We start from the raw sequence: 288358 nt of genomic DNA, 5'->3' as shown, positions 1-288358 counted from the left end.
AGAATAGAATAAAGTTGGTGCAATGGTATAGTCACAATATAGGTCTTAATTCATGTGCTATGACTAGATCTGAATAGAGCTGTGCATAAATGAATGCCCACAAACCTCAAATGAAATGTTGAAAAGAAGAGTTTTGAATTTCCTCCAGGACAATGTGAGAGACTTAAAAAGTAATGCAGACAATAAATGTCAAGCTATTACTGCTACAGGTGTTTGTACAAGCTATTGAGTGACTTGTTCAAAAGTTTTGAAAAGTTTAGATGAAACTTTGTAATATATCTTAGAGGAAAATGCATCTATCCACTTCTATAATCCTTCTCTTCTTCCTTCAATGAAGACAGACTACAGATTTTAGAAAGTATGAAAAGGAGGATGGGATAGGGAGCCAAGCTGAAAAGACATGGACATGCTGCATCAGAAACCAATAAGTGTTTAGCCTGTGAAACGGATTCTAGAGGCCCACCATAAATTTACAGAACCATAACCACGCTTACTACCTGGTTGCATATTTGCGGGCAGATTTTGATCATCATAGACGCCTATGGTGTCCGATCATGGTGTGCTGAGCACACATTGGGGCACATTTACTTACCCATCCCTGGCACGTTCCCAATGTGCATTGTCCTACCGGAATGCACTGTGCCACCATTCACTAACATTGTGTGTCCGATATCCTGCATGTGTTGCTTCCCTGCTCAGGTCCACCGGAGTTCACATTCTTCTTCCTGGTGCATGTAAGTGCTTGTTCTTGTGACACACTTTAAATGTTAAATCCCATGCTAAAATCCGATCGAGTGCGATATAATCCCCTTCTAAATACCTGTCCCAGCGGCGCAAATCCCGAAAGCGTTGGGAAGTCCGACGGAAATGCGATCCACAGACCCTTAGTAAATAAGCCCCATTGTCTTTTATAGCCACTCCCAGGGGGCAAGTGCCTAGGCACAGAGCACATGGCATTGAAAGGTACTATATATCTTTTTTTCTAAAACCAATTTTTTTATACAAAAACTCTTTGGCAGTGTATGTACTATGCTCTGTGGGGACTGGGGGGGGGGGTTGGTTGTGTGCTAAAAAAGAGAGGTTCTCTTTAAGAGCTTGTTTGAAACTTTGGAGGTCGGTTATTAGTCTCATAGTCTGGGGAAGCTCATTCCAGAGAATTGGTGCAGCTTGAGAGATGTCCTGTAGAAGTCCTGTATCATAGTACCGTGCAGTGTCTAGATTGTATCCTGTCTATACACAAAGAAAGAGAAACATTACTGTGCTTTGCCTGGGAAGTAATCAGTAGAAGAACTCCTATCAAAGTTGTAATGCATCAAGAAAAGGAGAGAATGCACAATTTTTATGAAAAATCACAAAATCTTTATTTTGCAAACATAATCTTTATGTATTTCATACAATACAATTGGTACAATATAGACAAGAAAGGATGTAGCTGCCACAAAATTCATCAAAATAGCTTTCCCCATTTTTAATTGCTGCGGCGTGGTACCACCAAGTTGTTCCACAGGTGCAACTTTGTCCGGGGTGGTGGCCAAGGACAGAATAGTAAGGCAAACTTGTGGTCAGGGACATGCAAGAGGTTGAGACAGACAGCACAAGGATGGAATCGGGGAGCAGTAGCAGTAGCAGTAGGTCAGGACAGGCAGCACGGGATCAGAGTCAATACCATAACCGAGGGCACAATGGGAATTCAGAATACAAGAAAAGGGCGTAGACAAGTGTGTTGCAAAGAGAAACAGGTTCTTTGGATTTCGTGTTATAGAACAAGAAAAATTACACAATCAACAATATTTAAAAGGTTTATTGCAATACAAAAGTACATAAAGAGTTAAATAAAATGTAATACTCACAACACTGTCAACTTTCATTGATGAGCTCCGGCACACAAATCTTCACGGGCTTATCAACTTACAACACTGTCCAGCATCATTGATGACCTTCCGGCATGTAGGGATCTTCACGGACTATCACCAAGCAGTAGAATGACGGGAATTGACAGGTAACATCAAGTTTGTTCTCCAGGCGTCCCACAGAGATACAAACTGCAACAGTATATAGCTAGCTTTCAAATCTATTCTGTAAGTCTGCCGCTAGGTGATAGTCCAGAGTTTTTATACCCTATGTCTGCGTCACCAAACTATGTGGTAAAACATGTGTATGCACATGTGTTTCCCGTCATTCTCTCAATGGTATAGTTTCCCATGGAAGTGGCCAATTTCCACCGGAAAGCATCCCAGGAGTTGGACGCATACAGGAAATAGGTGATATATATAACAGTGTCAAATGAGGACAAGCTATGTTGCAACTTGGGTTATTCATAGTTGAAATAAGGTTACATGAACTGTCTTTTATAGAGAAGACATGTTGTATCTTCGACTCCATTTTGGTTTTCCATTACATTCCATCCTAGACAGGTCAGGTCACCTTATATGCACCATAAGCTACCTTTATATGCTGGCGCTTAGTGGGTTTGAACATAGCACATAAGGATGGAATGCATTGGAGACAACAGCAACTTATAATTAAGAGAGCTATTATGCAAATTATAATTCCGACAATTTGTCGGAGATATCCAAAATCTGGTAGGAAGGCTAATAGCCAATCCCACCACCCTTGATTTACATCTTGTTTTATATGGGTAATCATTTCATGCAGTTGCTGTAATTTACCATGAACATCTTCTGAATGATCAGATAAATTAAAGCAACACAGTCCTGCAAAACTTTCACATCCGTGACCGTGTTTGAGTAACAGGTAATCTATAGCGGCTCTATTTTGTAATATAGCCTTCTTATATGAATGTAAATCTAGCAAAACATCCTCTATAATAGCACTAGTGATATTTATATTTCTTATCATAAAGCAAGCCATGTGTGCTAGTGTTCTTTGATTATTTACAGCTAAGCCGGGCACTCCTCCTAGTGATACAGCCAGACTTATATATTCTGCTGCTGACAGGAGGGTTACATCATAATAACAGTCTTCGGGCAGTTGTATAGTGTCTCTCTTTCTCAGAACATGCTCAGGTGATATACGTAAAGCATGCTCAGGTGGTGGAGGGACCATAGTTAAAGTTAACCGGGATAATGCACATAGACCTCCAGTCACATTGGCAGGTAAATAAGTGTAACTGTTATTGCTACAAGCTAAAACCCAACCTGGGGGCAGGGGTACATGTGAGTCTAATGATGGGACAATCATTGTTCTGTTACACTGCATTCGCCGTTCGGCTCTTAGAAGGTGACAATCCTTGTTAGTTCTATCACAAATTTTTGGCAAACGTTTCTGTACCACTGCCTTTGGTGGGGTGTGTGCATTTGTGGATTCATTTTGATCAGTGCTTTGTCCCTGCTCATCAGTGTGTTCTGGTGTTTGTTCTGGGGGTTGTGCAGGGGTGTGCTGAAAAAATTTATTACGAGCTGGAATGTGTGTTTTGTCACATGTAAATTCAAAGCATAATTCTGCATCAGTTATAGCCCCAGTTGATATTTTGATCATATTTTCTTCTAAGTCACTATAAGTGGGGCAGTTCAAACAAGCATAATAAGGACTTATCCAGTCCGCATGCATAAGTAAATCATTGTCCGTTAATTCTGTATCATTTAACTGTATGCGTAACAGTTGAGTCCATACTGCAACAGGAGTTGGTACAGCGACCAAACAAGTTTCCAGGACATTGCTGGTATATACATTTTTTAGGCAAAAGTCTGTCATATTCAGTACTCGATCTAGGTACAGCCACATGTTCTCCTTCGTTCTCCATAGATCTCTCCCCCACTCTCTTGCTCCTCGACTTAGGTTGTTCTCGGACCAGCTGGGGGCTTGATAGGGCTCGCAATAAGTCCATAATAGCACCAGCACAAGACATCCGCTGAGGATTAGTGGGATCCAAACCTGATAGGAGATAGAAATTACTCACGTAAGTACACTTCATTGGCTGGGGTGTACTGATACTGAGTTGCACCAGGTGCCATAGTAACCAGCACATTATCAGTGCCTTTTGCAATTACTTCAGCCGGTATGGGAGGACCTTGGCGCTGTTTTACCCAAACTTTTGCTCCATCTGAGTGTCCAAAACCTCAGGACCTTATACAATCAGGAGTGTAGGAGCCTCTCCCTTTAGCTAGGGTGATTTTTGGTATGACAAGACTAGCAATTGTGCTATCTTCTCTCCCTCCTAAATTCTCAATGCTTCTATCTCAGTGTTATATAAAATCACACTAATTTCACCTCAGTAATCAACATCCATTACCTCATGACTTACCTGTACACCACGTAAACTCAAGCTGGATTGTCCCAGGATTTTATCTTGAGTTCCCCCTGGGATTCTGTATTACTTCACATGGATTGTTTTTGTAGCTCTAGGGATTTCAACAAGTTTCATGTTTAATTTTCCTATCACAACTGGATTAACTTTCACAAATTTTACTTCAAAAGCAAACTTCCTGTCATGTAGTTGCATTCCAAATGTCTATATCTATAATACATTCAGGGACTGGGACTAGAACAATTAACAATACTACAATAAAACATTATACTATTTGACAGGAAGATTCCCTATTTTAAGCCAGATTTTTCTTCAAATGCATATGACTTTCTGATACCAAGCACTGTGATGCCCAGAGAATTTCATAAATAAGTGTAGCCTCTGCCCAATATCTACTTATGCAAATACATTTCAATCATTGTTGTGTCTTTAATCAATTAGCAAATTTACATGGGGTCAGGCATTCTACACCGTGGGCTTGGCTACTCTGTTAGTCATATAACTCCTGGGAAGAATTTTCCCAAAACAACCCCCCTTTCTCCTGAGCCTTGTAATCGGATAACAGTGCCTTCACTTCTTTAAACAAGTTAGTGGCTGGGACATGATCTTTTCTGATAATTGGTTTGGCAATTAACTGCGGAGAGTCTATGATTGTATCAGAGGGATCTTCCCAATCATCATTCCCCTTTGAATCACCTGAGTTGTCCTGATCCATAGAAAAGAACACTGAGGCATCAAGTTGGGAAGAGTTACAATCAATCCAGGCACAAGAAACTGCCAAAGTCACCCTGTGCTTTTTTATCTTCCCTCGCCGCTTTCTGTATTTATATCGGGCCGCCCTTACAAATGCCTCTTCTGCCACATTTTTATACAGAAACACTTTGTCAGCCAACATCTGCTGCTGATATCTATGCATAGTTTCCTGAGACTGTAGAGTTAACAGCGGCTGTTCTAATTCACTGACAAGATTCTGTAAAAGCATTTTCTCCTCATTCTGCTGCCCGCATTCTGTGAGCAGAAACCACCTCCTCCTGCACACATCGCCTTCACTGATCTGCACTTTTTCTAAACACTGTACAACATCTACCGGGCTACAATTAGTTAACTGTTCCTTCCAGTTTTCACTTAATCCAGTAGTTTCAGCAGTTAAAATTGAGTAAGGAGCCTGCTCCCAACCTGAAATACACTTAAACATTTTACTCATGATCATTTTTCTTAATTCTATAAATGGAAATCCTGCCGACTACGCCAAAAATGTGTTGCAAAGAGAAACAGGTTCTTTGGATTTTGTGTTATAGAACAAGAAACATTACACAATCAACAATATTTAAAAGGTTTATTGCAATACAAAAGTACATAAAGAGTTAAATAAAATGTAATACTCACAACACTGTCAACTTTCATTGATGAGCTCCGGCACACAAATCTTCACGGGCTTATCAACTTACAACACTGTCCAGCATCATTGATGACCTTCCGGCATGTAGGGATCTTCACGGACTATCACCAAGCAGTAGAATGACGGGTATTGACAGGTAACATCAAGTTTGTTCTCCAGGTGTCCCACAGAGATACAAACTGCAACAGTATATAGCTAGCTTTCAAATCTATTCTGTAAGTCTGCCGCTAGGTGATAGTCCAGAGTTTTTATACCCTATGTCTGCGTCACCAAACTATGTGGTAAAACATGTGTATGCACATGTGTTTCCCGTCATTCTCTCAATGGTATAGTTTCCCATGGAAGTGGCCAATTTCCACCGGAAAGCATCCCAGGAGTTGGACGCATACAGGAAATAGGTGATATATATAACAGTGTCAAATGAGGACAAGCTATGTTGCAACTTGGGTTCATTCATAGTTGAAATAAGGTTACATGAACTGTCTTTTATAGAGAAGACATGTTGTATCTTCGACTCCATTTTGGTTTTCCATTACAACAAGCTTTCTGAAGGGATGTATGGCACAAAGATCTTGCAGGGGACACAGGAAAGGGCTGGAATTTAAGCAGAACAGGTAGCCGGTAAGCGCAAATTATCGGCGTGTCCACTCTTTAAATCTCAGGAACCGGCACTGGATTTTGCAAGAATACATATCACTATTTGGTTTAGTTTATCTTCTCTATCTTGACACTGATAAGCAATATGATTCCAAAGAAAGAAATCTTGTGCAACAGTATTAGTCATTTCATTTCATTATTGCATGAATAAAATAAAGTATCTAGCATAAACAGTTCCAAGTATTTTCTAGTCAGAGGATACGGTCTGTAAAAGTGTGGTTTGCCATAGAGCAGTTTAAAAGGGTTTGATATTATATGGGACATTATATTTATATCTAATTTGATGTGAAATGTTAAAATTATCTCATTTGTATTACAGGGGTCCCCTATTTAAAAACAGACAAGATTTGGGTTCCTAGAGCACGGGGCTGACTTTTCATTGCGGTACAAGCTGTTTTCCACAGATAACTTGCACCTAAATTGAAGGGGAGCTGATGTGCTGGGGGAGAAGGCCCCATCAGGGGTGGAGAAGTATTTAAACTAGGATCGGGGGAGGAGGAAAAGGAAGATCCACAAGTGACAAAACAATAGTGTGAATATATGTGCCAGTAAAATTACAATAAATCAGATAAATAACTGTGGAAAATTAAAGTATATGTTCACAAACGCCAGAAGTATCGTGGGCAAAATGGGTGAGCTTGAGGCTCTGGTATTAGAGGAACAGTTGAGGTGTTAATATTCAAGGTTTTACACTCTTTCGGAAAGACAGGGCAAATAGGAGGGGAGGTGGTGTATGTCTGTATGTCAGAAGAGACTTAAAAGCGATTGTGAATGAGACAGTGGTCTCAGAAGAGTGTGAGGAGGCTGAAACTTTGTGGGTTGAAATTTAAAGCCAGAAGAGCTTTGAGAAAATAATTTTTGGTGTAATTTATAGACCCGCTAACATCTCTGAGGAAATAGAGGGTCACCTATATAAACAGATGGAGCGGGCTGCAAAGGAGGGGACCGTAGTGATAATGGGAGACTTTCCAAATATAAATTGGGGTCAGGGCTCGTCTTCATCTGTGAAGGGGAGACATTTTATCAACTTTCTGCAGGATAAGTTTATGGTGCAGCTTGTAGAAGATCCCACAAGAGGTGATTCATTGTCAGTCCTTGTGATTTCTAACAATGCAGAGATTGTCCAAAATGTCAGTGTCCGAGAAACCCTTGGGAACCGCGATCATAATATAATTATTTTCCTCTTAAACTGTAAAAAGCAAAAACAGGTGGGAAAATCGAAAACATTGAATTTCAAGAAAGCTCATTTCCAGAAATTCAGGGCTGCACTACAGGATATAGACTGGGATCAGATACTATCACATGATACTAATGTTAAATGGGAGAAATTGAAATCTATCCTGGGTCTTTATACTTCTTATTTTATTCCAATAGGTAACAAGTATAGACTTGCTAGATTACAGTTGAGACCGGGCCCATCATACATTGGCTGCATCGGCTGCATCAACAGCTGACACTTCCTCCCTCCTGCCCTCCCCCACAGCCCAGCCGGCCACTCTCCCTCCTGCCCGCTTACAACGCTGGCCGCTCTTCCCCCAGCTCTCCATGCTCTCCCTCCCCCCCACGGACGACACAGCCGAAAGCCTCCTGGATGCCCGTCCGCCGAAGGGCACGGACTCTGGAGCACCCGCCTGTCCCCCGGTCCTCCGCTTTGTTCGATCCACCGCTCCTCTTGCCAAATGCGGCAGCCAGCCAACAACCAACTATAAGTCTCTCTATGTATGTGCTGTGTGAGTGCATGTGCTGTGTTGTATATATGGTGTGTGTGCCCTGTGAGTGTATGTGCTGTGTGAGTGTATGAATATGCTGTTTGTATGTATGTGCTGTGTGAGTGTTTGTGCATGATGTGTGCGGTTGAGCTGCGAATGTATATGGTGTATGAGCTGTGTATGTGCTGTGTGAGTGTATGTGCTGTGTGAGTGTATATGCTGTTTGTGTATGGTGTTTGCGCCCTGTGAGCGTGTGCGCCCTGTGAGTGCTCACCCCCTCCTCCTGTCCTGTGCACTGACGTGTGCCTGCCGTGCTACAGTACGGCGGGCACATGTTCGTGTGAATTTGCACTAAGGGGAAGGGGGGCACCATGCAGAAGTTCATCATGGGGCCCAGCCTCTTCTAGTTACAGCTACAGTAAAAAGGGCAATTGATTATAAAAGAGGCATTCAAAAATATAAATCTGACTGGTCACCTGAGGTTTTCGATACTTACAAAAACCTTACCAAAATATGTAAGAAGTAAATAAAATCAGCCAAAATACAAAATGAAGATAGCTAAAGATAGCAAAACAAATTACAAGAAATTTTTTAAGTATATCAATGCAAAAAAAAAAAAAAATGGGTCAGAGCAGGTTGGACCCCTTTATTCTGAAAATGGGGCATCGGTGACTGGAGACCAAGAGAAGGCGGAGATACTTAATAGGTTTTTTAGCTCCGTTTATACAATAGAAGAAAGAACTTCTGACATGGGTGGTGCCAATGCGGGTCATGCATCCTGTAATGTACAAGACTGGCTGAATATAGACATGATCCAATCTAAGCTCGATAAAATCAATGTGTACAAGGCTCCTGAACCAGATGGGTTATACCAAACAAGAACTCAGTTCTATTATTGCTGCACCACTGTCTAAAATCTTCAGGGATTCCATTATGTTTGGTGTGGACGCAAGGCAAATGTTGTGCCAATATTTAAAAAAGGCTCTAGCACTTTGCCAGGCAATTACAGGCCTGTAAGCTTAAAGGAAACGCAACATTTCGCAAAATGACGAAAAAGTGGAGTTTTGAACATTTGTTAGAGTTAAATGTTTGGAATAACCGCTACTATGTTTTCATTGTATTTATTTATTTTTTATTTTTTTCATTCCAATTTTTCAGACCACCTAGGGTACCATGCTTCAGTATGACCGTATATGGGGATCTTACTGTTAATTTATGTCCAACAAATATACAACCTCAGGTTTAACAAAGACCCGAGGCTGTCATGAAGACAGATTGTCGCTTCCCAATGACGTCATGGGGAGCGACGATCCAAGCCAGTATGGCAGTGCTGCCGGCAGGTTTTCCAGCGGAGATCGAAGGGTTAACACCCACAATCGGTGCTAGCACCTATCGTGGGTGTTACCTGTTGGTGTTTGCTGCAATATGCCACAAACACCCACCTTGTATGGAGTAGGTTTGGCCCACAAGCCCTCTCCAAACCACCCAGTGGACATATTAATACATCACAAATCAGGAAGGGGTTTAAATTATGCAGGGAATGCTCGCCCACTCTGTGCTGGCTGTGCCATTCCTTGCCCACATGGTGTAGAGGTGGCGTAAATAACAAAAATAATACACATTTCTTGCAATTAGAAGAACACCAGAAACTGGTGTAGAAGCACTGATAAATTCCCCTCCTATTGCACATGCTCACACATATCTGTTCATACAGATTACCTATACACACACACAAACACAGTTACATACCTCTCCAGCTGTAGATTGTCCTGGATAGTGCAGCTTTTTCTGGGACCACAGGACTGCACTCCTCCTTCCTCTGCCTCCCTCAGAGTCCTGACGTCTGCCTCAGTATCTAGATTCACATTAGATATCCAGGTTCTTCTCCATTCTTTGTGCTGCTGCCAGAACCCAGGGCCAGCCTGGTATCGCAGCACACAGCAGGCAGGCACCTCCACAGAAGGCCCCAGCTACAGGCACCTCCACAGAAGGCCCCAACTACAGGCACCTCCACAGAAGGCCCCAGCTACAGGCACCTCCACAGAAGGCCCCAGCTACAGGCACCTCCACAGAAGGCCCCAGCTACAGGCACCTCCACAGAAGGCCCCAGCTACAGGCACCTCCACAGAAGGCCCCAGCTACAGGCACCTCCACAGAAGGCCCCAGCTACAGGCACCTCCACAGAAGGCCCCAGCTACAGGCACCTCCACAGAAGGCCCCAGCTACAGGCACCTCCACAGAAGGCCCCAGCTACAGGCACCTCCACAGAAGGCCCCAGCTACAGGCACCTCCACAGAAGGCCCCAGCTACAGGCACCTCCACAGAAGGCCCCAGCTACAGGCACCTCCACAGAAGGCCCCAGCTACAGGCACCTCCACAGAAGGCCCCAGCTACAGGCACCTCCACAGAAGGCCCCAGCTACAGGCACCTCCACAGAAGGCCCCAGCTACAGGCACCTCCACAGAAGGCCCCAGCTACAGGCACCTCCACAGAAGGCCCCAGCAGCAGAGACCTCCACACAGAAGGCCCCAGCTACAGGCACCTCCACAGAAGGCCCCAGCTACAGGCACCTCCACAGAAGGCCCCAGCTACAGGCACCTCCACAGAAGGCCCCAGCTACAGGCACCTCCACAGAAGGCCCCAGCTACAGGCACCTCCACAGAAGGCCCCAGCTACAGGCACCTCCACAGAAGGCCCCAGCTACAGGCACCTCCACAGAAGGCCCCAGCAGCAGAGACCTCCACACAGAAGGCCCCAGCAGCACAGACCTCCACACAGAAGGCCCCAGCAGCACAGACCTCCACACAGAAGGCCCCAGCAGCACAGACCTCCACACAGAAGGCCCCAGCAGCACAGACCTCCACACAGAAGGCCCCAGCAGCACAGACCTCCACACAGAAGGCCCCAGCAGCACAGACCTCCACACAGAAGGCCCCAGCAGCACAGACCTCCACACAGAAGGCCAGGCCCGGCACTGGTGGGTGGGGCCTCTGATGTCAGTGGAGGAAAGAGCTTCCTCCTTAGAAGCTGCCAGAGTGTGAGACTTACAGCGGCCCCTGGCTGTCACAGTTCACTATAGTAACATCTTCCTGTGCACTGAGCTGCTAACTGTATCAATACAGCGCACAGGAAGATGCTCTTTTGGTAACACACTGACAGCTGCAGGCCCACCCCTCACAGCAGGACCGGTCGTTATGCCACTGGACATAAGTAAATGTCTTTCATTGTTTTTACAGCCACATTTTGGGGACAGAGAAAGTTTGGGCCACTTAATTATATAAAAGGCCATTATGTGATGTAATAATTGTATGTGGCCTTTGGTAATTTGATGGGGTCTAAATGAATCTAATAATCTAATGGGGGCATAAGTGTATTGCACTTATATGCGGGTGTATGTGTAATGTAGCAATTTGGGGGACCTAATAAGGATTTGGGGGGGGGGGGTGTATTAATATTTTGGGGGAAGTATCTCAAAATAATGAATGAATTAAAATGGGACACTATTGGGGAGATCCATGAGTGTTTCCAAGCCAGATTTCTGGCATAGAATTACTGAAATAATTGCTATTTCTTGTGCACTGCAGGAGTTTTACTATTATTGCAACTACACCACATACACTCCATGTGAACAGGGCATGAAGGGGTGTGGCAGCTGGCAGAGAGGGAGACATGGGGTGTTTCTAACCGTGCCTCCGTACTTTTTAAAAACCTGCAAACTTTCATTCACAGGATTTTGTGCAAAAAGTAGATATGTTGTAGAAGTAAGTGGACATGTACAGCTCACCAAACAGCAGCCAGACCACAGCTGATCTTCATTGGAAAGTCTTCTGATGCATGGGTTTGTTGCTGGTCTTGGTTGAAACGTCACACGAATTCGGATTGCTATAGGTTTACTAATAAAATTCATTTTTGCATCAATTACAGAGTGCCAAGTTTTTCTTTAAAGTTAGGACTTTTAGAGGACTGGTATCCTACTTGAGCATCCTATAATACACTAAGAGTAGAGAAGAGCAGTCCCATACTACAACGTAACCACTAGGATCCTAAAAGTGCCCACTAACTCTAAGCCAAATAAACCTAGCCCCACTAATCCTAATCAATAAACCCACAAACATATACAGTGCCATCGATAATTAAAGTGGTTGTCTGAGCTGAGGGGGAGGGCAAAACAATAAAGCAGTTGTACCTGCCCTCCCCGCACGTTCTAGTGCTGTGCCTCCCATTACCCCTGGTCTGTATGTATACAGAGTCACAACAGTGACATCATGCACAATTTGAAAGTAAAATCTGGCGCTCAGTCAGATCGGATCCACCGAAGGCCCACCCCCAAATCCGTTCGCGTGAGACAGAATCCCCTGTTAAATATCTGTCAGAGGTGTGCAAAACCGAAAATGTTGGAAAGTCAGATGAAAGTGCGTCCCCCGACCATTAGTAAATAAGCCCTAATGTGTGATACCAGCACTTACTGTAAATCCGGCAACTCACACATGGCGTCTTAAAAGAGGAGAATTCCTCCAATCAATGTGGGGAAATGTCAGCTTCTTCCTGTCACAACTGGGTACTAAAGAGTTAGAACCATAAAAAGCTAGGTTCCTCAGTTACAAAAGAAGAGTTTCTCATCTGCGATCTTCAGCTATTAAGACGGAAGAAAGCACTGATCGCCAAGTCTCTCTTTTTGAAAGAGAGAGACTTGGGGGTAAGTGTTTTCTGCCGTCTTAAGAGGTGAAGATTGTGAATCCCTACTCCTTTGGTCTGCTTATCAGGAGGTACTGTGTCTGATCTTATCTATTTTTCCCCACTAATTGGAGGAAATTTAACAGCCGAGAGGAAATTCTTCCCATCTAGCTCCTTTTTCTCTTGTAGTTCTAATTGTGTGTTGGCTGTTATATGTGCATTTTTAAGATCTAGGTGTGACAATTTCTGTCAGGTTCTTTAGTTAGGTTTATCATTATCTCCTCCACCTTCTTATGTCAAATGTAAGTATTCTGCTGTTCCCCTAATCACAATTGATCACAATTATGCCCCTACAGTGGAAATAGTCACAGAACCCGCCTCCAGTAGCCAGTTCTGCCTCCATGTAGTCACAGGGCTGCCTCTAGTAGCCAATAATACTCTATTAGCAAGAGGTCAGAGAGTTGTCCCCCAGTAGCCAATAATGCTTCAGTAGCCAGTAGTCACAGGGCTGCCCCAAGTAGCCACTAATGTTTCAGGAGTCAGTAGTCATAAAACTGCCTCCAGTAGTCACAGGGCTGCTCCCAGGTAGCCATTAATTCTCCAGTAGTCATAGAGCTGCGCCAAAATTGCCACAGTCCTTCCCCATCCCTCAGTAGCCAGTGCTTCCCCCAAGTACAGTTCTGCCTTCATGCCCCAGTAGCCAGTGCTGCCCCTGGTAGGCACAGAGCTTACCCCATGTCCCAATAGTCAGTGCTGCCCCAAGTAGTCACAGTCTTCCCCCATGCCCTAGTAGCCAGTGCTGCCCCCTAGTAGTCACATTTTTTGCACCGATTTCCCCTGTATTGCCCCGGGATTTTGGCGCACGCGATCGGATTGTGGCGCATCGGCGGCGATATGCACGCGACGGAAATCGGGGGGCGTGGCCGAGCAAAAACCCGACAGATTCGGAAAAACCGCCGCATTTAAAAAAAGAAATGTGTCGCTTGGGACGCGCTTACCTTCACTTGGTCCGGCCCGGTGAACTCCAGTGCGTTCAGATGCTTTTCAGATGCTTTTTTCAGATGCCACCTGGTGGACGGCGGAGGAACTACATTGATGAATCCCGGCCGGACCCGAATCCAGCGCAGAGAACGCGCCGCTGGATCACGAACGGACTGGGTAAGTAAATCTGCCCCTATGTGTTACAAGTGATCATTATTTATTGAGTAATTATTATCATTACAAAAATATTAATATTTACCACCATTGACCACAAAACTATGCTTCTATAGTTATTATCATATGACAATCTAAACTGGAGATCAATGTTTGGTTGCAACTTATAACAATGTGATGCCACGTCCTAGTTATATGCTATCACTTATAGATGTTTATATCTGCAACAATACTGCCACCTACAGTAATGCTTACAGAACACACAATATAATTCAGCGGCTGAAGGCTGTGAATATTCTTTATAGTACCTGTAAAGTCCAGATGTGATGATATAGATAACAATGAAGTAGATTTAAAAATTTCACATATTTAAAACCTTTTAGTGTGCTTTATCCATAGTTTTCACACTATTTACATGCTATTTACATCTTCTGTCCACAGGAGAGGGAATAATATTTTGAAAGGCGGCCCTGCTGGCCTGCTGAGCTATGAGGAGAGTGACCCATGGGGAAGAACACATGGTGCACATGCCCCATTTATTTCTGAATTGGAAATTTACACAATAAGCATTATACATATTTATTTTAGAAATTTGGCGTAAAGGCCAGCAAAACAGAACAATACAAAAAAAGATTGTTCCCAAACTTAAATAAATACACAGAAAAAGTCCACCAATACCATGACTTGTTCTCATGACTATAACTTTCATACCTCTGTACAGATTTAGGCTCCTTCCGCACGAACTTATTAAAACAGCCTTGTGCTACCCTTACTTTACCATTGTCATACATGTAGCACATGGTCACATTCACAATGGGTAATTCAGTTATCCATTTAAATGGCCGTATTTCCTGCCATACCGTGACGCATAAAATAAAGGGCATGTTATATTTTGTACTTCTATTTCTATTTCGTACACCCTGTAGAAGCCTATGGGAACGATTAAAATATGTATGCGTTGCCCACAGATGTGCCCCATATTCTGCCTTATATAAGTGTAGTATCCAGGGATCTAGGAGTTGAGCAACCTAGTAACATTGTTTGCCATCTCACTGTATTTTATATGGAACAGATACAGTGACATATGTGCACATACAGTTAAAAATCTTGATGTATATACAGGCGGTCCCCTACTTAAGGACACCTGACTTACAGACGACCCCTAGTGACAGACGGACCCCTCTACCCACTGTGAACTCTGGTGATATCTCTGGATGCTTTACTATAGTCCCAGACTGCAATGATCAGCTGTGTTGTCTGTAATGAAGCTTTATTGATAATCCTTGGTCCAATCACAGAAAAAAATTTTGAAACTACAATTGTCACTGGGGCGAAAATTCTTTTGTCTGGATCTACAGTTATAAAATATACAGTTTCAACTTACATACAAATTCAACTTCAGAACAAACCTATGGAACCTGGGTACTGCCTGTACTGATATACATGACTGAAAAAAAGCATTGGGGCAGATTTACTTACCCGGTCCGTTCGCGATCCAGCGGCGCATTCTCTGCGGTGGATTCGGGTCCGGCCGGGATTCATCAAGGTAGTTCCTCCGACGTCCACCAGGTGGCGCTGCTGCGCTGAAAAGCATCTGAACGCACTCGAGTTCACCGGGCCGGACCAAGTGAAGGTAAGCGCGTCCCAAGCGACATTGTTATTGTTTTAAATGCGGCGGTTTTTCCGAATCCGTCGGGTTTTCACTCGGCCACGCCCCCCGATTTCCATCGCGTGCATGCCGGCGCCGATGCGCCACAATCCGATCACGTGCGCCAAAATCCCGGGGCAATACAGGGAAAATCGGCGTAAATCGGAAATATTCGGGTAACACTTCGGGAAAACGCGAATTGGGCCCTTAGTAAATGACCCCCATTGTGTCAGTATGATGTATATTTCATATTTGGCCATTGGTGGACTTTTTCTTTGTATGTTTCAAAAGATATAACTTTTTTATTTTTTATTTGACATGGTCTTGTTTTTTTGTGGGAAGATTTGTATTTACCAACGGGTATATTTTTATGGTAAAAATAGCATGAGGAGTAAAATGCATTAACCCTTTCCTGCAACCGTACAGATTAAAGTAGCTGTTTTGCCGCTGTTTTTTTAATTTAAACATTTACTCAGTTCACCACATAGTATAATACAACATGATATAATTATTGTATAGGTTGGTATGGTTAAGGAGATACCAAACATGTACAGGTTTTCTTATATTTTACTACTTTAGTGAACAAAAACTCCTTTTTATGGAAACCGCATTATTCTGAGAGCTAAAACTTTTTTTTATTCCTCAATCAAAAGAGGGTTATTAGGGCTTGTTTATTGCGGGAAAAGGTAGTGGTTAGATTGGTTCTATCATGGGGTACGTCTGACTTTTTGATCGCTTTCTATTACATGTTTTTGGGAGATAGGAAGCACTAAAATAGCAATTTTTAGTTAGTTTTTTTTTTTTTTTTTTTATACACATAACAATACGAGTATAATATAATAGATGCTTGTCCAAGGTGGCTACAGACGTGACAATACCAATTTTGTGTTTAGGGGGTTATTTTAATTATTTTATTTTATATATAAATATATATAGGTAAATGGGAGGTGTTTTTTAAATTATTTTATTTCTATATTTACAAAGTATGTTAGTGTGCTTGTTTATAATCCTTTATTCTGGTGGTAGATTTACTTTAACTAACAGTGTAGTGCAACATTTTACATAATGTAATAAAACACAACACCAAAAAGAAAGGGGTGATCATTAATCACAATTTTTTATATGATAATTTTTTTTCCACAACTTTATTTTTTTGTTGTTGTTATTATTTTAGTCTTTATTTTTGGCATATATACTGGCATTTATGCTTCTAAGGAGGAATATCTCTGTAATAGGGCATCTTTTAGAATATTTTACAGTACATACAGAAACATAAGGTTCCATCATTTGCTATAGTTACTGTATTTCAGCCCTTAATAATGCAGTTATATCCAAACCAAATAGAAAACATGAGTGTATATCTGTCCAAATCCACAAACTACCTCAGTATTTAAAAGCCATAAATTTTATTCGCAGATTACATTAAAAACACCAGAATAGTAGGCAGAGTCATAAATCAGGGGTTTCCAAATGTCCGTAGAAACTACACCAAAAAACACTTCTTAGGTATTTAACTGTAAACTATCTACTAGCATAAGCAATAAATCATACCTTTATCTGTAAACTGCTAATGCCTCTAGAAGTAATATTAGTATGCTATATATTACATATATTATTATATTGCTATGTCGTTGCCACATACTTGGAAATAGACTACATGATATGTCATAATTACCAATAAACAGTTCTTATCTTACCCATATTAATAATAACAACGCACGTTTTACATGTCAGGGGCCTACCACACTAGTCTTCACACTATGTAGGTATAGATCTTAGGTGTCGTTCTCACAAAATTTGCTTGGGAATTTATGGAAGAGAATGGATACATTTATAGGAGCAATCGTAAAAGGGAAATTCAGTAACCCACTCTGATCTTCAGTGTCCCTTACTTTCCTCAGCCACTAGGAGGGGCTGTTTCCTTTTGTTTTGATGTATGACATTGTTATCTGTTATGATATTGATGTTTTATACCTTTCTCAACCACAGCCTTAGGGATTTTATAGGAACACTATTGAAATATATTTCAATAATCTGCCTCTTATGACATATAATCTCTCTATTAAATATACATTACTTTGCTTTCCGGTCAGCACTTATGGTAGCCTGAGCTCTGCATTGTAGCTTGAATAAAGGTTTGTGCAGTAGAACAGACTAACAAATACATATTTCCCTTTTCATTGCAAATAATTGGAGTCTGCAACATGAACTACATGCAAAATTTTGAAATTCTGACATTTTGGGGCATCTCAGAGAAGTAAGTTTACTGTCACTTTTAAAGAGAACTAGGTAATTAAGAATTTTGAAAAGGCTGAGAATACTATAAATTCTAAAACAAAACCAAATATTCAGGGGTTGATTAAGACTGCCATGGGGCCTTGGCTGTATGAATATTATAGCCCCTACAAGTCTGGAATCACTTCCCACATATGCTTCTAGAATCAAGCTTCTTGGAGAATAAAAGATGCGTCCCTTCCGCATGCTTTCAATTTACTTTTTTGGAAACTTTGAAGGACCTACAAAGGTTCTGAAATGGCTCTTGTGTAAATGTGTATTGAGAACATGCACAGATGTACAAGATTTTATGGGTGAAGGTACTTCTCAGTATAAAATTGGGTGTGTGGTTTGGGTCGCCATGGACTCGGGAAGGCTTGGGCCCGGGCAACTGCAAAAATATATTATAATCTACTACTGCAAATATTAAATACATACTCCAAACAGACCAGTAATCATTAAATCAGTTTGTGCACAGTCATGGACAAAGACCAAAGAATAATAAGAAAGCTCCATAAATTGACAATTGCACATAATGTAATCATAAACCCATAATTTCCCTTTGTCTACGTGATGGGATAATGTTTTAAAATCGGAATGTATAGATAAAATAAAAACTCCCCCAGCTACACAAGTATACATGGATCAGCCTTGTCAATTGCTTCCTCAGGACTTGAGTACGACCTCTAACCCCCCCATAAAGGTGCGCCCCTGTGTCTACATGTCACAACTGTTTTATATCCCTTTGTCTCCACAGCAGTTCCAGAATGAGCTATCCTGTCACAGTAGGTTCATAAAATACACAAACAATAGCATCTAACTTCATAGCCATATACTGTTAATAAATTATCATATCAATTATTTAAGTCAAGGTCATTAAATGTTGGATTGGCTTTCATAATGTCACCAGTGTTATGGAGGCATGAATGATCTACAACAGTGGCTTGAAGTCCTCCGAGCTTACTAAAAGGTCACATTTTGAGGATGACCCTGACTGACCACCTGATGACAGACAGACAACTCAATGAAGTAATCAGACAACTAACGACCACTTTACTGTCTGTATAAAGATTGCAGTACATCTGGTTTATGTAACAGCATTTATTGAACATAAGCTAAAGATATATATATATACACACTCACCGGCCACTTTATTAGGTACACCATGCTAGTAACGGGTTGGACCCCCTTTTGCCTTCAGAACTGCCTCAATTCTTCGTGGCATAGGTTCAACAAGGTGCTGGAAGCTTTCCTCAGAGATTTTGGTCCATATTGACATGATGACATCACACAGTTGCCGCAGATTTGTCGGCTGCACATCCATGATGCGAATCTCCCGTTCCACCACATCCCAAAGATGCTCTATTGGATTGAGATCTGGTGACTGTGGAGGCCATTTGAGTACAGTGAACTCATTGTCATGTTCAAGAAACCAGTCTGAGATGATTCCAGCTTTATGACATGGCGCATTATCCTGCTGAAAGTAGCCATCAGATGTTGGGTACATTGTGGTCATAAAGGGATGGACATGGTCATCAACAGTACTCAGGTAGGCTGTGGCGTTGCAACGATGCTCAATTGGTACCAAGGGGCCCAAAGAGTGCCAAGAAAATATTCCCCACACCATGACACCACCACCACCAGCCTGAACCATTGATACAAGGCAGGATGGATCCATGCTTTCATGTTGTTGACGCCAAATTCTGACCCTACCATCCGAATGTCGCAGCAGAAATCGAGACTCATCAGACTAGGCAACGTTTTTCCAATCTTCTACTGTCCAATTTCGATGAGCTTGTGCAAATTGTAGCCTCAGTTTCCTGTTCTTAGCTGAAAGGAGTGGCACCCGGTGTGGTCTGCTGCTGTAGCCCATCTGCCTCAAAGTTCGACGTACTGTGAGTTCAGAGATGCTCTTCTGCCTACCTTGGTTGTAATGGGTGGAGATTTGAGTCACTGTTGCCTTTCTATCAGCTCGAACCAGTCTGCCCATTCTCCTCTGACCTCTGTCATCAACAAGACATTTCCGCCCACAGAACTGCCGCTCACTGGATGTTTTTTCTTTTTTGGACCATTCTCTGTAAACCCTAGAGATGGTTGTGCGTGAAAATACCAGTAGATCAGCAGTTTCTGAAATACTCAGACCAGCCCTTCTTGCACCAACAACCATGCCATGTTCAAAGGCACTCAAATCACCTTTCTTCCCCATACTGATGCTCAGTTTGAACTGCAGGAGATTGTCTTGACCATGTCTACATGCCTAAATGCACTGAGTTGCCGCCATGTGATTGGCTGATTAGAAATTAAGTGTTAACGAGCAGTTGGACAGGTGTACCTAATAAAGTGGCTGGTGAGTGTATATATATTTAAGTTGCACATCCTCTACCTCTGGGACCCCTATTTGCATAACACAGGTAAATGAAACACTTGTTAAAACTGGGTTCTACATTCAACTCTATGGGAGTGAATAAAATGGGGGTATTCCTCAAATTTTTTTTAGCACACAAATTTTAGATTTTGGCGCAATGGCACGATAATTTGCCACACAACCGAAAAGGTTCTGAACTTACTCAATATTCATGAAGCTGAAATAGCTGTACCCAAATTGTGTGACCAAAAAGGCGTGAGAGCAGTAATATTGTGGCGCCGACATGACTTAAACATGGAATACAGGTCAGTAAGAAAAATAAACAAAAAAACAGTTGAAAAGCGGTTAACAAATCCCCGCCTATATGCTTGCTACTCCCATAGAGTAGAAATGAGAGTGACTGCATATGCTCAAAACACTCTTCACCTTCATCTTAAAAGCCATATTTATGAAGTGTCGTTACCACAATATTGGCCTTTTCCGACACTCATGCCTTTTTTATTTTTGGAAGCTCAATTTCGGTGCAGCTTTCTAATCCCAACTTCTTACGCTTCTAATTTCCCTACACTTTTTTGGCACAATTTGTGGTGCACAAATAGACAAATTAAAAGCTGGTCTGCAAAGTTCTATTTCATGAAAGTGGAGACAGTTCAGAACTTTTTCAGTGGTGCGCCAATTTATTAAGCCATTGTGCCAAAATCTAAAATCCCAGTCTAACTTAATGTGAAAAAAAAGGGACTCTGCGCCACAATTGGTACATGCCCCTGTCTCTGTACAGCCTGGCTGCTGGAAGGGAAACAGCAGAACCCAGTTCGAGAGACCGATGCATGTCTGGAACCCCCACCTATCATCTATTTATGACACAACCTGTGAATATGTAATAAAGTGTCTATATGGGAAAACCCCTTAACCCTGGACATTTCAGCAGATGTCCATTTATAGACTATACTGCTGTACTAGCCCAGCAGGATATTACTGGAATTCTTCTGCAGGGATCATATTTGTATATTAAAGCTACCCCTATTATTCCTTAAAGTGACTTTTTTATGTAGTTAAATATAACTACTACATTTTAATTGAATAACACAAGAAAGGGAACAATAGTTAGAGAAAACCTGTTATTTAATAATAAAACTGTGCTGCTGCACTGGTTCATGCTATCAGCATTTTCTCATTAAGTAATGTGTTACAGTATATTGAGAAAACACCTTGTGTGTGTATGTGATACTGCATCCACAGCTGAAATACCATTCAGAGTGTTTCTAAAACATTTGGGATGCAGGAATGCTACTCAAGGTATTTATCTTTGTTTATCTCTACTAACATTCAACCCTCACAAAATGGGGGAAAAGTGTCTCATTGCAGGGGATCACATCAAGTGAATGGCAACCACACGGGTCCCTTATGATTGGAGCAGTAGTGTGCTTGACCCACCAGCACCCCATTCACTGCTTCCAGGTAACAACTACAGTGTTAAAGAATTGAATGGAGTGCTAATTCAAAATGTACACCAGTTCTCCATTTATATGCCACTCAGACAATTGCAAGAACACATCCACAATATAATAAGTAATAACAGATTTTCAGGTGGCTGGTACAGAATGTAGCTCATGTGGTACAATATCTCTTATTATTATAATTGTACAATAGTCTGCAGGAAGGTACATCAACAGAAATTATGATGTATAATAAATGACACAGACTTTGTCAGTGATAATCCATCATGGTATATACAAGTCAGTTAAACTAGCCTACAAAAATATATCTTTTAAAACGACTATTTTGCAGCAGTACAACTATCCCTATATTGGTTCTCCCCATACTTGTAAAGTTGGACAGTGTGTTTGTAAAGTTGACTCACATTTATGCAAATGACCTCATGTGAGTTCGATCATCGTCTTTCTTTTAAACTAAGTCCAGCATATTCATTTCCTTCAGCTTGCTGAGCAGGTCCCTTGACAATCAAGGAGCCCGAGGCGTGGCTTAGCTAGATGAAACATGAATATGCATAGAACTGTGGAACTTTACCACAATATAGGGATAGTAGTACTGCTTTAAAAGCATTTTTCAAATATGTGTTTAATTAGTGTGAGTTAGTTTAACTGACAGGTACCCTATAAGGCTACATGCAAGTATTTTAATGGGCTTCTACATACAGCTGTGTATGCCCTGACTGCCCAAGCCTCGAATTCTGGAGCACTTCCTATGTAGACCTCACATGTCCACAAATAAGCATTAGGAAATGCATAGGTTTATGATTTTTTAATTCATTTTGTAATTCATACTCAATTGGCTATAATAAAAATAATTTCAAAAATAGAATAAAAATTCAATAAATGCAGTCTATATATAGTCTATATATGATATAGAGGCAATAAAGCAGATCTATCTATCCTGTATGTGTTTTAATGCATTTCCATTTTATGTTCCTGTGATATTCAGGAAATGCATGCTCAGCCTGTTTTACTAAAAGGTCCTGCACCTAGATGTGTTAGAGAGGGTCCGGCAGCATTATCAGTAATGCTGATCAGCCTATTCTGCAGCTGCAATCTGAGAAAATCCCAGGAGACCCAACCAAAGAATCATCATCACTTTCATAAGCCTTTTTGACATTATTTTCCCACAAATGGTGAGAACTGCTGTTAAGTAGTTGAACAACATGAATGGATTCAGGTAACAAGAGTCTTTACAGCTACCACAGTCGGGAAATGTTATATATTCTCTGCCGTCAATTATTGTTTGCTAACTTCTTTACAATGCTTTTTAATAGAATTTTTAAAAATGTTTCTAACTAGATTTAATTCACCAGAATCATGGTTAAGAAGGTGATGAGACAACAAAAAAATTAAAAATATAATACAACAGTTACATGCATTTGAGTATATTTAGCTTTGCAGCATTGTAATCCCTTGTCCAACATTTCTTCATAAAAATAAACATATAATTTCTCATCATTATTATGCAATAAATTATTTTTATAGACTAACACCTAAAAGGGACTGGCTCATTTTCATAATCCCTTGATTGGCAAGGACCCACAGTTATCAAGGACCTTGTAGGGAAACACTAAAGCAAATATTGAGTTCTCTGGTAGGACCACTACTGGTGTAATAGTGGATTGCAATGTGCCTATTAAGCTACTTGACTCTACAGTTTATACATACTTGCTGGATCTTCCAATGGCTTGTAGCCACTGACTGCCCAGCTAGTAGATGAGGGTCTTGTATTGGAGGATTTTTTTATTTAGGTAAAAAGTTGAGTGGTTGAGTTGTGCACCTAAACCTTCATATAGGACTCATTTCTACCTTAGTGATCGAAAAATCAAGAACTGCTCTTTGTAAATATTAGCAAAACATAAAACAACATAGATCAAGTATGCTAAATAAAACATAAAAAAATCATAGTGCAAAGTCAGCTGCCCCCAATATGACTTTTAAGCCACTATTTAAGGCACATTTCCTGTCTACCAAGGTCACTTCTCTGAGATGCTTTTAGGCTTATTGTAGACTCATTTCCAAATGCTTTGCATCTTTTATCTATCAGAGTTATTTCTACTGTATGTCTCCTTGAAACGTCGTAATAAATTAAAAATTTATGCTGAACAAAGTAATTCTCCCAGGAATGGGGAGTGGTGATCTGATGCAGCTTGCTGTGCTTGCTGAATTTAACCCAGCTCCATCTATCAATACAGCAAACAAGAAATTGCATTGGTCTCATTTGTTGTGGTTCTATTGAAAAAAAAATTACCACAATACAAACAATCTCAGCGATTCGACAAAAGTCGATACAATCTGCATAGTTAATTAAGAAAATTAGATATATTAAATATTGCTAGAAAGAAACTGGAAGAATATATTCAAATTTTTGCTCAAAAATATTATAGAATCAAAAGTTATGAATTTTATGTACCTTCAGTATTAATTATTTATGGTTTTTAAGATCTTTCTTAGAATGCAATACAATATGATAGTACTTTATTGATCCCTAGGAGGAATTTCTTGTGTACAAAAGTGTCCAGGCATAATATTACACAGATTAAAGGGGTTTTCTCATGAAACAAGTTAGACCGTATTTTTTGCATAAGGCCTAACTTGCTATTTGGTGGGGACTCAGTGATTATACCCCCACAGATCACAAGAACTGGGGGTTCCAATGTACCTCTGTTGGACCCCTCATCACACCCTGAGATCAGCGGAGCAGCTGATCGGCAATCTCCGTCAGCCCCATAGAGATAAATATGTCCTGTGTATAGGGCAGTGATGGCAAACCTTTTAGAGACCGAGTGCCCAAACTACAACAAAGACCCACTTATTTATCGCAAAGTGCCATCACAGAAATTTAATTAGTGATTTATACTCTCTTCTCTGTCACAGTTTTAATTGATACCAGCACCCTGAGGACACCAATAAAGCAGAAAATAGTCCCAGGTAGCGCTATCACTTTAAAATACCTCTGTGCACAGCAAGTCCTGGGCTGTCTGGGACTGCAGGAAGATACCTGGAGTCATCTCTGGTGATGGCCTGAGTGCCCACAGAAAGGGCTCTGATTGCCACCTCTGGCACCAGTGCCATAGGTTAGCTATCACTGGTATAGGGCCTAACTTGTTTAGTAGGTTAACCGTTTAAGATAGGCTTAGAGAGGGCTGCCCATGCAAGAAAAATTAGCAAATTTCAATCCCCTAGTGATGTTTACACAACAAATATCATTCTTAAACCCTTACTTTACAATTTCACTCACTATTATTGCTGTTTTAGCTCCTATAACTCGGTGATGGTCAGTGTAAAATTTCAGAATTTGGACGTGGACTCTCTAAGCAGACACATTATGATCCCTCTAGTGCTGTGAGATGATGTGTTCTGACAATGTGGTAAGATTATCAGGGTCCAGGTTTATATATACTTCATGTAGCTTCTGAACATTCACTAGTATCTGACACATAGTAAGAGAGATGAGACAGATCAGAGATAAGAGATGTAACACATGACATTCTCATCTCTGCTATCACAGCCATAACATACACTTTCACCACTGCTGTACCTTCCTACCCCTCCCCTGGATAAAGACCTAATCTGTCTGTAGCTTGTAGCTTTACTCTCCACACGCTGCATGTCAGCAGGAAGTCTCTCTATGTGAGCTCATCATGGAATGCAACAGTGGGGGCTGGAGTCAGAGAGTAGCTAAGTGCAGCATCAGACAGGAGAACAAAATGTCCTGACCGACCCTAGACATCTGAGTTAGGGTTGGATCCCGGGGCAACAGAAATTGTATACACCAGGACTGATGGAGACAGGTTGGAATTATATCTGTGAAATGCTGTATTTTTGTTAATAACAGTGAATTAGAGAATGTTATTAGAGAGAGTTATTTTGTCATCCTGAGTATATTTTAGAATCTTTTCTTCATGGAAATACCCCTTTAATTACAACTGCATGCATACATAGGAAAACATGATATCTTTATGTTACCAGTTCCTTAATTATGAAGCACATACCCTGTTTCCCCAAAAATAAGACAGTGTCTTATATTAATTTTTGCTCCTAAAGAGGCACTAGGTCTTATTTTCAGGGGATGTCTTATTTTTCGATGAACAAATATTTACACTTATCGTTGAACAAAAAATCAACTTCTCGAACATTCTCCAAACTCTGAATTTCATGCTGTATTTCTTGTGACTCCATTTCTATTAGAATAATTAGCCCCAATCTCATGTTTAGTAAAAGCACTTTCCATAAATGACCCTTCTTATCCTGGTAGTTGTTGGTATCACATTTGCAGCACAACAGTCAGTGATTTAATATCATGAATTCTTCCCCATGTCACAACCTTCTGCAGCATCTAAAAGATTTACTAATACTAATGTACAGCGCGGGGGAGCTGCTGCAATGACTGCTGCCAGGTCTTATTTTCAGGGAGGCCTTATATTTCTAAGCCTGAACAAAATTGTACTAGGTCTTATTTTTGGGGGGTGTCTTATTTTAGGGGAAACAGGGTATCATTATGAGCACACTATCAGTTACACAGTACACAACTACACAGTTAAACATCCATAAATACTATACACAATACAATACTAAAATAGACACAAGCTCTACATTCATAGGTCACTTGCTGAACTCCCTCCATACGGGGTTGGTGTTTTCTGCATATTGCAGCAAACACCCACCGTTTACTCCCGTGGTCAGTGCTGGCACCCATCTTTGGTGTTAAAGGGGTATTATGAACTTCTCATCCAAAACCCATAATCCTATAAATAAATTAATGCAACAATACTCAATACCATTTATCACAAAACGGAGCTTAAATAGTTTGCTTTTATGATTAACAAAATATTATGGGCTTTCTAAAGTAGGCAAAGTTATCTCAAAGATGTGTGCAACTGCCATCACTTCACATTGCCCCACTGAGATGATGTCTCACCACTGACCACACTGGATGCACTGAAACCAACTTACTGCAGCCGAACGTAGTGATGATCCCACAAACTGTCCAGGCAGGTGCAGGACATGTGATGTAGACATGTGACCAGTGGCCATCTTCTGCCCTGTGCCTCCTCCACAGGAGCATAGTCACAGGACTAATTAAAGGGCCAGTTGCATTTTAATTCTCCATTGTAGTGTAAGTCAACAACATTTTTCTGCTAATAAGAACAAAATTTTAAATAACTAATTACATATTAGTTTATATTTTAATGACCCATTTGAATATGAATTATGCTATGATTCCTGGAATACCCCTTGAACTATTATGGCTACACATAGACACCACCATCTTGGATCTGGTCCCTGCCCCCTGTGATGTCATATGGGGGCTGGTTTAGGTTGCTATGACAACAAAGAGTCTTATACTGACTCCAGGGACTGTCATTCAGTCAGATCTTTCAGCAGCTTCCCCAGGCAGCTACTTATAGATCAGTGCTAAAACTGCCAAATACTGCAGAATACAGTAGTATTGCTATATACGGAAGGAGCAATCAAACTTCCTAGGGTTAAAGTACCCTTGGGGGACTGAAAAAGAAAAAAAATAAGGAAATAAAAGTTTACAAAAATAAAATTTAAAAAAACTTTCCCTAGGACTGATATAAAAATAAACAAATATAATAATAAACATGTTAGTTATCTCTGTGTTCCAAAAGTTCTAATCTATCAAAATATAGAAACGGTTATTCCTGGTGATAAACCCCAACACGTATATAGTGGCCAAATGTCTGAAAAACTTTTCCACCATTTTGCAACTCAAAAAAATGTAATAAAAAGTGATCAAAAGATTGCACAAAAAACGGTAGCAACAAATCTCATCACATCCCACAAAAAATGACACCTTACACAGCACCGTACACCGAAGTATGAAAAAGCTATTGGCTTCAGAATAAGGTAAAAAGAAGAATATTTTTTTGAAAAAAGGTTTTACATTTTTTAAAATCTATTAAAACACATTAAAACCTTTATACATTTGGTATCCACGTGATTGTACCAACCCAGATAATAGTAGGGAGGTGTCATTTGGTATGCATTCCAAATGACACCTCACTTTAGTTAACTGAGTTGGTACAATCACGTGGATACCAAATGTGAAAGCCAAGATAATTGCTGCCCAGTACACAGCATGAAATATTAAATACTGACTGTAGGAAGTATAAGTTGTAACTCAGAAAACAAGCCCCTTTGCGGACATACAAAAACAAAATAGGCCCAGTTTAAGTGATTAAAAATATTTTTAACCCTAAATAGGATATAGAAATCTGTCTGGACTAGTGATAACAACACATTTACATTGCATAATATAGTAGCTGAATCTGAAATACACCGTTAACCCCTTCTTGACCAAGGAACTTTAATAGATGATTCTTTTCAATGGTAAGACCAGGATCAGACCACCAGTATATTTACTGATCACAAGAACAAATGTCCTATTCCCTTTAATTTATGATTTTGATCTGACTCCCCTCAATTGGAAAGGTCTTACAATAGCACAATGGAATGACATTGAGGCTAATCCAGATTAGGATCTGTTGGTCCATCAGCAGCAAATATTAGTTTCAGCCTGGAACTTCTGGTGAGGATTCTTTGAAGAATCTGACTTGTTGACGTTGCCTTACATTATAGCTTTTTGCATCAGTTGCTAACCGTGTACTGCATAAATGAAGAGTCAACCAGAGTAAGGGATGGTCTTACCAAGGGGCCCTCTGTCTATTCTGGTTGACTCAACTCCATGATGTCCAGCTGTCTGTTGATACATTTATTAACATCTGTTCAATGCTGTCAGCAAGCAATGACTATGGGGGATTTATCATGTTTGCCCCTCTGTGCCCAATAAGTGTGGAGGTAGGGGGTAAATGTTTGAAATTTCTGGCCATACGACTATCAGGATTTTGCCTATTTCAGGGCTTGTACACCAGAAAACTGGCATAGAAGACTTGATAAATCTCCCCCTACGTTTGTAATCTTGACATCTGGTGGTCTGTAGAGAAAAATCTACCATTCAGGAGGATTATCCCTACGTATAATAAATAGAATCAGGCTAATATCTCTTCTAATAAAATAAGCCAAACCCTTCAGTTTCACATAATGCATTGAACTTGGGAATTGTTTGTTTTGCACTTGTACATGTTTTTCTTATCAAGTTGAGTGATAGGTTACTGATGCTAAACTTTGTGCTTCCCAGTGTATAATATTGCAGCGCTTTTTGTTCCAGGAGAAGAAAACTTTAAATAGTGTGGAAATAATTTCTAAGAATATTGTGTAGTAATTGGTAAATCAGTTTTTACACTACCATTGCCAAAAGAGCACAGAAACTATTGTGCTTAAATTCCAGCATCCCCTCCAGGCCTCAAGAAGGCGTCCAAATTCCATCTTCCTTTTAAGTTGATATTCCACATTTTGTTTCCCAAATAATGTATTCACCTTGATCCTGTAATTCTCATCATCCCTCCAATGTTTAATCATTTTCTGAAATTCCACTCATGATTCCAGATTTCATTTCAGTCCAGATGTCTCTTTTTAGAATGACACACCTCAATAGCTTATGAAAATGCTTATTTTTATGCACTACATATAGTACTTTAGGATTTGGGGTCAAATGAGTAAATTAATAACATTACCACATGCAGCATAAAGGTTACTATAATGAGGAGCAGAGAATAGAACAAAATTTAATTACTCACTTCTCTCATTTAAAGGGGCATTCCCATTTCCGCAAATAAATGTTGATGTTTGTACAATGCAAAGTTATACAATTTTACAATATACCTTCTGTATCAATTCCTCACAGTTTTCTAGATCTCTGCTTGCTGCCATTCTATAGAAAGTTTCTGTGCTGACTTCTAGCATGGTCACAAAGGTGCATGGCTCAATAGTATAGAGAGTAGAGAGTAATCAGAGCTGTGTGTTCTTACAAGCTGAGGACCTGTGTGACCATGGTCAGATTTCTGTACACAGAAAGTAAACAATAAAGTTTTCTATAGAAGGACAGCAAGCAGAGATCCAGAAAACCATGAATTGAATAACTTTTCATTATACAAACATTAGCAATTATTTGCTGAAATAGGAATTCCCTTTTAAATGCTAATGCTTCGATTTATGCATGCCTGAAAATATCAATGTTTCATGTTACATTTTTAGTGTTGTTTCTTTGTTTTTAATTTATAGACTGTTCCCTAATACAATACACTGTTGCATTGATAAAGTTGGAACCACAGTTAAATGTAAATTTAAAAAATAAGAAATACTTACCCACCTTTCGCTCTTCTTTTGGTTTGTGCAATCATCTGGAATAAATCATCTGTAACACCTGTGCCCATTCAGGCTTCAGCACCATCCACTGCCCGTCAGGTACAGGAGCGCTTCTGACTGTGATTTTGTACTTAAAGGTGTATTCCCACTAAGACAAGATTCTTAAATTTACTCACGATATCAAAATAACACATTCTTTAATTCAACAAAAATACAGTATTTCTAAGATATAATTCCAACCTGTCTCTATTAGTCCTTTTGTAGACAACTTTGGTTGACCTGGGATCCTACCATAAATCTTCTGATTATGGTCGGGCAGGTCAGATTTTTCTCATGAATTGCTTATCCTGTCTGCACAATTCAGTGTGATCTTTGCCCCTTCCCCTCCATTACAAGACAAACTCACACACAGACACATCCTGCCAGCAGGCAGCATGCAAAGACTTACTCTACAAGAGACAGGCAAAATAAGAGCTTTATAGCAGAGGAGGCATATCACAGAACTGACTCTGTGGTGTTATAGTTGAGATATAGTAAAGCTGACAATGTGTGTTATAGGCAAGTTAGCAGGGTGTCATTGTGTTATATCCAGCTCATGGAACTGATCATCTCTCATCTCTGATCTGTCTTATCTCTCTTTTTCAATGTGGCAGATACTAGTGAATGTTCAGAAGCTAAAAGAATGTGTAGATAAACCCTGGACCCTAAACCCTGATAATCTAAGTACATAGTCAGCACACGGGGATCATAATCTGCTTAGAGAGTTCTCGCCCAAACACTGGAATTTGGAGTAAAAATTGTTCAAAAAAAGGGGGTTAAAATGATCTTTGTTGTGTAAACATCACTAGGGGTTAAAGTTTCATAGTTTTCTTTCATGGACACACCCCTTTAAGTTGAATTCTGCCCTGTGCTAGTCTGAACACTGCCTTATTTCACTCCTGTCTGTCTTAATTGATTTCCACCACAGCTGTCTGTCGGCTACTGACTTTGCTCTAGTTAAACTATCTGCAATGAACAGATTCCTCCTCCACTCACTTTCCTCACATGCTAGACTGCATAGTTTGCATGTCAGGGGACCAGTCCTGTCACTCACTGGACCGGGACTCTATCTCATAAGAGGTTTGTCTGCCCACTTCCCAGTACTTGATAGAAGCCTTCTTTGGGCTTTCCATCATTTCTGAACTCATGTATTTGAACGTTTTACTTGTTAGTCTTGCTACCATCCGCTTGACTCTCTACTGCATTGTCCTCTTGATTTTGACCCGTATTTTTACAACTATTCTCCTGTGTTTGTTTGTCCTGTTTTATGGCACCATGTTTTTAATCTGGTGCATAAAGGGATCTACTAGTTGTCAACTATGGTTAAGGGTAGGATAGGTAAGTAGGTAGGGATAGCTGGGTTGGTTCATCTTTAGGGTTCACTGTCCATCACCAACCTTCCTTTTCCATCCTGTTATCTATTCCCTAACAGTAACATTACATCATAAATATCTTTTACCTCTAAAACCTCTTTAAACATAAAGTGGGTATGTTTATTAAATCTTCTAACTTCTAAAGCTATAGTAAAGTATGTAGTAATTCATTCTATAAATACACAAAAAGAGACAAAAATATGAATAGGTAAAGAAGAGATAAATCAATCAATAGTTTTCTCAGAATTGTTTACATTTAAGAACTAATTTACTGATGGTCCATCCTCAGTGGTTTCACCAATTAGCCTTTCATTAGAATATTTGGTCATGGAAAATCTGTATAAGAGACTTAAACACTGTACAGACCTAATATTACTAACAAGCTGAGGGATTGCTATTGTAAAATAAGTCGCTAGAATCTTATACACATTATATTAACTAATATTAATTGTATATTCTTAATGTGTCAGCCATTGACTTATATGTGCTAAATTATAAAACAATGTGGCTTCAGTTTCAAAGAATATGTGCAAAGGATATCTTCTTACACACTGCAATACTAACTCCTGCAATTTGTGCTGGCACCGATCACAGGTGCTAACCATTTCTAAATGCATATTGCTGGTTGCCACTCGTGATGTCATTGTTACTGTGACAACCAGGTGGCACACTGTTATAGGAAAATACCTATATACTGCCATATGTGAGCCCTCTAGGGGGTCTAAAAATAAAGAAAAGTAAGAAAAAAACATTAAAGTTCAAGTCACCACCTTTCCTTAAAATTCATCTCAAAATAAACATATAAAATCATAAACATGTTAGGTTTGGCTGTGTTCCTCAAAATTATCATTCCTGTCTGCGAACGCTGTAGCGGGAAAACAGTTCCCAAATGTCCAAATCCCCACTTTTTTCCTTTTTTAAAACACTTTGTTCATAAGGTTGTGTAGTCATTGTACTTCTTACCAGACTTTGAATTCTGGGTGCATAAAGGAGTCTTATTTAGTTGTATCAAAGTGGGAGTTTCGGGACATGCTTCCTATATTCAAGAATGTACCCTAGCATCCATTGCTTTTTATAGGTACCTTCAGTTGCGTCATGTACTAGGGGCACAGTTTGGAAAATTGAGCTTTAGAGACCATTGCTTGAAATAAAAACCGTGCTAGCTGCACATTTACTTTTTACAAACAATTAATGGACGCCCAGCCTTCGCCCTACGAGAGAAGCTTTAACATATGGCAGTCAGATATCCCTGAATTAAAGAACTGCCACTTTAAAGAACTCCCACCTAATTGGCGATCCACGGTCATCAGTGCCTGGGACCAGTTGATTTAACCCACTGTGTCTACCTCAGATACGCAGGCTCCCCTCAGGCTTTCCTTACTAGATGTAGGGAAGGTACAGGTACCTTCTTTCACATGGTCTGGGAATGCCCATACATTCAGGATTAATTCATCATTCACCATTAATGAGTGTATGGTGTCTGCTCCCCACAGGTCTACTGGGTCTGGTTAGGGACATTATTCAGACTAAATTCGAGATAGCTCTCTTTCGTGTACTGATGTTCTATGGGAGGAAGGTGATATTGCTGATGTGGAAACCTCCTTAGATCCCCACACTTGCCAAATGGATCTAGCTGATCAATGTGGATCTTCCAGTCTATATGCTCACATATGCTGCCAGGGGTAATCCAGATTGATTCTCTGATTTGGGATGTGTGGGTATCTGTCTAGACTGTGTGGAGGAGGAATAGCTCTTGCATGTGTGTTGTGTGCATGTTTGGGTGAGTTTAGGTTCACCATCCTAGGGAAAGAGTACATTTTGTCAGGATTCTTCCCGCTCTGTATTTGCAATTATCACTTGTTGTTCCATTTATATCAATGCCTTATACCTATGTTTGCTGTAAGTGCTCCCCTGAGGTGGGTGATTGTTTTGTGTATGCTGTTATACATTTTGAAAACTGAAAATACAGGCAGTCCCCGGGTTACGTACAAGATAGGGACTGTCGGTTTGTACTTAAGTCGATTTTGTATGTAAGTCGGATCTAAGATCGCGGTCCCGTTATAACAGTGGCTTGTAAAGCACTTCTGTGTGCATAAAGAACAAGCCGCTTGTATAACGCGACTGCGATCTTAGTGATGCAAGTGGAGGGGGTGGTAACTAAGGACGCTGTCGCGCGATACCGGCGGCTTGTAAAGCGCTTCCGTACACATAAAGAACAAGCTGCTGGAATAACGCGACCGCAATCTTAGTGATACAAGCGGAGGGGGAGGTAACTAAGGACGCAGTCGCACGATACCAGCGGCTTGTTCTTTATGCGCACGGAAGCGCTTTACAAGCCGCCGGTATCGCGCGACAGCGTCCTTAGTTAAAGGGGTATTCTCATCTGGGCACTTACATTCAGTTTCATTAATCTGCCATATATAAACATTTCTTCAATTGGATGTTATTAAAAAAAAATGTTCCTGTGTGAAGATAATTTCTCATAAATGTAACCATGTTGTCCCTTAGAAACGAGATAGCTTCCTCGGATACGGCCACATCTGATAGAGTGAGTGCACAAAGAAACAAAAGGTTATTGTATATAAAATGTCCGGGAGTTACTGCATGTCGCACAGCCGTCCTGTGGTAATGAACGCTGAATCCTGGTGGTCCGGCAGGACTCTATAGCGCAAGTCTGGCCACCGCTGCCAGAGTATGACGTGGTCGTATCCGGGGAAGCTATATGGTTTCTAAGGGACAACATGGCTGCATTTATGAGAAATTATCTTCACACAGGAACATTTTTTTTAATAACATCCAAATGAAGAAATGTTTACATATGGCAAATGAATTTAATTAAATGTAAATGCCTTTATGGGAATACCCCTTTAACTCCCCCTCTGCTTTCATCACTAAGGAGATGGCGGCACACACAAGAGCAGGATAAGTGCTGCTGCGATCCTAGGAATGGGTCAACTCCAAAAGTAATATGACATCTCACCCTGAAAAAATGACAGTGTAAACGAAGTATGAATAAATGATACAATTATAAAACCTGGTATCTCCATGATCATATTGCCCCAAAGAATAAAGTAAAGGTTTCATTTAGAGCACACAGTGAAAGCCGTAAAAGCAGGGCCCCAAAGAAAATGGTGCAAACATGTTTTTCTGCACTGCATTTAGATTCTTTTTACAGCTTCCCAGTACATGGAATATTAAATGCCATCACTAGGAAGTGCAATTTGTTATGTAGAAAACACAAGTAAAAAATGGGAAAGGAAAAAATGGAAAGGAAAAAAATGAAAAAGGGATGGGTCCTAAAACTGGTGGGGTGGTATGGTTGGTGTTTACCAATATGCATCTATTAAAAGTTCTGCATCAGTTTCTTTATATGCGAAGTGAAGTCTCCTGTCTGTTACCTCATCAGTCAGACATTCCTGACCATAGAATGTTTGCAGATGGAGGGTCATATGATCTCTAACTGTCCATGAACGCCCTGCCGGGACCTTATAATAGTATTCATGAATATAAAATTAAGATCTTGGATGGGTTATTGGTAAGGGATATTTAGATATCTCACTATCCTCCATCTGAAGCCATTTAATGGACAGAAATCTCTGGCTGATGAGGTGAAAGACAGGTGACTCTTATTTACTTATCAAAAAAGCAATGCAGACCTTTTAATAGATTTATATTGTTAAATTACCAAATATACTGACACACTTACACGTACCTAATAAAACATGATGTAAAGTAGTCAATCGCTTTAAGGAGTTAAGTCAATCCCTTTAAGGAGTTAATAGAGATATTGCTCATGGGTAACCATTGCTTCTAGATGCACACAAGACCCCTGTTCTCATGATTATTAGCAGTCCTGGCTCTTGGACTGATATTTCTTATACAGTATGATAGATATGTGGAGAGGTAGTAGTAACCAGAATAGCCCTTTAAAGTTTATTTGGATGCATGCACTCGTAGTTTGAGGGATGGTTAATGTACTATACTAAGCCTGTCTGAATTAGTGTAACATCCCTATACTGTTTATTAAATATTTAGCTGATGGGTAATATTTGCTGCCAAATGGTTTCATGGGTCTAGTAAATGCGCTAACAATCTTTAGTTGGCCAGCTTTAAACATTTCCTTTCATTTCTGTCCTCTTTCACATTAATTAACCCTGCTTATGCCTAAGACTCTGCCAGGACATTGCAATATTACAGACCTCCTCTGGACTAGTGAGATTAATATACTCAACAGAAGTTGCAAGCAAGACATTTTTTACTAGACTGTGCATGCAAATACCTACATATTTCACATTTATGGATCTTATTTGAATACATGACTTAATAGATGCCTAACGCTCTGCAATTCAATTGCTTTAATGTGAAACATTTGTTTCTTTTTCACCCAAACGTATATTTGTATCTGACAACTGATATTTCTGCCTTTGCATAGTCTAAATCAATACACTATTTCCTCCATGTCTTAATTCTGTGTAAGTGCTGAAATAAGAAGATACATTATCTATATGAGGAAGCAAAATGTGCTGGAAGGTTTATGTAGACACCTTGTTATTAGCGTACTGGTAAATTGAGACTGTAAATTAAATTAGATGAGGTAAGGTGTAATGCATGACCGCCATGCTGAGAGGGTGTATGAGGACTTGAGTCCTTGGTAGTGTACTATTCTGATTTTGCTGCAGAAGAGTATGCCGTATAAAATGGGAAACCATGGTGTCAGTATCCTTACTTTCCACAGCAAAGATGATAAATGGTTTTCTATTGGTGCCCATATGATGGGACAATGGGGGTCCTAGAGTCCCCCTTGTAAGTTTAGCAGAACATTGCATGAGGGACCACGACTCCATTCACTTCTTCGACTTCCACAAATCCTGTAGAAGTGAATGGAGCCATGGGGGCACAAGTATGAATGTGTGAAGCAAGGTCTGTTTTTTAATGTTTAACTTTAATGTTGTTTTTTTTAAGGGAACCTGTCATCAGCAATTGGCCTAATAAACCACTTCCAGTATATTGTCAAACAGCGTAAAATCTTCTAGTTTTTGTTTCTTTCATGGTCCAGTGTGGCGGCATCATCTAGAAAATAAACTTTGAAGTGTGAGGTAAACTGGTTGTATAAAGTCAAGGAGGCGGAGAGATTAACACTGAAATCAAGGTGGGGAGCCTACTCCTCTGTGATTGACATAATGCATTGAACTTCAGGAGATCTGGTTAGTGAAGTCTCTGGGTGCAGAGCCATCAATTACAGAGAAAGAGGTTTCCTGAGGAAGGCGGGATTTAACTTAAAAATTGTGTCACAAGCCAAGCACTTACATGCACCTGGAGGAAGATGGTGAACTCCGGTGGACCTGATCGGGGAAGCGACACATTCAGCAAGTCGGGCGCATGATGTAAGTGAATTGCGGCAAAGTGCATTGTTGGATCTCCTCCGGACTGGGTAAGTAAATGTACCCTCATATATTTATGCCACCATTAAACCATCATATAGTAACTTGCATAACTGCATCAAGAATGCATTATTAGATCCAAAAACCACCAATAAATTGTTATTCTCGGATTAAAAAATGTTTCACATAAGATATGGAAAGTTTCATGGCACAAAAGTGATGTAGGCACAAGCATTAAGTTACTAGTTCCAAAAGCATAAAAGTATGCAGCCATTTTCTCTCCTCTTTTGAATTTGTATTTTGACTGATTATAGTTTTAGCAATTAGAATTACGCTTGATTCTTATGCCTCACCACCTTGACTAAAAATAATATAAAAAGGCTGGGTGAAACCAGTAGAGATCAAAGTCACAGACAAAGTCACAGATCAGGCAATATCCACACACAAGAAGGTTAAACCAGTAACTGCTGGTGAGTCTCAAGTTGAAGGAGACTGTACACCTGATAAATGAGTTTACCGAGAGGCATAACGACTCAGGGCTTAAACCCTTGCGTAACTTTTAACCCAAAACCACCAAGAAGAGACATAAGCGCTATGGGAATAATGGTGCTATGTAATGAAAGATTATTTTTATTATTACGAAAAGCACAGTGTAGTGCAAGCGTTGTGAAATCATGTTGTATGGTCACCAGCCAACCTGTGCAAGATATTCCATCCATGCTGCTGTAATGTCACACAGGTGTTCATTACTAAGTTTGCCTGTTATGATATCCCATTCCCTTTGTGTCATCTAATGTGACAAAATGTGTATTATGTGTATCTTCTATGTGCACTGGGGTCTGCTGCGGTAACTTTAGGTATATAAAATTGGGGTTATTTCACACAAAGAATGACTCTCTTCCCTATTACCCTACTCTAGCATCTCTGAGTTACATAAGCATTGTTTTCTGCATACTTGGAACTCTGTTCTGCATAAAATGCGGTATTGTGTGTTTTATAGCATCAAAGGCTATATTTTAGCAGTGCTGTACAGTATATAGTATTTTCCTATTTTATTTGGACTTCTAACACAATGTGGCTCTTTTATTAAGGGTCCCGCCACTCATTTTCATTGGACTGTGCCCCTTTTTTGGGAATAACATGGCTTGCACAGGTATTTGGCAGGTTTCTGCACCGGGATTTTGGTACAATCGATTTTTGGCGCAGCTACGCTGGCTTTCATGTGACACAATTAAGGGGATGGCGTCGGACGATCCGATTCAGACTGAGCACGGGATTTAACTTTCAAATTGTGTCGCAATCCCAAGCACTTAGATGCACCACGAAAAAGATGTTGTTGAATTCTGTCGGACCTGAGTGGGGAAGCGACACATTCATGATATTGGGCGCACAATCTTAGTGAATCGCAGCACAGTGCATTGGAGTCGAACAATGCACTTTCGGTGAACTCCGGGGACGAGGTAAATAAATGTGCCCCAATGGCCCAAATATATCAAAACTGCAGTTTACCTTACTCTTATGCAGGTTGCACCAGATAATCCAATAGTGTTGCACATTCTTAGTTAATCCAGTCAGTTTTTAGGATGTGCACACAGTTGTACTCCTTTTTTTTGGTGCACTTTGCTCCATGCTGTTGCAACAGAATTGTGTCTTACCTTACCTACCTTACCGCTTTATGTGTTCAGTTCAGTTAAGCGTCAGACAAAGTGGAACCGCAACACAAAAGTGGCGCAAATAATTTGTAAATACAGGTGCAAGCTCTTTCTGGTGACACCAGTGATCATATTACTTTGGGGATAAATGTGTATATATGCCTCCTTTTATAATAAGTCCACCATTCTGCATATAGTCCAAGGCTTTAGTAAGGTTAACTTCTTGTATCATGTTTATGGCACAGCAGGCAAATATTGCTGATGTTAAAATTTGGTATGATGACTTGAAAGGTATGCAAAGTCGGTTTTAAATTGGCAAAATCTTGGATTTAAAGGGAGATGATATGTGTTTAAGAGTTATTTGGCTCTGAGTTCTGGTAGTCTAGACACAGTAACTTTTTTCCTGTTTCCGCTTTCATGCTAGAAAGTGGTTTTAAAACCACAATCTTTAATTTAGGCCTTGTGGTTGTAAATGAAAAGAATAGATTTTCTCAATGGATACATAAAATGGGATCATTAACTATTTAAGTGATGCTCAGGACATTTCCTGTGGTTAGGGTCATGAACAATTAATTATGATAGCAGCATTAGAAATGACTGCTGGAATTGAGGTTTATCTCAACTATTTAACAAGCAAAAATAGAGACAAAAAAAGCCCAGAAAATACTGAACTGCTTGGGTGTTTTTGTCACAGGGGGGAAGCCGAGGAAAATTAATCTACAGATACTGGATTTATGGAGTGACAGGAATAGAGCTTAGTCAGACAGAGGGCAGCTAAGAACCTCAAAGTGTGAGAAGGGAAAATCCTCCTGCCAGGAGTCTTCATTAGTCCTGTGAGAAAATGTTAAATAGAGGATGGAAAAATAGTTTTTGACAAAAATAACATTGGACATGTCTCGTAATGTTTCCTGCACAGTTTTGATTGGCACAATCCACCGGGATTAAGTTGTATGGTCAAGATGTGAAGATATTCAGATACAACATGCACAGAAGTCAAACTGGAAGAATATGCAACTCCATAAATATATTGTGAGTATAAGGTTTTTTTTTTCCAATATATTTTAATGCACTTTAAATATCCTCAAAATGCAAGACCATGATGCTATTTGGCAAGATCACATTTATTTAAGAATTGTTTTGGTATTTCTAATTGTTTTCATTGGCATTTTAAACAATTTACACCCCTCACTCCTACCCCCCCCCCCCCCAAAACCAAAAATTTTCTCCATCTCCCACAAGATCCAGAAGATTGCTGTAAAGTGTACCAGCCCACAGTAAACAGTTAGGAGTCCATCTCCATATTCTGGCTATGTACTGGATACCAGAGCATTCGACCACTGAGCTCCCAGGCATGGGATTTGACACCCTGCAAACAACGAGGATGGTTTGAAAAAGTATTCATACCCTTTGATCTTTTCCACCCTTTTAAATGTTATAGCTACAAACTTAAATATATTTTATTCACATTTTATCAACACAATGGGCATATGAATCAAACTTTTGGCTTGTCTTTTTCTTGAATTTTTGACACTTTTTATGGTGCTTGTACTCACTTGTGACCTTTTTTTGTGCCAAAAACAGTCATCTTTCAAAGTTTGCCATTGTCTAGTTTACTGCAGTTTTCCCTGGGTTGTCACCTGATGTGAAAGTTGCAACTTTTTAAAAAAGAATATGGAAATTAGATTAGAACTGATTGCGACCTTTGGAGACTTTTGCGACTTTTTGTTTTAAAAAGTTGCAAATTCACAAAAGACCAAGTGCAACATGTATCAATAAGGAAAAACCCTAAGATACATTTGACCAGCAGAAAAGCCATGAAAAGTACCAAAAAAAACAGACAAACAAAGCTGGAATTATGATACACATGCCCCTATGTATCAAGTATTTGTAAATGTATTTGCAAAATACAAGGATAATTAAAGGGGTTGCCCATGAAAGAAAGTTCTAAAATTTGAATCCCCTAGTGATGTTTACACACTAAATATAATTTTTAACCTCTAACTTTACAATTTTACTCAGTTTCATTGATGTTTAGCTCCTATAACTCAGTGATGGTTACTGTAGTGTGGGTGGGGACTCTTTAAGCAGAAACATTATGATGATCCCTGTGTGCTGACAATGTGTCTAGATAATCAGGGTACATGTTTATCTACACTTTTATTTAGCTTCTAAACATTCTACTAATATCTGACACATAGAAAAAGACAGGTGAGACAAGTCAGAGATGAGAGATGATGAGATCCATGAGATGCACATAACACACAATGACACATTTTAGCTCAGTTACATTGGAGCTATAACACACACAGAGTACCTTCCCCCCTGGATAAAGATATTATCTTGCCTGTAGCTTGAAGAGTAAGTCTGTGTGCAGGCAGGAAAGGTCTGTGTGTGAGCTGGTCTTGTGATGGAGGGGAGATGGGGCTGGAGGCAAAGAGGAGAAGCAATTCATGAGATGAATCTACTATACCCAACCATCAAAATAATAAGATTTACAGTGGCATCTCAGGGCAATGGAAAATGTGTACACCAGGACTAATAGAGACAGTCCTCCTGTACAAAAAAATAACTTTTTCATACTTCAGTGCATGGAGCTGTGTGTGGTGTAATTTTTGCAAATGTTAATGATGTTTTCAAAGCTACCATTTTGAAGTCTGCAAGGCCTTTTGCTCACTCTTTTTTGATTTTTTATATTTTTGCAAAATGACAAAAAGAGGCATTTTCGACTCAGCGCTATTTTCCGATACTGGTTGAATACAAGGAATAACAGTTATTATAATTTACGAAATTTGAGAGAAAAAGAAAGGTAGGCACTCACCACGTTTTCTTAAAATTCTTCGTTTATTCGCGCATCCTTAAAAATGCCATACACAGGGAGAGGAGAATATCGCGCTAAGGAGCGTTCCAGGGACGAGTCGTTTCGCGTTACTGTCAATGCTTCATCAAGAAAGCCCCTGGAACGCTCCATAGCTCGGTATTCTCCTCTCCCTGTGTATGCCATTTTTAAGGATGTACAAATAAACGAAGAATTTTAAGAAAACGTGGTGAGTGCCTACCTTTCTTCTTCTCTCAAATTTCGCATGAACAAATTATATACCTGTTACTGTTATGGGTATGAGCACCACCACATAAAAAACATGTTGTCAGTTCTCTAATAAAAAAAGGCTCCAAAAGATTGGAGGTGAACCATTTCAACAAGAATGTTATTGGGAGTGCCCCTTACCCCTACATGTGTCGGTTATTATAATTTGACTGATCGACTGATCGAAAAATATTTTCACTGTTTATTTATATTTATATCAGTTCTAGAGAAAAGGGTGCGGGGTGATGTGAATTTTTATGTTTTTTATTGAATTTTTGAATTTTGTTTTTTGTTTTTTTTTTACTATTTTTCTGATCCCCTATGGTACTTTAAACTCTGATTGATCCAACCATATTATGCCATACTTCCCCAAAGCAGCATCAGCAGCTGTTTTCTTGTTTCAGCATGCGCCCGCTGTAGGAGCCACATGTGATGATGTCAGCAGAAAACCGTTGCTGGTGCTGCTACGGGGGAGCGAGGAAAGGTGGGTACATTTTATGGGACAGGGCATGGGGGAGAGTTGCAGGGAAGCACTGTGGCTACTGAGGGGCATTGTGAGGGCTTTATCGCAGCTGGCGGAGCAACGTGGCTAGTGGATGGGCACTGTGGCTGCTCGAGGGGCATTGGGAATGCTGGGGAGCACTGGGGCTGCTGGAGGGGTGGCACTGGGGGCCCAGTGGTTGCTGTGGGGCACTGTGGATACTGGGGAGGGCACTGTGGCTGCTGGAGAGGGCACTGTGGCTGTTTGAGTAATTCAGCTTTGTGGTTGCCCTCAATTGGCTGATTGTAATAATAATGCTTAATAAATGTAACTATGAATCAGCTTGAGTAGATACATTTATACAATAAAATACAAAATAAAATTACATTTAGCCCCTTTACACAGTGATGTCACTGCATCACCTCTCCTGTAGAGTGTACTGGAGCAGGAGACTTGATATGATGTCACTGTGCCTCCTCCTGCAGTGAAGACTAAAGTGAGTATTGGGTTTTTTTTCTTTTTACAATGCACTTTCGTCAGATTATTCGACGTTTTCGGAATTTGTGCCGCTGTGACAGGTACTTAACTGGGGATTGTGTCGCACGCGATCAGATTTTAGCGCAGCTGCGCTGGCTTTCATGCGGCAGAAGTCGGGGGGGGGGGGGGTGTGCCGTTGGACTCATCATCGCACAGGAATGGAGCACTACAGTATAATACATGTAAAGGATATGCCGCTTTGATGAAGTCTTTACAGAATAGATACTCGTCCTATTGCCTTGATGATGAAGCTGTAAATGGAGAGCACATTTGTCAGATATAGAATGACTTAGCTTTCTCTCACTAAAATGAAAAAATAACAGTAGGCGAGTGCTTTTGTCTTTATAATACAGGCTGATGAGTCTGCTGGTAATATGGAACTGGGTCATATTCCTACAAACCTCAGAATGACTCATATTTCTTTGCCTATTAAACAAGATATTCCCATAGCAAATATTAGAACATTACTAAGCACGTTTTTTTCCCTGAAATCAATGCAGTCTGTTCCTGAATCTTCTCTTAACACGCCGCTGTCAGGAATAGTTTGCTTTGTGACTGAAAGGCAAACTCAGGGCTCAGATCTGGGAAGTGCACTGAAGTATGGTTTTGGTTTCTGGAGAATCCAGTGACTTTCTCAATTTATAAAATATTATATTCTTCTGAATTTCACTTAAATCAGATACACATACTATTAGATACTAATACCTTTAATAAATATTTACTCTATAGTGTACCAGTTTGCTGTCTGAATACAGAATTAATACAAACATTGTTGTCATTTGCATACTGCAATTGCCAACTAGTAGAGTCAATTTTGTACCATACTAATAGACTTATTGGGGGAACTGCTTCTACGCCAGTTTTACAGTGCACAAGAAATTGTGATTATTCTTCTGACAATGCCACCTCTACGTCTGGTAGGCATGGAGGGGTAGCAAAGGATGTGTGACTGCAGGCGGAGTGGACCAGCACAGGGCGTTCCTGTCCTGTGCCTACGCACTCACTAAAGCCTGCAAACTTACCAGTGAATGTTTGCAGTTTTTATGCAAAACTGTGCCAGGTCAGACCTGGTAATCAGTGGTAATATTTGTTATCCATGGCCTCATTCCTTCTAAAATCAACTTTTAAAATGATGCTAATGAGCCTAAAGGCCTCTGGGTGTTCCTAGCCCCTCTTTGCAGCATATTCACAGGCTGTTACAATGAGCTGGTCTCCCCTCTCTCTGTAGTCCCTGCTAGATTACACAGGCAGTGGAAAGAAGGAGAGAGCAGGGGGTCGGGTGAGTCATATTCTGTTCAGTGTAACAGCTAGGGAGTCTGCAGTGTGAAACAGCTCTAGGAATGCCTCCAGAACCCTCCAGTCTCATGAGCATAGTGTTACTAGTTAGGAAGGAGGCCATGGATAACACATATAAGAATATTACCTCAGTCAAAGTGCCTAGATCTATGTGTAAGTGTCCCTAGTTCATCATGCTGGATTTTCATGGTAGATTTTCTTTAAAAGGTTTCCTTATTTAATGGAAAAAACTGCTTCATTGCATACATTTTCTCTGTGGCAATTGGATATCCATTCTGGAATTGTGAGTGCTTCTCTGTGAAGTTCTTAGGAGGTTATTAACCTCTTAAAGGGAACCAGCTTTTACATGACTAAACTAAAAGCACCCTCAGATAGGAAATAACTAGAGATGAGTGAGCACTAAAATGCTTGAGTGCTCGTTACTCGAGTCGAACTTTTCCTGATGCCCAAATGCTTGTTTTGAATAACGAACCCCATTTAAGTCAATGGGAGACTCGAGCATTTTTCAAGGGGACCAAGGCGCTGCAATAAAATGTGTCATTTTATTGAGAAATAAGGAAGTCAGTCCTGTTTCTTCCTTTTTTTTATTCAATGGAATAACCTGAGAATGACCTGTGAATGACCTGTGTTAAACATCTGCAATGTGTTCTTGACACCTATTGTTCTTCACATACTATTGTGAAGAACACCTTTCTGTACTCATGTCTTCTGATAAGTTAGCAGATGTATGGAAACATCTGCAAGAACACATTGCAGATGTTTCCGTACATCTGCTATCTTATCAGAAGACACGAGTGCAGAATGGTGTTCTTCACAATAGTATGTGAAGAACAATAGGTGTGAAGATTCTTCACACATATTGTTCTTCACATACTATTGTGAAGAACACCGTTCTGCACTAATGTCTTCTGATAAGTTAGCAGATGTACGGAAACATCTGCAATGTGTTCTTCACTGTGTTCTTCACTTAAATGATCCTTAATGATTCTGTGTTCACTGTGTTCTTCACTGTTCTTCACTGTGTTTCCTTAAGTAAAAGCTTGATCTCAAGCAGGCGAAATACTCATCCGAGCAACAAGCCGTTTCGAGTACGCTAATACTCGAACGAGCATCAAGCTCGGTCGAGTATGCTCGCTCATCTCTTTAGCATTAACTCTTTAATGTTAAAACCCACCTGTTTACCTCTGCCCCAACTGTGAAATTAGTCAATTGTGAAGAAGGGTTTCTAATTGTAGTCTCTTCGACCTGTCCTCTAATAACCTCCAAAATTGAAACCTATATGTATATACCAATAATTGTATATATATTCTAGCATAGAACTTACAATGATAATTTTGAAAACTATAAATAGAATTTCTTAAATACCAACTCATACTAACTACTCTTATATACCTATATACACTTAATAGGGCTGTCCACTTTCAGCACATTACAGCAAATAATTAATACCCTGTGTCTAATGAAAAGTTATTAAATGTTCCAGTGTACTTTCTGCAGCAATTCCTCACAGTTTTCTAGATCTCTGCTTTCTGTCCCGCTATAGGAAGCTTCTATGTTTCCTTCCTGTCCACTGGTCCAGGGTCATGTGATCTCACACAGGCTTCACATGTGATCACTTGACCATGAACCAGTGTTTGTCTAAAGGAAGTAAACAATAAAGCTTCCTGTTGCATGGCAGCAAGAAGGCATCAAGCAGAGATCATGGAAACCATCACAAATTGATACAGAGAGTGTAATGGAAAATTTAATTAATTCTTATCACACAAACAATATCAGTTACTTGCTGGAATGTGCTCAAAGTGGACAACCCTTTTAAGTATAGACATTTATAGCCCCCTATAACACACCATTAATACAAATGTTTTACTTTACAGATCTAAGTTTAAAATAGAAATATAATACTATAACCATGCTCATTTATTAAACAGAACACCAGAACCAAGCTTCATACATAAATACATCAAGATCATTCCTCATTGCACGGGACCCAAGCTCTGAAACTAAAAACAGTACTAGAACTAAAAAACAAAGGTCCATAAAAAATGTAGTGTGAGAACCAAGCTCAGCCAATTTGTCTTCACTACTAAAATGTAGTATGAGAAAGAAAGCTCAGCCAATTTGTCTTCACTACATAGCAGGTCTGTTTCACTAAATACTTGAAGTAACAATTGGGTGTTTACATTTTTATTATCACAGGTCTGTGCTCCAAGTAAACTCTGTACATGCTTGGATTACATCCTAATGACAGGGCAAATTATAACACTTTTTTGATAATTAGACCTGAGTGACATGGAGACTTTTTCAAGTGCTGATTGATTTTAACTATTTAGTGACAGTACACCTAATTGCATGGAGCTCAATGTATGACTGAATACTCTATAGTTAATATAAATTAGCTGCATTATAGTTTTTATTAATTCATTTTATTAATTCATTTATTAATTCATTTCTAAGAGAAATCACCAAAGAAGGCCACAGCACAGGTTACATCTTCAGAGGAGTTCTTTTTTCATTTTATTCTGTGAACTAGACAACTACATCTGTTCCTTCCATTCATGACTTGTATCTGCAGACTTCTTAAGACCCTTATCTCATTATCATTTTCTTTACCTTCTTAAAAAAAACTCCTCCTCTACTAATACTGTTTTCCAAAATGTCCCCATAATACTGTGCCAACCACAATTCACTCAATAGTAATTCTACTATAATCAAATGTTACCTAACACGAATGTTCCATGGTGTCTCATTGTAAAAGTTACAAACCGTAAATGTGCCACTCATAGGTACCCCATATTAATCATGATACCTCAGAGCTCCATTCAGTGACTATAATCCTATAGTGCCCAGTTTGTGATAATGCTTATCCACAGATTCCAAGTTCTAATTATGCTTCTCCTCAAGCTCCATTAATTATAGAGCTTTTAGGCAATACTGCTCCCCTAGAGATTTTAATGAGTAATTATAGTGCCACCATCAGTAATACTGTTTTCTTATTACATTAAAGATAACTATTATGCCCTCACAATAGTCACTATTGTAAAATTTCTCCTGTAGCTGACAAAATAGTAACAGGGTACCTGTAATGGCCAATACAGCAATAGGGCTCTTACGGTAGCCATTATTGTAACAATGATCCCACAGTAGTCATTGCAGTAACCGTGGACCAATGTAGTAACAATACTACCCCTGTAGCCAATGTACTAACCATGTCCCCATAGTAATCTAGTAATTTCTAATCTAGTAATTTAGTAAGAGACCCCCCATAGTATCGGATATAACACCAGAATTTCTGTAGTGATAGAAATGGTATCATGGCCCCCACAGTAGCTGATATAGTTGTCCCCTGTAGAGGTCAAAAACAGTACCCCTAATGTAGCCAGTATAGTAATAGGCCCCACTATGGACAACTTAAATATTGCCAAGGAAAGTAAAAATTTCCAAAATTATTTTTCAAGTATATAAATGATAAGAAAGGAAAAACAGAGAGTGTAGGACCTCTGAGGAATAACCTGGGAGTCATAGTGGAGGGCAGGGGAGGGCAAAGTGGGGCCCAGGGCAAAACTAAAAGTGAGGCACCAAAATAAAACTATTTTATGAACAGTAACATTCAGTAAGATTCTCCCTTTAGTCGTGCCCAATAATAACACATTGTAATTTACAATCATGGTACTAGCATGGTAAGGCAATGAGTAATATGGGACTGTAGGAGAATTTTATAGGAGATAGACGGATGATAGGTAGATTGATGATAGAAGATAAATATGAAAGATGATAGATTCATAGATAGATGATGCATAGATTTATAGATGCTGAAATTAAAAAATATATTCTATATAGATAGCTAGATAGGTAATAGATAAAAAGTAGATAGATATGAGACATAGATAGACACAGTAGAAAAGAGATAGAAGATTGATTGATTGATAGATGGATAGATAATAGATAGATAGGTAGACAGATTTTATATATATATATATATATATATATATATATATATATATATATATATATGTGTATATATATATATATATATATATATATATATATATAGCTACTTGAGGAAAGTGTAAGCAGCACACAATAAAGTGGGTAATGGTGGGTGCAGGCACAATAGGACAAGGCGTGAGGTCCTTCGTAAATAGAGTAGAGAAAAAAAAAAGCAGCACTCCAAAATGTCCAGTATAAGGTGTAAAAAAGTGGGTTCTGTTTTATTCCATGTTTCAAAATACAACAAAGTACAGCAACGTTTCGGCTCACTTGGGGCCTTTTTCAAGCCGAAAAAGACCCCAAGTGAGCCCCAAGAGTGCTCTGATTGAATAAAAGACTCACCCTCTTTTCACTTACTTTGGAGTGCTGCCTACTTACTGTATTTATAGATAGATAAATGGTTAGATAGATATATAGATATGAAGTGTATAGCCTGCTAGCCTCTTTTAGTGTATAGCCTGCCAGCCTCCTGTAGCGTATAGCCTGCCAGCCCCCTGTAGCGTATAGCCTGCCAGCCCTTGTAGTATGTAGCCTGCAAGTCCCCTGAAGTATATATCCTGCCAGCCCCCTGGAGTATATAGCTTTCCATCCCCCTTGAGTTTGTAGCCTGCCAGCCCCCTTCGAGTATATAGCCTTCCAGCCCCTTTGAGTATATAGCCTTCCAGCCCCCTTGAGTTTATAGCCTGCCAGCCCCCTCGAGTACATAGCGGGCCAGCCCCCTCAAGTATATAGTCTGCCAGCCCGCCCCCTCGAGCATATAGCCTGCCAGCCCCTGCCTGTAGTTAAAAAAACAAAAAGTATACTTACTGATGCCGGCACACACATTAGAGCGTCCGCGTGAAGCTGACGTCACAAAGATTGCGACGGATCTGTAGCCGAGGTTGGAGCCGCAATGGATACTGGGGGGGGGGGTGTCGGAAGGAGAGTACACTTTTTGTTTTTTTTCTTGACTCGAGTATAAGCTGAGTTAGGCTTTTTCAGCACATTTTTTGTGCTGGAAAACTCGGTTTATACTTGAGTATATATGATATATCTTATATTCTAGGTTCTTCAAAGTAGCCACCTTTTGCTTTGATTACTGTTTTTCACACTCTTGGCATTCTCTTGATTAGCTTCAAGAGGCATTTACCAGAAAAAGTTTTCACATCACAGGTGCGCCCTGTGAGGTTTAATAAGTGGGATTTCTTGCCTTATAAATGGGGTTGAACCCATCAGTTGTGTTGTGCAGAAGTTAGGGGATACACAGATAATAGTCCTACTGAATAGACTGTTAGAATTCTAGAAAAAAGAAGTTAAGTAATGAAAAACCAGTGACCATCATCACTTTAAGAAATGAAGGTCACTCAGTCAGAAAAATTGGAAAAACATTGAACTTGTCCCCAAGTGCAGTTACAAAAACCATGAAGTGCTACAAAGAAACTTGTTCACATGAGGAGCACCCCAGGAAAGGAAGACCAAGAGTCACCAATGCTGGGGTTGATAAGTTCATCCAAGTCACCAGCCTCAGAAATTGCAAGTTAACAGCAGCTTAGATTAGAGACCAGGTCAATGCCACACAGAGTTCTAGCAGACACATCTCTACAACAACTGTTAAGAGGAGACTAAGTGCAGCAGCCTTCATGGTAAAATAGCTGCTAGGTTAACCACTACTAAGGACAGACAACAAGCACAAGAGACTTGTTTGGGGTAAAGAACACCTCCAGGCTGTGTAAGAGCTATTTGACGAATACCTCAAGACAGGGGCGTAACTACAGTGGTAGCAGCCATAGCAGCTGCTATGGGGCCCACAGTGTCAAGGGGCCCCCGACCACCCAACTTGCCACACTAAAAAATGGCAATTGTGCAGAACTATATACATATATGCATATTATGATGTAGAATCTGCAGCATAATAACAGTGATATCTTCTACAGGATACAACTGAGTTGTAAGGGGATGGCAGAACTAGCATCCTGCCATCTACTTACCACATGTGGTCTGCATTTACAGTGACAGATATGTTCCCTCAACTACCCTGGCATAAGAGGACTGCCTGGGGAATGGGGGGTCCCACTCAGAAGTCTGGGATGGGGCCCAGCCTCTCCTAGTTATGCACCTGCCTCCAGGCTGTGTAAGGGCAAGGTGACAGTGATGGGGTGCTATGCCAGATGACCTGGCCTTCACAGTCACCAGACCTGAACCCAATTGAGATGGTTTAGGTGAGCTAGACCACAGATTGAAGGCAAAAGGACTATTGCTAATCTTCTCTGAGATCAAAAGGTGGCTACTCTGGAAAAACTAAAATGTAAGACATATTTTCAGTTGTTTGACAATTTTAAGTATATAATTCCACATGTGTTAAGTGATAGTTTTGATGCCTTCAGTGTGAATCTACAATTTTTATAGTCATGAAAATGCAAAAAAAACTCTTTGAATGAGAAGATGTGTCCAAACCTTTGGTTTGTACTATAAAAAAGAGGCATAGATTCTCATAAGGACATAGTTTTTACCTTATACAAATCACTGGTCTGACCACACATGTAATATTGTGTACACTTTTGGGTACCAGTGCATAAAAATGACATAGCAAAACTAGAACAGGTGCAGAGGAGAGCAACAGTTTACAAAATCTGGAATTATCCAGTTTAGATAAACGACGACTGCTCAAGAGAGGCCTAGATGGCTTTCCGGAGAGTAAAAGTATCACAGGTTATAAGGAAAAACCATTTGTTTAATTCTTAAATGTTTGCAAAAAATGAAGAAAAGAGATGTGCAATTATGACACATATAAATTTTATTGAAAAAGAGCATAAAAACACACTTAAAAAACCCCAAAGGGGGGTATACACCACAAAAAGCTCCCCAGTATAACAATTGATATCGGGTAATCAAGGTAAGCAGTATTATACAAGGTACATGTACAGATTAACGTGGACCATAAATATGTAAACAATTCAATAATATCCAGCAGAACATAATGTCCAGCAAGTATATCCGGTCCAAAAGAAATACAATGGATTAAAGTGCAAATAACTACATTACCAAAATAAAGAAGTCAGATCTGGGGAAGCAAAGATCTTACTTCTTTATTTTGGTAATGTAGTTATTTGCACTTTAATCCATTGTATTTCTTTTGGACCGGATATACTTGCTGGACATTATGTTCTGCTGGATATTATTGAATTGTTTACATATTTATGGTCCACGTTAATCTGTACATGTACCTTGTATAATACTGCTTACCTTGATTACCCGATATCAATTGTTATACTGGGGAGCTTTTTGTGGTGTATACCCCCCTTTGGGGTTTTTTAAGTGTGTTTTTATGCTCTTTTTCAATAAAATTTATATGTGTCATAATTGCACATCTCTTTTCTTCATTTTTTGCATTCATATTTTTCAGATGTGTGACATATTATCATTTGTTATAGTAATTCCCCATTTTTTCAAAAGACAATTCTTAAATGTTGGAATTCATGGACTTGCGTCTTTTTCCAACCTTATATACTATGAAGCTTTAAAAAAGTTCTTTGTTGCCATGGCAATAGAATGACTCTCACAATAGAGTTGTTTCATTGTCTGAACTAAAACTGAAAATAACGACATAGATGCCATGTTTGCTTTTGAGGACAGTATTTGAAGGGTTAATGACCTGTGACAGTGTCTATTCACAGACAATGCTGTTATGCTCCTGTTGTGGAAAACAGCAGAGGCCTTGCATTTATGTCACCTAAACAGGCATGATATTTTGGTTTCCTTTTATTTGGTGATTTTATTACACTTGACATAAAGCACCCAGATGCACTGCATATGTACAAACATATCCCAAATAACCATTAAAGAAATATCATTTGGAGGGAGGGCACATGGCCGCGAAGACCAGCCAATTATGCGGCCACTCAGCAGTACATTAAAGGTACATTATTTAGACACTACTCTTACAATAAACATCCACTCAATAACCACTTTGACCACTTTTCACCTGCAATCAATAATTTAAAGAAAAGGAAAAAAATAAAAGAATAAATAATTCAATAGATAACAAAAAAAATATAACAGACAATACAAAGATTGACCAAAAATGTATTCTCTTTCAAGAAGAGACACATTCGGGCTTATTTACTAAGGGTCCAGTGGCCGCATTTTCCTCGGGTTTTTCCAACTTTTCAGGGATTGCGCCGGGGATTGTGTTGCACGCAATCAGATTTTGGCGCATCAGCCCTGGCTTTCATGCGACAGAAATCGGGGGTCAGGCCGTCGGACAATCTGACAGATTCGGACAAGCTGAGGGATTTAAATTTGAATTTGTTTCGCAAGAGCAAACACTTACATGCATCGGGAAGAAGAAGGTGAACTTCGGAGGACCTGATCGGTGTAGCGACAGAAGCAAGATATGGGTGCACGATTTTAGTGAATCGCGGCAGCTGTGCATTGGAGTCGGGGAACAAACCTCGGGGATCGCACAGGGATGGGTAAGTAAATCTGCCCCATTAAGTCAAAGTAAAGGTCACTTTATAAGTAACCCAACAACAGTTCCATTGGTTCATCTGAAGGGCTTTGACTAGTGATGAGCGGACTCACTCACGTCCGTGCTTGAATTTAGTGGTAACAATATTGGTGCTGAATCTCGGGACAACATTCTCGTCTTGGCAGACAGACTTTGGTGATAAAATTTATAGTATTTATACTTCTGATTTCAGCACTTTATCTGTACTTTTTCCATGCCGTTATCTAGTATTATTTATAGATAAAAGTGAGGAGTGTACTCTGTGTTATTTCCACAGGGGTACAGATTGGCACAAGAGGATGTGCAACTCTTTTATGTGTTTTTAATGTATTCCAATAAACTTTTGGATTTTATTTACATCATATGATTGCATTTGGTATATGACACTGGTCTGGTTGCATTTTGTTTGGTAGATATGTTCTTCCAGTGGACCTACCACACGTATGGTTACGGTTGAGATGCTATAGTTTGTTAGATACCAATCACTGGTGTCAACCATTTAAATGTCTGTGACATCATCGGGGAACCATTAAAGGCTTCCAAAACTTATGGTGGTTCAGATATTCTCAACCATAGCTTTGACCCATAAAGGCATCTCTAGTTCACAAGTGACCTATGGCAGACACCCCCAGGTGTTAGCTACACACCATCACCTTACTCAGAAGTGTGGATAGATCACACCGCAGCCACTAAAAATGAAAGCAACTTCAGTTAACAACTGGATTATAGAACCGGTATATTTGCTGAAACGATGGTACACCAATGATGAACAAAAAATAACTGCTAGAAATAGATTTGCCGTAAGTCATCTTAAATATAGGTTTGTCGCTGAGCTATGAGTCAATAATCTCTTATATAAGATTAGAGAAAAGCGGGTGTCCACATAAGGTCCAAAAATTAAGTCCGATGCAAGTCAGCGCAGCATCGGACTCTGAGGGCTAAGTACACTATAAATGCTTTACCCTTTACTTTGTACACTACCACACTACCCCTGAGGAAGCCTGTGGTTACAGGCGAAACGCGTGGGTACTCTTGACCCCAACACCTAATACCTGATATTGTGACGATGTAGGTAAACCTTTGGTTGTATCATCTTTTAGATATTTATGTTTTGTACACCATACTTATGGCATTTATTACTGTATTACATGTACTAAACATTTTGTTATCGAAATGACTACATTTTGCCTGGTATTACTGTAAAACTGGTATATGTGACATGGTATTAGGGTCCTGTAGTATGTGTGAAGCACCGATGTGTGCTTTTTAAAAATGTTTTTAACTTTTTTGGATTAATTAATAAAGATTTAATATGAATTTGGACCTTATGTGGACACCCGCTTTTCTCTAATCTTATATACAATTCAATTTTGGGTGTCTTATTTTGACCCTAGACCCATACTTTCTCTTATACTAGATAATCGCTTATATAATAAATCTGCCTATTATAATAAGAGACAAAATAGATTAAAAAAATTCTTTTATAAGGAATTACTCTGCAAGCATTTAACAAATTTCCCTCAGTGGGTACGGGTCTGTAGCAGTTTAAGGACCAGTCAGGAGAACCATTTCTATACTTTGTAGGTTTTCTATGTTGTATTTGATCATAAACTTCACTATTTAGTAATTACTTTAAAAAGCACTTTAAAACACAGATGTCAAGAATCTGGAATGATAGTGAAGTAATCCAACTCATGGAATTGCATCCAAGCAAGAAAAGGTACAGAGTAGGCATACAAATGTTATTGAAATGACAAGTGGACCTTACTGTTATATTAAAGCATAATGTTTCTGTTAATATTGATGCAAGTTAATTTGTGCTTCACTTTCATTGTAGAAAGTCTTCCAAGTTCTAGTAGAGTTGATCTTGTGCCCACTTTATATGACTTTCAGATGTTTCAGATCTTTTCTTGTGTTTCTTTATTATTTAAGCATATTTTCTAAAGTACAAGCTACAAATACAATCCATAATCTCATTATCCTGTATCTCTTAAATTGAATATGCCATCAGAAAATTATTTATTTAATGTTTACATTTTTTCTCATGTCAATTTCATCTATGAATGTAATAAATCCTGTATTTATCACCTGGACCAAACGGCCTAACAATATTCTAACTGTCATTCAGGGAGAGTTTATGGCTTGGATGTACTGGAAGGACCCCTTCCTAGCTGTCCCTACCTAATTGCCTAACCTATTGTAAGTGCTAGGTGACAGCTGGTTGACATTCCCTTCTTTTTTTTAAACTTTTTTACTTTGTCCCAAGAATGGAATAGAACTACATTGTGTACTGGCTGTCAGCATACAGCACATTATACAGGTTTAACTTTGCCAGCCCTCCCCTGGCTGCCATGGCAAAGCATCGGCACCCTCCGATCTTGGCTCAGTGAGGGTGCCGATGCATGGGGGAGAGTTGTCAGAGCATATTAGATGCTGTAGCATCTAAAGGGTTAAATGCCCACGATCAGTGAATACAATGACAGCGGCCGCTGCAGCAGGAGCCTGGCTGTCACTATATGGTGGCTCCTTCTGCGCCCGTGTGATCTGCTGGACGTTATAGTGCATCTGGGTGCTTTAAAGCACTGCTCACCAGGACGTACTGTAACATCCAGGTGGTGGAAGGGGCACATAGAATATTAAACACTAACACCAGTCCTGCAGATATCAAGCCCTAACATGTCTCTGTAAAGGGAAAAATAAGAAAGTTATGGTTTTTGGAAGGTGGCTTTTGAAAAAAAGGAAACCCAAAAATGAAAGAGGGCCAGGTCAAAACCCAATAGAATTGATTATGTCCACATTTTATGTTTTCTATTTATCTGAAGGAATGCAAAATGTATTCCACGTTTATACGAATAATTTGTTTAAATGTTACCACATAACATATGAATCAACATATTAAAACAATGGTGCCACATGTTAGTTCTTATTCCCTGTTTTGTGCATGAAAATCCACATTTTCTCCATTATAAGCCTTATTTACTTACATCAAACTGTTAGTCAATGCGATACAGTCAACAAAAAGCTTCACATCTAAACCTTCAGTAAACAAGACGGATTATAGATTGTAACAATGCCCATATACCTGTACCTTTTTCATAATTTCAGTTCCCTCATTGTTGTACTTTTAAAATATTTTTTTCCAGTTTAGAAAAAAAATTTCAACATTTTTGCACTGATGTTGAAGTGTTTATGTTAAAAGAGTCCAGTGCCGTAGGTCTCCATCTAAATCACTGTAATGATACATTAATCTACAAAAGTAAAAAGCCAAACACCATAAATATAACTTTCACTAAGGCTATAAATCTTGTGAGTAAACCTGTCTAAATAATAAAACTCGAACTATAGTTAACTCCAATTTTATTGCTTCATCATAAAGCTACAGAATTTGCCATTATTTAACTTGTTTGTTAACTAAATTTTGTTTTTAAACCTAACACAGTAAAGAAATTGGGGAAAAAGAAGTAAAGAAAAGAATATATACATATGTAGATGATAGATAGATACGTAAATTTTATACATGGTTTTTGTGACCAGTCACAGCTGATTCATTGAATTAATATTAATAATCTTTATTTATATAGCACCATCATATTCTGTAGCGCTTTACAAATCATAGGGGATATATACAAATATAATATTGCATTACAAAGTACAAACATCCATATGGAACAATAGGAGTGAGGGCACTGCTCGCAAGAGCTTACATTCTATCAGGATAAAGGGGGTGACACAAGAGGTATAAGAGCTTGTATAACGGTCCAGCCATTCTTTATAATGGAAAAATATAAAATAATTTAACAAATAAAAATTCTGCTGCTTGATCCAGCCATCAGCCACCATCTTATTTACAAGGTCCAAGGTGAAAGTGATTGCAGAGAAGTTTGAAACTCAGTATATCCTGGTGTTTGCTGGATAACAGATGGGGGGAGAACACAGGATGGGTTGGTAAAGGGAGAGTTGACATTCCATGCAGTTAGCGAGTGATAGGCTTGCCTTAAGATCACATTTGAAGCTTTGGAGGGTGGGTATTAGTCTGAGAGTCCGTGGAAGGACATTCCAGAGAATAGGTGCGACTCGGTAGAAGTCCTGGAGACGTGCATGGGAGGTTCGAATTAAGGTAGAGATTAATCTCATATGACTGGCAGATCGAAGAGCACGGGCAGAGCGATAGACTGAGATGAGAGAAGAGAGATAAGGAGATGCAGTATTATGCAGAGCTTTGTGGATGAAGGTTATTATTTTAAAGTGAATACGGAAGGAGACAGGCAACCAGTGCAGTCATTAACACAAACTGGAGGCATCCGTGTAGCGTTTGGTCTGAAAGATGAGCCTGGCTGCTGCATTAAGAATAGATTGAAGAGGAGAGAGTTTAGTGAGTGGAAGATTAGTAGGGAGTTACAGTAGTCTAGTCGAGAGTAAATCACTGCAACAATTAGCATTTTAGAAGTTTCAATTGTCAGAAATGGTGGGTTTCTGGAGATGCATGCAGCAAGAGCGAGCAAGAGATTGAATATATCGTGAAAAGGAGAGGTCAGAGTCCAGCAAACCCCAAGACAGCAGGCATGCTGCCTCAATGCTATAGTGAGCCCACAAACCAAGATGGAGAAATCATGGTTGGGTTGGTTAGTAGATGGTGGAAGACAAGAAGTTCAGTCTTAGAAAGATTACATTTCAAGAAGAGAGAGGACATGATGTTAGAGACAGCAGCGAGACATTAACTAGTGTTGAGGATTAAGGCAGGGGTGATCAGCATCATAGAGGTGATACTGATGATGGTTTGTCCAATGGGGGCAGTATAGAGGGAAACGAAAAGAGGACCTAAGACTTAGCCCTGAGGAACCCTGACACTGAGAGGTAGATGAGTAGAGAAAGATCCAGAAAAGGAGACACTGAAAGTGCAGTGAGAGAAATAGGAAGAAAACCAAGAGAGTGCATTTAGGCCAATGGAGTGAAGTATCCTGAGGAGGAGCTGGTGGTCCATGGTATCAAATGCTGCTGATAGATCCAGAAGAATGAGGCATGAATATTCACCTCTGGGTTTAGCAGTGAGGAGATCATTGGAGACTTTAGTAATAGCAGTTTCAGTGAAGTGCACAGTACGGACACCAGATTGTGGGAGTCAAGGGGAGAGTTAGCTGAGAGATAGTGGGTTAGTCGAAAACAGACCAGGTGTTCTAAGAATTTGGAGATGAAAGGTACGTTAGCAACTGGTCTGTAGTTAGTAGCATTGGATGGCTCCAGGGAAGGTTTCATTAGTAATGGGCTAACAACAGCATGCTTGAAAGAAGAGGGGATGACACCAGAAGAGAGAGAAAGGTTGAAGATTTTAGTGAGGTGAGAAGTGACTGCTGGGGAGAGAGACTGTACGAGATGTGAGGGGATAGGGTCACTGATACAGTTAGTGGGTCGAGCAGATGAGAGGACACTTCTTCGTCTTACCTGGCTCAAAGGAAGAGAGTGAACAAGATAAGGTACTGGAGGGAATGGGATTAGTGGGGTGAGTGGATAGAGCGATTATTTCCTGACGAATGCAATCAATTTTAACTTTAAAGTAGGTGGCCCCAAGGTCCACCTTGGTGTCAGTAAGGAGTGAAGAGTATCAAAGAGCATTTTGGGGTTGCTCTTTATTTATATAGCTCCTACAGATTACGCAGCGCTGCACAAAGCATGACAAATTGGTCCCTGTTCCCATGGGGCTCACAATCTAAACAACCTAACAGTATGTTTTGGAGTGTGGGAGGAAACCGGAGGACCCGGAGGAAACCCACGCAAACACGGAGAGAACATACAAACTCTTTGTAGATGTTGACCTGGGTGGGATTCAAACCCAAGGACCCCAGCGCTGCATGGCAGAAGTGCTACTCACTCAGCCACCATGCCGCCCTGACCTGTTTAGCAAGGTGAAGGGCAGAATTATAGGCTTTTAGCATATATTTGAAGTGTAAAAAGTTTTTCGGTGTGCCAAGGTTGCCTGCGTCTGTGTTGAAAATTTCAACATTTAAGGACAAAGTTAAAGAAAATCTGTCATTCCACTTTATTAACTTTTCAACTAGCTGCTGGGTAGATCCAAGTAGCATGAATGGAAATATATATTAATTACTAATTTAGCTTAACTTTATTCAAACAAAGTCCAAATGCTCTGGCAGGTCAGGCCCATATTTATACCTAGGCACCGGAGGTTTGATCATTTTAAAAAAATCACACAGACCCTTAAATCTCATCAGCCATTTCTCTGCTCAATCCTCCAGCTTTTTCAAATCCTTCTGTAATTTTATACTATCAACCTAAGTATTAATTACTTTATAGAACTTAGAATTGTCTAAAAATATTGAAACAAATAAGGTAATTAATAAAATTATTAAAAAGAAGGGGTGCCTAATACTGACCCCTATGGCCCGTGCTGCCAACTTCTACCCAATCTGAGAATGTGCCATTAATGTTAACCCTCAGTTCTCTATCACTAAGCTAATTTCTAACCCAAATACACAAATTTCCCCTAGTCCTAGCAGTCTCATTTTATGTATCAACCTTTTATACTGCACTGTATCAAAGGCCATGATAAAGTCCAGATATACAACATCCACAGCCTACCTTCCAGTCTGGAACTTACCTCCTCATATAAGCCATTCAGATTAGTCTAACAGGATCAGTCTCTCAAAAACCTATGCTGATGCTGTGTTATATGGATATGTACAGTCATAACCAGGAGGGACCATGGAGGTAAATACAATTTTATTTTTTTAATCAGCCCCCCACCATATGTGTTTTTCAATTGTCTCGGACAACCCATTTAATGAATCTTCAAGTATTAAAAATAACAGTTTATCTATCACATTACATAATTCATGCAGTACCCTAGGATGTATATCATCTGGGCTCATTGATTTGTCTTTTTTAATGTTTTCTATTATTTCTTATCATGTCTTCCACCATGGGATTTTCCAGGGGAAAGAGTTGAGAAGGCAACATTTAATAGAATGGCCCTTCCCTCATCTCCTTCAACCATCACCCCCAGGTTAATCCTCAGAGGGTCCACACTTTCAGGTTTTTTACTGCTGGCTTTAGACATCAGCGGGCGCAGGTCCGGAGTCTGCAGTGTCATCTTTAGACATTGTTGCAGTTTTCTACTGCTCCCCCACTAGTCAACGGAGCAGGACTGGGTCTCAGGGGAAAGCGGCCTCAAGAAGTGCGATGCAGAGATGAGTAGAGCCGACACTGCTGCCAGATCTATAGACTCAGTGGTCATGTTACCTTCGTGTCCAAAGAGGTTAACCAAGGCTGCTGAAAGCTCCAATCAGCATCAGCACTTATAGATGCCCCAGTTACAGGGGAAAACTTGTTAAAGAAAAAAAATGTAAAAATTAAAAAAAGAACACTGAAAATGTCCCCCAGGGGTCTTTTATGACCTCACGGAGACACAAAGTAAAAACACACACAAAAAATGTATTAAAACATTTTCTGAAAAATACATTTACATTTCTGAATATAATTTAAAAAATTCCCCACTATACTACAAAAAATTTCACCATAGTTGCCCTGTTTGCCAGAGACTATACATATTACATAAGAAAATGTCCAAAACAAAATAGGGAATTTATCAATAATGTTAATTTTGAGTTTATTTAAAAAAATATATACTAAAAATTACAAAAAAAAGCATTTTCTCCACCTTTAACCTCTTCTTTACACTTCTATTACGTTTCAACTCAGCTTATGTATCACTAATAAAACGCCAAAATTTGTTTAAAGGTTGCACGCAAAAAGGAGAACTTATGGCTCTTAAATCACTAAGGATTAATGTGTTGTACAATGCACATGTAATGGCAGGACACAAACAAGGACAGTGAGCCCTGACACTGAGACCCCCAATCTGTCCCTACCTACTTATTGGGTCCCCCTAAACGGAGGCCATTAACTGGGCGACGTTCCCTCCCTGGGTAAGGTGTGAACAAGTAACAAAACAGACAAACAAACACAATAAGGCGAGGTATACAATCCGAGTCGGCAACAGTGGGGAATATAAATAACCAAATCACAATCCAAATAGACTAGTCAAAAAACAGGCAAGAATTCAGAAACCAGAAATCAGAAATACAAGAGAGCTAGAAAACACAGCAAGATAACAGTTTGACCAGCAATAAGTCAAAGCAACACTGGAGACTTATAGGGAACCTAGGCCCTGCCACAGGTGAAACGAGCAAGCAATTACAGATCCAGAGTGTTAACTCTTGCAAGACAGAATCAGTGAGGGGAGTGGCAGACATCAGGTCATACAGCCATAGAGCCTAGTTCAGACTGCAGGATGATGAAAAACTCAGTGTCTCCTAATCCTACCAGCGGTTATCAGCAGACACAAATGCATTTACAATAATGAAAGTCCAAAGTCCTTCCTGATTGTTTAATTTACCTACTTGCAAGTTTTTTGTAGTGGAGGAAATCAAGGAGTCAGTAGCCCCATAGCAACATGGTAATTCTATATAAAGCATGAACTATGAAGGTAAGTGTCTACTGAAGACCTAGGACTCTATAATAACTGATTTACCACGAAAGGCTGAAAAAAACACTATCCAATAAAATAGTCCTTCACACTCCCACATGAAACTAAGCTGTAGGCAAAACAATTGCTTGCATTAAAGGTTGGCAAAGACATTTGCAGTGCGGGTTCACCTTGTTCCTGTAGATTCAGTACTGCTACTCTCCCTAGACAAGACAACAAGTGAAGCACATAGTGATATGAACCCATGACTCTATATGTTTCCATGGGAGTTCCTAAATAATTTTCTATAAAATAAAATAATTTTTATAGGGAGGTAGCAGAAATGGGTCTAGCAGAATAGACATTAGGGGAAACTATTTCATTTGTCACTTCCTTTTTTATCTTACTATAGATTTCTATATATCTACTTTAAATATGTTACACATCTATCACTCTGATTCTTTTATACAAGATGTATCTAACCTCTAATTTACAGACACATTCACCTACTCCAAACACGATTGGTTATATCTGGGATATTTCATTTCAGCGGGTACTTATAGTAATTTTTTAAAATCCTTGTAGTTTCCACAAAGCCTCCCACCCTTGCCCCACCCTCCTAAAATAAAACCCCTTAACCTCTCTCTTAACCCCCCTCCCACTTTGCCTCTCATCACAAATTTAATTCTACTATATTCCAATTAAATATCTTTCCTTTTTTCTAAAATAAGAATTAAACAAACTCCAAGACCAATTCATTAGACCTTTTGATGTCCTATTGAGCAATATTGTCCTGTCACTTTGCAGTACATAATTACTCATCCTTTTTCACATACTTATGAATGGGAGTTGTTAATCCACCAACTTTTTAACTATACACAATCTGTCCAGAAATGGCATCTTTTTAATCATTTTTATTAACCTACACGTGTCCCAATCATTTTGTCACTTCCTAAAATCAATGCATTAACTTGAGCTATGGGCTCTTTATATCAACATAGTTTGAATATATTTCCCCCTTTACTTACATGTGGAGAAGATGTAACTGCTTGTAATAATAATTGATGTTGCAATGTCTGGGTTTGGTTATTTTACCTGCTACTAGCAGTACATCAAGATTTAATTGGTATAAGGTCTATGCTAGTTGTTTGCTGGAACATCTACTTCAGTAAAGGTTCTGCAAATTATAAAAAATTATAAACCACATGTTCTCAATCTGCCGTCACATATAGTCCATGCTTCCATGACCCATAGATCAGTTAACATTATAATAATCAACAGTTACGGTCTGCTACCACCTCCACCTTCCTCCTAGGCGTCTTCCCTGCTTCAACAGGACGTTCCTGGGAATATTAATGCATCGTTGTATCCAGTGTTTCTCATTTTCTCCCCCTCACTTCCTCTGAAGATTTTCATCAATGACCACTGTTCATCAGGTCTAATGATGTTCATTTCCTATACCTTGTCTTTATTGGAAACAGCTATCTTTCTGACTGCTGTATCAACTATTATATTTTGGCATAATTGTCTTATCTTGTTTGTGCTATAAATTACAGAAGTTTCCTCCAAATCAGTTAATAAGGAAATCACAAATGAGACTCAAGATAAAGAAAATGTTATACTTCCCTGCTCTAAGTATCAGAAATGCAATATGTAATTTCTGTAGTTTGCCACAATTTTTAAGGCTGTCCCATCTTGACCATCAATTTTGTAGTTGAATATGACCAGCTGTTACCTATGAATCCAGCTCCCAAAACCATTGGCTAGTATTTCCGTAGTCGGGGGAAAGATAGGACATGTCCCATCTTTCACCTGAATATGATACCGTGTGCCATATATTACTCTCCCTGGCGCTGACGTGTTCCTGTCGTGCTACGATATGGCGGGCACACGTCTGTGTAAACATAGCCTAAAGCAAGGTTCCTATATCAAATTATAAATTGAGATCTTTGACTTACTTATAACTTTTATAATGTTGCAGACACAACTGATCATACTGCACACATTCATTCTTTCTACATCAATATAGCAGGCTAATGTAAGACTAATTATTTTGGGTTAAAGTATTGCATTTATATTGTTGCTTTGGGCTATTTATTACTGTTGTAATATTTTTAATGTTAAGAGAAATCTACCGTTGCCCTCAGGCTGTATTCACCATTAATGCTGATGTGTAGCTCCCAGCAGGGGGAATACAACCCTATGATGTGGTACTTTTATTCAAAAATAGCTTTCATATTTATTTAAATGAAGAGCAAGTCCTCCAGGGGTCGTCATCAGGGACCCTTTGAGTTCTGACTAGTACTACACCCAGGCCTCACTGGAGTGGTGAAGGAGTGAGTGAAGGAGCCGATGAAGGAACGGGGTGGGGTGAAAGTGTAAAATGCTCAAGGGGGGAGGGGGCATGTAATAGTTGGAGGGGCTCTGGTGACATCCCCTAAGCACTTGCCCTTTACTTAAATAAATATTAAACTTAATTGTTAATAAAAGTACGGCACAGCATATAAACATAGGGCTGTATTCACACTGCTGGGACCTGCCGAGCAGTGATTATGGCGAATACAGCCCTATGACAACGGTAGATTTCTTTTACTATATAGTTAATAAAGGACTATTAAACATATTATAGAAAAAAATTTTAAAGAGACACTTTTGCATTACATGAGAGTGTTTCTAGTGTTTTAAGCTTTAGGTGCGTTGTCAATTTCTTTTCTACTGTTTTTATTCAAAGGAATTGAGAAACGCATGTTTATAATGTTACAAGCTACAATATTGTCAATACTATATGTGAAAAAAGTATTTTTTTGATAAGGAACAATTTTTTCACAACATATAACATCATCACTTTTCTTGCAGTTTCACTATAAATATTTGTTTTACATTTTTTTACATTATGTTAACCAACTTATGTTCTAAAGTGTGAATTTATTTCACCGTTTCTTAAAGGGGTTATCCGGGTTTAAATGTTTTTTTATGGCCGGGCTGGGGAGGGATAGTTAAATATAATAAACATGGACTTACCTCCTCCGGCGCCGCCGATGTCCTGCGCCGCGGTCACTTCGATCCGTGCCCCTGTAAACAAACAGGGGCACGGAAGCCACGCACAGGGAGCTTCCGGTCCGCGTTGTGGACGGCTCCTCCCATCCGCCCCTATCTCTCAGCGTTGTAAGCGCTGGGAGATGGTGCGCATGGGAGCATCCGGCCGGCCGGAAGCTCTCTGTGCGCCCTTGTACTGAAACCGGCGCACAGAGAAGACGGGCCGCGGCGTGGGACATCGGCAGCACCGGAGGAGGTAAGTACATGTTTATTATGTTTAAATAGCCCTCCCCAGCCCGGCCATAAAAAATTTTTTAAACCCGGATAACCCCTTTAAGTAAATCCCAGCATGATTCCTGTATTTGTGCAATTGGTTCACTATGTAACACATATGCAGTGATGTAAATCTATATTGACTTACAGTGAAGTCATTACTTATCCCCTTCTAGATCTTCATTGTAATGGTAACTAGAAATGAAAACACTATATTTACATCAGCTACCTGAAACTAAAATATGGTTTCAACAGTGGACTGCAAATAACGGGACTCCAGGGTTTACACAATGATCAAATAAACTAAAATATCCTATGCATATGGACTTGCTGAAGCACAATGCATGAATGCAATGTAGAGCAAAACTATACTGAGCTGATCTATCAGATCTCCTAATTGTATTCTTTGAAGATTCTGTTAGTGAACACTTTGCTCGGCACTCCAGTTTTCCCAGGACAGACATCCAACAACTCCCGTTTGATGGATATTGCAGACTGTACAAAAACTTAGTTACAAATCTACTGATTTATCGATGGCTATATCATGTATTATAACTTTACTGTTCTATTGCCAACAGCTGAAAAAAAGACTTTTCACTATGGGTTAGAGTAGATCTTCTTAAAATGTAATTGCTGTTGAACATTTCAGTATCATTCAGCAGGACATCAAAAATAAATGCTCTAAATACAGTATAGACAACCATGGTTCTCCATACAGTAGGCTACCTTCGGAATGCAGGTGTTTCTCAGAAACCCTATTACAACATAATAAAACATAACAATTCATTATATGAATTGGAGAGATTGTTACAGATACTTTAAGGATGCCCATGATTTATATAATAATTTTGAAAAGCAGGACACCTGGAGCATTAGATGATCCTTTGACAACCAGTCAATATTGTTATTGTGCACTTTCCACCGCTACTGTGTTGTCCAGCCTGGCACCACCTACAGAGCACCGCCTACGAGGTCCAAGGCAGGATACCACAGGACTAGCGGTATTCATAAATGAAATCTTGGCAGAGGCGGGCAACTCAGCCGAATTTGAATAATTTGAAAAAGTTATTTTTCTTCCAAATGCGGCCATTCCAGCATGTAACAAGCACAGATCATAGCATGTATGTGCTTATCCAAGTAAATGACTCCTGCCCTTAAAGGGCAGTTCTGTAATGTCTGTCCCTGCAGAGGAATACCCTAGAAATCTTGTGCATGCCCTTACGTGTTTCATCCAAAAGGAATCTTCAAAGAGCAATAGCAAAGGGAGGGAAGTGTATAGGAAGCACTGAGCGCTGCCCTGTGAAAGTTAAGCTCATACCAGAGCTTTTGTTCATCTCCCTGCACTAGATGCTTTTTACATACTTAGTAGCAAAGTAGCTTGAGAGGTCGTTTTGGGACATACCTAGCATACCAAACCTACCTATGGTCATAGGTCTAGTGCCACCTACCTTTCTCTCCCTTTGCCATAGCCCTCTGAAGATTCCTTTTGGATAAAATGCATAAGAGCACAGGTAGATAGGGAATTCTAGTGCCAATTAATGCAGGACTGCCCTTGTAAGGGAAGGTGGCATTTATATGGGGGCAAGATTTACGTTCTAGGGACCTTCCCCATTGCTGTACATTGTGAAGATTCCTGCCATCTTTCTCCCTTGACTCCAGTAAATTACATGACTAAATTCGGTATGACCATTCCAATTTGTTCAGCTAACTTTTGGTTTGGGGCATTGGAGATTACATTTTGTGTATACTATTTATGTTGCACTAGTGCTTTTATTATGTGAAGCCTCATTAAAAGTTAAGTTTTAAGTGTCACATTTTCTGCAGAATTCCCTAGTTCAATAGGGATAGGGATATATACTATTCCTCCTCAGCTGATAAGGCAAAGATTGCCACCACTTGCTTAGCCTGGCAGCTAGCTCCAAATCTGGTAATGGAAGATGCCTTTATATAGTGGTTGCAGCTAGTATGTTCTGCAAAACTTCCACAGCCCTAATTAATTGCTGCATTACCACAGTCTGGCATCATTTAAGCACTTTTTTAATTCAACCACATGACGTGTCATCCAGTCCTGACTTTAGTAACATTCTTACAGCTAGCTTTGTCAGTCTCTGAAATACCAGCTCTATCACATCAGGCACAGCTAATCTGCACTGCTACAGCTTTGTATGCATCCCTTTAGGCTTCAGCATAATTATAATTATTCAATATATGATTCATCACACCTAATGTTAATATAAAAAAAGTTTGTTAAATAATCGATCTGTCTCTAAAATCTTCCATTTAGCAATGTATATTTTATGTCCGGCAACATATCTGTCCCTTTTTTAAGCATAGTTTTCAGAATCCCAAAAGTGCACTATACACAGAAACATGTGTTATCTTTTTACAGAAGCGTTTGTTGTGGAGCAATAACTTGACTGTGCAGACTGAAGATCAAGATTCCCAAAGGAAGAATATATTTTTCATGCTTTAATTTGAATTTATGTGAAACTGGAGAGCATGCCATTAGTTCAACATTCCATATAAAACCTCTGCTCATTGTCTGGATGAGTAGAAGAACAGCAGAAAGTGTACAGATATGAATAACCTATTTCAGAACCATCTATCAATATAAAATGTATAACAACAAGTAACCAAGGTTTGGTTGGATTCATGAATATCTATTTTTAGCTGTTATAAACTAATAGTTGGTTGGAAAAAGCATGACATTGTCTTCATACCGTCAACCTCATTACTTAGCCAGAACTTGTAGAGCTGCAGTGTCTTTATTATTCTTCTACATGTAAGTGGCATGTTGCATTCTGTTCTTCACTAATAACACTATACTGGCTTACCAAAACTTTAAAAGGAACCTGTCATCGGGAAACTCTTTTACCGTGAGGGGGCGGGGTGTGTAGGGGTGAAATGGCACATATTGTCTTCCCCTCAATCCATCCACTCCTTCTCACTCAGGGATGAGGGAACAGAAGGGAGGGCCATGACAATGACCCAAAACATAAAGCCAAAGCAACCCAGGAGTTTATTAAACAAACAAGTAGAATATTCTTGAATGGCCAGGTTAGTCATGTGATCTCAAACCATGCATTTCACTTGTTAAAAACTATACTTCAGACAGAAAGGTCAACAAACAAACAGAAACTGTAAACCACTGCATTATATGTCAACACAGAAATGTCTGGTCATGTCCATGAATTTAAGACTTTAGGCAGTCATTGTCAACAAAGGGTTTTCAACCAAGTATTAAAAATTAGCACTTTATTTACAATTATTTAACTTGTTCAATTACTTTTGAGGCCCTGAAATGAAGTGATTGTGTTTAAATAATGCTTTAAGGGTATTCCCATTTCAAAAAATGAATGTTATGGTGAGTGTACCAGCAGCAGATACTGGAGTAGGGCCTCACAGAGAAAAACAATGCCACCACACATCAGAGCAACATTAAGGAGCCTGCTGGCCATGACACGCTGCTTTTCTAGTAAAAACCATTGAAGCCAGCAACAAGCAGCAGATTCTGTAGTCGTGTGTAAAACTTAAACACCAAGATTGGACAAACTAAAGATTTATAATCTATAACATCAGCTGAGAGTGGAACATTGGGAGTGAAATAACCTAGAATAATAATACTGTATACTATCTGATAAAAGACTAAAGCTGCACTACCAAAAATATAAAACACATAGGGGCAGATTTATCAAGTGTCTGACAGTCAGAATATTTCTAGTTGCCCATGGCAACCAATCACAGCTCAGCTTTCATTTTCCAAGTGCTCATGCATATTTGAAAGGGGAGCTGTGATTGGTTGCCATGGGCAACTAGAAATATTCTGACTTTCAGACAGCTTGATAAATCTGCCCCATAGTTTTCTCCTATTCAAACAAACATTATAAGGGTATCCTTTATCGTCATTGCCATGTCTTATACGAGTGTAATGTAAATTACCTCAATTTGAAAGGTTTTTCTGTAAGAAGGATAAGTAGGGCCCTACTATCCTGTATAAGTAAACCCTGGATCCAAATATACCTATATTATTAATACTTGAGTATAAGCCAACCCGAATATAAGCTGAGGCTCCTAATTTTAACACAAAAAACTGTGAAAACCTATTGACTTGAGTATAAGCCTATGGTGGAAATGCATTGGTCACAGCCTCCCCCCCCCAGTATATAGCTATTCAGCCCCCTGTATATAGACAGCCAGACCCTTGCCCCCAGTATATAGCCAGCAAGCCCCTACCCTCATTATATATCCAGTGAGCCCCTGTTCTAAGTATATAGCCAGCGATCCCCTGCTCCTAATATGTAGCTGGCGATCATCTGCCCCAAGTATATAGCAAGCCCTCAGTATATAGTTAGCAAGCCCCAGTATATAGCCAGCCAGTCTAAGGTGTAATCATGAATGCCACCCCAAGCCTTAGTGGAGGCATACTAAAATTGGCCAGAGTAGGGTCAGGTGGGCTTGCAGCAGCCTCTACAGCCAGAATGGCAGGTTCTGGGGCACTTGGGTGGAGGCTGGGCTGCTCCCTGACGATTCCAGTGTCAGTAGCGCACCCCGATGAAGCAAGTCATCATTACTTGAAGGATGCATTATAGGAAGATGGAGTAAGAAGTTGCTGAATAGTTGTGGAGCCTTGGGGAGCCTTTGACAGCTCACCTCGGAGAAGTTCCATGGCAGGAAAAGATTTTGTCAATTTAAATGGACTCTTCTTTCTCCTGCTTTTAACCATGGCAATGTGTATCAGAGAGCCTCAGCTGGCATTGGCAGGTCAGGCACCAGTAAATTTTTAACCCCTTCACGCTCCGTGACGGATATATCTGCCACAGAGCTATGAAGGGTGTATGAAGAGGGCTCACGGGCTGAGCCCTCTTCATACAGAGATGGGCTTTGCTGCATATCGCTGGAAGCATGGTGCATGGGTGCTGCCATCTGACCTCCGATCGTCACTCCCCCGAACGTCATTGGGGGGGGGCAGTGATTGGTTGCCATGGTAGCCATGGGTCTTTGTTTGACCCGAGCCTGAATGAGCCAGTGGGTCATTGTAATGTTTAGTGTGCAGAAATGATATATACTGCGATTCAGTTTTATTGCAGTATATGGTAGGAACGATCTGACCATCTAGGGTTAATGTACCAAATAGGGTCTAAGAAATAGTGGATAAAAAAAGAAAAAAAAAAGTTTAAAAAATAAAAAAAATTAATAAAATATTAAAAATTCAAATCACCCCCCTTTCCCTAGAACTGATATAAAACATAATAAACAGTAAAAATCACAAACATATTAGGTATCGCCGCGTCCCAAAATGCCCGATCTATCAAAATATAAAAACGGTTACGGCCAGCGGTGACCTCCGAGATGGGAAATGGCGCCCAAATGTCCGAAATGTGACTTTTACCCCTTTTTTACATCACATAAAAAATGAAATAAAAAATGATCAAAATGTCGCACAGACCTCAAAATGGTAGAAATGAAAATGTAGGCTCATTTCACAAAAAATGACACCTCACACAGCTCCGTGCGCCAAAGTATGAAAAAGTTATTAGCGTCAGAAGATGGCAAAATTTTTTTTTTCTTTTTTGTACACATTCGTTTAATTTTTGAAAATGTATTAAAACACAATAAAACCTATATATATTTGGTATCACTGCGATCGCACTGATCCAAAAAATAAAGCTGAGGTGTTATTTTGAGTGCACAGTCAAAGTCGAAAAAACTGAGCCCACAAGAACGTGACGCACGCGCGTTTTTTAAAAATTTTTTACACATTTGGAATTTTTTTTCAGCTTCGCAGTACACGGTATGTTAAAATAAATAACATTTAGGGAAAGTAAAATTTGTTACGCACAAAATAAGCCCTCACACAGGTCTGTACACGTAAAAATGAAAAAGATATGGATTTTTGAAGTTGGAGAGTGAGAAATGAGCGGAAAAACCCTGCGTGCTTAAGGGGTTAAAGGGTTAAGGCCTAGGAGGAGGTAGGAGAGGAGTGCTCTGCCCGAGGTGATGTGGGGTCCTGACGTCGTCCACATTGATCTGATGGCTACCTATCAGTCGGTGACTGCCACGGAAGGCAGGTATCAGCAGGCACATTATCTTCAACATGTTGTAACAGCTTATAACTTGTCCCCCTGTCTGGTTCGGATGTTCAGGGTCCCGAAGTCAGTAGATTGTCCTTTTAAAGGTGCAGGCCAGAGTTCTCAGAGAAGACCTCTATTAGCTGGAGACAGGCACTAATGTAGTGTTGAAGGCCTCGGGTCTTCAATTCTACTACAGGCCACGGCAGTAGGTAGGCCTCAGTTAGATGGGGATTATCCTGGCTCCCCCTGGATCACCTGATGCAGGGACTGGGGGACTTCCAGATTGTATTTGGGGGTCTGTGATTCGATTTTACTACACGGGAGGGTACTGGCAGCCAGGGAAGTTTCGCCAAATGCCACTCTCCAAAATCGAGACTTCCAGTCAAAGTTAAATAAACATCATAATGGTACGAATAAAAACTACATCTCTCCCTACAAAACAGTCCACAGCTGCAAATACGTTCAAGTTATTGAAGACTTTTGCAAAGCAGTTAACTAGGAAAGGTTGGGTCCTCTCTGCTGATTTGGCTATTTTTCCTGGAAACATGGTTCTTGGTCAATTTTCGGATACTCCTGACTGAATATTTAGTTAATAACAAATAAGCCACATACATTTTACCTTCATAGGGATGAACATTAGTGTGTTACCTACAATGTTGTTCTCTTGACCACCCTAATATTTTTATGCCATAAGATGGGCGTTGTGGAGGAAACACTGCTTACTATAAATGCTTATCATTCTTCACTTATATTTATGAACAGGGCTGTTGGGCCCCTCTTACACCTTGGACCCCATGGCAGCTGCTTTGGCTTCTACAGTTTTTCCTTTTATGCAAAGTAATTCTCAATATTTTTTAAAACAATTCTAAATAAAAAGAAATATATCAATGTGGTATCACTGTTGTCATACTGCTAACAGAATAAGGTTAATATGTAGTACCAAAAACATTTTGTTTTATTGTTTTGCAATACATTAAATGGAAAAGTGAGTTATGCAATTGCAAATACAACTTGTCTATGAATAAAGAAATATGACTTTTGTGCTGTTTACTATAATGTCTCTATGAATTTTATGATGAGTTGTATTAGCAGTTTCAAATATTATAGATTTAATTTTCAATATTTGCTAACTGTAAACTGCTAAATACATTTTAGGCTATTTGATACAGGTAGCAGAGTAACCTTCCTTATGGTCATTAATATTACAGGACAAAATTGGCAATGGACCATGCTTTAAGAGGGCCATTTCCTGTAACCGAAGGATCATTACACTGGAGAGAAGGTTCATTTTAATATAAGAAAGCCAAATGTAATATATCATTTTACTATTTTATAGGGAGGAATTCCTTTATCCTCTCTTTTAGTTTGTAGCAAGTTTGAAAATTCTGCTCAATATTGATATGTACAGACTGGGAAACAATGCATCTACAAGACAAAAATACACAAAATGTAAGCAGTAGCTAAAATCTATTTAATATGAACGTCTAATAATGACATATTTTCTATGTACTGTATTTATTGTTTTGTACATTAAAACAAACATTGGTTTACATGAAACAGTAAAATTTAGCATTATGATTATTATGCAGGGTTAAGGAACAGCTTGGATGGGCTTCAAGGACAGATTCTATTCAGCACAGCAGATTAACTGTTTACAAACTACAGAAGAGTTCATAGGAGACAGATGTGCATCATCCCCCACCGGGGTCTGGAGGCGACCAGGGCCCAGAATACCAGAGTGACTAGCGATTGCGGCCTAGGGCCTGCAAATGTATTGGCAGTGGTGATGCACATGCACTGCCGTGCGCTCTGGGTTGTATGAATATCATCGCCCCTACAAGTCCCAAATTCACTTCCTAAAGATGCAGGGCTGGTTAACATTACCTAAAGGAAGATAACTCATTTAGTTATCACAGAAAATTGACGGTTCCCTCCATTCACTTACACTTCAAACTGAGTTGTACAATACAATACAACTTTATTGATCCCCTGGGGAGAAATTATTTTGTACGTAGTGTCCTGGCAATTATTACACAGTTTGACACAGATTTAATGATACAAATACATGAATACAGGACATTGTGATACAGAACAATACAGGGTACATGACCACATTACATTACATATGGGGAAGCAATTACGGTACAAAAATATACCAGTCACAATAATAGATAGACACAGAGTAGACAGACATGTGTAGGTGATATTACACGAGGGGTGCCCGTGGGGCGCAAAAAGTGTTGTTGTTGTGGGGCTGCCACTGAAGCCTTGGTTTAGCGTTCCACCAGACTTGCTGTAAGGCTCTGGTTGTGATCACTTAAATTTCACGTGCTTTGATGAAGCTGCTACTGGCGCTCCTGGCTGCCAGGATCTGTTTCCCGCACTCTTTTACAATTAGTTGTGCTGATCTGCTTAGTGGCAAGAGATAGGGTGAGAAGTCAAGATGGTGGAGCTGGAGCCAATGCACAGGCAGCCACCTACAGCAGCGACATCATCAGAGTGCATCTTTTCTAAGTGCCACCACAACTCCACAAGATTTGGAGTGAGAAATCGATGGAGGAAAGAGGTTATTGTGTTTTTTGGATAACATTTTGAGAAACAAGCGTTAGGCATGTTCTTACAGATAATGTCCCTTTGTTCCCTTCTAGTTCAATTTTGAAATAAGTATGTGCACTTAAATTGTAGCACTTAGAAAAGGTACACAGGGTAAGACTACAGTCAGGTATAACCTGTAGTCTGCAATATATACACCAGGACAAATTAGTTAGCACTACAAAGAAAGAGACAGACAAAGGAGAACAGGGAAACAGATTTGCATTTGCACAAAGCAATAAACATAAGAAATGCAGAGAAAAACAAGAGGTGCTGGGACTTCTGGTGCCAAATTAAGCATACATACCAATAAACAGTAAAGGTGCAGAGAAACACAAGAGATGCTAGGACTTTTGGCGCCAAATTAAGCAGGCAAACCTGTGAATGAGAGAAATGAGTTATGGTGAGACCAGGTGAAATTTCTTTTTTCATATTTAAACGGAACTTACCACAACGAATCTACCTATAAAGGTAGAATGGGTGGTAGGTGGATGTATGGGATGTGAGCATAGCCCTTTTTAGAGCTAATCCTCATGTTCCGCATATAATATGTAAATATAAATGTAAATTTTCTTAAGCGGTTACTGAGGCGTGGAGTAGCCGGACATGAGGCTACACGTTGCGGCTACTCCACGCCCCAATAGCCTCTTTTCTCCTCCCACCCTGACATCTTCGACGCGCAGCTCCTCGTAGCTGGGCGCCCTCATCCCAGAAGCCAGCGTTCTGCGGATGCGCAGAACAGCTGGCCCGCAGCTGTGCGGCCACTGCTCCAGAGCTGCAGCTGCTGCACATTCACAGAACTCCAGCTTCTCGGACGAGGGCGCCGAGCTACGAAGAGCTGCGTGCCGAAGATGTCAGGGTAGGAGGAGAAAAGAGGCTACTGGGGCATGGAGTAGCTGCGACGTGTAGCCTCATGTCTGGCAACTCCACGCCACGGTAGCCGCTTAAGAAAATTTACATATTAGGGTATTAAAGTTTTAAAAAGATAGCAGGATGTGAGGATTAGCTCTAAAAAAGGCTATTGTCACGTACCATACATCCACCTACCACCCGATCTACCTTTATAGGTAGAATTGTGGTGGTAGGTTCGCTTTAAGGGATAGAAAATAAACATAATAGTAAAAAACACATGATAAACTCAATATAAAATAAACTAAAAAACCTGATGAATGCTAGTCTACACCCATGTAAAAAATGTGATTTTATATTAAAATTTATAGAATGTGGTTCCAAGCACTATTGAAATGTCTGTTTTAATATAACACCACATTGCTACCAGATAAAAATAGCTAAAATTAAAAAAAAAATCTTTTAACTTATTTTTAGCTTTTAAGACTTTTTAAAGCCACATTACCCTTTAGGGAGGTGGATAAGATTACAGTCTTCAGTGCCACAAGCTTTGGCAAGCCGTTCTCTGAAGCAGAGGTGCACAGAGGTACTTGCAGAGGCACTCTCATGGGTTCTTTCATGTCAGCGTTTGGGAGTCTTAATATAATTATATTATATAAACGTTTGACACAATGGCAGGATGCCAGCTTTTCTCATACGAATGGACAATTGCTGAAATTTACATGGATCTGTAGGTAACCTCTTTCATATATGATACACTTGCCCCAAGATTAATGTAGTTTTACACAAAATCGCCAATTGATAATAGAAAAGTAAGAACTTTTGTGTGAAGTGTCTATCACAGAACATTGTTCGGTATCAGAAGGGCAATGGAGATTGTCAGCTACCACGACAAAGTTTAATAAAAAAGAATGGGGCTGGTTTACTAGGGGTCGCGGAGCGCACTTTTATCGGATTGTGCGCCATTTTCAGGGGATTGCACAGCTTCGACAGGTATTTAGCAAGTGTCTACACTGGGATTATGGCGCATGCAATTCTTTTTGTGGCACAGCTGCCCTGGCTTTCATGCGACACAATTATGGGGGCGTGCCGTCAGACGATTTAACATTCAAATTGTGTCACAAGACCAAGCACTTACCTGCACCACTATAAAGATGGTGAACTCCATCGGACCTGAGCGGGGAAGCGACACATGCAGGATATCGAACGCACAATCTTAGTGAATTGCAGCACTGTGCATTATCGTCGGACAATGCACTTTCTCTGAACTCCGTCGGACAGGTAAGTAAATGAGCACCAATGTGTCTGCAGTTGTAATTATATCACTGCAACCTGGACCCATTCCGGCTCAGCTCAACCCTTATGAAAAGGGGCAAAGGTAATATGCAATACAGCTATAATTATTACATTATTTTTACTATTATTATTATTATTATATTAGCACTGGCCACAGTATCTAACAGGTGAATAAGTGGAGTTAGGAGTTATCTTTGATTCCAGCCATTGCTGTAGGATGTCAGTCCCAGTAACTTTTACAGATGATGAGTATTGTCATTACTCTTCACTCCATTTATGAAGATTTACTCCTCTGGATTGGTTCACAAAGATAGATGTTCTTTTTGCATTAAGAAAACATCACATATGAAACTTTTTTTTGCAGTGTATGACAATGTATCCCATAGATTCTGCATTTTCCTTTGTAGTAAAGTGATTCAGATAAGACAATAATCACTTATGCCCAAAAGACTCTGGCTATACCCACTGTCTAGACTGTGTAATCCTCTTTATCTTTGTTGTCAAACTTGTATGCTGGAGACATTTAGTGTAACACATTTTAAGAACGTACGTGATCTAGCACAAGGTGACAGAGTAAAAGAGACAGAACTGGAGGTTTGACTCATCTGTATGTCAATGTCATCTGCCAGATTCTGTAGTGGGCCCAGTGACATGTTGAAAATCCAAGTCCCATCTAAACTTGGAAAATTAGAAACAAAAAACAATAAAGGAATAGAGAACTAAGGTGTCTTTTTATTATCCTGATTTATCTGATTTACTAAGTGTTTACAATATACAAGGAAAGTGTCTTAGGACTTTTGTATTGTGTCACACTGTTTGTTTCAGTGGAGATGTTTGAATTATCATGTAAAGTAAGTGAAAAAGAATTCAAACTATACAAGTCTGTTCTTCAAGAGATCGGGAAGAAGATCAACAGCCCCAATGTGTAGTGTTATGAAGATGGCAGGTTGACATGAACCCCAACTACTTATTCTCTGTGCCCAACCTAACCCGATGCAGGTCATACGGAACTTTAAAGGGAACCTGTCCACTTCTCTGTTTCCCGATTGCTGAAAAATCTTCACTTATTTGTATGCAAATGACATTCCAGTACATAATGAACATGGCCTCGAGGTCCAGTGCACCCTGTATTCTAGTTTCACCGGGAAAGGATATTATCGGTAAATGCTAAGCGTGAATGATCAAACTGGGCAAGAGAGGATATACTTGACCTCACGGGTACACTTATAGTAAGCTGAAATTCACATCTACACATAAATAAAAATGTAGTTTTTTTCTTCAAGAAAGGTATACTCATGATATAGGACATTTAACCTTAATCTACCATCAAAATCAAAGCTGATAAACCGGGGGCACATACTCCAGGCACAGTGATTTTGGTAATATTCTTATATATGTTGCAAACAAGAGAGACCAAGAGAAGTGTGTATAGGCCAAAAAATATATGGCCTATACACACTTCTCTTGGTCTCTCTTGTTTGGTACATTTGTCACTATAGTGTGTTGGCCGTTTTTTGGTACCTTTATATTACTCTTTAGCTGTGCAGGTTTGTTCTATATGATAGTATTCTCATGTATGTTATCCATGGACTCAAATTGAACTTATGAATTTATTCTAGTGAGTCTGAAGACCCTCAGTTCTGAAGATTCACAGGCTTTTATCATGAGCAGAACATACTTTATCTAACCCCCCTTTCTCTAACTCGTCCCTCTGCCAGTTTAATCTTCCAGCAGCAGGACGTGAAGGGGAAGTAGAGACCTGCTCTGCTCATTGCAACAGCCTATTAATCTGAAGCATTTAGGGGCTCTGAAAACACCCACCAGAGCTCTTAAGGCTCATTAGCAAAATGATCAAATTTGATTTTAGAAGATTACCGCAATCACAGTGCCTTCTTTTATGAGTGTTCCTGATTTATCTTGCTGAATTTTGATGGTATATTTCCTTTAAATAAATTCCTTTCAGATGTGCATATAGAGCTGACAAATTCCCTTTAAAGAAAATAAACAATGTAAAGACATTAAATGTATGGAAAAAAATACAAGCATGGAAATGTCTTGAATATGGGGGGCAGAGAATAGTAAAAAGGCCACATTTTCATAAGTTGTAAAATATAATTTTATATATTTTCTAAGTTTGAAATGTATTTCATTTAAGGAGCATCAGCATGTCATTGCAATAAATAAATGAAAATTAGGAGCATTATATGCTATGTATGTTATGTATATGCTGTATAGAACACATTGGTCCAATGTAAAAATGTTTAAATATATATTTAAATATGTATCCTTTAAAGCCTGAATGACATAAAAAGTGCTATTTTCTTGTAGAGTTGTATCACTTCTTCTTAGTTTTCAAGATCTCTGTTTACTGTATTTGGGAGACAATTTAATTTTTTGCTCCGTGTCATTACAAATAGTCACATATTATCATGAGGAAGATATGCAACTAGAGAGGTTGCTGGGCACTATCCAGTTCTTATAGAATACCGGTAGTAATCTGCCTTCCAATGGTACGTCCTGGTATGGGGAGTCCCAGTAAGCGGACAAGGTGGTGGTGCTCAGCTATAGGCAAAACAGTCCATAAAAGCTAAGTGAAGGAGGAAAGAGCGGCACTCACCGTAATGTGCAAAAAAGTCCTTTATTGTAGGTGCGAGGTACAGGGAAGTAGCGGGGCCTGGCGACGGGCCGTTTCGCGCTTGCTAGCGCTTTCTCAAACCGGTCAATGGTTTGAGAAAGCGCTAGCAAGCGCGAAACGGCCCGTCGCCAGGCCCCGCTACTTCCCTGTACCTCGCACCTACAATAAAGGACTTTTTTGCACATTATGGTGAGTGCCGCTCTTTCCTCCTTCACTTAGTTATCATGAGGAAGAGTTACATTTTCTGTAACTGTAACAAGCCATGTACCTGTGCATCTTTCAAATGACGATTAGAGATCATTATCCCCTGGAAGTAAACCGTGTGGTTTCTTCTTGAATGGCAACAAGCAAATATATAGGGCCGCACAGTGGATGAGTGGGTAGCACTGCTACCTTGCAGCGCTGGAGTCCTGGGTTCAAGTCCCAGGGTCAACATCTGCAAAGAGTTCTCTCCGTGTTTGCATGGGTTTCCTCTGGGTCCTCTGGTTTCCTCCCGCAAAAACATACTGGTAGGTTGATGAGATTGTGAGCCCCATAGGGGACAGGGACTTGTTTGGCAAGTTCTGTGCAGCGCTGCGGAATCTGTCTGTGCTATATAAATAAAGAATTATTATTATTATAAATAAATTGAAAACCACAGGTAATTGATGTAGAAGGTACAGCAAAAATAATATTTAATATCAATCTTTATTATACATAAAACACACACAAAATAAAGTATTGCAGTCCAACGTTTTCTTCTTCATCCGCTTTTTTTATTGGCAATGCAGTTTATAATTTGTATCACAACATTAGGGTACATCATGTGAGTAATCAGAACAATCCCCAATCCTTGTGTAGTACCTATTTCTACCACAAGAGGTCAGCAGAGTCCTCCTGACGGCTCGGAACATCCTAGCTGTCATTGCGGTAGATTTCTCTGTTCCTTTTAAATTACTGCGGAAAAAAAAATCTGAAACCACAAATGAAAAGGCTTATTCCCAGGCAGGCAGACATTCTAATACTATAAGCTTGAATGTGTGATGGGCAGTGCATGCATTCATCTCTCCATCACACTGGGCTGCATGTTACATGAGTGAGCTTTGACGCCTTTACATCTGACATGTCATGCACATGTTCAGAGCACTGGTCACATGCAGGGCTCCTCAAGCCCTTTAAATCATAAATGAATCATTGTAAAGTATACATGATTTAGTAGCTGGAGCCCACAGATGTGGCTATTTGTGTCAGATCAATGGCAATGCTCATGCAGTGTGCAGCTCCTTATGTGCATATTAATAGCAGCAGGTAATTGTCATGGTAAACAGCCTTGGCTTTATGCATTCCAATCACGTCCTCTGCAATGTCTTGTGTAGGTGTAGCTGGATTCCTTGCAGCACATGAGCAGAACCTGGACCCCCTATACTAGGCTTGTGGAAGGTAAGTGCTATATGCATGTGTGCAGGGCAGAATTGTGTCTTGATGAAGACAAACCCCCACTGGTCTCCCCTCTTGTTGCTTTGTCTTGCTCCTTTGGGCTCTAGGAGAATTAGCCTGAGTCACTGCTCACGTCACTTGTTCTTCCCCAGCTATTGGCATGGGGATGGGAGGGAGAAGCTCTACTTATTATTAGCACTGGAGAGAAGACAGTGTGTAAAAAGCTGAGGCTGGATCAGTGCAGAGCAATCCATCCATCTCTGTATCTAGCAGCTGAAATCACTGCAGCCTCCCAGGTAGGAGCTCTCCCCTGACACTGCTCTCCTCATCTCTGCTGGTGCTGATCATCTGCTTACTGACTGTGGATAAGACAGGATAGCAATGCATAGCAGAGCTGAGTGTTACTGCTGTAGATGCAGGTGCTGAGATAACCATCTATACATGCAGCAGATGACTGATGCTATGGAATAGCTGGGAAATCTGGTGAGTCCATTACTACAGCAGAGACTGGACGTGTGAATAATGCCCTATGTGTAATGATGAGTCAGGTTTATACTTTCATTATATAGTAGATTGCTATCTGCTTGCTTAGCATATGTATAGGGGGAGGGAGCTATATTATATTGGTGGATGCTTGCTTAGCCTGATTAATATGTATAGGAGATATATGTATACTGGTGCTAGATTGCTACTTGTTTATCCTAGAGGAGTATGTATTAGATGGGGATGGGAGTGAAGGTAAGATTTGTGGATGCTCTATATATATATATATTGCTGATCTTGAATTTGTTCTCTCTTTAGTACTCTTATGTGTCCATCACTTGCTTGTTCTGTATATATATATATATATATATATATATATATATATATATATATATATATATATATAGCGTTGTTAGAGTGTTTGCTGCTGTGATGTGCCCATCTTTATCTGTGCCTTCTCCTTACAGAGGGAGCTCTAGAGAAGAAGAGCGTTAGCAACAGCATCCTCCTCCTGTAGTGTACCACCATCTCTCAGCCTGAAGCATCATCATCGAGGATTCAGCAGCAGAGGCCTCCTGCACCTCATCCTTGGTATCTACTTGTCCAGAGGCTCTTATAATGCTTCAAATCACCTAACAGCAAGGCTACTGCTGAGGATTATGACCCCCACTACCCTATAAAGGCTGTGTGACACCAGGAGGCTCTGCAACCAGCACTGGGGGTATAAGGGATTTGCCTGCTCTTCTGTAGGGTCGTCGGGAGCTGGCAGATATCATGGGCCTTTGGAAAGGGAAATATGGACCCAATGTAACGCCAACGTGGTGCTACACCTGCTGGATCTTCTTTGGGTTATTTTGGAGGGCACTGGCCTGTCCTGATTCCTGCACTTGTGACTCTACAAGGATCTCATGTGTTAAGACCCCCTGGATTGGAGCTTTTCCTGTGCTGAAGAACATCTCCCATGCTGCCAACATCACTGAAATGTAGGTATTCTTTAACTCATATAATTGGGTTTATTTTCACATGGCTGCTGGTGAAAAGCTTTAAAAGCCTGAGCGTGATTTCATTTGACTTGACTTCTCACTGATATGGTTTTAAAACCTTTTAGATAATAAATCTCAATTGCTGGATAGTTCAATTCCCAGGGCAGGGATCTGATGACAGGACTCTCAGTGTCTGGAGCACCTGATGCTGCTGCTCCTACATAGATCAGGACTCTTTATTTTACAAGGTATAGTGCGGGTGTCTGGTGCACCATATGCTACTATTGCTGCACAAAGCTATTGCACAGTGTGTATGTCTGAAGTACCAAAAGCTGCTGCTACTGCCCAGACCACAATATTCCCACATCCAAGGCACAGATTCATTTAATGACTTATGTATTATATGTATTATATTATATGTATTATACATGCTGTATTCACCTACAGACACCTACCTTTCTAGCCTTTACCAAATCAGTGGTGACATCTATGTACTCTTCACATGTTTCATATGTCCTATCAGAACCACTGGTTAGACTGTACAGGAAATGGAAAAATTATTATAGCAATTCTTACATATAGGACCAGCATGACTTATTTCTATATATCTAGAAGTATTTTTATAATGCCTAAAAAGGTATAAACCAGTTTGTATAGATTCATCCCATTCACACCATGATTGTAGCCCTATCTACACATTTACACTTGATCCCATTGGAAGGCTTCTTAATTTATAAACCCTTATCTCATTACTACAAGCATACATCCCACTGATAGATCAATTACCTCTGTTTCACAGTATATCCTTCTGATCTGTAATAATGTTAATAGTATTATTATCCAGAACATCAGTGCTTCAGTGCAGCAGGAAATCAATAGGCTCCAGACAGAAAGAAATAGTCAAATCCACTGAAGAAATGCAGGTCTGCTTTAAAGTATATATCATGTTTCGGAAAACTTGCTCTGCAGAAACGTACCCCTGCATCCTAATTTGGGGGAGGCATAGCCCTGTGTAGTCTGTATTGCTGTTACTCCTAGTGTGACTGTGAGTGGTAGTAGATTCTTTGCTTACACCTCTCCATGCTAAGCCCATATAAGGCTTCTCCTTCCTCTATTACTCTCTCTCTACTTTCTCGGTATTTAGCTGCTTGATGACACCTCAGAATCTGCAGTACTTATACTAGAGTTTCTTAAACACTGTATACTGGTTATTTCAGATCCCATTTGGATGGTAAAATATTAGAAATGGTTTTGGTTACATCTAGGATGCTCAAGTAAGATTGTATGTGATAGTGTTGGAGAGTCTCATATCTGCACAATTTGACCTGTAATTCTGGTTAGCTATGGGTAACACCTTACTAATGTAATGACACATGTTAGCATTTGGAAGGAAGGGGTGACTTTCACTTTATAGTCTGATCATAGCTATCTTATGGACAGATCCTCATGGGGTTTCACATGAAGAGAGTTCAGCCAGGAGTATGGCTAAAACCAGTGAGTGGCGTCTACGTCCTGAGCCCTGAAGGGTTCTGAAGATATTTCTGCAATAAATCTGGAATGTGTGAACATACCCTTATAGTGTCGGTCTGGAGTTATAATGTGAATAGAAGGTGGGGTGTACTTTTACACTAAACCAAGGTGTGCTAAGCTAGTCCTCCCATACAGCCATTGTCTGACATGTCATTTTAGTGATTCAGAAGTTCAGCAAGTTTTCTGTATGTTCAGTTCACCCTGAATCCCCACAATGTTCTACATATAATTGCTTCTGGAATAATACTCTTAAATAAAAAGCCATTATTAGGAGCTGATGGGAAGATATAACCTGTCTGGCCTTTATGTACACTTTGCTTTCTTTATATTTGAATGGTAGTTTGCTGGTTTTATTCAAGGTGTGGTCCGTGTGTTAATGTGTTTGACTTTACTACTACAATTATGAAGTAATTTTTTTAAATATTATTATTCCTGTGATATTGCATTAGAAATCATATAAGCAAATCAATCAGTTTACTGGTCATTCCCCACTTAACTTGTCTTTAATATAGTTAATCGTTATTTTGCATTTTCTTATTTATCTGATTCAGAATGACAATCCACTGAATATTGAACTGCAGTTTAGGAGGCGTCATTCCCACAGGGGACGTTTAGAGAATTTTGGAAAGATTAAGTGTTAGTCAAAAGCTTTTTTGTGAGTGGAACTATAAGACCATATAATAGAAATCTCCAAAGTCTCAATAAAACCACTTTATTTACTTTTTAATGCTTTTTGTAAATGAAATGATTGCGTTTGCTGACTATTTATCTACTGTATCTGACAATCTCTCTTCTATTACCTATCTATCCTCTTATATTTATTTATCTATTGCTTACATATCTTAATTGTCTATAATGAGACAATCACAGCAGAGGTTTCTTATTCTGTGGAAAGCATTGCATAATAGTACAGGCAGTCCCCGGGTTACGTACAAGAAAGGGTCCGGAGGTTTGTTCTTAAGTTGAATTTGTATGTAAGTTGAAACTGTATATTTTATAATTGTAGATCCAGATAAAAAAATTTTTTGCCCCAGTGACAATGTGAGGTTAAACATTTTTTCAGTAGTGGGACCAGGGATTATCAATAAAGCTTCATTACAGACACCTTGCAGCTGATCATTGCAGCCTGGGACTATAGGAAAGCATTCAGAAAGCTTCCCCATAGGTCAGAAGGGTCTGTCTGTAACTATGGGTTGTCTGTAAGTCGGGTGTCCTTAAGTAGGGGACCGTCTGTAACGGATAATTACAAATTCCCATTAATGGCCCAGGTCTTTGCATGATGATCACACTGGGGCAATATTAACTGCTAAATATACAATAAGCATGAAAAATGTAAACTTATAATACATATTGTGTTTCTACATCTGAAAGCATTTGTTAATAACATGCCATTTTTGCTATCAAATAGCTTTTACGTAAATGTTTTGCTGATTTTTCCACCAAAAATCTCCTCTTCAACTTAGAAGTGTAGTATGCTGCTTTTTTAACTTGAGAATGTCTCTTCCTGTAACAAAGAGTGCTGAATCCAAATCCTACACGATCCTAAACAAAAGTCTCATGTAATTATTTTAGATACCTTTATTTTAGATACATTTAGAACCTTTACTATATTATTGCACCCAGGAAGGCTTATATTTAAAAAAAAGTCCAGCGACACAAACCAGTGCATATGTACTTGTACAATAGGTACAACATCCTTTACACAAAATCACTGTTATAGTTTGTTACATGATGTACTTAACATCAAGGAAAATTAAATGCATATAAATTTTGTTTTTTTTTTGTCTATATGTGGGTTCCACATTTACATATAGATACAGTACATATATGAAAATATATGAAAACATTTAAACTTCAATTTGTTAATATTAAAACCCCATGGACATTAAAAGGAATCAAATCAGATGAATTGTATTAACATTTCATTAAAGAACATGTTTGGATTTTGCCTTTTAATAATATTCTAGTATATTTACATATCTTCTTCTGTATAAAGATTGAAAGCAAAAGTGGAATTCATTACTCTTTCGTAAAATACATTTGAAATAGTTATTGCAGAGTACTAGCTAGGCTGACCCAAGGCAAAAACTCAGTATTCTGCACTAACTTTGTATCTTAATCCCCTGACCACAGCAGGTTAGGATTTCCCTAGTTCTTTAGTGCACATGGAACATGTTCTTCTCTCATTGAGCCACTTTAATGTAAAAGATTCAAGCAAGAACTGTCAACACCTCATATAAGACTATTATTCAGAAATGTTGTACTAGAATTAATTTATTAAGAGAAATTATAAAAACTGTGGAACTGTGTATAGAAACATTATATACCTTTACTATTACTTTCTCAAGGTTGGGGTGATTTCACACCTTCAGATTTTGTTATTCAGTTTTTTGAGGCAATATTAGGAATGAATGCAATGTAGGAAGAGGTCCATTATAAGTTTCAGATCAATCGTACATATCCTTACCATGATAAAGTAATCATATAATTTAGTATGTTCTGTATATTCACCTTGTCCTTATCATTCTAGTAATATTTTAAGAGTATATGGTATAACCTTCAGACCTTTCCTTATTTAATTATTATGATGGCATTTTGTAATGACAGATGCAGTAAATATGGAGGATTTGTCCATAAGCAGTCATAAAATTGCTACTTTATTGGTTGTAATATGCATCAGCTCCAATTTTCTATTGAACCACAGATTTTTATACAGCAAGGGGCCTACAATGTGGTAGCCAGGAGTTGTGGCTTTCTGTAGCTGATTTATGCATATGAAATAGTCTCAACCTATAATAAAGTAACTTTATTGCTCAAGGAATCATAACAGCAGGGGTGGCTCTGTTGGAAAGCAGCAGTGTGAACAGTGTCTAAATACTGTAACAATTTTTTTTTATTACTGACATCAATAAATAACAAAAAAGGAGTGAAGAGTCATGCAAAGTGTAAACCTTTAACTTTGCAGTACATACGAGTTCGTATTAAAAGGAGAAGGCTCATTGATACACAACTTGCTAAGACACCTCCTTGACATAAGAAAGCCATATTGTTATAACCTAGAAATGCCTCTGTAATCTATTTAGTGTTGTATATTCTAAGCTTACTAGTTTCATATATACAGTTTGAACCAATAAAACATATTTGAGGACCTATAATGACTGGATTTACATACCCATTCTCAATCATCTCTGCACTTGTTTACAAAGAAGCACATGCCTTTGTAACAAATTGGCCACAATTTCAGCACTCCATGCACACAATCTTTGGCTGCTAGAAATTGGTACAAATTTGTGTTGTAACTTATGTCAGTTTTTGGTACAACCACTCTGAATGATCAATCTGACTAGCCAGTGGAGACCGACACTACTTTTGAAAAGAGACACAAAACTGCCCATGAATTGAAAAGTAAGGCTTTCGTTATACTTTTGACTACTGGATAAAAATTAAGATTTCCCCCATTGATGACAAATTTCAGTAGTAGTCTCAACATTTCCATCTCTATTTTTCTACATTTAAACAATTAACTGATTTTTTATGTTTATTTTCAGAAAAGATCTTTAACTATTTCTTAAAGAGGTTTGCTCATGAAAGAAAATTTGCAAACTTAAATCCCCTAGTGATGTTTACAAACTAAAGATAGTTTTAAACCCCTTACTTTACAATTTTCCTCATTTTTAATGCTGTTTTAGCTCCTATCACTCCCTAGGCTGGTCAGCGTAAAATTCCAGAGCGTGGGAGGGGACTCTTTAACCAGAAACTTTATGATCCCTCTAGTGCTGTGACATACTGGGGCAGATGTATTATCGTCTCTGCACCTAAAAAATGCCGGGATCTTTCGTTTTTTTCCGTAGAATTGTCACAGATCATTTACAATGAGTTTGCGCAATCCATGTAAGATTTTGGTGCACATTTCATTTCTGTCGGCATTTTTATGGCGCACAACTGATTATTACCACCTATCCATTATTTACTTACAGCCGTGCGCCACATTAAAACATCGGGCTGTGCTTTCCGGTGACTGATCTGCTTACGCCAGAATTAGTAAATCCCCCCCACTATGTGCTGACAATGTCTTTAGATTATCAGCGTCCAAGTTTATATACACTTTTATTTAGCTTCTGAACATTCACTAGTATCTAACACACAGAAAGAGAGATTGGACAGAGCAAAGATGAGAGATGATAAGATCCACAATGACAACGACATTCTCAGCTCTTCTATCTCAGCCATAACATACACTGTCAGTTCTGTTGTGCCTCCCTCCCCTGGAGACCTTATCTGTCTGTAGCTTGTAGGGTTAGTCTCCTCACACTGTTGCTTGCCAGCAGGAAGGGTGTTCGTGTATGTTTGTGAGCTCATCTTGGAATGCAATAGGAGGAGCCGATGCAGAGAGGAGCACCCTGCATTTTCAAGCAGGAGAACAATCTGTCCTACCCATCCTTAGATTTCTGATTTACGGTCGGTTCCCGGGGCAATCGAAGTTGTATACACCAGGACTGATAGAGACAGGTTGGAATTATATTTGTTAACTTATGTATTTTTGTTGATAACAGTGAATTAGAGAATGTGTTATTTAAATATATTTAAATATACTGTGTATATTGAAGAATCTTGTCTTCATGGGAATACCCCTTTAAATCTGTTGAGTACCAATTGTTGTAGGAGCATGTTTCATGACTTGCAGTTCTGATTGTAAAGAATTCCAACTGTAAGCTGTGATACTGTGTTGTCTTTGGAACCTAGGAAAAAGAATAAACCTAACTTATTATTCATTTCTTACTTGTAGGTTTTGTGCAATGTCTCTTTAAATATCTTAAGTGAACTTTGCTTAATGCTGTTATTAGCAGCACTAAAGTAGAATGACATTGAAATGTTGATTGTATAAGCAACTTACCAACATAGCCGGTTCAGGCATTTATGGCCATGTGGCTCATCAGAAAAGAATGGAAATTGCAAGCAGCATTCCTGTTAATTGATAAATAAGTTAAGAAAATGTACAGAAATGCAGTATGCAGTAAAGAAATACATACTAAGCAGTGAAGGTAATATACGTATGAGGTAATATATTTCGTGATTTCAGGATGATGAGATACTGCTCAGAAATATATGTAGTAATACTAACATTTCTAATTATAGATATTGCTCACTAACCGCCTTCCCAATTTTTTAATCATTTACCCAAAGTTGACTTGGACAGTGTTTGAGAGGCACTGGACAGTGCTCATTATTCCTGGTACATCTTGAAATATCTTTTAACTGCCATGGGTATCACCTTGGCCAATCACAGACATGGCTAGTAGCTATGGTTGTTAATTTGCCAGGTTGGGTGCTGAACAAACATGTCTGGGTTCCGCAGCGGGGGTGCATGCAAACCCCGAACTGAAACGTGAAGTTTGGGTCCGCTCATCTCTAGTTAAGACATATTTAGGTATTCCTATCTTAGCTGGGTCAGCTCTTGATAAGTTTCCTATTATGTCTATAGAGTTATTTAAAAATATTGTCTACTGCACAAATCTGAAAGAAATCATTTTTGAGGAGGAATACCTAACATTCTGAAGTGAGGTTTATTTACCGAATTTCTGCAATTGCAAGTGGTTGCAAAAGTTTTCATAGCCCTTGAACTTTTTCTAATTTTCAAAATTAAAGCCATAAAACCTGGTAGAAACAGACTTCAGACTGGGGCAAAGGTTCCCTTTTCAGTATGACGACAACCCTAAACATACAGCCAAAGTAGTAATGGCTGTATGTTAAATCAAAGCACAGTCATGTGTCAAATGACCCATTTACAGTCTAAACCTAAATACCATTGAGAATCGGTGGCTTGATAAGAAAATTGCCATTCGCAAACCTTCTTCAATAAAATTGCGCTACAGCTATTTTGCAGAGAAGAATGGACAGAAATCCCAGCCTCTTGATGTAGAGACATACCCCACACAGCATTGTAGCTGTCATTGAAGCTAAATGTGGTCATACTGGTCATATTGGGGGACAAAATACATGTGAACATCACGCTTTTCAGTTTTTTAAGTAGCAACAAGTTGCAAAAGTATGTATCATTTTCTTTATACTTGATCATTTGTGTACATAAAATACCCAGTAATACATGTAATTTTGTGACTTTAAACATTTAAAAATAAGGAAAATGTCTAGGGGGGTGAAAACCTTTTTAACAAACTGTAAATCTTTTACTACATTCCCATCAGAGTAGACATACAGCATCCTTGTTATTGTGTTGAGTTACAATTATTGGCCTCAGCTGTGATAATAAATGTCAGGTGCTTTGTGTATATTCACTGTTCATTTCCACCAATCAAAGCTACTGCTCACTCTACTCTATTTGTGTATTTTGCCTCTTAAAAAGTTTACACGCAGTATTTTCCTTCAAGGGGTATTCCATATTTTTATTGGTCACTTATCCTCCCTTTGCACCCATAAGCTGCTTGTAGAGACTACAATGTGCAGTCAAGCACTGTAGACTCTCATTGCTTACCAAACACAGCACAGTACTTTGTATTTGAATAAAAAACTTATCGAAATGACAGAACAGGACTTGTAATTTGGCTCATTTGATGAAGTGTGTGATCTGCTTTCTAATGATCATATGTAGATACGGTGTATAAAGACAAAGATTCTGCTGTTAATAATGGACTTTATATTGAGGGAAATCTGAGTTTTTTTGGGGCTTTTCACTGCTAAAATGTCTAACAGGGCCATTTTTACCGCTTCATTAATCTGGTGTAATCTGCTAATTCTACGCAGGGCAAAGGCACATTTATGACTTGCAACAGTGACTGTGATAATCTTCTTATATTTGATATCAAATTATGTTAATGATCCTGGGGGGCTTTGGTGGGTGTTTCCAGAGCCCCTCAGTGATGTTTTTGCACTCACTGTTACAATGAGCAGAGCACGTGTCCCCTCTACCTGTTAGATTACACAGGCAAAGGGAGGAGTGAGAGAGCACAGGGAGGGTGAGACATGCTCTGCTCATTGTAACAACCTGTGATTCTGCAGTACTGAGGGGCTCTATATACACACAAGAGCCCCAAAGGTTCATTAGCATAATTTTAAAAATAGATTTTAGAAGAAAGGATGGACAACAAATATAAAAAGATTACCACAGTTACTGTGCCTGGATCTAAGAGTAAGCATCCCTGGTTTATCATGATGAATTTTGATGGTAGATTTCCTTTAAAGCCCAGATTGTGGATTCCATTAGGAAGGTATATGCCCCCCCACCCCCCATACAATTCTGCCAGTGATTGGTTCTGCTCTAGTTATTACTGTTAATAATAAGTAATGACCTTCTATATCAGTATGTTTATCTTGGCATTTAACTTGCTTCTCTGCTTTGTCTTTAGTCTCATTGCAAATCAGCGCTTATTTGCCTCAATCAACGAAGACGATGTGAAGATTTATACTGGACTCAAAAACCTGTGAGTATTGATTTTATTCTCTAAACATTGGTGTAGAATATACATGGAGCTGGCGAGTCTGTAGAGGAGAGAAAGAGCCTTTGTGCTGCGGCTTCCTGCTGAACCTTGGGACTTTCATTTGTCAAGATGGAAATTTTGGAGAAAAAACACAGTTTTATTTGTGGATCTTTTTAATGAAAGCTTACTATAGTCTACATGGGATTAAGATGTATATACATTTATAAACTACTAAATACAGTATATTTAAACTTATACAGCATATACTTACACAGTATTTACACATCCATACATTTATACACACATAGTATACACAAATCAAATTTGCACACATACTGTATAATACATACACATTATATACATACATTTAGTATATATACATCATATACTTAGACATTCAGTATGCACTCACCATATATGCACATCAGGGTGCTGAATCCAGAGGGGCGTGGAGGGGCGTGAAGGATGGGGGCGCAGCCAGCCAGAGGTGGGTGCAGCTGACAGGGGAATGAGCTGCTGCTGGGATTCCTGTCCCTGTTCCTGCTTAGTATCTATTGCTATAGATATAAAATCGCAATTTTCTAGTGAAGAATCAACAATAAGTGGAATACAATTGTGAAGTGGAACAAAATTTATTGGATATTTTAAACTTTTGTAAAAATTAATAAACTGAAAAGTGGGATGTGCAATATTATTTGGCCCTTTTACTTTGAGGAAACTTACTCCAGAAGTTCAGTGAGGATCTCTGAATGATCCAATTTTGTCCTAAATGACTGATGATGATAAATGTAATCAAGTCTCCATATAAATACACCTGCTCCGTGATAGTCTCAGGGTTCGGTTTAAAGCGCAGAGAGCATCATGAAGACCAAGGAACACACAAGGAAGGTCCATGATACTCTTGTGGAGGAGTTCAAAGCCGGATTTGGATACAAAAAGATTTCACAAACTCAAGGAGCACTGTGCAAGCAATCATATTGAAATGGAAGGTATATCAGACAACTGCAAATCTACCAAGACCGTCCCTCTAAACTTTCATCTCAAACACGGAGGAGACTGAACAGAGATGCAGCCTAGAGGCTTAGGATCACTCTGGATGAACTGCTGAGATCTACAGTTGAGGTGGGAGAGTCTATCCATAGGACAACAATCAGTTGTGCGCTGCACAAATCTGGCCTTCATGGAAGATTCCTCAAAGATATCCATAAAAAGTCTTGTTTAAAGTTTCCCACAAGCCGCATGAGAGACACATCAAACATGTGGAAGAAGGTGCTCTGGTCATATGAAACCAAAATCTAACTTTTTGGCCCAATGGCATATGTTTGGTGGAACAGCAACACAAATCATCAACATGAACACATCATCCCCACTGTCATACATGGTGATGGTAGAATCATGGTTTGGGCTTTATTTTCTTCAGCAGTGACAGGGCAGATGGCTAAAATTGATGGGAAGATGGATGGAGCCAAATACAGGACCATTCTGGAAGAAAACCTGTTGGAGTCTGCAAAAGACCAGAGTCTGGGACAGAGATTTATCTTCCAACAAGACAATGATCCCAAATATAAAGCAAAATCTACAATAGCATGGTTCACAAATTAACGTATCCAGGTGCTAGAATGGCCAAGTCAAAGTCCAGACCTGAATTCCATCGAAAATCTGTGGAAAGAGATGAAAAATGCTGTTCACAAACGCTCTCCATCCAACCTCACTGAGGTCAAGCAGTTTTCCAAGGAAGAATGGCTCTCGATGTGCAAAACTGATAGAGACATACCCCATGCGACTTACAGCTGTAATTGCAGGAAAAGGTAGCGCTACAAAGTATTAACTTAAGGGGGCCAAATAATATTGCATGCCCCACTTTTATTTTTAACAAAATTACAAATTACAAAATATATCCAAAAAATTTTATTCCACTTCACAATTGTGTCCCAGTTGTTGATTACTCACCAATTTTATATCTTTATGTTTGAAGACTGAAATGTGGCAAAAGGTAGAAAAGTTCAAGGGGGCAGAATCACAAGGCACTATACATTCATATAAATATACATACATATAAAGGTACTTTATACCACTTTATACCAGACGGAGCGTCTTTTATTCATACTATACAGGCCACAGTGTGTTTGCCAAAGGCTCAGGGGGCGAAACATCCCGCAGACACTGTTTGTCAATAAAAATCCTCAATCGCATTATAACCAAGAGTTTGCAAAGCTTTTTTGTCTTCTAAGTATTCCAGGGTAGGAACCCTAGCTTGCTGCACACTTTATCTACTAAATGTGCCAACCATTTACATAATCATCACTCTTAACTGTGGTATTTGTAGACCTCTGAATTGAGTGCTTTATTTCAGAACTGTGGTGGACTCGGGACTGAAGTTTGTGTCTCGCCAGGCATTCCGTAAGAACCTGAAACTCACTTACATGTAAGTAATGGATTATAAATATAGAAATGCAGACATAAAGTACTATATGTAACATTATCCCTTATAAAGAAAGATATATGCATTTTATAGCACCTTAAATAATGACAGCCCTAATGAAAACCTTAAAAGGCAAATCAGCAGAGTGAGAATACAGTGGGCATGGGTATTGTTACATCAACACCCATAGGCCCCTCTGCTACATTTAAAGTCAACTATATTCTAAAAGGTATGATACATGGATAGAGGGCTACATAAAGACTTTATATAATTTGGGCCTAATTAGAACATCCAAATTTTACAAAAAGCAATAGCAATAGGAGCATTTTTCTGGCTTTTTTGGTCTATTTCTTGGTGTCATACAACTACATATTATATTATAATTCTGTGCATTATTATATTGTATTCTGTATAATATTATAATATACAGAATTCTGCATATATAGAGAGGGTAAAGAAAATATATTATTACTAGGTATATTATTCATACTAATGTTATTTTTAATTCTCTGAACTAAAAAACTAGAAACTAAAGTTTTTTTTTTTTCTATCTTCTTTTAGAGACCTCTCCAGAAATAAGCTGACTACTCTGAGCAGAAAATCATTTCGCCACCTCTCCTTGTCTCACCTGTAAGATCATCATTACATTAGAAAGCTATTGTTATATCTTATATATCTCCATAATTTGTATTCCATCTATGTGTCAATGACTTTTTTATTTTAAAAATGTCTGTGTTATAAAGAACTAGAACAGGTTAATGCATTATAAGACAAACTTAGAGCAAAAAGTGTCTTACTATAAGTGCCTGTGTCTCATAGTACAAAGGTCAGGAGGATTCAGCACTGTCAGACCCTAATGACCGCTGTGATGGAGCTCAGGTGAAGCACTGATAAAGCATTTCACCCAATTCCCATGAGAGCAGTAAAAGGGCCTTACCTGACATCATCGGGTCACGGGTCATGCATCTCAAGTCACAGGAGCAGAAGCTGAAACTTTGATTCCATGGGACACATACATGGAAACTTTGAGCAGGTGGCTGTAGGGCTGCATTCAAAAGAGAGGGTGGGGTATGCTGTGGGTATTTTACAGTGGGGGGAAAGAGCTGATGGGGCCAGGGGGGGGGGGGTTATTACTTTTAAGTGGTTGTGAGCTGATGATATATATGGATGTGTGTGTGGTCAAACGGAGGGGTTGCGGAGTTGAGGGTTTGAAGGGGTGTGGAGGGATGTTCAGTGTAGCAGAGCTTTTACCGTCTGAATGTGGCAGAACTGTCTCTTTGTGAATGCAACAGAGCTGTTCCTGTGTCCATGTTGCAGAACCATTTCCGTGGTAGCTATTGCAGAGATGTTTGGTCTCTTAATCTCAAGTGTGTCCTAGAATAAGGTGGGTATTGTATTGGGTACAATAGGAGCAACATTGGTTTGCCCAAAGCATATCATAAAAAAATTTGATTCAATTTGGTGACAGAAATTCAGCATATTCATACTGAATTAAATACTGTATATACTCGTGTATAAGCCAAGTTTTTCAGCACAAAAAATGTGCTGAAGAACCTCACCTTGGATTATACACAAGTGTATAAAAACAATAAACTTACATACTCAACTTCCGATTCTCCCTGCAGCTCCTCTTCCCTCGTAGCAGAGCGGGCAGAGACGTGACCATGCACATACTATGACTTCAGCAGCTGCAACCTCATAGTGTGTGTCATTGGACAGAGCGCATGGATGCGCCTCTGTCTGGTCTTTTAGGTGTAAAGAGAAGAAAGAAGAGGAGCTGCGGGGAGCATCGGAAGGTAAGTATTTAAGTTTATTGTTTTACACACCAGGGGACTGCAGGAGATTTCATTAATAGGGGGGCTGCAGAGCATTTCATGAATAACGGTACTGCAGGGAATTTTTATGAATAGTGGGGCTGCAGGACATTTTGTGAATAAGGGAGCTGCAGAACATTTCATTGGGGGGACTGCAGAGCATTTTATTATGTGGACTGCAGGGCATTTCATTACTACTGGCTGCTGCAGGGCATTTCATTACAGGGGGTGCATGGAGCATTTCTTTATTGGGGAAGGGCTGCACAGGGCATTTTATTACTGCTTGGCATTACATTACAAAGGGAAGCAATGACCAATGCATTTCCCACCCAATGCTTATACTCAAGTCAATAAGTTTTCCCAGTTATTTGTAGTAAAACTCAGGTTGGCTTATACACAAGCCTCATTTATCAACATTGTCTAATGGTAATAAACATGTGGAAATCATCTTCCATTCTGCCTTCTAAACACACTCACAGCATGCCACATTCCCTGTGAAGCTTCATTTTAGGATGGGCTGAAAGTGTCCACAGAGCAGCTGATGTTACTCCTGCACAGCCAAAATCTGCACATTTGGACTCTTCAATATCATTGTGCAATAATCTATTGCTTTAACCTAATGCAGTGGGTATTGTATTTCCCATAAAACACTAAGCTGAAAGATATGTCAATATCCACGCTGGATTAGATTTCCTTAACTTCCCGAACTGTTGGTACAAATTAGGACATATTGTTACAGAATTTATATTTTTCTTTTGTCCTGTAACAACTTATTGTGCTGTGCCAGAATTTCACAGTGCTTCACTGCAACTTGTTAACCCAGTGAGTGATGCAAATGCCTCTACAGTAAGTGACGACTTTGTTATGGATAAAGTAGTTGTTATGTACAGAATAGGACCAATGGTATAAATATTTTCTAATTTCTGAAAGAAATATAATATGATCTTCAAGTTTGTTTTCTTATATTCAAGTGTGAGTACTTGAAATTAGGCAAATGCAATGTATAGGGGAATGGGACGGTATCCCTTAAAGGCAGCTTTACTTATTAGAAGGCCACGCATAATCTCTTTTATTTATTGTTCTTTTACTTTCTAAGTGCTAATTATTTCACTTCATTTAACATTTGCTACCATTGTCGCAGTGTCTAGAAGGAGTAGAGGATGGAAACCTACTGGGTCTTAAGGGAACACATACTGTACAGTATAACAATTACTGTAGATCATTTAGGGATCACAGCACAGCCAATCGTCATAGTTAAAAGGGTTGTTCCCTTTTCAGACATTTAAAGGGGTTGTCCACTTTAAGCACATTACAGCAAATAATTAATATTGTTTGTGTAATGAAACGTTCTAGAATTTTCCAATATACTTTCTGTATCATTTCCTCACTGTTTTTTTAGTTCTCTGTCTTTGTATCGAAAGATTCTTTGTTTACTTCCTGTAGATAAACACTGTTCCTGTGTCATGTGATGTCACACAGGTGTATGGCTCGTTAGCATCACACAGCTTTAATTACACTGTGTGTTATAACGAACTGTGCAACTGTGTAAAATCACATGACCAAGACTGATGTTTATATACAGGAAGTAAACGATGAATCGTCCTGTTGCATGACAGCAAGCAGAGATCTTGGAAACTGTGAGAAATTGATACAGAAAGTGTATTGGAAAATTGTATAACTTTCGATGACACAAACTGGAATGCTGGATTGTGCTTAAAGTGGACAAAAACAAGTGTGTTAGTTTTTGTTTATAAATTATGGTGGGGTACATACAAAATTGCAACTACAATTTACAGTTGTTTTTTGGGGGGTATAAAAAAATCTATATTTGTATCTGCTGTTTCATTACTTCTTACTTTTTAGATTTTTAACTACCTTTAGTAAAAAGCAAATAATACATGTGATTCTCTTCCTATTAATAAATCTATATACTATTAATTATGATGAACCGTGCCAATGTGCCTTAAACATTCGGTATAAAGCAATTTTTGCTAGAAATTTTATAACATTTAACTGTTGTTTCCATTGTGTACTATCTGTTATGGATTCCTGTCATCAGTGTTGAATACAAAGCATGTAACAATAAAATATCCGCAACCTCCTCCCTTTTGTTATATTTTACAATTGTCATAAATGGTCTGTGGTTGTGTTGTAGCCTTGAGTTATTTGTCATAATCAATGATACGGCTGGATTACATTATGTGAAGGAATGTTAATATGAATCACTTGGGAATGATAAACTGTTTTTAAGGGTCCTTTTAAACATCTCTGAAATTGTACAGCCAGGCAAGATGGTTAACTAATCTTTAAAGTACTACAAAGTAGATTAAATGGAGAGCAAGTTGCGAGGTCATCACAACATGAGAAATGAAGAGTTACCCAAATATAGATTACACATTACTTATCAGGAGTCCCCCGTGTTAACCATTCTAGTGAATGAAGCTACTCAATAAGCACGCTCAATGTTCCTACCCTCGTTACCTCCTTTTACTGATTGATAATCTTTTCATTATTTTACCTTTAACAACCTTGTCATAAATTTTCTTCCTGTCTTTTAAAGTGATTGTCCACTGCATGGGCGTACCTAAGTAAAACAACGGGCAAAACATGAAAAATCCCTACATACAAATGTCCCCACAGCCCCCAATAATATATATGTCAGCCCCCAGTAATGTCCTCATATAGCCCCCAGTATTGTCCCCAGTAATGTCCTCCACAGCCCACAGTAATGTCCTCCACAGCCCCCAGTAATATCCTCCTCAGCCCCCAGTAATGTCCTCACACAGCCCCCAATAATGTTCTCTGCAGTCCCCATAATATCCCCCACAACCATTAGTGATATCTCCCTCAGCCCCCAGTAATGTCCTCCTCAGCCCCCAGTAATGTCCTCCACAGCCCCAAGTAATATCCTCCTCAGCCCCCCAGTAATGTCCTCACACAGCCCCCAATAATGTTCTCTGCAGTCCCCATAATAACCCCCACAGCCATTAGTGATATCTCCCTCAGCCCCCAGTAATGTCCCCCACAGCCCAAATAATATCCTCCTCGGCCCCCAATAATGTCCTCCATAGCCCCAAGTAATATCCCCCTCAGACGCCAGAAATGTCCCCACATCCCCAGTAATGTCCACATAGTCCCTATTAACATTCCCAACAGCCCCCAGTTATATCTTCTTCAGCCCCCAGCAATGTATGTTAAAGGTTTGCTCGTTTTATGGTTTTAAAGGTTGCAAACTAAAATCATCATTCCATTATTTCTTCATTCATATAATTTGTAACCTCATCCTTGCTTCAGTTTTTACACAATGCTGGCTGTAAGATCTGTATAACCAGAATGCTACTGCCCCAAGTAGCGCTCATTCATACAACCTCATGATGATATCATTTATGCTGTGGTGGTCTTCCTTCTTTCACACATGTATTCCATCCTCCGTTCACTTACATAATGCCTAGTGTAAAAGCCCTGTGCGATCTGTCCTCTTCCATGTTGATAACTTTGATGCTCTACTAGCTTCTAAATTTTGACCCGCCACGTATAACCTCCTGCTGCAGTGAATAACACAGAAAGAAGGGAGAGTTAGAGCCTAGTATGCTGATTAGTACTATGTTTGACTTATGTCTGACTTATGTTAGACTCAGCAGGGCAGCCAGATATGTAAAGGAGTTACACAGAGGCTACAGCAGCAAAATAGTGGGATATTTTAATGGCAGCTTTACCCCAAATAATATACAATAGTTATATTGAATATATATATATATATATATATATATATATATATATATATATATAGATGTTTGAAAAAAGATGGCCATCAAGTTCAACCAAGGGAGGGATGAAATTGGACGAGGAAGGGATATAATTCATTTTATAACATAACTATCAATTTTATTTGGATGGAAAAAGGCATCTAGACCCTTTTTGAAACTTTCTGCTGTCCCTACCGTGACCAGCTACAGGGGAAGCCTAAAATCCTGACGAAGGGTAAAATCTTGCTGTACAACATTGTAATATGGAAATGCGTACTTTGCATATACCTCATACTTCATTGTAAGAAAGAGATGACATATTATACTGTAAATTTAAGCAGAATTTTTTTTTCAAGCTAGACTCATAAAACTGTTTGTTCTTCTAGGATTCTAGGTAACAATCCATTCCAGTGTTCGTGCGATCTGATGTGGATCAAAGTATTTCCAGAGACGAGTTTTGTAGACAAACACAACATATTTTGCATCAATGAATATAAGAGGCTACCTGTAAACAATATGCAGATCCCCAACTGTGGTAAGATGTAATAATTGATTTCATATTTTCCTACTGGTCTAGTGCAGGCACTGACCATTCATATGAATAAGGTTAGCAGAAATTCAAAACTAAAAGAAGAAAAGGAGGAGGCCTTATTTTTATGTTTGTTATGGGGTTTAGAATCTCCATGCATGACCCTGGATAGAATCTCTTTTGAATGTCTATATTAAAACTGTATACAGGCGGTCCCCTACTTAAGGACACCCGACTTACAGACAACCCATAGTTACAGACAGACCCCTATGACCTCTGGTGAAGCTTTCTGAATGCTTTACAATAGTCCCAGATTGCAATGATCAGATGTAAGGTGTCTGTAATGCAGCGTTATTGATAATCCTTGGTCCAATTACAGCAAAATATGTTAAAATTCCAATTGTCATTGGGGCCAAATTTTTTTTGTCTGGATCTACAACTATAAAATATACAGTTTCAACTTGCATACAAATTCAACTTAAGAACAAACCTCCGGACCCTATCTTGTACGTAACCTGGGGACTGCCTGTAGTTGAATATGAGATATAAGACCGTACATGCCCAATCCTTGGAGAAACATGATCACCCAACACAATATTGATTTGCTAAATGGTGGTTAGAAAAATATTCTCTAGTGCATATTATTTTTAATTGTTCTGTGAATTTTTATGCATAAGATATATTGAAAATGCTATTGCTACAGAGATAGTGTAATGTGTGTTACATTGTAAAGCCGAAAGTGGAGATTCTTATTGAATAAGGATAATTGTTTGCTGTCATTTATAGTGTTACAGTGCAGCACAGTGTGACTTCGTATCAGCAATACTTAAAGAGTAACCGTCATTTCAGATGATTTTTGATATTGTGTGTGGGGGGCGGAGTGTTGTGAACATTTTTCTATTAAACTTCATTAAGAAAAAATATGGAGTAAGATATAGTGAGGTACACCAATAAAGACAAAGCATGAGACACAAAAGTGGGAAACAAAAGCTCTAAAAGCTCTTTTTACTCTGTTGTTTTTCAAGTACGCCTTGTCTGCACCTTGTGCAGTGCCTTATGTATCATTGTTTCCCAGATGTTCTGTGCGACTTTTCACTTATGTATCACTTTTTTGGCTTATTTTTATGACTTTTTAAGCGCAAATCTGCACCCGGTCCTGTGCAGGTGCAAAGGAAGGATTTTTTTCATGGACTATATTTTAACATGTAAATTGGAATAATTTCACATGTTTTAAATGTTTAAAATTTTGCACAGTAACCTGTTTTTTTTAAATTCTGAAATTTTTGCATTTACATTTTTTTAAATTGGTTACTTCTAAGGATGAGGTCACACGTAGCATTTTAATTGCCCTTTAATTGCATTTTAAAACCAATTAACAGCTGAGGAGAGGTGATTTGCCTTATTACATTACTGTTAACATTTGCGCTGTTAACATTTGCGCTTACAAAACTCAGTATAAACGTGATGTTAATGCATGTGTTTACATCGCGTTTACTATGTGCTCTGTAAACGCAAATGATAACAGTAATGTAATTCGGCAAATCACCTCTCCTCAGCTGTTGTAATAGGTTTCAAAACGCAATGTGTGACCACAGCCTCATATGTCGTCATCTCCCTGGGGTGTGACTAGAGCCTCAAATCCCAAATTAAGTCAATGTGGATTTGAGACATTTGCAACAAAATGTCAAAAAAAAAAAGCCAAAATTTGCGCCTGCCAGTATAGGAAAAACTGAACATGTATCACAAGTAAAAACACATGATCATACATAAAGTGCAAAAAAGAGCCGCCAAATGTCTAAAAAATGCACCACAGAGAGACAAAACTGATACATGTGCCCCATTGTGTGCTACTTATTGTTTACATGATGATGTAATATGATGTAATAACCTCTTTATTATCAAGGTAATTCTACCATCTACAGTCTAAAACCACATTTTAGCCATAACCCTAGACATCCAATCACTCTCATCTTGACATAACTGTTATTTATGGTAAATTCATTTATTATACGAGTCCACATCTGATATGTACTAACTTAATCCTACACACTTGGAGAGTAATTCCTTCCGCCAAGAGCTGACATCCCATATTGTTTTGTGTCGAAAGTCTGGCCGTAGTCCAGTCACTGGAAGAGGATATGATAGATTTTATCTTGCAGGTGAATAAATAAAAAGGAAGACAGTGTGAAATTCTCTTTGCAGGGAGTTGTAAGAATTTTATGGGAATCACATGATAAGGAAAACTAAACCTTTGCTAAGTTACTAAGGCTTATGTGTAAATTCGGTCTTAATTTATTAGGCTGAGATTTGGATACTGATATACCAAGAACATGTAAAACATATCTCAGAGCACGTGTATTCAAGAGGTTGTGAGAAAGGACAGGTTATTCTTTTGATTCTTAACTCCCAGACAAAAAGAATACAACATATTTCAAATGCTAGAGCCATATACAGCTGATATCCTTGGAGGAATAGGTGCACAGCTTGCTAGTATAGAAAACAACTCAAGCTTCTGGTTGGGCAACTAATTTGACAGTTTGCTTAAAAGAAGCACTTAGACATAGTAGAGCTTTTCAAAATATAGCTACAAAGTGCCTATTAGAACCTCAAATGGTGAAGACCCCCTAAATACAATCAAACTCATACATACAATAAAGAGAACCTGTCAGCAGAAAACCACCTAGTAAATCACTACCAGTAAGTTGTGAAGCATCATAAAGGGGTTGTCCACTTTACCTCATGTTTTATAATGTGTATGTAAGTGTGGGAGGCAGGATATTAGGTAATTTGCCAATATACATCTAATAAAAGTTCTGCTCTTCTTTCTTGATATGTGTTTAGGTGTGAGGAGGAATCTACCATCGGATCTCCTTCTATATGTAAATAGCTTTAGACCCTTTACCCACAAATTTATTTAGATCCTTGTCCAAACCCTACAGGGCCCAAACCAAACCCTTAATTAATTCAGACTCCAGAGCGCAAATTCTATTCAGCCTTGCAGCATTGAGTATAAGGTTGTTTTGCAATGGTGCTTGGAAGTAAAGAGGATTGTGAAGCAGTAGGTGATGGCAGGAAGAATCTGTTAAATTTGACTTGCATAGTTAGTAGCTAATGTCAGACTTAGGCACTATGGGGCACATTTAGTAAGGGACGTGCAACAGTTTTATGGTGGACTGCACCACATTTGTGTCTTGAAGGGGGCAAATTTCTGCACTGAAGGGGACATTCCAGTGCACAGCCGGACCGTGCACCAGATTTATCATGCAAAGTCCGACAGAAATTTGTTGCACACCCAATGTTAAAGGTGCACCAAAAAAAAGTGGTGCACTTTGTAAGATCAATGCATAGGGCGCCAGATTAATGAAGAATGTGCGCTACAAATCATGAATGTGGCGCACTCTGCAATGTGTCCTTTAAAGCACAGCAAATTTACATGGTCGTCTTTTTGGATTGTACTGTAACTGTTCTTATTACATGCAGGAATGGAGCATTCCAAGCTTTTCAGGCATGAGCAGATGGGGATATGAGAGCGCGGGGAGTGCATACAGTAAAATATATGGTGCCGAGAGGAGCTCAGGTGGCATAAGACAGACCGCCTCCAGCCTATTTGCATATTTTTGAAAATGTTTTTTTTTCTTTTAATATTGCTCCATTCCTGCATGTAATAAGGTCTGCTACCATCTGAAGATGACGAGCATGTAAGTTCTTCATATCTAACATCAGTCAAACTGTTGGTACATGTTCTTTAACATGCCACATGCACTGTATACTTGAGGCTCACAGGAACGTAGTCAAACCATCCACAGTGTCAAACAATAGCAGAAAAAGAGGAATGATGCAGAACTGGCCCCTGAAAGATATATTGTTCTGCATATAATATATTGTGTTTCTGCTATTACCAGTTAGAGGTAGCACATCGGTCATGAAATGTGAGGGTTGTATTGGAGCATATGTTCCTTATTTCAGCTCTAATGCTTGCTATCATTATATTATATGCAAAAAAAAAAAGAAATTGCCATCTTTCCCATAAGTAGGAGGTGATGAAACGCTTGTGATGATGATAAAATGTAGTTAGCAGCTTGACCTGAGAATGTAGAAAACATCTTTCCCTGTCTTTGGTTCCTCCTCGAGATTCTCCCCATTCCTTCTCCCCACCCCTGCCACTGCAGACATGAAGAGGCACTGCGCTAGTGAAAATGTAATTCTACTTCTCACTTGTTTCCATAGCAACAGAACACAGAAATGAATAAACTAGTCATGTGGTGAAATGTTCCTGATCATTTCCTTCTCCTCCCCGCACACCATAGAATTGTGTCAAATGTTCTATAATCTAGCTTATAAAGTGACGAAAAAACAGCCTTTAGAAGGACATGAATAGGATGCCTGCATTACTGCTTCTAGCCTGCATCTTAGAAGTCAACAACTGGCCATTTACTGGAATGTTTTCTTTTTTTCTTTCATCCATTTTATGCAGTCTCAGTTTTATTAGTTTAAAATGGCCGCCCAACGTGTTATGACAAAATATCGTATCAAAATATGGCAATGTGGAGTGTATAGCTGACCATCGAAGTAGTGTAATGTTACAGAGTGATGCATCTTATGGTCAGTTCTAATAACAAAATGATGAAAAAAGAAAACAAACAACAAAACAGTAGTCAGAAGTGGAAAAAAATCCTCACTATCCTCACAAAGACTTTTGTTTTACTCTATCCATTTAAATCCACATGTCCTTCACATCATCTAATAACTCTCCATGCTTAATACAGTAATACTGCCATTATTCATGCTTTTCCAAACATTCCACATTGGACTACTCTTACAATGAAGAATTCTTTCCTTTAAAATGGGATGTAAAATTCACTTAGTTACAACATAAGATACGAATACAAGCTTGTGTCAGCTTTCCTCATGTGCCCTTTAACATAACCTAACAATTCTGACATATCTTCCTCTGCCTTTGCTCCCAAAAAGTAAAGACTGAGTTGTGAGTGTGGATAAGTTGTCTCTACAAAATTCAATATTCTGAGCAGTGACTGGACAGTGTTACATTGTGTATGGATGCAACGGTATTAAAATAGGCAACCCATGGGATGAAAGATCATTTTTAAATAGGTTGTAGATGTTGTAGAGGTTTGTAATATCCTTTCCAGCATCCCTTCTTTAATGTTAAAACTCCCCTATTTACCTATAAAAAAAAAGGAGTTCAAAATCATATGCAAATAAGCTGAGAAGAGTCACTTTTTTCTGTGATGTCACTTTTAGGAGTGGGGAAGTCCCTTTTGTATACTGTATTGTATTGCAGTATATTGTATGAGCAATTAGATTCCTAGGGGTGCTTTAAAAAATAGTTTAAAAAAGGTTGACAAGTAAAAAATTCAAATCACCTTCCTTTTCTTAGCACTTACATAAACCGATAAAACCATAAACAAGTTTAGTATTCAGAATAAACCAGGTTGACCATGTTGAATCTAAATTAGTTAGAGTTAACTTGAACAACAATCTTTCGATGCTCATGAACTTGCAGCAGAAAAACATAACCTCTTGGAGAACAAAATTGGAGATCTAGAGGATCCTGTTGTCAGACTCTAATTTAGAACAATGGGCCAATATTTGGCGTAGACTGCAAATAAATACATGTGCAAACTAGTTGCACATGTATTTATGAAGTGTTTGCTCTAATATTGTGTCACAGCTGCACTATGCACCGAAAAGGGCGCTTTGGTGTGTACCGGCCGCCACATTTTTGTCGGCAAGTTGGAAAGAAATGTGGCCCACGACCCTTGAAAAAAAGTCTGATGCACAAAATTCATGCACATCAAGCGTGTTCAGCGTGCTCCACGTTCATGAAGACTGAGCTCCGGTCTCCATGAATGAGTTGCCCCACCACATTAATAAGACAAACTGCACATAGTTCAGTTTGCCTCACTAATAGTAAATTTTTTTAGACCTGACAATAGATCCACAAGATCCCAAAAGAAAAATCTATAAAAGGAGACACTCTGCTACGAATGCACTTTTTCAGATGTAATGCAGCATGCTCGTAAGGTTACAAGATTTTCAGTGCTTTATGAAAATATTGAAGTCTTTAGGGACTTATCAGCCTTCACAAAGAGGTGGTAATTTGGGGAAGTAACAAAAGTTTTAAGAGATGAAGAGTTGAGTTATAGATGGTAATTTCCTGTTAAACTAATAACAAGAAGAGAATATAAAATCTAAGTGGGCAATACAGTGAAGGAAGTGGAGAAGCTGCTGGATTAATAGGGCTTGCTAAAACCAAACCCCAAAGCAAACTCCTATCCAAAAGCTATGAAGAAAATTCCCCTTGAATTGTTGCCGGATTAAGAAATAAGAGAAAAGGGCCTAAGTGGAGTGACTACCTTAAAATGGTTCCCTGGGTGCAAAGATGAATTCTTTGTTCCCAATTTTGGGGGTAGGAGACTACCTTCCTAATACAGGGTTTTGCCCCATACCCAGAATTATTATACTAGTATTGCTCTGTCTTGGAAAACAAGATGGAGTGCAATATTTTGTTTGTCTGTATTGTAAGGGTAATGTTTCTCTTGTTTTGGTGCAGTCCAGAACAGGGGAATATGGTGTAAAATTGATTAATAAATTAAAAAGCATTTTGAAATTTTTGAACTACCGTATGGTGATAGAGGTTATTTCCTTGAACGTTAATGGCCTAAATTCCCCTAAAAAAAAGAGCAACATTCTGGAAAGTGATTAAATTTAACTCACAAATAGTCTGCGTACAAGAGACACATCTCCTAGACAGAGACAAATTTTGTTTATCCCATCCAGACTTTTCGTTACTCATCCATGCCTCTCCAGTAGTTAGAAAAGCAGAAGTATGTATAACGTTTAGGAATTCAGTCTTGTTCAAGCTGTCCAAAACTCTTATGGATATGGAAGAAAGATATATGATTGTCATGGGGCAGACAAATGATGTTCCCTACACATTTCCAAAATGCCATTTCGCCACATTAAATTAATTAAATGATAAGGGACCAGAATGTTGTTCAGTTAGCAACTTCTTTCTCTCATCTTTTTAGGTGGGAGAACTTTCACAATTGGTGGCTGCCTAAATACCTTTTTCTCCCCACTGCAGCAGAGAATATTCAATGGTGCCGCTAGAAATTGCAATTTGTTACACAGACAACAAGCCCTCATATATCTCTGTTAAATGGAAAAATAAAAAAAGCAAAACATTAAAGGGCTGTGTCCTTAAAAGGTTCAAGAAATGTTATTGTAATATATGCGCCACTTTAGTGCTGTGCTGATACATTGACACATACTGTATGATGTATCATTTTGGCATCTCTAGCCTCAAAATGTTCTGTAGACATCTTCTGCTTTACATGCTGGAAAAGAGAAACCAAATTATGGGAAATGATTTGTTCCTCTCTGCTGTTAATGATTCCCAATTCATTTTATGGGCCCAATTAAACAGAGAGTGATAATTCAGGAAGAAATTGCTGTCTGCATTATTGAGTCTAAGTGTAATGTAATAATACAGTTAGGAAGACACATGATTTAAAGATATAATAGAATGCAATGCTGTAAATGATATCTAATTGATACCTTCTTACTCTGGATTTGGATAGATCTGGATTTTAGTGCAGACATCTTTTCCGATAGGATGGTATCTATCCCGCTATGGTATTATTTATATATATATATATATATATATATATATATTACATTAATCTTTGTTACAGCAAAACCCAGAAATTGTAATAGATTTTTAAACAAACATTGTCATTTTACAATATATTTTCTCTACATTGTATGAAGTACAATGAGAAATACTGAGTGCATCCAAATCCTAATGTTAGTATAGAGGTAGTGTCATTGAATTTGTTATAGGGAATTTGTTGACATTTTTATTAAATATGACTAGTGGTTTATATAATTATATAATGCAGCTGTTCCTTTATGTAGCCTATGGTTTCCCCCTTCCGCGGGAGTACTCGTCTAAATTTAATGTTTTAAAGGTGCTGCTACTTAAAGGACATCTACCACAGGATGAAGCATTTTAAACCAAGCACACTGACATACTGGTGTGTGCCCCCTTTGGAAGGATCCCCTCTTCTTTAAACTCTCTATGCCCTGGTTTTTAAGAAAACTTTCAAAATGATGCAAATGGGGGGGGGATCCAGGCTCCATTAACACCTAAGGAGCCCAGAGCCCCTCAGGCTCATTTACATAATTTAAAAGCTTTTTTTTGTAAAAACAAGGGCATAAGAAGCTAAGAGAAGAGCGGATCCTGCCAAAGTGGGTGCACACCAGTATGTCAGTGTGCTTGGTTTACAATCCTTGATCCCGATGGTAGATGTCCTTTACGTATTATAACATGTTGTCTTATACCTGGATGCCATGTTCTGCTTTGTCATCCACAGCTTTGCCTAAAGCAAATACAAACACTCAAGAAGTTATAGTTCTCGAAGGTAACAGTACTACAGTGTTCTGTGAAGGCAGCGGACTACCTGATCCAAATGTCTCCTGGGATGTATCACAGATTAAGTCTAACACATCAGTAAGTATCAGCAAATCAAAATTAAATATTCTTCTTCATACTAATAAGCTAAAAATAAAGATAAATACCACATATTTATTCTTATATGTATTTTAGATAGAAACTGTGAAGCATGGGGCATTCCTTACCTTGAAAACTGTGACATCACTGGACAACACTAAAACTGTAATCTGTACAGCTGAAAATGGTGTGGGAGAAGAGCAAATCTTTGTAGATCTCATTGTGCATTGTAAGTAAGAATTAGTTAGCCATTTCACTAACAATAACTTTGCATGTAAAATTTCCAGAAGAAACTAATTTTGTTTTTGATGAACAAGGGCATCTTGCCCTGTAACAATATTACAGGTGTTTAGGGCTTGTTTATGTGCAAAATACATGTATTGTTCTTTCATATAAGTTTCCTTATAAGTCTGATTTTAAGCCATTCTATTTAACCATATTATAGGAAAAAGTCACATTATACGTCATAGTGTGTAGGTACTAAGTGTACCATGAAATACAGTCATGTCATGGTGATCGCACAAACTTAGAAGCAGAGCCTATGCAATTACTGCAGGATCCCGGCTTTATATCCCACACAAGTGGCTGAGATTCAGGCTCTTTAACCTTTTAGGTGCATTGGTCATGTTCACCACGGCATCTATATAGTGCTTTACGGACCCCCCTCCAACTATTGTAATATAATGCATATTACTCTGAACGAATATTCAAGTGATCAAGTGTCCTAATGTCCCATCCAATGGAAAAATAAGAATATAACATAAAAAAATGAAAATTACCACAAAAACCCTACTTATCCAGTATTTCAGCGCAAATAGCAACCCATACAATAAATTAATATTGCTATTCAACCTGTACAGTGAATGCCGCAGCAAAAATATAAAAAAAAATGCAAACATTTTTATTTTCACATCCAACCTTATAAAAACATGATAAAAAGTGACCAAAAAGTAATATTTACCCTGACATAATACTAATAAAAAGTGCAACTCCCAGAACTTGGCGATACAAAAACAAGAGAATTGTTCCGCAAATGGGTTTTGTATTTTGTCAAATATAAAAATATTATATAAATTGGGTATCATTGTAATCCTGTTGACCCACAGAATAAAGATAGCATTTAATCTAAGCAATATGATATATAAAACAAACAAAATAAAACATTTTATCGTAAAAATCTGAAAATTTCAAATAGAACCTCCATATGGTTTTCAATCATGTGAGAGCGATGATCCAAGTGCTAAAAAGCTCACCAAAGCCTGTTTTAAGAGTATGAGGGGTACAGTTTTAAAAATGGGTTGATTTCTGGGGAATTTCTAATAAATAGACATTTAAAACCCCTGTAAAAATTTGGAAAATTGCAATGCTAATAAAATAACATTAAAAGAACTATTCCAACATAAAATAGACACATGGTAAATGTTAATTAATAAGACATTTATCAAAATTTTGAACAAATTTACAATTTTCTTTATAAATGAATGAAAAACATATCAACCAAAATGTAACAGTAACGGGAAGTAAAACATGTCATGGAAAGTTAAAGTGTTCTACAGTTTTAATTGCATGCAGTGACACATGGCAGATTTTTTTGGTACACCTTTATTATGAGGAGTGTGACACATTTCTGTCGGACTTAATTGCAGAAATTTGTTGCATGAAGAATAGTGGATCTGTGCCACAAACCGGTCGCGTGTGACAGTTAAAAGAATGTGCAAAGTCCGACAGCAAACTGGCTTATGGACGTTAGTAAATGTGCCCCACTGTGACTAGAGAGGTGGCCCATAACATGCATCTCCCTCATATTACTACTTCGTAACTAGCAGAGCAACCATGTTCATCTATTTTCAAAACTCCTATAGAAGTAAAATTTTAATGTCCATCCTCCTCTTTAATCACAGATGGCATGGGATAAGGTTGTATAACCTTACTTCGTGAGATAGAAGAAATTTCTTATATATTTATGGCATGTCCTGTATATGACATAAATATCCCAAACTGGTGCTGGCTCATAGAGGTTTATAGAAGAGTTTTGTAGGCATGCTTTGTAGAGGGGGACTTATAAAAACTCATTAATGTTTGAGTATTTTCTGTTTATTTATCGTGTATATATTTGAGACAATATTTTCCATTTACTTTGTAATTTCTTATGCCTCTTTATTTTAGTTCCACCAAACATCACATTAATCGACTACCCAACTTTGGACCATCACTGGTGTATTCCTTTTAGTGTGAGAGGTAACCCAGTTCCTAGGCTACAGTGGCTCCATGAAGGAAAAAACCTAAGTGAAACAGCTTTCATTTGGAGTAAAATTCATGAGTCAAGCAACAACTCGAGTGAACATCATGGTTGTCTTCAGCTAGATAGTCCGACACATCTGAACAATGGAATTTATACTTTACGTGCAGAGAATGAGTATGGAAAAGATGAGCGTATGATAATGGCACACTTCATGAAAAACCCTGGAGATGGTAAGTTCATATGAGTTTTTTTTCCAAATGTTATCAATTAAACAGAATATTCCTTGTGCCTTTACTATCAGCTTGGAAATATCCAAACTTTTATGTGGCATTCTTACTGTTCTTCATCGTACATTATACCCCATTTTATGGACTTTGTTGGATAAAGATTATGATTACCACAGTCAGGTTGAATTATTTTATTTTCTACTTATCCCCCAGAAATAAAACTACAAAAGGGTATCCTGTCACTAAAGTCACAAAATTTTACATATATCAATTGTACAAGTGAATACAATAAACTTTGTAACACATATTATAAGAGCACTTACGTTGCTTCTCTCATGCTCCTTCCCTTTCACTATTTACTTATTCTTTGAAATCTTAACTATATTTTGCCTTGCTATCAAGATGGACAGAACTCACAGATTACATAGAGACTTATGAACAGTCAAGGGGAGGGAGAGTGTGAGAGAAGAATTTAGATCTAGTAGAACTAAAAAACATAGAAAAGAGGCTGCAGAAAAGAGAGCTCTATTAAAGAATACAAGTCATAAAATAGGCAGAAATAGTGTCACTTGAGAAAAGTTCTCAGCAGCACAATTGCAAAAAAAAGGCAGGTCCTCCAAAAAATGTACAAGGAAAAAGGCAGCACTCCAACAGAGGTAGATGTTCCATAGTGATAAGTGGCAACGTTTCGTCTCGGTATGAGCCTTTTGAAGCCAAGGCTTGTACAGAAAAAGTGTTATACACCTGAATACTAGTTTGTGTTAAGTTTTATTTAAAGGTTATATATGCTTAAATAAATTGAGGGAAAAGTACACTTTTATTAGTTCGATGTGAATTTTTCAGCATATTTTATGGATATTTATAAAGTTAGCATTTCTTTGAAATGGTTGATACTATAATATTAGTGAGTTAGTAAAAAGCCCAATTGAAACCCTAAAACTGTGCATCAGTGGCAACCAATTTATTGATTATTTTTAATGATCATAGTTCCGTCTTCTATAGGGAGTCTACCAGCGCTTTTGACCATTATAAAGCCTCGGGCAGTGTTAGGTAGCTGCATCCTAAAATTTGTTTTTCATTTGAGGATTGTAGCTGGAGCACTGGGGAGTATCCTAAATACTGTGTTGGTTGATTCCTGCATTTACTGGTATTGTGATATTGTTGAGGTAACTGACCTACTAGGTGAATATTATCTAGTTGAAGAAGATTAAAGAAACCCAAAATTGGTGATCATAAGTTCCATTGGCCAACATTTATGAAGCAATTTACACCAGTATTCTGGCGTAGATTGCACATAAATACACATGCAAACTAGTTGCACATGTATTTGTGAAGTATTTCAACCTGTATTGTGTGGTGGCTGCACTATGCACGCCGTGACACAATGCCATGCACAGAAAGGGCCGTTACGGTGCATATTTCTTTTGTTCAAGAACCCTATTGTTCATGAACTAAAACTCTTGGTCACAATTTAAAGTGGAGAGATTTTTTCCTTTTCATCCAGGTAATTAATAAAGAGTCAATTAATACATATCTGTTAACATATGTTGGGGAGTGGGCCACAATTGACAGTTACAATTTTATGAATATAATCCTCTTTTAAATGCTATTCCAGACCCTAAAAGTCCCCTCTTTAGCTCACTGCTAATTGACCTTACACTCAACATCAGTAGTGGATTATAATATAGGCAATTGGGGGCCCAAGCCTTCTAGGGTGCCCATGGCCACCCAAATCACCCACCAAATTGTTTACTGAGAAGGACCTTCACCCATGAAATCTTCGCACATCTGTTCTTGCTCTCAATATGTACACGAGCCCTATTTCAGGACCTTTGATTGAAAGCAAGCGGAAGGGACACATCCTCCATTCCCCAAGAATTCTTGTAGGTGCTATGATATTCATATAGTTCAGCTGTCTCTGCTCAGCATACTGCAGATAAACAATGCAGGAGGTTAACCTTAAAGGAGTTATCAGGAGACTTGATAAAAATGATGACCAGAGATGCCTTGTTTGTGCAGCTCGGGTTGTTGAAGGGACTGCTCACTACATGGGTGTCTCACTCTCAGCCTCAAGTCTCGCCTGTATCATAGCCTTTGGCCCCTCACCATCCATTTCTAGACACATGGTTGCAAGGGCATAGGTTAGGGATGACACAAAAAGCCTTGCAATTAGACAACAGTGAAGCACAGCCGTTATGAATATAGTGTTGGCCATCACAGATCACTTGATTACAAAGAATAGGCATTTATACTCTGGCCTCCCCCCTCCAGTGATTTGATTGGGATTATCTGACACTAGGAGGAGTAAACAGTCCCCTCCCTGTCTTCTGATTGTCATATGATGTGTGATCATGATGTCATAGCTACTGCTTAGTGATACTATTTGTTGCATCTCATAACCAGGATCTACATTGGCTGAGATCCTGGCCGAATGACTTAATAGTGCGACCATATTTATTTTCCCTATTTCCAGACCAACATGTTAGCTCTCTTTGTGTTAGTTCCTTGTATGCTTTTACCATTGCTTGGTGTTCACATCCAGAGTTCAGTGCCATAAAAGCTGTATTGTTTCTTATTCTGGCAGATATTGGCTGAACCCCATGTCTGCATTATTGGTTGTAGAAAAACTATTTGTCTATTTTGTCCATATTTGTGTTTATCAGTGTCTGCTTACTGCAGGCACACAATGCTTCTGGCACATACATGCTCTTAGGAGGAAATTTATCACCAATTTTCTGAGGTAAAATTGTTCTCGTTGCTCAATCATAGCTCAGCTTTTATTTTATAAACAGCTATGGGAAAATGAAATTGTTGGCATGGGCAACAAGAACAGTTCTGCTCTAAGAGTCTTCTGATAGATCCCCTCCTTGGACTCCGTTTCACCTGGAAAAGGTTGAGAGAGAAATTGTAGCTTGCGTCAGACCCACACATAAATTGTCTGTATGAAATAGTATCAGACACTTCTGTTCTGTACAGAAGCATCCATTAAAAGGAGTGCATTGTATTTTATTTTCATATTGGAGCCTATGTATAAGAGATACCACTGTATGTACCAAGTTATGAAAAGCCAGCAGATTGACAGTGGTAAATCCTCCAGACAAAAAAGACAATTAAAAATGTGAAAAGAGTCCTGCAAAAGGTTTTATAGCCTATAACTCTTTATTACACATACATGAAGCACTGTGTTAAACATTGATGTACTGTTTTAGTGCAGCTCTAGTGTGTATTTATGTTCTTTATATACTCTTGTTTTGAGAAATGGAACCCGCTTACAGTATCTGCAAACTGGATTATATCGTAACCAGTGTGTGATTTTGGACTAAGCTAACATGCTGGAATCTGTTTTCTCGTAACTCTGTGTTCTGATATTTCTCGATTAGCCCTCCTAGAAATGCTTATCTAAATTGACAAATGGGTGTGATCAGTTTTAGTGGTGTTGACACTGTCAACAGTGTTTAAGCAATGTCATAGTGAGCAGAGACAAGCTTCCTTCCTAACTGATAGCACTCAGTTGTTAATTTATTTTTTATTGTTAGGAGGAATAATTTTCCATGCAATGTAGAGTTAAAAGAACATTGTTATTTTGTGACAATTGGTCGGTCATTATTGGATCCTCTTCAAACTAACATAAAGAAACTGGGAAAGAGGAATTAAATAATATCTATAGTTTTACTTTTCTTGAATAGATTCTTGGGTCTTCTGTGCTCAAAACTGAGATCTGGTGGTTGCTTTCATGTAAAGAGCATCCGATGAGAAAAAAGCTGGGCGGCTTTAAGGATTGTCATGATTTTGAAATGTTTGTATGAACCTCCATTAAGTTTAGACTTAGGAATCCCATTCCTTAAATCAAACTAGAATTGCCATTTTGATTCCCCCATTTGTGGACTGCTCCACCAACAGAATACAAGCTGCTGTACACAGCTTCTGTTATCTGCTAATACCGAATTTAATAGCCTCAATGTCTTGGATAAACAGTGTAATACAGCTTCAGCTTCAAAGCACAATATTATAGGTGTATGTTGTACTTTAATATTTATCATCTATCCATAAGTGGTAGGGGTACGATATTAATCTGTAAAATGTGCACTCTGGAATTGCATACACCATTATTGGCCCTGTTGGCAGGGGTCAATTTGCTGTGTTTGGTGCCCAAAGAAAAGTTATTTCTTCAAGTCCCTGTAGCATGCCACATCCTGTTTGTCCTTGGTTCATGAAAAAGGCTTTTTTGTCAACAACGAGGTCTAGGAGAATTTCCAACCTGCTATTTTGTGTGATCTACTGATTTCTGGGATCCTAGGTATTTGCATGCGCTGGCTAATTGACCCCTGGCTGTGGGGCTGCTTTGACCCCACCAATCACAAAATGACATTCTTCTATGTGTATAATCCAGTAGTCAAGCATGTGTGCTTCATTCAAAGTTAGTACAGCTGCTGGAGAAAGCTGGGTGGAGTGCTAGAGTTTGAATGAAGTGGAAGTGTGCATGCTTAACCTCTGCTCCATTAAACAGGGGCAGGGGGGAGCTATTATTATCACTGATCAACCACTGGACCCGCATTTATACTGTATGAACATCACCTATTCAATCTTGGGACAACCCAATGTCCTGTAAATCCCCTTTAATTAACTTCTTCTTTAAGTAAGCAACTATGGCCTAATACTTCAGTTTAGAACTTGAAAGGGTTAATTTGAAATAAAAGTCACCATTCATGGTTATATGCATTCCATTCAAGAATGGCTTATCCATATTTGTGAAGTATCATACTTTGCGACAACACACACATATATACATTTTACCTTCAGTTACGGTGGATAACTTTCATTGTGATAATTTTTTTGTGCAGAACTTATATATATTACCAGACATGAAATTACCAGGCATAGATAATGCTGCAAAAATAAAAAGAGATTAGTAAGAGCTAAGAACAATGAAACCTGTGACTTTACTCACACATTATCTCTTATTTTCTTTTCTGTTTTACTGTTTTAGGTGACGCAAGTGATCCAATTACTGACCCTGGATTTTATGGTACATATAAAGTTTTTATTTTACTCTTAGTTGGGTGGGAGAGTAGGGTTAAAGGTAGAGTATATATATATTTAGGACATTATTATTTAATCACTATGAAAAACAAAGAAAACAATGGGTAGATTGGAGATAAAGTTGTGGTAAAGTTTATTGCACAGTTAGTTTTTACATAAATAGTCCAAGCTCCAAATATTTCAACTTCTGTAAATGAAAGGAGTATGGTACAACTTTTGACCTACCAAGAAACCTAACAGCCTAGCAAAGAGAGAAGCAGAAAATAGTCCCAAGGTCACTCTGGAGATGCTGCAGATATCCACAGCTCGGTGTGAGAATCTGTTCATAGGATAACTATTAGTTGTGTACTCAATAAATCTGGTCTTCATATTTGGAAGTCCTTTTTGCAGCTTACAGAAAGCTATCTAAGGGAGCACAGCAAGCATATTGAAGAACATGCTCTGGTCAGATTAGATGGTACAAAATGCCAAACCCCACAATACCCAGCATTAAAGGGGTTTTCCCAAATGGGCATTCACATTTAATTTATTTGCCATATGTAAATATTTCTTAAATTATATGTGAATCCAAAAAATGTTTATGTTTCAAGATAATTTCTCATAAATGTAGTCATGTTACCCCTTAGAAACGATATAGCTTCCTCGGATACAGCCATCCCTGACTCTGACAGTGGTGACCAGACATGCACTATTGAGCCCTGATTGACCACATGAATTCAGTGTTCATTACCACAGGACGGCTGTGGGACTTGCAGTAACTCCCGGACATTTCATTTACAAAAACGTTTTATTTCTTTGCGCAATTTCTCCAGCAGAGGTGGCCGTATCCAAGGACGCAGTCTTGTTTCTAAGGGACCATATAACTACATTTATGATAAATTATCTTCATACAGATAAAAAAAAATTAATAACATCAAATAATGGCTGATAATGCCTTGATATGCCCACTCAGCCAATCTCTGCTTCATTAGGATGACCTCATCAACCACTAGGGAAGACCTTATAAAGATGGATACATGATGACCCAGGGAATTCTTTTAGTGTGTATTACCAATTTTAGACACAATATAACAATTTAAATATTGAATTTGCCCTGTGGTCAAAGATGTCTGTGCTAAAGTAAAATAAAAAAATTACACATTTTACATAGGCCCGTAACCACATTTTTCACAAATATAGCAGTCATGATGTGATTTTTTTTAATGTGATATGGAATTTCATGTGATATGGTATGCTGTGATTTCATGAGAAATATGCTTGGTGCGTTTGCTAATGTTAAGAGGCTAAGGGACCTGTGATGATGTCACCCTGGCCACATAACATTATTGCTGGATGCTGGGAAAGCATGGGGAGGGGCTGCTAGATACAGTCCAAGAAGGCCACACCCACCTTGACTCGCTATAGATATCCCTGGATACCAGTTCAAATTATAAAGTTGATTATATGGGAATCTGATGGGAACAATTTTTAGGTAAAGGTAAGGTTCAGATACTTACTAGGGCTCTATGGGAACCTGCCACTAACTGTATTTGTGAAAAATGTGATGACAGGTTCCCTTTAACAGGGCAATTCTTTAAAGAACCATTAGTACTTTGTGATAATTGGTCCTTATAATGATGTCTGTGAGAAATAAACATCACTTGTTCATTGAAAGATCCGTTTGTTTTATGTGCCACCAAAACTCATTCTTTGTCACGTGCTTGTATGTCCAGTCTTAACAAGTCAAAAAGCCACCAATATCCTACCCTTTGTGAAACTTCTGGAAATTAATGATTCATTGGGCCACATTTATCAAAAGAAGTGCAAACTTCACTTTGTGCAGTTTGCCTGTGGAGTCTGCAGAGTGCGAGAAATTTATAAAAAGTGGTGCACGGTCTTTATGAATCTGGTGCACTCTGCATTGCTCCGTGAGAGTGCACTTAAGTTTTTAAGTTACATTGAGGGTGCCATACAATTCTTTCATACACCGCATGACAAATGTGTCACACGGTCCGAATCTGCACCAGAACGGCTATTTACGTGCAGAAATGCGGCGGGTATAGTTGGACACTTTATAAATACATGTGTAAGCAGTTTGCACTTCTTTCTAGTGCAAAGTCTGATAGAAAACTGATGCAAACACTTTAATAAATGTGTGCCAATGGCTTCATGTAAAAAATTGAGAGGCAGTGGGAACATTTCATACTAGGAACCTTTTTTGATCATTGCCCTTCTTGGCCTGAGTAACTGGGACCTTAGATTCATTTGAGAAATAAGTAACTGCCACTCCAACCTCATATGACAAAAACAAGATAAGGAAGATAAAAGCATTATTTGTCATTATTTGGTGCTCTTTCATTTCATACCAATTTTGAAGTAACATTTTCTATTTACAGTTTCTAAAAGTAAAATACATATTTAAAACACCAAAATTATTACACTATAGAAATGAATGCACTGAAAATGCTGAAAGTGGCTTGTGTTTGAAATATTTTTTTTTTTACTAAAATGGCTTTTCTATCTATGTAAATAATCTTTGTCTCCTGTCTGTTTAAGATTATGAACCCACTTCTATTGACATTGGTGGAACCAGCACAGACAATGGGGTCACGTCAACAGATGTTTCCAATGGAGGGAATGAAGATAGCATTACAGTAAGTGTGCATTCTTACAATTTATAAAGATAATAGTATGAGGTTTTGAGGTCTCATAGTTTCACAGTAGTAAGTTAGTTTTTGGGTTAGGTGGATGTTAAGTTACTTTTATAATTCTGTAAAATGAAATTTATAGGAAAATATAATTCCATCACATCTGTAGTGCAAAATTGCCCTTGATTAGAAATGTGTGGACCCAATGGGCGGATTTGGCCCCCTAACCCAGACAAATTGCAGGATTGGCAGGCAAACATGTCAAATTAACACCACTAGCAATAAGCCATGGCTATGATTGGCCAGGGGGACTAGATGTAAGACAGTATGTAGCTTGGAGCCATTTGAACAACATGAAGGGTTAACTATGTAGTGAAGGAGCTTTTATTTGTCTTCTAGAACCAAGAGCAATGCAGTATGGTGTTTTCCTTAGATATAAATATTTGAGTACTTTTTTCTAATGTCAACTTATTTTATAGAAGCATAATTTTAATGCTTAAATCAATGCTTCTTAAGTAGGACTTCAAAACTAATTTCCAAATACAATGCTTATTGTGGATAGGGGGAAAGCTTTATTTCAACCTGTGTATATGTGTGTGTTTTATTTTACAGGTTTACGTTGTGGTTGGTATTGCAGCCTTAGTCTGCACTGGTTTGGTGATAATGTTAATTATACTAAAGTTTGGAAGACACTCTAAATTTGGACTGAAAGGTAGGAAGCTCTGACATTTCATGCCATGGTTCCTAATATTCCTGCAATTTATTGTAAATTCAATATACGTTGTTACATCTCTGATTGCATGTAAAATGTACCCTGCCTTTGTGTAACAATGTGTGAGTCTTTTTATTGCTTTTTATCAATTACTATATTTCTTTAAGTACACAACTGCTTGACTGAACTCTTACTGTGTGTTGAACTTTGATGAACATCTTAAATATTTTTATAGAGTTGGCTATAAGTATGCCCCTGGAGCAATAATTCAAGCCCCAGCTGTCAGTGGTCAATTAAAAAGAGTATTGTATGTATAGAGTGGAATATACATATACTGTCCCGAGTGACAGCTACTTATAGCATAGCCATCACTTGCCTGCTACAGCACAGATGTCAGGTGTTGTTTGCCGAGAGGTGCCTTCAGGTGTATCAAAGGTTCATGTTTACCTAGTCTGGATTAAAATGACTTCAGGTCTTATTACTCATATAAATAGATTTGGTATATAACACCCTTGTGTCCAACTGCAGTCAACAATTCTAGTAATTTTGCTTCTAGACTTTGTATAGTTCTTTGTAAAGATTTAAGTTTTAAGTGCTTTCAGGAGAACGTTTTAAAATTCTGTTCGTTGAACTATATGTATATTATATATAGAATATGTGTACAAATATGTATGCTATAACTATACATACATAATTGTTTTTAATGTAGTAAAATAGTTGACAACAAGCACAGTGTAGTATAACGTTTACTATTTGACATCAGAAACAATGGAACCCAAATGTAGACCTGACAGATCTTTCACAAATTGAATTGGACTGTCAAACCTGTTGTATCTACTTCATGTATAGAAGACTTGGCTGAAGTGTAGCCATTGTTTTGGTGGATCACAATCTTCCTTGGCTTATTTTTTTTTTTAAGCCCAAATGCTATGGCTTTGGGGTATGAAGTTGTTGCTTATGGTTGGAAAGCTACTTGAGGAGACACATCTATGAACCATAGCTTTTCAAAATGTTCAGATGTTTACTTTTAAGTGAAAAATATATGTAGAATTTTAGATGCAGATGGCATATATCAACACAAAAAATGTTCTTATGCCCTTCTTTTTCAATGTAAATAGTGTAAATAGCAAATACAAAAATGTATTAGGTTAAATTTGGGGCTCCAAATAAATTCTTAAAAAAAACAACTGCAAAGTGTAAATACTTTGGCCCACTCTGCGCTAAGCAAAAATAAGCAATTCTCTAATCTACCACTATTAGCTATCTTCAGGTGTTTGCCTGCTAGAAGATGTTTTACCTTGTCCCCCCAGGCTACTCTCCTTTTTTCATGCTTTCTGGTAACCATGGGAAACTATATAGAACAGCTAGAGACGACAGGAGATTTGGTGGGAGGGGCAGTAGTAGAGGAGGGCAAGAAAACAGGACCTTGAGTGATGTCACAAGCATGTGACTCATCCCACACTTCAGGTTGTCCAATTAGAAACATGCTGTCTTGATTCATGTGAAAGGCCTTAAAACCTTTAGTCATGTCACAAGCATGTGACTCATCACATGCTTCAGGTCGTCCAATTACAAACATGCTGTCTTGATTCATGTGAAAGGCCTTAGAACCTTTAGTCATGTCACAAGCATGTGACTCATCACATGCTTCAGGTCGTCCAATTACAAACATGCTGTCTTGATTCATGTGAAAGGCCTTAGAACCTTTAGTCATGTCACAGCATGTGACTCATCACATGCTTCAGGTCGTCCAATTACAAACATGCCTCAGTGCCTTTAGCTGATGTCAAACCAGGAAGTGTCCACCCACTTCAGGAGTAGCTGTAAAGGATTTTAGGGCTGACATACTAGACTGTATCTAAGGCTAGGAAGAAGCCAGCAGCGGGATGAATGTATAGTTGGAATTGTTGTCAAATGCTCTCTTCAGCTATGCTAAAACTATTTTTTGTCAGTTACTTTACAGTTACGCTTTATATGGGGTTGGTCCAAGATTTACAGTTTTCCATTGTCCACAGCTTAATATGCTGTTCAGTGGGGGTTCACCTGCTGGGAAAAGAGGCAACATTATTGTTCAGCTCTAGTCAGGGGATTAAATGGGGTAACCTGCAGAGAATGAATAATAGGAGACTTTTTAATAAGCTTTCCTTGAAAAATCTTTTTCTGTTTTCATCATAAAGGTCTCCATACACTTTAAAAGTCATTTCCACTTGCCAATTTCAGCGGGACCAGCTGGCTATTTTATTTGTATAAGGGCTGCCTGACTCTCCCTGACGTATCATGTTGTGGGAAGGAAAGATCAGACATGTTACATTTGGCAGTAGAGTCCACCTGCAGAGTATGTCTTTCTGATCTCTTCCTATTGACAACACATCCACACTAGGCAGACAGCACACTAAGTAGAATGGAGCATATATATGTACAGTATTGGTATGCCTTAACCACTTAAAATGTGTGGGAGCCTTTCGTCTTGTTCAGCTCTTGTGGCCCAAGAGACACTTCACCTATGTGGCCATACCATCTAAGCAGTAAAAAAGAATATATGCCTTCTTTGGCTGCAATAACTTAACAAATGGCATGCTTTCATTTCAATGAACTTTTATAATGCCTTGTTATTAAGAGGGATTAGCAATTTTTGAAACCAATGAGTTATGCTTAGTATAGGTTGCAGTATCAGGTCGGTTGGAGTCCACCACCAGTCAACTTTTCTGCCACCCTCACTAGTCCTGCACAAAAAAATGGAAAAAAAAGAAGCAGAGGGTTACTACAGAACTGCAACTCAGCTCAGATTCACTTAAAGGGCTATTCCAGGAATCAGCATAATTCATATACAAATGGGTGCTCAAAATATAAGTTAATATGTAATTAGTTGTTATTTAAAATTTTGCTCCCCTTAGCAGAAAATGCTGCTGACATACACTGTAATGAAGAATTAATATGCTACTGGCCCTGTAATGAGTCAGTTGATTTCCTCCATACGGAGCAGACACAGAACAGAAGATGGCCGCTGGTCACATGTCCACATAACATGTCCTGCTCCTGCCAGGGCAGGTCATGTGATCAGCACTATGTTTGGCTGTAGTCGGTTGGTTGCAAGGCATCCAGTATGGCCAGTGTTGTGGTGATGGCAGTTACACATCATTACTATGGTAACAGAGCAGGACAGTCTGTTACATCATCACAGGAGTAGTTACTGAGAACTAAAGGATCATGGGACTTGTAGTTTCCAGTGGCGGCCATCTTGGTGATAACTCTGCCATAAATTTTGTAAATCATAAAATCAAACTATTTAAGCTCCATTTTGTGATTAATGACATTGAGTTTTGTGATATTCATTTATTTATATCATCATGGGTTTTTGTTTCAGACGTTCATATACCCAGAAAACCCCTTTAAATAGCAGCATAGTTGCAGTTTCCAAATAGTTTGAGCTCTCTGTTTCTAGCTCTATATAGGTTCTAGTGTCTGAGGATAGGTCATCAGTATCAAAACTTCATACAGGACCTGAAAACCCTTTTAGGCAGGGAATAGATGGGTTGTCTGCCATTGACTTCATTCAAAAACCAACCAAAAGAAGCCCTGGTGTCTGCCACGTATTGCTTGGTGATTTTGCTGCAGTGTTGAACAAAATGACATTGTTAACATAAATAACCTGCTGTAGATTCAAAACCTGGCCTAGGGAACATGCCATATACTGTATATTGTAAAAGGATTGTGATAATATTATATAAGGGAATTGCTGATGGAGAAATAATGAAGGTAGTAATAAAAGATGGTAGCTGCAAAAAGTTGATATAAATACCGGTATGTATTAAATTTAATCTCTGCCGAAATTCTCTCTCTGTCATCCATCCGTTCTAATCTAAGCAAATCTTACATTTAGAGCCACCATGTCTTGAATAAAATATTCATTCAAACATGTTCAGATGGATGTACTGCTAAGATGCACATGTAGGGCTACAATGTTTGTTATGCAGTAATGTCTGGACACAGGTCTTCTATTTTTTTTTTTTTTTTTTTGCATATGTGGTTAACAACCATTTCCAAGATGAATATTGTGTATTCTGTGACGACGTGACACTGACTTATCCAATGTTATAATGTGTTTGGACAAAGACCTGTGCTGCATTTTGTGGTATTCATCTGAAATTGACCTGTTTATTCTCCAGGGACATTATGAAGTGTTCTCCATTATTATGTAGTCTATTGATCAAAGACTGGAGCTGAGCATTATACAGTAGTCAGAACAAGTTTACGGCAGGCCGCTAGTCTCCCTTATGGAGTCAGTTACACAACTTTACAGTCTGGAGCTACAGACCATAAACTCAATACCAAAGTTGATTTAATGACTAGTCGAAATCGAGGTAATTGTTATGTCTGCTTATCCTCATGATTTATGGAATGTAATATATAGAGCTGCAATGGTAACAGGCTCAACCTATGTAACTAGGGAACATGTTATAGTGGTAACTATTGGGGAGGAAGAGAAATACTATTGGCCTTGCTATCAACAAGATGAACGGGTGCTGCCATTTTGTTTGGATTCTATCCAAGCTTTTGGGATGTTGATGTGAAGCATATTTGAAGATACAGAATGCAATGACTTCATAAATCGGATAAAAATGCAGTTGTACTGTCTGTGTTTATACTATTCACTTATGAAATGTTTGTGTTTTCACCAGTGTTGTATTCCCTGCAGCAGAGCAATATTAGACTTTATTGTTAGGCATGAAGTGGGAATTATGTAAAGCTAACCAATAAGGTCACTACTATTTACTGACGCTCATATTGTTCAGTATTTGGGCTGCAGTTAGTTGAAACTGTTTGTCTCACTCTGGGTTTTAGAAGTTTGTAGTTGATGCCCTTGACATAAATTTTATTTTTATTAAGGGTCACAAGGGCCACATATTCTAAGTTCTGCACCATGGCGGGTACTGAAAGCTCCTTAAAGGAAACCTACCACTTAAAAGTGGTAGGTTTATACACATATACATGGCACCAGCTCAGGGTGAGCTGGTTCCAGAACATATTTTTGTTAAGGGAACAAAGCCCCTATCTTAGAATTATAAGTTATATTAACTGGCCTTTTTCCCCGTGTTAAGTTGCGCAGGCGCGCGTGTGCCGGAGAGCTTGGTGACGTCGCCGGCTCTCCTGCACTTCAGAATCCGGCGCACGCACGGGCGCGCGCATGGTGCGCCGAGCCCAAGTGCGGTGCGCCGAGTTATAAGTTAATATAACTTATAATTATAAGATAGGGGCTTTGTTCCCTTAACAAAAATATGCTCTGGCACCAGCTCACCCTGAGCTGGTGCCATGTATATGTGTCTAAACCTACCACTTGTAAGTGGTAGGTTTCCTTTAATGCCCAGAAAAAGTCACTTCTCTCTTTCCGTTTGAGAGGGAATATTGTATGCTACACACTTAGCATATTTGTTGCAGAAATTTCTTGTGTGAAACATAATTCAAGTATCAAGGTTAAGCTACCTGCACACGTGCGAGTATTGTCAGACTGTAAACAACAGATCCATTCTTTGTGGTCGATGTGTCATTGGCATGTGAAGTCCACTCTTGCACTGAAGATATAAAATATGACTGACCATTGAAATACATGAGGCAGTGTTTAGATGTTGAAACAATGTCTAGCAGCCGGCAAAAATAGAAGTTTGCGTGCATGTAGGCTCATGCAAAACTAGTTTCACGCCTCAAACCCATAATTGTAAAATGATTGTAAAAAGAGTTGCTTGAGGGATTTTTTTCATTTTGGGGGAGTGACATATTTTACGTTTGTTTTGCGTTTATTTTAATACATATAAAAATTGACACATTAAAGAATACCTACTATTAAAGTCCAGAACAATAAACCAGGGACACTTACTGATAGTTTCAGGCACTGTAACTGTGGGAATCTTCTTATATTTGATATCCATGGCCCACTTCCTTCTCAAATCAACTTGTAAAATGATGCTAATTAATTAGAAAGGCTATGGGTATGTTACCAGAATCCCTCCATGCTGTAGATTCACAGGCTGTTACATTCTGAAGAACTCCCACCCCCACCGATTACAGGAAGTGCTGGGGGAAGGTGATACTGAGGAATACTGTTGCAGTGTCGAAAGCTTGTGAAGCCAGAGCTCTGAGAACTACTGTAACATGCCCTTCAGGCATCATTTTAAAAGTTTGATTTAAGAAGGAAGAATAACAAATATGAATATTACCAGCACTCACAGTGCCTGGATCTTTGAGTAAGTGCCTCTTGGTTTTGATGATAAATTTCCTTTACATATTATGGGGGTCATTTATCTTTTTTTTCCCCATGCCATTGGTGGTTTTGCCATGCCATTTGTTTTTTTTTGAATGTTATGGCTCAATTCGCCATGTGTTGTTGCGCTATTTGTCATTACGTTGCGCCTCCTTACAGATGTTTGTGCCCAATTTATTATACTATTGCGCCTATATAGGCACAAATAATTGCCCAATAACACGCCATGATTAGGAAAGGCAATTGTAAACTTGCACAACAAATTGCAGAGAAGGGGGAAATAAGATAAATGACCCCTTATATATACTGTAGGGAATTCAGCAATGACAAACATAAAACAAAATCCTATGCCTGTCCGGCTCTAGCTATGCAGCAGGATACCTCACTATCCTAGTGCAGGCCTAATACCTTACACCAAAATCAATGTCACAATGTCCATTCCTTGCACAGGTTTCAAGCAGGTGGCCTGTTCCCAGGCTTCACTTCCCCAGACTGACATTCTGTGCAATGCATGTTTTCCCCACTGATGATCTCAGCAGCAAGCCTCACCAGAGACCACCCTGGACTAGAGGTGGTAGACTGGAAGACTCCCACTACCAGCCTGCCCTCCATTCCAAGAAATCCAGCCCATGTAACTAAGAAAGAGCCTTAGCAGACTATGTTCTGCTAAAGCATCATGTAGTATACTGTACCATATATATATATATATATATATATATATATATATATATATATATGGAGATTGTTTATGTTTGATGTCTGTACAAAGAAGTCCTCATACAGTACTCTTGCATATTACAGAATTTATCTTTGGACCTGAAGAAAGGGCAAATCCTCCCCAAAACCCATTGTCCGACTTTTGTATAACTTTGTTACACCATGTGTGTCTAATAAATATTCATAGGAAAAATACCAAACACTAGTTTCTGTTGAAAAGAAGCACTAATCTATGGGAAATAAGCAGCGCGACAATCGAACTGGTCACTTACCCTAAACTCTTTGCATATTTGCATATGTTATCTTCCCTGGCAGAGGAAACCAGGGGAGATATAAACTCCGTCCACATTCTCACCAAACACCTTCACAACAGTATAAATATATATATATATATATATATATATATATATATATATATATATATACAGTGTATATATATATACAGTATATATATATATATATATATATATGTATATATATATATATATATATATATATATATAAAGAGAAGGAGTATTACCACTCAATGATATGTCCTTACCCATTATGATCCACACCTGGTTTTGGCTTAAAAAGCTGCTTCTGAAAAACTGAAAATGTGAACACGCCTTTAGTCCCAGACTGAAATGGTCAGCTGTAGGGTCTCTGTAATGTAGTTTTATTGTTAATCCTTATTCCCACAACAGCACAAAATGTTAAAAATCTTACATACAATTTCAACTTAAGAACAAACCTAAAGAGCCTATAATTAATAAATATTATTACTGAATAATTAGATTTTTCTTTCATATTGGGCTGTTTAAATATTTTAGGATTCTTTAATAGAAAATAATTAATACATATAAAACATGACATATTAAATATGGATAACAAGCTGTAAAGGTAGAGTCATTATTATCAGTCTTATTGCTTGCAACATTACAAGAATATTTATCTCTCCTCTTACACTTACAATAGGTTTCTCTACACATCTGGTGTTGTGGATATAAATTTTAATATGGGCTTGTGTCTGGACTGTGAATCTCTAGAGGACGCCGTCCATTTCCTCTCCTCTATTATATTTCAGATATACTAGCTGAACTATTCAACTGATAATGAAGATGGGAACATAGGGAAATCAGATGGATTAGAAACATGATAAAACTCACATACCTGCTATTGCCTTCCCTCCAGTGAATTGCAGAGGCAGATAAATTTAATGATACACAACTGGATGATTATAAGTATGAAGCTCAGGAATATGGAATCAGTAAAGACAACCTATCAGATGTGTTATTTGAAGTTTGGATATTGCATGAAAGGCTGCTTTCACAAAAATGTATCCCATGTTCAGCTTTCCATAAGAAGGTGAGCATGCTCTATGTTTTTCCCAGTGACAGTACGATGACACAAGTATGGGCTCACCGTACCACACCGTGCACAATGCACTTCTATGGCAAAAGGCCACCATTAACGTTCATGTGAAAAAGGGTCTAACATTGCAGCATCTTTAGTGACTGCCCACATCACCTACAGGGACTAAGACTTTTAACTTGCGAATTTTGTTTTTATGTCATATTCATCAAAGTCTATGTATGTGCACTTCATGTCCATGACCTGAAAAATTCAGATCCTGGACCTTTTATCCCTGAGGTGCTGCATTTAATAGAGACTTTGGTATCTATGAGGTTCAAGAGGGAAGAATCAAACCTTTGTCAGATGCCACATCCCCCACCGGGACCTAGCTTTTCTTCGGGTGACTGTTGACAGCTGGGGCCCAGAATACCGGAGTGGCTGGCTTATGCAGTTTTGGGCACGCTATGTTATTGGGAGCAGAGGACAGGCCTACAGCCTGGCACGTCTACAGCAGGTGGTGTGAGCAAGAAAAGTTGAGGGAGAGGCTGATATAGTGAATTTATCCCTGGGGAAACCCCTTAGGTGGATATAGAGATCTCTAGGTGATGGAGAATGGGGAGTTCTTTATTGAAACTTAAACAGCAGGCAACAGCCTAACATCAGCAGCAGGTTCAGCAGGCTGGAAAGCTGGTAGGAGATAGCTGGTTCGCAGGAAGGGTTGCTCACAGCCTGGAAGTAACTTCAGGCTGGGCCGGGTGACATGGAGCCGAGTCCAGACAGTAGACCTCTGCTCTAGCCCAGTCTCCTGACTGGCTACATGGGTCAGGCAGCAGGCCTGAGACACCTCTGCTTCTGGAATACTCTGACTCAACAGGACCATGTGCTCTTGCCCACAAGTGGTGGCAGCACTCTCAAATCAGCTTCCAGCTTGCTTTACAATAAGAACACCACATATCATTGGTTATAGACAATAGATATGTTAACTGTTGCCCTCCCAGGCCGTGGTTCCAGCTGCAATTACAAAGTTCCCCACTTTTAGAGACTTTTCCCAGAGAGGAAATCAGTCTCCCTAGGCAGCTCCTAACATGAAGAGGTCGCTATTCGCAACAACTACCTGTCCTGTGCATCGGCAGGGTTGTTGCACAGGCATGAGCACTTCTACACATATTATTGCTGGTTGCTTGACTGTTATATGGTTTCTGCACATAGCATACTGACCCATTGATTTCAATGGGTCTGTTCACATGTTTTTTTTTCACAGATGTGCAGATCATGAGAAAAAATTGCAGCATGTACATTTTATTTTTCTTACATGTGGACCATGGATCATAGATGGCATGCATATTCTGCCCAACTGAGCAGGGCAGAAAATAAATTAGAAAGCCATGGATGTGAAAAAGTGGGATGCGGATACAATACAGATTGTACACAGATAACACACATTTTTGTGGACAAGCCCATCTGAATGAGCCCTTAGGCTGTGTTATTTGTGGGGCCTAATAGACTGCACAATGGTCTTTCACTAACAGTATATTACACTGCATCACATAAATACCGCAAGCCATCAAATAATCACAAATTCTTGGGTCAAGTTACCTGCAAGGTGGATGCGAGCTAAATGTATTCAGGAGCCTCACGCATGCTGTTATTATTCACAAATTCTGTAATCAGACAACTAGGAGGTGACTTTATGCCCCTCACATGATAATGGCTTATGGTGTACTGCTATGTGGGTCCTTGCTTGGAATGCTGCATGAAAGGGCTCAGTTTTGCTTACGGACAGCTGGTCACATTAAGGAATGGAGTGTAAATGTTCTTCAGGGTATTGTAGTAGTCGGTAGCACAGCTGGTCAAATCACCACATGTAAAGGAAAGAGTCTCAATAGAAATTTGTTATGAAGGACAAGCCCTCTAAGTATAAATATCTACCAACAATCCAATCCATAATGTCATGACTGCTACGTGCAATATATTTCCCCACATTTTGTTAACATAACTTACAATTATCCTGTCAATTGCATATAACAAGGTTTGCTATACTGTACTTAATGCAAATATGTAAGTAAAAATAATTTTACCAGTTAATTCAGCCAGTTTTTCTGTTACAATAGAAATATTTTGAAAGATGTGTTTATAAAGGGGAAGTCTTAAGAATTGTCTCTATCTGTCAGTGTATTAGAAAGTCATTGGGCCACATGTATTACACTGGCTGCGCTGGCTTTGCACTGAAAAGAATGTGAACATGTATTTATGAATTTTTTGTTCCAGTTTATACCACAAAATTATGCACCTAAAGGGACATTCCTGTGCAGATTTGCATATTTAACACAGTAACTCGGCAGAATTGTGTTGCATGCACTATGTTAAAGGTGTACCAAAAAAAAGGTGGTACACACTTTTTGAGCAGTGCAGGGGCACCAGATTAATGAAAACCATGGGGCAGATTTATCAAGCTGTCTGAAAATCAGAATATACTTAGTTGCCCATGGCAACCAATCACAGCTCCCCTTTAAAATATTTATGAGCACTGGTAAAATAATAGCTGAGCTGTAATTGGTTGCCATGAGCAACTAAGAATATTCTGACTTTCAGACAGGCTGATAAATCTGCCCCCATGTATCAGTGTTAAATAATCTGATGTACTGTAAACCTGTGCATAGTTCAAGGCAGCTGTTGTCTGTAAGTATGCTTCATATTTAAGGCGCATCTTTGATTTCTTAGAAAATCAAAGGATTTTTGTGCGCCTTATAGTCTGAAAAATACGGTACTTTGATACCATGAACCAGTAGTACCAAGTATAAGTTAGATCTTTCATATACATCCACGAGCCCCCCCCCCCATGGTCCAGAGAAACATTAGGACAGTTTGCAGGATCAGTCAACTTCCATTAAAGGGAACCTGTCACCGCTGTTCCAAAAAAATGAAACTATGACAGGTTCCCATAGAGCCCTTTAGTCCTAAGGGCACCCATTTATCAACAAACACTGGTGATGCATAGTAAAGCAAAAAATCACATTTTATTCTGTACCTGGTAACCAGAGAGAACCCAGCGAGTCCACGTGGGAGGATCACTGCGGCTCGAGTCCTCGCCCTCCTCTGTGCACATCAGCCAGCACACGCCTCCTGTATGATTTTTCCTACATCGCACAGCCGAGTTCCGCACACGCGCACTGGCTGCTCTCAGCTGTGTCAATGCTTATCAGCGAGCAGGAAGCCAGGGAGCCGCGTGACGTAGGAAAGATGGAGGCGTGCTCTGGCTGATGTGCACAGAGGAGGGCGAGGACTCGAGCCGCGGTGATCCTCCCACGTGGACTCGTTGGGTTCTCCCTGGTTACCAGGTACAGAATAAAATGTGATTTTTTTGCTTTTCTATGCATCGCTAGTGTTAGTTGATAAATGGGTGCTCTTAGGACTAAAGGGCTCTATGGGAACCTGTCTTAGTTTCATTTTTTGCAACAGCGGTGACAGGTTCCCTTTAAGTTATCTTAATGACATAACATTACAATGCCACTGCACTTCACCCAGCTACTTCTAGTAGGTCCAGCAGCTGCATGCCAATGAGCAGCTGCCATCTTCCGAATGTCAGCATGTTTTCATGGTTATTTCTAGGAAAAATCTTCACTAATTATAAGGAATTGATAGCAAACATGGTATTTTATAAAGGAACTGACTGGTATGTTTTTAGGAAATGCTCACCCATGATTTGATGTTTTAGAAAATTGGTTAGGTCCTGTCTATATGACTTCACTAAAGGCTGTGCCATGTGCAGAATATTGGAGAGAACATAATAGCTGCAGCAGAGAAGTGATTGCTAGGTTCTCGACGGTACAGAGAGTGAACCGTATAGCATGCAGTGGGCAGCGAGCAGGGGAAGGAGTTGCCATAGCAACCTCTCTTAGTCGCAGACACAAATGCATCCTGATTTCAAAGAACCGAATAGATACTTTTAAAAATGTATGAAGCTTCATACATGCTTGATACATATGTTACTCTCCGCACTGTCAAGGGAAAAAATCCCCTCCACCCACCTATCCAAACTGTTTACTATTTAAATACTGCTTTACCATTAGAAAGCAGCTAAGAGCAGTGCTTTGTGCAAATCATTCCTATTAATAGATATGTAAAGAGCAAACCAGGATCGATACCATTTTAGTACTGATAAACTGTATCGATACCAAAATAAATCATTTCCTAAAATCTTTTTCTGTGTGTCATACTTAGAAAAAATAATAATCATTTTTTTACAAAATGCATTTTGTCAATATTTATTTGAGAAAACAAGTATGCTGCAACCTGGGAAATATCCAAAAAGGGTTAACTAACTGGAAAACGTATCTCTATATAGATTACAATGGTTGAATTTAATGATTACAAAGACCAGACCCCTGATAGCGCTGTGTAAGGGCCTCTAATATGAGTAGAAACATGCTTTAGTGGTCCGAAACCACTGAAATAATGCAGAAATATTCACAGAATATGCAAATCATCCTGCAAGTGCACTGGGGGAGTGGAGTGATTTGCCAGATTTGCATTCACACGACCACAAGAGTGTCCGCCCCATTTGCTGAGATTACTACCCATCGCCAACCCTTCAATCCTCTTGAAGGGAAAAACCTGCCATAGTCAGACCGCCCCAATGCACCTGCAGGATGATATGCATATCCATAAAATGATGTCTCTCTCTTTTGCTACAAAGGTATGTTTATGCTCCTATTAAAGGTTATTATTATTATTATTACAGGACTGATTGATTTTGTAAAAGATTCCTTTTCACATTTTAGCTGTGTAATGTAGATACCCTTTACTAAAGTGCTCCTATTACATCATGACATACTGAAATGATGGGAAATATCCAGTAGAGCAAAGAAAAAAAATATTACAATTTTTATACAGAAGTCTCAGACACAGCCAAGCTCCAGTGTATAAGGGTATAGAATCTTTTATGTAGTTTTCTTTATATCTGGCATCAGAAGTGCTTTAAAATCAATGTACTAAGAACAATGACACAATAACCAATTCCATCTACAAAGGAATGGGATTTATGTCATATAGATAACGCAGAGACAACTCATGCTATACCCAGCCTTAAATGCAAAGTCCTATTAACCTTAAGTGCAGATCAGAGTTAGCAGAGGAGATAGCACATTTATTAGTCTCCACCTAAAACCAGACACATCCATATTGCTAAAAGCTGGTCTAACTGGGCCGTCTATAAGCATTTGCTAAAATATTTTAGCTGAAAGATTGGGATTTATTCTCTCGTTTATTGGAACTGCACTGCTTTGTCATTTTAGTAGGACACACAGTAAAGCCTCAGTAACGGCTGGGCCACTATTCGCATGAAGGCATTAACCCTTTTTACTATATAATTGGTCTGCTTTGATTCCAGTTCTTTGAAGGAAACCTACCACTGCTACCCTGATGCTGACACATACTTTGATTAGGCACGACGATCTTTAGTTTAGCTAAAAAATTATTAACTCACATATGTAAATTAGCCCTTTGGCGCTTCCCTTACGTCATCAGCCGTCTATCGATGCCTTCCGATTGTTAATTATTCACACCTCCATCTTTCTACCCGCCCTCCTTCAGGTGCCGAGAGTCATGACGTCACCAAACTCTCGGCACTTATCGCCGGCCAGCTGTGCCAGAGTTGGTGTCAGCCAGCTGGCCATAAGGGCCTGATAGCTTGGTGACGTCACGGCTCTCAGCACCTGAAGGAGGGCGGGTAGAAAGATGGAGGCATGAATAATTAACAATCGGAAAGCATCGACAGACAGCTGATGACGTAGGAGTAGCACCGGAGGGCTAATTTACGTATGTGAGTTAATAGTTTTTTTAGCTAAACTAAAGATCGTCATGCCTAACCAAAGTATCTGCCGGCGTCAGGATTAAATAGCCTACAGGGTGGTTTGCTCGCATGGTGTGCTTCATCATGCGAGACGTGGTAGGTTTCCTTTAAACTTCTTGTCCTTGGCTATATATATAATCTTATATTGGAGGCGTTTACTATGTAAAGTAGAAAATTCTACAGCAACTGCTTTAACAAAAGTCTCAGGAGTAAAAATAGTAATTGTGTTCAGGAAAAGTTTAATTAAAAATGTATCATGCCTTCTTATTAAAATATATTTCTTAGCTTGTGCGTTGCCAATATTGGAACGCTGCATTTTAAGCTTTATAACCACTTAAGCTGCACTACAGCCACCTAAATTGAATTTGTTATGCACCCAGACGCAATTGATGGTTAATGTTCAATTAACAGTAGACTCGGAAAATGAGATGCTGTTAGAAGAGCACTTTCAAGGCTTCCTCTCACAATATGCAATAGACAAACACATGATACTTAAATGGAAATCACCTAACCAAGAGGGGACTGCATGATTTTAGAATAGATTTTCGAAATACGGTGCCCCTTCTTCTTATTCTGGGTATACAGGAGTCCATATTACACACAATATCTAAATGTTAACCTAAGTATAACATTTTCTTAAGTATATCAAAGGAAATTGTACACAATTTTTAATCTTGTACAATGTAAGTTGAAGACTCTCAGTGCTGTGCCTCCCTAGGTGTAAGAGCTACTTAACAGTGCTGGATAGATGCAAAATCATCCAATATTTTTAAAAAGTCACAAGTAAAATGTTCTGACCGGAGCTTCTCTCACAATTGTTAATACGGTTCAAAAACCTTTTTTTCTAAGAATAATTCACCATTCAGACCAAAACCACTACCTGTTATCCTTTTCAAACCTCCAATATAATTCTCTTTGGTTTGCTATATAGAGGAGATATACATCAGCATAGCGAAGCCAGTTGCTACAAATATCAAATGACTTCTTTGTAATCGACTCACATATAAAAATGTGCATGTAAAATCCATGAGGATGCCGATCATCAGTGTCCGATGCTAGGTGTTGCTTTCACCGCTTCTTCCTGGACATCGAGTTGCTGAACTTTCTGAAACACAAAGAAAGAAAGACAAAAAAATAGATACAAGAAAATAGAAAATCTCAATAAAAGATTTTCCCCCACTATGAGCCAGTTGGCATAATGGTGTTTTTATAGCTTCCTCAAGATCAACATTGTAGCATTATATTTAGCATGTGATGGTCCTGTGTCTTCAACCTAGTCTACTATGATACCATGAACCAATAAGGCCATTTACAGTATTATTTAGATCTTCCATGAACATGCATGATCCATCATGTTCTAGAGAACCATTAGGACAATTTACAGGATCAGTCAACTTCCAACTCCCAAAACATTACAATGCTACTCCATTTCATAGGTCTAGCAGCTGCATGACAGTGAGCAGCCACCATGTTCAGAGCATGTTTTCATGGATATTTCTTGTAACCTGTACTAAACCAAATGAAAAAGTCATTTTCAGGTTTTGATAGCAAACAGGGTATTTTAAAAAATCAACTGAGAATCGATAAATGTGATAGTGTTGTTTGTGTTTAAGAAATTATTTCCCATAGTTTGATGATTGGTAAATTAATTAGGACCTGTCTATATGACTTCAACATAGGCTGTTCCATGTTGCAAAACTTAGGAATGAATGATAAAAACTGTTTTCATTGTTTGTCATTCTGAAGTATTTTTCACATGACCTGGATAACAGTCTGGTAGAAATCCATCAGGGAACACTGGGGTTAATCTCCTGCTGATCAGTTCCATCTACTGGTGAATGGCTAGAGTACATGGGGTTTTACACATGGGTCAGGTTTGGCCATCTAGCCTATGCCAGAAAGGGTATAATACAGGAGCTTCTACAGGAGTTTTAATTTAAAAAATTATGCAAAGTAGGAATAAAGGAAGAGATTCAAGAAAAAGATGTGATATTTTAATCTATTTTTTCTGTGTTGCGTCTTTTAAAGGTTTTTTTTTCTCCACAGAAACCTGAATTGCATATTGCTTATTTAAAGTCAACCAGATATGCAAGTGATTTTAACCCCACACTCTTGTTGTATTTTTGTGTGCTGTTTTTTAAAAAATGGTGGCTTATTAAAGATAATGTCAAATAGTAACCAATGAGATACTAGATTTTTTTGTACATGGTAATAAGCTTTGCTCTAATTGGTTGGTATAAATAATATTTCCAATTTAAGACTGGTAACTAATGCTGGCCGATTTATCTGGCAAAGGAAATAAGGAATAAATGCTTTGCGACTTTATTTATCAATAGCTCATAAAATTCCTCCAGTCATATCAATAGCTCTATATATTCACCAATAAGTAGATACCCTCCAATACTTAAAGTCTGTGGAATGTCAGTTATGTCAGAAGAAGGTGATATTAGCATAGAATTAGTCTGCTGTGTATTGCTTTTATGATGCACTTAGAATGTCCCATAAATCATGTTTGTGTGAGTAGTAGCAGCTTGGGCTCCTGCTCCATGTGGAACCAAGTCACAGCAGATAGCCACTATAAAAAGACGTACAGATTAGCATAAAGGTTAATGTCAGATCTATTAAGAAGAAATATCGCATATAACCCTTTACATAGGTCACAAAGACATTTTATGTTAGGAACAATAGGTAACCGTAAAGTACTGTGTGATGGCAAGCTACATGGCTCTGTGGTAGACATAAAGAACATCTCCTGAATCTACCTTATGAAATGTGAAAAGCTCCCATATGTGCTCATATTGGGCAAACCTGTTTTTTCCCTAACATATTCTTTCCTGATTTACTGATACTGCAAAACAAATAGCTTTAACTCAAGCCAAACTGGGCATGACCATGGATGATATTGGCACATATTCAAGGTTAGTGGCCCATTAGGGGCAATGTGCAGCCATCCAGAATTCGCTGCTTGGCATCAGCATCCATTAGTTAGCTGTGAAGTCATCATCCAAGAGGCACTGAGGTATCAACAAAGTTGCTGAGCTGGAAGAATTATATGATAGTAGATTTAGCATAGAGGGAGAATTCTTTCAAATTCTTTTTAACAACTGGATAGACAATAGACAAAATGGGAGTAATTTTTCTTTTCTTTTTGGCTTTTCTTTGTTTTCTCTTTTATTTGCAACTTTTTTGGTGTTTTTTGCTGTTCTCACTGTTGCGCCGGATAAATCTTTAAAATCCAGATGTGGACATATAAAAAAAAAATTCAACTAAACTCCAGCACTGAGCAATAGACAAAATTCTAGAAAGGGTGTACAGAAGAATTTATGCAAAAAGCAACAGACACACATGCCTGATATATTACCCTCTAAGATAAAGACCAAAACCAGAAAAATAAAAAAAAGATGCACAAATGTCCTGACTAAAGATAAATGACCCCCATGGGCTGTCATTGTTTCTGTAGTAATCTATTATTAGGAAATAAATAAGCAAGACTGCACTCCTCTAAGGTAGATTAAACACAATCAAATAGTGGAGACCCCCATTTATCACTATTAAGGTGGGTTTACCTTATAAAAGGCTTGGTTTAAACCTTTCATTAAATATCCAGGAGGAGCTGCCCGACCGTCAGATATCGTGTGTTGAATGCACTCGGTGGTTAGTACTTGGGAGGAGAGCTGGAACGGCGCTAGCTGGATGGTAATTGTTCAGGAAAGGTGCCCACACTTCATAAGTATTGTTTTAAATGTTGCTTTATTGATGACACGTTTCTGAGACACCCCGTCTCCTCCTTCAGATCAATACGTGTCCCAATTGTTGCAGAGAGAGGTGGACTAAACTGTCTCTGTAGGACACATTGGGCAGATTTAGTGGAAATGAGTTTCAACCCTGTTTTCTTTTTAACTTTGTGGCTTCTTAAAGCATAACCACCATTTCAGACCATTTTTACTATTGTGTGGGGGGAAGCGTTGTGACAATTTTCTAATATACATTAACAAGAAATTCATCTGGCCGGACGGGCACGCCCACCTAGAAGCTGTACGGGCATGTACGGCCAGCTAGAAGCTGTCTGATCGCAGTTCCCCTGTAAATAAATAGGGCACAGCCCAAAGAGACTATGGTGCGGGAAACCAGGAGGGACAGAGGAGGTAAGTACATGTTTATTTATTTGTGTAGCCCACAACCTCCCCTCCCCCAGCCAAATTACTATTTTTTTTATTACTCTTGGACAACCCATTTCCATATTTTAATGCTTAGTTTAGTTATAACCCTTTGTGTAAGTAGCTGGATTTTGTCTACGTTGTCCTATATATCCAGTTAGTGCTGCTCATAGGCCTAGCTGATTATGGGAATGCTATATCACAGTGGTGGCGAACCTATGGCACGGGTGCCAGAGGTGGCACTCGGAGCCCTCTCTTTGGGCACCCAGGCGATCACCCAGCACAAAGGTCAACATTCAGGACTAAGGACCTGAATCAAGGAGGTGTGGACAGAGCTTGATTATCATTGTAGCCTCTTCTCCGGAACCATGATTCATCCTGTTAAAAGGACTTTAGAGGGAAACTACAATAACAATCCAAATTTCTCCTTCTTTCTCTTGTATTGGTGTCATCAGGGCGCCAATACGGTAATTGGTAAATTGGCATGCGGCACTTTGTGAAAAATATCTGGCTTTTGCTTGTAGTTTTGGCACTCAGTGCCTAAAAGGTTCGCCATCACTGCTATATCATATCTCCATACCACTAGTTAATGTGTGTTCATATCAGAGAACCAGGTCTTAGATGCTCTGATATAATGGCAGTGCTAAAATGTAAGAGCTTTACTTACACTTCATAGATAATAGCAGTAAAATAAATATTTGCTTATCTTTTACAGCAAGGAAAGGACTGTAACTACCTGAATATGTATTTTTGGGAGTGAGTATTTTAACAGATATGACATATACACATTTTGTTATTCAGGAGTCATTTCTGAATAAATGTATTTAATGTCTAGTCAACAGACAAAAGAAAACATGGCTCATTAAACGCAAACCCATTTTATCCTCTAATAAACTAAATCAATAAAACATAAGCAGCAGAACTGTACAATCATGTAAAAATAGGACAAATAATCAAATATCCATCAAAGAGCTGGTAAGTGCTCTTACTTTTCTCCTGACATTGGGGGCTGGGGAAAGGAAGCAAACCAATGATGAAACACCTACCCAATCACTTGCAGCCTTGTAATACAGCCTTCTCATCATGTGATTCCTTGTGGGCCTGGAATCTCCGATAAAAACATGTCTTTGCAGTCAGGGTGACCCTAGTCAAAAGGCATTAGTGACACATCTACAGAAGATATGAATAAATAAGATTGATAGATAGAGATTCCACTGTGCTGGCTGTCTTTGAGCTGAACTTAATGTCATAATAGTAGAGTAGACCACCTCTGCGATTCTTCTGTATCCCTGTGGCAAACACAGAAATGAAACATTTAATGTTAACTACAGACTTATTTACAGACTCCAGTTGTTAATGAATTATATATTTCATTATGTTTATAAGTGTTGTGCATCATTTAGTAAATTGTTTATCTTTTCCCACAAGAAATTAACTAAATTGCAAAAAGAGGCTCTGGGACTATAAATTAGATGCAATTAACCTGTTACTTGTTTTTCGGTTGGCATTTGTTGAGAGCAATGCAACGAGGGCTCCCAGCGCTGTTTGGCTAACAACACATTGCTGTTTACATGCTGTTAATGATCATGCTAATCTAATTTCTTTATGGAGAAACTCTTTAGGGTTGATCTGTCAATGCCGTTGAGATTCAACCACAGGAGATGTCATTGTTTTGGCCATAGACAACATTGAATATACTGTTGGATATTTTGCCATCTTCCAGAATGATTTTCAGGATATTGATAGAGAAGAGAGAAATTTTGAAATTTTGCTATTACTTCAGATTTTTGCATAATCCTTATTTCCTATCCTGCTGCACTTTTACACTAATAGAAGTGATAGAATACTCATAAATACAGCAAAACAACAAATCTTGCACACAATTTAGATATGTGTTATATTTTTTGGTATTGGGTAAACTGGGAAAACTGAATATTGTTGACACAAAATTAAAATGAAAGATATCAGTCATTTGTTATATAAATATACACACCTTTGTGCGGATTTGTACTTCAGACATTGATAGTCTATCCCATAAGCTGGATATATGTGCTTATTGTTAGAATACCCCTGGAACCTTAAAACCTCCATGGAAGAAAGTATTCCGGGTAAGATGAGTATGACTCATTAAAAAAATTTGAATTGTGGGGGAAATGGTTCCCAAATATGAAATATACTGTCAAATATTATGACCATTTAGTAACCTTTTTGGTTTGTTTGCAGAATTTTGTGCAGGTGTTGTTCATCTTCACATAAAGCTATTATGGTGAATTCATACAAAATCCATTATTTCAGAGCTCTATGTAATTAGAAATGTATTCTCTCATCCACAAACACTTCAGCTCTCGGTTTATTGATCCATATAATGTACTGTCGTTCACATTAAGCAAAATGTAACAAGCTACAGGCTTTTAAAATGAGTGTTGTTCTTTGTGGTGAAACTCAAGGAAGTTCTATGTTGGGACTGTATCTAATAATAGATGTTATTGAATTAGCTATAGCGCAAAATTTCTTTTGAATAAACGGTTTGTGGATGTGATTTCCTACTAGGGTAAGCTTTCCATGGAATGGATGTGACGGAAACCTGTGGTCTTTTGATCAGAACAGCTGATTTAACTTAAAATCCTATAAAAAAATTCGATACATTTAATTCATAGTTGGAAGTTGACTGCAAAATCCAGAAAATCCACTTTAAACCCATTCTGTCTGCATGTATCATTAAATAGTAATGGTGTGTGTGTAAATATTAAAATTGTTCAGTCATTCCCCGGTTTACATACAAGATGTTCTGTAGGTTTGTTCTTAAGTTGAATGTACAGTTATATGTAAATCGGAACTGTATATTTTATACTTGTAACCCCAGCCTTGACATCATGTGCCGGACTTCAGGAGATCTGATCATTGATATCCCTGGACACAGGACCATCAAATACAGTGAAGAGGGCGTTTTTTCTTAGGCAGGAAAAGCTTGACTTCAGTGTTAAACTCTCTACCCATTATTTTACTAATAGGAGACATCCGGGATATCCTAAAAAGTTTAAAAATGTGTACTTGAATATTGGAAGTCTGTATTATATGCAATTTTCTCTCAAGGAAGGGGTTGAAATAAATGTTCCTTTTTATTTACAAATGTGGAACTGCTGAATCAGAATTACATTATTATGTACAGACTTTTCTTTTTTAATGTCCACTTCAGCTCTGCTCTTGTACCATTGTGCTCTTTGGAGTGGCTTCTTCCAAATGGTAAATCATTAGCAGAAGTTTGTAGTCCACTAGAAAGGCTCTGTGAGTCCAAAACTATGTCCCTTTCATGGATTGCTCTTTTAAATCTGATGCTACAATAAACGTGAACTTTTATTCCTACACTGGTACAAAACTTTCCTGTAAATACTTTTTTTAACACTAGTGAGTGCGCTTGTGGGATTTCCAGGACCAAACCTGTAATAATGGGACTGAACGGACATGCTGAGTTCATTCCTGTAATTAGCGGATCAGTACAGAACATTTCGCAAATGCAAAGAGCGAGTTTAACAGACTGACCGGTCTCATAGGCAACCTGCCTTTGACAATTTTTCTACCACATTGCATTTTTTTTACTGGATCATGGCACAACCATATGTTTTATGTTTTTTTTTTTTTTTTAAACTCAACAACTGAAAGATTCGATTAAAAAAAAACACTAAAAGAGATTACAAAAGTAGATTTGTCTTATTTATTTAGACTCCCACATTTAAAAATGTAATTTTTTTGGTGGAATTTACAGAAAATAAGAAAAAAAGACCAACAGCTTAATAGTTGTAATTACTCTCTTGTAGTGTAGAATAGGTAAAGATCACAATATACCCACAGCACATAAAACAATAATAGGATAAATTTGGTTTTGTCATGAAAGTTTCCTCAGTTGTTAGTACATGTCATACAATCAATAGGGCAATTACTGTTTTAAAATATGTAATTATTTCACTCACACAGGAGAAAGCATGATCTATATCATATGTCACTCATATAGACAGTAATGCACCAAGAATGATGGCAATCTTAAAAAAATGCCCATTGCTAAGGGATTTATACTAACATAATTTCAGGATTAATTGAATAGTGCATGAATTGTTTTTGCTTTTTCCTCTTCATGTTGGAGTAAGTTTGAGTTATAAGACTATTTTAACTGTGCTATTAGTAGGAAGAAGTTCAGACAGAGCCTAAGCTAATGTGGATATTAAGCAGCTTTACCTTTCACAAGTACCAGACTGGTTGAGAACCCCTACGGCAGGAATCATGATGGTAACCATTTACAGTACATTGTAAATACATTTTAACCCATCCACCCACCCCCCCAACAAGGGGAGATCTTACGAGCTCTGAGACATTGATATAGGAATTATGCTGCTAAGTTGTGCAACTTTTGTTATGCAGAAAATAACATTTATACCTTATTCAAATGTTATTGTTCTGTCTGACAGCATACAGCGATGATAAATGGCACACTTTTTAATAGATCAATTCTTAGATCCATGTGAGCAATCAGTTACAAAGTAGAGCATGTGCTATTTTCGGTCGACTTTCACAGACGTTTCATAGACCATAAGTCCATAAGTATCCGTGAAACACAGAGGTCACACGAAAACAACTTGCCCATGAAGGATGGATATTTTTCACAGCCGAGCTGTAAATGTAGCTTACTTTGTTGGGCGAAATTTATCATAAGCCAGCTTTCATGTTCTATCAAATGATAAAGGGCAGGATACATCGAGGTGGATACATCAAGTGGCTCCAAAGCTTTTTGGAAAAACCTACAAACCAGCAAAGTAAAACCTCACTATGTTGAAAATCTCTGAGCCAGACAGTTAACACAGGCATAAAGGATTTCTGTTCTTACTTATAGAACATTGTGATAAGTAAAGAGTTAAATGTGAAACACGTAGGATTAAAGGGGTTTTCTCATCTGGGCATTCACATTCATTTTCATTAATCTGCCATATATAAACATTTCTTCAATTAGATGTTATTAAAAAAAATGTTCCTGTGTGAAGATAATTTCTCATAAATGTAGCCTTGTTGTCCCTTAGAAACGAGATAGCTTCCTCGGATACGGCCACCTCTGATGGAGGGATTGCACAAAGAAACAAAAAGGTTTTTATATATGAAATATCTGGGATTTACTGTATGTCCCCAGCCGTCCTGTGGTAATGATCGCTGAATTCAGGAGGTCAGACAGGACTCAATAGCTCATGTCTGCCAGAGTGTGACGTGGTCGTAACCGAGGAAGCTATCTCGTTTCTAAGGGACAGAATGACTACATTTATGAGAAATTATCTTCACACAGGAACATTTTTTTTTAATAACATCCAATTGAAGAAACGTTTATAAATGGAAGATTAGTTAAACTGAATGTGAATGCCCAGATGAGAATACCCCTTTAAGTACATGCTACATGCAGCTTTTTCTGGTATGAAATTGTCATGGGTATGGTGGTAACTTCTCAGCAGAAGGCGTTTTACATAAACACACATACTTTGCATAAAAATAATTTACAATATCAAAGAAATGCAATAATTTCTTTATTTCATAATTAATTAATTTGTAACCTGGTATGAGAGAGAGATGATATAAGAGTATTATTTTACCACATGTGGGTGAATTGTGTGGCTTTGCAGCTTTCACACTGTCCTGTAATATGCCACCTCTTTTCCTCTGCATTATGAATTTTCCAGACCTGTCCACAGCTCGCAGATCTCTGAGTAAGCTGCCTTTTACGCCGCAGCTATTTTTTTAATGTCCTTGAATTGTACTAATCAATAGAGAGCAGAACAAGTACATCAGCCTCGGTGCAGGCCTCTGCAGCAGAAGAAACTGCAGATGGTCATCTGAATACACATGTTGTGTAGGACACACACACTCCATGTTTATTCTCCTGCTCTTGTATGTGCAGTGCTTGATCTGCTTTCTGTCAGATAGATATAAACTGCTTATTCTGCGGAACAAGCACCAAGTATCCACAGTATGTCAGTGCAAGGAGAGTTAAGGTCAATAGAGTCTATGTGACAGCTCTGGTTAAACCAATAATCATTTCTACATCTATAACATGCTGACTTGACACATTAGACTTTAATATCCAATCCTAATTAATTGTGCATCAATTGTGGAACAAAAGGATAAGTCATCCTCCCCTGGCCTTTATCGTTCTTTTATGAATTTGCCTGCTTGTGACCAATGACCAATGAGTTTACATTAGTCCTCTTCTCCATTCAGAACTTGTATGCAGAAGTGGTAACAGCTCAATGCATCACAATTGTTCTTTACTATTATTACATATGTATTTTAATGTCAAACTAGATAATAATAATCTTTATTGATATAGTGCAAGCATGTTTTGCAGATATATATACAGGCGGTCCCCTACTTAAGAACACTCGACTTACATATGACCCCTAGTTACAAACGGACCTCTGGATATTGGTAATTTATTGTACTTTACTCCTAGGCTACAATAAACAGCTGTAACAGTTATCACAGGTGTCTGTAATAAAGCTTTAGTGTTAATATTGATTTTTATGACAACCCAACATTTTTAAAATCCAATTGTCACAGAGACCAAAAAAGTTCTGTCTGGGATTACAATGATAAAATATACAGTTCTGACTTACATACAAATTCAACTTAAGAACAAACCTACAGACCATATCTTGCATGTAACCCGGGGACTGTCTGTATATAAATCATTAGGTATATATAGATAAAATGAAGACATATGAAAATAACTTAATAAACTACAACAAACAATAGGTGCATCAATATTGAGGGTTGGTTTTGATGATGATGTTGAGGAATAAGGTAAAGTGGAGGGGTAAACTGACTGGGTTAATTTAAAAAAGTTAATTATCGAATTTGTCAGGACTGCATAAAGAGATATATTAGATATATTATTCGAATTATCTGTTGTACCACATTCCAGAGAACTTGTGCAACTTGGGAGAAGTCCTGGAATGGGAGTTTACGATTGGCATCAGTACAGAATATGTGCAATAGACTGAGGTCACCTACCTTGGAATAAATCTAACTGGTCTTTACTATAACCACATGTTTAGTCATTTTTAGAGTAATTTCATGTTGGATAAGCTGAAACAATTAACCAATTAACTTTGTTTCAGCTTAGTGTGAATTGAAAGCAGCAGCTGAGCTCAGACTCTGATACGTGATATATTATTATCACATCAATGCTTTCAGGGAAGTCTTCAGGTCAGTGACTAATACAATGACTTGGAAGACCATAGACTAAGGCACTCTAGCCACATCATTAGGCCTGACACCACTATGGTGATCACATTTGTATTATTAATCAGGCTAAAATGATGTCATGTCTAAGTGGACTGTTTAAACGCAGTAACTAAACTGAGGTTGCACATGGCAAGAATATAGTACACTTATGTTATCCGGACTAAGGGAAATCATTGAAGGAAAATTTGATTCTACCCTAAATAATTTCTTACAATATTGTCATCCCTTATAGCATGGGTGTCAAACACAAGGCCCGATACTCACGTTCAAGTAGTCTTCTTCTTCTTTAGTCATATGTGTAGCAGCTGTACGTGCCGGCTCTGAGGCCAGCAGATGTGATATAGAGGAAGACTGCTGCAGCCTTGTGGGAGTAGGGAAAGGTATGTAAATATTTTATTTTTTTTCACAGTGGAACATACATCAGGGGAGAGACATGGGCTGCTGGCTGACATGGGGCACTCTGACTACTATGGGGGCACACTGGCTACTATGGGGGTGCAGAAACTGCTGTGGGGGGCACTGTAGCTACTCTAAGGGGCACTCTATCTACTATGGGGGCACTATGGCTACTGTAAGGGGAACTCTGACTACTATGGCAGCTACCGGGCCACTGTATCTGCCATGATGTAGCCCTGGGTAAAAGGAGTTTGACACCCCTGCTTTATATTTGAATTCACAGTAAATAAATATGCAATGCCATACATTGCCCAATTAACAACACCCTGGATACTTGGGAACCAGGTATGTTGGGTCCATAAACTTCAATTGCTCTGGCCACCTGGAGAAATGGTGTCCCATATTGTTTGAAGTATATTTTAAATTTTTATACATTTTTTATTTTATATTTAATTTTGTCTTTATTTTCTTAAAAGGTCTGTATAGACCTTTGGGAACTTTACTAGACACCCAGCATTCATATGTTCAGTTGGGATCAAGCGCTCTGTGTGAGAAAAGAAGGCAGAAGCACTGCCATCTTCTTATGAAGAATCCCCTGCAGCTACCTGCATCATTGGACATTTGGCTGCCCGGTAACAGCCCTCTAAAATCTGCAAAGTTCATTTTGTTATGGCATAGGCCTAAAAGTGGGTGGCCCTAAAGAAGTGGGTGGCGGTTAAAGAAAACTTTCTACCACCTTGACCCAATGCCACCCTGTATAGCCTTAAATACTTATTCCAGGACAGTTCAAATATTTTCTATAGCCCCCACTGTTCATCAGTTGCCAAAATAATATTTTTTATATAATATTATGGACTGTATGCTGTATGGGGCATATGCTCTATGATGCCTATTTTTTATGCAACTCAGTGTATGATACATAAAATAGACTTATATGATGCATGATATTTTATGTGACATTAAGAACTCAATAGAACATTATTGGCTCAGTATAGGATTCCAGAGTGGATAGCTTTGCAGATATCAGTCTTTTTTAATTTTTTCAAAATTTTTCTTTCATTTCCTATTTTTTTGGTGATTTATTTTTTAGCACTGCAGCTATGTTATATTTGTTGATGGCATCATTAATGGGGGTGTGAACTGGACCTTAACAGATTTTCAATAGACAATGGTCATTATTTGTTGAGGAACCAGAGTATTAACAATTTAGTATTTACTGAATGTAAGAATACAACACAACAGAATGGTGACTTTCCACTGATGGTTGACCGGTTGATTCATTTTGGCTGCACATGAGAACAATATCAGTAATTAATACCATTCCTTCTGCAGAATCCTGGATGACGGGCAAGAAAACATGATATAAAATGAAAGTGCAATGTGCATAACACATTAATTAACTTGTGGTTTTGTACTTGCTGTAGGGTGATGTCAGACATGTTGGCAATGACAAGGCCTGGTATACACTCTACAACCTAAACATGTGAAAACAGGCCGCATGCTTCTTGTTCTTTACCAGATTACATTTTGTAAACCAAAACATGTACTCTTTATTGTGTTCTTATAAGATATAATGCTTATTGAAATCAGACTAATTTTTGGCTGCGTTCCCATTACTTCCACTCATGAGTCCTTATAGGTATGACAAGAACTGACAGATTCCATTAGTTCATAATGGGCTGCTTCAGTGTCTTTTAGAGATTTAGTATTTCTAATGGCAGAAGAGTCAGTAGGCTACTTTTATATTAAAAACAGATACATTACATAATTGAGTACAGAACCAATGTAATCGAAGCCTAACATTGAACTTTTATAGAGGCATCAAATATAAATAATTTTAGCCCTAATGGCATACATAAATATTTATATATAGTACAGTGATTATAATTCTGCCCTGTTTTTGGTAGACTTGCAGTGCTATGACAATTTATGGGATCTGAGTGATTCTTAAGTAGCTTATCTACATTATCATTGCAGACGCAAGACATGTAGCTTATGGTATTAATTGCAAAGGAGTCTACTATAAGAGCTTGCTACAGTAGTCAACACAGAGGTTGGTTTTCCAACTCTTCTCATGTTTAATACATCAGAATGCCTTATTTACTATCACATTTGGTTTACCCGGACTTTGGAAATAATACCCCCTGCCTCTAAAGCATATTGGGGAAAGGTGTTTTTGTCATCACATTGTCTGGTTTCTTGTACTACAGTACTTTTTGTCTATTATAAAAAAGTCTAAAAAACTAGTACAAGAAACCAGACATTGGTCACATCTATATCCACATGTATCTTTAGAATTTGCCATTGTGATGCATGTCTTGCTTTTGTCTTTGACTCTGATTTGCTGGATTTTTAAAACATTTTTAGGCTTTTAGGTGCATGTATGGAAGTAAGCATGGGTCAGTTGTATTTCAATTTATGCCTAAAAATTCTCTAAGTTGCTTAAAAATAAGGCACACATCCAAGAAAAAATCTGTCTTGCAAAGTTACATTAGGAATACTGCAAGAGACACACTAACTGGCGAAATTCACCCCCAAAAATTTGCAAATACTCCCACAGGGTTGCAAAACAATTTTTAAAAAGTGGGCAGAACAAAACATGGCAAAATAAGGATATATGTCCCAGAATTGGGGTGATGTCTCAAAACACTAAGGGGTCTGATGTATGTGTTTTTGTACCAAAAAAGGTAAAATTGTTTTCTTTTTAATTTTTTAAAATTACTTTTAGTGTTTAGTCTATGAATACAAGATGTAAGTGAACTTGATGCACCTTGTACATTATGCTACAGCACCATTCTTAGAATTTTGTAGGCAAAGCACATGGGAATGTATAGCAATAGTAGATTGGCGAAACAGGATATTATTGCTATTCTAGGGTATTTCCAGCCAGAATATAGTGATACCTGGACTCTGCTATTTTTTCCGGTTCAAGTCAATAATGTTGAAAATTACCTTATTTTATTCAGAATTTGTGTTCCTGAGCTCAGTAAACAATTTCATAAACCAAAATATTAGACACTTATATGTCTCTAATGGACACTTTTGCAACTAAAACAAGTTCTGTGCAGAACACAATCCTCCACTTGCAATTTGGAAAGTGCTGGTTAGGGGATGTTCTATCATGTCCAGCCTATAGCCTTAGCGTGTACCATAAGACTATAGTAGGGTTAATAATTTCCCCATTACTGTCTTAAATGCTTAACTGTCTTTTACCTGAGGCATCGTAGTGTTAACCACAGATTAGGATATATATATATATATGATTAAATTATCAGGCAGCAAATTTCAGGCATATTCCATTCAATGCATAAATCCATGAGGTGCTTTTAACCTAAAAAGACTGATCAGGATGAATGGAATTATATTACTAGCCACAAGTTATTGCAACAAAATGTGCCCTGTGCCAATATCTCCTTTAAGGACCAACAGTTACAAGTTCTGACAAGCTGCGGCTTTATTTCTTCAAGATGTAGTGAACGGTCATTACAAGTACACTTAATAAAAGATAATAAAATGATTTAAAGATGGATTATTTACTCTTTTACTTCACATGTTTATTGGCAAATCAGAAATATTGTATCTCCTCTTTCCCAGGCTCCATAGACTCATGACAGTTCTGAACTTGTACCAAAGCAGGGTGTCTGGAATGTTACGCCTTCCCACATTGATTAGTTATGACTTTTTGTTTTTGTTGGCTGATCATTATAAGCTAGCGTCATTGTAAGAGTGAAGGAATTCTGTACCCACCCATTAAACAGCTTTCACCTGCAGTCTGCATACGGTGTAAGATTCATAGGTGGAACTGTGCCTTGAGGAAGTAACAGCAAGCAAGTTTTAGATGAAATGTCAAACAAAAAGATCCACACATCATACAAAAAAAAAATTTGGAGAAAAAAAAGAAAAATACACTTTATTCAAGGGATCACAAAGTGACACGTTGTACTATAATAGCGCAGACAGGTTGGTCATGCAGGACTGAGCAAGGCAAATGAGCACATAATACACAAATATAAGAGATTAGCCTCAGTTCAAGATAGAATATGATCTCTTTACAGGCACAGTAGAAACATTCATTTCACTTTTGCTGGTCCTTTTTAATAACCAGCATACTGCTCTAGTCTTTACAAGTTAAAATTTTATTTGAAGAGACTAAACACTAGGGGTGTATGTTGGAGATCATATGGTGCAAGAAATAACGTTTTTATAGATTATGAATTTTTTTGTGTATGTCTTCTAGCCGCCATTAATTTTCTATGAAAGTTAGTTGAGCCTCTAATTTGCTGTGGAGTTATCCTAACTTTTGCTGAGGAAAGGAATGGGTTGGACATGCTGGATTTCAATGTGGCTCTTCAGACTTCTTCCTGTATAGTTTGTCCATAAGGCTTATGTGGGTCATTTATCACATTTTACTTTTGTTTCCCTATGATTTGCGCCCTTATCTTACCTTTATTGTTTAGCCCTATTTGTCTTTGGTGTCAACGCAAAAAAATTTTTGAGACTTTTAGGACAAATTTTTCCACAAATACACATGGTCAGGACTGGAGTATTTTTGTGCCATTATTTGAGGTGCAGATCAATGTAAAATCAGATGCCAACATCTGGAAGCAGAAGAAATATAAAGACAAAGTCTAGAATCTACCAATAATATAATCATAAAGGAAGTGGGAAGAATTGTTTTCATTTATACAGGTAGTCCCCGGGTTACATAAACAATAGGTTTAGTAGGTTTATTCTTAAGTTGAATTTGTATGTAAGTCGGAACAGGTATATTTAGTAAGTGTAATTACAGACAAATTATCTTTTGGTGTCTGTGACAATTGGATTTTAAACATTTTGGGTTGCAAAAAGTAACAAATATGAACAAATAAGCTTCATTGCAGACTCCTTGCATTTGATAATTAAAGCTGAAATTTATTAAATTACCATTATCCAGTGACTTCCCCAGAGGTCACAAGGGACAGAGAGGTCCATTTGTAAATAGGAGTTGCCTCTAAGTCGGCTGTTATCAAGCCAGGGAATGCTTGTATTTAAGGCATTAAACAGCACCTAAACCTTTTAAATAGCGAGAGAAGTGCCAATAAAACACATTAAGTAATCACAAAATCACTAAAGTTTATTTCGATTTTACAAAACAATGTTAATCAAATGGCTTAGGCAGCGTATATATTTCTACACCAGGTCATACCAGATGAAGAGTGAAGTGAAAGTTTGCTAGCTACAGCAGGGCTTCTTCATTCCACCACCATCCACACCCCCGATAGACCCCTCCACACCCCCATTGTCGTAGAGATAAAGAGATAATAATCACAATGCCTCACTGGTTTCTCAAGGTATTGCCCCAAGTGTTGCCCCAATCACAATGTTGAGAACCTAAGTATTGTACTGGGTCCTCACTAGAATGCTTCCCAAGTTCTGTTTAGGAATAATTTGAGGAGCAGAAAGTGAAATAATCATGTAATAATAATGTTGAACTGTCTTGGCTGCTGGAGCACTTTTCGAAAGTCACTGAGATCTTCCCTTGCAGCTATTGCTTTGCATAAACAAATGTTACACATCAGAATCATTCATGTGAAATGATCTGACTGCTCCAGCCAACCATGTATAGTCTCTAGATATAACTTTGTTGTAGGTGTCCATACATACAGCTTTAATATTATTATATTGCTTTTCTTATCCATATGAGCTCTTTATATGGCATCTAGATATTAAGTACGTCTCAAAGTCATATTGTCTCATAATTATTTTTCATTTTAATGTGGTCATTTTGTTTGCAATGGGTGGTCTCTCATTAGGGGCTGTAGTAAATGAGTACAACATATGCAATTCATTCATCTCACCCCTGGTGGCATTGGAGGAATTCTACAGCAGATACAGAGCATCCCTGAGGAGGCCCCTATCTCAGGGGCATAATTAGGAAAGGCAGGACCCAATAGCAGACTTCTCAATGGAGCCCCCTTCCTGCTTAAAAATTTGTGTCAGGATCAGTTGTAGTTGATCCTCTGTACCACTGCGGACGATGATATAAGCCAACACCTGGAACTGAATTCTAAGTGGTAGCCGGTTTTCACCAGATCCCACTGCAAAGCAGGTTGGACTTGTTGCGGTGTGGTGCCACCAGGTCATTCCATAGGCGCGACTTTGTCCGCAGTGGCGGCCAAGGCAGAGTAAAGAATCGTAAGGCAAACTTCTAGTCAGGGACAGTCAGGAGGTCAGGAAAGGCAGCACATGATTGATGTTAGGGATATAGCGGTAGGTCAGGACAGGCAGCATGAGATCAGAGTCAATAACTGAACCTGAGTCACAAAGGGAATTTGGAAACACAGCAAATCGCATTAATCACTCGTGTATGAGTGAAGAACTGTATGTTTATGTACATAGGTATAAATATATATGTTTATATATGAGATGTCACGGTGGGTCGCGGGGGCACCTGTGGCATCTTGTATATACAAACGTATTTCTATACCTATATACATAAGCATAGAGCTCTTCACTTATACAGATACATTCTATTACCATACACCATATACACATACAACATATAGACATCACAGATACACACAAATATACATCATATATAAATCACATATATGTTATATACATATTATGCTTTACAATGTGCTGCATAATATATATAATGGTGCATATGCTACATTTTTAGTGTCAGGTCTGAAGGTGGGGCCCCCTGACACTGCAGGCCCTATAGCGGCTGCTGTGGTTGCATATACTCCATTCTTTAGTGTCAGGTCGGACGGTGGGGCTCGCTGACACTGTGGGCCCTAAAGCCTCTGCTATGGCTGCTACCACTTTAGTTACTCCCCTGCCCCGGCTTATTTTTGATGGATCTCTTGAAGAAAGGGAATTTAGAGAGGAGATAAAATACACTAAATTATTTAAGATAACTAAGTCTATTCAAAATGTGATTATTGGTAAATGACAGAAATGTTATATATAATTATAGCTATACATTTTAATAGAATATATGTGCATTTGATGAAAATGGGGCATCCGCCTTTTCAGGTGGTCCTTCTAAATTCTTTTCTCAATAAATGGTAATATGTAGAGCTCTTCTATGAAGGCTCATGAACATGGTATAGTCAAAAATTATATTATGTGAAGGTTTCAACCACTTTAGTTTTGCTGACCCATATACATTTCAACCACTTTAGTTTTGCTGATCCATATCCATTTCTTTATGTTAGCTCATGTTAAATATTTTGGAAACCATATAACAACAATATGAGCTAATATATTCAGTTAATTACATCTTTTATCTCAGTTTTTTAATTTTTTTGCACAACAGTTTATCGTTTGGGATCTGCTCACTTTGCATGATGTTTTGTGTATTTTTGTTATAAGTTGAAATGTTTTCATTTATTTTACAATATGTCTTTTCACTTTAAGTTCTAGCTGTTTTCATGCATAAATTTGATTTGCATTGCTTTTATTTTATTATGTCTTCTCAACTGTTTATTTTGTGTTTCTTTTAGGTTTTGTTTTGTTTCATTCGGTCCCCTTGGATGGGTAGGTGACATACACAAGAGGCAGAGAGGGACTCCAGTAGTTCACTGACCTTGTACAGCATGGGAATGGACTACCTTATCTATGTCCTCATAATTTTGAAATATAAGCTTCATCTGACCAGTCAATCTTGACCTGAGGTCGTATTTGGTGAACTTTTGATGTACAGGTCATGAACATAAACTAAAACCAAATTAAGACTAACCCCACTTGTGCCTTGATGGATACTAAAGTTTCATGTAACAAAATAACCCTGAGATAGACTAACATTTCAGATAATATTAGGATCTTTCCCATACTGCATAATTCATTATTATTCTTTTTTCAGCAAATATGCTTTTAAATAAATTATTTATTTTTATGTCTTCTAATAAATTGTATTTAGAAAGTTTATCATAAGCTAAGATGTGTTATTTTTTTATTTTTAATATAGTTGATGTTATTTCTTTGTAATGTGCATTTGTCCTGTATATTTTCCAAGTGCTTCCTAACTGAATCATGCTTTATTAACCAAAATATTGTGTTATGGCTGTCTGTACCTTTTATGCATAGACAAAATTGAATTGGAGTCATAATTTGCAGAGTGCTTTGGCAATGCACCTGTTATATGACATCCATTGGAGCCATGGTATAGCTCCTATCAGCAGCAACAGCTATTACTGTTAACTAGTTGTCAGGAGTATTCCTACACTTTGCCTTTGTACTAACTTTTTTGAGAAGCCGGGCTGCTTCATAATTTAATGTTAGGCTGAGAAATATACGTTTGGTTTGTGAAAAGCTTTAATGGAGAATGGACAAGTGATAGTAAGTATCCGGGAAAACATATAGGGGCAGATTTATCAAGTGTCTGAAAGTCAGAATATTTCCAATTGCCCATGGCAACCAATCACAGCTCCCCTTTAAAATATTCATGAGCACTGGTGAATTGAAAGCTGAGCTGTGATTGGTATGAAGTATGAATCTAAGAAGAGACAACCTAAAAACTATAAAGATACTATATAAAATAAACTGAAGGAATTGCCAGGTTAGAATATAACTACTTAGCCTCCAGTGGAGGGGAGATGGGGGAAAAGATTATGGGATTCTATACACTTGTAGAACTGATGTCACCTAAATCCATGGGTTCAGCCAAGTTTCATGAAATGTCCGTATGCCCAAGTTGTGCAACATTAAATAAGACAACAGAATTACATGATTGAGAATGCAGTATTTCACTTTCTGCAGCCAACACGCTGCTGATCAATTTCTGAGCTGAACAACTCATGTTCCCATCAAGTTTTGTTCTTGGTCTTTGTCAAGTATTGCTAAGTAGAACATTCCAGAAAATGGTTTGATTTAGATCTAGGTCTTCTACAAAACTCTGATACCCAGTAAAATGTCAAAACAAACTTTAAAGAAATTTACCTGATTATTCTATACATGTATTGCAGCTAAGTTAAAGGGGTGGATCAGGGTCAGAATATTAATGATCAGGGGTGCACAAGCCTTTTTTAGTCCAAGGGCCGCATTGTCACATCGCTCATCTACAATGAGTCACACTAGTAACCACCACTATAAAAAAACACATGTGGCCCCATCGAAATTAATTTCCCCATGGGGCCACATAAGCGATTGGAATGGTTTTAGAGGGCCATACTGATATACTTAACTCAGTACTACCCAATACCTCCTGCCCCTCTAATTTTCCCTTCCTTTTTATGGCAGAGCAGTTTAAAGAAAAAAAACAGTACTCACCTTCTGATCTTTCTGATGGCAGATATCTTCTGTTGTGGTGCTGCGGTAAGGGACACAGTGACACAATTGCGCTGCCAGCTATGGGAGTGTATTACTCCCTTTTCTGTCATGGTGACAGATGCTAACCTGATGCCTCAGTGTTTGGGTGCAACGGAGGGGCAGGTTGTCACGCGGCTGGTCAAAGGCAGTCATAAGGCTGGATGTGGCCCATGGGCTATCCAATACCCAGGTCTGGTCTAGCATATTACAGCAAAAAATACCACATGAGAAATTATGTATCATCAATGTATCATCAAATGAAACCACTCACCAGCTTTTACCCAATTAAACTTCCAGATACTTAAGGTGGGGTATGAACTATAATATCTAGAATTCCTTCTTTTATGTTAAATCTTGCCCTATATCTATTCAAATTACCTCAAAAGTCAAATGCAATAGAGCTGAGAAAAGATGAAGAGACCCTGAGATGAGTTACACTGAGACGCTGGAGGAGGAATACAGAACTCTATAGCAGCTATAATATTAAATATACAAATCTCATCCTTCAGATCTACTAAACCAGAGATAAAGATAGTTAAATACCTAGTTTGGAATAAAAATCAATTTCCCAAATTTTTTAGCTAGATTGGGTACTATAAAACCAAGACATGGAAATCTGAGGTGATGCTACCACAAAAATGACCAGTTTCTGGCAAAAAAGACTTCTCTGCTCATTTGTATATGTCTTAAGATGTGATTTGTAAAATATTTAAGATAAAAGAGCGTTTTCTTGAAAGAAGATATTTTACTTTACTTGAGGGTGCTGTTAGATTATTGGGGTAAAATCAGTGATAATAGTGCAGACCGCAGACAAGTCAATCAATAAAACATGCAGCAGACCAAAGAATTAATAAAACTTAAGACACCAATCAACTGAATTATTAAGTGAATCCAAGACCAGTCACCAGACAACAGAGTGGCTCAACTCTCAACATCCTCACCAATCAGCTGTTTGACGGAGCTGCCTTACTAGGGCAAGCTTTGCAGTCTCTTCATTGTCTACAATAGCCCATCTGACTACATGCTATCATGTAGTTTTGGTGCACAGGGCTGGAGCTTTGTCCCATTCGACTGTTTAAAAATTGACTGATGCATTAAAACAGTGAATTAGTTGTCTCAGTGGATTTTATGAAAAGGTCATGCCTTCTTTAGTAAAAACAATGTACATAATTGGCCAAAAGTCCTTCTAAGTGGGTAACACGTGGACTTATGTGCTGATAAACTTGTTTGAAAATGAATGAAAAAAAAAGTCTAAAACTACATAAAGTACACACAGGATGGTACATGTGATGCATGATGCATCTCATACACTAGCATGGGTACAGCATAGAAAGCTACATGGCCACATGATAAACAGTTGAAAGGCATTGCAAGGTAAAATGGCAAGGGCATGATACACAAGAAAACATTGTCCTAGACAATGATAATATAGTATGATGGATAGTATATGACATAAAATTAAATAATATAGAATATTTCTGGCATTCTAACCTCTGAATGACAAGGCATAAAATGACATTTAAAAAAAGAAAACTTTTTTTTTTCATTTTTTCATGCCAAACTTCCAAATTTCTTTATTTTTTTTCTGACATGGGCAAATGAGGGCGTTTTTGTGGTGAAAAATGCATGATGATAAAAAGTTATTAACTCTTGGGTATTCAGCCACTTATAATAATGTATAATTATATTTATAAAATTATTCTGGAGAAAAGGGCTATTTTGGGGTGTTTTATTTATTTTTCAAATAACTATGTGTGATACCATGATTGCTGGTACAAAACACTGTAGTACTGTAGTACTCACTGAAAATCAGACTGAGTATTGGGCTTTAATGCTTGGCAGACACAGTGTCTGGCGGCATTAGCAACCCTCTTTCTTTTGACTCTCTCTAATATTGATTTCCGCAGTTAAGGGTTAAACTGCAATAGTGGATCTCCTACTGCTGACCTTCTAACGCTTTCACAGTGTCAGCATGATCAGCAGGGCGAGTATGGTTGTCCTATTGGAGGAATCACCACTAATTAGGACAAGAATTCAGCAATCCTAGACAGGTTTATAATAATATATTGACAACCCATGTTAAATGTTATAGAATGTTTGTTATTGCTTTTATTATACTTTATCATGTTTATTATGTGCTGCCTCGTTATTTTATATTATTTAATGGTATACCATATACTACCCACATGTTGTATTGCATATGTCAAAATGTGTTGTCGTCTTGTTCTTTAAGAAAATCCACTGAAACACCTAATTGTGAGGTGATTGTCCTTTACACCACGGCAGTGCCACACTTAACACCCACACCCACCTTTCCCAGATCTTCCCCTATCTAATATTGACCTAATTACTGTATAGACCTTCAATATTATTACACTGGAATACCCATTGAATCATATTTTACATTTACATGGAAAAACCCCTTAAAATGTTCTTTATTATAGCTGGTCCAATGTCAGAGTTTTCCCTGATGTACGTTTTTTAAATATTTCTTTTAGAAGTTAAAAACATTTTATTCATTTATTAATAAATGACACTGTTAGACTTGACTTGTAGCTAAAACTTAAAATGCGTATGACAAGAAGTACTATTTCCAGTTCACCATTTTATACACCTTTATATACTTTCATTTGGATTTCAGCTATAGATGAATAAGAATTTTGAATCCGTGCTGGAGCTAGGATTATTATGTACCTAGAGCAAAGGTTCACATTGCTGCCTTGCCCTGTATTTAAATACCCTGACCAATGCACGGTGGCTTTGAATGCCAATGCTCTGAAAAGTACTATATTTTAAAATATGAATCAGAAGAATTTTTGAAACAAATACATTTATACTGACAGAGTTATACTGTCAACCCCCTGTCTATAAATTTATAGAGAGATTTCAATCTTAAGAAAGGTTAAGTAAAGAACGAACAAATGTAATTAAAGAGGCCTTGTTATTTTCAGCAGGGAGATCCTTATCTGCGTCCATCAATAGGTTAGTTTTATCTATTCAACATTCCATGTTTATTTTTTTTAGAGTGATTGCATCTCATGTAACCACTTTATAGATTCATATGTCATACCATCTTTATTTTGAGTTCATCATTATTTATGATTTATTAAACAGTGACAACTTTTAATATACTTTTAAGGGAGAACATAGAATATCTCTGGAATGGAAGATGACTTCATGAAGTCATAAGTTGGATAAATGGCACCAATCTAAATTGCCCACTAAAAATGATTTTGGATTTTATCACTCAGAATTTAAAGGTCTCGAGTTTGTCTCTCACTTTCCACAAGCCTTTAGCCCAATTCCCTGCTTCCTTGCTAACAGCACAGTTTCTTTGTAGGGAAGGTCCTACACATGTTTTCAACACCAAGTAGGAAGGCAGTTATTGCCAGCTACTTCTGGGTCCTGTGGTCTATCTTTATAGCACACAAGGGTTCATCTTTGTCCTTGTGCACCGCTGATATTGAAAATACATGGGCATTATAGACACATGATTCTAAGAAATTGACATTTTCCTTATAATATTTAACAAATTCCCAAAAGAAATCCCATTGTGGGACCATATAGTTATAGGTCAGTGATGGCAAACCTTTTAGAGACCGAGTGCCCAAACTACAACAAAGACCCGCTTATTTATCGCAAAGTGCCAACACAGAAATTTAATTTGTGATTTATACTCCATTTTCTGTCACAGTTCTCATTGATACCAGCACCTGAGGACACCAATAAAGCAGAAAATAGTCCCAGGTAGAGCTGTCACTTTAAAATACCTCTGCACAGCAAGACCTGGGCTGTCTGGGACTGCGGGAAGATACCTGGAGTCATTTCTTGTGATGGCCCGAGTGCCCACAGAAAGGGCTCCTAGTGCCACCTCTGGCACCAGTGCCATAGGTTAGCCACCACTGTTATAGGTTGATGTCATGGTGTAAATAGATATCTGTGACTCCTCAGAAGCTCCACCTGATACTGTTTGTATCATAAATTAATTTATAGCTATATCTAATGTTCATACATAGAATAAGTGAACAACTTATTGGGAAATTAACTGATATACATACATCACCGCACATGGTTCACAATTATCAACCTTGTGGCTGCATGAGAAATCCGTATATCATGTCCACCTGAAGCCTTTATAATAAACTATCTAGTTTCAACAGTAATTTAGAAAACATTAAAGTTTTGGGATGGGCAACCCTTGAGATTTCCATTTAAAAGGACCACATTCCCTGAAATGCTTTCTAAATCCCAAAGGATGCAAATCTATCATAGATTCTGGGTCCAGGGTCACCACTTCTTGGTGTAGATAAATAATAGTAGTACAAGCTAGATCTATATTTGGTAAATCAATACTTAGTCATGTGTCAAGGTCAGAGAAATCCATTCTAGGGCCATGTACTACCGATATTTCCTGTGTATATTAGATTTCCTGGAAAGATGTGCAGTATATACTGATGAATATCACCTTTAGGTTCAAAGAAATAAGACAAATGAAATGTAGAGAGTTAAGAGTACTAAGAACCCAAGTTTATTTTTACATTGATAAAATAATATATTAAATACTATACAATACTATTTAAAGAGGTTGTTCAGTGTTCTGTAAATTCAGCTTAAAATTGAACAATAAATATCTGTACGTTTACAAAATTAATAAAATGTTTATTAAAAAAAAAGAGAAAAAAAATTGAACAATAAAGAGTAGTTCAACTCTTATACTTAATATGAAAATTTTTAGGAAATTCAAGTTCTCCGTTTGTGGTTAGTGAGTGAAACATTTTTGTTTTCATCCAGTGGCTAAAAACTTGTATAGACCTGATCTATATAGTCCTCAAACAGCGTGAGCAATGAAGCATAACCTCTGTCCAATAAACTACAGCAACACTCTTTTATCATTATATTTGTGCCTTTATGTTACATTTTACTCCCCGATAACATATTATCTGCTGTGTGACAAATTTATTAACAATTTGCACTAAATTCTAGAGCTTGTTTCATGTTAGTGAATTAAAAAAGGTTGTCCAGAAGTAAAATACATAGCTACTTTCTTGTGTACACAGCACCACACCTGCCCAGGGGTTGTGGACTGGTATTTAAACACCCTCTTTAAATAGAGTGAATAGGTAGAGTTGGCTTTCTGCTTAGGCCAGATGAAGCCATATTTACGAAATGCATAAGAATAAATAAAAATCTATATGGAAGGTATTGGAGATTTATAGAAGAATGTGAATATGATTATAAATTTGCTACATCTTGTATACATCACTACATTACTATTACTTACACTTTGGATAAAATACTGCTCTTTTGCGAAATTTAAGAATAGGTCTTACATTTTCAAGACAACAAGAATCTTATATTTAATTGACAGCAAGCAGGGCTCCTGACAACAGGGCAGACTTGAAACAAAAAGTAGGCAAAATTGTGCAACTTTTCATTATGCAATAATTAAACTTTTTAACTACACCCTATGCCTTCCTCTTGTAAATAATAATTTTCAAATTGTATTTTCATTACGGTTTTTCCAGTTTTATAAGAAAATATTTTAAAGCAACATCTTTTCAACTTGTCAATGATGTCACTACTAATTTTTTTATTTTGTAAATGTGAATAAAGATCTATATATGTCATCATTGTGTTTGCCCATTTTTCTGTATGTGATGAACATTGTAACAGGTAGTAGTGTAAGGTTTCAAGTTTACCATTTTACAGATTTTTATTTTAATAATACTTTATTCAGAACTATGTTTTCCTTTGTCTCCCTGACAATGCCTGCATGTCTGTAAATTTAAGACCATCCCCCATCGTATCCCCCCCATACGTGCAAGTTTCCTTTATATACTTTAAGGATAAAATTTTTCACTGAGGTCCATGAATAATTTGTAAACTCTGTTTGTATTGTTAAAAAATTGTGCTTATGATGCAACAATGACGTTTTGCCTTTTTGCTGGGGTTACTGAAAACTATGCCTATGTCTAAGCCATGACTTCTAAATAGGATTTTTGTAGATTTATTTTAATGCACCCAGGCACATAATGTAGAAAACTCAGAGCAGGTCCTATTTCTGTCTTTGTTTGCGGCCCATTCCTTCCCAAAAGAGTCTATTGCAGTGTGGAAAATATTGATGCCACACCTAATTGCCAATTAGTTGCCAGTGAACACAATCTTGTGAACCTTCCAGTGGTTGGGATAACCTATTAACATCACTTGCTAGCCTTCCTGCTATGAAGGAAGACATATGTATGACACATGGACCACTTTTACGGTCACAGACTGCAAAAAACGGCCATGGTTCCATTGTTTGCAACCTGAGAACAGTACACATGCGTAGGTAACCTAAAACAGAGGGACTAATCACTTTTCCACTTTTTTGTGGCTCCCAAATAGCTCTCACAAATTCCCAGTTATTAACTCTTTAATGCTCACTGGCGGATACATCCATCAGGAAGCTGTTAAGGATGTAGGCAGAGGGTTCACAGGGTGAGCCCTCTTCATACAGATCTTCGGTTTGCTGCATATTGCAGTAAACACCCATCATTACAACCGCAATCGGTCCTGGGTGTTAACCCTTTGATTACCAGCTGCATTTAAAAGATCTGTTGATTGAGATTGCTGCTCCCTGTGACATGATCGGGGAGCGCCAATCAGTTGCCATGACAGTCTCAGGTGAAAAAGAAACAAAAAATTAAAAAAAAAAATTTAAATCACCCCCCTTTCCCTAGAACTAATATAAAACTAAATAAACAGTAAAAAACACAAATATGTTAGGTATTGCCAATCTTTCAAAATATAAAAGCGGTTATTGGCGGTGGTTATTAACAGAAAATAGTCATCAAATGTCCAAAACGCAGCTTTTATACCATTTTACATAACATAGTGATCAAAAGGTCACACAGTCCTCAAACTGGGAGCATTGAAAATGCCATCTCATCTTGCAAAAAATGACGTCTTACACAACTCCATACACCAAAGTATGAAAAAGTTATTTGGCAAAACAAATAATTTTTTTTATACACGTTTTTTTAATTTTTAAAAATGTATTAAAACACAATAAAAGCTATATGATTCTGGTCACCATGATCATACCAAACTGAAGCATGATGTAGACATTTGGAGCGCACAGTGAAAGTCGTATAAACTGAGCCCACAAAATAGAGAGGCAAATGCGTTATATCACCAATTTCAGCACATTTGGAATTTTTTTCCAGCTTTCCAGTACAGCGAGGGATAAGAAATAATGTCAATGAGAAGTAATATTTGTTACGCAGAAAATAAGCCCACACAGCTGTGTACAAAAATTAAAAAGTTATAGCTTTTTGAAGGTGGGGAGGAAAGGGGGAACGAAAAATTGCTGCGACGCGAAAGGGTTAAGAATAATCTATCATATGTTATACAGATACTCACAAGTAAGGAAATAACAGTTCCTAGGCTACATGCTCCGTCTACATACTAAAGGCAATGCTTAATTAGAATGTAAATTGCAATAATAGCAATATAAAAAAAACAGAAGGCCACATGAACATGTAAGAGATTCCATTTGGGTACATATACAATGGCTATAAAATAAGGGCGCAGCAATTTACCATCACCTTCAGTATCACATTGAGCTAGCCAGGTGTCACAGCTACATTAGTGTTCTGTGAGTTGCAATAATATACTGGGACCCTTCAGACTTAACAGAGAGGGGCTATAACCTATTCACCTTTAGCCTTGAGGTCACACATCACTCACTGCAGCATGTTTCTAAATGGATCAGTTTCCCTTTAATGTCCATGATGTAGTTTCCCAATCCAGTAGAGATTATAAAATGACAGACAGATGTATAATTAGATGGCTGGAGTCTCTTGAACTGTGTATAGAGGATATCCTTAAACAAGTGTGTGTTATTTTGTCCTCTGAAGAGCATGTCCATGAGTTAACCTACCCCTGGAAGTGCAGACGTCTTCATTAATCATTAGTCATATGCCCTGGATATAGCACTTACTGCAGCATCATCTATAGCATATTAATGTTTTTACATAAGGAGGGAAAGATCCAATAAAATAGCAATTAATAACAAGTAAATGCTAAATTGTCGTTCCATGTCTTATCTTAAACTGGAGTCAGCAGCAATTATCTTTTTGGCAGACTTTAAGAAAGTGAGTTTCTATCCACTTATTCTTCTTTATTGCATGGTGGAGTGTACAACATTATCTTTATATTCTGTGAACATAACTATTAAAATGATATAGTTAATTATTACATTGTTTTAATACAAAAACTAGTACATATAATAATTCCCACCAATTTAGGATCTTAGCCTATATGTAAAGTCAATAAAGTACAAACGGCTGTGAGAGGCCACGCCTATTTCCATTAAGCTCATCCTCTTTCTTCAAAAGTTCAAGTATGGTAGAAAACCTTTAAAACAGATGACTTTTTTTACTTATTGAGGTTTGAGCTGCTGGCTATATACTGGGGCAGGGGGCTGGCTATATACTGGGGGATATGGGCTGGCAGGCTATATACTGGTGGGCAGGTGCTGGCTATATACTATGGGGCAGGGTCCGGCAGGCTATATAATGGGGAGGCTGTGACCAATGCATTTCCCACCCTCGGCTTATACTCGAGTCAATAGGTTTTCCCATATTTTTGTGGTAAAATTAGGGGCCTCGGCTTATACTTGGGTCAGCTTATACTTGAGTATATACGGTAAGTATTCAGTAAACCTCTCTAAAATATTTAAACATTTAGTTTCCTAAACGTATAATACATAAAGAATAGATAAATGTTATACCATCTATGTCATATTTTTGTATTTTTGAGTAAACACTAAATTAAAACAAACCTGTAACCATGATGTATTCAATGAAGAGTCATCCAAAAAAAATATGATTTAGAATTTGCGGTAGGAGAAAAAATATTATATTTATAATTATAAATTATAATTATATCTATACTATTTTGAGGTAAACAGGACTTGATTAATTATCTTTAATTACAGTAATGATTTAGTAGGGGTGCAGGAAAAAAAATCCAACATTTTGGTGTAAACATTTGGAGTTTTGAAACTTCTGTATAGAATTCAAGAATGGCTATTTGGATAGAGGTGAATTGTTAGAACAAAACACTCTATGAAAGCCTGGTCATTCCCCTGGATGTGTGTGTGCAATGGAACACTCTCCTTCTCCTAACTGTTTGGGGCCCTTTGTGAGCTCCTGGTATTGTGGGTATTGCCAGAGTAGGGCCAAAAAACACTCACTAGAAAGTAAACACAAAGGGAACAGACAGGAGAGTGGTGAGTGAATACAAGAGAAAAGACAAACAGATTTTTATTGGCATTTCCTATATTCCAATTGGAATCCATACAGATTCTGCTTGGAATACAGGGAAGGGTTGCTTTAGTTTCTGCAAGTAGCCAGACCTTTCCAAGGGACACAAGGACTGATTGCCTCCCATTGGAAAGGAAAATCGGTGCCAAAACTAACCACACAAGCATAGCCTAAATATACAATCTGTAACTGTATATTATCTCATGTTATTAACCCTTTCTTTTTGCCATCAAGGATTATTACAAATGAGGAGGGGCAGAGTATTTTTCATATAATTATTCCTCTGCACCTCACGGGGACACATAAGTTTTGACTATAATGTGGTAGAGTACATAAAACCTGGAGCAGTTAAAGTAGGTCTTTACAGTAAATGGATTTCCACACTTTTAGCATTTTTAAAAATTTTATTTGAAATTACCAGAAAATATATGTATGACTAAAATGCAACAAAAATGTACTGCAGATGTACTGGAGGTCTCAGGCCCTGTCTGGGACAGAATTCAGCTGATGGTGGTGGGTCCCATCTGGTCACACCAGCATGAAAATTGTGCAAGCAGGTAAAAGCCCCGAAAAATGTCATAAAAGGCATGATAAATGTTTGTGTTTAAAAATATGGAGTGGAAGATTACAAGAACCTCAGAAGGAATGTTAAATTAATACTGACACCAATTAAAAAGAAATGGTTAAAGTGATATGTCTCTTCAGCTAATAGAAAATACAACATAATAGATATGAAACTCTAGTGTTATTTTCACATATTGAAACATTATCTGAAGGATAAATGTTTACTAAATAAAAATTAATTTCATAGTCAACATTTGGTCCATTTAATTGGTGTTAAAGACCTGCACCCTTTGTATGCAGCTTATTTGGAAAGTAGGACACACACCACCATGGGATGTAGGTGGACAATTCTTTTCTGTGTTGTGTAACAGAGATAGACGAAATGAAAATAAAACTTCTCAGCCTTGGGAATGGACTTAGTGAAATTCCTTCCTTAGCCTGTAAAAAGAAAGTTTACATCTGGGACATGTACTGCTGTATGACATCCACACTTTCCAGAAATGTGGAAGACATGGAGCAAGATTTCACAAACAGCTCAGTCATCCAAGAATCTTCAAAACATATTGCTCTCCCTTTGAGTCTAACATGGAGAATAGAGAAGAGGTGCATGTCAATGGATGTCTCATCTTTCATCCACCTGAGGGTGCTTCTACTTACCAAGTGCTGACAGAAGGCATTTATCCTGGATACCAAAATTCCTTTCCTTGATTGATCTCCAACAACCTCATGTTGTGCATACTGTACAGGTCTAAGACGGATGACTCCGTAATTTGTCTATGAAAGTGGCAGCTGTCAACATTCAATTGTTTTTTTCAACACTTTGGAGATTATGCTCATGCTATTATGCTACAAACGTGGATAGAGTTTTTCCTTTTGTGGCATTATTGGTAGTAAGATCAAATCCTAAAAAGATTCAAACTGGTTAAAAGAATTACAAATTATGCATTTTTACAGAGCATGAACATACACCAATACATATAAGTGCCTCCTATATGAATATTGCTAAGAGTTTAATGATCATTAAGGTAGCCATTTATATTCATAGTGAAAATGTACTCTTTGTCCCTGTAAATATATTACCACTGTTACACAGGAATTTTTATTTATTTTACACAGATATTCACACCTGGGCATTCAGATTTGAATTCATCTGCCATATATACATTACATGTTATTAAAAAAGGTTTCCCGCATGAAGATAATTTCCCATAAATGTAGCCATGTTGTCCCTTAGAAAGCCATCATTGGATACAACCACCACCACACTCTGGCAGCCATGGCCAGGCATACGCTATTGAGAAGCCCAACCATTCATTCAACCGTTCATAACCATAAGACCGCTGTGGGACATGCAGTGACTCCCAGCCATTTCATATAAAAACAATTGGAGTGCAATCACTCCAGCAGCACTGTTCATATCCAAGGACAGCTGTCCTCTGTTTCTAAGGGATCATATAAATGATCTTCACAAATGTACACTTCTTTTATTAACATCCAGGTAAAGAAATTTATATATAAGGGAGATTAGTTTAATTAAATGTAAATTCCCATATAAGACCCATATAATGCCTCTTTAAACCGATGGGCCACATTTATCACTCGTTTTTTCTGTTGTTTTTGCGCCCTTTCATTCAGGCGCACTGTTTTTGCGCCATTTTTGCGATTAAACGCCAAACTAGCCGCGCAGCAAAAATAAGCAGCTTTCCCTCATCTATCTTACCAATCCAGATGTTTTGCTGCGCCTAATGATATTCATCACTTGCAACGTTCTCATTTAGGCGCAAAAACACTCCAGCCCGAAGGTGGCATTATCTGAGAAGAAAGCACTGAGCCCCTTTGCAGAAGAGCTCATTTCTAACCTCAGAGCTCAGCCAGACACTGGAACATATAATAGATACATTAGATACACTGCAGACAGGAGCTGCAGACTCTATTTACAGTTCATCACCTTCTATTTACAAAATATTCTGCAAAACACTGAGCTCACAGCAAGAGCAAGAGAACTTTGCACAAGTTTGCAGAAGCTTGCAGAAGTTTGCAGATACTACAAACAAGTGTCCCCCATGTAATTCTGCACAGTGTCTGAGGGGGATATTGTGCAGAATTACAGGGGTGCAGCAGGAGACCAGCATTGGGGGATCCCCTCCAGGAGAAGCCACTGCTGAGGAGGTCACTGGGTGCAGGGTGTCACACACCTGGGTGCTGCTGTGAGTGTTATCTTCATTCTGGGCTGTGGGAGAAGCAGAGAGGAGCTTGTAGCAAGATGACATGTAAGTGCCCGAATCTAACATTGCGCCTAAACTGCGCCTAAACTGTGTTAAAGTAAAGTGATTAATAAGAGGCAGAAAATATACTTATCACAGATGGTTGTAGCTTGTGATAATTCTGGCAAAACAGTGCGCCAGAATTTAGGCACAACTACTACACTTAGGCGCACTAAAGTGATAAATGTGGCCATTGTTTCCAAGCAGAAGATTCCATGCAGATTCCATGAAGATTGCCTTCCTTTCCTTGTTTCCCATTGACCAGAATTGTGCTGTTTTTTCTCGGGTTGGGCGAGGTACCTGGCTGTCAACATAATGTAAAATATAATGGGACATGTGCTTAAACTTCTTTTGACCATTTTGCATCAGCAACATAATCAAATGTTCAGTAGCAAAAAGCCTTGGATGCCCATAGCTGTGTTGGCAAATTCCTTCGTCCAATTTAAGAACAATTTCAATTTAAGACTGATCACTTAGTGACTTTTATATTTCTATTTTTACTTCCATTGTGATGATCAGTGCCATTTTGTTTATGTATTCTTTATTGTATTTTTTTGGCCATTTATACAGTGGAGATTAGAAATTAGAGAACAACACAACATTTCCAAAATGTCAAGGTCATTGTGTAGTAATATGTGAATAATCAGTATTTTTTCGGACTATAAGGTGCACCGGAGTATAAGGCGCACCATCAAAAAATGACTGCTAAAATATCTAGGTTCATATATAAGGCACACCGGATTATAAGGTGCACCTGATTATAAGGATGAGTGACCAGCAGGTGGCAGATCTTTGCACAGTTCAAGGCAGCTGTTGTCTGTAAGTACAGTTCATATATAAGGCGCACTGGACTATAAGGCGCACCTTTGATTTCTGAGAAAATCAAAGGATTTTTTGAGCGCCTTATAGTCCGAAAAATACGGTATTCTAACATTCTGTAGCAGGATATTAAGCTTACATGCAGTCCCCGGGTTACGTACAAGATTAGTTCTGTAGGTTTGTTCTTAAGTTGAGTTAAGTTGGGTAAGCATCTGCTTTGTCATATAGTGTCTCATCGTTGAAGAGGATTTGGACTAAAAGCCCACTCTGCAGTGACCAAAGCTTTCATTAGCAGAAAGAATCAAGGAGAAGTGTTCATGTTAGTGATGAAAGCAAGTTTATTTATTGGGGTCAGAAATCAAAAAGATGACCCCTTTCCTTAGGATCTTCACAGTCTTCCCAAATGTGATGTGCATCACACAAGACCTAACATAATACCTTCATGAGGCATCGCTAAACATTATATGTCCCAAGAATTTGGACCGCTATAGAAACTGCATTATCTAAGACTTCAACAAACAAGAGGAAATTACTCTTAGCCAGAAAATATAGGTTATTGTCCTGTATTCTGCATACAAACTATATTTCATATAGTACTTTCTTGCTCTTTTTTGTTTAAATTCCATCAACCTCTGAAGAACACTTATCCAATGCTATGTCTTTCTAATACCCATTCAGAATCATGTAGCTGCCAATACCGAGCAGCCATAAATTTGTCAATGATCAGAAGGGGCAATATCATTTGTTCTTCTAGTGATATAAATGGTCCGTCAGATACCAAACTACTTTATGACTGCTATTCATTTTCTACCTGGCAGTCTGTTATAGCCTGTTCGGCAATACCTATGAATTATACACATAACCCTTGTCTGAGTTCGGGCACTCGATTTATTCAGTGTTTAAATGGCATTAGCTGAACATTAACATGGATGGAAGATTAGGTATTTGAGAAGCCAGACATGGTTGAACATATTGCTTTGTAATGCATATCTGATGCATCCAGAGAAATGAATCACAGATTCAGTGAAGCATAGAAGTTGGCATTATCACGGGGGTTGTACATTCTTACTGGCCACGGTTGGCAATGTTTCTAGGTAGTAATTTCCCCAGGGGGCCCTCCATAGCAACCTTAACCATACATGTTTTCCTTTAAACATGAATTACAAGGCAAGAATAATTTCCACTTCTTAAATATGACCTGGTTACTTGCTTTAACTGTTACCTTACTCAACAGATGTGTGATGGAAGAAGTGTTCAGCTGGTGGGAATTGAAATGTAAAATATCCTACATTATAAACAAATGGCTAAAGTACATGAAGGGTTTTACTGATTCCTAAGAATTGACTAAACATTAATAGAACATATCATAGGAATAAAATATTTAATATAACAAGGCAGTTCTGTTGCAAAAGGTACTGGTTTGCTACTTATAGCCATTGCCTATGGGGTCTTATAATACCAACTTAGCTATAAGGCCAGGTTCCAGACACCAAAGCTTTCCACTCTCCCACCCACTGTTAATAGCAGTTGTCTCTGCAGTCACGTGGGGCTAGTAGTAACATCTAACTGTATTCATTATTCCAGGTTCTTTTTATGTGGGTAAGAGGTCTGTGTGTTTCTACATCCCTTACTAAGACATGTCCCTTACTTAAATCTTATTTGTTACTAGTTGTCTCATTTCTATTATCTCTTAACAGCTTTGGATCCCAAAGCTGCTCTTTTGCTCATAATTTCTACTATAGAAGTATATGTAACATAAAGAAAATTTTCCTTTCACATATTTAACGCTTCCCAGACTATGACATTTCCCTTCATTTATTTTACTTATTAATAAAAGCACTGGATTCACAATGGTAATATCAGATATCATGTCAGCCATGTTGACCCCTGTGATCTCCATGTTCTAGCATTCAGCAAGTAATAAATCTGCCATCTGCTTTACCATTGATTTTCCTCCATGTACTATACATATTAATGAACAACCAGGCTGTTGTATCTGCTGAGTCAATGCGATAAAATCCAATGTACAGTTAATGCCTGATGAATGTGACTTATTGGATTTTGTCACTTTCTCAGTCCCTTCTACAAACTTTTTTGTCTGTGGGGGGTATTAATATTTCAAAAAATATGTTGGATTGATGCAGCATCAGATAATCAGTGTCGTCACATAATTCATATATCCTATACTAAACCAAAATACTTTAGTGAGTTGTAAAAATATTTTGTTAAATCAACTTATACAGACGCACCTCTCTGCCCAATGAGACCTCTGGTGAAGCTTTCTGGATGTTTCATCCCAGGCTGCAATGATCAGCTGTAAGGTGTCTATAATGAAGCTTTAGTTTCCTAAGACGCCAAAAAATGTTAAAAAATTCTAAAAATCCCCAAATTTATATATATGGAGCTATAATTATAAAATATACATTTCTGATTTACATACAAATTCAGCTTAAGTACCAACTTTAAGAACCTAACTTGTACATAACCCGGGGACTGCCTGCATTATTATTTCTACAGTAACGAACTGTAGATGGTACTATGCTGGTTCTATGTGATGATTGGCACACTAACTGAATTGTACAGATGTACAAGAGTGCAGAAATATAAATATTATTGGTCATATTTCAGGCCTTTGTATCTATGGCCAGAATAAACACTAGTTAAAGCATTTAACTGCTTTTCTTTTATGTTTATTCTAGAAAACACTTTTATTCATATGTGATACATTTTTTATACCTTGCCAGTGTTCAATCTCTCTGTTATGGCTTGTAGGACTTCAGGAATACAGTGCCAACTAGTTGCTATCATTGGACAGAGTCAGCGCAGGGACGCATTACCAATTACTGTTTATCAATACATTTCTATGAAGCAAAACAAGGCAATACAGAATACAAATCGAAAGTAGAATAACGACAGGTCTGGAGAGGTAGTAATGTGTATTTTATTATCAGTCTGCTCTTCTTGTACAGGAAACCACGCGTCTTTCTGTGATAATGATGGAGCTATGTTTGTATGGAAAATTAGGAAACACATGTGGAGTCCTGTAAGCAAAAGAAAGGGAAAGTCCAGCATCCAGCCTAAAACTTCAATCCATTTATTTCAACAATAGTACTTCCAGATACATTAATAAAATAGACTAAGCTACTCTATTTTTGTTTGCAAGTCTTTACATAATGGCCATTCCAAATAAAAAGGGATGGGGGGCAAATTGGACAGGGGATGTATTCCAGGTTACCTTTGGTCAGAAATCACAACTAAGCAAAACGTGAGAAATTTGAATAGTAGATATACAGCAGTTATGAGAACTTGTAGTATTGAAGCTTATAACTGGGATTCTATTTAAAAATATCAGACCTATGTTACCGTACTTTTTTTCCCAGTCTGAAACAGATATATGCACAATCCAGTACAAATTGGCATACATAAAAAAGAATTATTATGTACCAATTGCCAACTCACTGCTTGTTTCATTATCTTAAATAGATTATCCATTTTATTTAAAAAAACAAACAAACATATAACTTACAGTGCAGAGAAGTGCGCCTAGGGTTAAAGGGGGAGATTTATCATACACCGGTGCAAAACAGCTCTGACCTGGCATAGTTTTGAGTGAATGCAGGATCGGGATGGGAACCACCACCAAGCCCATCTAAGCCTCCTCCACAACCATAGTTGCAGAAAACTGCAACAGCAGTGATATTTCTCCCTCCAAATGTGCATATGTTCACCTGAAGGTTTGGTGGTCACTTTACCTGGTTGGGTAATAATAACTCCTATTTAAACTTATGGGATGTTCATCAATTTCCCACTATGGATCCTGCAGGAAATCAATAAGATCTGAAACTTTAAAGCAACTTACATCTTTTAAAAAAAATCCATAGAAAATACAGTAACAAAATGTGGTGCACAATCTTTTCACCAAGTTTTCCCGGTTGATGATCTTGCCAGTCAGGTCAGAGTTGTCCTATGCAGATGATCCTGACCAACAGGTTCAAGGCTCCTCCTGCAGGAGGTTGTTCCACTAATCCGTCTTTCCCAGTACCAGGTATGGTGTATTAAAAGTTTTTTTGGCTTGTGGGAGCATGGAGATTACATAGATAACCAATAAATGTTACAAAAATACGTCACAGTTTCAAGAGAATTTGTGGTGGCTCTACAATATATAGTTACTGCATAAAGCCCATGGAAGGAGCAAATCATGCAATGATAAATGTCACTTTTGAAGGTGCAGGAGTGTATAAAATGAAGAAATGCCACACTTGCTGCCAGTACCGGGAATGAGCTGCTTGAGTCAATATTGTCTGTCAAAATCTGGCCACTTAGATCATTGTGACAAGTAATTAGGTGACCCCATTTAATCGGGATAAGCAGAGTTTAGGCACTTTACAGTGTCTACATGATTCATGAGGGGACACACGGTGACTCCTTGTCAGCAGAAATCAGCTTTTTTAAAATTACATTTCAGAAGATTGTTTTCTCATTTGTGATTCCTGGCTATTCTGCTTTACAGCATATGTCAGCTATGTGGCCATCACTGCGATGTGATTGAGTCAGTGCAGCATTAAGGGAATGGAATTTGGGCAACTGCATGTAAAACAGCTAATTTGTCAAACAAGCAAGCATTTATACAGCATGTGTCATGAGTCGCTCCATTTATCAAAAGCTTCCTGAAAGCTGATGTATCCATTGCTTGCATAGAGTTCAAATATGACAGACCATGCCAGATACAGTATGTTGCTACAGCAACTGTGATCTATGGCTGAGATGAATTCATCCATATTATATTATATCTTCTCCATCAATCAGTTACAAAATTGTGATACAGTCATTCCAGTATTTAAAAAGGATTGAAATCCTTTGGTACCTGGTTGTTTTATGTGAGAGATTGGTGGGCATAGAGGTTACAGAGTCTCCAGGCCCACAGGTAATTTCATTAATGATACAATAATAAACTATGGGGTAATTTATTAAGAACTTGAGCATCGTGGCTCCGACCTCGTAGTATATCAGACACTCAACCAGTCTGTCTGGTGTAAAATGACATTGTACCCTGCTCCTGGAACTGGCACCCTGGAAACCCTGACCCACACTGCGGGACTGCACATTTAGCACCTGTCCCCATCCACTTGTTATGGAGATGACATTAGCGGGGGAAAGTCTCATTTCCTGGCAGTGCAGGAGTAAATCCGTCTTTTTCATGGCTTTTTACACCAGTATAACTCTTAAGCCCTCCCTCTCCCATAACTATCTGTTCCTTTTACTTGGAAGCAGAGCTGCAGAAACTCAGCATGGCCACTATAAGGAAATGGTGGCTTCTGGCATCATCCTATGTATAGCTTTTGGCTGCAGAAAATCCAGCAATCGGGTGATAATGTCCAAACCTGATTAAAGTATAAGAAAGGGTTCCAGAACTTGGTAAAGAGCTTAGCTGATTGAGGTTATGCTCGAATAGGAGCCTCTTTTCAAAATATGTTTAAAATCAAGGATGAAATAATCTGGATTGAATAAAATGAAGGACAATGAAAGCGCGACTAACTCTTAAATAGTAAGTGAGGTCTTTTGAGAGAATGCTGTTGTGTTACTTTATATAAGGAGCTTCTGTTTTTTTAATTGTTCTGTTCTTTTTAAGAAGTAAAACAATTAAAGCATAGATTATAGTGTGTACCTAGCCTAATTTATTTCATGGAATCCAAAATACTGTACAACCATCAAAAAGATTGATGTCTTGAATTACAACAGCCACCAGATGTACATTATTTTGGATAGCAGTCACTAAATTTATTATTGAATAGTGAATCTTTTATCTCATAATTAAACATAAAAAGATACCTACTCTGTGTCCCAGGAGCCCTTCCTCCTTTCTATCCTATGTCTGGCTGTAATGGAACTGGCTGGAGCAGAAGTAACCTCTTTATAAGCCTTGCTCATTAGTAATTCCTCAATTTAGAAAAACTAAAAAAAAGTCTGAACATTGACCCTGTCTTCTCTGTAGGATTTCTACAAGACTGTTTCTCATTCTGCAGTATTTGCATGTTCTGTATTGAAATAACAATAATAATTCCTTCATTTATATAGCGCCAACATATTCCTCAGTGCTACACAGAGCTTGCCAAATCAGTTCCTGTCGCCATGGGGCTCACAATCTAATCAACCTACCGGTGTGTTTTGAAGTGTGGGAGGAAACCGGAGGACCTGGAGGAAACCCACGCAAACATGGAGAGAACATACAGACTCTTTGCAGATGTTGACTTAGATGGGAATTGAAATAGTGATTCTTAATCTTTTTTTATTACAATTGACAAAGTAAACCATAGAGTGAAATTTAGTTCAACTAAAATATGAAGTTTTTATGCTGCAGTCTATAAAGCGTAATTTATTTGCATTGGTCTATAAAAGTCTCACTACTTTAAAATGAATTAAGAAAATGTATTTTTCTTTCAGGTCCATCCTCTGTCATAAGCAATGATGATGACTCAGCCAGCCCTCTTCATCATATCTCAAATGGTAGCAATACCCCTTCTTCCTCAGAAGGTGGCCCTGATGCGGTTATAATTGGTATGACAAAGATCCCTGTCATTGAAAACCCACAATACTTTGGAATTACCAATAGTCATCTAAAACCTGATACATGTAAGTTCTGATGATTTCTTTTCTTTTACAATGAACTGGTTCTTTTACAATGAACATTTGCTTAGTTTATCTATCCCAGGGTGTCTTATCTTAAAGTAAATGTCCACCCTCAAATACCATTTTCTCAACCAAAATTATTTAAATATTACTATTAATTTTGTAATATTGTTTTTTAGCAGTTGACGCCTAATTTGTCGGGCTACAAGACCAAGTGTCATAGAACTCTATGGGGGCTGTGATCTGGCCACAATTTATTCGGCTAAATCACAGCCCCCAATATGGTTGTGTGAATGGAGCCTTATACTGAACTGTAATTATTCTATATAAACATAAATTTAAAGGGGTGGTCTGACTCTGCTTAATCACTGCTTAAAAGATGGCATGCCAGTAGATGCCACATAGTAGATGATAGATCCTGTACACATTGTGTTTTGAGGCTTTAAGTTATGCCTCTGCAAATACACTAGTACACTATAATCCATTAAGGTTCTTCTTACATGACAGACGCTTATAACCTCCTATGAGTGGCTCATATTATGTTCCAATACCTCTAACAAGTTGGGAGTATACCGATAAGCCTTGCATATTAAAGGGAACCTGTCACCAGGGACCTCATTTTTCACTAAAGACAGATTGTAAAAGCCCATGACACCAGCAGTGCAAATCTGCCTTTTTCTAAGCATTAACATTACAATATAATTGTGTGTTATAACTTGCCTTGCTCCCTGATAAAATCCTGGGGTAGTCACAGGGGCTGGACTTTGGTTTGGATGCATTTCAAAAAACAACATGTGGTTTGTCTGTGTTACTCACTACTCAGATCTTGGCCCCTACTTTTGTGCTCCTGAACAGCTCCACCTCCTGCTTCTTCTCAGAGGTCACAGCCTGGTCAGCCTGACATCAGTGAGGGAGGGACAAGTTGTACATGAGCACAAACATGGAGACAGCCTTCAGCTCAAATAGGTCACATGTTGTTTTTTTCAAATGCATCCAAACCAGTCCAGCCCCTGTGACTACCCCAGGATTTTGTCAGCATGCAAGAGTAAGTTATAACACACAATTATATTGTAATGCAAATGCTTAGAAAAGGCAGAACGGCAGATTTGCACTGCTGGTGTCATGGGCTTTTACAATCTGTCTTTAGTGAAAAATGAGGTCTCTGGTGACAGGTTCCCTTTAAGTGTTGTACACCATTCTAGTAGATTTGGTGCCTTTTTTATGTGTGTAACAAGAGATGAGTAAAATGCTGTCCTTCACTATGAGAATCACTGTCATGAGAGCCAACACATCTACCCCACTGCTCTTCGGTTATGGGTTCCTTATCCCTCTGCCATTTTTATCTAGCCAACAAGTGAACTTTCTCAAGTACTCATGGAGAAACGTGCAAAAAAGTTGCTAAGTTGGTTCTCCTGCTTCTTCCTGCCAAGTTTGCCACCCAAGACGAGGCAAGCTTTTGCATAATTTTATGTGGCATATGACCAATAACACTAACTTTAGTGAAAACAGCTGGATTATTTAGATAAATGCAGCACATCCATTAAAAAAGCAGTGCACAAGTTGTGATGCAAATGTGGAATAGTAGAGATAACGTCACTGTGAAAATGTGTGACTTTTTTGCACTCACATTTAAAAGAAAAGTAATTATAAATTTCCCCCAAGGTTTGCTGTGTTACAAAATTCAAAGATATCAAAGAAATATATCTGTTTATAAATACACAAAGTTTACACAAATTATTTCAATACATCCAAAGTAAATTATATAAACAACCACAAACAGACCAAACAATGCAAAATGCATTATTAAAGGAAACCTATGATACACTATGCCCTGCTCCACTGATAAAGGTTCATGTATTCTCCCATCATGGGTATTTGATATGTTGTATACTTATAAACAGATAGGCGGAGATTTATCCTGCGTCGGCATCTGATTGCAGCCACGCCTCCTCCTTGCCGCACTGTATATGACCGCCTGGCAAAAATACTCCAGGTCTGACCTGAAGTAGTTTGGTGTAAAAAACCTCCCCATATTGTTCATCTGGAATGGAGTCTGTCCATCTTTTCTTTTTCTTGTTGATGATTTTTTAAACATAATAATACTACAATTACTGTATACTCACATTCCACTGAAGTTAATTGAGTTATGCGGCAAAAATTTGGCAGCCATGTTTTTCTAAAAACTACTGTATGTTTCTGTTCCAGTATTACAAATAAAAAAAAAACCCTTGCAATATTTTCACATAAAAACCCTATTTTAAGCCACAAGAAGAAATTTTTTCATTTTCACAGCCTCTCAGACAGTCAGGAGATTAATATTTTACCAAAATTTATGATGACAAGGTTAATGAGTTTTGGCATCACTTGATAAGATCATTACGAAACATATTCTTTTGATTTTTCATAAAACCTTTTAGAGTGTCCCAATACAAAGCCAAAAGATTTATTTCTGCATGAAACCACAAGCAGGAGACAGATTTAGTGCTGGGAAGAGGTTCCATATTAAAGATACAGCCACAGTTTTTTTTAAGCTGCAATTGAATAAGATTTCACTTTCTATTGTTCTTACATACATAGATTGCTTTTAAAGTAAAAGCCATTGTTGGTAGTCACAATGATAACATTTTACAAACAGTTATACAATACATTCACTTTTAATACAAATACTCATATACATGTCCCCACTCAAAATATTTTATTAGTTATATATGGCTTAAGATGAATTGGGTATACATTGGGGCGTATTTACTAAGGGACATGAGCAAGTCTTCTGGCGGCCTTTGCCCCTTGTTCCTTTAGGTGAAAGTTGCTTGCACATGTATTTAAGTAGTGTCCACACCACATTTGTGGCGCACACAACCCTTTTGTGTTGCAGCTACACTATTCATGTCAGACCGTGGGCCAGATTTAACATGAAAAGCCTGACAGAAATGTGTCGCACGCCCCATGTTAAAGGTGCACCAATAATAAAAAGAGGTGCACAAATTCATGCAGAACGTGTGCCAGAAATCCTGAATCTGCGCACTCTGCACTACAAAGTTAACTGCACATAGTGCAGATTGCACTGTTCTTACTAAATGTGCCCCATTGTGTTTAATTCTTGATAACTACAACCTATAAGCTTATCCTTCCAGGTTCTGTGTATTTGGCAAATCATGTGACTTTTGGTATATATTGCTTTCCACATTCACCTTCCAAGGGACAGATGGAAATAACATTTTAGAACATAATATGAAAAGATTATAGGATGATACTCATATTACTTTTATATGGTTACTCTGTATAATTTATGTTTTTTGTGGTTTGTCTTATTTTGTTTGGTGGCTATTATTTATAAGAGCCTCAGACCAACATAAAATGTTACAATGAATATCAGTTGCATATGTCAGCTATTTCCATTTGCTGATACAGTCTGTCAGGAGTTCTTTACAAACATAAAGTTCTTGTGAGCTATGTGTATTATTCAGAAGTTAAACTAATATAAAATGCCACATTTTAGAGTCCATGAGGGACCCCTGATCAAATCGGCAAATTGTTCATTATGTGGCTTCTTAAGGTTTATCATACTTTCTTGGGGGTACTCAATCACTAAACAGTAAAAGGTCTTTGAATGATACATTTTAAAAATATTTAAAAAATACCCCACTCTATACAGAAATATCCCTGCTATTGGTCGTATTAAAGGAAATTTACCATCAAAATCAAGCATCTAGCACACAGTGGGGGTTGAAATGCTGATGCACAGTGTAACAGCCTATGAAGCCAGAGCTTCACAGGTTCTGGAAACGCCTCCTTCTGTCTCACTAGCAGCATTTTAAAAGTTGATTTAAGAAGGAAGGATACAATGAATAACAAATATAAGAGATTACCACAGTCATGGAGTCTGGATCTATAAGTAAGTGTCTCTGGTTTATTATGCTTGATTTGGATGGTAGTTTTCAGCTTTGTAACTCAAAGTGGACCTCTGAAAAAACAGGAAAGCTACCTTTTCCATCTATCCGTTTTCATGCTTTTCTATGCATTACAGCAGTCATGTGTTAACTTATTCAATGTAGATTCCTTAAAAATGAGCACATTAGTTTGCTGTACACATTACGCTAAAGTAAACACTACACATTAACATTATACAAAACTTCTTAATCTTTATTTTGGATGTATATCCCTTGGGCATTATGATGAATGGAATATTATCTGGACCAAACACACTCTTTCCAATTTAGTGCAATTACTCAATACTGCTACTTAACTTTTGCTCCTTTACATAAATCATTTGCTTTTACATAGTAACCAATAAAACATTTGTTTTTTTTATAGTAATTTTAGAGAAGGTAAGCTTGTAATATCAAAGCAGTTTATAATAAAGCACCTATTCTAAAATGTACATATAATTAATAATTATAATTAGATAAAAATGTAATATACCGCATGCAATTGGTTGTGCATTACTGTATATAAGTTGCAGCTAAAACAAAGAACTGGATTGTGAGATAATGATTTGTCCAATGTCTTCAGCACTTTCAAAAAATGGGGTGTGGCCAGGAAGGGAGAAAAACTGGGGCCTGCACCAGAATTACAATCTTTTATACCAGTAAACTGATATATAAACTTACTAAAATCGACTACAGACCTTGGCTGGAGTCAATTGCTGTGTCGCCTGTGTAGACAATGTGCCTAATTTATGATCAGTTATTGGTATTCTCTTTTTCAAAGACATACCGTAATAAAGCACAGCTGACTGCCCCTATACAAAGTACCAAAACCAAACAGCATACACACAATAGGTCCCTTATGCCATGGCATTCTTGTAATGTATGTTAGGCGCCACAAGTTTAAAGGGAATATGTCCGATTTTTAAATTGCAGGGCAGATTGATTTGGTGCATCGTGCCTGGAATTGAAACCTTCCCCAGGAACGGGCCCGATCTTTAGCTCATTCCCTGATATGGGGCACACCCCACTCTATGCCCCTCCACATCTACTTGGCATGTAGGTGGTGTAAGGGGTGAAAATATTGCAATTACTGGCACACAGTTCTTGAGACTTCATCAAGGATTGTGCTCCCCATTCTTTCTTTCATGGCTTCTGGAATCAGTTATGGTTTCTAATGATGGGGGGATAGATTCCTAACACTGGTTATAACTGATGAATAAGGCTCAGCTAAAGTGGCAAAAACATTGAATTATGATTGAGTTGCTGTACATGCCTACAGTTACTAATGCATAGCCTAAAAATAACTCTTCAAAATACCATGTAGAAGTGACACAGAGAGATAACAAAAAGAATGGAAACTTCTATTTTTGTAAAATAAAACTCCTTTTTTTTCTCTTTTTTAAGCTTTTCAGTGAGATCAATTGAGATAAATTTGTAGTGTGTTAAAGCATTCTGAAAGCAGGCAGTTTACTTGTAGATGTTTCTAAGGACAGGAATAGCAGCAGAACACAGAAATGCTTCAAGATGTGGTCCACATTTAACCGTACATCACAAACCATGAAAGAGAGTGGTAGATTAACTCATTTGCTATGCCCAGCACATTGAACTCTTATTCTGGCACAGAGAATTAAAGAGTACCAATTATAAGATGTGTCTGAATGTAAATTTAGGGAAGTCATCTAGTACATATTACCAAATCATCTGCTTACTTATTTTGTTAGGACATTATTAGAGATGAGCGAACACTAAAATGCTCGGGTACTCGTTATTCGAGACGAACTTTTCCCGATGCTCGAGTGCTCGTCTCGAATAACGAACCCCATTGAAGTCAATGGGAGACTCGAGCATTTTTCAAGGGGACCAAGGCTCTGCACAGGGAAGCTTGGCCAAACACCTGGGAACCTCAGAAAAGGATGGAAACACCACGGAAATGGACAGGAAACAGCAGGGGCAGCATGCATGGATGCCTCTGAGGCTGCATAATCGCACCATTATGCCAAAATTATGGGCAACAGCATGGCCATGACAGAGTGACAGAATGAAGCTAGATAGCATCTAAAACATCCAATAATTGACCCTGACACTATAGGGGACGGCATGCAGAGGCAGCGGCAGCAGGCTAGAGAGTGTCATGGCGACATACCCTAAATGGACTCAGGCTTCAAACCAATGGGTGGCAGAGAGGAACCAAAGGAGGTGAGCAAGAAGCGCTCAAATAATATCGGTACATGATAAAAGTTTGCCAGTATATTTTGTGGATTACACAGCAGGGTGGCGACAAAGTTAACATGGAAGCCATGAAAACAACCCAAAATTCTGCCTGACACAGCTCGTTTGATAAGGGGACCATGTATGGAGGCAGTGAACTAGTAGTAGATTAAAGGTGCTGCAGTTAAAACTATGTTAGTTGGATCTTGGCATGGAGCTGGCGCTCCGCTGCCAGGCGAGCTTTCGCCAATCCAAGCCCCTGTCTATAGGCTACTCCCCAAACAGCACTTCTAAGAACCTTTTGTATAAGATCAATTGTAGTAGCGTTCTTATAAGTTTAGGATATGGCGGGTGAGGGGAATGTAAACAGATGCGCAAGAAGCGCTGAAATAATATCCCTAAATGGTAAAAGTTTGCAAGTATATTTTGGGGATTACACAGCAGGGTGGCGACAAAGTTAACAACTTTGATGTGGAATGCCCTGTAATAGCTCTTGGGCGGTGTGCCTTTTATCGCCTAGGCTCAGCAGTTTCAGCACCGCCTGCTGTCGCTTAGCGACGGCACTGCTGCTGTGCCTAGAGCTACCGACTGATGGCGCCATGCCCACGGATGGTAATTCGGAGGAGGAGGAGGTGGAGGAGGGGTGGGAGGAGGTATAGTAGGCCTTTGAGACCTGGACCGAGGTAGGCCCCGCAATTCTCTGCGTCGGCAGTATATGACCAGCCCCAGGGTCAGACTCGGTCCCAGCCTGCACCAAGTTAAGTGTAGTAGCGTTCTTATAAGTTTGGGATATGGCGGGTGAGGGGAATGTAAACAGATGCGCAAGAAGCGCATGATGCGCATGGAGCTGGCGTTCCGCTGCCAGGCGAGCTTTCGCCAATCCAAGCCCCTGTCTCTAGGCTACTCCCCAAACAGCACTTCTAAGAACCTTTTGTATAAGATCAAGTGTAGTAGCGTTCTTATAAGTTTAGGATATGCCGGGTGAGGGGAATGTAAACAGATGCGCAAGAAGCGCTGAAATAATATCCCTAAATGGTAAAAGTTTGCCAGTATATTTTGTGGATAACACAGCAGGGTGGCGACAAAGTTAACAACTTTGATGTGGAATCCATGAAAACAACCCAAATTTCTGCCTGACACACCTCGTTTGATAAAGGGACGATGTATGGAGGCAGCTATATGGACGACTTTTGGAGGTAGCAATGGAGACAACGTGTGGAGGCTGCTATGGAGACAATTTAATTTGGATAGTGCCTGTATGTGGCAGTCCCAAACATTTTTCAAACCAGAGGAGCAGGTAGGTGGCCCTCCAGTAAAATGGGATAGATTGAGTGCCTGTATGTGGCAGTCCCAAAAATGTTTCAAACCAGAGGAGCAGGTAGGTGGCCCTCCAGTAAAATGGAATAGATTGAGTGCCTGTATGTGGCAGTCCCAAAAATTGTTCAAACCAGAGGAGCAGGTAGGTGGCCCTGCAGTAAAATGGAATAGATTGAGTGCCTGTATGTGGCAGTCCCAAAAATTGTTCAAACCAGAGGAGCAGGTAGGTGGCCCTGCAGTAAAATGGAATAGATTGAGTGCCTGTATGTGGCAGTCCCAAAAATGTTTCAAACCAGAGGAGCAGGTAGGTGGCCCTCCAGTAAAATGGAATAGATTGAGTGCCTGTATGTGGCAGTCCCAAAAATTGTTCAAACCAGAGGAGCAGGTAGGTGGCCCTGCAGTAAAATGGAATAGATTGAGTGCCTGTATGTGGCAGTCCCAAAAATTTTTTAAAACAGAGGACCGGGTAGGTGGCCCTCCAGAAAAATGGAATAGATTGAGTGCCTGTATGTGGCACTCACAAAAATTGTTTCAAACAGAGGACCGGGTAGGTGGCCCTCCAGAAAAATTAAATGCATGAAGTACTATAGCAAGAGCCAGTGGGCCCTGTCAAAAAATAGCCATTTTCCTCTGCTTTACTGTACAAAGAGGAGGAGAAGGAGGAAAATGAGGAGGAGGAGGAGGAGTGGATCAATTATTCAGGTTGAGCTTCCTTCACCTGGTGGAGATTGGAAATTCTGAGAAATCCAGCCTTTATTCATTTTAATAAGCGTCAGCCTGTCAGCGCTGTCAGTCGACAGGCGTGTACGCTTATCGGTGATGATGCCACCAGCTGCACTGAAAACCCGCTCGGACAAGACGCTAGCGGCAGGGCAGGCAAGAACCTCCAAGGCGTACAGCGCCAGTTCGTGCCACATGTCCAGCTTTGAAACCCAGTAGTTGTAGGGAGCTGTGTGATCATTTAGGACGATGGTATGGTCAGCTACGTACTCCCTCACCATCTTTCTGTAAAGATCAGCCCTACTCTGCCGAGACTGGGGACAGGTGACAGTGTCTTGCTGGGGTGACATAAAGCTGGCAAAAGCCTTGTAAAGCGTACCCTTGCCAGTGCTGGACAAGCTGCCTGCTCGCCTACTCTCCCTCGCTACTTGTCCCGCAGAACTACGCACTCTGCCACTAGCGCTGTCAGAAGGGAAATACTGTTTCAGCTTGTGCACCAGGGCCTGCTGGTATTCATGCATTCTCACACTCCTTTCCTCTCCAGGGATGAGAGTGGGAAGATTTTGCTTGTACCGTGGGTCCAGGAGAGTGAACACCCAGTAATCGGTGCTGGAATAAATTCTTTGAACGCGAGGGTCACGGGATAGGCAGCCTAGCATGAAATCTGCCATATGCGCCAGAGTACCAACGCGTAAGAATTCACTCCCCTCACTGGCCTGACTGTCCATTTCCTCCTCCTCCAACTCCTCCAACTCCTCTTCTTCTGCCCATACACGCTGAACAGTGAAGGACTCAACAATGGTCCCCTCTTGTGTCTCGCCAACATTCTCCTCCTCTTCCTCCTCATCCTCCTCCACCTCCACCTCCTCCGATATGCGCTGAGAAACAGACCTCAGGGTGCTTTGGCTATCAACAAGGGAATATTCTTCCCCCGTCTCTTGTGACGAGCGCAAAGCTTCCGACTTCATGCTGACCAGAGAGTTTTTCAACAGGCCAAGCAGCGGGATGGTGAGGCTGATGATGGCGGCATCGCCACTGACCATCTGTGTTGACTCCTCAAAGTTACTCAGCACCTGACAGATATCAGACATCCACGTCCACTCCTCATTGTAGACTTGAGGAAGCTGACTGACCTGACTACCAGTTCTGGTGGAAGTTGACATCTGGCAGTCTACAATCGCTCTGCGCTGCTGGTAAACTCTGGATAACATGGTCAGTGTTGAATTCCACCTCGTGGGCACGTCGCACAACAGTCGGTGAGCGGGCAGTTGGAGGCGGCGCTGCGCTGCCCTGAGAGTGGCAGCATCTGGGCTGGACTTCCTGAAATGCGCACAGATGCGGCGCACCTTCGTGAGCAAATCAGACAGATTGGGGTATGTCTTGAGGAAACGCTGCACTATCAGATTTAACACATGGGCCAGGCATGGCACATGTGTCAGTCTGCCGAGTTGCAGAGCCGCCACCAGGTTACGGCCGTTGTCACACACAACCATTCCCGGCTTGAGGTTCAGCGGTGCCAGCCACAGATCAGTCTGCGCCGTGATGCCCTGTAATAGCTCTTGGGCGGTGTGCCTTTTGTCGCCTAGGCTCAGCAGTTTGAGCACCGCCTGCTGTCGCTTAGCGACGGCACTGCTGCTGTGCCTAGAGCTACCGACTGATGGCGCCGTGCCCACGGATGGTAGTTCGGAGGAGGAGGTGGAGGAGGGGTGGGAGGAGGAGGAGGCATAGTAGGCCTGAAACACCTGGACCGAGGTAGGCCCCGCAATCCTCGGCGTCGGCAGTATATGAGCAGCCCCAGGGTCAGACTCGGTCCCAGCCTCCACCAAGTTAACCCAATGTGCCGTCAGCGATATATAGTGGCCCTGCCCGGCAGCACTCGTCCACGTGTCCGTGGTCAGGTGGACCTTGTCAGAAACGGCGTTGGTCAGGGCACGGATGATGTTGTCTGACACGTGCTGGTGCAGGGCTGGGACGGCACATCGGGAAAAGTAGTGGCGGCTGGGGACCGAATACCGAGGGGCGGCCGCCGCCATGAGGTTGCGAAAGGCCTCGGTCTCTACTAGCCTATAGGGCAGCATCTCCAGGCTAAGCAATCTGGAGATGTGCACATTAAGGGCTTGGGCGTGCGGGTGGGTTGCACTATATTTGCGTTTCCGCTCCAGCGTCTGGGGTATGGAGAGCTGAACGCTGGTGGATGCTGTGGAGGATCGTGGAGGCGACGATGGGGTTTTTGTGCCAGGGTCCTGGGCAGGGGGCTGACTAGCAGCTGACACAGGGGAAGGAGCAGTGGTGTGCACGGCCGGAGGTGAACGGGCTTGTTGCCACTGAGTGGGGTGCTTAGCATTCATATGCCTGCGCATACTGGTGGTAGTTAAGCTAGTAGTGGTGGAACCCCTGCTGAGCCTGGTTTGGCAAATGTTGCACACCACAGTCCGTCGGTCATCCGGTGTTTCCTTAAAGAACCTCCACACTTCTGAAGATCTAGCCCTCGCCGCAAGAGCCCTCACCACGGGAGCTTCACTAGTTGACAGTGGCGCTGATGCACCAGCTCTGGCCCTGCCTCTCCGTCTGGCCCCACCACTGCCTCTTCCAACCTGTTCAGGTCGAGGACTCTCCTCCGTCTCAGAAGCACTGTGTTCACCCGGCCTCTCAACCCAGCTTGGGTCTGTCACCTCATCATCCTCCGATCCCTCAGTCTGCTCCCCCCTCGGACTTCCTGCCCTGACAACAACTTCCCCACTGTCTGACAACCGTGTCTCCTCATCGTCGGACACCTCTTTACACACTTCCACTACGTCAAGAAGGTCATCATCACCCACAGACTGTGACTGGTGGAAAACCTGGGCATCGGAAAATTGCTCAGCAGCAACCGGACAAGTGGTTTGTGACTGTGGGAAGGGTCCAGAAAACAGTTCCTCAGAGTATGCCGGTTCAAATGCCAAATTTTCCTGGGAGGGGGCAGACTGGGGGGGAGGAGGCTGAGGTGCAGGAGCTGGAGGAGTGGGGATTTCGGTGACATGGGTGGACTGCGTGGAAGACTGACTGGTGGTGGACAAATTGCTCGAAGCATTGTCTGCAATCCACGACATCACCTGTTCGCACTGTTCTGGCCTCAACAGTGCTCTACCACGAGTCCCAGTAACTTCAGACATGAACCTAGGGAGTGTAGCTCTGCGGCGTTCCCCTGCTCCCTCATCAGCAGGTGGTGTCTCACCCCGCCCAGGACCACGGCCTCTGACCCCTGCAGTAGTTGGACGCCCACGTCCCCGCCCTCGTCCTCTACCCCTAGCCCTCGGGTTAAACATTTTTAAAATGAGAGTTATAACTTTTTTTTTTTTTTACTTCTTTTTGTTTTTTTTGGTGTTTTTTTGTGTTTTTTTTTTTTTTTTGTGTTTTTTGTTTTTTTTTGAGTTTTTAAAACCAAACAATCCTATCCTATTGCTATGGCTATTTTCTAGCCAAGTATCAAAGGAAGCACACTACTATGCCAGATGAGATGACACTGAGTTATTGCCTAATAGAAATCCAACCCCTACTGAATTTTGCCACTTCGGCCTTTGCTATGGATATGTGCGCCACTAAGCGCAGAACACAGCGGTCGCAAGTCTCACTACAAATTGCTCAGAATTGGCAAGTACATGCACTGCAGAAACTACAGCCACCAGCAGATCAACCAGAAATCAAATATATAGAACGCTACTGTAGGCTTCAAGAAGCTGTTTGTATTCTCCTATGGCTATTTTCTAGCCAAGTATCAAAGGAAGCACACTACTATGCCAGATGAGATGACACTGAGTTATTGCCTAATAGAAATCCAACCCCTACTGAATTTTGCCACTTCGGCCTTTGCTATGGATATGTGCGCCACTAAGCGCAGAACACAGCGGTCGCAAGTCTCACTACAAATTGCTCAGAATTGGCAAGTACATGCACTGCAGAAACTACAGCCACCAGCAGATCAACCAGAAATCAAATATATAGAACGCTACTGTAGGCTTCAAGAAGCTGTTTGTATTCTCCTATGGCTATTTTCTAGCCAAGTATCAAAGGAAGCACACTACTATGCCAGATGAGATGACACTGAGTTATTGCCTAATAGAAATCCAACCCCTACTGAATTTTGCCACTTCGGCCTTTGCTATGGATATGTGCGCCACTAAGCGCAGAACACAGCGGTCGCAAGTCTCACTACAAATTGCTCAGAATTGGCAAGTACATGCACTGCAGAAACTACAGCCACCAGCAGATCAACCAGAAATCAAATATATAGAACGCTACTGTAGGCTTCAAGAAGCTGTTTGTATTCTCCTATGGCTATTTTCTAGCCAAGTATCAAAGGAAGCACACTACTATGCCAGATGAGATGACACTGAGTTATTGCCTAATAGAAATCCAACCCCTACTGAATTTTGCCACTTCGGCCTTTGCTATGGATATGTGCGCCACTAAGCGCAGAACACAGCGGTCGCAAGTCTCACTACAAATTGCTCAGAATTGGCAAGTACATGCACTGCAGAAACTACAGCCACCAGCAGATCAACCAGAAATCAAATATATAGAACGCTACTGTAGGCTTCAAGAAGCTGTTTGTATTCTCCTATGGCTATTTTCTAGCCAAGTATCAAAGGAAGCACACTACTATGCCAGATGAGATGACACTGAGTTATTGCCTAATAGAAATCCAACCCCTACTGAATTTTGCCACTTCGGCCTTTGCTATGGATATGTGCGCCACTAAGCGCAGAACACAGCGGTCGCAAGTCTCACTACAAATTGCTCAGAATTGGCAAGTACATGCACTGCAGAAACTACAGCCACCAGCAGATCAACCAGAAATCAAATATATAGAACGCTACTGTAGGCTTCAAGAAGCTGTTTGTATTCTCCTATGGCTATTTTCTAGCCAAGTATCAAAGGAAGCACACTACTATGCCAGATGAGATGACACTGAGTTATTGCCTAATAGAAATCCAACCCCTACTGAATTTTGCCACTTCGGCCTTTGCTATGGATATGTGCGCCACTAAGCGCAGAACACAGCGGTCGCAAGTCTCACTACAAATTGCTCAGAATTGGCAAGTACATGCACTGCAGAAACTACAGCCACCAGCAGATCAACCAGAAATCAAATATATAGAACGCTACTGTAGGCTTCAAGAAGCTGTTTGTATTCTCCTATGGCTATTTTCTAGCCAAGTATCAAAGGAAGCACACTACTATGCCAGATGAGATGACACTGAGTTATTGCCTAATAGAAATCCAACCCCTACTGAATTTTGCCACTTCGGCCTTTGCTATGGATATGTGCGCCACTAAGCGCAGAACACAGCGGTCGCAAGTCTCACTACAAATTGCTCAGAATTGGCAAGTACATGCACTGCAGAAACTACAGCCACCAGCAGATCAACCAGAAATCAAATATATAGAACGCTACTGTAGGCTTCAAGAAGCTGTTTGTATTCTCCTATGGCTATTTTCTAGCCAAGTATCAAAGGAAGCACACTACTATGCCAGATGAGATGACACTGAGTTATTGCCTAATAGAAATCCAACCCCTACTGAATTTTGCCACTTCGGCCTTTGCTATGGATATGTGCGCCACTAAGCGCAGAACACAGCGGTCGCAAGTCTCACTACAAATTGCTCAGAATTGGCAAGTACATGCACTGCAGAAACTACAGCCACCAGCAGATCAACCAGAAATCAAATATATAGAACGCTACTGTAGGCTTCAAGAAGCTGTTTGTATTCTCCTATGGCTATTTTCTAGCCAAGTATCAAAGGAAGCACACTACTATGCCAGATGAGATGACACTGAGTTATTGCCTAATAGAAATCCAACCCCTACTGAATTTTGCCACTTCGGCCTTTGCTATGGATATGTGTGCCACTAAGAGCTAAACACAACGGTAGCAAGTCCCCCTGCTAATTCCTCACAAAATGGTAAAAGATGCAAATTAAAATAAAAAAAGTAGAACGTTATTGTAGCCCTAAGAAGGGCTGTTGGGTTCTTTGAGAATCACTCCTGCCTAACAGTAAGCTAATAGAACACCCTAACGCTTTCCCTGACCAGCAGCAGCTCTCTCCCTAGCGGCATCCAGAGACAGAATGATCCGAGCAGCGCGGCCAGCGGCTAGTCTATCCCAGGGTCACCTGATCTGGCCAGCCAACCACTGCTATCGACGTGTAAGGGTACCACGTCATGCTGGGTGGAGTGCAGAGTCTCCTGGCTTGTGATTGGCTCTGTTTCTGGCCGCCAAAAAGCAAAACGGCGGGAGCTGCCATTTTCTCGAGCGGGCGAAGTATTCGTCCGAGTAACGAGCAGTTTCGAGTACCCTAATGCTCGACCGAGCATCAAGCTCGGACGAGCATGTTCGCTCATCTCTAGACATTATTAAAGAGCTTGGCTTTCACTGAGACAAGTTCTTTATTTCTACAATCCCTTTCCCATCTCCAAGATTTAACCCTGATAACAAAATAATTATGTGTTCTACCATGGATTTCCTAAGGAATCTATCCACACTGCTCTACAATGAAACCATCCCAGCCACAATTAAGTGAATTGCAGGTCAAGATCCCATGGTATTGATTGCATTGACTGATTATTTCTGCCTAAGCAGTTGTATAGCTTTTAGAGTGATGTTAATTCTACCAAAGTTAAAGCAGGCCATCCTCTTGAACTTTTGAAGGCCTACAATTATGACCATTACCATAAAGAGCTTTCTCTTTGTCAAATCAGTTCAATAATAGGAACAATAAGGAGAGAATAAGAAAGTTTTCTTTGGAACTAAATTTCAGAAAACCTCACACTTTTAGGTCATCAATAGGACTTCTGCCCAATTGACTCCTGAATTGCCAAATTTAACTTAAAGAAATAGGTGAGGTATTTTTTTTCTTTCTTCCTTTCAAGGATTGAAATGACTTCCTCCTAAAGAGTGATTGATTCACTTTTTAAAGATAGTGGAGTAAGTGCTATTTAGAAATACATATACAAAGGAGTTTTACTTGACTTTTTAAGAATTTTACCAGTCTGTGTCATTCATGAAGGTATGTCCTGACCTCCAGACAGGGATGTACAGAAACGGAAAAGTTGGCTGCACTGTTTCTGTATTTCCCATTGAAGTCACAGAAACATTGTAGCACAACAAGCTACATTCTTCCCATAATAATCCTCATTTCTATCGTGACATTATATTCTGCAGAGTTTCACAAATCATAAGATATATATACAAACAAAATAAGACATAACAGAAGAATAACATAGTCATATGAAACTATAGGATTGAGGACCCTGCACACAAGAGCTTACACTCTATGAGATATAGTTCAGGAACTACAAAAAAGTAATGTCTTTCTGTTTCCTGAATTTCTGTCCAACTTTTAAACGTGACTTATGACTGGTTTCAAGAATATCTGTACTTAATAATATACTCTATGATAATGGAATCAAGGCATGCTCTATTAATGCATACCCTATCATATTTAACTTCAGATATTCAAATACCAAGTTTGTGTGGACTTGCTAAATTGTTCTTTGTGCAGTGTTCTGGGTATAGTAGTGCCCAATGTCATACATAGTCAAATACGGCATTTAGTTCTGTCCTACCTCCTGCAGTAAACAGTTTTCTTCCACTATCATTAAAAGATTATTTTCAAATGTTCCTATAATGTCTATGAAGAAGTACATGCAGAGTAAATTACTGTGATTATGGAGAACATATTACTGACAGGATGCTTTTGGCATGATAATAGCTTTGTGGTTTAAAAGCCGTCTTGTTCAATAAACTTACTCCGTTCCATTTTTTTTTGGAAAGTAGTGATCCTAAACATGTCCCTTAATTACATTGCTACACTGTTGCTTTAGGAAGGAGGAGGACAAATGCTTTACATTTCTAGACTTATCTCTATCAAGACAATACATAGTTGAAGGCTGGTTTACATGATCAGGTGTTTACAGACAAAGCCAGAAATTGAGTTTAACCCCTTATCACCGACACTAGTTTTCAGCTCAATGACCAGACTCGATTTTTCAAATCTGACATGTCTGACGATAATTAGTTATAACTTCGGAACGCTTGAACATATCCGGGTGATTTTGAGAATGTTTTCTCGTGACACATTGTACTTCATGTTAGTTATAAAATTTAAGTGATAAGTTTTGCGTTTCGTTCTGAAAAAAAGTGAAAATTTGGCAAAAGTTTGTAAAAATTCTTCATTTTCCAAGTTTGAAATGTTCTGGTTTCCAGACAAGATGTAAAACTACCCAAAAAGTTTGATAATTAACATTTACAGAATATCTGCTTTATGTTGAGATGATATTTTATGCTTCCGGTCATTTTTCTAGGATGTTATGAGGTGCAGAACTTTAGGTGCGATTTTTCTTATTTTCATGAAAATTGCCAAAACTCACATTTTGAGGGACAACTCAGCTTTCAAGTGACTTTGAGAGGCCTAAATAATAGTAAAACCACATAAATTACCCCACTATAGAAAGTTCACCCCTCAACATATGTAAAACAACTTCTATTAAGTCTATTAACCGTTTAAGTGTTTCACATGGGTTAAAAAATATGGACCTGCGATTTAGAAACTATAGAATTTTTTTGGAAAATACATTAATTTAGGCCAAAACTGACATTTTCAGAATAAATTAAATGATGAAACGCACTGCAACGCTTGATTCCCAATTCCTCCCGAGTGTACTGATACCACATATGTGGTGGTAAACTTCTGTACGGGCGCACGGCCGAGTATAGAATGAATGGAGGCGCCATTCACAGCAGATTTGTATTGTCACATTGTACGACCTATAAATTTTTTTTTTTTGGTAATGCGAACATATGAGGTCTTATTATGTACGGGATGAGACACAATGTATAGATAATTTATTTTGGGAGTCTAAAGCTTATTCATGAGATTTTATTAACTATTTCAAGGGGGACACAAACAAAATCATCAATTTTTATTTTGGATTGTTAGCATTTTTTTCCCCCCGCTCACCGTAACGTAAAAATTATATTTTATCTTTATTCTCTGGTTCACTACGATTGCGGTGATACCTCATTTATACAGTTTTTCTTATTTTTGCTAAATTTTCCTGAGCAAAACCAACATTAGAGAAAATCGCATTGTTTTTACTATTGACAACTTTTCAGGGCCATAACTTCTGTATTTTTCTGTTGTCAGATCTGGTTGAGGGCTTATTTTTTGTGAAAACAGTTGTTCTTTTCAGTCATATCATATTTGGGAACGTAACTTTTTTTGATCACTTTTTAGAACATTTTTTGTGATGGTGTTTGATGGAGAATTGAATATTATGGGAAGTTTTTCGAGTTTTTTTTTTACGTAGTTCACCGAGCGGGTTCAATATTGATTTAGATTTATTGTACAGATTAATACGGATGTGGTGATACCAAATATAAACGTGTTTTTGTGTTTTATTTACTTTATTTGCATTTTATGTGTTACTGGGGAGATTATGGGACTTTTATTTTATTTATTTATTTAATTATATTATAAAAAGATTTAATTTTTTTTTTACATTTTTTTACATTTTCTACTTCTTTTTATTTACCGTATATACTCGAGTATAAGCCGACCCGAGTATAAGCCGAGACCCCTAATTCTACCACCAAAAACTGGAAAAACCTATTGACTCGAGTATAAGCCGAGGGTGTAGTATACAGCCAGCCTGCCCCCTGTAGTATACAGCCAGCCTGCCCCCTGTAGTATACAGCCAGCCTGCCCCCAAGTAGTATACAGCCTGCCCCAATAGTAGTATAGAGCCTGCCCCAATAGTAGTATACAGCCTGCCCCAATAGTATTATACAGCCTGCCCCAATAGTAGTATACAGCCTGCCCCAATAGTAGTATGCAGCCTGCCCCAATAGTAGTATGCACCCTGCCCCAATAGTAGTATACAGCCTGCCCCAATAGTAGTATACAGCCTGCCCCAATAATAGTATGCAGCCTGCCCCAATAGTAGTATGCAGCCTGCCCCAATAGTAGTATGCAGCCTGCCCCAATAGTAGTATACAGCCTGCCCCAATAGTAGTATACAGCCTACCCCAATAGTAGTATACAGCCTGCCCCAATAGTAGTATACAGCCTGCCCCAATAGTAGTATACACCCTGCCCCAATAGTAGTATGCAGCCTGCCCCAATAGTAGTATACAGCCTGCCCCAATAGTAGTATACAGCCTGCCCCAATAGTAGTATACAGCCTGCCCCAATAGTAGTATGCAGCCTGCCCCAATAGTAGTATACAGCCTGCCCCCAGTATGCCAAGTGAATTAAAAAAAACAAACTTAATACTCACCCTCCGACGATACTCACCTTTGATGCTCGGCACGGCTCCCGGTCCTCGGCGGTGGCTCCCGGTCCTGGCGGCGGCTTCTGAACCTTGGTGGCAGCTCCTCTCTTCTTTCTTCACTGGCGGCTCCCGGTCACTTTGCTTACGGGCGCACACTATGATGCGGCAGTGTCGCCGCCGATGACGTCATCAGCGGAGACAGCGCCGCATCTCAGTGTGCGCCCGTCGGCCGCCAGTGAAGAAAGAAGAGAGGAGCGGAGCCGCTGCAGAGAATCGGGAGCTGCCGCCGAGGATCCGGACACCGGAGGGTGAGTATTATTTTTTTTTTTTGACTCGGTTTTTTTTTTTTTAGTTGACTCGTGTATAAGCCGAGGTGAGGTTTTTCAGCACATTTTTTGTGCTGAAAATCTCGGCTTATACACGAGTATATATGGTACTTTATTTGCATTTTATGTGTTACTGGGGAGATTATGGGACTTTTATTTTATTTATTTAATTATATTATAAAAAGATTAAATTTTTTTAAAACTTTTTTTACATTTTCTACACTTGTATTGCAGTGTATAGTGTAAGTAACTGAGCATGCTGAGCATGCTCAGTTACACACAGCCGGGTCCTGCCAGGAGGCGGAACCCGGCACAGAGAGGAGCCGACAGCCCCGGGTCACTCGTTGGAACTCGGGGCTGAGGCAGGAGGGATCGGATCCCCCGGTAAGCTCACCGGGGGGGTCCGATCCACGGGGGACACACCTGCACGCCGCGGTCATGCTTGACCGCGGCGTGTAAGGGGTTAAACACCCGGGATCGGAGTTTTTCCGATCCCGGGTGTTAGTGCCGGGTCTGGGCTGTGATATCACAGCCCGACACCGGCACCAGCAAGACCCGGTGTCCCGAAATCTTCTTCTGACGCGCTGCCGTAGAAAGGCGTACGCGTCAGAAGAAGTACCCTTAATGACCGACGTAAAAAGCCGATACGGCGGTCATTACGGGGTTAATAAAATGTATCCCTTCATAGCTGATTTAGTTTTCAAAAACTGCATTAAACATCAAAAACCAGAATGTTCTACCTGACTAAGCTATTGAATTTCTTAATATTTAGGGTTGAATTTTTTTGCATCTTAATGACTACATGGGAGCCCAAATAATAGACACAATAACTATTATGATATGAGGACATTTGTCAAATTTTCATTTTATATTTGTGGCTATTAGAGATGAGTGAATCATCCAAGATTTGATTCACAATTTCTTTGCTGAATTTTAGTGAAGATTAGATTCAGGTCCGAATTAGTTCTTTATAAACCAATGTTGCTCCTGAACATTGATTTTTTTTAATAAAAAAATTTTGTAAATGTTTTAATCATTTTTCATTTTCTCACCACATTTTAAGCTTTTTCCATTTTCAAAACTTGGGAATATTGTCCCTTATTGGAGGCAGGTGCAGTTTAAACACAGTGGGGCTCATTTACTAAGGGTCCGTGGAGTGCATTTTTGCGTCGGGTTTTCATTTTGCGCCGCATTTAACATGGGATTTTGACGCACGCGATTGGATTTTGGCACATTAACACTGGCTTGTTCGCGACAAATCGTGGGGCGGGCCGTCGGACAACTCGACGGATTCAGACTAGGCGCAAGACTTAACATTTCGAATTGTGTCAAAAGACATGCAATTACAAGCACCAGGAAGAAGAAGGTGAACTCCAGCGGACCTCGGTGGGGAAGCGACGGATGCAGGAACCTGGGCGCACAAGCTCCGTGAATCACAACGGACTTCATCCTCGTCGGACTGTCCGAATCATGGATTTTGTTGGGTTTTCCAAGGTTTTCGGGATTTACGCCGCTTTGACAGGTATTTATCTGGGGATTGTGTTTCACACGATTGTTGCACAGCTGCGCTGGCTTTCATGCGACAGAAATCGCACTCCTCTTCTCCAACTGGCTGTATGCTACACCAGGGTTGTGGCCCAGGCATAGCATACATTTGTCTGCATGATGCCTTACTTTGTTGAAAACAAATTGGTAGTATTTTGGTAAAACATTTTGTTTGACCAGAATCCAGGAATGCCCTAATTCCCATTTAATCATTTATGTTTTGCTCTTAGAACCTTTTTTTATTGTTGCGATCATAATCTATAATCGTTATAGAATTCTACATTAACATGAACTCTTCTATATTACATTAACTCTTCTATCAAATAGGGCAAGAAAAACAGAAAGAGTTATGAAATTAAGTCTTATGATAAAATAAGTGGGACATAAAGTATTTTATGCTATTTGTGATGTTTTTCTTTCTTGCTTCCTAGAATCGCAGTCATATTTCCTACTCTAAATAAGCTGCGCATCAGACAGATATATATATATATGTTTCCTAAAAATGATCGAAAGATTTAAGATTATAGCATCTGATGTGAGCGCTATTCTGAGAAGCTGTGTGAGTGATGAGGACATTTGTTAAATTGGCTTGTCACACTTCTTATCAAGACTCTTAAATAATCATTAACAATGATCCTTAAATACGTTAAGAATAATTCATTAAAATATTTCTAAATCTGTCTCGTCTGTCAACTGAGGAACTTTTCTCCAAAACCTGATTAGCATTTTCTATTTATAATGCGGTTTTGGCTACATTCTGAGCATTGCTACAAAAGCTTGGATCAGTTTTCTTTGAAGGGCAGGTCAAATTTGTAATTCTGCCCATATTACTTAGATCATAGTGTGGAATATTCTTTACAGCGTTCAAATTTCACTTAAATTTAACTAGTCATCATATTGCTTTATTTATATGTGTTAGGATGTACAGTTTGTATGGAAAATATATTCAGCATTATGTGAGAATTATTTTATTCATGGTAGCTCAAAGGTTAGCACTGTTGCCATGTGTCACTTAAATAGTGAGTTTAATTCTGACCAAGGGGAACATCTTTGTGGAGATTGTTTGTTCTCCCTAAGTTAGCATTGGTGTCCTCAGGTTACTCCACTTCCACCCACACCAAAAAATATGTACTATAATACTGCAGCTCATCTTTTGTATCCCAGAGTACAGTTACATTATGATACCTGCATGGACTCAGAAGCTGAGCCCATGTGAAAAGCCTACTACCTCAACACCAAGCCAGTGTTAAAGGACAACTACCACCAGGATCGTGGTGGTAGGATTGTAAATCAAGCACACTGACATACTGGTGTGTGTTCCCTCTGGCAGGATCCACTTTTCTATAACCTTCATTTGCCATTGTTTTTAAGAATAAAAGATTACAAAAATTATACAAATGAGCCTGATTGGGCTCCACGCTTCTTTAAAACCCCCTCAGACTCATTTGTATAATTTTAAAATCCTTTTTTGTAAAAACCAGGGAATAAGAAGCTAAAAGAAGAGAAGATCCTGCACACACCAGCATTTAAGTATGCTTGGTTTACAATGCTTCATCCTGGTGGTTGACCCTTTCATGACCTGTGATGTAATAGCACTTCACGGCTTGGCTGCGGGTGCATGGAGAGGGCTCATGGGCACTGTGAAAGCCGTAAAATCCAAGCCCACAAGAAAACGGCGCAAATGCGATAAATACATCACTATGAAGTGCAGTTTGTTACGCAGAAAACATGCCACCACACAGCTCTTTATGTGTAAAAAAAGCTATAGATTTTTGATTGTGGGGAGTGAAAAATAGAAATGAAAAAACAAAAAAGGACCAGGTCCTTAAAGGGTTAACACAGTTTAACCCTATACTGACCTCAGAATCCAAAGAGTTCTATAAAGCAAAAAAACCAATGCATTGCATCAACAGCAGGGGACCTAACATGTTGACACCCCTAAGTATGGAAATATTTAACAGGAACATTTTAGACAATAGCAACTCCTAGTCTTTTTCCCAAAACAAAAATTAAACTCTGTATTTGTCTCATCCCAATACTTCCAAACACTTTAGAATGTTGAAAAAAAAATTGTTTTAGTATCAGTGCAATAATAATCACAGATTATTATTATAATTAACTCCTTAGGGACCAGGCCATATTTTACTTTGCTTTTCCATTTTTCACCCCTCCATAACTGTTTTGTTTTTCTGTACGGTATGAGGGCTTGTTTTCTGTGTAACAAATTGTACTTTGTAGTGACAGCATTTTATATTCCATGCCATGCACTGGGAAGCTAGAAAAAATTCTAAATACAATGAAATAGTAGAAAATACGCACTTGCGCATTTTGCTTGTGGACACCTACTTTATTCCATGGGTTGGTACGATCACCGGGATACTAGTTTTATTAAGTTTTAATAGATTTTTTAAAAATTAAAACCTTTTGTGCACAAACTATTTTCTTCATTTTGCACTATTCTGACGCTAATTACATTTTCATACTTTGGCATATGGACATTTATAAGGTGTCATTTTTTGTGGCACATGATGACGTTTAAATTACTACCATTTTGGGGACTGTATGATCTTTTGATCACTGTTTATAACATTTTACTATAGTATTGCAGTATGCATGGCTAACATAAATTTCATTACTTTGTAACTTGTTCCCTAGCCCCATTACCAACCTTTATCGTCCCAGTAGGCCTGCCAGCAACCTGCTGACTGGCTCTTGTCTTTAACTTAGGTTTCTTAACTCTGCGAGTCAGGACCCACAATGCACCTGGTATCAGACAGCAGCAAGATACTGTAAGGTGATTTGGACCAAGCAATGTGATTAAGTAGCTGGAGCTTGTTGAGGAATATAGATATTATCTTTGTCAGCCAATCCTGACAAAGTATATAACATAATCAAAAAAGCAACTCATGAATATCTTATCCTATAAACGTGTAATCTAGCATTTCCCTTCATGTACTGATCTCTGGTTGGCTACCCATGTCACCTCATTTATTGTCTATCAATTGTGAATTGTAAACTTTTCATTCACATCTAAAAAAAATGCACTAAAATATTTTCATTGAATCCTCCTGTTACAATGTTACATAACTGAAAAGTGATGGCAGATGCTTTTTAAACGATCTTAGAAACACAAGCTAATGAAAGAAGCTAATAGTGTAGAACGGGCATTTAACTATTTTTCATATAGGTTGACCTGATTAAAGGGTTTGTCTGTGATTTAAATAAAAATAAAAAAAATAAAAAAAATATATATATATATATATATATATCTTGGGGGGGCCTATTAAAACACCTTATACTCACCTCTTCTGGTTCTTCCATTCGTCTGCAGCGCTTCACCTTATTGGCCGGCAGTGTCGTCTCGACCAAGCTGCTCCTCCGACAGTATTAGTTATAGTGTGTAGCAGGCACAGTAGAACAAGTATTAGAATTAATTCCAGTTCATCTACATTTTGGTCTCTTACATGATATGCCATTGCATTGGAATTCCCTACTTTATCAGTGAAGGATGTATCATTTTTTACACCAATGTCACTAGATAAATATTTTATTGATGCTTTGTAACATTTTCCAATAGTTTCTAAAAGCAATGTCATTCTAACTGTACCTTTTTATCATTACAGTTGTTCAACATATAAAAAGACACAATATTGTCTTAAAGAGAGAACTTGGAGAAGGAGCATTTGGCAAAGTGTTCCTTGCAGAATGTTATAACTTGTACCCTGAACAGGATAAGATACTTGTTGCAGTAAAGGTAATCCATTCCCAGTTAACTGGCACTTTTAAAGTAAAGAAAATAGTTTTTTTAGATTAAGGTTAGAGGTGTTTAGTACGGTTGGAATTTGTGACATTAAATGATCATAGATGTAAGAATAATAATTAAAGGGGTATTCCGGGAATATGAACGTCTGATACCAAAACCCATAATGCTATAAATAAATGAATACAACAAAACTTAATGCCATTAATCACAAAGCAGAGCTTAAATAGTTTGCTTTTGTGATCACAAAATTTTATGAACTTTATAAAGCATGTGGACATGTGATGCAGGACATGTGACCAGCGACTATCTTCTGTCCTGTGTCTTAGTCAGAGGGAGAAAATCAATGGATGGTTTAAAGGGCCAGTAGCATTTTAATTCTTAATTTTACTGTATGTCCACAACATTTTTCTGCTAAAGGGAGTATTCTTCTGCTGAAACCCCCGCAGATCGCGAGAACAAGGGGTCCGACCGACCCCTCGCCGCTCCTCAGACTAATGGAGCAGAAGGCCGAGCATGACTGTTTTGCTCCATTAATCTCTATGGAGCTGACGGAGATCGGTGAGCACATCGCTCTGCAATTTCCAACTGCTCCATAGAGATTAATGGAGCAGAACGCGCGGCTGTCTGCTCCAAGGGGTCGGTTGGACCACTCGTTGGACAGCACTGAGACCCCCACTGATCAGCAAGTGAGGTCCTATCCCATGCTTTATAGGAAAACCCCTTTAATGACTCATTTGAATATGAATTGTGCTTATTCCTGGAATCTATGGTATTAAAAATGATCTTTTCCAATCTTAGCTGACCAAAGTACTTAAAAGAAATATACCATCGAAATCAAATCAAGCATAGATAAACCATGGATGCTTATTCATAGATCCAGGAACTATGACTGTGGTAATCGTTTTATATTTGTTATCCATGGCCACATTCCTTCTAAAATCAACTTTTGACATTATGCTTATTAACCTGAAGGGATATTGGGGGGGGGCTGTTACCAGAGCCCCTCTATGCTGTAGCTTCCAAGGCTGTTGCACTGCCTCATTATCTTCCCTGCTCCCTCAACACTTCTCCCTTGCTCTGCCTGCTGTGATCTCAGGCAGCATAGGAAGTTTCAGGACACAGTGGGAGGGGGAAGTGCTCCTTGCAAAGTGTAACAGCATTTAAAACTGCAGCACAAAGGAAATCTGGTAATGCCCCCACAGCCCTTCAGACAAATTAGCATAATTTACAGTTTGGTTTTAGAAGGAGGGAGCCATGAATAACAAATATAAGAAGAGTTCCCTAGTCTCAGTGCCTGGAGTTATAGGTAAGTCTTGATTTTGATGGTATATTTCCTTAATTTTGTTTTCTTATCATGTTGAATTTCCTTTGTGATAACTTGACTCTCAGAAATCTCTTCTGAATTCCATATTGCTGTTAAGACTGATAGAAGCTCATTGGATTGAAGGTGATAGTAGTGAGTCACAGCAGCTTGGTCTCAATAACAGCGAATTGCAATGCAGTCTGCAGAATAATTAGAATAATAGAATATTGCAGGTCACCTAAAGACCACAAACAGTGTTTGTCTTGTCTATGTACTGTACACACTGAACTACTGATTTATACAAAGTTTATTGAAAGGTTACATAAGTTTTAAGCTTTTAAAGCATAGGCTGTACACAAATGTTATATTTTATTCAAAGATGCTGTGCGGCCTATAAAATGCTTGTGAAAGGGAAGTATCAAAATTATTTTAAAAAGGCACCACCACCACCAATCCCCCACTGCTGATGTGTCTACTCCTTCTAGATCTCCTGCTACAGTTTCCTAGTTCCTGTTAGCACACACATGTAAGCACTATACCAATGCCTGACTGGTTCAGGTACTTGCTAAGCTAGTGAATGCTGGCTCTTTCTTATTTTACACGTTTTAGCCATTCTGGCTCTCTAAAAGAATTGCTGGAGGACACCTCCTTTACCATCCAAATGTAGACGTGCACGTTGGTTAGTAATCATCATTATAGGCAGCACTTTTAGTGTTAGGCTCTTTGTCCATTCTGAAATTGTAAAAAGAACTAAATGTACAGTATTTAGAAACAATATTAGAAAACATTTTGTACCCATCCTTTCTTGATGATCAGATTGTACCAGGATGGCACACATTATCAGCCTAGGACATCATGTAACCCATTCAATGGAGAATATGAAATAAATGCAGTGAGTGGGAGTCATCATGTGCTTTTTTTACCTATGTGCAATGATGAGACCAGGCTCCATCTTCCATGTCCCCCCTCCCTCATATCGGCCTCTCTGACTTCTTCTCTTGCCGTTTCCTGGTTGCCTGGCAACACTAACAGCTTTGTATTCCACAGATCCCAGATCGCTTTTATTATGTTTTTTTTCCCCTTATGTTAAAGGCTTACATTCTGCTTTTTATGCAACATTTGCATATTCCTAAATATTGTACAACTTCATATGCACTATTTCTATTCACAGAATTATTAATATGATGAGTGTCATGGTAAAACTAATTATCAGTATTTTCATTTTTGCAGACATTAAAAGATGCCAGTGACAATGCCCGAAAAGACTTTCATCGGGAGGCAGAGTTGTTGACCAACCTACAACACGAACACATTGTAAAGTTTTATGGTGTTTGTGTAGAGGGTGATCCTCTCATCATGGTGTTTGAGTACATGAAACATGGAGACCTGAACAAATTCCTAAGGTAATAAAATACGGCCAAAATTTCCTGTTTCTTCAGTTTACAAAAACACATACAACATGTTTCTGTATTCCTTTTATGCTTTTCCATGTGGGAGGTCAAAAAAGGTTTCAGATCTGTGTTGTTTCCCAAGGGAAAAACTTTTGTGATCAACACAAAATTGGCATACAAGAGACTTGGTTGTCACATGAACAGCATTGTTTTTTTACCAGTATTTGTTCTGGATACTCTGATGACTCTGCCGAAGCTGCTTATATTGTGGCTGGTATTTTTAAGTCCCATGACCTGCAATCACCTGTATTTTTGTGGATCTAAGGTGGCAACCCTAGTATGGGCTAATATTTCTGTGACTCAAAATTACTCGGGGCAGTATAATTGTTAGGAAACCTTCATAGACCCATTATTACTGGTTTTCTGGAGATGTATTCTACTTAAAAAAGAAGAGGGCAAGTATATGTAATATCAGGTGAAATAACAAATCTGGTAAGGGGGTGGTCTTCTCAAAGCCTGTCTGCCATCTGTGTTGACTGCTGCTGCAGCTTGCTAGACAGATTTGAAACATAATGAATGAGGATATGAGGATGAGGACAATGATCGGTATTCATCATTAGGCAGGCGCATTTCAATAGTTATGACTGCCTTTGGAGCAGTTTTAAGTGACATTGACCCTTCAATAAATCTCTCAGCAGTTTTTTTTAAAATAATCGCAAGACGAGTAAAATAAGCACAATCACATAGACCAGGGGGAGAGGAGAGACTGTGAAAAAAATGGCAAGTCATAAATGTGGTCAGGGGATTTAGATTTTAACAACAGGCTTCCTACTTTGGGAACAAGTAGTCCGTCCCTTTGCGTTGTGTGTGAAAAATTGGACTCACTCTGTTCAACAATTACAATATTTAAAATGATCTTTATATTAACATACTATATAAATTATCCCTTTTTAATCTAAAATCCATTTAATATGGAAGTTTTGCAACCAATTGAGGAGTCATACACGTGACCATAAATGGAGGCCATAAGCCAACCGCTATAAACGATTACTAGCTCACCATGTGAAGTACTAATATACCCTGTTTGCAGACTGACAGTTGTGTGTAGGAAGCCTTAGATGATAAATTCATTAATACAATACATACATAAACTTACTTATTCATGCACACAATGACACACAAGTTAGTGCGCCCGATGTCCACCAGGTGTCGCTGCGGTGCCGAGGTCCATCGGAGTTCGCTGGATCACACTATCCTATATTGGGTGCAGGTAAGCGCGTGTCAAGCGACACATTTTTTTTTTTTAAATTCTGGATTTTTTCCAAATCCATGGGGTTTTCCGATGGCCACACCCCCGATTTCCGTCGCGTGCATGGCGGCGCCGATGCGCCACAATCCGATCGCGTGCACCAAAAACCTGGGGCAATTCGGCGCAAATCGGTAATTTTCGGGAAACATAGCAATTCGGGCCCTTAGTAAATGTGCCCCATTGTCTTGCAGTTTAATTACACACACAGCAAAGTATTTAATTATACTCTCTTACACAGTACTAACCTATGTTGAAGTGGTACATATCTTCATGCCCACCATCCAGGGCATCCATGAAAGGGCCAGCATCACATGATTCTGCAGCAGAGGAGGAGAAGGACACAGGTGCCCCTCCTGCACATACTCCCCTCATTTCTGTGACCTCCAATATGTGCTGCCGGGCTGTGGAGGAGAGCTGCCACGCTGTTAGTTGACTAGATGTGGGGGAAAGCGCTAGCTCTGTGCCATGCTTCTCTCCGGCTTGCTGATCCAGCTATAAATGTGTGTACCTGTTTGGGCGAGCCAGAGAATGCCGTCTGGATGCCACTCCTGGCAGTGGTTCTATGTATAAGCCCCTATTTCTGAGTAGCAGGAAGAGGCCATAGTGATGCAATGCAATTTTTTAGCCACTTTTTTACACCACAAAAGTCAATAAAATCCTATGATCCATATCATCCAATATAATAATTTCTTTTTCAATGCCTATTATATACCATAACAGACCAAGTTGTAGACCCTACTGCCGGGACAGATAAACCTACATACTCCAGTCTTCAGATATACCCGTTAGCCGTAATGCGGCTGGGAATTTGTACACCAACACCTGTCTGCATAGAATTCTGCTATTACCTGCAGCAGTTCCTGAGCAGGCTATAATTAGTGTGTTAATATGCAGTGTGGTGGCAGACATGGCATAAGAAGGGAAGAAGTCCCAATTCTTGGCACTAACACTATGTATGCTGTATTAATAAATTCCAAAAGAGACCAGGGGTCCAAAAAGTAACACATGCTGCTTAGGGGATATGAAAGTTTAAGCTTTTCATATGGCTACATTTTTTTGCTGTGCGCTTTGTGGCAATAAGGTTCCCATTTTTGCTATGTGGTCCATGGTTCCTGCAAGAAGGATTCTCTAAATAATTAAATGACACATGCAAAAGTAGAGAAAAATGTCAGGATCAGCTAACATATGAAAACACAGAGCTTAGGCATTATGGACTGTGGACATACAAGCACGTTTCAAGGAGATCTAACAGAGTAATAGGTTTGCAATATAATTCTTATAGGGCAGTCAGACAATATTGAATATTTAGCAAATAAAATGCTAAAGTTGCATAGTCTTACCCACAATATTGTCATAACAGATTTGTTTTTAAAGAACAGGCTCATCTCAGTACATGTTCTAACATTTATTAAACACTACAGTATTTGCTGCAGAACACTACAGTTAAAGGTTAAAATAGGTTTAGCACAAGATATCTGCATTAAGCAGCTCATCAGCACCACTATATCTGTTCTGTATGAAGACAAAATAAAACATGGCCAGATATAAACCATGTAGTCATAGCACAACGGCTAGCAAAGCAGCTAGGGGTCCAAAATAGTATGATATACATTGAAACATTTCTAAAATAACAAGTGCCACGCATAGCTTCATAAATAACCAGTGAAAGTGTGTTCTTCACTGTTCTTTAGTTGAACATAGTGTATAACGTATTATTTTAGTGTAAGTATTTTTCATTAACAACTCTATATCAATGGTGAAAAATTCACTAAATATTTTTTAGATTTTACATTACTTTTAATACTTGCAGATATACCTCAACATGCATATGATTTGATAATATGTACACAAAAACACACACACACAATGGGGGTCATTTATTGCCAGGGTATAGTATTGTTATGCCTTCTCAATCCCCCCCCCTCCCCGGCACAGCCCCTGGAATCAAGAGTCTCCGTTTGTGATTATTTCAGGGCTTCTACGCCAGATTTGTGGGCTAGAAACCCTAATAAATAACCCCCAATATATTTACACCCCGCAATTCGAAATATGTTCAAATAATTGGCCAGCATGACATACAAATCATATGTACATTTTAAAAAATATTATGGTGGTCATATTTGTACAAAGAACAAATCATGTTACATACCTGACAAGTCATTTATTCATAGCTCCATGTGTCAAATAAAACACCATCATGCCCCAGGGGAATACAACGGGAGAAAATTGCAAAAATTCAAAAATGATATACATTGCATTTAAGGGGTATTCCTATGAAGACAAGATTCTTAAATATACTCAGAATAACAAAACAACACATTCTCCAATTCACTGTTATTACCAAAAATACAACATTCCACAGATATAATTCCAACATATCTCTATCAGTGCTGGTGTATAAAATTTTGGTTGCCTCGGGATCCAACTGTAAGTCTTCTGACTATGGTCAGCTTCTGAATAGCTTCTCTTGTCTGCATGGCTACAGTGCTCTCTTCCCCCTGCCCCTGCTTACAAGACTAGCTCAGACACAGACACTTCCTGCGGGCAAGCAGTGTGTAGAGTTTATACTAGCTACAGATAAGATACAGTCTTTAAAGCAAGGGGAAGAAGGTATAGCATGACTGTCTGCGCGTGTTATAGCTGAGATGCATCATTGAGCTGAAAGTGTCATTGGGTTTTATATACATCTCATGGGTCTCATCTTCTCCCTCATCCCTGATCTGTCTCATCTCTTTATAAGTGTCAGATTCTAGTGAATGTTCAGAAGCTAAATGGAAGTGTAGATAAACCTGTACCGTGATAATCTAAGTACACTGTAAGCACAAAGCATCTCACACCACTAGCGGAATCTGCTTAGAAAGTCCCCGTCTACAAACTGTAAGGGGTTAAAAATTATCTTTATTGTGTAAATATCACTAGGGGATTACAATTTGAGAACTGTCTTTCATGGGCAAACTCTTTTAAGGCCAATGAAGGCCACATTGCTGCTGCTAGCAGAGATAACAGAATCCAGGAAGCATAACAATATTAGGATTCTGGTTACAAGGGAACAACATTATAATTTGAACATAAAGGTTGAGTTAAATAATTATGAATATTATTATTGCTATTTACTATAAAGATGATAGTAAATTATACATCTTTAGTTATATTGCGCCATTTTATTCTTCAGTGTTTTACAGATCACGAGGTATATACACAAAGAAAATGAGACATTTCAGAGCAATAACATTGTCATATAAAACAATAAGAGTATTGTTTACTTGAGTATTCCAGTATTCTCATGTGGATGAGAATATTCAGTTTTAGCACGTAAACTGAATCTCTTTAGTCTTCATTGCTCTTTGACTGAAAATAATTTTGTTTCCTTTTTAAAACGTGCCCCAGGTGTAAAAGTATTTTACAGAGTTGCAATGGTTATTTTAAGATTACGTTTAGAAAAAAAGATATAATTTACTGTTGAAAATGCAATAATTAAGCCATACAGTCAATACTATGCCTTCTTTTTCGCACTGTCTGCCTTGTAGCTGCTCAATGCAGATAACTGCTGCTGAAAATAACTTGCTGTCAGACAAATTGTTGACCTCTAGTGCCCCTAGAGGTTGTCTTAGGGAAATGTAATTGGGACCACAATGAATTTTAACATCAGCATTTCCTGCAGCATAGCTTCATGTTTCAGACACCAGACCACATGTTGAAGGTCAAGCAATGTCTGAGCGCAGAGTTCACTGTAGGGAGAATGATTCGGGGGAGTATAGGAAACACAGTTAAAATTGTTGTGGCTTTTACATCTGCGCTCAGTGGGAGATCTTGATTTTATGAACGCAGGAAGGATGCTGCGATAAGCAATGCAGACTGAATGCATCAGAGGAAATAAAAAGGATGCTATTTTTATGCATAAATAAGACACAGAAAGCAGTTGCCCCAAACCATGTGGTGGGTCATATGTCGATAGAATTGTTTGTATAACCCTGTATGTTTATCATATAGGTAAAGTGGAATTTCGCCCTAATGCTATGGCTTTACTTCTTTTATGTGTATTCAAATTTCTTTCATCCACAAGCTCACTACTCTTCACCCACTTTGTATTGACATTATGCTATAACTTTTCCGAGGGTATTCTAATTCATCTGGCCATTGTGTTCACACACCCAGGGGTGGATTTGGTAATTAAATCACCCCTGAAATATTAGTAAGATGTATAAAGTCAGGGAGGCAGAGAGTTTAACACTGAAGTCAAGCTCTCCCTGCCTCTGAACAAGAGACAGGTTAATTAGCAGTAATAACAATGTATCATTATTGAACCTCCTATATCAGGGCTAGCAGATCATATGATCCTTGTTTTATTTGTAGCAGCGAAAATGATCATGCAGGTGAGAAGTTGTGCTGCCTGAGGACTCCAGGTATTGAAAATTTCAGTATACAAATTTCAGTTTTTTCTGTTTGTCATCAGGCAGGAAACACAAATCGGATCTGTACAGCAGTTTACATTTGGGGGGACAGGATATCAATTATTCCATTATATACTGTACCACCTTTAGATGTGACTATGACCCCGGATATGACTCTGCACTTCTATGTTGCTCATGGCTGTAAGAGTGATAGTCTTAAAGGGGTTTTCCCACAAAACAAGTTAGGCCCTATCCCGGAGGTACCACCGTCCGACCACTGGTGGTTCCCTAAGATGAGCGTAGCAGCCAATGGTGAAACTACTGGTATCCTGAGGTAAATATTAGTGAGACATATACGAACACTCTACAACCACATCTTCTGATATTTGTGCCATTTTGGGACAAACAGATCCATAAACATGTGATGTCATTCAAAGCAGTGTTGTTCATGAGTTATTACACATTAAAACAAGGGTAGCCATCTTTTATCTTATATTTGTCACATTTTTACATTACAACCTATTAAGCTTTGGCTATGTGATGTGATTTATGTTTGATGTACCCTCTGCTTATCTGTTTTCTGTATCTAGAAGACAGTGTTGATATATAAGCGTATGAGAAATGCTTGTGATGGCTTTCACATAGCTTTCTTTACATAGGTAACATGACCTATTCACATAATATTATCAGTCTTTAGCGATAGTCATTTATGTTAATCATTTTAAAAAGTTTCACAGGATTGTTTAGAGCAAACATCTGAGTGCATGTGGTTATCACTAGAATTTAAGAGCGGTCAGAGGTCAGAGGTCTACTGGACAAATGTAGGTCTACTGTATGGCTGGCCACCTTAAAGATTAGATTAAAACTTTCTCTTTTAAGAAGGTTACATTTACAAAAACATGGCAATAAAATGTTAATGCTTTGCTACTCATGCCTAATGGTTAGTGACCGTATTAAGTGCACAGTTTGCATTGGCATTGTGGGGGTCTACATGTGGCGGATTAAGTTTCTACTTTTCTACAATAAGAAATGAATAACATGATACTGCCACAGTGGCGGCAGACCTATGGCACAGAGTTCACCAGACAGGACCCAAGGCCTCCTCCTGCTGCCAGGAACTCCAGGAAGAATGCCCTGGAGGAAAAACTACAAAGATATTCCAGATTTCTGCTTCTTCTTTCAGCATCATCTGTGTCCTCATGATGCTGATACCATTGAAAGCTATGGCAATGCAGGGAGTAAGTGGGTTTTGGTTTGCTGTTTGGGCACGTGGTACTAAGGCTATCACCAGAAAATCCCAGAACTAGAAAATAAGCTGGTCTACATTCCTTCTGTATAAGAAACTAAAGGTTTCAGTATATAAACTCATCTTTACTATTCTTTTAGGGCTCATGGACCAGATGCTGTTCTTATGGCAGAAGGAAACCGTCCAGCAGAGCTCACTCAATCCCAGATGCTCCACATAGCTCAGCAGATTGCAGCAGGTATGGTGTACCTGGCCTCTCAGCACTTTGTCCACCGAGATCTGGCCACAAGGAACTGTCTGGTGGGAGAAAACCTCTTAGTGAAGATTGGAGACTTTGGAATGTCTAGAGATGTCTATAGCACTGATTACTACAGGGTAAGATGATTGTCGCAGTCATTTCAATAATAATGGGATTAAGCAACATCTTTCATGTCCACATTAATTACTTCATGGGGATGATTGTAATGAGATACATGCAGGAAAAAGGAATCTCGGATGAGATCATGACATAGTTAGTTGGAGAACTGGCAGCATTTGAAAAACAGTATTGCGTCATTCCTAATGGTCTCCCAAAACATTTACATAACAATAAGATAAAAATAAAGAATATATCACAAAAACGTGATTTCCAGATACTATGTTACCACAAAGTTACCCAATATGTTATTATACTACAAACACAAAGGGCACATGTAGAGAACTACAGTTGACAGTTGTTGTTACATCCCTATGACAATTTACTCTTATGCACATAATCACATAATGGATCCATGGTCTTCTGAATCTCAAGGGGCACCTTTCAGTTGTCCTCTGGTGTGGTGCAGAAAATCTTTTAATACTGGATCTAACTTTAAGATAGAAATATAAATTTGGTGAGTCCTGATTTACTTTCCACATATATGCTCTCTAGGGAAGCTGGATAGGTATAACTGGTCCACCAAAATGTTATCAGTTGTGCCCAGCCCCAGCATAATTGATTTATGAGTATATTTCAGATTTTATATACATATTGAATAAGCATTATTGTAGAGTTTCACTCTGCGTGAGCTATTGTGAGCTATTTCCCTTTGTGTACCGTTTTAGTAGCAGCAGGACTGTGATGGATTTATATTCAAGGATTGTAGTTTTTCCACGTGCACTGAAGTGTGTTCTCCAACCGTTCTCCACACTTCCTTACAACCTCTCCTCTCTGCTCTGAGTGGAAGCTGCAGCAGGATTCTAGTTGAATATTACATAATTCCCTCAGTAAAGAGATGAGGAGCTGTGGGGCAGTTCAATCAGAGAGCTAAGAGCAAAGCAGTGTGAGGAGAAGCAAGCAAGCACTAGAATAGAAATCTATTTTTCACAGTACTGATGCTGCTCAGGACTACTACAATTCCTGTAATCCATAGTTTTAAAGGAAAAGGCATGGACAAAACATAATGATATACAGATGCATGTGTATTATTAAGATAATGATTTCTACTTATAGGTAAGAATTATGTAAAATTCTATCAATATGTATATTGCATGTAAGGATTCATCACTTCTAAGCAATTCTTCTCAGAATACACTTTCAGGTTTCCCAGGTTACAAATCCATAGAAAAAATAAGCAAGAGACACACAGGCGACAGTTATTGGAGGATGATACCAGAACTTTCAGTTTCCCATCTGTTCTAGAGATCTTAAAGTAATACATATGATATTCTAAACTAGTCCTTTCCCACCACGTCACCATGTCACCCTCAACACCTTCTGAATTTCGGCTTCATTTTTTTTTTTTACCAAATTTACAAGGTATCCAGGCAACAATAATAGACCAGCATTACTGGACAGGTATGCACATGGTGTGGCGTTAATATTTATTTCTTACCGCTATTTAATTCTGGGCAACAAAAAAGAATTTACATCATCAGAATTTCAGGCACGATCAGCCCATTATGTTCCATCCAGAGAATTTACAGATCAAGAAATACTGCTGAATTCCTTGCCTTGTGCGCATTAACCCATGAATCGTGCACATATTTCAGGATCATGTCTGTTGTACTCCCGAACTGTTGCCTAGTAGCCAATTAATTCAGATCTCAAGCACTTCATCTGCGAACAACACAAGAGATACTATTCAGAGGTTGCTAGGAAACCTTCCTCTGCAGTATAAGTGTAACGTGGTTTCTAAAGGGTTAATGCAAGCAAGCTCACAACGAAGCATATGAATACATTGATTTTATGTGAGTTTACAGATATTTCACTGGCTATATACAAAATTTCAGGTAACTTATCATGTAGTAGAGAGGCCATAGTTACACTCCTATGTCTACTGGTTATTATAGGCAGATACATAACATAAATAATATGGAAAGATCGAGAGACTAAACCATAAGGTCATTGTCTAACCGTAGCTACTTCTGCATAAGGTGACCTAGGTGAGCGCACCCATATCTTAGTCATGCTCAGTGACCTGATACTTGCAGTGATAATATATACAATAGAATCTACACAGTCCACTTTATTCATACCTTTCATATAATATTCATTCTGCATAGCATAGCTGTAACATACATATGTTGGGTCCTTTTCCTGCAATATATTCACTTACAATTACTTTCTTTGCTTTTTTCAATGTTTTTACCTAATTCCAGACACTAATATTACCATGTAGGAGCTGCAGCAACATACCCCTCCTCCTCACCTATCAACTATTTGATTTAGCTAAAAGCATTAGGGGGCACAGGAAATTTCGTAATTGGGCTTCCTTATAACTATATTACGGCTACTGATTAAGAGGAATTTTCAAACTTTCTTTTCAATAATCTAAAAAGAATAGCTCTGATTGGTGAAACATTTATTACCTCTTGCCTGTATCCATCCTCAATTTCTTTTGCTGAATCTTGTATCCACAATCACTCAATAAAATCTCCTTCACCGCTTGGTCTAACAGGAAGGCATTTTGTCTGCAAGCGGACTAGAACTTCAGGGTGATCTCTTATCCTGTTTGTTTAGTCTCCCAGACTATATCTAAAGATCAGAAACCACACCTCCAATACAGTGGGGCACATTTACTTACCCGGCTGACGGAGTTCAACAGAAGTGCATTGTCCAACGACAATGCACTGTGCCGCGATTCATTAAGATCGGCGCCTGATTACCTGCATCTGTCGCTTCCCCGCTCAGGTCCGCCGGAGTTCACCTTCTTCTTCTCGGTGTATGCAAGTGCATTGGTTATGACAATTTGAATGTTAAATCCCGCGCTCAGTCCAAATCAGTAAGCCCCCCCCCCCTCCCCGCGATTTCTGTTGCATGAAAGCCGGCGCCGCTGCCCCAAAATCCAATCGCGTGCAACACAATCTCCTTCTAAATACCTGTCATAGTAGCACAAATCCCAAAAATTTCAAAAATCTGACGAAAGTGCGTTCAGCGGACCCTTAGTAAATAAGCCCCAGTGTCTTGAATGCAGGGAATTCTGGCATTTGCAGTTAAACAGGGTTTCCAAATGCTTCTTCAATAATAAATAACACACTGATTTGTCGGATGGGTGTATATGCAAAAATCTTAATCCAAAACGAAAGTTGAGCATGGACAGATACGTATAGCTCCAGATTTCTTATGAGGAGAGGTATTCCAGTTTTTTTGAGTTATCTCTGATTAATCGCCACAGTGATCACAAGTCCTAGGCGCCCTTGTACCATCAGTTGATGAAAGTGTCAGGTTGCACAGATTGTCAAAATGGTCAATTATCTTTGTTAGTGCCGTGAAGAATTAATGGTGCAACCACCAACTAATTTGGCGGTATAAGGGTCTCCTGTTCCTATGATTGGTGGGGGTCCAAGCAATTCAGCCTCCACTGATCAGCAAGTTGTCTCCTATCCTTATGTGAAGGAATAACTTGATTTAATTGGAATATAGTCTTCCAAATAATCCTAAGGCAAACATAATGGGAGGAATGTATGTGTGTCTAGACCAGATTTCTGTAGTAATTTGCACCTAAAAATACCTCAGCTACAGTTATTAAGGGTTTTAGACCATTTTCAGGCAGTTTTCAAACTTGTCTGAAGGCCCTCATGAAAAGGGACATGGGCGTCCTCATGAAAAGGGACTTGGCTTAGTCAGTGCTCCAGTGCACAAGAAAATTCATTTGTAAACAGTACCAACTAAAAGCTGGTCTAATGTAGACTCCACAATGGTGAAGTACTCCAAATAACTCACCCAGCATGATATATCTAGCACAGAATACGACAATATTCGCAAACAATGAAGGGGATCAGATGAGGAGGACACAGCACAAAGTCTCACAGCTTCCAGTTTTTCACCTGCTGCCCCATCTAGTACAGTGCCCCCTGCACCACCTCTTCTGCAACAGCTGAAAGACAGGGGCTAGGCTTCCCTAGAAGAAAACTATAGACACTGCCCATCCTCGTCTCACTTCTTACTGCTTTGTCACACACCCAGTACAACTATGGATCAGTACCAGGTGCAGAGAGGAGCTTGTTTCATAGGAGCAGAGAAAAGCTTTCATGTTCTGTGCATCTCTTTAGCCTGCTGCAGCTAAACTGTGGCTACCAAAGGCTGCTCCTGACCTGTGCCCCTCTAACAGGGGCGCAACTTGAGGGGGTGCAGAGGTTGCGGTCGCACCCGGGCCCAAGAGGTTTAGGGGGCCCTTATGGTGTCACTTTCCCATATAGACACTGCCCATCCTCGTCTCACTTCTTACTGCTTTGTCACACACCCAGTACAACTATGGATCAGTACCAGGTGCAGAGAGGAGCTTGTTTCATAGTAGCAGAGAAAATCTTTCATGTTCTGTGCATCTCTTTAGCCTGCTGCAGCTAAACTGTGGCTACCAAAGGCTGCTCCTGACCTGTGCCCCTCTAACAGGGGCGCAACTTGAGGGGGTGCAGAGGTTGCGATCGCACCAGGGCCTAAGAGGTTTAGGGGGCCCTTATGGTGTCACTTTCCCATATGAGAAGACTATTATTATAAACCCTACATTGTAGTCAGGGGCCTGGCATAGACTTTGCACTTTGGCCCATCAGCTCCTAGTTATGCCACTGCCCTCTGACATAGCCCCTCTGCTACCCTTGGCAATTGTCCATACTATAATCCGCCATTGGCTCCAGCGCCTTTGAGGCATACTATTCTTAAGGAGTGAAATGTTTATACTGCCATGAGGACTAGCATTTTACATGCAAGGATAACCTTTGCCAAGAAAAATAGATCTGGCACCCAACTGTAACGAACATTAAATTGCTCATTTAATAATTGAAAAGGTGGAGCGGTGCTTAAGTTGCAGAAGTTACCTTAGTGATGGTTACTTCCCATTAATACTAATGCATTATTAAGGCAGTAATTTAATCTGTGGTTGGCAAAGTCACCTGATTGTAGCATTAACTGCAATATCCTCCGCCTGTTAATAAACATAATCATATTAAGATAATGCTTCCTGCTTCCTTGTTGCATTTTAATTTAACCCTTCTGCTATCTGCAGTCTTAAGGAAAGAGTTAAAGTGTGAGCTTCAGAGCCGCAGAGCACTGGTGGATTGTATGGGTCCTGTGCATTCCCGGGCTCAGTTTCCATGGCAGCCGACCTGCTCTGCTTGAAATAGGCAATTCAGAACAAGGAAGGTAGAGCTGGGAAGAAGTCATTAGTTTTTCAATTAGTATGCAGCGCCATTACTCTAGTTTGCTTTCATGCCACATATGTATTATTTTTACATATTCCAACAGGTAACGGTTGTTTTATCAAGCTGTGTGTGAGCATCAGTGCCTATGGGAGAGGTGGTAAGATGAGGATGAAGAGCGTTATAGCAGTTACATAATAAACCCGCAGTATAATGTATGCAGGAAGCTTCGCTGGCCTCTGGGTCTAATGTGGCTGCAGAGAAATGTATATTGCATCATCGAGGTAGATTGATACTGCGTAGTATATTAATCATTGACAAAAGGGAATATCAATGAAAGGGTTAAATTGGCCACATCTTTATTGTTATCATTGGGGACAGAGGGGTTGAGATCTTAAAGGGAACCTGTCACTACATTTGCACATATACAGCCAGTGACAGGTGCATATAGAGCCCTATTTACTACCTGACTGACACCCTTCTTTTAGCTAAAAATTGTTTCGCTTATATCCCCATAAATCACCTTTTATCTTATATTATCTGGCATTAATGAGGGCCAGTACTGCTCATCTGGTCCCTCCCATCTAATAATTTCCATGCCTTATGCCTCCTTACTAGTCACAGTTTATGGTATGTGACCAGAGTGACATCATCTCAGGTCCTTTAGCATCTTATCAATAGTAAACTGTACCCCATGCATGTAACTGACCATATGAAGTCACAGCAGCTCCATGGACTTCTACTCCTCTTCATCCTCCATGGAGGCTGCTGTGATTTCATGTAATCACAGACATGGCATACAGTTTGCTATTATTAGAAGGGTAAAGGACCTGCGATGATGTCGATCTGGTTACATGTCATGTATGTAACACAAGGCACCGTGTAAAGAAAATTTACACAATATTTCCCATCTGTACATAGAACTTTATATGTCTGTAGTTGAATATTGGCAGACAGTACCAAGAAGGCAGGGCAGGGATTTAAAGAGACACAGAGCTGTCAGTCAGAATAATGGGACGTGGTTCACTGCCAGCCTGAGAGACAGAAGAGTCACGATACTAGACAAAAGTCACAAAGCCAATTTGCATATAAAAAAAATGTCTGTAATTAAGGCACGGTGCCCCATTGGCAGCTAATTGTAGGTGACATGGGGGAGGCTTGTAAACTTTTGTCAGCAGGTAGTCAGGGTGGTCAAAATCTGGTGACAGGTCTAGCTGTTGAAAAAATTGTTAAAGAAACCCTGCATTGTATTGTACTACACATTTTTGCAGCAGATGGGGCTAACATTGGTGAGCAAGGTTCTTAAATCATGGTGCGGTTAAAAATGAGCTGTGATTATTATAACCTCTAGGAAAATATTAATAATATTGTGGCATGAGCATTAATAAACTCCATTATTTAACCACGACAGAGACCCAATGAAAGTCTTATGGACTAGAGACTACCAAGTTATGTCTCCATAGGTCTTGTATGTTTGGAATCTGGATTGTACGTGGGACCTGCAACTCGCCGCTGGTATCTTTTTTTTTTCTGTTATTACCAAATAGTTATAATTGAATGGGGATGTAAGGTCAAACCACGTCACACAAAAAGCATAATGAGAGATTTAAGCAGACAAAATTCTTTAAATTGAGCTTGCTTATTTCTAAGTTGCGATACACCAGATTTAACAAATTTTGCATGATGTGGCACAATAAAATTGGTTTATTATTTCCTAACATTTCTTTTCTGAAATGTTACTCTTTATGCCACCTGCTGGGGAAATTGATGTGCAACAATATTTGTGATTTTGGCGTGATGTATGTCAAATTTCACAAATTGGGTAGACTTCTACTTGACATTATAAATATGCTTGTTTACCAACCCACATGTGAATATTGCAAAAATCTATTTTCTGACATTTTGGCCCCAAAACTTAATTTGATCACCCCTATATTTTATGTGACTAGTTTGGCTGAATTTTAAAATAACATGTGACTTGTCTGCGCTGTCCAATCACTCCTCGGCTCTTAACCACCACCTTTGTGCTCCTGTACAACTCCTCCCTCCTGCTCCTTCACTTACAGAGAGACGGAGCTCTCCCTGTGTTAAGCTGACATCACTGGGGGAGGGAGGAGTTGTACAGGGGCAAATAGGTGGGGGTTACTCCCTAAACGGACTTATGACATACTATTACAAGTCATTAAGGGGTAAATATATCAATTTTTATATTTTGATAGATAAGGCTTTTTGGGATACAGGAATAGTTAAGGTGTTTTAGTTTTTTTTATAATATATTTGTATATAAGTATTTTTAGTTTTTTGTTTACTTATTTAAAAAAAAAATACCTTTTTTTTTTACTTTGCTTTTTTTTTTTTTTACTCTATGGGTCTTATCATACTGATCAGCCAGGGTGTAATAGGGATCACTTCTTGGCGCCAGGCTGTTATCAAAACAAATTTCCATCCTCTTGTCATCATCCTATCACCACCTTTGTTGAGTGCTGCCATCAGGTTTGAACACTTAAAAGGTTAAATACAGTAGACACTTGACCTGTGTGAGCTCTCTCTAATACAGCCTTCATGACAATACACCATACTATTACAGTGCACACCATTAAGGAGTAAAGGATCTGATATGAATAAGAAGAGATGCCCCCAAATTTTTGCAGGAGTATTTTTAAACATAAATGTAGGGAGAGAAAATGTGGCCTTAGAAATACTAAACCATTGCACAAAATATATCTATGTTAACAAAGACATGGTTGTTAACATATCTGCAAAATAAATATGTATACTTTAATACCTTTGTTTCGTTTTCTGCCTTCATCTTTACAAGTAGTACCCGGGTTACGTACAAGATAGGTTCTGTAGGTTTGTTCTGAAGTTGAATTTGTATGTAAGTCGGAACTGTATATTTTATAATTGTAACCCCAGCCAAAATTATTTTGATCTCTGTGACAACTGGATTTTAAAAATTTTGGGTTGTCATAAGAACCAGGATTAACAATAAAGCTTAATTGCAGAGCCTTTGATAACCGTTATAGCTGATTATTGTAGCCTAGGGCTAAAGTACAATAAATTACCAATATCCAGAGGTCCGTTTGTAACTATGTAACTTGGCGTCTTTTGTAAGTTGGGTGTTCTGAAGTCGAGGACCACCTGCATATGTATCCAAATATAGTCAGACATGCAAAATGCAATAAATGATCTTTACTAATAGAAAATCACTGACCACAATGCTCTCTGCTATTTATGGCGGGTTATTGAACCAGCATTGCAAATGTTGCTGGAGTCTGGTAACTTTTTGTCAGTCCCATCGAGATTAGAAGTCAACACATTTCACATTTGACATGTAATAAATTGTGGGTAAAAGCTGTGGTTTGGCATTAGTAAATGCTTACATAGACATTAACTCTTATCCTGAAATATCCTTCCACTAGAGTTACATTTACAGGGAAAAGAGCAGTTACATTCATAGTATCATAGTTTATATGGTTGAAGAAAGACACATGTCCATCAAGTTCAACCAAGGAAGGGAAGGGATTGGACGAGGAAGGGATTTGGGGGAAACAATTCTATATAACATAAGAATTATGTTTTCTCCAGATGTAAGTTGTTTTCTCCAGACGGAGATGGTGCCCCCTCATCTTTTGATTTGATTTAATCTGAAACAACTTTCCACCATATTTTTTGTATGGACCATTCATGTATTTATATAAATTAATCATGTCCCCTCGTAATCGTCTCTTGTCCAGACTAAATAAATCTAGTTGTTTTAATCTTTCCTCATAACTAAGACCCTTTATACGCCTTATCATTTTTGTGGCTCTACGATGAACCCTCTCCAGCTCCAGGGCATCCTTTTTATGGACCGGTGCCCAGAACTGGACCGCATATTCCAGGTGTGGCCGAACCAATGCCTTGTATAGTGGTAATATTACATCCCTATCACGAGAGTCCATACCACTTTTGATACATGACAAGATCCTACTAGATCTGACATTGCATGCTGTTATTCAATTTATGATCTACTAGTACCCCCAGGTCCTTCTCAACAAGGGACTCTCCCAGATTTACTCCCCAAAGGACATATTTTGCCTTTGGATTATTAGCCCCAATATTGTATCAATCTTTGCTTTGACACAGTATTAACTACTTGTTGTTTTTTTCAATTGTATTGAAAAGGGCAGCTGGAATGTAGCAAATGCAGTGTGCTGCTATGTGCTACATGACTGTTGCAGCCAGTCACTGGTCAGGTGGGTACATTGGCACATCATTGCTACAGCTAGCAACTATAAGGTGTAAAATTTAGTGGACATAATGGGGCTTATTTACTAAGGGTTCATCGGACGCATTTTCGTTGGGTTTCCTGGCGATTTCCGTTTAACGCCAAATTGCCCTGGGATTTTGGTACACATGATCAGATTTTGGCGCATCGACGCCGGCTTGCACGCAACAGAATTGGGGGGGGGGCGTGGCCATCAGACAGCCCGACGTATTCGGACAAACCACAGAATTTAACATTTAGAATTGTGTCGCAACACACGCATTTACAAGCACCGGGAAGAGGCAGGTGAACTCTGGCGGACCTCGGTGCAGAAGGGACGGATGCAGGAACTCGGGCATACGAGCTTAGTGAATCGCGGGAGACCCGAAACCTCGTCGGACAACGCACCACGGGATCGCGACAGGACCAGGTAAGTTAATCTGCCCCAATGGATTTAATTTCCTATATTCAGAAAATATTTTGTCAGGAAAATCCTTAGTTTACATAAATGGTAAAAAAAAAAAACAGTATAGAACTTTTTATGTGAGGTTTGCAATGTTGATTTTGAAAGAAAATTTTAAGACCCTGTTAAATTCAGTGGACATTCAGTACAGACACAATCAGACCAATGTGCTGTAAATCATGACCTTCAATCAAACTATTCACAGATTATTTTTGGGAAAAGGTGTGTGAGAGTCAGTGAGTGAGTGGAGAAGGTTTAATCTGTCAATATTTAAGGACGAAAAGCTAAATTTACCTGACTATACAGTATATTTTTTTTTGCAGTGTGATCTGTGCAATCTTTTCCCTTTAGTGCCCTCTTGTGGATAATTTACTGACGGTACAGTCTGTAATGCAGATTTTCTAATTCTCTAAAATTCTTAAATGTTTCAACTGTACTTTCTTGCGTAACACTATTCATAATAGTATTATGTTATTAAAGTTAAAACTCTTTAAAAAGTAGCTGCCAAATGACTGTTTTGTATGTGCTATCAATATGGCTCTATGTTCCTTGTATTTCCTATGACAGTGTGGTTTCTATATTTGAATATATGAATGCTATTTCTATAATACTATTTTAACACACAGGGAATTGTATTAGCCGTGGGTTAATAATTAGGCACACAACTGTGTAAAATTCTAAACAATTATATCGTTATTAACACTAATAAATTAAAATAATTATTGTACATTAGATTATCTAAATAGCTAAATTACTATAAGTAAGTTAAGATTTGATGCACATGAAGAGAAAAGCATCACAAGTGACTTTTAAGCTGACAGGGTAGACTCAGCGCCCCCCTCCAAATCTGTGTAAATCCATAACCATAGAGAGATCAAGATGTTGAGAGTAGGCTACATGTCATGATCTCATTTTTTTCGTAATGAATTAATGCAATAAAGTCCCGTGTGGCTATTGCATATTTTCATAGTGAATGGTGGTTACTCATGGCCTTTTGGGATACCTTTAATCCTGTTCTTCTGTGAGGAAGTTGACATAATGTCATTAGCCAAGTTACTATGAAAAAGATTGCCCACATTAACTATACTTGATAATTTATTAGTCAAGACCTAAAGTGTGACAAAACCATCATGGCTGCCCTACAATAAACTCAAAAAGTGACCTAATATATTCCAGTCCCTTATAAATTGTCTAAAAGGGGTTGTCCAACTTATAAAAAAGATCTTTAATTGTGGGAAATAGTTAAGGGACATCTACCACCAGGATCAAAGATTGTAAACCAAGCACATACTGGTGTACTGGCCTCCTCTGGCAGGATCTGCTCTTCTGTAAGCTTCTTATTTCCTGGTTTTTTTTTTCACAAAAAGGGTTATACATTTATGCAAATAAGTTCTTTAGGCCCATTTGCATAGTTTTTAAAACCCTTTATTCCTTAAAACAAGGGCACAAGAAGCTAAAGAAAAGTGGATCCTGCCAGAGGGAGCATACACCTGCATGTCAGTTTGCTTGGTTTACAATACTGGATCCTGCTGGTAGATTTCCTTTAAAATAGCAAGACAAGATATATGAACCCTTTTGCTTGTGCTGTGCTCCAGTGGTGCCACTCAGGACTTATATTTCTTAGTTTTGTGCTGCTGAGGTCATGTTGTGTGGATGTACACTTAAACAGTGCGAGGAAAAGTGATTAAAGGAAATCCACTATCATGATAAACCAGGGACAGTTACTCATAAATCCATCTAATGTTTGAAATTTCTATAACAATTGGTCAATGAGAATAGTATAGAGGATGCTGGTGGGGACATAATTTTAGGGTATGACAAGGGTGCAGTTGTCTCTGTCCTTGAGATTTATGTCTTTCCCAAGACATAAAAAATAGAACTTTAGAGATTATTACATTATAGATTAGGACAGATGTTGCATTAGGACCCAGCAGCTTCAAGTTGCGTCACTAAATACTAGTGCTTGTAATACTTATATAATACTATTTATTTATTCCCTATTTTGTGGTTACCCTCTGAGCTGTTTCTTTAGGAATATAACGGATTAGAAAACCACAAAATATTTATGAATTTGTAACTGTTGCGGTTCTGGCCATTCTACAACCAGACCATTAATGATGTGATCCGCAGGGGAATCTTGTGGTGTGTTTTTTTTGTAAAGTTGTCTGTCACAGTAATGTATTGAAGTGAGTTAAGCTTTATTGAGCAGATGATGGAGACATAACAGGAAGCAGTATCAATAAAGAAAGCTGTGATGGATGGCCAAGGTGATGTGTATTGAGTGTCTTGGGCTTTTAGGCACATTAACTGACTTTCACTGTCTTCCTACTGTCATTTCTAATGGTTTCAATTACAATATTTATGTTTTTAAGTCAACTGTTATTATGTGTTGAATCACAAGAAACATAATTAATTGTACTGTGTGGCTTACCACATTATCCAACATTATTATCTTTGTGGGTTTTTCTTAAAGGGATGTTTATACGTCTATAAATGAACACATTAAACACTGGGACTTTAGAATTTAACATGCAATTTTCAATTGAGATAATTTTGGTACATTGACAACTCTGAACATGTGATACAGACGCAGCCATCCTTAAACTAAGAATACATAATAACTCTATATAACATGAAAAAGCCATTGAAATCAAAGGAAAAAAGTTAACTATAAGGATAAATGGAATTGCTTACTTATTTTGCCTTAGGCAAAAGAACTGAAATATTGCCAAAAAGCAGTCCAAAAGTCAGGACTATGCCTTTTTTAATAATAAATAAAAACCAAAAAACATATAAAATCACTATATTTACTCCATACATATAAATAAATTGCAATGACTGCAAGAACATAACTTTAAAAAGAGGTTAAATGTTCATATATACAAAGTGTGCAGTTATATATTCGGTCTTGGATCCAAAGGAAGTCCTGTAAATAAATAGAATCTTGTTTATGTCAGAATGGAGCCAAAATTATAATAACGTACAATTTATATAGAATATGTCAGACTCAGGAAGGTCTATGGCTCATAAGAGTATCAGATGTCCTGCCATGTGTTAGGTTACTTCTTAGCCTCACTATTGTGTATGACAGAAGTCAGAGCCTGGGCTAATGCTCTGCTAAGTGTTTTAGTCCTTATGTGACTATACATTTTAGAAACTTATAAAACTCACAATCCATAGCATCTTTTAAATTAAATGTGACACCAATTGGAGAAAACTGTAAAAAGTCATCTGTTATGAAGACCTTTGAATAACTGATATAATTACTAATCTCTAATTGATTCTTCCTATATAAAATATTACATCAAAATCAATTATTTTTGCATTTGCTAAGAAACTCTAATAACGTGATAGCATGACTTCTAATAGCATGACTTTGACTGGATCCAGATGGGACATATTTACAGTAGATTACATGCAGAAGACATGAAAGTAACTAATCTACTGCTTTATGCAGTAGCAGCAAATCTTACAAAGAAAAAAAAAACACGTGGGTCCTTTTTTCATATCACAGCTGTCGCTTTTACTATGGCCAGTCACCACTGAGCAGTTTTTGCCATGACAATTTCACTCTATACAGTCTAACAGGGTTGCTTCAGATTTATCACAGTATGCAGTACATATAACAATTAAATAAACACATAAATATGTAAAGATATAATACAAAGAAGAAATACAAAAAGAGAAGAAGCAGAAATTGTCTGAAAAATAACTGGAGTTTGATAATATTAATAAAGAAATATATAACTCCATAATATTCAAAATAAAGAATAATAATACCAGATGGGCATACAATAGCACATTTAGTTTATGTTGTTGCTTTTTTGAATAGTACATGGTGAGCATCTAATATTCTATACAGTCTGTCCTTGTGGTTGAATCTTCCATGCATCCATTGAAATATTGCAACCTTTATGCCTATGCAGTATGAAAAATAAGAATGATGCACAATAATAATCAGCTCAAGGGTATTCTCCTCAAAACTGTGGATATTGGTATAGAAAGTTACAGGTGAAGTCACTTTTTGAGTCACTTCAGCTTTTTAACTATTTTTTTAAAATCATTTCTATTGGTACAATATAAATATTGGTGTAACATATCCTCATTTGTCTTTAGGTTGGAGGACATACTATGCTGCCTATCCGTTGGATGCCTCCTGAGAGTATCATGTATAGAAAATTCACAACAGAAAGCGATGTCTGGAGTCTAGGAGTGGTGTTATGGGAGATTTTCACTTATGGAAAGCAACCATGGTACCAACTATCAAATAATGAGGTTTGTAGGAATATTTTATGTATCTGCGCCATATTCCAGAGAAAGATAGGACATATCCTATCTTACTCCCAGCTACAGGACGTGTGCTGCACCGTACTGCTCCTGTACGGTGCTGTGCGCCCATTGCCATCTACGGCGGACGTAAATACGGTGTATATATACGTCGGCCGTATATATACGCCCCCCATACGGTCGTGTAAATATTGCCATAGAGGTATATTTCTGCACATATTTGTGGCAGATCTTATTCTACCGCTGATTGACGAAATTTCACAATATCACATCCACTTAGTGAGATGTGTGACTTTACTGCTGATGTAGCCAAATGATTTAATATAGTGTTTAACCAATGAAGATTTTTGGAAACAGAAAAAATTGCATGCGTATATGGCTTTGAGGAAATTAGACAATTCTCCGTTGACATCAATAGAATTTACAAAACTATGCATTTTAGGTATAGTCTACATGTTTTCACCTTTTTTAACTGTATCATCTGCTCAAAAAAATCTATTACGTATTTATAATATATATGTTATTATATATTTATTCCCTAATGTTGCTTTGTGAAAGGGGATTTTCAGAAACATCGTTTACCCCCAAATTCATATACAAGTGGTCTCTTTACATCAGGTTCATCATTCATATACCCACCACAGACAGTTACTAGTCTCATCAAGGCACACCAGTTTGCTCCCTTACAAGCCCTAAAATAATTGAAATTCTTGGCCATTTTCCCCAATTTGTCACCTCCTTGTCAATCTTTTAATCCTGAGCCTGTCTCTTCTTTTTTCATTTCTCCATTTCTGCTTTTCTCTTTGATTGGTTGTTTCCTACTGTTTTTCCTCCTTATGTAAAATCCTTGCCAAGTGGGCATGAAATGATGTGATGGGGGCCATTCCCGGGGGCAGAGGGGGAATCGCCACTTTCCAGTCGCACCATGCTAACTTGGCAGGGAGGTGCTGTAAGGGGGACAAACTGCCCACTATCTATACCCTACACCTTTTCAGGCAGAGGCTATAGGGCAATTCTATGCCAGGCAGCCACCCGCCTGATAAATCAAGAAGCCAGAGCCTCCTGATATATCTAGTGTGTTCACCCCCCTTTGTTTCATTATTCAAAACTTATGGTAAGAGTGATCTTAATATTTTATTCTTTACTTTTGCAGGTGATTGAGTGTATAACTCAAGGCCGAGTCTTGCAACGACCTCGCACTTGTCCGAAGGAAGTCTACGATCTAATGCTAGGCTGCTGGCAGAGAGAGCCTCACATGAGGCTGAACATCAAAGAAATCCACAGCCTCCTTCAGAACTTGTCCAAGGCATCCCCCGTTTACCTTGACATTCTTGGCTAGACGTTGACGGTGTTTCCTGTATGGGCTGGATGAATGAATGTGGTGAACGGCCGCTGAACTCCATGAAATGTGTTATAACCTCTGACAGTATTATTAACAAAGATGCTGAGAAGCTATCAAAGGGCAAGCAACACAAACTTCTCCATCTGTACAAAACACACTATAAATAACAATACATTAACCAAGTTGTATCTTTTTATCCTGAGCCTATCTCTTCTTTTACTTCTTCCTTTCTTCTTTTGTCTATGTTTGGTTGTCTCTCACTGTCTTTCCTACTCCGTGCTTCTGCCTTTATGTAACTCAGCATACATAGACAAAGGCCTTAAAACCGTATCTGTTAATCAGCAGGCTCGCATGTCTGTCCACCACATCTAACAATGCCTTCTTGTATTCCTGCCTTTGATGTGGATGAAAAAAAGGGAAAATATTGTATGACACAAAGTAAACGACTTCTGCTGTACATACATGTAGACTTTCGAATGACTGTTGCTCACTTCTATGTTTCTGGCTATGTGCACTTATGACAGATAATTTCCCACCATCAGGATGGAGTATTTGCAGAGTTTCCGGCAGTAAGAAGACATTGCAATGGGAAGACATTTAACCATCTACCTAAAACAAAATGTGAAGAAACACAATCAATGCATACTATTCTGAAGAGAATATATCCGCCCTGCTTTGTATGTAGCTAGTTCTTTTTAACCACATACTCCATGGTAGAAAGTAACATGTCGCTTGCTTTTCAGTAAGCTGCCATACTTGTCTTCATTATTTTTCTTTGTACAGTAAACCATTGTTAGAAGCTGGATCATCCGTTATAAAAGACTGAAATCATCACAATGTGATGCTGAATTTATCTGATACAATGTCCAACAGACAATCTCTGTCATTGACCAGTTTACAAAGTTGTTCGATATAAGATTAAAAAAAAGAATACACATGATGAGTGGAGGCCAAGAGCTCAGAGAAAAGTGTGGGTTATATTGTATGGAGATGGACTGATGTGATAAGGAAAGCTCAACACATGTAATGTTATTATGGAGGAATAAGAGCCTCCGAGGAGGGCTGCTGCTTGTATTCTGTTCTGGTAACAGAGTCAGTAGGCAATGTCACAACCAAAAGATGTTGATGGTGCACATTCAACGGTTGGTGGCTACCTTAGTTCTTTCTTTTTTATTAATAGTTTCTCATCCGTGGGCTCCGGATTGAAGTTTATATTTCTCTATATTACATTGTAAAGACAAAAAAAAAATGTGGCAGCATTTCTACAAATGTATGTGATGTTAAACTTGGAGGCAGCGCATGCTTATATATGTTACTGGCATGATGTGTCCAATGCAAAGATATTGAGAGTTGTTCCCCAGTACACATACAGTACAGGGATGAACCCTGTATCACAGTCACATTAACCATAGTGTAGAGAATAACTTTTGAGAGAACAGGCGAGGCCCTATTGTAACGCCGTGCATTCCTCTCTGTGGGGGTTAGTATTTGAAGAATGTAGTAGCACAGTAACGGAATCTACCATTTGTATAGGTAAATGTAAATAAATGCAGTATGTTGACTTCAAACTGGTAATTGTAAAATATATTTGAGAGTTAAGAGAAAAGTATATGAGTATTAGCCTCAGTAATTGAGGCATTAGTAAATAAATTAATCTCATCTCTTGGGGTCTACTAATGATTGTAACACATCTCTATCAAGGTTTTCGAGCAAATTATAAAAGTGAAACAATGATACTTGTACAGATGTGATTTGTGCTATTGCTTTGGTACATTGTTTGAACTTCAACTCTTGATTTACTATGTATACTTTTTCACACCCGTTTGCAGTAAAAAAAACAAAAGCGTGTGCCTATTTGCTTAGTTAAGATGGAACAGGCAATATGTACTGCTTGTGATAAAAACAGAAAACTGTGGAGCGTACATGAATGTTCTCCATTCTCAAGCACTTGCCTATAAAAAAGTTCTGCTATAGTTCCATTTTCTCTACACCTACAGTAAATCTCAACTTAGACACTGAGATGTACAGGATACATACATTGGGATTCTACAAATAAATCTCTGCCTTTTAATGCTAAACATCAGTTTCCCTGGATTTTCATGAGAAATGATGATTGTTTATTATCTTGATTGAATGAGCATTTACGTTGTATAATAACAAACCCATGGATGATAACTTATAAATCGGAGTTGGGTGGGTTAAAGCAATACCTACAATGTAACATCTATAATGTTGCAAAAAAATATTGTTGAAGAAAACATTTTTAAGTGAAGAACAAACAAAAATATATGGAAGACAAAGGTCCATAAAAAGTATGATTATATTCTTCCAATCTATTATAGATTGTAGTTGGCAGCTTCCACTTCCACTATCCTAGCAGGAGATTTCAGATTAATGTAAAGCATTTGTTTAAAGGATACATATACAGTAATGAATACTTTGCCCCTGGTGTCTCCTTTTTTAATTTACATAGAGTCTGTCACATTGAACATGCAATGTTACCTGCAACAAGTAGCAAAGTACTAAGTCTTGCAATATTTACTAAGCCTATTGTTAGGCATGGTAGCCAAACGTTGAACTAGGGTTTACTTTGAAGTGGTCACATCATTTACAGCACAGGCTGCATGCACACAAATGTATTTGGGCCAAGAGCTAGGCGTACAAATTGCCACTAGCTCAAAACCCACAATGACTTTTATTATGCGGGTCACAGTGCAGTGAGGCTGCTGTGTCTCACCATGCTATCAAAGTACACTACCACCAGGATCTAAGATTGTAAACCATCTTTTAGCTACCTTTTCCCTAATTTTTACAAAAAAGGATTGTAAAATTATGCAAATGAGCTTGAGGGGCTCCAGGCTTTAGAGATTGTATTGGATCCTGGAATCTCTCAGGCTTATTTGCATCATTTTTAAAGCATTTTAGTCTTAACAAAAGGGCATAAATAGTGTAAACTAAAGAGGATCCTGCCAGAGAAAACACACACCTGTATGTCAGTGTGCTTGGTTCTGGTAGTAGATATCCTTTAGTCATTTTTAATGTGAATGGTGAGTGGAGCTTACCCCTCCCATTTGAGCTGGGCTGGAAAAAACAACACACAACCCGATGTTTGTAGCCTGGATATTGCACATGGTACATTTATGGAGGGCAAATTGGTTGCCATGACAAATAGGCACCAATCAGAGGCTACTAGACCTTCTATTTGGCAATATCATGTGATATCCTTGTGATATTTGGTAGACTACCAACTAAACAACAGTAAAATAAAAATATATTTTTTAATAAATTAAAACAATAAAAAAAAAGATGAATAAAAATGGGAAATTCTCCTCTTTTCCTAGAATGGAAATACAAATAATGAAAAAATCAGAAACATGCATAGTTCCACTAATGGGATCAATTAAAACATCAGCTCAACCCACAAGCTTATGCAGCTCTTCGAGGTGAAAGGTAACAGGTGTCAGAAAATGGCAAATAAATATTTTCTTTCTGCAAATGCTTTTCTTTTTCCTTTAAAGATAATGGGGCACATTTACTTATCTGTCCATGTCCCGATCCCCGATCCCGAATGTCCGACGATCATGGATTGTGCCCCTACTCACTATGAGCGTGCGCCCGATGTCCTGCATGTGACGCTCCCCGCTCAGGTCCGCTGGAGTTCACCATCATTTTCCAGGTGCATTGGTTGCAACACAATTTGAATATTAAATCCTGCACTCAGTCCGAATCAGTCGGATCACCCGATGGCCCGCCCCCTGATTGAGTGCAACACAATCCCCTTCTAAATATCTGTCACAGCCACGCGAAACCTGAAAACTTCCTCTCATACTTTGCACTGCTGCAATGTTTGCTTAGTTGGTTTGTTGTGTATGAACACAACCCCTCCATACTACAAAATGTTAAGTACAGAATGAATGTAAAACATAAGTAAGTAAACTGTCGGTGTACAAAAAGAATTTCACCCATTTGGCAACGTGTATGGAGATTAATGAGAATAAGACAAAATGTATGAGTCCTTGTGTTTCGAAACCAGAGCAGGTTCTTGGTACTATGCCACACCAAGGACTAAGATGGGGAAAAAAATGTAAATGTGTGCAGCCAAACCGGTTGGCTTTAAAGGAATATTCTTATCTGGGCATTCGCATTCTGCTTCATTAATCTGCCATATATATACATTTTTTTTAATTAGATTAAAAAAATGTCCCTGTGTGAAGATAATTTCTCATAAATGTAGTTATATGGTTATAAGACTGTGTACTTGGTTACGACCACCTCTGCTGGAGAGATTGTACAGAGAAACAAAAGGTTTCTGAATATGAAATGTCCGGGAGTTACTGCATATCCTCCAGCCGTCCTGTGGTAATGAACGCTGAATCCAGGTGGTCAGGCAGGGCTCAATAGTACATGTCTGGCCACTGCTGCCAAAATGTGAGGTGGTCGTATCTGAGGAAGCTATCTCATTTCTAAGGGACAACATGGCTACATTTATAAGAAATTATCTTCACACAGAAACATTTATTTAATAACATCCGAAGAAATGTTTACATATGGCAAATGAATTAAATTAAATGTGATTGCCCAGATGGGAATATCCCTTTAAGTATCGCAATATTTATAAACCAAAATCTCAGTTAGTTGGCGGTTTGGCCACTAGGCCTTGCTCTTTTACCAATCCTTTTTGTTAAAGCCGAACCCTTATGTTTACATGAAGTGATTTTTTTTAACTAATTCTTTACAATTTACTCAAAACATGTGCCGTAACAATGTATGTTTATGGTTTGTCAGAACCTGTCTAATAATGTTTAGCCACAATATGAAGTAAATGGATGAACTCTAAAATAAACCTATTATAATCTTTATCTACCATTGCAACTATAGTTAACCCCTTAAAGCGAATCTGCTAGTATTTTTGATATACAAAGCAGCCGTGGAGAGCTGTTGAGTTACACTTATGTGTGAGCTGTTAGTAGTAGCAGCAACACTGTGGATAACTGAATTAACAGTCTTTGATCGTACCTGGGCTTGGAGGTATGGTTACACAGATATCTGGGCTACATGCAGGCTACTCAAGATTTACATGGTGAAAACTGGTTAAACATTCCCTTTGATGACCACCATTTGCAAGACCTGATGAGAACATATTTTTATTCATACCTTCACCTTACAAAAGGCATACTTTTAAAACATTCCATTGCCATAGTCAAAAGAATGTTTGTATTTCGGAACTTTTCCCACCATTTCAGAAGCACACCTGCCACTCTCTCAGATGGCACCTGTCAATAAAGAAAAATTATACGAAAAGCTTATATATATACAATGGTTTAAAGCAGTCACATATTGGATGGGAAACCTCAGGTTGAAAAAAAAAATCACAAGCTATGTCTGGTTCCTTGTGCAAAATAATAAGAGTGTAGTACATTTTTTCCAATGGGTTGTCTTTTTTGGAAGCTTGGCAGCATAACAGATTCTCAAATTTCTGTTTGAAAGCAATTATAGTGGCAATATGCAATAGGCAATATGGTTTTCATGTTACAAAGTCCCATTGCAAGCAGAGAAGACTCCATAGAATTCACCTGTGTATCATAATCCTTTAGGGATCTCAAGGTATGAGTTACTTTCAGCTAATGACTATCCATATAGGAGCCAAAACAATCAGTTCAATTTCTTTATATTTAAATGTATCTGTGTACAATACAAAAATGAATACAAATCAAAAATGAATACAAAATATCCTATCATCAAGATATGACAAAGAGAGTAACAGGTTTTGACATGCATTTTTCAGAGCAAATTACCATTTTGTGAAATGACTAATCAACAATCTAACATTTATGGATAATGGTATGAGCCGCTTAAAAGGTCAGATTGGGCAACCATAGCACTAGTGGATCCTCAAATGAGCCCAGGCTCCAATACAATAATAGTCCCAAGAGGCCCAGGCTACAGGGCACCCAATCTTCTGAAGAGGTTGATGTAGGGTAATCTCTAAAAATCAATTTATCAAAAAGAGGACCTAAGGAATCCCAGTCTGATACTGATTGCTTACACTTAATAAATAAAATAGATTTGATTTGTGTAAACTATTAGAAGGTGCACATCCTCTTGCTTAATATGGATCTCATGGCTCTCTAGACCCCTCTTTTATCCCCTAAAGGGGCTTAAATAAATTCTAAATGGCTAGGGGAGGTGTGAAAACATTAAACTTCTGATACTCACCTCCTTCTGTATTCCCACCCTCAGAACCACCAGATCTCTGTATATGGAGGCCGGTGGTTCCCGACCTTAGCTGTGTGCCTGCTACTGCATGAGTTTCAGCTGTGGTTGGGATAGTACCTCTGGCCTACATATACCATCAGAGAATATCAGTGCTGGGTGGTAATGCAGCGTAAGTGCTGGAGGAGATGAGTACAGTATAGTATAGTATAGTAATTTAACAGACCCCTAGCCATTTATAAAAAAAAATGTATTCCCAGACAAGCCCTTTTATTTAATATTTTACATTTATACATCAATTAATAAGAATTAATTAAGCTCTATATACAAGTACTTATTCACACATCAAAATATTTCAGTATCGGTTAATCTAAACAACAGTATACATTATCGGACTCAGATATAATGAGTCTATTGTTGATGTTGCTCTTGGGACCCACCCTCTATATAGAAAATCCCTATGTAGGATGTGTTATCAATAAATGTAATAATCCATAATATATGGACCATATGATTGCTCCATTCAGTTCCAAATGGGTTTCTCTTCTGTTAGATCGTTTGGCCCCATTATAATATGTTAAAGCCTGAGCCACCCAGAGGATTTTCCCCCAATCATGGTAGTCTGACGCTGACAGTATACGAATATATAGATTCCACAATCCGAGACTATTTAAAGGTGTGAATAAAATTTAACTAACATACATTTTAAAATATTTAAAAAAGTAAAAATAAACAGGAGTCCTGAGAGTTTTTTGTATCATACAGCGGCCACCTGTCTGTAACTGCTGCAAACACTGCCAGCAGATAACCTGACAATCAGCAACCCCTGTGATATCATAAGAGGTCACCAATCGTTGCCATAAAAGTTGGGGGCCTGTAAGCCATTCTCTGACAGTGCCTCGCAGATAACAAGTCCACATATAGTTTTGTAAACAGACTCCCCTGGATGGGTTAAATTATTTTTCTATACTTGTTTTTATATATATATAGCAACCAAGTCAGTTTTATGAAATCCTTTCCAGTTGCAGATAGACAATTCAACAATGTTAATCTTTATTGTATATATTATGGGCATCGTATGTGTATGAAAACAACAGAATTATGAAGCTTATAACATTTTGGGGCATTTAAGCACCAGTTTATCTTGGGTGTTCTGAGCCTTCCTTCAAAAACTACATCTGTGCTTTCCACCTTACTAGTTAATATTTTTTTTAGAATGCATGTGTTTTAAAGTGAATCCATTATCTACTTTGACCATACAAAACTGCAGATATGGTTAGATGGCAGATGAAAGCTATGTGACTATGCATTTCTATACATTGTAAGTTGCAGCAAGACTGTGAAAAACACATTTATATTGCAGGATTGTAGCTGGACTTGAGGCACCTGGCAACTACATGAATCTGATATGAACATACATTGAAAGAGCTTAATGATTTATTGACTTCAGTTAACTATCAGTGTTAACAGCCGTAATTCCCCTTATGTCAGAGAACCCTGGCAATCCAGAACTTACCCCTTGGATAGGTCTTGGATGCTCTTAAATCTTTCAAAATGTGAGCCATTACAGATCACAAGCAAAATGACAATATACTGCAATACAGTAATGTTGCATATGGTATGAATGATCAAACCTCTAGGGTCAAAGAAACTTGAGAGTTTAAAATACAGTAAAATAGTAAAAAAGATATAAAAATTTTATAAAAACCAAAAAAAAACCAAATAAAACATAAACATGTTAGGCATCACCATGTCCCAAAATGTCCAATCTTTTAAAATTTAAAATTAATGGGGGCGTGGCCTAGCAATGGAAGAGTGAGGACACAACATTGCTGAGCTCCTCCGTGCCCCAGCACTATTACACTACCCCAGGCTCACCAGAAATGGGGAAAGGTCTGAAGAAGACCTCGCCAGCCTCACCTGCCTCTGTGACACCCGCCAAGACCACTATCGGCCACTTCTTCGGGGGTAAACCGCCGCTGATGTCCCAGCCAGCAGTCGCCACGCGGTCCCAAGATGGCCGCCCCCGCACCCGACCGTCGGCACCTGAGCCCGCGGCCACCTCCTCACCTCGCCGCTCGGCGGTAACGAAAGCCGCGGCGGTCACCCCGCCATCTCAGCCACGGCACCCGGCACAACTGGCGCGCGGCTCCCCGCGACCACAGCAGGATAAAGCAGCGGAGGCCGAGCGTGCTGCGCCACTGCCTACATCGGCGCCATCACGCTCCTCAGAGCCACAACCTGCCCAGCTGATCCTGTCATCTCCAGCTACCCAGGACATCAGGGGCGCAGTGAGTACTATGGGGGACCCCTGTTCCTCCCAGGGAGGCCAGACACTCACCCCTCCTGACCCCATAACCTCAACCCCAGCAGGGACCCCTGGGATACTGATGACTGGCCCTGACCCACAGTCCCAAGCATATGTGCCCAGCCAAATGAGTCAAGGGAGCCAGCTATCCCATGTCTCCACAGCAGGAGCCTCCCCACTACCCCTCCAGGAAGACAGAATCCCCACAGTCCAGGACATCAAGGCCTTACTTTCCTCTTTGCCTACTAAAGAGGATATGTCACAATTTGCTACTCAGATCCTAACCGAATGCCGACAGGAATTTGCAAGCCTGCGCTCCGATGTTACTTCATTGTCGGCGCGGGTAGATGACCTGGATCAGGCACAATCCTCTACTACTCTGAGCTTAGAAACCCTACAGGATACGATACAACAGCACCACCTACAACTACATGCATTGCAACAGCATATGGACGATATAGAGAACAGAAGCAGACGCAACAACCTGCGTATCAAAGGCCTGCCTGAGTCTATCCAGCCCGGATCTTTGTTTTCCACCATTACTGAAATCCTCAACGGAATCCTGGGCAGACCCCCAACTACATTCATAGAAATTGATAGAGCTCACCGAGCCCTCCGTCCTCCAGATCCGCATGCACGGAATCCGCGAGATGTGGTGTGCCGCATCCACTTCTACTCCCTCAAAGAACAGATCTTGTTAAAACTGAGAAATCAAAAACAAGTTCTTTTCCAGGGAACCCCGATCAAGATCCTCCCAGACCTTTCCCGGTTTACTCTGGCACAACGAGCTGCTGTGCGACCACTGTTGGATCTACTGAGAGAACACAACCTGCCCTATAGATGGGGCTTCCCGTTTGCCCTGCATGTCCGCTCTGGGGGAAAAGATGTAACCCTCCGGTCCCCGGATGATCTAAAACCATTTCTTCACTCACTGCGTCTACCAGCGGTATCCTTAGGCCAATGGCCCACATATCTCCCTCCATCAACACCGCCCTCACTAGCCTCCTCTGCCAATCTCACTCCACTGGGCCCCCGTGAGAAGGGCCCCCGGAAACGCCAAATGTCCAACAGCAGTGGAGGACCGAGGAGCTCCCCCCATCCACAGTCTTCTCCCTGAGAGCCCCCTGACTCCGCAACATTGATGCCCCCTCACTGGATCAGCCCTATCCTGGTCTGTTGATAATACCCCTGCTTAGTCAGACCAATGGGTTAGCCCTCCCCTTATGGTGATTCCCCCCAAACCTTAGTCATGTGCTGGGGTGTCGGTAGTGGCTCTGCGACTATGCCGCTACACACACCCAATAGGTTTAGGGACATCGGCCGAAACTGGTAGTTAGACCGACTCCCTTATTAGCTTCGGCTTTTAGTTTCCGCTGCGGCCCCGATTATAGGGGCTGCTGGTTTACCTTTCTTCCTTGTACTTACTAACTTTTTCGTTTTGTTATCCTTCCCCTATCTAATCCCTACACTTCCCAACTCCCCTTCTTCCCTTACCTCCACCCCCTACCCCTTGACAACTCCCCGGTGGCAGCTGCACGACAAGACCCTTGCATCGATACACCCACCTTCTCAAGATGGCAGAACTGAAGATCGCTTCTTTCAACGCCCAGGGACTGAACTCCCCATCTAAGCGCTCTAAGGTACTCCACCACTTCCATAAACACAGAACCCAGATCCTATGCATACAAGAGACCCATTTCAAAACCAATCATGCCCCTAGGATTAAACACAAACACTACACCACATGGTTCTACGCTAACAACCCACGGTCACGCTCTAGCGGGGTAGCGATCGCCCTACACAAATCCCTCACGCACACGATAGTAGACTGCACCACCGACCCCAACGGCAGGTATATCCTCCTTAACATAGACATTGGTGGCCACCCATTCTCAGTCCTTAACGCTTACGTCCCTAACCAAAATCAAGTCCCCTTTCTCACACAACTCCTGGACAATGTCACTCCTCTCGTCAAAGGTACACTAATCCTGGGGGGCGACCTTAACCTGACTCTTGACCCCACTTTGGACAATTCAACAGGCAGATCAAGTATACCTTATTCAACCCTAAAGAAGCTTAAACGCTCCCTACTGCATCTCCAACTCTGTGACGCATGGAGACTACAGCATCCTTCAGACAAAGACTACAGCTTCTTTTCTGCCCCTCACGTAGTATACAGTAGATTGGACTATATCCTTGTTCAACACAAAGCCCTCCAGTGGCTATTGTCCTCCTCTGTGGGGAACATTGTCTTATCTGACCATGCCCCTGTCTTCTGCTCACTCAAGCTCCCGTTCCTTAATAGGAAAGAATGGGCGTGGAGACTCAATGAGTCCTTGCTCTTAGATCCTCTTTGCACCGATGAGGTCACCCGTACCATTGCCCATTTCACCTCTGATCACGAACAGGACCCTACTCCTGCATTGCTAAGGTGGGAGACCCTTAAGGGATCCATACGGCAAGTTTTTATCAAACACGGCGCTCGTATTAAACGAGAAAAAGCACATATGCTCCGAAGGGCTTTGGAGCGGGTTACCTCTTTGGAACTGCAACATAAACAGGCCCTATCCGCCCCGATTCTGCGCGACCTGCAGGCAGCTAGGTTGGAGGTCAAGCGCCTCTTAGAGAAAGCCTATGGAGGGATGATTCAGGTGTGTCGTAGTAAATTCTACGAGTACGGCAATAAATGTGGGCGCATGCTCGCTAGAGCCCTGAGGCACCGCATAGCGCAATCCTTTATCCCCAACATTAAGTCCTCCCAGAATAAGGTAGTGCACACTACCCCAGAGATTTCAGACACTTTTCTCTCCTTCTACAAATCCTTGTACAACCTCCCAGTCACACCTCAGGACCCTGCCCCTTGTATTACCGCCACACACCCTCAGTCACCTTTTAATCCCCTCTCAGCTAGCTGCATATCTGAACTGGAGGAGCCATTTACCCCATCGGAACTTGCACAGGTGATCAAAAACCTCCCGGGAGGCAAAAGCCCAGGCCCGGACGGATTTACGGGTAAATTCTTTAAACATTTCTCAAAAGAATTGAACCCTATCCTGTCCCAGGTTTTCAACACGGTCGACTCAGACTCCCCATTCCCGGCACAGTCCACATCTGCTCATATTGCCATCATTCCCAAACCAGGCAAAGACCCTCAACTGTGCTCCAACTACCGCCCCATCTCCCTTCTTAACGTAGACCTTAAAATCTTCGCGAAGCTTCTGGCCAATAGACTCAACCCACTACTACCAACCCTCATTAACAGGGATCAGGTTGGATTTGTGCCAGGCAGAGAGGGGCGAGACAATACCTTAAAAACGTTGGACATCATGCACTATGCCCAGTCACACCAGATACCTGCAATGATACTATCCCTAGACGCCGAAAAGGCCTTTGACAGAATCTCCTGGCCCTCTCTCAAACAGACCCTTTCTAATATAGGCATAGGCCCGAACCTTAGGTCCAAAATCCTTTCCCTCTATCAGAACCCCTCAGCTAGATTAAAAATCAATGGCAGTCTCTCTGACCCATTTCTCATCCACAACGGCACTCGCCAAGGATGCCCCCTCTCCCCACTCCTGTACGTCCTGGTAATGGAGCATCTCCTGGCGGCGATTCGTAACAACCCTGACATTAGGGGAATTCGGATCGCTGGGACGGAACATAAGTGTTCGGCCTTTGCGGACGATTTATTGGTTTATTTAACGGATCCTCATTCCTCCCTCCCTGCTCTGATGGCTGAGCTGGACAAGTTCGGCAAGTGGTCAAATTTCAAAGTTAATATGACCAAATCTGAAGCTCTTAACATCTCACTCCCCCCCGCCGACCTACCCCCCTTGATGTTAGGATTCCCCTTCGTCTGGCCACCGGGTGGCATTAAATACTTAGGGATCAGAATCCGCACAGACCTATCAAAGTTGTTTACAGACAACTTTACCCCTCTGCTAACTAAATTTGAGAAGGACCTAACCTCCTGGAAAAAGAAAGAATTTTCCTGGTTTGGTCGACTTAACATCCTCAAGATGACCCTACTGCCACGCCTGCTCTATCTTGTACAAACTATACCAATATTCATACCACTCATCTTCTGGAAAAAGGTCAGAAAATGCTTTGGGTCCTTCCTCTGGTCCAACAGTCGCCCAAGGCTCAGGAGAGAAACCTTGACATGCCCCAAGGACATGGGGGGCATAGGGTTACCTGATTGTCGCCTTTACTACTTGTCAGCAGCATACTCTCGGGTTCTGGACTTTTTTCATGCCAAATCCTCTAAAACTTGGGTAAGAATAGCCCAGGAAATCTCGCCCAAGGACCTCACAACCCTCCTGTGGACGTCCACCTCTCGAGACCCCATCCACCTCTCCTTTACCACAGCACACACTATCCGAACCTTGCGAAGAGTGGGGACGAACCTCTCCCTGATAGACCTGAAGGGACCCCTGCTCCCAATCATAGACAACCCTGCATTCCCACCGGGGCAATCCAAGAACCCTTTCTTAGGCCATCCCCGCAACAAACCGATCAGGTTCCCTCAAGTGCTAGCCGGTTCCACCCTCCAGCCCTTACGGTTCTTACTACCTAACGAACATCTCACCCCCACACACCACCTCCAATACAACCAACTTAAACACTTTTACGACTCCATTAAGAGCCACAATAATTTGTCACGCACCCTATCTGACTTTGAGCAGGCGTGCCTCAACACTAACCCAACACCCCATGCCATCTCCTTTATTTACAAACTACTAATTGCCACACGCTCATCCTCGCTTCCCCCATTCTGCGCTGCGTGGGAGACTGAATTGGGAAAACGCTTCTCCCAATCCCAATGGTTGAGGTGCTTCTGCCTCACTCAGAGGTCTGCTATCGCCACCAGACACCAGGAGACCAGTTACAAGATCCTCTCCAGGTGGTACAGAGTGCCCGTTCAGCTGCATCTATGGTACCCAGAGGTCCCCGATGTCTGCTGGCGATGCGGGTCAGGGAGTGGCACCATGACCCACATTTGGTGGTCCTGTCCAAAACTCAACAACTTCTGGACCACGGTTATTGCCTGCATCCACAGCATTACCGGCACTGTAATACCAAGCACCCCTGAAGCGACTCTCTTATTCATGTTTGATATGCCGACACACAAATATAAGAAGTCCCTCACCCGCCACCTACTTCAAGCGGCTAAGACAGTCATTCCAAGAAGATGGCGATCCGATTCCCCCCCCACCATATCTGAGTGGTTATCAGAAGTATCCGCAACACACAGAATGGAGGAACTCATAGCACAATCCCCCACAGACCGTACCCGGCTTTCCAATACCTGGTTACACTGGCAATCATTCCTTTCCTCCCCTGAATACCGGGCACTCCAAGACTGAGTGACTGACAGAATCGACACACCTAACCCCGTGCCTCCTGCTGCCTCCCCCTTCCCCTTCCTACATTATCCTGTCCTCCATTCTCCTCCCTACCCCCTCTTCTATTTCTCTCCCTCTTCTTTGACCCTTGTTTACCCTAGGTTTTATAAGTTTTATAAATGACTTTACAAATCGTTGTAATGTTCTACCATAGTTTGGTACCATGCCTACTTCAATATTTATGTTTGGCTTCGGTTCCACAATGCCCTACAAGGCGCTATACTGTCACAATGTCTTTGTCATGCCGATGATGTTGTATTTATATCTGATGTTTTAATAAAGTTTTTCTTGAATGGAAAAAAATTTAAAATTAATTATTCCCGTTGGGCAACCCAGTGACGGAAATTACTGTCCAATTGTCTGAATTGCCACTTTTTTTTCCAACACATAAAAATTTAAAAAAAATGTGATCAAAAGTTAGTACAATCCACAAATAGACAGTAATGAAAATGTCAGCCTGTCTTACAAAAAATGACACAGGTCCATAAAATATGAAAATGTTATTGGAGTCAGAATATGGCTGTACAAAAGATTAAAATTTTAAAAAATCTATAAAAAAACATAATAAAATATATAAAACTTTGGTATCTCCATGATCGTAACAACCCAAGGAATAAAAGGATGGTGTGATTTGGAAAACACAGTAAAAGCCATTAAAAAAAGCACACAAGAAAATGTTGCAAATATACTTTTTTGTTAATATCACCTCAAAATTCGAAATTTTGTTCCAGGTTCCCAGGACACAGCATAGAATATTAAATATGCTAAGCGAAACTACAACCCGATCCAAGATGGCAGCAAAGCTGGAGGCAGCAGGGAAATGGTTAACATCCATGATGGGTGCCAGCATAATGCAGCTCATGAGCCCTCCTTGTTACGGGTGTCCCCACGATCCATGCCACGGATCGTGGGAACACCCATGTCCCTCTCATTGACGCAGTCCCCGCTCCTGCTGTCCTGCTCCCCGGCCAGAACTCACCTCCCAACGCTCCTGGCTGTGCTCCTGCTTACTGATTAGCGTGAGTGCGCGCTGGCTCTTCAAGATTTGAAGGCTCAGCATCCACCTTTTTAAGCTTCCAGCGTTCCTGTCCAGCGGAATCTTCAGTCCGTGCTAGCATCACCAGTATTCCTCTGTGTGCCAGCGTTACTAGTGTTCCTCCATGCTTCCTGCTGTCATCTCAGGTTTGGACTTTTTCCTGCATTTCCTGCCGTACTACCTTGGCTGCCACACGGGTCTAGTCGCACCCGTGGAACGACCTGGTGGCACCCCGCCATCGCGCTTTGCGGCGGGTTCTGGCGGAGAACAGGTGCCACTTAGACTCCGGTCCCTGGTTGCGGATAGCTCCATCACCTCCCGTGGTGGTCCAGAGGGTCCGGGTCCACAGACTCTTTCCAAAGAGACTCACAGACAGTTCATCCCCTCTGAACTGTGACACTCCTCATACATCCTCAATGGCATTATAATGCATTAAGGGGTTAACAGGTTCCCGATCACTGGGGTTAAGGGGTTAACAGGTTCCCGATCACTGATTGCCATTACAATATGCCCTAAGATTTTACCGTTGGTAAACATGGTTTTAGACGAAAGGTGACATGGCTTAAAGCATAAAGTTATGATTTTACCAAATTATTATATGTGATTCCCCCTTTAAAAACAACCAGAACAATGCCTACTTTGACAAAAAGTGCTTGACAACAATCTTTCTTAGTAGGCAGAGACTTATGACTGTCTGTCTATGCCCTCAAGCTGAGGCCAGTTAGCTTGCTCACGGATCCCATGATGCCTTGTGTTCTCTCTCAAAGAAATCCACTGGACACTGCACAGTGCACATACTGGATGTGTATGGTGACTAGCCTGGCAGCATTCATGACATAGAAGCAGGGGTGCACCTAGCCTTTCTGCTGCCTGAGGCGAACTATAAAAAGACGCCCCCCCCCCCCACTCCATATATGTAACATATCAAGGAGTGTCAGGACCACACCCAATCATATTGGTTTAATGTTAAAATAAAGCAATGCAAAATACATAGAGCATCCCACCGTGTACTATAGAATAAACACAGCGAGCTACTACAAAGCACAAATACATACAACAATCCGCCATATAATATAAAATCAATACAGCCACATACCATATAATACATACAGTGTGCCGCCATATACCATATAATACATATAGCGTGCCGCCATATACCATATCATACATATAGCGTGCCTCCATATACCATATAATACATACAGTGTGCCTCCATATACCATATAATACATACAGTGTGCCGCCATATACCATATAATACATACAGTGTGCCGCCATATACCATATAATACATACAGTGTGCCGCCATATACCATATAATACATACAGCATGCCACCATATGCCATATAATACATACATTGTACAGCCATATACCATATAATACATACAGCGTGCCGCCATATATTATATAATACATACAGCGTACTACCATATACCATATAATACATACAGCGTGCCACCATATACCATATAATACATACAGAGTGCAGCCATATACCATATAATACATACAGCGTGCCGCCATATACCATATAATACATACAGCGTGCCCCCATATACCATATAATACATGCAGCGTGCCCCCATATACCATATAATACATACAGTGTGCCACCATATACCATATAATACATAGTGTGCCACCATATACCATATAATACATACAGCGTGCTGCCATATACCATATAATACATAGTGTGCCACCATATACCATATAATACATAGTGTGCCACCATATACCATATAATACATACAGTGTGCCCCCATATACCATATAATACATACAGTGTGCCCCCATATACCATATAATACATACAGCGTGCCGCCATATACCATATAATACATACAGCGTGCTGCCATATACCATATAATACATAGTGTGCCACCATATACCATATAATACATAGTGTGCCACCATATACCATATAATACATAGTGTGCCACCATATACCATATAATACATACAGTGTGCCCCCATATACCATATAATACATACAGCGTGCCGCCATATACCATGTAATACATACAGTGTGCCGCCATATACCATATAATACATACAGTGTGCCGCCACATACCATATAATACATACAGTGTGCCACCATATAATACATACAGCGTGCCGCCATATACCATGTAATACATACAGCGTGCTGCCATATACCATATAATACATACAGTGTGCTACCATATACCATATAATACATACAGTGTGCCGCCATATACCTTATAATACTTACAGCATGCCCCCATATACCATATAATACATACAGTGTGCCCCCATATACCATATAATACATACAGTGTGCCCCCATATACCATATAATACATACAGCGTGCCGCCATATACCATATAATACATATAGCGTGCCGCCATATACCATATCATACATATAGCGTGCCTCCATATACCATATAATACATACAGTGTGCCTCCATATACCATATAATACATACAGTGTGCCGCCATATACCATATAATACATACAGTGTGCCGCCATATACCATATAATACATACAGTGTGCCGCCATATACCATATAATACATACAGCATGCCACCATATGCCATATAATACATACATTGTACAGCCATATACCATATAATACATACAGCGTGCCGCCATATATTATATAATACATACAGCGTACTACCATATACCATATAATACATACAGCGTGCCACCATATACCATATAATACATACAGAGTGCAGCCATATACCATATAATACATACAGCGTGCCGCCATATACCATATAATACATACAGCGTGCCCCCATATACCATATAATACATGCAGCGTGCCCCCATATACCATATAATACATACAGTGTGCCACCATATACCATATAATACATAGTGTGCTACCATATACCATATAATACATACAGCGTGCTGCCATATACCATATAATACATAGTGTGCCACCATATACCATATAATACATAGTGTGCCACCATATACCATATAATACATACAGTGTGCCCCCATATACCATATAATACATACAGTGTGCCCCCATATACCATATAATACATACAGCGTGCCGCCATATACCATATAATACATACAGCGTGCTGCCATATACCATATAATACATAGTGTGCCACCATATACCATATAATACATAGTGTGCCACCATATACCATATAATACATACAGTGTGCCCCCATATACCATATAATACATACAGCGTGCCGCCATATACCATGTAATACATACAGTGTGCCGCCATATACCATATAATACATACAGTGTGCCGCCACATACCATATAATACATACAGTGTGCCACCATATAATACATACAGCGTGCCGCCATATACCATGTAATACATACAGCGTGCTGCCATATACCATATAATACATACAGCGTGCTGCCATATACCATATAATACATACAGTGTGCTACCATATACCATATAATACATACAGTGTGCCGCCATATACCTTATAATACTTACAGCATGCCCCCATATACCATATAATACATACAGTGTGCCCCCATATACCATATAATACATACAGTGTGCCCCCATATACCATATAATACATACAGTGTGCCCCCATATACCATATAATACATACAGCGTGCTGCCATATACCATATAATACATACAGCGTGCCGCCATATAGTATATTTTACATGGTGGCAAGCTGAATGTACACACATACATACACATATATAAACAGTATATACAGCAAATATACACCCATACATATACAGAATATATATATATATTACACACATACAAACACACACAGAGACATCTATGCATACATTCATACACACACATATATATACATACATAGAAGTTACCTTCACTCTTTTCTTCCTTTCTTGTTGGCCTTGTCCTCAGGGGGGCTGGGGGGGGGAGGGTTGCCGGAGATGTGAGAATCGCAGCCGGGGTGGGGGTGGGGGGAACGGGGATGTCGGAGCCGGGGGGGGGGGGGACCGGAGTCGGGGGGGGCAGCGAAAACGGGGGGGGGGGGCACGGCTAGCGCGGACATTGGGCTGGGGCAGGGACTGGTACCTGTGCAGGCTGCGCGCGTGTTGAATGGATGGGCGGGCCGCTGGGGGAAGTGCTGGCCCGCGCGCAGGTACCTATGCCGGGTGTTTGGCTGTGATAGGCGGCCCGCTGAGGGGAAGTGTCGGCCTGCGCGCCGGCACAGGAGCCGGCCGCCGCCGGGTGAATGTGATGGGCGGCGGTATTGTCCGGGGGGGGACTTTAAGAGGTGCCAGCTGGAACCCATGCCAGCGGGCAGGAGCCCGACGCCGCCCCCTAGTCTAGCAGGAGGCGCACCGCCTGAGGCGAGAATCTCAACTCGCCTCATGGCAGGTGCGCCCCTGCATAGAAGAGCATGGAACCTACTGTGTTTCCCAGAAAATAAGACAGTGTCTTATATTATTATTTGCTCCGAAAAAAAGGCACTAGGTCTTATTTTCGTGGGGTGTCTTATTTTTTCCATGAACAAAAAAACAACAACTTCTCCAACATCCTTAGAAATCTCCAAACTCTCATGCTGAATTTCATGTGGCTTTGTTTCTTTTGGCCCTTAATTTCTCATGTTTAACAATTTGCTTTTATAACCCCTTTTTGTTCGTGTAGCTGCTTGTAGTGCATTTGCAATGCAACAGTCAGTAATTTTATCCCAAGCATTCTTCCATGTCACAACCTCTTGCAATATCTTAATGATCTACTAATCCTAATGCACGGTGTGGGGAGAGACGTAGCAATGACTGCTGCTAGGTCTTATTTTCAGGGTAGGCCTTGGGCCTTAAGGTTGAAAAAAATTGCACTAGATCCTATTTTTCAGGGGTGTCTTATTTTAAACAAAAAAGGGTATTGACTGACTGGAAAAAAAACTTTTACAGTTAATCTTTTAGCAAAACATTTTGGGGCAAACTACCATATATACCTGAGTATAAGCCAAGCCGAGTATAAGCCAAGGTACATAATTTTAACACAAAAAAATTGGGAAAACCTATTGACTCGAGTAGGGTGGAAAATACATTGGTTCCAGCCAGTGTATAGCCTGCCAGTCCCTGCCCCCAGTGTATAGCCCGCCAGCCCCTGCACCCCTAGTATACATAGCCAGACCCTGCAGTATATAGCAAGCCCATCTACCAGTACATATCTCCTGAAATCTTATCAAAATATTTACTTGAATGACCTTAATAAACTTGGCCCTTTTTTCAACTCTTACATGTGTATCTTTTTTATGATAAATTGTACTTTATGATATAGATTACTTATACCATATAAATTACTCAATAACAAACATTTATAATATTTCTGCTTAAAGTTGACATAATTGAGCATTCCTTTCTTATTTAGGTGTTAGGAGGCTTGTAACTATACAAGCAATTGTTTTACATTTTCACAATTGCCAAAACCTACTTTTTTGAAAAGCTACACCATTTACAGAATTTTTCAAATTGTATAGTAAGCAATTTGCTTTCACTATTTCACTGATAGGATTGTTTATTTTATACTAATAGCTAATTTACAATGGATACAGAAAGTATTCAAACGTCTTTATATTTTTCACTCTTTGTTTCATTGCAGCCAATTGGTAAGATTAAAAAGTTCTTTATTTTTTCATTAATGTACACCATGCACCCCATCTTGACCTAGAAAAAGTGAAATATAGATATTTTTTCTAATTTATTAAACAAGAAAAACTAAAACATCTCTTGGTCATAAGTATTTAGTCCCTTTTGTGCAGTCTTGAGTAGAAGCAGCTTTTGAGCTAGTAAAGCCATGAGTCTTCTTGGGAATGATGCAACACGTTTTTCACACCTGGATTTGGGGATCCTATTCCATTCTTCCTTCCAGATCCTCTCCAGTTCCCTTAAGTTGGATGGTGAATGTTGGTGGAAGCCATTTTTAAGTCTCTCCAGAGATGCTCAATTGGGTTTAGGTCAGGTCTCTGGCTAGGCAGTCAAGAATGGTCACAGAGTTGTTCTTTAGCCACTGATTTGTTATTTTAGCTGTGTGCTTAGGGTCATTGTTTTGTTGGAAGGTGAACCTTTGGCCCAGTCTGAGGTACAGAGCACTCTGGAAGAGGAAGTCTCAGGAAATCTTTGTACTTGGCCACATTCATCTTTCCTTCAATTGCATCTAGTCACTTTGTCTTTGTAGCTAATAAAACACCCCATAGCTTGACGCTGCCACCACCATGTTTAAATTTTGGGATTGTGTTGATGAGCAGTGCTTGGTTATCTCCACACATACCACTAAGAATTAACACTAATAAGTTCAATCTTCGTCTCATCAGACCATAGACTATCTTCTCATAGTCTTGACGTTCTTCATGTGTTTTTTTGCATACTGTATGTAGGCTTTCATATGCCTTACACTGAGGAGAGGTTTCCATTGGCACACTCTGCCGCAAAGCCCCAACTGATGGAGGACTGCAGTGATAGTTGACTAACGTTTAGATCCTACCACTCTGTTTTCCCTTGGATACCAAGGGCAGACCCTTTGCACCTATTTTTTACATCCATTATACTGAAGGGTGAGCACACACATGCAAACTTTCTTTCAATGACTTTCAATAAGCCTACATAATGCAGGATTTAAGCCAAACCAGTATATCTATTCCAAAGCAAACAGGTCTCCAACCCAACAAGACAGCCCTGTTTCGTTGTCTTTGCATCTCATCAGTACAGTGTAGGGAACTGGTTTGGCTGAGTGAGAGGCTTTTGCTGGGGTCGGGAAATAAGAGTTCTCCTTACGCCCTTATGGTAACTTTGCCGATTAAGGCTGACTTACAGGTCTGTTGAGAATAATAGCCATTGATGCTCCACTGGTGTATTCTGGAAAATATGCAAATACATTTCCAGGATGTGAAAAGGAAAACATTGCCTCTTATAGGTACTTTTTAAGCCAGCACCCTTAATATTGAGCATGACTTTCAGGAAGCGTAATGACAAGATGTAAAACTAAAGCCATTTAGTTTTATTACTTTGACTATTTGATTTTTATATGTAAAGTTGATTCTTCTGCACTACCGCTGTTTTTTTTTTACATTTATTTTCATTAAGTAACATTTTTATTTTACTATTTCATTTTTTTTACACAGTTGTATTTGAAGTGATCTCCTGATCTCTTGTTCAGAAAAGAAAAAACACTGCAATACTGATGTCAGACCACTCTAGCATCCACTGACTATGTTAGATCCTGCCAAAGGGAGGGTCTAACTGGTAGTGATGTCCAGCAGCCCTGGCGTCCTTGCTGAGTCCCAAGGGCTGTAATAACAACAACTAGATCCCCACAAAACCCCTAGGATTCTGATCTTGTGGGGGAAATTAAGCAAAAACCGGAGTGGGGGCGTAAACAGTTTGGTCATGCTTTTCCAATTGGCCAATATGTTGCTGCCTACTCTGTGACTTGAGAGCAGAGTTCAGGAGGATGCACTATTACCAGAAAGGGCACTATCACCAACCCACTTAAATAAATACACTCTACCCTTGAAGTCCATTCAGATGCATTCTGCATTCTGATGAAATGTCAGGCTGTGGTTCAGCTATGTGGGGCCAATCACCATCAACTATTGGGAAACAGATCTTAGAAATTCCCAAATTTGATTCTTTTTATTGGATATTGGACCCTGTCTCCACTAGCATAGTATCTAGTTCTGAAACTGTCAGACGTATTTGCATACCATGTTTGTTTTTCCATTTCTGTATTAAACATTCAAGTTTTCCACCCTAATTTTCACAGGGTGCAACAGATTCCTTCCATTTGCTAAACATATACTGGTTCTAGCATAATTGGTCCCGAACCTGATGCGTTTGCCTGCTGTACAATTATTAGAGTGTACAACTTACTGTGGTGTTTTTAATGGGTTCTGATAGCGCAGTTAAATTCAAAAGACCCCCCTCATCTCTGGCACAATTGTTTTTTTATTTCAGCATCGTAATGAATGTGTGTCTTTTTATACAGCACTGTGGAAACTATTTGTGCTTTACAAGTAAACTACAATAATATTAATAATTAGAATGAATTTTCTCCTAGCTGCCTGCTATACTTATTCTATTTCTGTCTAGCTCTGACATGGGACCTTTGTCAAGAGACCAGTTACCATGGTGCTGACTCAAAAATAGCGTAAATCCAATGCACATCAATATCTGTACAATAAATAGAATAAATTGCTACTTATAATACATTATTTTGCATGCACTGGGTAGTAATTTGTGCACAGGGCTGCAACTTATTCTTTCTCATTTAATTATGGGGAAGCAATTCCACAATTCAGAAGTACAGACTGCATGAAAAGCTATCAAAGGTTAGCCTTTTTAGTGATTTTAAAGATAATTTACTGGTTAGGTCTCCTAGGTAACACAAAACATTACTTCTTTCTTTATTAAAGATTTGTCAGTACTTGCATTGAGGGGCTATCCCATGTAGCAGAAGACAGCAGTAAGTAAGAGATCAGCTTTAAGATATTCTATAGACATATATGCTATAGCCATCCAACTCTGGTACCTCCATCTCTCCGAGAGTTTGGCAGAACAACTTTCTGTCACCCAGAAAATTACCCCCACCAAATGTGCCCCCCCCCCCCATAATCCTCTCCCCAGTCCCTTTCCTCCAACCAGTTTTAAAAAAATTTATGTGTGGTAAGTTGATTTAAACCAATCTGACCTCTTACTAAATAAGAGGACGTATTCTCGTATGTTGTGTACGGTCGGTCGGCCTTATTCATAAGGGGGCCAGCCGACACACCCCCAGCCCACTCCTGTCAGCGAGAAGCAGGCAGCGTTGCATATATTGCATGAACGCTGCTGGCTCTCTGCAAAGCGGCCGCAAACTTTCCTCTTCACATTGCTGGCCGACCGCGCTGCACTAACAGCAGCGATTATGCAATATTTACGCCGGTTTAACTCAATTTACCACACATAATTTTTTTTTAAACTGGCTAGGGAGAAAGGGGCTGGGGAGAGGATTATGGGGGGAGGGGGGAGCACATTTGGTGGGGGTCATTTTCTGGGTGACAGGTCCTCTTTAAGCTCCTAAATCCTGTTGTTTCATAACACAATGTTATCACTCTGTAATGTCTTATTTTACTTGTATATGTTCCCCATAATCTGTAAAGTACTATGTAATATGATGGCACTATATAAATAAAGATTATTATATCATTATTATTAAGCTCTTTCATCCACCAAAATAAGGAAAACTATGTTTAGCTGGATTTTCAAGTTTGCTACCCATCTTTATATTTGCGGAATAGCTGTAAACATCCCACTCAAAACCCAAATCTTCAATAATGCAGAGTTGGATTTTCCACTAAAAGTTGTCCATACCTTTCCTTTGGCCCAATATCCGGCTTAACCTTACATATTTACCAGAGCCCTATGTCCAGACCCTGTACAGTAGTGCAAAAAGGCCACATTTCTCCTTATTACAGATCCATATGACGTTTCTTACTGCTTTACAGACTTAGTCCTATGGTTCATGTAAAATCATAGAATAGAAGCCTGATAGACCTTAATGAAAGCTATATGAAAGCTCGGTCAAAAAAAACCTTGATACAGCCATGTGCATGACCCCCAAAAATTAAGTTCTCAAATATCACCAAATATATATGAAAAAATGTATTACAACATACAATGTTTACAAAACAAAACTAATTCTGAAAAAAAAAACAAATAATGTATTTTTCTTGGGAAATAGTGAAACATAAAGAGAGTTACATCTCGCAAATCAAAAATATAATCAGAAAGTTAACGCTAAAATTGTTTTACCATTTTACTATAATGTACACATCCTGTACAATGAATGTAGCTATAAATGAAAGACTCCTGTACAATTCAACATGTTTAATTCAGTAATGATTTGGTGTGCATTATCAATCACTATGCATTAGATGACCAGCTATGTCCCAACACGCCCTGAAAAAGCTTGGTCTCCGAAGATAATCTGAGCCAAAGTATTTTAAATGTCAACAAGGGATCTATTATCATGGAGACTGATGTTACCCTTTGGCTCCATCCCCAAAATCATTAGATATTTTTCAACCATAAAACTGTGTCTAAATGCTTCATCCCTAACAAATGCAAGTTAAACTTCGCTGGGTGATTAAATTTAAATGAAAGTCGACGTCTAATTCCTAACAAACATGATGAGTGCCTATCGTTAACGCAATACAGAGTGTAACAGAATACCCCATTGTCAGACCCTTTGTCTTTTGTGGACATTCTTACTAAACAAACAATATATTAAACTACTTCACATTCTGGAATAAGAAACATTCCTAAAACACATGCTTCATTTCCCCGGACTAGAAAAAAAGTTCCTTTTTTATCTGCAAATTTAAGGCTCCATTAGTTAAGGAAACACAGAACAATGAAAGACCTAATAAAGACAGTGAAGTATTAGGAGTTAAACACGGTGATGATAAACAGAATCCAGACTGTCTAAATCAGTGATGGCTAACCTATGGCACTGGTGCCAGAGGTGGCACTCAGAGCCCTTTCTGTGGGCACCCGGGCCATCACCAGAGATGACTTCAGGTATCTTCCTGCAGTACCAGACAGCCCAGGACTTGCTGTGCACAGAGCTATTTTAAAGTGACAGCTGTACCTGGGACTATTTTCTGCTTTATTGGTGTCCTCAGGTGCTGGTATCAATGAAAACTGTGACAGAGAAGGGAGTATAAATCACATATTACATTTCTGTGCTGGCACTTTGCGATAAATAAGCGGGTTTGGGCACTCGGCCTCTAAAAGGTTTGCCATCACTGGTCTAAATGAATGAATGGGAAAGCATTAAGTATGTAGTAATGCTTAGGGTGCCAGGCATTCATATAAACTAGTAAGCAAAACAAATAGCCATGTTTACTTATCCATCAACAAGGACAAAGACAGCAAATTAACTCAAGTGTTCATGTGCTGATGGAACTTTCTCACTGCTGACCACCAACACAAAACCTTATAAAGTGACAGATCAAGTTAACCACAGCCTTTGTCATTCCATCTGCTGGGAATTCTGAAAAATGCTTCTTTTAAGGGCTGTGTTTTATAACATTTTTTAACTTATTTAAATCTACCGTATATTCTCATATATAAGGAACATTGGGGGTCATTTACTAAGGGCCCGATTCGCGTTTTCCCGACGTGGTACCCGAATATTTCCGATTTGCGCCGATTGTACCTGAATTGCCCCGGGATTTTGGCACACGCGATCGGATTGTGGCGCATCGGCACCGGCATGCACGCGACGGAAATCGGGGGGCGTGGCCGAACGAGAACCCGACGGATTCGGAAAAACCGCCGCATTTAAAAAAGGAAATTGTGTCGCAGAGCTTGCACTCACCTTCATCCAGTTTAGGATCGTGAACTTCAGTGCATTTCAGGGAACTTCAGCGCAGCAGCGCCACCTGGTGGACGTCGGAGGAACTGCCTTGATGAATCCCGGCCGGACCCGAATCCACCGCAGAGAACGCGCCGCTGGATCGCGAACGGACCGGGTAAGTAAATCTGCCCCATTGTATGCTGAAAAAGCCCCACTCAGCTTATACTCAAGTATATGCCTCAGGCAAGAAAAAAGGCTAGAATCAGCCCACATATATGAAAACAGGTGCAAACTGTCCTAGTGCAGTTTGACTCCCTAATGTGTAGTTTGCACCAGACAATCCAATAGTGGTGCACACTCTTAATAAATCGGTTTTCGGGATGGCCAAATGGTTCCACCTATTTTTAGTTGGTGAACTTTGCTTCATGCAGCTGTGACAGAATTGTGACACAGCTCAGTAATAAATGTCACACACTACCATGCCCCTTTTGGTGCAAAGTTTTCTAAAGTGTGAACCCATGTCACAAAAATGGCACAACCACTTCATAAATATAAGTGCAAGCTCAAAAGGCCTTCTTTTTAGGCAAACATAGACAAAAAACTGGTGCAGACACAATGATATATCTGGTCAAGTTCACTACAGAAAAGTGCTTGATTACTTGAGAACTTGATTGGAAGAAACACTACAGTATTTTTTTATTCTACCTTTGTGTCTCAAGCATTTGGTTTTTTTTATATGATGATGTAATTGCATGGATCATACCTAACAGATTTGTTGTGAATATGTCTCTGTCCCTGCCTACTTGCTGGCCCTATGCTAACTTAAAGGTGGAAAATGGTCAGCTTTGCCTACTTTGAGTATGTGTACAGAATAGTAGACAGACATATGAAGAGACAAGACAAAGTAGGTGTGAACCAAGATGGCAGCATGGTACAGAAACATACAACAGAAGAATGGTCAGGTCAGAATAACACAGAAAAGTCATTAATAGGCCATGAATTACATTGCTGTGAGTTTAAATGGAGTGCCTGGATCGCACTGCTGAGACTGATTGGTTTGGCCATCTGTCAATCCAACTAGCACATGTGACAACCCCCAGCCAGGGAAAGGTTAATGAAACACCCAGCTTTTCACCAAGCTCTCCCCCTCTCAGCCCAGAGAACTAATCTAGAGAGCTGATCTTATACCAGTTCAGAGGGGAACATGTGCTCCTATCATTGTCAATGATCATGATTAGGCACCCATAGGCAGGGCCGCCGATAGGGCAGTACAACTGGTACTGCCCTATGGGGCCCGGACTCTAAGACACTAGGGGGGGGGGGGGGCCCGGCCGGTGGGCCGGCCGGTGGGCCGCAGACTGTGCGGTCTGTGCTGCACAATATGTGTGGGGTGGAGGCGCCGGGGGCCGCTGGTTAACCCCTTCCCGACATTTGACGTACTATTACTGCATGGCGGGAGGTGCGTTCCCGCAATATGCGGTAATAGTACGTCAAACTTCTGGCCCCGGCTCCTGAATGGAGCCGGGGCCAGAAGCTGCGGGTGTCGGCAATATATTATAGCGGACACCCTCCTCTAACACCCGCGATCGGAGATTTCTCCGATCGCGGGTGTTAACCCCTAACACGCCGCGGTCGCGCTGACCGCGGCGTGCTAGGGGCATTTACAGGATTCGGACCCCCCGCGGCGCTTACCGGGGGGGTCCCGCTGCTCTGATCGCAGCCCCGGGACTGCCGGTGCCCGGGGCTGCGCGATCTTCTTCCGGGTGCCGGGTCCGTGCCTCCTGGCAGGACCCGGCTGTGACACACTGAGCATGCGCAGCATGCTCAGTGTTTCACATAATACAGTGTAATACATCTGTATTACACTGTATTAGGTGAAGAATAGCTTGAACAAGTGATCAGTGGATCACTTGTTCAAGCTAACCTGTAAAAGTAAAGAAAAAAAAGTTAAAAACACTGAATAAACACAATTTTTAATAAAAATAATTAATTAAATAGAGTTAAAGTCCCCTAAACACAAACATTCCCTATACACATCTAATAAAGTAAAAATACCTGAAAATCACCAAAACCCCCCACATATTTGGTATCACCGCGTCCGTAACAATCTGTACAATAAGTCAGAAACATTATTGGACCCGTACGGTGAACGCCGTAAAAACAAAACCCGAAAAACTCGCCAAAAATATAAATTTTCATAAAATCCCTTTACAAAAATGTTCTAAAAAGTGATCAAAAAAAGTTATGTGCCCCAAAATGGTACCAATTGAAAGAACAACTCAACACGTAAAAAATAAGCCCTAAACTAGCTCTGTCAACCAAAAAATATTAAGGTTAAGTTCCCGAAAAGATGGCGATGCAGAAACAAATAAGATTTCCTCTGTATTAGTTTTTCTCCAGTAAAATTGTAAAAATAAATGAAAAACTATATAAATGAGGTATCACCGTAATCGTAGTGATCTATAGAATGAAAATATTATAGTATTTTTAGTGTATGGTGTACGACCCCCAAAATATACAAAAAAAAGAAACCCCAAATTGACAATTTTCTTTTCCTCCATACATTAAAGAGTTAATAAAATCTCATCGAAAAGCTATAGACCCACTTAAATGAAGTATTTGTAAAGTGCATCTCATGTCGCAAAAAATAAGCCCTTAAATGTCCAAATTGCCAAAAAAATAAAGATTGTATAGCCAATAAAAAGTGACAATGCATAATCTGCTCTGAATGGCGCAGCTCCCCCTCAATGCCCTGGCGTGTGCCCATACAGCAGGTTACCACCACATATGGGGTATTGTTATACGCGGGAGAGATGGGGGATCAAATTTTGAGGAGCGTTTTGGAATTTTATCCACTGAGAATTTGTACATTTTATGAAAAACACATTAATTTAGCCAAATAAAATGTAATTTCGAAATTGCATCCGATTTTGTTTTAACCCCTGTAAACCAATTAAAGGGTTAACAAACTTCATAAAAGTTGTTTTACGTACGTTGAGGGGTGTAGTTTCTATAATGGAGTAATTTATGGGGTTTTACTTTATTTAGGCCTCTCAAAGTGACTTGAAACCTGAGCAGGTCCCTCAATAGCAGGATTTAGCTTTTTTTATGAAAATGTGAAAAATTGCACGTGACGTTCAATAGTATGACTCCTATTGGCAATCTACCAGAAGAGTGTGCCTTGTCGTAGCAACAGGCCTCAAACCCTGTTTGTGAAAGGTCACTGCGGGGGGCAGGAGGCTTGTTCGGTTTTGGGGTGTGTTGGGGCCCAGACACTTTTGCTGTATGGGGCCCCGAATTTCCTGATGGCTGCCCTGCCCATAGGTTTAAAGAACTAAGAGTTTCAGGGTAATACTAACCCCTTTGTCAGCTCTTACATGAGATGTTATGTTACTGGTGCATAAACACATCTTATGATTGGTAAAAGTACATGTGTATGCGTGTGCTTTGTAACAGTGCATCAAAGCATCTTTCCTATAAGTACATCTTCGTGTACTGCAAAAATCCAACTGAGAATTACGAGTTCATTTATATAAACAGAGACAAAAAGTCTTTCAACAGCAGGAACTCAGTGACTGGCTTGACATATTTATCTGTGCAAGTGATTTACCTACGACTAAGAATGGCTATGCATTAGTGTAATGGGTATTGCTTTATATATTCTGGTCCTCCTTTGTACACATCACTCAAAACTTTTACTAAACAGGCTAAAAAAATAGGGAAACCTTTTCTCAATGATCAGAAACTCTGCAGCCACCAATATACTGTAGAGCAGATATTAAAAATTATAAAATTTGATTAAAGTGCTAATGAGCTAAAAGTACTATGGGGTACATTACAAAAGCCTCTCCCTGCTGCAGCTTCACAGTCTGTTACACTGTGCAGGAGCACATCTCACTCTTCCCGTTGCGTTCTCAGCACTTACCCCTTCATCTGCTTGCTGTAATCGGTTAGATGGGGAGGAGGTTCAGTATGAGGTAAAAAGAGTGACAGAGGAAGTTCTGTAGAATCACAGACTGGGATGGAGGGACTGATGGAGAACAGGGAAGATCTTGTACTTCACTTTTCTGTGTAGGAAACATCCACAGCTCTGAACACATTCAACTTGGCTACAAACAAAGAGCGCAAAGTCACATGACCTCCCCCTCCTTCCTCTTCTGTGAACAGGAGCAGCAGCCCCTCCCCCCTTTTACTCCATATCTTGTTTACAGATGTACGATTAAAGGAGGGAGACTAGCAAGGCCAGGAGAGGACCCAGTGCAAGAGCCAGGCTAAAATGAAGAGGATAGTAGATAAACTGCTGGATATAGTTAATCAGGATAATAGGCAAAGTTGTTCCACATCCCTAACGCTTTTAATTTGTTAAGAAAATAAACTTGACAGTTGAGCTTTCAGTAATTTTTCTATTTTTTAAAAAAACATAGATACATCAGATACTCAAAGATTACTTATATATTTTTTATAGATAATTTAAGCAATAAATTATTTGATGTTTATAAACATAATATTGGCTGTTCAGTGATTTTTTTATTATTTTTATTCAGGTCAACTTAAAACGTCAGTACCACATATTCTAATAAACCGAGAGGCAATAAGAGTTAAAATAACATAGCTATGGGGAGAATGAAAAAGGATAGAAAAGGATGGGGAATATCAAGTGGCGTAGCAAGACCCCAGTGGGCCCTGGTATGAACTTAGAATCAGGACCCCTATACACCTAAACCCTCGCTGCCGGCTACATCCAGCACGTTATATTTCAGAATACACATACTGTATACCATATATACACTCCACATACTTATGCACACATACACTATATATGCATAATACACATATAACACAGCACCATACATGCTGTACACATGTGTATTTGAGTGTTTTTATATATGGTATATAAAAACACTCAAATACAGTTGCACCTAAATATTTATCCCAACACAAATACCCACATACCTGTACAATTCTAATAATATTGCAGTAAGAATACACCACATACATAAATATATCAGTTGGTAATATACTGCATATTACTATACAGTGCCAAAAAAATTACTGCACACCAGGTCCGCCATTAGGCACATATAGACATTACTTGTTGTATAAATCAATCATAGCTCCAGCCTTCTACTTCTGATCAACTACAGATGACAATTCTCTATCAATTACAGAACTTTGATAACTTCTCCAGCTGTGATTTATTGCTTTCAGAATTCACAACAAGACATCTTCAGCTTTGTGCAGCACAGAACTGTGCACCTAAAAGAACCACAGTCACTTACAGTATAATGCCACATAGATTAAAAAAATCTATCTCCTAATTTATATACGATGCACACTAATTGTTATAGAGCAACTACATCCTCTTATTAATTTATGTTTACTCTCATTCATTAATATTAAGCATAGCAGAACCCCTGTTAATTTATTTGTAACCCTACACCCCAGCATTTAAGTAGCAGAGCAGACTCCCTCAGCAATACATATGTAGTCAGCAGTGCCCTAGTAATTAATATATGGCATATCAACCCCTCTTAGTAGTTAATTCAGTTAATTTAGCTAATAAATCTGCTGTTCAGCAGTCCCCTAGTTATAAATATAGTGGCTAGAAGGCTCCAATTGTCCAGCTGTCTTTTATTGCTATATGGTCCAGGAGACCCCCTTATAATATACTATTGAAGGCCCCCCTTTTAGTATACTGTCTAGGAGTGCCCCCTTTATTATATACTTTACAGGGACCATTCCCCACCCCATTGATAATATACTATTCAGGGGCCTATTCCCCTCCCCCCTAATGATATACTGTCCCTCCTGGATAATATGCAATCCAGGAGTCCCCCTAATGCAATACTGTCCAGCTGCACCCCCCCCCCCCTCCCCACAATAATATACTATCTAGGAGTCCCCAACCCAACAATACACAGTCCAGGAGTCCCCACCCCAGATCATATACTGTCTAGGACAGGGGTAGGGAACCTATGGCTCGGGAGCCAGATGTGGCTCTTTTGTTGGCTGCATCTGGCTCTCAGTCAGATCTTTAATAAATAATGATGGCTGCTGTGTGTCTTAGACTGATCACTGGACACAGGCAGCAATATTACCGCTGCCTACGTCCTTTGTACGACCCAGGTGCCATCGTCTAAGTCTGGGTCAAAGAGAAGAGTGTGGGAGTGATGAGGAGCTGGCTGCAGAGAGCGCTGGTAAGTGAATACCACTGTGGCTACCTATCTACTGGGGGTATGTGCTGGGACTACCTATATACTGGTCTGGGGTCACAATGGGAGGTCAACCCTTGGGAAGGAAACACTGTGGAAAGCTTCCTCATAGGCATGAAGCACTAAGATACGACAGGCAATGCTGGGAACCGCCGGTCTTTATAGTAACCCGGGAAATGGGCAGCGCCAAACAGCGGCGCACTGGCCCTTTAAATCTGCGAGTACCGGCGCGCACGCGCTGGCCAGCCGGGACGGGTGCCAGAAAGTGGTGAGTTGAGTGAGCTCGGAAAGGGGAACCCCCACGGAGAGGGGCACGAGACCTAGATCGCAGAGGCACCCGTGACACTGGGGTTACCTATCTACTTGGGGACATGTGCATATGGTACGGCTCTTACGGAATAACATTTTAAAATATGTGGCGTTCATGGCTCTCTCAGCCAAAAAGGTTCCTGACCCCTGGTCTAGGAGTTCCCCCAATGAATATACTATCCAGGAGTCCCCCACCCCATTGATATACTGTCCAAAAGTCCCCCCTAATGATATAGTGTCAAGGAGTCCCCCCCCCCAATGATATACTGTCCAGGATTACCCCCCATGATTTACTGTACAGGTGTCCCCCCTAATGATATACTGTCTAGGAGTCCAGCCCTAATGATATACTATCTAGGAGTCCCACCCAATGATATACTTTCCAGGAGTCCTCGCCAATAATATACCGTCCAGGAGTCCCCTCCTAATGATGTACTTTCCAGAAGTTCCTGCACCCTCCCCTCCTAATGATATACTGTTTAGGAGTCATCTCCAATGATATACTGTCCTGGAATCCCCTCCTAATGATATACTGTCCAGGAGTTCCTGCCCCCTCCCCTCCTAATGATATCATGGGCCCGGATTTTCCACTATGCTGCAAAATAATATACTGTCCAGGAGTTTCCACACCCCTCCTCCCTAATAATATACTGTCCAGGAGTTTCCATATACCCCCTCCCTAATAATATACTGTACAGGAGTTTCCACAGCCCCCCCCTAAAATTATACTGTCTAGTAGTTTCCTCCACACCACACATACCTAAAAATATACTGTCCATGAAAAAAACAGAGCCATGAAAAAAGTTAAACGTATTACTTACTTTGTATGCCTGGTCCGGCGCTTCCCCTGTCATCACAGCAGTGCAATATAGTGAACACAGGCAGGCAGAGTGCATAGACGTGCCTGCCTGTGTTACTGAATCATTGCTATGCGTGTCTCAACGAAACTCATAGAATTTATTCTCTATCCCCTCTCTTGGGCTCGCACCTGCCTCCCACAGATATGGGCCCATACCAGGGCCTGGACTGGTTGCAGTTGCACACCCTGTGACCACTACCATTACACCACTGCGAATATGCATTGTCACATTGGTTGACCTTGAAACCCTGTGTTCTACCTTAAAAAAATCATAAAAATAATACAGCAGCTCTATCCTCTTAAGTTGATTAATATGAACACTGGCAAATCTTTGTTCTGTCCTATTGTTTACAAGGAGAAATTCAAGCCTCTGAAAGCCATAAAAATGAAGGCTGTCAGAATCTCTATCTCTTAGACAGACTCGAAGTTAGGGGCATAACTCAAGTCAGGACTTGAGTAAAAAATGAGGCCTGAGTAAAAATTCTAAAAAAAAGAACATTAAAGGTCATATACACATGCAAATTAGAAATCCAAATCTCTGCCAAATTAGTTGTATTAGCATCACATTCATTGCAGAAAAAGAGAATTTCACAACGAAGGCTGTAGTGAAGTGGAAAAGCTGAATGTTTTCCCATAGAACTCAAAATGTGGACCACTTGATCATTATAGAGCTGACTTTCCCCTTTGCCAGTTGGAGTTGCAGGTCTGTGGGCAATGTACACTGCCACACCACACCACTGCCATCACTGCTTGGAGGAGCGTGCAAAGGACCTCTGCACTCCCTTAAAGTACTTACATGGGAGTGGGGTTCTCAGAAGGAGCCTGCATTCAATAATATCTACTGCCCCCCCCGATTTGTCTAGAAGCCCACAGGACAGCACAGGAAGTCCCAAATGTAGTACAATGTTGTTGTATTATGTTCTATTATGGTTTGTATTTTCCCTGGTAGACTTTGTTTTTTGTGGTCATCCCCTTTAAAGGAACATAATCTCCACAGGTCTTTGAAGCAGTTGTTTCTCCTTGGTTTACAGGGGCTTACAAGGAGCTGAGCTGTAAATGTGTCATGCATAGTACTGCTCATTGAACAGCATCGCTCTACTTATTGTACACAAGTCTGTGTGTGAGATTAGACTGGTCACTATACACTCACCAGCCACTTTATTAGGTACACCATGCTAGTAACGGGTTGGACCCCCTTTTGCCTTCAGAGCTGCCTCAATTCTTCGTGGCATAGATTCAACAAGGTGCTGGAAGCATTCCTCAGAGATTTTGGTCCATATTGACATGATGGCATCACACAGTTGCCGCAGATTTGTCGGCTGCACATCCATGATGCAAATCTCCCGTTCCACCACATCCCAAAAATGCTCTATTGGATTGAGATCTGGTGACTGTGGAGGCCATTTGAGTACAGTGAACTCATTGTCATGTTCAAGAAACCAGTCTGAGATGATTCCAGCTTTATGACATGGTGCATTATCCTGCTGAAAGTAGCCATCAGATGTTGGGTACATTGTGGTCATAAAGGGATGGACATGGTCAGCAACAATACTCAGGTAGGCTGTGGTGTTGCAACGATGCTCAATTGGTACCAAGTGGCCCAAAGAGTGCCAAGAAAATATTCCCCACACCATGACAGCACCACCACCAGCCTGAACCGTTGATACAAGGCAGGATGGATCCATGCTTTCATGTTGTTGGCGCCAAATTCTGACCCTACCATCCAAATGTCGCAGCAGAAATCGAGACTCATCAGACCAGTCAACGTTTTTCCAATCTTCTACTGTCCAATTTCGATGAGCTTGTGCAAATTGTAGCCTCAGTTTCCTGTTCTTAGCTGAAAGGAGTGGCACCCGGTGTGGTCTTCTGCTGCTGTAGCCCATCTGCCTCAAAGTTCGACGTACTGTGCGTTCAGAGATGCTCTTCTGCCTACCTTGGTTGTAACAGGTAGCGATTTGAGTCACTGTTGCCTTTCTATCAGCTCGAACCAGTCTGCCCATTCTCCTCTGACCTCTGGCATCAACAAGGCATTTCCGCCCACAGAACTGCCGCTCACTGGATGTTTTTTCTTTTTCGGACCATTCTCTGTAAACCCTAGAGATGGTTGTGTGTGAAAATCCCAGTAGATCAGCAGTTTCTGAAATACTCAGACCAGCCCTTCTTCCACCAACAACCATGCCACGTTCAAAGGCACTCAAATCACCTTTCTTCCCCATACTGATGCTCGGTTTGAACTGCAGGAGATTGTCTTGACCATGTCTACATGCCTAAATGCACTGAGTTGCCACCATGTGATTGGCTGATTAGAAATTAAGTGTTAACGAGCAGTTGGACAGGTGTACCTAATAAAGTGGCCAGTGAGTGTATATTCAGTCATTTGCACACACTGCATGGTGCTATACCAGTACTATAAAAGCTTCTTAAGCATAGACAGTCATAAACTGTGCCAGATTGATCAGAAGTGTCCGATGCTAAATGATTAATCAGGTGTAGTATAATAGTGTTCCAGCTTTGCACCTCCTATAGCAGTGGTGGCGAACCTATGGCACGGGTGCCAGAGGTGGCACTTAGAGCCCTTTTTGTGGGCACCCAGGTCTCCATGCCAACACAGAGTTTGCCAGACAAGACTCAAAGCTTCCTCCTCTAGTCCAAAACAGCCCAGGACGTGCCATGCTCAGTGGCATTTTAAAGCAATATCCTTGGCTGCCACAACTACAGGAGGAGCGAGAAGGTGTGGATAGAGATGGATTGTCTTTGGAGCTCCTGCTCTGGTTCCCCCGATTCTTTCTCTTCAGGGGACCCTGGAGGGAAGCTACAATCCAAATTTCTCCATTGTCATGCTGGCACTTTGTGACATGTAAATGGATATTGGTTGTAGTTTGGGCACTCTGTCTCCAAAAGGTCCTATAGTCTAAAAAACAGTCTGAAAAAAAAAATAGTTTATTTAAAAAGATACTTATTATGCTAATATCTTCATCCAGTGCTCATGAGTAAAGCACAGAATTTTGGCTGTACAGGATGACAGATTCTAGGCTTGTACTTATGAAAAATATGATTTATCTTCTTGACTGTACAGCAATAATAACTACTCTTGTGACATGATCTCTTCAGGGACAACACGGATTTAAATTAAAACAAGTCAATTTCTACATAAATTTAGAACTATGAGAAGAGTGCAGTGTACAAATGTTGTAGTAGTACTTTCACATATCAAATAATAGAAGGTAAAATGGGATTGTAGAAAAGTCATAATGATAAATAGCTGAACTGTGAATTAATTGCTGGGGTTCTGTGAACTTTGCAGCTTGGATCTCCATCATTGGACTTGTTGTCATGATAATGACTGGTCAATTACTGAACAATTCATTAATGGTGGAAAATGTAAAGTATTTGGGATTATTCATATTATTCTGCAATGACTAGACTAAATAGAACAGGAGGAGCAAAGCATATTAACATATAGAACTTTGGGAAAGAATTCAGTATATCTTGCATTTTTTACATTTACAGTGGGTAAAAAGTACAGTGGGTATGGAAAGTATTCAGACTTCTTTAAATTTTCCACTCTTTGTTTCATTGTAGTAAGTTGGTAAGTTCTTTTTTTGCTCATTAATGTACTCTACGAACCCTATTTAACTCACATGTTGTACACTTCCTTTTGATCATCCTTGAGATGGTTCTACTCATCCATTGAAGTCCAGCTGTGTTCAATTAAACTCATTGCAATTGTTGCGCTGATAGGCACATACCTGTCTTTATATGACCTCATAGTTTAAATTACATGTCATGAGGTCTAAAGAACTCCCCAAGGAGCTCAGAGATAGAATCTTGGCAAGGCACAAAACTGGCCATGGTTACAAAATAATTTCTGCGGTACCCAAGGTTCCTGAGAGCATAGTGGCCTCCATAATCCTTAAATGGAAAAACCTTGGGCAGAAGTCCAGCCGAACTAAGCAATCATGGGAGAAGAGCCTTGGTGAGAGAGGTAAAGAAGAACCCCAAGATCACTGTGGCTGAGCTCCATAGTAGGGAGATATAAGAAAGTCAACAATCACTTTAGCACTCCACCAGTCGGAGCTTTATGGCGCCATAGTGTGGCTATGCAAGCTTCAATGCAAGATATATGAAAGCCCACATAAAGTTTGTAATAAAACCCATGAAGGACACCCAGACTATGAGAGATATGATTCTCTGGTCTGGTGGGATGAAAATCGAACATTTTGGTGTTAAGTGGTATGTGCAGAGAAAGCCTGGCACTGCTCATCACCTGCCATATACACTGTGAGGCATGGACAGGACGACTAGTTGCAATTGAAGGAAAGATGAACGTGGCTAATTACAGAGATATCCTGGATGAAAACCTTTTCCACAAGCCTCTGGACCACAGACTGGTATGGAGGTTTACCTTCCAGTAAGACAATGACCCTAAGCTAAAATAACAAAGCAGTGGCTTCATAACAACTCTGTGACCATTCCTGACTGGCCCAGTCAGAGCCCTCACCTAAACCCAATTAAGCATCTCGGGAGAGACTTGAAAATGACTGTCCACCAATGTTCACCATCCAACCTGAGGAAAATAGAGAGGATCTGCAAGTTAGAATGGCAGAGGATCCCCAAATCCAGGTGTTAAAAAATGTGTTTCATCATCCTGAAGAAGACTCATGGCTGTACTAGGTCAAAAGGTGCTTCTACTCAATACTGGGCAATGGGTCTGAATACTTATGACCATGTGATATTTTAGTTTTTCTTGTTTAATAAATTAGCAAACATGTCTACATTTCTGTTTTTTGAGATGTGGTTCAGATTGTACATTAATGAGCAAAAAATAAAATAAGTTTTTTTGATCTTACCAATTGGCTGCAATGAAACGAAGAGTAAAAAATTAAAAGGGGTCTCAATACTTTTCATACCCACTGTATTTGATACAAGACCAATGTTTATACACCTACAAAGTATGGGCATGCCAGAAAATTTAGAAAACCCTGTTGCATGACTTTTAGATAATTAATTTGATTTGTATTGTATGAAATAAGTATTTGATTTTTTTACTAAAAACTTATAGCTTAACATTTGGTATAGAAACCTTTGTTTTCAATCATAGAGGTCAGATGTTTCTTGACACTGCAGCAGGGATTGGCCCATTCCTCAGACATTCTCCAGATCTTCCAAAGATTTTTGAGTGGGTTCAGGTCCAGAGTCTAACTTGGCCACTCCAGGACCTTGAAATACTTGTTACAGAGCCACCCCTTAGCTGTCCTGGCAGTCCTATGGAACGCAGTATCTCACCCTCCTCCCCCCTCCTGCCCTCATTTTGAAACGAGGGCAGCAAAAAAAATGAAAGATTTTTGCCAACTTTGAATTGTTAAAAGGCATTATCATCTAAATAGACATATGTAAAAGTTTAGACTGAACTTAATTGATATTGGAGTAAATTTATCTTAAACAATGTTTAAATATGTTAAGATTCTGAAGGCACAATAATTATTTTCTTGCACTTTAGAAAAAAGTTTGCATTGAGTATATGTGGTAACATCATTTGATATTTTTCTTAACAAATATTTCCCTTGATGTAATTGGTAATATGAAGAACATGTCAATTTGTTGTCTGCCAGCCTGATCAATCACTCTTACTCTCGCTCTAAGACAGACATTGACTAACATTATTTTTTATATCTATTGATCCAAAATCTTTGAGGCCACATAAATAATTCAAAAAGATAAAATAACCTTATTAATAATAGTACTACATAGGGATATAGAGAGATTGACAGCTTGGATTGGCATTGGTTCAAGTCTTGTAACGCAGACATTCAGCATTAAAGCATGTATTATAAATGAAAAGGCAACACATATTATTCATATTAACTGTTATTATTAATCTGGTAAACCAAATAATTTACAAATCAAGATTATGCTTATGTGACTTGGCATTAGAGATTTACATCTATGCCCATTCAGGCTTTAGCGCCATCCACTGCCTGTATAGTATGGCAGAAGATACTTTGCTGATAGATTTTTCCTTTCTTCACTCTTTACTGACTTACCTTATATATCGGCGTATAAGACGACTTTTGAAGACTGAAAAATCTTCAACAGTCTTCAAAATGTTTCTCACCTTTCCTGCGATCCACCGAAGCTCCGCTGCTACACTCCGGCCACCGGTGACAGCTACGTGGGTGCTGGCGTCGCAGAGAATATGACGTCGGCACGCGGCTGACGTCATATTCTGTGAGCCGCCAGCGCTCAATGAGCTGTCACCGCCGGCCGGAGTGTAGCAGTGGAGCTTTGGTGGATCGCGGGAAAGGTGAGAAGCTCTAGAGATCCACTTGCCATGCGGCCAGCAAGCCCCCAGTATACAGATATACGGTAATTCAGCAGAATACTTTTACAGGCTGGCAGTATACTAGGGGAGGGCAGTTTGGCTATATACAGGGGGTTGGCTGTATACTGGGGGGACTGGCTGGCAAAATACAGGGGGAGCTGGCTGTATACTGGGGGGACTGGCTGGCAATATATAGGGGGGCTGACTGTATACAGGGGTGGTTATTTGGCTATATACAGGGGAGGGCTAGATATATACTGGGGGGGCTGGCGGTGGTATATGGCATAGTAGTTATATTCTTGTACATAGGGGGCAGTATTATAGTACAGTATGGTAACATTTACAGTAAAATGGACGATGGTAATGTTGTTGTTGTATGCCTTATGTTTATGAGCGACAGTTTTCCTGCTATATACCTGCATGTCATAAGAATTTAAATTAAAAAAGGACCATGTTAAATTCAAATCTGTTTTTTTATTTTTACCGGTGTTTTGTATGAGTTGGAAAAGGGGTAGTCTTATACGGCGAATATATCTTAAACTCTATATTTTAACAGGAAAGTAGGGGGGTCGTCTTATACACCAGGTTGTCTTATACGCCGGAATATACGGTAATTGATCCTGTATGGAGTGTTTAGTAGATATACTTGTAGGAATATCACAGAATTTACTGATAAATTACTTAATGAGAGAAGAGAATGTGAAATGAAAGGAAATGTGAGCAGCCTAAATTTGACTTACCCGTATATACTCGAGTATAATCTGACCTGAGTATAAGCCGAGACCCCAAATTTTACCACCAAAAACTGGGAAATCTTATTGACTCGATTATAAGCCAAGGGTGGGAAATGCATTGGCCACAGTCTCCCAATAAATATATATAACCCTGTAGTATATAGCCAGCCAGCCCCCAGTAGTATATATTCAGACAGTCCCCAGTAGTATATAGCCAGCCATCCCCCAGTAGAATATAGCCAGCCCCCACCTATTGACTCAAGTATAAGCCAAGGGTGGGAAATGCATTGGTCACAGTCTCCAACTGTAGTTTATAGCCAGCCAGCCCCCAGTAGTATATAGCCAGCCAGCAACCCTGTAGTATATAGCCGGCCAGCCCCCTGTAGTATATAGCCAGCCAGCCCCCAGTAGAATATAGCCAGTCAGACCCCCAGTAGTACACATCCAGCCAGCCCCCAGTAGTATACAGCCAGTCAGCCCCAAAGTAGTATACAGCCAGCCCCAAGTAGTATTCAGCCAGCCCCATGTAGTATACAGCAAGCCAGCCTCATGTAGTATACAGCAAGCCAGCCTCATGTAGTATACAGCAAGCCAGTCTGTAGTTTGCCAAGCACATAAAAAAAAACTTACACAGTCATCCTCCGGCGCCCCAATGCTCGTCACAGCTCCTGGTCCTCTGTGCTGCTCCTCTTTGGTCTTCTCTCTGTTGTATTATCCATCAGAGACGCATCCACTCTCCGGCTGGCAGATCGCATGGACGCATCTCTGCCGGCAAATACAGCTGAGAGAAGACCAAAGAGGAGCTGCGCCGAGCATCGGGGCACCAGAGGTTGAGTATACAAGTTTATTTTTTTATTGACTCGTGTATAAGCCTTATAATGATGAGGTTTTTCAGCACATTTTTTGTGCTGAAAAACTCTGCTTATACACAAGTATATATAGTAACTTCAGGACCGATACAGCTAGTGATTAGTCTCTAACCAACTTCACTCTTGCTCAGAAAGATTTTTGACATGTGGCTTCAGAACAGAGAATGCCATAACTCTGGAAAGAAAAAGGTGAGCAGCAAAATATTGGGCATTGTTCTGTTTGTTTAAAATGGGGAAATCAAACACTGTATAACACTTTGGTAAAAATCTTCAATATCAGTGTAATGCATCCTTAGTATTTTGTATTTCTACAAAATAGTCTACAGAGTCATCATGGTCCAGACTGAGTTTACAAGCATGGGGTCATGGTGGGACATTTACGGGGTAAACTCAATCTTTTTTCTATTTTTGTATTTATAAAGAGACAAGATAAGAAATCATTTTACCAAAAGGGATCTATTTCTCTCTCGCTAAAATCCACTTGGGTTAGATTCAGACAGCCAACATCATGTTAATCAGAGTTAATCATTAGCCTCCGTTCCTTATCCAAATGCTCAATACAGAAGAAAGAAGGAGCAGGAAAACAGGTAGAGAAGCTGTTTTAGTTAATTAAGCATCTAACAAAGTTTATTATTATCAGCTACTCTATTCATTTCTCAAATAAAAAATACTGGTGTTTATATTCCAATACCTTCGTTTTAAAAAAAAAAATACTTCTAAAATCAAAACTAAGAAAGAAAACAAGGAATGCCTTTAAGTTTTTTTGCAGTCTGTAATATTCTTGGTGAAAATTCTCAAGAAAAGCATTAATTGCTAAAGACTTGTTTTCTAAGATTTTTGTAAATATGCAAACTGTGTTAGCATGTAAAAATAGCAAATACAGATGCAATTGTCAGGATTAAGATAGATTATTATAAAAACATAGGATATGGGACCAAGTTAGACTATGAACTTAAGTGTTTTCAAATGATTTCACTTGTTATAATTTAAAGCAGATTGAATTATCCTGTAATTTCTCTATTCTCCTTGAACTGTGCCATGACTGCTGATGTCTGAATTCACAGAACAGTGTTCTCTATTTATGGATTCCTTCAATCCCTGAACAGATCTGGTTGTGGTTTTGCAAATTGTTTGGACTGGAAGAAGTAAGGGCCAATAAGTGTGATCTATTTTCTGCTACTGAGGAAATTGAAAGTATCTGGTGTACTGTAGTCTGCGTTACCTTAGCTATTGTATAAGAGATGGAAAACACAGAGTAAACAAATATTTAGTTGTAGCTGATTGGTCTTAACAAGCCAAAATTCATTCCATGCTTCATCTATATGTTTGCTAGAAAAGCTACTCAAATGAGGACACATCTGCTGCATCTACTAATTTAATTGAAGAATCTTCAGTGTACCTCATATTTCCTTATACTGTCATGAAGATTTAGGTCTGCAAACTATCATCTAAAAAAAAGTGTAAAAATAAGGAATTAAAAAGTTGTATGTACACCATAGTACCAATAACATGTTATCTTACCATACCTTAAGAAATAAACCATAATTATTCTCTTTTGATTAAGGGATAAAAATGTTAAAGCTCTTACATTATGTTGACACATAAAGTAATTTTCTTTATCACTTTAAGACCAGGTTTTTACAGGATTTTAAGTTTCCCTTTTTTGCTCCCCACCTTCCACAAGCCATATCCACTAGCCAGATACTGGGAAGCTAGAAAAAAATTCTGGATGTGGTGGGAGGGGGCGGAATGCAGTTGCTACATTTTCTTATGGTCTGTGTTTTTACAGCTTTCACATAGAGATTCAAATGACACATTCTCATCATTCTTTGGGTCAACATAATCACAAAGCTGATTTGTAATAATAATTTATAAAGTTTAGTTATGTCCCAATACCTTTAAAAAATTCAAAAGCTCTGCACAGCAAAGTCTTGCCTCTTTGGTCTGCTGAGCTGGGAAGGATGTCATTTTTTTTGCAGGATGATATGACGTTTTCATAGATACCATTTTGAGAGCAGTACAACCTTTGAATGACTTTTGATTTAATTTTTTAATAAATTATTGTTTTATATTTTGTGCCCCTAGGGTGCTTCAACCCTAGGGTGTATGATCACTTATACAGTATACTGCAATACAACTGTATTATATAGCTTTTTGAACCTTAAGGGGTTTGGTTATTTACACAAAATGCTGCAATACAACGGAAATTTAGTATTTTGTGAATATACTGCTCATATTTGGCGGACTGAAATATATTGTGCTACATTTCAGTAGCACAGACCTATCTTCTGTCATAGAAAGTGATAGGTACCTTATAATGATGTCACAGGGGCACCAATGATCCAATATGGTGGTGCCCATGCCCCTGTGCTGATTAGGTGTTGAGGCCAGGTTCAACTGCAGCACCTTACAGTTTAACATCACTGCAGTTAGTGGCAGGTGCCTGCTTTAAAATACAGGGAACACCTGTATGGAGAGCGCTCAGTCCATGAGTAACCTCCATAAACTCATTCCTATACGCTTTACATAATTTTACATTGGCCGCTGCTTAAAAGGTGTTTTTTTGTAATAAAAGGTTAGTGAAAAAGGTTAGTGATAGCGTGATCACAGAACTCTGCTTCCCTTACTCTTAAATTCCATACCAAAGTTAATTTTAGGATGGCATGGCTTAATGATTTTTTAACAAAAATCGGGACAGCAGGTGATCCCTGGTGATAAATAAACATTGACTTTATGTTAGGCTAAGGATTGTCAATACTTTTACATATTAGTTGCAAACCTGCCTTGAATAGATCTCCTCTGTAACATTTGCACTGGATTGGGTTGCTGTTGACATAAAACTTTGTTAAGGTGGAATCAATGTTGAAATCTGTGGTGATCTTAACAGACTTCTCTGCAATGACCTAAAATCTCATAGAAACGAGTTTTAATTTTACCTGTTCCCTGATCCTCCAGGGGTTTTCTGGTAAGCTGCTGGTCCAACCCAGTGAATAGGAACTTAGGAAAATATGCTTTCAATAGTACACTAAACCACATTTGGAAAAGACCTCTAAGAAGAAAACCCTGTGTACTAATAAAATTCCTAAATTCATGGATATAGTCTAAAGTCTAAAGCCAGTGGTTTACAGGTTCCAAAACACAGGTCAGGCAGTGAAGGGTTACATTGCTATATTAATAGCAAGACTATCATGGCTATTTTTAAAATTTTGGATGTTATGGAAATATTTTAAGTTCTGTTTGTACAGTTCTAAAATTTGGCCAGGACAGCAAGAAAAACCTGGATGAAAAACAAATGATGTCATGCTTATATTTCAAAATAATATATGTAATTCTCCAACCTTTCTGTTCTGAAAATTTGATTTTAAACCTGCAGCACTTTATAGTTTTGACATTATGCTTTCTGGTTTTAATTTACTCATGAAACATAAGAATGTTCAAGTCATAAATTAAACTAATCCAAGCTATGTGCTTTCAAGTTTAATAAGCGTAAGGCACAAACCTCAGTTAGCAAATTAAATTAACAAAACAAATGAGGGAAACATTTTCAGAATGCACAGCTGAAGACTGCATATGGAGTTCAGTTACAGTATTCCACAAATGGACCACTTGTAGCAATATAGTATGTGAGTTGTATAAGGAACAATAGAATGGGAGAGATAATGGTTTACATAGAGTTACAGAACGATAACATATAATAATGACATATTGTAAGCACAGCTTGCAAACAGAACTAGTCCTAAAGAGTACAATAAAGCTGTGGAAAAGTAGAAAATACCGTATTTTCCGGACTATAAGGCGCACTTAAAAGCCTTGGATTTCCTTGGAAATCCAAAGTGCGCCTTATAGTCCGGTGCGCCCTATATGAGGGCAGCGGACCCTACTTACATAGGTCCCCGCTACCGGAGACAGCAGATCTCCAGCGGGAACTGCAGACCATGCGGCACAAACAACTTCTGCCGCGTGGTCTGCAGTTCCCGCTGGAGATCTGCTGTCTCCGGTAGCGGGGACCTATGTAAGTATGCCATTCTCCACCTCCCCCTCACCTTCCCCGCTCACCTTCCCCGCGTTCCGCGTCTCTTCTCCACATCACGTCACGTCGCATCCCGTCGGGTCTCCGCTCCGCCCCCGGACCTCCGCCACGCCCCCGACCCTGCGCCTTATAGTCCGATGCGCCTTATATATGGAATTATTACATTCCGGTGCGCCTAATGGCCCGGAAAATACGGTAGTCTATAAATTTACATATTTAACATAAGTTAGATAAAGAATATTAATAAGTAGTCAGTCTTTATGTCTAAGGCTCCATTCACACATCCATGTTTGAATGTGGACCACAAGTCAGACGGAGAAGCGTGAATGAGCGCTACTAATCCCTTCCCTTTACATAAGTAGCTGAGGGGCTGTAATGCAAATCCAGGCAGGAATAAGACCTGCCCTATCTTTTGAGGCATATAGACTACACACCTTGCACAGGACAGGAATCCTTGCGTTGTACCAAAGTAACAGTTATACACAACTGTAACTGCCGTCTAGCCAGCAGATAGAAAGTCTCCTCATCATAGTTTGGTATAATGCAAGGTGTGTGGTCCATGGGACGCAGGGTCAACATACAGCTAAGACAGTGATCAACATTTTTGGAACCCTATTGTGGTTATGTCCTTGGAAAATCCCAGCCCTGTGATGTTGCCAGGAGCTTCTCTCAATATATTTAACTTTCATTCTCTTTCTTTTTATCCATGGGGACAGAGTAGGGACATTGTAATAAATTGACCCTTTTATGCATTTCATATATATGTTTTCAGTGGTTGTTTGTTATTAATATATTAGGTATACTGGATAAAGACAACTGAATGTGTATACATTGTTTTTACAATATCCTATTGTAAAAACTAATGTATCCGATACTTAATTTTCTAGGCAATACATTTTGTTACACCATTGCTGGAGTGTGAAATTGTGAGCAAGCTTATGATAGCATTCTTGAATTCTCTTTATATATAAAGTGATTTCAGGAGAGATTATATTTGTGTGTTTTGACAACAATAATGTATATTTACCTGACTTTGGAAGTGCTCTACTTGCTTTTACCTTTTTGTTTCACTAAACTTCTGATATTTTTGCCCATACAAACCTTTAAGCTACTGTGCGGGGGACGTATATACAGCCACAAGCTGGCAGCTGTACATACCTCCCATAGACGACAATAGGCGCACAAAGTGATACTATGACACACACTGTGGCACCGCACCAATCTGTACACAGGGAAAATATAGAACATGTCCTATAATAATTTTCATAATAATAATTTCTTTATTTATATAGTGCACACAGATTACGCAGAGCTTGCCAAATCAGTCCATCTCTCCCTGTGAATCTCACCTGTTTTCTCATGTTTTAAGTTTAGGCACATTGGCTGCTGAAAGGCAAAATCTGCTGACCTCCACTCTATGGTGCACATTTACTTACAAGGTCACTCGAGTTCAATAAAAGTGCATTGTCTGTCCATAATACAGTGTGCGGCGATTCACCATCTTTTGTGTGATGCATCTGTAACATGCGGCGTGCAACACAATTTGCAAGTTAAATATGACGCCTAGTCTGAATCAATCAGACCGTCTGATCTGATGGCACGCCCCCTAATTTATGTCGCATGGAAGCCAGCGCAGCTGCACAATCGCAGTGCAGACAATTTTTAAACACCTGTGCAAGTCGTTTTAGCCCAGAAGAACATGCACAGTTCGACAAAAGTGCAGCGCGTGACCCTTAGTAAATGTGCCCCTATCTGTTAATTGGTTGGTAAACTGCAAGGGTATATACAATTTTAACTAATGGTATCACAAAACTATGCAAGTCTTTATTGCTAGAGTGCAGAATTTTAGTAGATGACTGGATTATTCAACAGACAATCTGAATTGCATTTTTTTATCTATATCCTCACAGAAAGAATAACAAAAGTCAATGGGGCACATTTACTAAGGGTCCACAGCCGCGAATCCGTCAGGTTTTTCCCGAATATTTCCGCTTTGTGCTGTATTTCACGGGATTGTGGCGCACGCGATCAATATGGCGCAATCGCGCCGACTTTCACGCGACAGAAATCGGGGGCGTGGCCACTGGACAACCTGAAGGATTCGGAAAAACCGCAGAATTTAAAAAGCCATTTGTGTCACAAGATCAAGCACTCACATACACCAGAAAAAGCAGGTGAACTCCGGCGGACCTCGGCGCAGCAGCGACACCTGGTGAATATCGGCGCACGGACTCTAGTAAATCCCGGCAGAACCCGAATCAGCGTCGGAGAACCCGCCGCTGGATCACGACTGGACCGGGTAAGTAAATGTGCCCCAATATGTGATAAAATGGAACAAACATTTACTTCTTTAAATGGTATAAACCATGGAAATTTACCAATTTGCGACTTTTCATGTGCAAGGCAGCGACCTGGACCTTTTTAGACACATGTCACTGATGTACGACTTTTCAGGCACAAGCCTCTTTGATGCAATTTTTAAGGCCCAAGTGCAACTTGTTAGATATAAAAAAGAATGGCTGTACAGCGCACCTAAAATTCCCAAAATGACAGCCAACAAGCTAGCCAAAATAGTATTATATTATCCTACCCCCATGTATTTAATTATTGATGAACTAATAAAGATTTAGCATTTACACTTATTTTGCACTTAATCCATTTAAAGTTTAGATATCTTGCATTTTGCTTTTAGCAGTGGCGTAACTAGGAATGAGTGGGCCCCATAGCAAATTTTTGGCTGGGGCCCCCTCCAACCATAGGTCCTCAGTGTTACATGGGTTTCCACTATCTTTTTCTATAATGGAGGGTAATAACAGACACTAGCAGTAGATGAAGCTCTGCAGAAGGTTTCCTTATACCCCGTCTACTGTATTAATAGCTGTAATAATAATGCCGGTTGCTGCTCATGTTTTTCTGTTATAAGTAATGGTAACAGTTCTGGCGCTGGGGGAGGGGCTTCTATTTACTGCCGTCCCTGTTATTCTCCATAATGGAAGAAGATATTGGAACCCCTTGATAGTGGTGAGAACCATCAGTATGGCCGCTCCCGCTCAGTACCAGTGTATGGGCCATGTGTCCTCATCGCCGATTAGTCAGGAGGTTTAACCCTTACACTGCTTGTCTGAGTAGCCATTAGCTGCAAGAAAGTAGGGTAAGAATTAAATCTCTGGACTTCTTGCTTCATTTTACTAAAGTCACTAAGAAGCAGGAACAGGAGCAGCAGAACCTTCCAATACATGCGCTACCTGCTGCAGAACCTTCCAATACACGAGCCAACTGCCGCTTGCGGAACATTATTATACACAACTCAGACAAAATAATGTCACCTAAAGGGGCTGTTACTGCTTAGTCTGAACGTGCGCCACATTTATTACTAACTGCGTCACATTTATTACTGACTGCATCACATTTATCACTGACTGCATCACATTTATCACTGACTGCTCCACATTTATTACTGACTGCACCACATTTATTACTGACTGCATCACATTTATCACTGACTGCTCCACATTTATTACTGACTGCACCACATTTATTACTGACTGCATCACATTTATCACTGACTGCTCCCCATTTATCACTGACTGCATCACATTTATTACTGACTGCATCACATTTATTACTGACTGCGTCACATTTATCACTGACTGCTCCACATTTATTACTGACTGCTCCACTTTTATTACTGACTGCATCACATTTATCACTGACTGCTCCCCATTTATCACTGACTGCATCACATTTATTACTGACTGCATCACATTTATTACTGACTGCGTCACATTTATTACTGACTGCATCACATTTATTACTGACTGCATCACATTTATTACTGACTGCACCACATTTATTACTGACTGCATCACATTTATTACTGACTGTATCACATTTATTACTAACTGCGTCACATTTATTACTGACTGCATCACATTTATTACTGACTGCTCCACATTTATCACTGACTGCATCACATTTATCACTGACTGCTCCACATTTATCACTGACTGCATCACATTTATCACTGACTGCATCACATTTATCACTGACTGCTCCACATTTATCACTGACTGCATCACATTTATTACTGACTGCTACACATTTATCACTGACTGCACCACATTTATCACTGACTGCATCACATTTATTACTAACTGCATCACATTTATTACTGACTGCGTCACATTTATTACTGACTGCATCACATTTATTACTGACTGCACCACATTTATTACTGACTGCATCACATTCATTACTGACTGCATCACATTTATTACTAACTGCGTCACATTTATTACTGACTGTATCACATTTATTACTAACTGCGTCACATTTATTACTGACTGCATCACATTTATTACTGACTGCTCCACATTTATCACTGACTGCATCACATTTATCACTGACTGCTCCACATTTATCACTGACTGCATCACATTTATCACTGACTGCTCCACATTTATCACTGACTGCATCACATTTATTACTGACTGCTACACATTTATCACTGACTGCTCCACATTTATCACTGACCGCACCACATTTATTACTGACTGCATCATATTTATTACTGACTGCTCCACATTTATTACTGACTGCATCACATTTATTACTGACTGCGTCACATTTATTACTGACTGCGTCACATTTATTACTGACTGCACCACATTTATTACTGACTGCACCACATTTATTACTGACTGCATCACATTTATTACTGACCGCTCCACATTTATTACTGACTGCGTCATATTTATTACTGACTGCTCCACATTTATTACTGATTGTATCACATTTATTACTGACTGCGTCATATTTATTACTGACTGCACCACATTTATTACTGACTACATCACATTTATTACTGATTGTATCACATTTATTACTGACTGCGTCACATTTATTACTGACTGCATCGCATTTATTACTGACTGCACCACATTTATTACTGACTGCGTCACATTTATCACTGACTGCATCGCATTTATTACTGACTACATCACATTTATTACTGACCGCTCCACATTTATTACTGACTACATCATATTTATTACTGACTGCTCCACATTTATTACTGACTGCGTCACATTTATTACTGACTGCACCACATTTATTACCGACTGCTCCACATTTATTACTGACTGCATCACATTTATTACTGACTGCTCCACATTTATTACTGACTGCATCACATTTATTACTGACTGCACCACATTTATCACTGACTGCACCACATTTATTACTGACCGCATCACATTTATTACTGACTGCATCACATTTATTACTGACTGCATCACATTTATCACTGACTGCATCACATTTATCACTGACTGCACCACATTTATTACCGACTGCTCCACATTTATCACTGACTGCATCACATTTATCACTGACTGCTCCACATTTATTACTGACCGCGTCACATTTATTACTGACTGTATCACATTTATTACTGACTGCTCCACAACAGCTGCTGCAGAACATCATATTACTGTAGAATTTCAGTGGTGGGGGAAGATATGAGGGGATGATGCAAAGGGGTCTGTAAGGGACACTTAGGAGCTTCTTAGCTGCTCCTGCACACAGGACACTAAGGGGTTAAGACAGAGTGTGAGGAGACACTGGGGGGAGGGAGGACTTATCTCTGGATGATTCCCACTGCTATGGAGGTGGCTGCTGTGACTGCTGCTGCTTCTGCAGGTGCTGACATCTCTCAAGTTGAGTCTCCCGCGCTGTTGACATGCAGAGCAGGGATTGGCTGCAGCCAGTCTCCTCCCCTCCCTCTCTCCCTCCTGATAGCAGGATCCTCCGTGCAGGCTACACGGAACAGAAGGCTGGTGCCCGCCCCTAAATCCAGCCCTGTATCTCAGTACCGGAGCGCTGCCCATTACAGGGGTGTAACTACAGCCAAGAGGAGCCCGCGACACACAGCCGAGTACGGGCCCATGACCCTGCCGGGCCCCGTAGCAACGGCTACGTCTGCTACGGCTGTAGTTACGCCCCTGGCTTTTAGGTATTTTGATTTATTTCTAGGACCTATCCACATGGTACCCTCAATTTTGAGACACAGTCCATGATGCAGCAATAACTCTTTTGCTAAAGTTCGTTGTGATCTAGAAAAAGAGTTTTTAAAAATGTAAAAAAAAATTTGAAGCCTAAAATCACCCCTTTCCCTAGAACAGAAAATAAACTGAAAACACCCGCTCATTCCACAAAACTGCACCTTACATGAAAAAGCTATTATTAATTTTAAAAAGTATATAAATTGGATGATGACAACATGATCATACAGACACAATGAATGTGTATTTGAATCGTAAGGCTACATTCACATGAACGTATTGCCTACCGGGACGTAGCCGGCTGGGAATACGTTCGCCGTGATGGAGAGAAGAAGTGGTGAACCCTCTCCTATCCATAGCAATGTATGGCGCACAGCAGCATAACACGGGGAAAAATAGGACGGGGAAAAATAGAAAACGGCTTTGGAATGTGGGTAGCTTCAAATGGAAAGACAAAATCTGAAAAAAAATTATTTTGCCAGGAAACAGTAGAGGTATGTCTGGAAGGCTCAAAATGTACCATATACATATAGCTGGCAGCTCTGAATACAATATGTCAGACATAGTTTTAAAATGTATGCTCTAAAATAAAGAAGATTTTGTTTCTCATTATTTTACTTGTAAATGGAAGTGCTGTGAAAATAGTGCTAAAGAGTATTTGACCCCAGAAGAATACAAGAATCTGTTCCTTGAGTTTTCTTTACTTGCAAACCATTCAGATAAGACAGTTTTCAATCTACTGGCTTGTCCAGTTTCTAAATGGACAAAGCAGGTACATATGAAATGCTTAAGAAAAACTCTAAGAGCTGTTTCACTCAATATGTTCCCAGAACACTGTACTACTTCCAATTATCCTGCTTTCGACAATCCTAAAAACAACAAATGAATAGCAGATGTCAACGTCTATTGAAGGCTACTTACTGAATGCTAACGGATCTTGCTATTGGAAACCGTTTTTAAGTGATTCCATTTCTTTCTGTTACCATGACAATATTTGGCCTAATCCCATGGATTCTCAGATCTAAAGAACACTGTGTAGGCAAGCAGCATTATCATTAAAAAGAATGTCATTCACAGGTTATAATGGAAGTCTTACTCTGAAATCTGTTTATCTTTCTAAATTTTCATTTGCCAGTATGACAACCAAGAAAATAATGATCTTGACACACGTGTCTGACAGCAAAAGTTTCCAAAAAATTGGAATGTATGACCAGTTGTTTCTTTATTTTTTCAAATTCTTTTTTTTTATTAAATGTTGATCATTTTTAGCTTTTGCTAAACAAGTCTTGGATTGGTTGATCTTAAAAGATGTACATGCTTTGGACACACTCCAATTCACACAGATGACAGATTGAGAAAACATGCACAGTCAAAAGGACTATGTGAATCTTGGATATTAGACAGCCCCCTTTTGATGTCCAAGCACAATTTGCATTAACGGTGGAAGAAAATTTTTTCTGTTCATGAAATTATCCAGTGGGAGACAGTTTTAGTTATGGCAACCGTAAGTATATATTGCTAGTCTCAAAGTGAAAGTGTATATCCCTTGTCAAACAAATGCATAGAATTCAGAAACTGCATGAGCTTTGGCCATCTGGTTCATTTTGCAATAAGATCAAAGCTACTTTTAATGTATCTAATGTACAAGTGTGTGAGTCAATATCAATCACACTTTATGCTATAGTTATATATATTTAACTATGTCGCTACTGCGGTGATTAATATAGACCCATCATTAAATATGGTGAGTATCAATTGTGTTAGTCCTTTGCTTTTATATCTGGGTATTTAAAGGTAGATGCTTACTACTCACCTCCATGTCCCATCCCCATCTGCTGTAATCTTCTTTTAAGATGTTTTAGAATGGCTGCATTTAGTAGAAAAAAAAGGGTAATATGCAAATGAGCCTGAGGTGCTCCGCAGAGCATAACTTGGCTCCACTGCTAAGTAACTTATTCATGCCCCCTGGCCCAATTGACACACTGGGGCACATTTACTTAACCGCTCCTGTTGCGATCCCGCAGCGCGTTGTCCGACGAGGATTCAGGTCTGCCGAGATTCACTAGGATCGTGTGCCCAAAATCCACCAGGTGTCGCTGCTGCGCCGAGGTCCGCCAGAGTTCACCTTCTTCTTCCCGGTGCATGTGAGTGCTGATCTTGCGACACAAAACATTTTTTAAATTCCGTGTTTTTTCCGAATCCAACGAGTTGTCCGACAGCCACATCCCCCGATTTCTGTCGCATGAAAGCCGGCACCGATGTTCCAAAATGCGATCGTGTGCGCCAAAATAATAATGAGCCCCATAGTTCAGAGAGCCGTGACGTGAACGGCTCTCCTTCTGCAAATCTCACGCTATGACTGATCATAGCATGTCATCTCTATATTCTTTCTCCATCTCTCTGAATGTGGCTGCTTTAAACACACATAATACCCATTTCTTAACTTTTTATGTGGCCCCCCCCCAACCTATGCACCCTTTTTTCAGGCTCTCCATGCCTCCCTTTATGTATCCCTCCCAACCTCATGTCCCTGTTTTGGCCATTTTTTCATTGCCCTTCCTCCAAAAGTCTCCCTTTCAACCCATTTCACTCCAATTGGGGGAAAAAATATAGACGCTTTTATCTTTTCCCTTCTACACAACTCTCCTCTTTTGTATATAGCACTAAGACTAATATAGCTGATTATATCATCACAAAAAAAGCAACATAGACTTAATGATGGAGAAAAGAGAGTTAAGTTTTATCAAGGTGGTTACTAGATTGGTCACTTTATTTGTGACAACTTTGATATAGTAACTCAATTGTTAAGGGTAAAGGATTGTGTCAATATTAAAAGAAATCCAGCCAGAACCTCCAGTGTCACAACAAAATGTCAGTAACAGAGTGCCTGATCATGGTGGAAATGAAAAGCAATGGCTTTAGAGGGAAAAAAAAACTACAGGAAATAGTCCTTCTGTTTACGGAGCAGTTTACATCTGCAACACCCTCGCCGATGCAATGGCGAGGGAGGGTTTGCGAATACGTCCCACCTGCATGTAATCACATCACACTACATGGTCCTGATAGGACATAGGGGTATTGCAGTGGTGAATCCTGCCTGGCAAGGCAGAAGTTAATTTTGTATGATGCAAGATGCTATTATCCAATGATCTGTGTTACATCCTGTCCTCTGTAAGCTGAGATGTGATTGGAGGAGCAGCCACCACCTGACCAGAGGGGAAGTAATAATACCCCTGGCCAGGAATGTTCTAGAGAACTTTTCAGAGAGATTCTAGTGTAGGAGAATCCTAAAGATCAGTGAGTGAGTGAGCAATCTCTGTCTAGCCCATACCAGAGCAGGAAGAGCCTAGCCCCTGCCTCTGAAGAGTGGAGCAAGAAGACTAGAGTTAGTATAGTGAGGAAAGGGGTATCATCTTACCTTTAAAGGTGATACCCGAAGCCCTACAGGACAAGCTGAAGCTTCCTACCAGGACACAGCTGCCTCCCAGCCTGCCCTCTACATCCAGGCTGGTGAACTATCTCCTGAGGCTCCCTCCAAAAGCATCTCAGCACTCCATCTACCTGTTAAAGGCACGTTGCTGCGGTTCCTGCCGGTTCAAATAAAGAACTGTAAGTTGTTTTCTTCAACTTCTGTCTCCGTCTGGTCCCTGCTAATACGGCTGCCTTCATCACCGGCACCCTGTCCATCACCCAGAGACTCACACTCGGGACATTAAGGGGTTGCCCCAGGGAGATCCGCTATAGCAGCCTCTCCCTCATCATTTCTTGCCAACACCACCCTGCTGGAGACCTGCCAGGCTGTAGGTCAGCCCTCCGGTTCCCCATACCAAGCACCGTGACACTAGCGTGCCTAGGCCGCAACCACCAGCCACTCAGGTACTGCGGGCCCTGGCTGACTCCAGGCCCCGAGAAAGGGCTAGGCCCCGGTGGGGGATGTTGCAAGTGGTGTCACGAACAGGATTGATACTTCTGTGCCTTATTCCGGCATTAAAGACTTTCCTTTATTAAAAAGACTGTGCTGCCTAACCCTGCTGCCATCCGGGTTTAGGCCCAAGTAATTGTGTGTTTCTGGATTGAACTGTGTTATACTGCTGCCACGTGCTGTCGAGCACCGCTCCAGCACTCCAGAGGTTAATCCCTGCAAGAACTGTACCAGCTCTGCTACATCCGGCGCTGCCGCGCCTGAAGATTTTTACCTCAGAAACTGTGGCGCAGCAAATAATTCAAGCCCGCCAAAACCTTCACTGGCGGGAAACCCAGATGACTCAAAAAAACTCCGCCCACGCGCGAATGGCGCGAACCCCGCCTCCTGTGGCGCAGAAAAAATTAGAGCCCGCCACAGCTCTTGGCGGAAAGGACTTGGACTCCTCCCACTGGCTCGCGACGGACTTCCTGCCCTGCCTCAGAGAAGCGCCAGAACTCGTGCTGATCTTGGAGAGTGAGGTCAGCACCATGTGGGGTCCTCCGCCATTCCCCCTGTGGAGCAGCCGGAGTTCTTCGAAGTACTGGAGACTATGGTCGTGGTCTCTGCCCAGCCGGTCCGGAGACCCTCCGCTGGACACCGGCTGCACCGAGGACTGACCCGGGCCTTCGTCACCAGGACGTATTTCCAAACGGTGACGCAGCACCAAGTACCACCCGGACGGTTCCTCGTGCCTCTCCCGGCTACCATGCTGGTACCGCGGACCCACGTGGAGGCGCCACGTGGGGAGGCCCCGACTCCTGTCGAGCGAACGCCTGGGCCTATTGCTGCCGCTCCACCTGCTCCGAGGCCTACCGTTCCCACCATGCGGCCTGCCAGCCCCGCTGTGACGGTTCCTGATCCTCCGGCGGTTCCTGATCCTCCGGCACCTACCTGTCGTCCAAGGAGATCCGAGCCTGCACCGGAGCCACGAGCCCCAGCACCGGCACCTCCGCAGCCTCAAGGCCGAGGTGAGGCCGTCCGCCGGCGACTCCGAGACGCTGTCTCGGAACAGCGATGCCGAGAGAAGGAGGCCCAACGGTATATGGCCGGCCGGTCTACAGCTGGAGCTTGGGTGGAAAAGAACCGCACCACCGGCATGGTCCGGTTCTTCGACAAGCAACGTGGCTATGGTTTCGCCACCCAGGACTATACCGGACGGGAGGTATTTATTCCCCGCCGGTCTGTGAAGAGGCCTGACTTGCCAGAGAGACTGCACAGTCTGAAGCCAGGAGAGTGCATCGAGTTCTCCCTGCAGGAGGGGCCCCAAGGACCATGGGCGGCTGGTGTGATCCGGATCCCGGACTCCGATGAGGACCGCTACCCATCGTACGACGAGCTGTATGAGGATGACGAGTGGCCGGAATCCCCGAACACTTCTTCTTCCTCGGCTGCGAGTCCCCGGGCGGTGATCCACGTGAATGCCCCATCCACGGTAATCGTGAGTACGGGTCCCATTGCCATCCATGGGCCGGGCATGATCCAGGGCACCACCCCCACTGTCTCCCCTGCCGGGAGCATTGCCAGGTCCCGCGGCTCTTCTGTGGGAGAAGACATCCCGGCTAGTGAGCCTTGTCCGGAGGTTCCGTCTAGGCCCACTTCTCCGCTTGCCGGTTACCAATGGGGTGATGACCCGGCCCCGGAAGAACCGGAGCTGGAAGGAGCTGCGGCGCTGCCGCAGGTCCCTGTTTATTTTCTTCTGGACCCCTCCGTGGTCCCTGGCTCAGTTGAGCCCCCGGCTGGAACAGTCGACACCCCGGGCGACAGCGCTCCTCCCCCTGAAGGTCCGGATGATGTTGCTGCACCTGCAGTACCCGCTACTGCCACCGGGTGTCCCCAGCCGGCACCTACTCCCGCTGAGGACGCACAGGATTCCTTGCTGGAGCTGGATCCTGTCTCTGCTGAACCCAGCGAAGTTGCATCTGACTAACCCCTGAAGGGCTATAGCCCACTTCAGGTACTGTACCATGTGTATATATGTGTATTAATCTCCATTTTCCCCAAAGAGCCAGAGACTTTCCTGAGACTCTCATTCCTATTTATCTTAGTCAAGAGACATACCTTGAACTGATTATTGTCATGTGCTATGATAGCACCCCTTCCTCTGCCACAGCAGAGAATTTCTTCAAAGGACTCTGTCCCTCTACACTAGAGGAGACCCTTTGCATCTTTATTGCACTTTTCCCCACCTCAAGGGCTGTACCCAGAAGATGGACTTTGTCATTAGAGACCTTCTGTGAAGACTTTTGCCAACCTCAAGGAAAAGTTACTACTTTATTTATTTTTATATTGCACTTAATGCCTTTCCTTTTAGGTACGGACATTATGTTTGCACTTTTTATGCCTTTTCCTTTTCAGGTAAAGAGACATTTATTCTGCTACCCTGAGTAGCCTATCTATCTGTAACGTTTGTAACGTTTTAAGATGTGTACCCATTGGGCTCCTAAGCCAATGTGAGTTAACCTGTTTGCACACTGTCAGAATATATGCCAGTAGTCTGCATTAACCCTTTCATAGGCTTTACAGGTTGTAGTGTGGCTGTGTCGGACCGTCTTTTTGTAAAACACTGACCGCTACCTTATCCCCCAAACCGAGGTTTGCACATGGGGGTAGTCCGTAAACTGCGGGTCTTTAGGGGACCGGGGGTGTTACAGAGTTAGCACCTGGATGCCACCCATACATGGGTAAGGATACCAGTCAGGAGGTACTCGTGTCGCATATGCTAACGCAATGCAGATATACACACTATATAATTGCCGCCAGGGAAGAAGTGTTGATATAATAAATATACAGGCCTTGGTGCAAGGAGTGGATTACAGGACATGACACCACACCTTTCATATTGTACAGTTCGGTTTAATGGCGTCAGCGACCAACTGTCAAGCACTTACATGTTTTTGTCTTAGTCCGACACCAACCCAGGTGCCTGTCTCCAGGACCATGGGCGGTTTGTCCCTACACCTCACATAGCCTGCACTTCCCAGAAGTGCCCTTATCCACCTCTGCCCCCTCAAGCCATCTGTAGTCGAGCCGAGGGCGGCTCTTTCAATTGCCCCCGGGGTATGCAACACCCTCGCTGATGCAATGGCGAGGGAGGGTTTGCGAATACGTCCCACCTGCATGTAATCACATCACACTACATGGTCCTGATAGGACATAGGGGTATTGCAGTGGTGAATCCTGCCTGGCAAGGCAGAAGTTAATTTTGTATGATGCAAGATGCTATTATCCAATGATCTGTGTTACATCCTGTCCTCTGTAAGCTGAGATGTGATTGGAGGAGCAGCCACCACCTGACCAGAGGGGAAGTAATAATACCCCTGGCCAGGAATGTTCTAGAGAACTTTTCAGAGAGATTCTAGTGTAGGAGAATCCTAAAGATCAGTGAGTGAGTGAGCAATCTCTGTCTAGCCCATACCAGAGCAGGAAGAGCCTAGCCCCTGCCTCTGAAGAGTGGAGCAAGAAGACTAGAGTTAGTATAGTGAGGAAAGGGGTATCATCTTACCTTTAAAGGTGATACCCGAAGCCCTACAGGACAAGCTGAAGCTTCCTACCAGGACACAGCTGCCTCCCAGCCTGCCCTCTACATCCAGGCTGGTGAACTATCTCCTGAGGCTCCCTCCAAAAGCATCTCAGCACTCCATCTACCTGTTAAAGGCACGTTGCTGCGGTTCCTGCCGGTTCAAATAAAGAACTGTAAGTTGTTTTCTTCAACTTCTGTCTCCGTCTGGTCCCTGCTAATACGGCTGCCTTCATCACCGGCACCCTGTCCATCACCCAGAGACTCACACTCGGGACATTAAGGGGTTGCCCCAGGGAAATCCGCTATAGCAGCCTCTCCCTCATCATTTCTTGCCAACACCACCCTGCTGGAGACCTGCCAGGCTGTAGGTCAGCCCTCCGGTTCCCCATACCAAGCACCGTGACACTAGCGTGCCTAGGCCACAACCGCCAGCCACTCAGGTACTGCGGGCCCCGGCTGACTCCAGGCCCCGAGAAAGGGCTAGGCCCCAGTGGGGGATGTTGCACATCTTTGTGTTATATTTTTTCTATGCAGGGGAAACTATTCAACAATTTTGTGTTTCCTTTCAACAATTTCTGTGTTTCTCAAAACCCATTTTTCCGTCAAAATCTTTTTAAAATTTCGCTTAAAGATTATTTTAGCTCTATTTCCACTAGTCCATCCTTTTTATTATTGACAACCTATCTGTCAGGACTCCCTGTATTGCTCCTGAAGTCTTCTGAAAGGGATCAAGTTTCAGGCTTCTGTTTTTGTAACCACACCCAGGGCTGCCATTGACTGATTGTTGCCTTTCGGGATCCTTTCCTTTGAAAATGTGGGCGTTTCATTCTGTGTCAGTTTGTGTTCAGTTGTTGATTGAGTGATGGAAAGTTGAGCGAGCAGGGGGCGGGATCCATTAATGCCTAATTCTGATTAGAGGTTGCTGGATATTCCAGTCCTTGGGGACTTTCTCACATTGGGGTTTGAACCTCTGTCAGTTGGACAAAAAGACCAGTGAATTTGGCAGATTGCTGCCTCTTCAAGTCTACAATTACTTTTAAAGAATTTGGTAAGAAAAAAAAAAGTGTTCACAAAAGTAAAAAATAAAAGTAGGAGAAGTTGTCAATCTTCTGCTGCTCCCGACCCGACCCAGCTGTGCTCTGGGTCTTTTGCTGATTTCAATTTCCCTCACAGAAATTTACACTTGGCCGATCACTGTTGTAAAGGTTAGTGATCATTATGTCCAGTTATTGGCTGAGCAGTCACTTCCTGTGTGACATGAGGAACCAGAAAGTAAAGATTTTTGAGGAGAAATTGTTAAGGATACACATGGAGGCCAAAAAGGTTTTCATATAAAAAAGTAATGTAAAAGAAAACCCTACTCACTGCTTCATTCCTGACAATGCTGATTCTTCACATCTATGCATGTCCTGGTCCAAGTTTATTATCATGTTGTTTGGTTTCTTGTACTACTTTTTGAGACTTTTTTTTTTAAGAAAGTAAAGATTTTTGAGGAGAAATTGTTAAGGATACACATGGAGGCCAAAAAGGTTTTCATATAAAAAAGTAATGTAAAAGAAAACCCTACTCACTGCTTCATTCCTGACAATGCTGATTCTTCACATCTATGCATGTCCTGGTCCAAGTTTATTATCATGTTGTTTGGTTTCTTGTACTACTTTTTGAGACTTTTTTTTTTATTTCAGTCCTTATAAGGGTGGCACGGTGGCTGAGTGGGTAGCACTTCTGCCTTGCAGCACTGGTGTCCTGGGTTCTAATCCCACCCAGGTCAACATCTGCAAAGAGTTTGTATGTTCTCTCCGTGTTTGTGTGGGTTTCCTCCGGGTACTCCGGTTTCCTCCCACACTCCAAAACATGCTGTTAGGTTGTTTAGATTGTGAGCCCCATTGGGGACAAGGACCTATTTGTCATGCTTTGTGCAGCGCTGCATAATCTGTGTGCGCTATATAAATAAAGAATTATTATTACAATGCACAGCATTGTATGTAGTAGAACAGCTGTACATAAGATGGTGATTAGCGGAGTGCAACTATTGCAGCTGAGGCGTTAAATGTATGATTTTTAACTATTTGATAAGAATTGAGGAAAAAAAAGGACTTGAAGCATTTGATTCCTTACATGCTACAATAACTATAGATACTTGCTCTTTATTATTACTGTAAGCAGGCTGATTTACTACAATATAATTTAACTGAGACAGTTTTATGTGCCATTTTCACACATACAAGATTAGACAAGTCATAACCATATTGTGATCTGGCCCAGAGACAGGGTGTATTCCTGCAGAGTCTTTTTTTTATTATTCACAAAGAACAAGAAAACAAGAAAATTTACAGTCCTTTGTATGAGTCAACAATCATCTATACAAAATACCATTGCTATCTATACAGATGTAGATACTATATATCTTCCTTTGTTTATGTCATACCCTTATCCCTCCTGTCCCGCGTTCCCCCCCTAGTATTTGTTCCGACAGCCTGTTTCTTTATATGTCCGGTAACAATTTTGACTTTAACTCTTTGTATTGCATATCCATATATCCCAACCCGAAAAATTTTTTTTTTTGCTTGTGACTCCCCCTTCATACATAAATAATTCGTAATTTCTTAATTTGTTCATCCCCAAAATTACTCTCTCTATCTGTGGTGAGTAATTTGTTTTCCACTTATTTTGAATCTCTAGCCTGGCTGTAGAGCATAGCCTAATGAGGATGCCTTTGGCATCACTAGCCAAAGACACGTTTTTCTCTATAATATTGAGAAGAAATATCTCTGGGGAAGCAGGGAGTTTAATCTTGCACCATCTCTTAAACAGCCTGATCACCTGTGCCCAGAAATCTGTAACAAGTGGACAGTGCCACCAGAGATGGAGAAGATTTGCTTGCTCACCGCACCCTCTCCAGCATTCGTTTGATGTGCTATTGTAAATATTTGCTAATTAGAGATGAGCGAACATGCTCGTCCGAGCTTGATGCTCGGTCGAGCATTAGGGTACTCGAAACTGCTCGTTGCTCGGACGAATACTTCGCCCGCTCGAGAAAATGGCAGCTCCCGCCGTTTTGCTTTTTGGCGGCCAGAAACAGAGCCAATCACAAGCCAGGAGACTCTGCACTCCACCCAGCATGACGTGGTACCCTTACACGTCGATAGCAGTGGTTGGCTGGCCAGATCAGGTGACCCTGGGATAGACTAGCCGCTGCCCGCGCTGCTCGGATCATTCTGTGTCTGGATGCCGCTAGGGAGAGAGCTGCTGCTGGTCAGGGAAAGCGTTAGGGTGTTCTATTAGCTTACTGTTAGGCAGGAGTGATTCTCAAAGAACCCAACAGCCCTTCTTAGGGCTACAATAACGTTCTACTTTTTTTATTTTAATTTGCATCTAGTACCATTTTGTGAGGAATTAGCAGGGGGACTTGCTACCGTTGTGTTTAGCTCTTAGTGGCACACATATCCATAGCAAAGACCGAAGTGGGAAAATTTAGTAGGGGTTGGATTTCAATTAGGCACTAACTCAGTGTCATCTCATCTGGCATAGTAGTGTGCTTTGATACTTGGCTAGAAAATAGCCATAGGAGAATACAAAGAGCTTACTTACGCATACAGTAGCGTTCTATATATTTGATTTCTGGTTGATCTGCTGGTGGCTGTACTTTCTGCAGTGCATGTACTAGCCAATTCTGAGCAATTTGTAGTGAGACTTGCGACCGCTGTGTTCTGCGCTTAGTGACGCACATATCCATAGCAAAGACCGAAGTGGGAAAATTTAGTAGGGGTTGGATTTCAATTAGGCACTAACTCAGTGTCATCTCATCTGGCATAGTAGTGTGCTTTGATACTTGGCTAGAAAATAGCCATAGGAGAATACAAAGAGCTTACTTACGCATACAGTAGCGTTCTATATATTTGATTTCTGGTTGATCTGCTGGTGGCTGTACTTTCTGCAGTGCATGTACTAGCCAATTCTGAGCAATTTGTAGTGAGACTTGCGACCGCTGTGTTCTGCGCTTAGTGACGCACATATCCATAGCAAAGACCGAAGTGGGAAAATTTAGTAGGGGTTGGATTTCAATTAGGCACTAACTCAGTGTCATCTCATCTGGCATAGTAGTGTGCTTTGATACTTGGCTAGAAAATAGCCATAGGAGAATACAAAGAGCTTACTTACGCATACAGTAGCGTTCTATATATTTGATTTCTGGTTGATCTGCTGGTGGCTGTACTTTCTGCAGTGCATGTACTAGCCAATTCTGAGCAATTTGTAGTGAGACTTGCGACCGCTGTGTTCTGCGCTTAGTGACGCACATATCCATAGCAAAGACCGAAGTGGGAAAATTTAGTAGGGGTTGGATTTCAATTAGGCACTAACTCAGTGTCATCTCATCTGGCATAGTAGTGTGCTTTGATACTTGGCTAGAAAATAGCCATAGGAGAATACAAAGAGCTTACTTACGCATACAGTAGCGTTCTATATATTTGATTTCTGGTTGATCTGCTGGTGGCTGTACTTTCTGCAGTGCATGTACTAGCCAATTCTGAGCAATTTGTAGTGAGACTTGCGACCGCTGTGTTCTGCGCTTAGTGACGCACATATCCATAGCAAAGACCGAAGTGGGAAAATTTAGTAGGGGTTGGATTTCAATTAGGCACTAACTCAGTGTCATCTCATCTGGCATAGTAGTGTGCTTTGATACTTGGCTAGAAAATAGCCATAGGAGAATACAAAGAGCTTACTTACGCATACAGTAGCGTTCTATATATTTGATTTCTGGTTGATCTGCTGGTGGCTGTACTTTCTGCAGTGCATGTACTAGCCAATTCTGAGCAATTTGTAGTGAGACTTGCGACCGCTGTGTTCTGCGCTTAGTGACGCACATATCCATAGCAAAGACCGAAGTGGGAAAATTTAGTAGGGGTTGGATTTCAATTAGGCACTAACTCAGTGTCATCTCATCTGGCATAGTAGTGTGCTTTGATACTTGGCTAGAAAATAGCCATAGGAGAATACAAAGAGCTTACTTACGCATACAGTAGCGTTCTATATATTTGATTTCTGGTTGATCTGCTGGTGGCTGTACTTTCTGCAGTGCATGTACTAGCCAATTCTGAGCAATTTGTAGTGAGACTTGCGACCGCTGTGTTCTGCGCTTAGTGACGCACATATCCATAGCAAAGACCGAAGTGGGAAAATTTAGTAGGGGTTGGATTTCAATTAGGCACTAACTCAGTGTCATCTCATCTGGCATAGTAGTGTGCTTTGATACTTGGCTAGAAAATAGCCATAGCAATAGGATAGCATTGTTTGGTTTTAAAAACTCAAAAAAAAACAAAAAACACAAAAAAAAAAAAAAAACACAAAAAAAACAAAAAAAAGTAAAAAAAAAATTAAAGTTATAACTCTCATTTTAAAAATGTTTAACCCGAGGGCTAGGGGTAGAGGACGAGGGCGGGGACGTGGGCGTCCAACTACTGCAGGGGTCAGAGGCCGTGGTCCTGGGCGGGGTGAGACACCACCTGCTGATGAGGGAGCAGGGGAACGCCGCAGAGCTACACTCCCTAGGTTCATGTCTGAAGTTACTGGGACTCGTGGTAGAGCACTGTTGAGGCCAGAACAGTGCGAACAGGTGATGTCGTGGATTGCTGACAATGCTTCGAGCAATTTGTCCACCACCAGTCAGTCTTCCACGCAGTCCACCCATGTCACCGAAATCGCCACTCCTCCAGCTCCTGCACCTCAGCCTCCTCCCCCCCAGTCTGCCCCCTCCCAGGAAAATTTGGCATTTGAACCGGCATACTCTGAGGAACTGTTTTCTGGACCCTTCCCACAGTCACAAACCACTTGTCCGGTTGCTGCTGAGCAATTTTCCGATGCCCAGGTTTTCCAACAGTCACAGTCTGTGGGTGATGATGACCTTCTTGACGTAGTGGAAGTGTGTAAAGAGGTGTCCGACGATGAGGAGACACGGTTGTCAGACAGTGGGGAAGTTGTTGTCAGGGCAGGAAGTCCGAGGGGGGAGCAGACTGAGGGATCGGAGGATGATGAGGTGACAGACCCAAGCTGGGTTGAGAGGCCGGGTGAACACAGTGCTTCTGAGACGGAGGAGAGTCCTCGACCAGAACAGGTTGGAAGAGGCAGTGGTGGGGCCAGACGGAGAGGCAGGGCCAGAGCTGGTGCATCAGCGCCAAATGTGTCAACTAGTGAAGCTCCCGTGGCGAGGGCTCCTGCGGCGAGGGCTAGATCTTCAGAAGTCTGGAGGTTCTTTAAGGAAACACCGGATGACCGACGGACTGTGGTGTGCAACATTTGCCAAACCAGGCTCAGCAGGGGTTCCACCACTACTAGCTTAACTACCACCAGTATGCGCAGGCATATGAATGCTAAACACCCCACTCAGTGGCAACAAGCCCGTTCACCTCCGGCCGTGCACACCACTGCTCCTTCCCCTGTGTCAGCTGCTAGTCAGCCCCCTGCCCAGGACCCTGCCACAAAAACCCCATCGTCGCCTCCACGATCCTCCACAGCATCCACCAGCGTTCAGCTCTCCATACCCCAGACGCTGGAGCGGAAACGCAAATATAGTGCAACCCACCCGCACGCCCAAGCCCTTAATGTGCACATCTCCAGATTGCTTAGCCTGGAGATGCTGCCCTATAGGCTAGTAGAGACCGAGGCCTTTCGCAACCTCATGGCGGCGGCCGCCCCTCGGTATTCGGTCCCCAGCCGCCACTACTTTTCCCGATGTGCCGTCCCAGCCCTGCACCAGCACGTGTCAGACAACATCATCCGTGCCCTGACCAACGCCGTTTCTGACAAGGTCCACCTGACCACGGACACGTGGACGAGTGCTGCCGGGCAGGGCCACTATATATCGCTGACGGCACATTGGGTTAACTTGGTGGAGGCTGGGACCGAGTCTGACACTGGGGCTGCTCATATACTGCCGACGCCGAGGATTGCGGGGCCTACCTCGGTCCAGGTGTTTCAGGCCTACTATGCCTCCTCCTCCTCCCACCCCTCCTCCACCTCCTCCTCCGAACTACCATCCGTGGGCACGGCGCCATCAGTCGGTAGCTCTAGGCACAGCAGCAGTGCCGTCGCTAAGCGACAGCAGGCGGTGCTCAAACTGCTGAGCCTAGGCGACAAAAGGCACACCGCCCAAGAGCTATTACAGGGCATCACGGCGCAGACTGATCTGTGGCTGGCACCGCTGAACCTCAAGCCGGGAATGGTTGTGTGTGACAACGGCCGTAACCTGGTGGCGGCTCTGCAACTCGGCAGACTGACACATGTGCCATGCCTGGCCCATGTGTTAAATCTGATAGTTCAGCGTTTCCTCAAGACATACCCCAATCTGTCTGATTTGCTCACGAAGGTGCGCCGCATCTGTGCGCATTTCAGGAAGTCCAGCCCAGATGCTGCCACTCTCAGGGCAGCGCAGCGCCGCCAGCAACTGCCCGCTCACCGACTGTTGTGCGACGTGCCCACGAGGTGGAATTCAACA

General features: G+C 39.8%; 1 protein-coding gene and 2 long non-coding RNA genes across 6 annotated transcripts; 2 read left to right on the top strand and 1 right to left on the bottom strand.

Annotated features, from left to right (window-relative positions):
• Window positions 1-3307: 3307 nt before the first annotated feature.
• On the bottom strand, window positions 3308-5883 carry LOC140082404 (uncharacterized). Its single transcript, XR_011849922.1, has 3 exons — window positions 5654-5883; window positions 4265-4361; window positions 3308-3894 (listed from the first exon to the last, which is right to left on the bottom strand). It is a non-coding gene; the product is annotated as an uncharacterized lncRNA (long non-coding RNA).
• A 72588-nt stretch (window positions 5884-78471) lies between these two features.
• On the top strand, window positions 78472-223795 carry NTRK2 (neurotrophic receptor tyrosine kinase 2). Of its 4 annotated transcripts, none has more exons than XM_072150869.1 (18): window positions 78472-78837; window positions 79785-80300; window positions 89192-89266; window positions 91617-91688; window positions 92247-92315; window positions 97632-97780; window positions 106174-106310; window positions 106407-106539; window positions 108477-108782; window positions 113767-113805; window positions 116355-116452; window positions 117059-117158; window positions 171836-172024; window positions 196002-196132; window positions 198675-198847; window positions 205922-206156; window positions 220205-220363; window positions 221529-223795. In XM_072150869.1, exons 2-18 carry the CDS (start codon window positions 80092-80094, stop codon window positions 221712-221714), a joined length of 2460 nt encoding a protein of 819 aa, XP_072006970.1. In that variant the 5' UTR covers window positions 78472-78837; window positions 79785-80091; the 3' UTR covers window positions 221715-223795. The 4 variants fall into 4 exon arrangements, with proteins under 4 accessions (XP_072006970.1, XP_072006969.1, XP_072006971.1 ...); XM_072150868.1 differs by lacking the exon at window positions 78472-78837 and adding an exon at window positions 78971-79130; XM_072150867.1 differs by lacking the exon at window positions 78472-78837 and adding an exon at window positions 78985-79317.
• LOC140131164 (uncharacterized) lies at window positions 154779-158066 on the top strand. The gene is made up of 2 exons (XR_011855580.1): window positions 154779-156012; window positions 156351-158066. It is a non-coding gene; the product is annotated as an uncharacterized lncRNA (long non-coding RNA).
• Window positions 223796-288358: the final 64563 nt, after the last annotated feature.

Source organism: Engystomops pustulosus, chromosome 1, assembly GCF_040894005.1.
Source record: "Engystomops pustulosus chromosome 1, aEngPut4.maternal, whole genome shotgun sequence".
NCBI classification, from domain to species: domain Eukaryota; kingdom Metazoa; phylum Chordata; class Amphibia; order Anura; family Leptodactylidae; genus Engystomops; species Engystomops pustulosus.
This window is presented reverse-complemented; position numbering and strand designations above follow the sequence as displayed.

Coding starts and splice junctions, on each gene's coding strand:
- NTRK2 (XM_072150869.1), top strand. CDS start 80,092: ATGGGCCTTTGGAAAGGGAAATATGGACCCAATGTAACGCCAACGTGG. Junction 97,781..106,173: donor TATGCAGATCCCCAACTGTG/GTAAGATGTAAT, acceptor TGTCATCCACAG/CTTTGCCTAAAGCAAATACA. Junction 108,783..113,766: donor CATGAAAAACCCTGGAGATG/GTAAGTTCATAT, acceptor TTACTGTTTTAG/GTGACGCAAGTGATCCAATT.